We start from the raw sequence: 264,734 nt of genomic DNA on the forward strand, positions 1-264,734 counted from the left end.
TCTCCCACTAGCCTTTAATGCCGAAAATTTGAGTTTGTTTCTAATTTTATATAAATCAAACTCTTACAGTGAGCTGTAGACTTTGTGTTCTTTGAGAGTGGATCCAATTCTTGAGAGTTTAATATATGAAACTCATGAGTTAGAAAATTACAACAAAAATTCTCCACCACATCTGTTATTTTTCATGAATGAACGGTTGAGATGATATTTAGTTAAATATCAACCGTTCGCTTTTGACCTTTCATGAGCATTAGATCAAAGTTTGTATACAATAGGTGACCACTCATTTGGGAGTGAAAAAAGGGAATAACCCACCATAAAGTAGGAAAAATAAAAAATAGGTGAGTCCTTACAGCAGTAAACAGATAGAACTCAAGATAAACTCTGAAACTCACACAGTTGTAGTAATGGTATTCTAGGAATCAAACCGAAGATGTTTCTTATATAAGAAATTAAACAGATACAAATACAAATGTTGTTGCATACCAAATACATATTTGCACACGCTCTGTTAATGTACAAGATAATGATTAAGACGAAATCATCCCTTATACATGGAAGACACCCAACTGACTCAAGCTTTGTGTCTTTTTTTTTATGTACGTATAAATACAACGTTACTCAAATCCCACAATTAAAAAAAAAAAAAAAGGCCTTAGTTATAATTCGAACCATTTATTACTAATAATAGCTGTGTCTCATTCAGTGAGAAGATGAGCTTCAAGGTCTTTGGTGACCTTCACTGCAAAGTCCTGATATGATTCTGGATCTGGGATTTCCTCCTTCACCTTCTCATAGTCAATTATCCATTTCACCAAACTGCCCCCTCCAGTAGTCTTTTCTGTTACTTTTAGTGTCACCCTAAAGCTCTTATAATGCTTCAAGATTTCTCCATCCAGAACGTTGAACTTCACTGTTTTGTTTTCCTCATCTATCGCTTCAACCGTCTCCTTTACACTTAACGAACTCCCATCTGTACATATCCATCGTCACTTTCACATTATAAAAGAGTAATTATATATGAGCAATAATTTCTTCACACTTGGATCCAGTTTTCTTTTTGCATACCCTTGTTAATTTTTCTTCTTCATATTCTTTTAATATATTTAACCTAAAGATCATAAATAAACATAGATGCGGACAAAAAGTTGTATGCATAAATCACTTCCTGATTATATATATGTGCACATAAATAAATTATAAATAAGGGAATCACCCTAGCTAATTAATAGTTAGGGCTTCAACTAAGTCAGTTCTATTGCCTCCGGTGTGACTTACCCAACGTATAATCCCAATGCTTGACAGAACCCGCAGTCTCCCAATCACCTTCGTGCAGCTCAACCCCTTGTATTTTGTCAGAGCAGATGTTAGGAAGCAGGTGCATTTGGCCCGAGAAAATTTTGTAGAACTTATCAGCAGCTGTACTTATCTCTACCTCCGTCTCAAGCTTACCAACTAAAGCCATATCTTAATTAATTAGAAGATCGATCGGTTAAGGATATAAACCAAGGATAATTTATGATCAACAATTGATGAACTAATAACAAAACAGGTTAGAGGTAGAATTGGGAGAAAACACTTAATCCTAGGATTGACTTAAATAGGAGAAATTATCATTCATGAAAAGCTACAACTTGCCTATAATAAATATTAAAAGGGAACTTATTGGTGGTCCTGAACGTTTAAAATTGACACCAAAATTTACTTCCATCACCTTTGCTACTTTAATAGTTTTTACCTATATTTTGTTCAATTTTTTTTTACACCTATATATACATATGGGATGGATCCGTGACATCACTTTTTTTATACAATTTTTTACACAAGTTTTGTGGGACCCACTCTGTAATGTATTTCAACAATCAAACTGTTTATTTTTTAGAACATCATTAATAAATCATCCTTACAAAAAATTAGACAAATTCAAAACCATGACATTCATTTATAGTGAAGAAAGTGGACAAATATGTTTCTATAAAGAAACCCTACATGATTTATGATGAAATATCTAAAAATAGATTGTTTGGATCGTTAAAATACATTACTTACAAGTTACAAGTGAGCCTACAAAAATTTGTGTAAAAGGAGTATATAAGTACACCGATGGTGAATATATAATAATTTTTGTGTTTGGTAGATTTGGAGTGGTTAAAGGAATTGGAAATAATAGGCACATTTCTTTCAGGTGGGACACGACTAGATAGTCATTCCTAATTAGGATTTACCAAATCTTAGTGACGTTCTTGTTTATTGTAAACAAAAGATAAAAGAATTCAAATGAATCAGACAGTTATGTCAATTGTTAATCACCAGTCACCACATCACATTAACGTTATTTCGAATTCTATATCTATAATTGACGAGTTTACGAATTGGAGCGTCAAAAAAATATGGCAAAGCATTCAAGATACTTGGGAAATAAATTAGAAGTTTCAGTAGTCCACATAACTGTAACAAACACACAAACAAATGATAGATTCACTTTATTTTTCATTTTCCCCAAAATTACATCCAATGATTATCCTATATACGATTGCGTAAAGAAATTATTGGTCTTTTTGACAAGAGCTGCAAACTAAAGCTGAAGGTGTTAGTCTGGATCACCGCCACATAGCTTTTCCTTTTCCTGTTAAAGGACCGCATCACCACGCTGCCCTCATCATAATCTCATAATTTTGAAGAAACTTGAAGAATAATCTTGTAGCATCTGCAGCGATCTAGAGGGTTCCTTCAAGCACCCTTAAAGTACGGACTGATTTTCATCATCTATGGTTTCAGTTAACTCCTTACGAAATGTAGGTTTCTCATATGTTCAACATTCCACAAGCAAAAATTATATCATGTTCCGATGTATAAGATACTCTGAGCATGTTAACTGTTGAATCTTAATTTTTGTATATTTGACCAAATTTAAAAAAAAAGTATAAAATATCCGATACTTGGGAGCACCATAGAACTCTTCACTAGCTTACTTCATCCAACATACATATCAACATTCATGGTAAAAAGACACTTGGAGCCGAACTTACGTTCAAGATAATTCAACCCAATTTACCACCTTCTACTAATTTATAACTCTGAACTTTGTTGGGGGCGATGTTGTTAACTTTGTTGGGGGCGATGTTGATATCTCGTACGGTATTGTTCGTGTGACTGTTAGCAAGGAGGGGAAATTTGTTTGATTTCAGCGCTCGTCCTCACCTTATTGTTACAATCATCTCAAATCACCATATTGGCTTCTGTCCACCACATGCATTAAGCGTCTATGACTAGATCTAGTCTTCCACAACAAGAAACCCTTTCAGCGACGAATTCTTCCTCTGAAAGTAGGAAAGTTGTCCCAGAAACAGTTGGCGACTATAATGTTTTCCTTTTTAGATCATCCCAGTACGTAGGGCCTTTAGTGAACTTATATGGCGAGAAATATGCTTGATCGTTGTTGATAAATTAGAATCATCAAAATATTTCCTCGCTGAAAGTTCGTCATTTTGTCGGTAAAAGTTGTTCCTCGCTGTTAGACAGGGGAAAATAGAAAAAATTCTGAAAACATTGCGAGAAAATTAGGATCTATTTATTGATTTGCAAAAACTCCCTCCAAACTTGTATAAAGCTAGCAATTTTTTTCTTTAAATTTAATATTAACCGATTAACTCTCTGAATTATTATAAAGGGTAAAAGACTGTTTACTACCCTCATGTTTCATGGTTTTCAACATTTAGTACATCAAATTTTTTTCGTCCCAGAGTCATACCTAAAGTGTTAATTTTGGGACAGTCTCAAGCATCCGTTAGTCAAACTGTTAAGTATGCCGTTAACTGATGATGTAACGCCTATGTGGACAATGACTGGGTGCCACATGTCATTAAGGGATCCACGTGGAAATTAAAAATTAATTATTAAAAAAATTCAAAAAAAAACAAACAAACAAACAAACAAAATAAAACCCAGAAGCCCTTCGTCTTCCTCACCCCCACCCGACATCCCTCAATTCCCAGAGCCCCATTGTCTTCCCCACCCGACACCCTTTATCCATGCTTCCTCAATTTCCTTGTTATGGCTGTCGTCTGCAAATCACCATCTACATCTTCCTCCAGCAGCTGAAGACCTCGCCTCCTTATCGTTGCTCGAAGAGCAGGTGAAGCAGGATGAGCTTGACCGTGACATGGCACTGAATGACGACGCATCTTTAATAGAAGGGACGCATAAGGAGAGGAACGAGGCCATTTTCGATTACTACTTTGATTTGCAGGAATGCTACTCGGAGGTGGAAGAATCTGAAACGATGCAGCGGAGAAAATCGATAAGCGCCGCCTGTGTGGCGATGTCGGCGGTAGCTGATGGAGTCGAAATAGGTAAGCTGGGAGTCGAATCGGGTCACCATCGGCGGCTATGGATCAAGGACAGGTCGAAAGCATTGCACTCGGATTTTTTGAAATCAGAATTCAAACCGTCTTACCAGATCCAGTCGATGACGCAGCCTGTCTGTCCGTCCCTCATTCCATCATTTCTTCTCCCTCCCTTCTCTCCTCTGCACGAACCAAACCGTCCTACCAGATCCGGTCGATGACACAGTCTGTCTTGGGCTGCTGCTACGAGCTATCTCGTCCTCTACGTCCATATCCTGGACCCACCGCCTCTTCTCTGCCCTTCCGTCTCTTCTTTTTCCCTTATTCTTCCTTTTTCCTTTTGATTTTTCTTTTCTATTTCCGTTTTATTTTCATCTCGAAAGGGACCCCAATTTTTCTGGGTTCACAAAAGAAACCCAATATTAGTTGATCTGAATATTTTTTTCTTTTAACTTTATAGTTTTCTGGAAAATTGGGAGGATTTGGGTCTCCTCCACCCGTTTCGATTTTGCATTTTCTGGTCCAATTCGAAATGGCCTAGAGGAGGAAGAATTTGATTTAATGGTTTATGCCCCAGATCTCGTCAAGATTATTGAAACTTCAATCCACACTTTTCAGCTTTTCCTGAAGATGGAAGTCACTTGTTTCTTAATTTTCTTTAATTAAACTTCTTGTTTCGTTATTTAAGAATTGTGATAGATGTAGAGAAATTGAGTAGCGAGAGAGAGGTGGGTAAGACGGATTGAAGAACGATTCTAATTTAACTTCTTCTCTTTTCGTGGAATAGGGGTCGCGAGAAAGGCTTTTTCTGGCTTTTTCTTCTGGGTTCACAAAGAGAAGATCCATACTTGAAAATACCAAATTCTTGTTGAAATAGAATTTCTTTGGGAGGGATTTTGTTGGGTTGGGGGTTGTAGAGGAGAGAAGGGAGGGTGGTGCAGGTGCAGAAAAGAGAATGGAGGGAAGGGGTACGGGTTGCAGAAGAGAGAAGGGAGGGAGAGGGTGCGAGGGATGAAGGAGGAGACAAATGTTTGTTCTTTTTTATTTTTATTTTTTTTTTAATTTTTTAATTTTTTTAATATTGAAGTGGGCCTAAATTGACACGTGGTGCCCAGTAATTGTCCACGTGGGCGCCACGTCATCAGTTAACAGAAGTTCTAACAGAAAACTTAACGGATGTATGAGACTCTCTCAAAATTAATACTTTAGGTATGACTCTGGGATGAAAAAAAATTGATGTACTAAATGTTGAAAACCATGAAACTTGAGGGTAGTAAACAGCCTTTTACCCTATTATAAATAACCAATTTCTCCACTGCGTTTAGATTTTGAATTTTTTTCATTCAAGTTTTCATCATCGTGGTCATGCGGACATACAAGGCAAATGTATAAGGGCAAAAAAGTGATTTTTGTTTTGGTAAATTGGGCACAAAGCCACTATTTTACAGCTGCTAATTGGACTTTCAGGACTAATTCAAACAAAAGTACGAAGTCAACTACACTACTACAAATTTTTACATACATAATGCAGTTTATGGGTCATGTTAAAAGTTTAATGACGCAAGGGTTTAGCGTCTTCTTTGTGGTGTCATTAAATATATTTTTTATGACGTTGAAAAAGTGTCATGTATTACTTTTAAAGACGCCTAACAAGTGTCATTGAATTAAGAACTTGTGTTATCTACTACCATTTAAGACGCGAAATAAGTGTCATAAACAGAGGAATGAGTTTCATGGTATACTAATTATGACATACGCACAGTGTCATGTATAGCTTTTAGAGACACCTAACAAGTGTCATTGAAATAAAAAAGCGTGTCATCTATTTCAGTTCGAGACGCGGAATATGTGTCATAAACAGAGGAATGAGCGTCATGATATACTAAACATGACATCTGTATAGCGTCATGTCTATAGCACTACAGCGCCATTGAATATTAGCAATGACACACAAAGCTTGTCATAAACCATTCAATGCATGTCCTGAAATATGTTTGATGACATATGTAATGTATTTTTAATTTGAAAACAAGACTTACATAATTCATCCAAGAAGTAAGATATTTACCTCAAATAAAATAATATTGTTTCATAAATTTGTAATTCACCCACCACCAAAGTATTACAAAAGACAATATAATGTGTAGAGCTTTCCTTCTAAAATAAAACTATACGTTCACTTAATTTAAAATTTCACAAACTAGCTAATCTAGAGTTTCATCTATTGGGCTGTATTCATCAACATACTCAGCCCACTTTATTCTTAATGCATCAATTTCCTGTTGAGTGTATGTAACTTTTATCCTTCAAACTGCTCCTGCAAAAAATAAATAAATTGAATGAGAGGATCCTTACCATAAGACAACAGAAAAACAAATAGGAAAACTCTTTGTTGATCACCGTGGATCTTCCCGTCTCCCTTGTCCTCGTTCTTCTTGATTTGTGCACAACTAAATAGCAACCGTAAATTAGTGGTTCAATTTGCAGTTTAAATTAGAGGTTAAATAAAAATAGAATAAACACATATTTATCCAAGACTTGAAAGCAAAGCCTAAACCTGATGCAATTTTTATGAGGTCTGGGTGGAGGGCAAGTCTGTAGCATACTAGCTGAGATTGAACTTGTGGTGCTACAACTTATCATCTCAATAATTGAACTAAAAAAAAATAAACATAAAATTTATAAGATTATATACTGAATGAGCAGGATACGAAATTATTCCTATGACCAAAATGAAGATGAGTGATAGAAAAAAGCAACACGCATGCAGAGAAAGGGAGGGAGAGTGTACCTTTGGAGTGATGTTTGTCATCATCACTGAACAAAATTTTGATTCTGAAAGACCTGTCATGATTCATATAAAAAAAATCCAAGAACAATTTTCAAAAGCATATAAAAATCCTCTAGACAAACCAACTCTCTTAAATACCAATCCATAAGATTGCCTCTGCTTGCTTTACGAATCTTGCAAATATCAGTTTATTAAATATGAATGATGAAGACAAACCTACTCTCTTAAGCATAAACCAGATGCGTCACCACCGTCTGTCCAGAACCCAATTCTAGGAGCGGACACTCGAGAATGAAGACATCAGACCATAATTGAAACAACTACAAACTAAACTGACCAAACCACTTAAAACCACACAACTAAGATAAGAGTTTGTATCATAAAAGCATAAGTTTGAGTGAGTGAAAATTTGAGTATTGACAATGGTTCACTTTTTCTTAGCAGGAGACTTGGTGACCTTGGCATTGATGGGATCCTTCTTCTCAACACTCTTGATAACACCAAAAGCAACAATCTGGCGCATGCCACAAACAACAAAGCGACCTAATGGATGGTACTCAGAAAATGTCACCACAACCATGGGCTTGGTAGGAAGCATCTTCACCATAACTGCATCTCCGTTCTTCAAGAACTTTGTCTCCATCTCAATCTCCTTGGCAGACCTCCTGTTAATCTTGGTAAGGATCTCACCGAACTTCCCAACCTTGCGCAGTTGATAAACAACGTGCTTTTCAAGCGTAGTGGCGTTAAAAAGAAATAATCTATAACTGCTTGAGAGATTTAAGGGATAAATCTTCCACTTTTCCTTTTAAAATCTTCCGCATATTTTATTGAACAAAAAAAAAAAATCTTCCGCACATTTTTTTTAGTTGCATCATAATATTACTTTAATAACATTTTTAATAAAAGAATGTCATTAAAAATTTTACCAAGTGTCATGAAAGCCCTATTTTGTAGTAGTGCTAGCAAAAAAGAAGACGAGAAAAAACAATCCGTTGTACACATTAGGAATAAAAAAAAAAGGAGAGGTTTGGGTGGGTGGTTGGGTCTGTGAATCTCTTTCTCACTAATTTATGGCTTGTTACAAGCTTTTAGATGGTGGTTGGACCCATTGATAAAATGTGGTTAGAACAAGTCTGGATGGCAAGGGCGGAGGCTTGAAACATGCTCTCCAACCCAAAAACCCTCCTCCAGCAGGCCAAGAAGAAGAGGGCAGCCTGAGCAACTTATGCTCAGCCCTTACGCTATCGGGCAAGGCTTTTTTGTTTTTTTTTGTGTCTGGCGATTGCAATGAACGCATGAACTCAGCAAGTGAGCCAACAACTTCCAACTTCGATTGTCGTGGGGCCCACTGCATAATCTAACAGCCACCACCAACATCTCTATGATGTGACAATTTGTGAGTCGTTAAATTTTCAATGGCCTGATGTTCTGGACTATCGGATTTCCAATTCCAACAGTAAAAAATTGAAAAACTTATCATTTTGACATGTGTCACATTCTAATGCATATGATTTTAGATATGTTTGGAAATGAATGGCCATGATTAATCCAACAGTTAAAAATTATAAAAAAGGGGATTTTTTATTTATTTATTATTCTATAAATTTTGAATCATCTTCTGCATTTCTCTCAACACAATATTTATTTTTACTACAATCTTCTAAATTTGTTTTCAATTTTTCAAATCCTTTTATTACTAAAAAAAATGAATGAGAAGGTACTTTGGTCGGTCGAGGAAGATGTTGCTTTGCTTTGTTTTTCACTTTCCAAATCCTTCTATCACAAAGAATAATATTGTTTAAATATCGTAGTTGGTTATCTTAGGCCTCGTTTGGCTGCTCGGACTGTACTGACTATTTCAGTCGGATAGGATAATCTGTCATCGGACTGTACTGACTAAATTAGTCAGGCGTCTGGTGCAGTATCGTATTAATAACCGTATTATTTATAATGTGTTTAGTACTGTACTGGATAAGAGATCGGATTATATTATTTTTACTAAAAAAATTTGATGACTAATGAAAAAAAAAATCACAACAACCAAATGCATCAAAATAAAAAATAAAATAAAAATAATATTGTTTGTGATTTTGAACTTTGATATTGTATTTTCTATTTGTCCTTTATTTAAACCAAATTATAAAAAATAAAAATAAAAAATCCTTTCTTCCCCAGATCTTCTCCACCGCATAGCCCCCATACACCCTCACTCCCTTCTCCAGTTCTCCTTACCAGTTCAAGAAAATCTTCCCCCTCTATACAGAAGAAGCGGATTGTCGGTGTTGGCATCAATGGCTAGTGAGAACGGCAGTTACCCATATCAAACTACAGATTATCAACATTTCCCAAATTTAACGTACTGGAGATTCCCAGTGAGAACGACATTTACTTGAAGTAATGATATGAACTGGAGATTCCCAGTGACTATATGATACCTGATTTCCTAAATTTAATCCATAATTTTATTTTCAATTTATCGAGAGGTTGCATTGGATTGTCGATATCGTTGAACGGTGCTGCAGCGATGTTGGGCAGTAGGTGAATGCAGGCAATTCTGGTGCTCCGACGACGTGGGTTTCAGTCAGATCTAGTTCAAATCCAGGGTCGATGGCACGTGAACCCGTGCGGGTCCCGCGATAAGGAACTAAAGAGGAGGGAGAGAGGCAAAAAAGAAGAAAGGAGAAAGGGAAGAAGAAAAGAGGAGGAAGAAGAACCTGAGATTGACGATTGAGCGATTTGGTGAATGGGTTTGAAGAGAGAGAGAAGAAGAAAAGAGAAGGAGGAAGAAGAACGATGGTAACAGAAGTGAGAAGAGAACGATGCGCCACACCGATGAAGCGAGGACACGAACCCGACTAAATAATACAGAGATTTCTGGAAGGATAAATAAGCGGGCAGACACCGGATAAAAGATGTGGGCCCAGTTTAAGTAATACGGGTACTATTTAGTACGTAGTTGCACCAAACACCCGGATCCATATTACTTATCCTATCCGATAAGTGGCGAGCTGTGTGGCCCGAGCACAGTGATAAGTGAGCAAGGGTCGCTGTATCTCCATCGGCACCCGGATGCAGTGTTAAATGAGCAAGGGGGCCATAGAAACTTCTTTTCGAACGACTCCATTCAAAGTTGTTTGGGAGCATATGCTCCTATCAACTTTACACGGGACACACAAAAGAAGTACTTTGATCCTATTAGACGGGGGAGGGTGAAGAAGCTAGGACAGAAGGGTAGAGTTCAAGAGAGCAAAATGCGTTTAGGAACATGGAATATAGGAACCTTAACGGGAAAATCTATGGAAGTAGTGGAAGTTATGGTGAGGAGAATGATCAATATTATGTGCCTACAAGAAACTAAGTGGGTTGGTAGTAAGGCAAAGGATCTAGAAAACTCAGGGTTTAAACTTTGGTATTCGGGCACAAATAGAACGAGAAACGGTGTTGGCATCATCGTGGACAAGACCTTGACACAAGATGTTGTAGATGTCAAGAGGGTAGGAGATAGAATCATGGCAATCAAGATTGTAATAGGACAAGAACTTATCAATGTGATTAGTGGGTACGCACCTCAAGTAGGGTTGGATACGAGTTCGAAAGAGAAATTTTGGGAAGACCTTGGAGACTTGGTGCAAGGAATTGCTCAGACGGAGAAGTTATTTATAGGAGGAGATTTAAATGGACACGTGGGCAGGGAGACAGGCAACTATGGAGGTTTTCATGGTGGCCATGGTTTTGGGGAGAGAAACGAGGATGGGGAAGCTATCTTGGATTTTGCAATGGCATATGATCTCTTCTTAGCCAACACCTTCTTTAAGAAGAGAGAAGAACATGTGATCACCTACAAGAGTGGGTCGTCAAAAACACAAATAGATTTTCTTCTAATGAGGAAAGGGGATCGTATAACTTGTAAGGATTGCAAAGTTATACCAGGAGAGTGCGTGGCTAATCAACATCACTTGTTGGTGATGGATGTACATATCAAAAGAGTGAGACAAAAGAACAAGACTTGAAAGTGTTCAAGGACTAGATGGTGGAATCTAAAAGAAGAAAAACAAGCCATTTTCAAAGAGAAAGTAATCACCCAGTGTGTGTGGGATAGAGATGGGGAAGCTAGCCAAATGTGGGATTCCATGGCTAGTTGTATCCGAAAAGTAGCAAAAGAGGTATTAGGAGAGTCCAAGGGCTTTGCCCCACACCAAAAGGAATCTTGGTGGTGGAATGAGGAGGTACAAACAAAGGTGAAGGCTAAGAAGGAATGTTGTAAAGCCTTATACAAGGATAGGACTGATGAAAATGGTGAAAGGTATAGAAAAGCGAAGCAAGAGGCGAAGAAAGCTGTGAGAGAAGCTAAGTTAGCGGCTTATGACGATATGTATAAACGACTAGATACCAAAGAAGGAGAGTTGGATATCTATAAACTAGCTAGAGCAAGGGAAAAGAAGACAAGGGACCTAAACCAAGTGAGGTGCATCAAGGATGAGGATGGAAAGGTTCTTGCTACAGAGAACGCGGTTAAAGACAGATGGAGAGGTTATTTTCATAATCTTTTCAATGAAGGACATGAAAGGAGTGCTTCTTTAGGGGAGTTGAGTAACTCAGAAGAGTGTAGAAACTACTCTTTTTATCGTCGAATCCGGAAGGAAGAAGTGGTTGTAGCTTTGAAGAAGATGAAGCATAGAAAAGCAATAGGCCCAGACGATATACCAATCGAAGTGTGGAAAGTTTTGGGAGAGACAGGTATAACATGGCTCACTGACCTTTTCAATAGGATTTTGAAAACGAAGAAGATGCCAAATGAGTGGCGAACGAGCACTTTGGTGCCTATCTACAAGAATAAGGGCGACGTACAAAATTGCATGAACTATAGGGGTATTAAGCTAATGAGTCATACAATGAAGCTCTGGGAGAGAGTCATTGAGCATAGATTGAGGCAAGAGACACGGGTTTCGGACAACCAATTCGGGTTCATGCTAGGGCGCTCAACCATGGAGGCAATCTATCTCTTACGAAGATTGATGGAAAGATATAGAGATGGGAAAAAGGATTTACACATGGTCTTTATAGATTTGGAGAAAGCGTATGATAGGGTCCCAAGAGACATTCTTTGGAGGATTTTAGAGAAGAAAGGAGTACGAGTAGCATATATCCAAGCTATAAAGGATATGTATGAAGGAGCAAAGACTGCCGTAAGAACTCATGAAGGACAAACTGAAAGCTTTCCCATAACTGTAGGATTACATCAAGGCTCATCCTTAAGTCCTTATCTTTTTGCGTTGGTAATGGATGAGTTAACAGGACATATTCAAGATGATATTCCTTGGTGTATGCTTTTCGCAGACGATATAGTGTTGATAGATGAAACTCAGGAAGGGGTAAATGCAAAGCTTAACCTTTGGAGAGAAGAGTTGGAATCTAAAGGTCTTCGCCTAAGCCGATCAAAGACAGAATATATGGAGTGCAAGTTAAGTGCAAATGGAGGTCAAAACGAGTTAGGGGTGAGGATCGGAGATCAAGAAATACCAAAGAGCGACCGTTTCCATTACCTAGGATCTATCTTGCAAAAGAACGGAGAATTAGATGGAGATCTCAACCATAGAATACAAGCTGGATGGATGAAGTGGAAGAGTGCATCCGGCGTGTTGTGTGACCGCCGTATGCCACTGAAGCTCAAGGGAAAATTTTATAGGACGGCAATAAGGCCGGCGATGCTGTATGGCACAGAATGTTGGGCGGTGAAGCATCAAAACGTACACAAAATGGGTGTAGCGGAGATGAGGATGCTTCGTTGGATGTGTGGGCACACGAGAAAGGATAAGATTAGGAATGAGGATATCCGGGGCAAAGTAGGAGTAGCCGAAATTGAAGGAAAGATGAGAGAAAATCGGTTACGGTGGTTTGGACATGTGCAAAGAAGGCCTACTGACGCTCCGGTTAGAAGATGCGACTATGGGACAGAGGTTCAGGGCCGAAGGGGTAGAGGAAGACCTAGGAAAAATTTGGAAGAGACTCTAAGAAAAGACTTAGAGTACTTGGATCTAACGAAGGACATGACACAGGACCGAGCACAATGGCGTTCTAAGATTCATATAGCCGATCCCACTCAGTGACTTGGATTTTCCAAGTCTCCAACCGAGAAGTTTTCCTCACTTAGGAAATTAAGGGAACACTACCTCAACCTACATGCTCCACTCACAAAGCTTCAACAAAAGAAAATTCAAAGAACTTAGCGAAGAAGGCTTTGGTGTATTTAACACAATACGTTGAAATGAAGGAAAGCTTATTTATTGATATCTCCGATACGCTACAAATATGTACATATACATAAGTCAAAATAAACAAACAAGAGGGAGCCTTCACAAAGGTTGCTTAGGAGAAGTCTCAGCAGTCGGTAGAGCCCCAGAAAGAGAAGGCACCGGAGGGGGATCATTCGGAGCCTCAGTACTGGACAGAACCCTAGAAGGAGGAGGCATCAGAGGTTGATCATTTGGAGCTTCATTACGCGGTACAGCCCCAGAAGACGAAGGCAATAAATGCCTTTGGAATAAACCCACAAATCTCTGATGATCAAGTAAAACCTGACCATCAGATTCCTTCATCTGGTCAAGCTTCCTCTTCATGTTTGTAGCATAGTCATGTGCGAGCCGGTGCAACTGTTTATTCTCATGCTTGAGCCCTCTAATCTTCTGTTTGAGACTCATCACTTCAGCCGCCAATGATTCAACTTGGTGGGTTCGAGCAAATAGGCGTTGGGCCATATTAGACACAGAACCTGCACACTGAACACTGAGAGCCAGAGAATCCTTAACAGCTAACTCATCAGACCGTTTGGAAAGTAGTATGTTATCTTTGGGAGTGAGAAGGTTCCTGGCCACCACCGCAGCGGTCATATCATTCTTCATCACGGAATCCCCAACGGTAAGAGGACCAGTAGGGGAGACGAAGGATGGACGCCATATGTTGTCAGGAGAAGGCGGGGCTGCCTCTTCAACAAGGTTCAAGTCAAAACGACAGTCGGAGGGGCCAGACATTTTCAAAGGTGTTGAAGAGAGAAAAGGTCGGACAAATCAAGATCTTAGAAGTGCAAGAATGGAGCTTCTACTAGTGGAGATTCAAGTGTGCTTTGGAACTTAATGCCAGCCCCTATAAAAATCTGCACTCGACGAAGCTTCAGAAATCGAAGAGGCGCCTGCTCAGAAATCGAAGAGGCGTTTGCTTTCTCAAAAGCAAGGCTGCTCAGATACCACGAGGGTCGATCTCAGAAATCGAAGAGGCGTTTGCTTTCTCAAAAGCTGGGCTGCGCAAAGACCACGAAGGCCGATCTCAGAAATCGAAGAGGCGCTTGCTTTCTCAAAAGCTGGGCTGCTCAGAGACCACGAGGGCCGATCTCAGAAATCGAAGAGGCACCTACTTTTCCAGCCTTGTCAGCACCTGTCACACGCACACTCAACTTTGCGGAAATTATGGGCATTCGGTCGAAGACTTCTGGTGAAGTAGAAAGCACATGAGTCTTACTGTTCAATCACCCACTTCCCACACGCAACAGTAGCTCATGGGTACCACAGATAACTTTGCCAAAGTTCTCTGCCAAAGTTGAACACGTGAAGCTTGCAGCTCCCACTACATCGCTCTGACCAAGAAGGGTAAAAGAATAGCAAAGAAACAACACTAACAAAGTTTAGACACATAAATTTTGAAGGTCTAGCTACCATATTATTACCCACAAGGGTAAAGGAACAGTACCACTGATGGATAATTGGAAAGTCCCTGTGTGTCAACCTCTGTGCTTCGTGGCAAGGTAGACTAGCAAACATGCCCAACCTTTAATCACATTCGAGAAAACACTCCCAACAAGATTGCTTGCTCCAAAATCGAAGAGGCACCGTCCTCCGAATCTCGAGAGCCAGACTCCCAACATGACTACTTTCTCAAAAATCGAAGAGGGTAAAGGAACAGTACCATTGCTGGATAATTGGAAAGTCCCTGTGTGTCAACCTCTGTGCTTCGTGGCAAGGTAGACTAGCAAACATGCCCAACCTTTACTCACATTCGAGAAAACACTCCCAACAAGATTGCTGGCTTCAAAATCGAAGAGGCATCGCCCTCCGAATCTCGAGAGCCAGACTCGCAACATGATTACTTTCTCAAAAATCGAAGAGACGCCGCTATCCGAATCTCGAGAGCTAGACCCCCAGCATGATTGCTTTCTCACAAATCGAAGAGGCATCGTTCTCCGAATCTCGAGAGCCAGATCCCCGATAGGATTGCTTGTTCGAAAACCGAAGAGGCAACACTTTCCCAACTTCAAGAGCCGGATCTCCTTGGATAAAGCTGTCTGTAATCTTCACACGCAACATCAGCTTTCCAGATACCACAACCACTTTTTCAAAGTGCTCTGACAACGTTAAAACATGTGAAGCTGACAGCTCCCACTACCGTGCTATGACCAAGTAGGGTAAAGGAATAGCATTACTACTTGTTGTTAAGGAGACTCCTATATATGTCGACCTCCATCCCCAACGGACAGGCAGACCTGCAAAAATGCTCAACCATTCCTCATATCTGAGAGGGCACTCCCAACGAAGCCTTTCGAAATATTCAGCTTTCTTTCCCCCCGATAATCCCTCTGCAAACAAGCTATACTAGAGCAAGAATATCTCATATCATCAGGGTTAAAAGCAAGAGTATCCCATATCATGCTTTTTCCCTGTCTTTTCCTTTGACCTTGTTCTTACCTGCAAGACAAGGAGAAAGAGAGCAATCAGTCAGTACTTGGAATCAAGCTTCCAGCCAGGAACTGACTGCCTGGAACCCCTTACCTGAATACTTACCTGACATTGCTCTCGAGTACTCATCTTCAACATCTTATGCTTCCAGGGAAGATACCGCATCTGCCTGAGTAACAGATAGGGCAAGGGAGAAGGATACAAGGAAACATGTGGAGACAAGCGTAACAGCACACGTGCCGATACATCCATTACTCTGTCAAAGCAAAAGTATCCCATATCAGCAGGGTCGAACGTACTCTAGATTTGATGGACTTGTTTTGACCTTCAAATTCTTCAGTCGGCCTTATACTTTGGAGGAAACCAGAAAACCCTCTAGCTCAGTTCAAGAATAAGCCTGTGGAAAGTTACTTCTTCAAAAGCAAAAGTATCCCATATCATCTCTTCTCATTTTCTTCTCTTTATCCTTCATACTGCCTGCAAGATAGGGAGACTGTGAACAATCAGCCGGAGCTATGATTGCTTACCTTGTCTGTCACCTCTTTCAGCAGATCCCCTAGCTCGGCGACTTGGGGGACTCCTACTACATGGTTTGTATCGCGCTTGACCAAGCCTGAAACTACAAGTAAGCTTCAAGTGAAATTGATACATTACCTTGTGCATCTCCACCAGTTAAAGATACCACCCCTGGATGGAGGAAGAGTACTTCCAGAGAAGATGCCCCATCTACCTATGAGACAGATAAGGCACGTCAAGACGATACCACACTCCGATACTTAGAAGTTTCGTGATTACGAGATCATTCTCCCACAATATTTCCTAATGTCATTTGTACTAAATCATTCACTTGTACTCACTAAAGGAGAGCTTGTACCTATGTACTTGTGTAAACCCTTCACAATTAATGAGAACTCCTCTATTCCGTGGACGTAGCCAATCTGGGTGAACCACGTACATCTTGTGTTCGCTTTCTTATCTCTATCCATTTATATACTTATCCATACTAATGACCGGAGCAATCTAGCGAAGATCACAAAAAGCGACCGTTTTCGCTACCTAAGATCTATCGTGCAAGAGAACGGAGAATTAGATGGAGATCTCAACCATAGAATACAAGCTGGATGGATGAAGTGTAAGAGTGCATCCGGCATGTTGTGTGACCGTCATAGGTCACTGAAGCTCAAGGGAAAATTTTATAGGACGGCAATAAGGCCAGCGATGTTGTATGGCACAGAATGTTGGGCGGTGAAGCATCAACACGTACAAAAAATGGGTGTGGCGGAGATGAGGATGCTTCGTGGGATGTGTGGGCACACGAGAAAGGATAAGATTGGGAATGAGGATATCCGAGGTAAAGTAGGAGTAGCCGAAATTGAAGGAAAGATGAGAGAAAATCGGTTCCGGTGATTTGGACATGTGCAAAGAAGGCCTACTGACGCTCCGGTTCGAAGATGTCACTACTGGACAGAGGTTCAGGGCCGAAGGGGTAGAGGAAGACCTAGGAAAACTTTGGAAGAGACTCTAAGAAAAGACTTAGAGTACTTGGATCTAACGGAGGACATGACACAAAACCGAGCGCAATGGCGTTCTAGGATTCATATATTTAGCCGACCCCACTTAGTGGGAAAAGGCTTTGTTGTTGTTGTTGTTGAATATGTGGAGAAAATCGAAAATAAATCGATTTATGATTATGAAGAATTAAATCGAGCATATTACTGGGCTTTTATATGATTTTTCAAGAATTTATAATAATTTGTGTAAGTTTAGTTTTAAATTAAACTAGTTATGAGATTTAAAGTTTGGACCTTAATTATTTAAAATACGTAGACCTTTCGAGGTCAAAAATCATATTTTTGAATAGAGCTCGACCTCATGAATGCGTAGGCGCAAACTGTTCGTGAAACAGAGTTAGAACGAAGAAGTTATTAACGTTTAAAGTTAGGGGCATTTTAGTAAAATAGTTAAGTTCAAGATAATTCCAGATTTTTGAGAAAAATCTGGAAGGCCACGTGTGTGGCCGAGATTTAAAGACAGAAATAATGGGCGGTGTAGATGGAAAATAAAGGAGAGAAATGAGGGAGAGAGGAGCCAATCAGAAAAAGAGGGATGAAAGGTGACCAATGAGAGAAGAGAGAAATGGGGAGAAAGGAGAGAAGAGAGACACGGGGGATCGGGACCCGGGTCTTGGTGACCCGACCCGATCGGCATCATACACTTTTCCAGTGGATTTTCACCCCTTTTTTCTGGTGAAATGCATCAAACCACCCCTTGGAAACCCCCTCCACGATCTTCCCTCTTCCTATTGCATCCCAAAAATCATAAAATTTGGTCTTGAAATTTGGAGAAAGAACACTCGGTGCCGCGACTTTCCTTGCTTGAAATCCATCAAAATCTGAAATGTTTTGGTTCAATTACAACCACCATTAGACTCCCCTTAAGAGCTGGAATAAAGCCCATTCATTGGTTGGGGTGTCGGAGTTGCTATGGAGTCGAATTGAGGACACCCAAATCTTAGGGTTCCGACGGGTTTTGATGAAATTGGAGCCTTTTTCCAGGCCAAATTGGCCTTGGTTGCAGGTGTGAAAGTTTCTCTACTCATTGAGATCTTCATTTCTGTAATTTTTTAGAATTTTTAAAAATAATTGAATTTTTAAGCGAACCGGGGCGGCCGACCGCCACCCGCGGTGGCGGGTGCGGTAGCGCACGGCCAGGGAGCCTACAAGTGTGTTTTATGCGAATTTCGTTATTTTAATTATGTTTTTGAGATTTAATTGATGTGGTTTGAATATTACTACGTTTTTGGTATATGTTGGATTAAAAGAATATTTTCAGGTTTGGTTTAAATTTTGAAGTTTTGAACTACGAAAGGCTTGATCCCTGTTGAGGGTACGTAGGCAGTCTAACGAGACGTTAGATGCAGCCATAAAATAAATGTGTTTAAATATTCAAGAATTAGTATATAGATGGAAATTGATCCAAGAGAAGAAAATAAATTAGCTATGTTTTTAGGTTGGGCCTAACATAATTATTTTCCCGAAATATACAAATATTTCGGGGCAGTGGCATTACAAATATGCTATACTTTTGCCTTGTATTTGAAATTAGACAATCGTTTTATTTAAAAAAAACAAACTTACTAAGTTCACACTTAAACATATTTAAATAAACTTACAAAGGTCAACACACTTGCAGATAACACAATTAAAATTAAACATACCAACAAACATGGATCACACTTACAAGGCCAAACAAAGCATATATATATATATATATATATGTATGTATGTATGCATATATATGTATATTATATTGATGAACAGTATTGCCCTTGCTCTTGTCTTTGCCCAACTGGTAGTAGAGTTGCACAGAGACAAAGTATTGTTCATAGTAAAAAGTACGGGCAAGCCAACTGCCTTGTTCTTACACTTGCATTCTCCAAACGGGTGAAACTGCTATTATGATCGGTCTGAAGTAGACGCGCTTATTCTTGGGTGAGGAAATTATCAGTCTCCTTAACAAGAACAACAGCTAACTGGAGCTGAAGTTGGGGATCCGGAACCCCATCATGTAGCTTTTCATATTGTAAGACCAAATTCACCACGCTGCCCTCATCATGAACGCCTAATTTTGGAGTAACTTGTAAAGTGATCTTAAAGCTCTTGTATCGATCTAGAGGGTTTCCTTCAAGCACTGTGAAAGTCACCGAATGATTTACATCGTCTATGGCTTCAGTTAACTCCTTGGAAAAAGTTGGTTTCCCATCTGCTAACATTTCATCACAAAATCAATTACTTGCTTCATCCACAAAAAAACATGTAGACATATACAGTAAGAGAACAATCTTTGAGCCACACTTACCTTCAATATAATCCCACAAGAAGACACAACCCACTTTACCCCATTCACCTTCAAGTAATTTATGACTCGGAACTTTGTCGGGGCTGATGTTGCATATTTCGTATGGTGTTCGTGCGAAGAATTCATGGAACCTGTTTGCTTCAGACTTGATTTCAACACTCGTCTCCACCTTGCTAGAATTTGACATTTTCCACTAGTACCAGAGTTGAAGGAAAAACGACTTTGGCCCTTACACTTATATAGAAGAAAAGAGGGAAACAAAAACTTTAGAAGAACCTAATTTGCCCATCAGACATGGATGTATTTATTCACTAAAAAAAATGAGTTAGTTGTATTATTTTACTAGAACCGAACAATTTGCCCAGTAGAGATGGATGGTGGAATGTCTTGATCAATATTATTCCTCGTTTGCTCTCGTCGTTTCTAAGAAAACAATGTTTTGTGGTTTTATTAAATAGCTGGAGACAAAATGTTTCGATCTTGTTCGTTTCTCTGTTTGTATGCTTTTATACATGTTATTTCTAAACAATTTGTTTGTTTTATGGTGGGCATCTTTAAAAGTAAGATACCCATTTGTTTTTAGAGAAATGTTATTGTCACCTAAAAATTTAAGTGTGTATTTATAATTATTTATATTTAAAAAGAAAAATATTCTTACAATAAATGTACAATTAGATTTTTGTAGTGTAAATTTTCTGTCTTCAATTTCGACTACTCGAAATATATGATCCGATTGACCCCCAACCATTGAGGTTTAAATATTTATGGCTGGGGAAGACGAATTCACCCAAACCTCGAACTCCTTTTCTTAGGAAATAAATTGAAAGTTATAATCTAAGGCCAAATTCAAACCGAAACAACAACATTCTATTCTATAATTTCTCCTAGTCCTGATCGGTTAGGGATTCTAGTTAGTTCGTTTACAAACTACGTTGGCTAATATATTTCAGTTACAGCTTCATATATAAATGCATTCTTCGTCGAATTAACAAATAATCAGTTTGTATAATTAATTAAGAACAAGAGGACTCGAAACAGAAGCAGCAAAACATGACCATGACCAACAACGACAACGTTTTGGAGCCGCCCATCAATTTCTCGATGGTGGATGAGGGCGTATTCCGATCAGGCTTCCCGCAGCTGTCAAACTTCCCATTCCTCCAATCCCTTCAACTCCGTTCCATTATCTATCTCTGCCCCGAGCCCTGTTAGGGCTTAAAAAGACTTCACTACTTTGGAGATGTTTATCTCACAAAGAAGAATGTAATGCAGCGGAATTGATAGGCAAGAGAAAGAAAGAACACTCAAAGTTTTTACACAAGATTTTTTATTCACTCACAAACTAGTACAAGAGGAAACACTCAAACACTCTTAGAAGCTTTGTTGCTTCTTCTTACTTCTCACTACTTGCTCTCTTGGTTGTTTCAAATGGTGTGGATGCCTTCTCCTTTTATAGGCATGGATGGAACCTTGGAGAAACATGGAAACATCATGCTAGATATATGACAATTCCACTACCTTCCTATGCTAGAATTATCTACACTAATCTTGTATGTTGGTGGAATCCTCACCATTCTTCTAGACTCTTCCACCAACTTGAACTTTGCTAGAATTCTCTAGCATGTGCATGGATCTTTCTTTGTGCATGGGCTAGATCCATTATCTTTGGGCCAAGACAAGATTACAATTCAACATCCCCCCTTAATCTTGTCTTGTGACGCCGATTGTGTTCCTCAATCTGACAAAGTCTTTTTGCCTAAGTAGTTTGGTGAATATGTCGGCGACTTGGTCTTGTGACTTCACGTATTCCACTTGCACATCCTTTCTTGCAATACACTCTCTTATGTAATGATAGCGGGTATCTATGTGTTTGCTCCTATCATGGAATACTGGATTCTTTGCTAGAGTTATTGTAGACTTGTTGTCGACATAGATCTCTATTGGCTATTCTTGTGGCATGTTTAATTCTTTTAGCAAGTTTCTCAGCCAGATTGTATGATAGACACATGAGGTAGCAGCTATGTATTCAGCTTCGCAGGTAGAGAGAGTGACAATCGATTGCTTCTTCGACATCCATGTGAATGCAGTGTTTCCCATAAAGAACACAAATCCAGTAGTGGTTTTTCTATCATCGGAATCTCCTGCCCAATCACTGTCGCTATATCCAACAAGTTTGTAGTTATCAGAACTTGAATAGAACAAGCCAAAGTTAATAATACCTTTAAGGTATTGGAGAATTCTTTTGGCGGTCTTCAAGTGTGTAGTTGTGGGATTCTCCATGTAGCGACTGACTAATCCGACGGCATAGAGAATGTCTGGTCTTGTGCATGTCAAGTAGCGCAAGCTTCCAACTAAACTCTTGAAAAATGTTGGATATACACTTTCTCCTTCGTCATGCTTGGTTAGTTTGACTCCGCACTCCACTAGCGTGCTTATGGGCTTGCAGTCGTTCATTTTGAACTTTTTCAGTATCTCATCTGTGTAGCTTTCTTGGGAGATGAAAATGCTTTCTTCGTTTTGCTTGACTTCAATGCCTAGGAAGTATGCCATCAGCCCGATGTCGGTCATCTCAAATTCTTTGGTCATCACTCTTTTGAACTCTTCATACATACTTGGATTACTTCCGGTGAAGATTAGATCATCCACATATAAGCACACAATCTGAATATCTTCATCTTTGACTTTGACGTAGAGAGCATGTTCATGATGGCACTTGATGAAGTTGTTTTCTTGGAAGTACTTGTCGATGCAACTATTCCATGCTCGTGGCGCTTGTTTTAACCCATAAAGGGCTTTCTTCAGCTTCAGAACTTTGTCTTCATGCCCTTTGATTTCATAGCCAGACGGTTGCTGAATGTAGACTTCTTCTTCAAGGACTCCATTTAAGAAAGTGGACTTCACATCCATTTGTTGAATCTTCCATTTGTTTTGAGCTGCCAAAGAAATTAGTAATCGTATAGTTTCCAACCGAGCAACGGGTGCAAATACCTCATCATAGTCGATTCCAGCTCTTTGACTATAGCCCTTTGCCACTAATCTCGCCTTGTATCTTTCGACCTCTCCGTTGGCATTCTTCTTTGTCTTATACACCCATTTGACTCCGATGGCTTTGTGTCATTTCGGAAGAATAGCGAGTTCCCATGTATCGTTCTTATGGATTGCTTCAATTTCTTCATCCATTGCTTTCCTCTACTTAGTATCTTGCATTGCTTCTTGGAAGTCAACTGGTTCACAATCAGCAAAGAGACAGAAAAGTGTAGGATTATCAAGTCTTTCAGCTACCTCATAGAGATCTCGTAGACTTCTTATGTGTGGTACTTCTCTTTCATTTAGACTCCCACTTGATGATGCTGATGCTGGTGAATTGCCATGATTGGTTGATGTTGGTGAAGCAGGTGGAGTAGTGGATTCTTGTTGAACCTTTCTTGCTTGCTCCATCATCCCTTGTTCATTCTCTTCTTCAAACTAAGGAAAGAAGTGAAGATTACCTGTATGAGAGCCAAAATCCCATTCTCATTCTTCATCGAACGTCACATCTCGATTGATTACCATCTTCCCATTGTTTGGATTATACAGCTTATAGCCTTTTGAATTTGAGTTATAGCCGATGAAGATGAACTTCTCACTTTTGTCGTCGATTGGTTCTCCTCTCGTCTGGTACATGTACATGGGCTATGCTTCCAAAAATTCTTAGATGGGAGATACTTGGTTTTCTTCCACTCCACGCTTCTTGCGGAGTCTTTCCCCACACACTTCTTGTTGGAGACCGATTGGATTGGTAGACAGCACATGATACAGCTTCTGCCCACAACTTCTTAGGCAATCTCTTACTTTTGAGCATGCTTCGAGCCATGTCGAGGATGGTTCGATTTTTTCTTTCCTCCACACCATTTTGTTGAGGGGATCTTGGAACTGTCAAATGTCGACGAATTCCATTGGCTTAACAGAATTCTTGAAATTCCTTCGAAGTGAATTCTGCTCTTCGATCAGATCTCATGGCTTTAATCTTGCAACCACTTTCTTTTTCTATAACAGCTTTGAACTTCTTGAATGCTCCAAATACCTATGATTTCTACTTTAAGAAATACACTCAGGTTTTCCTTGAAAAATCATCAATGAAGAGAAGGAAATAATTTATTTTTACCCAAAGAGCTTGGTTTTATTGGACCGCACACATCGGTGTGAATGAGTTCGAGTGGCTTCTGGGTTCTTGTGGTTGACTCTTTTGGAAAGCTTTTCCTGAACTGTTTCCCAAGTAAACATCCTTCGCAAGCTTGATCAGGACGACTGATGCACGGTAAGCCTCTCACCATCTCCTTCTTGGATAATAACTCCAGTCCCCCAAAGTTAAGATGCCTAAAACGAAGATGCCAAAGCCATGATGTGTCTTTGTAACATATCTTGAGACACTTTGCAACATTGCTTTGAATGTTCATGGGAAACATCCTATTCTTTGACATTTTCACCTTGGCAATTAATCTTCCTTTGTCATCTATAAGAAAAATGCTATAATTTTTCATGTGAATATCATAACCTTTTTCTAAGAGTTGACCCAAGCTCAAAATGTTGCTTTTCATATTAGGCACGTAGTAGACATTTGAAATTAATTGGTGACCACCATTTTTTAGGGGAATAAGGATGTTACCTTTTCCTTTAATGGGTATTTTGGATTCGTTTCCAAAAGAAACGTTGCCACTCTCCGATTCATTGAGCTCTACGAACATGTTTCTTCTTCCGCACATGTGGTTGCTAGCGCCGGTGTCAAGATACCATGTATAGTCTTGGTCTCCATCATTGTTCTTGCATGCTAGTAGCACAATGTCATTATCTTATTTCTCTTCTTTCACATAATTGACCTTCTCATCAGGCCTGTTGCTTGGAGCTCTACATTCCCAAGCATAATGCCTAAACTTTTGACAATTGTAGCATTGAACTTGAAATTTTTCATACCTCAAGTTTGAGCGTCCTCTTCCACGACCATTTGTTGAGCTTCCTCCTCTTTCATAGTTGTTATGATTGTTGAAGTTCCAACCACGTCCACGTCCATGTCCGCGACCTCGACCGCGACTTCTTTCGTACTGGCTTATCTCATTATCCAATCTTTCTTCTTTCTTCTTTGGCTGGACATGCGTCTTGAGGAGCTGCTCATCATTCCCTTGCCTCTTCTTATGTTTCTCTTCATATGCTTGTAGTGAACCCATTAATTGCTCTATACTAATTTCTTCCAAGTTTTTTGGTTCTTCAATCGTCACGACAATGTGCTTGAACTTGGGGTACAACGAGCGTAGTATCTTCTCCATAATTCTAACATTTTCTAACATTTTCTCCATTTCTTTTTAATTGATTGGAAATGGCTAAGACTCTTGAAAAATAATCAGAGATTGATTCAAACCCTTTCATTTGTAGAGATTCGAACTCACCTCTTAGTACTTGAAGACGAACCTTTTTCACTTGTTCGGCTCCTTTGTAAGAGGTTTGAAGCTTCTCCCATGCTTGCTTGGCAGAGGTTGCACTCGAGACTTTCTCAAAGCCATTGTCATCTAATGCTTGGTAGATGAGGTAGAGAGCCTTCTTGTCTCTCTTTCTTGAATCTTTCAAACTCTCATTCTGGGGTTGGGACAGAGTAGCTTCATCTTCTGGCTCAGTGTAGCCTTTCTCCATGACTTCCCATACATCATGTGCTCCCAAAAGGGCCTTCATTTTGATACTCCAATTATTGAAGTTGTTGTTGTCGAGCACTGGAACTTGGAAGGCTGTCATAGCGTTGCTAGCCATAGCTCTGGTACCACTTTGTTAGGGCTTAAAAAGACTTCACTACTTTGGAGATGTTTATCTCACAAACAAGAATGTAATGCAGCAGAATTGATAGGCAAGAGAAAGAAAGAACACTCAAAGTTTTTACACAAGATTTTTTATTCACTCACAAACTAGTACAAGAGGAAACACTCAAACACTCTTAGAAGCTTTGTTGCTTCTTCTCACTTCGCACTACTTGCTCTCTTGGTTGTTTCAAATGGTGTGGATGCCTTCTCCTTTTATAGGCATGGATGGAACCTTGGAGAAACATGGAAACATCATGCTAGATATATCTAGACAATTCCACTACCTTCCTATGCTAGAATTATCTACACTAATCTTGTATGTTGGTGGAATCCTCATCATTCTTCTAGACTCTTCCACCAATTTGAACTTTGCTAGAATTTTCTAGCATGTGCATGGATCTTTCTTTGTGCATGGGCTAGATCCATTATCTTTGGGCCAAGACAAGATTACAATTCAACAAGCCCTACCCGGAGGAGAGTTTGGAGTTTCTTCGGTTGCAAGGCATTCGGCTCTTCCAGTTCGGAATCGAGGGCAAGAAGGAGCGGTCTACGTCTCCGCTGATTCCAGCAGAGACTATCTCCGAGGCACTGAAAGTTTTGGTTGAAATTGAGAATCATCCGGTGTTGATCCACTGCAAATGCGGCAAGCATCGGACTGGTTGTCTGGTGGGTTGCCTGAGGAAATTTCAGAATTGGTGTTTGTCTTTGGCGTTAGAGGAGTACTAGCGGTTTGCCGGCGAAAAATCTAGGGGGACGGATTTGAGATTTATCGAGACGTTTGACGTATTGGGCCTCAGGGGGGATGCCTTCACGGCATTGTCCGCCATTATTATTAAGCTTATGCTTCCGGAAAGAGGCGGTTGTTGTACAAACAAGAGTTGCAAACCCATAAACCCTAGGTGATGTTTTAGTTTTTACGTGTTGAAATTTTATGCCCTTTTAGTTGTACCATAATGAAAATTCATTCATTCGCTTAGTGATGGGTCCCACGTATGGGAGTGATTTTGTTGTTGTTGTTGATTTAGCATAATCACGAAATTTAGACATGCTTATAAATTTAGTCCTCAATTTAGGAGTAGGAAATTTTTATGAATATATGACGTGCATGTTTACTTAAAAAATTAGAATGAAAAATTATGAATCCAGAAAGTCAAAAATACAATGAAAGAAATTTAGGAGTAGGAAATCTTTTGACATATTTTGTTCTATTTTTATTTTATTTTTTAGTTGTTGAATTATCAATGTAAAGTAGAACTCAAATACTTTTTGACTCCACATAACCACATAAAAATCAAGAATTGAAACAGAGTAATTCTAATACTAGTTCGTACTCTAACCTAGTGCAAAAAGTTAGAATTGTAAAAATTTAGAGCTGATCTTGGTGAAATATAGAACGTCATAGGACCATGATTCTGGAACTCCTTTCCCTCCTTCAACTGTGGTCGGCCTGGGTCAGATTTCTTCGTTCAGGGATTTACCTCTTCTGAATAGTCCGCCCTTGATGGGTCAACTCTAGTTAGTTAATCCAAGCATAAGAAGATGAGATAAAGTACACACAAAGTTGTTAGGATATCTTTTCTTTTTATATTTGAGGGATATTCTAATCTAATCCAAATTCATGGGAGGATTCAAATTTGGCTACACTCGGATTCACATATTCGGATTGATTTTAAATTAAAACCAGGTTGAAACAGAAGATATTGAAGTTGGGATTGAAACAGAAGATAAAGCGTAATATAAAGTTACATTACAATAACATGTTCTATTAAATGAAAGTGACTAAAGATTGAAAAAAATGCTACACTGCGTGATCAACTCCGGCAACGAGCATTAGCACTGCATCCACGGTTGTAGGGGTTACTCTGATTCTGAGCACCCGGCTTGCAGTTGTTGGAGGAAGCACCTCTCTGAGAGCAAGGCACAGTGTTTCTCTGCAGAGCTTCATAGCTTATGTTTCGTGAGGTGGCTAAGATGCGCCTGCTAATCTCCGAGTCCATGCCAAACTCATCATCACGATCATCCATACACTCTGCTACAGAACCCTCGCAGCGAGGTCTCACTGGAACCCAGCTCACCCCATGATCGCCGCCTGCATCAACGGAGATGATCAGAGCGGCCACGAAGGCCAAGGAAAAGATAATCGCTGAGGAATTGGCCATAGGTTTTGGTATGGTCTGTGTTTTTAGCTGCCAACTTGTATTTTGTTGTACGCCTGTTTAATTACAGAGGGAGACAGATGGGGCGGCAAGAGAGAGAAGATAGAGTTGGTGAATTCTGATGTGTATATTATTTCACTCCATTGTGTTATTTATAGTAGTAAAAAGTATAAAAAAGGGAAAGTCCTTGTTCTTTAATTAATCCATAGTAGTAAGAAGGGAAAATCCTTATCTTTCAGGTAATCCATCTTAGATAAGACACAATCTACAAGATATTCTGCAGTCCCATAAGGATTTTTTACACACATTCCTAGTAAGTTTGGACTTTGATATATTTAAATTTGATTAAATGAAAAATTGGATGCTGATTTCTTCAAGGAGGTGATTGTGGATGCAAATTTCTCCCTTATTGATCTTGGACAAAATTGCACCTACAAAACAATTAACACCTTAGGATCAAGGCCAAGAGCCTCACGCGCCCACGATGAACGCCGGGGGGGGGGGGGAGCTTTGGCCGAAGAACTTCTGATGCCAAAGTTAGAATTTAGAGAGAAAAGTGTTTAGAAAGTATTGAGAATTTTGCAAGTGTGTTGGACCTAGGTTTTGGTGAAAATGGGAGCCAATACATAGGGCATAGGGTGTAACTTATGGTTTAATGTGTGATTTAATGGATTAATTAGGCAATTAATCCATTGATTGGTTAATCAACACATTTTTGGAATAAATATTTTGGGGGTTATGTAATTTATACCTTGTGGAAAATATAGAATGAGGATGGATGAAATAACTTTGAATTTGTTACTTATTTTGGGCACGTTTGATTTGGTTGAAGGATAATTGCCCGCTGCTCGCACGTAGGAATGCCGTTGTACCTCAAGGGTATTTTTGTCTTCTTTTGTCCAAAAATCCACGTGTTGCCTTGTGATTACTTTTGGCTCCATAGTGATTACTTAAATGACTTGCACTAATTAGCCTTAGGGCTAGTTTGGTATTCCTGTGCTTTGAAAAAAAAACTGCTTCTGCTGTGAAATAAAGCGGTAGAGTGTTTGGTAAAGTTTTTTGTAAAAGTGCTTTTAGCAAAAAAATCAGTGTTAAAGTGCTTGGTAAAATTTTATATAAAACTGCTATGATTATGTTAAATGACTAAAAATGATATAATGTTAAATTTAATATATAATTTTTTATTTTTTAATCTCTATAATTGTCGAGTCATCCAAACTCTTCCATTTTCCAAATCCCATTTATAATTCTAGAGTCATCCTTTTCGCCTAATTTTTTTTTTCATCTGACTTTCAGATCCGATACGTTAGCGTTCCGTTGGTCATCAGACAGGATCACACTAAGCGTAGGCTGTTTCCGGATCAGATCTAGCCGAAGAGCTTTCCCCCTATAACTTGAATAGGGCAGTTTCCCACTAGCCGCTTAAAGGAGTACTCAAGGATTACCCTATTACCAATCTTGAATTGGCCTCCTACTGTCCTCGCTAAGAAAGAGTCTGCCCGCTTAATTCAATGAAGTAGTTGATATTTATCTATTAAAGTAATTTATCAATTACGGAATTCAAGGTCGGATGATATCAGTTCTCTTTACCCAAGAAGTTCGGGGAAAGGAAATAGAAGCAATGCAGACTGAATTTGACGAACTCCCCACCCATACTAAAAAGCAAATAAAGACCCATGTTTAGCGTCCTCCACTCTAAGGACCACATTATTGAATATGATAGTAGACAGATGGCATTATCCTGTATTGACAAATGTCATAATCGTGTGAGATCATTGTTGAGATGTTAACTTAGTCAATAAGCTGCTATGTTTACTATAAATAGGAGATTGCACCACCATGTAACTAAGTCTTTTGTAATTCATTACAATCAATATACAAAGATATTTTCTCTCTATCTCTCTTTTTCTCTATTTCTTTCTTCTTCCTTGTTGATGGGTTTCTTGATTTCTACTTCCGCAACTCTGTTATCATGGTATCCAGAGCCAAGTTCTCAATTCGATCTTCAGAATTAATGCTGGAATTCAAAGCGGTGGATGGTCTTGTGAAGGGAGTTAGAAATTTTTTTAAGGTGGTGGAGATTTCTGTTCGTCGGTGCCGTGTCGGTGTACTTCAATCTCATCTTCATGCTGATTTCTTTGAAGATTTGATGGTATCTGTTCTTATTCCTCTATAATTCATACTTTGTTGATTTCAATTCAAGGCACGAAGCCATTCTTAAGCACGAAGCTGATTGTCTTTTCCGGTGAAATTGATCATGCAAAATTGGTGTTCTCTTGAGTGTATATTGGACAATTGTTGATTGTATAAGCAAGAAATGTTAGGGCATAATGCCATACTCTTGAAAATTGTTTCCAATTGTTGATATTTGTTGAGTTCTGAGATAATTGAAAAGTTAGGGCACGAAGCCAGATTGTTGAGAAAACTTTGGGGCACGAAGCCAGGTTCATTTTGTAAATCTTGAAGGTTATTGTTGAATTGGTGTGTATTGATTCTGTGGTTCATGATGGCGTCTTCGTTTAAGATTGATGGTTTGTTAGGCATGTTTACCATTCGTTTGCAAGAAGACAATTTTGCCAAATGATCATTTCAATTCTGTTCTGTGCTTGAAGGGTATGATCTATTCGATCATTTTGATGGTACTAATGTTTGTCCGCCTAAGTATCTGATTTCTTTGGATGGTGGTGTTACTAAAGAACTCACACAAGCTTATAAGGAATGGATTAAAACTGATAAAGCTTTGTTGAGTTTACTCATCGCCATACTTGGTGATGAGGCTATTGAATATGTTGTTGGTAGTAAGACTACATTTGAAGCCTGGACTAATCTTACTGATAGATATGCTACAGTTTCTAGGGCTCGCATTAATCATCTCAAGACTGAATTCTATACAATCAAGAAAGGGTCCGATTATATTGAGAAATATTTGCTTCGGTTGAAGAATTTGAAAGATCAATTGCTTTCTGCAGGGGAAGTGATTTCTGATAATGATTTGATAGTGGCTGCTCTAGCTGGTTTACCTTCTGAGTATAATATCATTCGTACTGTAATTGTTGCCAGAAACACCACTTACTCTTAAAGAATTTCGAGCACAGTTGCTCAGTGCTGAGAGGACTGCTGAAGATTTACCAAGTTCTCTTCATTATCCAATAGCTGGAATGTACTGTCAAGGAGAGTCTTCGAATTCTGGTGGCTATAATGGTTTTCATGATCACAATACAAGTAATGAGAGGCAGTTTTATCATGGAGAGTCTTCGAACTCAGGTGGTCAAGTTAGTTCTCATTCTACTGAAAACTATGGTTTTGTGGGGCAATACAACATCTCTAATCCAAGGGGTCATTCGAGTGGGAACTTCTATCAAGCACATATTCCTCAGCAATATAAGTCTCATAGACCTAATAGTAATAATGGTGGTTCCAATGGTTCTCGGTATAATTCCAGATCAAGATTCAATTGGGGTTTTAATACCAGACACAATGGAAATAATAGTTTTTCTAGTAGCAGTGGTTCAAACAGTAAAGGGGGCTCTTCATGGAACAATTGGAATGGCAATACTGGACAGAAATCTCATGTGATACCCGAATGTCAAATTTGCAGTAAGAGAGGGCACACTGCTCCCAACTGTTATTACAGAAATGAACAGCAGCCTATGGTTAATCAAGGTATTCCTGAGTGTCAAATTTGTGGCAAGAAAGGCCATGTTGCTCTTAATTGTTTCCATCGAAGCAACTATGCATATCAAGGAGCAAATCCACCTGCAACATTGACTGCTATGACTGCTCAATCTTCCTCTGATTTTAATGCAAACCAAGCCTGGATTATGGATACTGGTGCTACCCACCACATGACTGGGGACATTCATGATCTGAATGTTGTCACACCATTTGAAGGAGATCAACAAATCACAGTTGGAAGTGGAGAATGTCTTCCAGTGAAACATACTGGTTCCAATTCTCTTCACACTTCTTCTAAAACTTTGAATCTTCTTACTGTGTTACATGTTCCTAATCTTGCAGCTAGTTTATTATCCATTTATACCTTGTGTAAGGATAACAAATGCTATGTAATCATGGATGAATTTGGTTTTTGGGTGCAGGACAAGGCAACAAGGGCAATTCTAATGAGAGGAAGGAGTAGTGGCGGTCTATATTACATACCAAAGAGTTTGTTCTTCAAGCACAATCAATTGCGACAGTCTGAATCTTTTCCAAAAGCTTATCTTGGGAAATTAGTGCAAGCTTCCCTATGGCATCATAAACTAGGTCATCCTAGTAATGCAGTGTTACATAGTATGCTTTCTCATTCTCAGATTGTGTATATGTCTGATAAAAATCAACATGTATGCAGTGATTGTTTAAGTGGCAAGATGTCTAGACAAAGTTTTTCTTCTAGTTCTCATATCTCTGTAAGACCTTTTGAAAGGGTTTGTAGTGATGTATGGGGACCATCTCCGGTTGTATCAATTGAAGGCTATAAATACTATGTGATTTTTGTTGATGACTTTACTAAGTTTACTTGGTTCTTTCCTTTGACTTATAAATCTCAAGTTGCATCAGTCTTTGAGCAGTTTTATGCCTTTATTCAGAACCATTTTAAAACCTTAGTACAATACTTTCAATCTGATGGAGGAAGTGAATACATGAGTTCAAATTTTCAGAAGTTTTTGAAAGTTAGAGGTATTATACATTTAGTTTCTTGTCCTTATACCCCTCAACAAAATGGGATGGCTGAGAGGAAACATAGGCACATAATTGAGACTGCAATCACACTGTTGAATTCAGCTAAGTTACCTCATAATTTCTGGACACATGCATGTATTCATGCTATCTTTCTCATAAATCGAATGTCATGTTCTTCTCTGGACATGAATTCTCCTTATTTTAAACTCTTTGGAAGTCATCCTGTGTTACATTCTGTTAAAGTGTTTGGGACTGCAGTTTATCCTTATCTTAGACCCTATGTAAAGAATAAATTGGAACCAAGAACTGAACAGTGTGTTTTTCTGGGATATATGTTGGGTTACAAAGGTGTGGTCTGCTATCACAGGTCCAGAAAGAGGTTGTTTATCTCTAGGCATGTTTTTTCCTTTTCACAAACCATGCATAGTTCAAAGCAGACATGATGTTTCATCTTCTTCTACGATCCATCCCATCATTGTTCCTTATGTATTTTCTGTTCAATCTGGAAATTCAGCTAGTATGGTAGAATTGGGTGATCATCACGATTTTGGTCTACTTAGATCTTCTGCAGTACATACTTCTCATTGTGCACATAACAATGGCTCATCTTCTAGAGTAACATCTGCTAGTTCATCTTCTTTACAGGCTTCATCAAATTCCACTACTCCACTCTCTTCATCAGCATCTTCACATGCCCTGTTGCCTGTCCCAAGTTTGCCTCACCCTGAGGTACATTCCCATCCTGTTACTTATGCTAATGTACCAGTTAATGATGACAATATTGTTGCTTCTCCTCTATCCTTGTCAACTTATCCAATGCAAACAAGATTGAAGACGAGAACCATTTCTCGAAAAGATTACATTGCATGTTCAGCTAGTACATCTCTTGAATCTTCTGACAGTTCATTTGGTTCGAGTGTTTTTCCTTGTCTTGGTTTCACTGCTGTCTTTGATATTAAGGAACCTACAGAACCATCATTATATAAATAGGCTGTTACTTGTGAATAATGGAGAGAGGCTATGAAAGAGGAATTCAATGCTCTTCATAAACAAGGAACATGGGAACTTGTTCCAATGCCTACTAACAAGAATGTCATTGGCAGTAAATGGGTATACAAGATCAAACGAGATCAGAATGGCAAGATATCAAGGTATAAGGCGAGATTAGTAGCTCAAGGTTTCAGTCAAGAACATGGTTTGGATTATGAATAAACTTTTAGTCCAGTGGTCAGACACAGTACTGTTCGGATTGTTCTTGCTTTAGCTGCTACAAATAAATGGCCTTTAAGGCAATTTGATGTTAAAAATGCATTTCTCCATGGAGATTTGCAGGAAGAGGTTTTCATGAAGCATCCTCAAGGTTTTACAGATTCATCTCATCCTGATTATGTCTGTAAATTGATTAAGTCCCTTTATGGCCTTAAACAGGCACCTCGGGCATGGAATTCTAAATTTACAACATACTTGCCTTTTCTTGGTTTTGTGGTTTCCGAATCAGATACAAGTTTATTTGTCAAGACCTAAGGTGATGCAATTGTTATTCTTCTTCTCTATGTTGATGATATAATCATCACTGTATCTGATTCAGTATTGGTTCAACAAGTTATTTCCAATCTTGGAGAGGTATTTGATATGAAGGATATGGGGGCTCTCACATTTTTTCTTGGATTACAGATTACTTACCAAGTGAATGGCGATTTGTTTCTTTCTCAATCGAAATATGCCAAATACTTGATCAAAAAGGCGGGTATGACTACTTGTAAGCTTTCTCCTACTCCTTGTAAACCTCATACATAACTATTGCGAAATGAAGGAACTCCACTCATTGATCCTACTATTTTTCGAAGTTTAGTGGGTGCACTGCAGTATCTTACTTTTACCAGGCCTGATATTGCGTTTGCTGTCAATTATGCATATCAATTCATGTCCAATCCTACTGATGTACATTTTGAGTTAGTCAAACGCATTCTGAGGTATTTACAAGGGACTGTTGAGTGTGGTGTTACTTATTCATCTGCTGATACTATGGATCTCACTGCATTTAGTGATGCTGATTGGGCATCGGATATCAATACCAGAAGGCCCACAACAGGATATATGGTGTTCTTGGGACAAAATCCAGTGTCTTGGCAGTCTAGAAAACAAGGTAGTGTTTCAAGAAGTTCGACAGAGGCCGAGTATAAAGCTCTAGCCAATGCTACTGCAGAAATAGCTTGGATTCGATTGATTCTTAAAGATTTGAAAGTGTTTCTGCCTTCTCCCCCACTTTTGCATTGTGATAATGTTTCCACTATTGCTCTGTGTTCTAATCCTGTTTTTCATACCAAAATTAAACATCTCGATACGGACTTTCATTTTGTTCGTGAACGGGTTCAAAAAGGAGATTTACAAGTGGAGTACATTTCTTCTGCAGATCAGGTTGCTGATATTCTTACAAAAGGACTTCATGGACCTGTTTTCTTACATCATTGTCTCAATCTCAAACTGGGTTCCCCAGTTGCGATTGAGGGGGGGGTATTGAATATGATAAAAGACATATGGCATTATCCTGTATTGACAAATGTCATAATCGTGTGAGATCATTGTTGAGATGTTAGCTTAGTCAATAAGCTACTATGTTTACTATAAATAGGAGATTGCACCACCATGTAACTAAGTCTTCTGTATTCATTACAATCAATATACAAAAATATTTTCTCTCTATCTCTCTTTTTCTCTATTTCTTTCTTCTTCCTTGTCGATGGGTTTCTTGATTTCTACTTCCGCAACTCTGTTATCACACATCATCCAAAAGTTCATTCTCATTTACCTCAAGATCATCGACAAGATCGATCTTCCAATTTCTGAGACTGAGATTTCTACCTTTTTTCCCCCTAGTTATATAACTTCCACTACCACTAGTTTCCCAATTTCATCTCCCCTACCATCCATGGCGTCTGCAAGCTCTCACAAACACCCATCTCCTCTGTCATCCACTACTTTCCCCATCACTTTCCCACCTTCCTCTTGGAGTTGTAGAAGGAGCTTGCTATGAAGATCTGTTGTGTGAAATTGTGCATCTTGGATTGAAAACTTTTTTGACAACTGGGTTTTGGATTTGTTTCCTGGTCTGCAATGCAACGACGAGTTGAAAAATACTCTGATCAGATTTCGATTTCGAAAATTAAAATCTGGTAAAACAAGAATATCAACGATGAAGATTCGATCTCAACCCAATGAGAAGGAGAAACGGAGGGGCGTATTTTTGAGATTGTGAAAGTTTCATTAAAATCTACTGTTCACCCGCCTTCTTGAAAAAATAAAAGCTGGTTTTGAGAAGCAGCAAAAATGCAACTTCTGATTTTTGCCACTTTTCAGCTTATAATGACCTGTGATTTTTAAAATAAGCAGAGTTACCAAACACAAATTGTACTCCAATTTTTTTTCATCCCAGCTTTTAAAATAATTTAAGCAGTACCAAACCTTACCTTATTCTAATTGCAACAAAGAAAGCTGAAACTAGAATAATTCGTGATTTGTTCAAACCAAGAATACGAAATCAACAACCTACTAGAAAATATGCTCGTAGAGATTTACGGGTTGTTTCTGCAAGTAATTTTGCTAAAAGCGCTTTTATTAAAACAACGTTGATAAATCAATTTTATAATGATATAAGCATGCCAAGAGATTAAACTAGTTTACAACATCAATATTATAATGATAGTACTCTCAGTTCATTCTTGCTCATAGAATTAAAGAGAGAAACCGAACTAAACAACAATGCGGACTAGCTTGGTCAACTCTCAGGCCTTTATTCTTGAAGATAGCAAAATTACTCAAAGTTCCATATCATATGTATGCATAAATCTTGTGCTTGGCACTTATTCCTTGAGAAGATGTGCATCAATATCTTTAATGACATTGACCATAAAGCTGAGGTACTTCTGTGGAGGCGGATCGTTCTCGTTGAGTTTTTCATATTCTAAAGTAATTTTCACAAAACCTCCTTCACTCTTTGGAGTGACCTGGAAAATGATCTTGTAGCTTTTGTAATTGTCCAGCACATGTGATCCTTCCAGAGCTGTAAGACTCACCCACTTGTTTACTTCATCTATTTCCACCTTTTCCTTGAATGTCTCGACATTTCCATCTACACGTCACATGGAAAATTACAATGATACATCTATTCATGGAGAGATTTTTCAATGCTCGGAACACTAGGTGGTACGACACATGTTATTATACAAACGAATGAAAATTATTTTCAAGTGTCTTTTCACTTATATAATGAAATATAATTTATGTATCCATGTTCCGAGCACACTAAAAATTCTCTCATGTCCATGATCCGATTCTTTATATATTCATCGTCAGGTAATGCAAACCTAATGGCGCATGGATGGCCTGGTCAATATATTTCAGTTTTAATTCTAGAAGAATCTTATACGTACATATACATATCACGTTAGCATGTTTATTTCATAGCAGGTTAGTTTGTGTTATTCAAAAAAAAAAAAAAATAATAATAATAATAATAATAATAATGTTACAGTATTAACTATAAACGTAACATTATTATTATACAACTTTTTTTAACAAACAATATTATCTACATTAAGGGAAAGAGGTGAGCTTAGCCTCACAATGTTTGAACGATGGAAATAAATTTGGACTTTTGACAAAATTTAGAATTTATAAATTAACATGCACCAATTCTCTTGTCTAGATTCATAAACATAGAAATTTAGAATTTCCTCGTGAAAAAAGGGAGAATTTGAGACCTCCAATTCCCAAGTTTAAATTTCATGTAAATAAGTCACTCAGTACTACGGTCTTGTAGTATTTCTCTTCACTTGAAAGTGAGAGGTTATAGGTTCGAATCTTGTTGATGACGAATTTGATACCAAATTAGGCTACCCATTGTGTGGCTTTGCCGAACTCCCCCTCCCCTTAGTGTAAAAATATCGATGTACTAAAAAAAATCATGTAAATAGGTGTTATCACTAGTAAAAAAAACACTTTGCGCGACGCAGGTCCTTCGTCGCGCAAAGTCAAAAAATCGTCACGCAAACATTAGCGCAACGAATCTTCGTCGCGCGCCAACCGTCGCGCCAAGGCAGTGACGGAAGGGTTTGCGCGACGAAGAAGTAACCTACGTCGCGCAAAGTAGTTTTGCGCGACGCAGGTCCCTACGTCGTGCAAAACTACTTTGCGCGACGTAGGTTACTTCTTCTATATTGAATTTATATTATTCTTTTAAGTTAGTCAAACAAGAAAATTTACAAATTCTAGAAATAAAATTTCATAGTAATTTTAAATTTTCTCATCCAAACAGAATGTTAGAGTCATGATGTAACACCCGTCGCTTTTTATTTAACAAAATTAATTATTAGTTTAACTAGGTTAGGAGGAGAGAGGAGGGTGATTAATTTCATATTACCTAGGGTGTATTTCCAGAGCTTGACAGAGCCAGAAGTTTCCCAGTCACCTTCATGTACTGCAACATCGTGTATTTTATCAGAGGCTGCTTTGGGGACGTTGTGGTGCTGGTTGCTGATGACTTTGTACAACTTATATCAGCGTTGGCTTTGATCTCTACCTCAGCCTCCACAGTCAGCTTGCAAGCACCAGCTCCACTCACTGCCATTTTCTTTTATTTGTTATTAGTAACATGTGATTAGTCTGGGGAAATTTTAGGAGACGTATACTAACTTACAGGTTTCAACTTCTTATATAGAGTCGCAAAGTTGTAAATTAACATGTTATAAACTGATAGTTATGGAGGCAGCGTGTGGATATGATCCGATCACTTAATTAAATAGTTATATAATAATATTGTGTCTGTGGATCTTCCACGCAGAGTTTTATTATTACACCTACCAAACTTAAGAGCACCCGCAAACTTGATGAGACATATATCAACACGTGAGAACAATGATTGATCAACATTACCTCCATAGTATTATTAGAGTGAATGATTGTATGATATTAATTAAGCATTAAGATCTTGGGAACTTTAATGAAAAATTTCTGGTATTATTCATTTTAATAAAAAATTATATTTTTACATTAAAAAGTCAATCTTAGTACTATTCACTTTATTCTTTATTTTGTCCTTATTGTTAAAACTCAAAATTTTCAAGCAATTTTCATTAATTTTCCTTAAGATCTTTTGATTTGGCATGCGGAAGTGTTGTTTGTATATTATATAGGGATAATACTAAGTTAGGTTCATATTATCTTAACTAGTGATAAATTAAGGGTTCTTTCGAGTTATTCGAAACAGTGGTTTATATTATCTTGACATACGTGCAACCAAACACAAAAAAAGAGAGGCTGTATTGGCTTCCAAAATAAAACTAGATGCAAACAATAATGTGGAGTTCCGGTTACTCTTTTGGAATCAACCAAAGCTGAATCATTGATGCCTACTTTCAGAAAGTTTTCCTTTTCTGCATGCAGATCTTTTCAATGGATGTAGCTCGTTTTGGGAGGTAACCACTTACTTCTTCGAGTTCATTAATTTTAGTCAATCTAAAGTAATTTAATTAAGTTTATTAACCTTACAATTTTAAGCGTTAATACTCAATTTTGGAGGAATTGCATCACGTTTACGTAAAGGTAATCGAAATAATAGAGTGGAATTAAATTTCAATTACGGAATACTCCAGTATTTACCAAATATTGGAGAATAAAAAATTTGATAGCACCCACTCAATTTTTTTAATCCAATACTAATTCATACTCAAATTTTGGAATAAAATCTAATACTAATTCGTACTCATCAAATGAAAGTAAAATCTAATTCTTCATTTTTTAAGTACTTAATTATTGTAATGTGAGTAAACGCATGAAAATCATGATTTAGAATATTTTCTAATGCAGACTCTAAGTCTGAAATTGAAATATAAAGATAGCCCTTGAAGGGTGGATTCTGGTTAATCTAGGCATGAGAATACGAAAAAATACACACAAAGTTATTAAGATAGCTTTCCTTTTTTATATTTTAGCGATAGTCTAGTCTAATCCAACATTAGACCACATTCAGTAATTCAAACTAAGAGAAGGGGGATTCAAACTTGGCTACACTCGGATTCTCATATTAGGATTGATTCTGAAGTGAAAGAATATAACCAAGTTGATCAAGAAATTTCAAAATTTCTAATGGAAACTTATTAGAATTTTTTTGTGAATGTGTTGAAGTTGGGATTTTTTTGTTTTCGTATTGAAGTTGGGATTGAAACAGAAGATAAAGCATAATATAAAGTTTCATTACAATTAACAACATGTTCTATTAAATGAAAGTGACTAAATATTGAAAAACATGCTACGCCGCGTTGATCAACTCCGGCAACGAGCATTAGCACTGCATCCACGGTTGTAGGGGTTGCTCTGATTCTGAGCACCCGGCTTGCAGTTGTTGGAGGAAGCACCTCTCTGAGAGCAAGGAACAGTGTTTCTCTGCAGCGCTTCATAGCTTATGTTTCGTGAGGTGGCCAAGATGCGCCTGCTAATCTCCGAGTCCATGCCAAACTCATCATCACGATCATCCATGCACTCTGCTACAGAACCCTCGCAGCGAGGTCTCACTGGAGCCCAGCTCACCCCATGATCGCCGCCTGCATCAACGGAGATGACCAGAGCGGCCGCGAAAATCAACGAAAAGATAATCGCAGAGGAATTAGCCATAGGTTTTGGTACGGTCTGTGTTTTTAGCTGCCAACTTGTATTTTGTTGTACGCCTGTTTAATTACAGAGGTAGAGAGAGGGGGCGGCAAGAAAGAGAAGAGATAATCGGTGAAATTTTGATGTGTATATTCTTTCACCCTATTGTGCTATTTATAGTATAGTAAAAAGGGAAAATTTTTGTCTTTCAAGTAATTCATAGGAGTTAGGGAAAATCCTTGTCTCTCAAGTAATCCATCTAAAATAGGACATTATGTAAAAGATATTATACAATTCCATAAGGATTTACACAATCACATTCCTAATTAAATTAAGACTGTGACATTTAAATTTGGTTAAATAAAAATTGGATGTTGATTTCTTTAAGGAGGTAATTACTTAATTGACATGCTTTAATTCAACCTTATTCCAATTGCAATAAAGACAGCTGAAATTGAAATAATTCGTGATTTATTCAAAACCTAACAAGAAAACAAAATCAACAACTACTACAAAATATGCTCGTAGAGATTTCCGGGATGTTTCTGCTCTTAAGTGTTTTTGCTAAAAGCTCTTTTATCAGTACAAGGTTGAGACTTTAGTTAAAAAACTAAGTTGTTCTCGAAAAAATATAAGCATGCCAATAGATTGAACTTGTTTACAACATCAGCATTATAATAATATCACACTCAATTCATTCTTGCTCATAGAATTAAGGACAAACCAAATCAGAAACCGAAATAAGCAACAGTGCTAACTAGCTTGCTCAGCTCTCAGGCCTTTATTCTTGAAGATAGTAATATTACTCAATGTTCCATATCGTATGTATGCATAAATCTTGTGCTTGGCGCTTATTCCTTGATAAGATGTGCATCAACATCTTTAATGACATTGACCAGAAAGCTGAGGTACTTCTGTGGAGGCGGATCGTTCTCGTTGAGTTTTTTATATTCTAAAGTAATTTTCACAGAACCTCCTTCACTATTTGGAGTGACCTGGAAAATGATCTTGTAGCTTTTGTAATTGTCCAGCACATGTGATCCTTCCAACCCTGTAAGACTCACCCGCTTGTTTGCTTCATCTATTTCCACCTTTTCCTTGTAAGTCTCGACATTTCCATCTACACGTCACATGGAAGAGTATAATTATACAGCTATCCATGGTCCGATCCTTTAAATATTCATCGTGTGGTAATGTAAACCCTATGGTGCATGGTGGTCTTGTCATTTTTAATTCTAAAAGTACATATATATGAGGTAACGCAAACCCCTAGCTTGCTAGGTTTCAAGTTAGCATGCCTAATTATTTTGCAGCAGGTTAGTCTGTGGTATTAAAAAAAAAAAATGTTAGTCATAAGTATAACCTTAACAATGTTTGGTTGTAATTTGCTTGCTCCTTCATGCAATCTCACAGTCTCACTACCACCTCCACAAGTTTGCGGAGTAAGCATCTTCATTCGCCCCAAAAGGGCTTCGTTTCACTATCTTTTACACAGCGGAGGCTGTATAAAGCTACGACAGAACAAAATTCGGCACCCGGGAGAGGGACGATCTCCAGAGATTCTTTAACATTTTTTGTATTTCTTTTTTTGTTGAATCATTTCTTGTAATTTAAACATTTAGCGTCATCTTGTAATTTAAATATTACCTATGGTATATTTCCAGAGTTTGACAGAGCCAGAAGTTTCCCAGTCACCTTCATGTACTGCAACATCGTGTATTTTATCAGAGGCTGCTTTGGGGAAGTCATAGTGCTGGTTGCTGATGAATTTGTACAGCTTATCAGCGTTGGCTTTGATCTCTACCTCAGCCTCCATAGTCTCCAGCTTGCAAGTACCAGCTCCACTCACAGCCATTTTATTTTATTTGTTCTTTATAATATGTGAATAACGATAGTGTAAGTCTGGGGAATTGTAGGAGACGTATACAAACCTATAGGTTTCCACTTCTTATATATAAAGCCATGTTATAGTTACGGAGGCAGTATGTGGATATTATCCGATCACTTAAACAGTTAAATGATAACAATGTGAGAGTGGATCTTCCACGTAAAATTTTATCACCACTACACACCTACCAGAATAAAACTTTTTTCTTTTTTTTTAATTAAAAGAAGAAATGTCAATTTCATTCCGCATTATTATCATGGAACAAGACATTATTTTGAATACATTGAAGAAGAAAAAAAAATATATATAATAAGTTAGAGGGGACATGAAGCCTAGCCCTAACAAGAAGTAGAAAACTATTTGAAACAACAATCAATTAAGACAACTCCTAAGAGAAACAAGAATTTGGAAACACCGAAAGATTATGAGCAAAAGTCACAACTGCACATGACGGATAAGAATCACACAAATAATGAAAACTAACATGATCAACATAATAGTTTGCTAAACAATTTGTTACATGATTTCCTTCCCGATTAACGTGAGAAAACTGAACATGCATGGAAGAGAGAATGGTATAGTAATTTGTCAAATCAACCGATAAACTATGGTGCATTGCCAAACAAGAATTACACTCATTTCAAAGAGAATGCTGCTAACCCCTTTCGAAAGCAATATAAATAACATGAATAATAGCTTTAAGTTTCACTTCCAAAGCAGTAACAATGCCAAAAAAATCTTGTATTAAAGCATCAAAGAGACCCAAGTGATCACGAAAAATACCACAAAAACCAGCAAACTTGATGAGACATTTCAACACGTATATATATAAGAGGATCAATGATTGATCAACTTTACCTCCATAGCATTATTGGAGTGAATGATTGTACGATATTGAGGCGTTTGTTTGGATTTGGCACGAGGAAATGTGTGTATATATTGTATATATAGTGATAAAACTAATTTAGGTTTATATTACCTTAACTAGTGATAAAATTAAGGGTTCTTTAGAGCTAATAGAAATCAATGGTTTATATTATCTTGACATAACCTAGAGAGAGAAAAAAAAGAGGTTGTATTGTCATCAAAATAAAATTATGACACAAACAAATAATGTGGAGTTCATGTTACTTATTTGGAATCAATCAAAGCTGAATCATTGATGCCTAATTTCAGAAAAGTTTTTCTTTTCTGGATGCAGCATCTTTTCACAGGATTTTTTTTCGGTTGTTGTATTGTGAAGGAACTTCTTGGATAGTTTTTTTTCCCTTTTACACTAGCTTAGTGTCTTCCTGCCAAAATAATGACACAGAAATTTTCATCAAAAGGGTTGGCGATGTCGGGCAGCAAATGTAGTTTCCCGTGAAATTGCAAAACTTGCTCACAATCTGATGATTTTGTCTCTTGGGTTGGCTCTCCCTTCTCCTAACTGCTGAAGACTGATGAAGCAGAAATTTAATCATCAATGAATTTCCTTGACTAATCCATTATCTTTCCGTTGCCCGTTCTCTTTGATTTGTTCATAATCCGATTATTGTTCATTCCAATTCCAAGCGCGTAATCGTGCCCTCATAGTTATGGACTTGTTCGCATCGTTTAATTTTCCTTGAATACCTGACTTCGTCGCCTATGGTTTCACAAGAAAATAATCTCTTTGTTAAACCAGAAAATTTAACGGTTCATTAATTAGCAACTATTTCATTTTTTAACAATATTTGGCTACTCAAAGGATGAGTAAGAGTTCCTACTCAAACCTATTTGTTGCCGATCCATAGAACTTCATGTTTATAATAGAGCAGTTCATATTAGAAATCACTTTATAAAAATTGTCTCTACAAAAAATCAATTAGACTAAGGTCGTTTAGTAGTCGAACTGTGAAAAAACAAAGGAAAGAAATTGGTGAAAACATTACAAACCATTTATGTATTTACTAGAATAAATTGACTAAATGACCTTAATTTTAATTCAATTTTTGCTGAAATGATCTCCATAGTGTGATTCATAATATGAACAGTTCTGTTCATAAGCACAAACTTCAGTGATTCGAACATAAAAAATTTTGAGTGGGAGTTCTTACTCATCTTTGAGTAGCCAAGCATTGTTCTTCATTTTTTTTATGTCAGTAATAGTCTGACAAAGAACAATAATAAGTAAACTGTGAAAAAAAAAAAAAATTTACAAATGGAAAAACAAACAAAATGAAAAAGAAAATAAATTAATATTTTAAGTTGTTTTCACTTTGAAAATTTTGTTTTATTCATTCCCTCTTTATCTAATTCTTAGCCTTCATGTATTGAATTATGCATTGTATTGTAGAATCCAAAAAAAAAAAAAAACTTTTTTGGATTCCATATGTGTATAAGCATGAAATTATAGCCCACCCATATGAAAATTTTGACTCCGCGGTTGCATGTAAGGATAAACATGCCAATAGATTAAACTTATTCACACTATAACATAAAAATGCTATTACACTCAATTATAGAAGTTGCTCAAAAGACTAAAGACAGTCCAAGTCAGAACTAAACAACAAGGCTATAGCTTGCTCTTCTTCCAGCCTTTATTCTTGAAGATATAAGATTATCTCCCCTCTTAATCTCTCTTTCCATTCCTCCTCTCCTATTTAAATGGTTACCGCGTCAACATCTTGTTTTAAATTTATTATATAGAGAAAAAGACAAAAAGAAAAGTGTAAGAGGAGGAGGGAGAATGAAATGGTATTGGAAGGTAGAGAATCCTACTCCAAGTGTTCGTTAGGGGAGAGGGGGACCCTGAGAGCAGAAGACTCTTCATCTTCAGGTTTGAGAGTAAACGCTTTACTGTTGAAGATATATAGTGATTGACACATCATCATAAGTGCTACATCAGCTATTGGAGTTAGTTAGTTTGTTAAGAATCAGTTACACAAGTGGCTTAGCTGATAAGCTACATGTGCAGACTATATAAAGGAATCAGGGGTCTTTTGTATCTCTCTTCATCCTTATGAAATAACAAAACTTTTACTCATTTCTTTCTCTAGTTCTCTCTCTATTCCTTTCGATCTTTCTCTCTGTATTTCTTTGATATTGCTTGCCGAAAGATGAATGTTATCATGGTATCTTCACCGAGGGTTCGATCTCGTGGTGTGTATTTCCGTTGTGCTGTGCCGAAAGATTGTCTTGATTGATGTGCTGTGCTTTAGTGGGTTAATGAGCTTTTGGCGTTTGGGAAGTCAGACTTCGAGTTTATCAGGTGTTATTTTTCTTTTTGCACTCCAAGTGTGTGTGTAATTGTCGCAATGATGAATCTTTTGTGAAAGACTGAAAGTTGAAGGCCGATAGCCATTTCTTGATGTTTGGAATATGATATTGAATGTCAATAGCCATTTCTTGATGTTTGGAGTATGATATTGAAGGCCGATAGCCATTTTTCTGATTGAATAATTGTTGAAGCGTTTTCTGTCAAAGCATAAAGGCCGATAGCCATTGCTTTTGTTTGAGTGTTTGTTGGGTTTTTTCACACGAACAAGGCCGATAGCCAGTAATGTGTGTTCTTGGAGTTGTTATACTTCTTGAAGATTGTTTGAGTACTTGATTTCTTGATTCAGTTTCTATCAACAATATGGCGTTTAGTTCTATCAAAATTGAAAGTCTTTTGGGCATGATCACTGTTAAGTTGAAAGAAGATAATTTTGTCAAATGGGATTATCAGTTTCAATCGGTGCTTAAGGGGTATGATTACTTTGATTTCTTTAGTGGGGAGTCTCAGTGTCCTCCAAAGTTTGTAATTAATACTGAGACTGGGGTCACTAAAGAAATTACTACTGCATATAAAGACTGGGTTAAAACAGATGTCTCTCTATTGAGTTTGCTGATTGCTACACTTTCGGATGAAGCTATAGACTATGTCATTGGGTGTAAAACTTCTCAAGAAGCTTGGAAATCTTTTCAGGAACGATATGCATCTGTATCTGTTGTCCGGGTTAATCAACTCAAGACTGAGTTTCATACTGTACAGAAAGGTGCAGATTATGTTAACAAGTATTTGCTTCGATTGAAGGTTATCAAGGATCAACTGGTTGCTGCAAGGGAGAGAATCACTGAGAATGATTTGGTCATTGCTGCTTTGTCTGGTTTACCTCTAGAGTTTGAAATGATCAGGACAGTAATCTTAGCAAGAGACACTTTGATGAGCTCAACTAATTGGGGCTGAAGGCAGTATTGAGTCTCGACTGACAACTTTATCAAGTTCTATGGCTGCCATGTATGTTCAGGGCAATGGCTCGAATACACAGGGATCTCAGGGCAATACTCCAAGTTATGAACAATGGGAGAGTTCAAATGCACAAAGGTCTCAAGGGATGAATAATTACAATAATGGTAATAACAACATGAGGTATAATGGGAATAATTTCAACAATCAAAAATTCTCTGGTGGTTATAATGGTGGGAATAATAATTACAGGCCATATTCTACTTTTGGGAATAATGGGAAAGGTGTTCAAAATGGAGGTTCTCAAAGTTCTTTTTCTGGTAATGGAAGCAAACAAGGAAACACTTGGAATGGTGATACAAATTACAGAAATGCTATATCTCCTGAATGTCAAATCTGCTATAGAAGAGGTCATACAGCACCAAATTGTTACTTTAGAGCTGATAACAATCAATCATCTAGAGGGATCTTGGTATGTCAGATATGTGGGAAAATAGGTCATCGGGATTTGGAATGCTTTCATAGAAATAACTTCTCATATCAAGGCAGTGCACCACCTACATCTCTTGTTAGGATGGCTGCTCAAGGCCTAAATGTTGCAACTGAAGACTCAAATATCCATGGTTTTTCAGCTGCTGATACATAGGTAGTTGACACAAGTGCAACTCAACCACATGACATCACATGTCGAAGTTTTAAATCATATCACTCCTTATAATGGTGATGCCACGATCACTGTTGGTAATGGAGAAGGTTTGGTGGTTAAAAATATTGGTTCTTCTGTTCTTAACACTCAACAAAAGTCACTCATTTTGCAAAATGTGCTACATGTTCCACACATTACAATGAATTTGTTGTCTGTTAAGAAATTATGCAAGGATAATAATTGCTGGTTTGTATGTGATGATCTGATCTTCTTGATACAGGACAAAGCAACTCGAAGGATTGTGTACCAAGGCCAGAGTGATGATGGGAAGCTCTTCAAGATACCAATAACAGTGCTGTCGAGATCCAGAGTACCAAGTATTGAAAGATGTGCTGCTTTTGTTGGAAAGAAGCTAAAGACTACAGTTTGGCAAAAAAGGTTGGGTCATCCATCTGAAGAAGTGTTTACTGCAATGTTGAATAAGTCTAAAGTATTAGCTAGTATAGATTTGTCTCCATCTATATGTACTGCTTGTATTCAAGGCAAAATGACTAAGTTGCCTTTTTCTGTAAGTCCCGATAGGTCAAAAGTTGTATTTGAAAGGATACATTCAGATATATGGGGTCCTTCACCGCATAGGTCAATAGAGGGTTATAGGTATTACATAAGCTTTGTAGATGACTGCTCTCAATTTGTATGGATTTTTCAGATGGTTAATAAATCCGATGCTTTTCCAATCTTTACCAAGTTTCTTACATTTCTTGAGAATCAGTTTAATGCTTTTGTTAAAGTTCTTCAATCAGATGGTGAAGGTGAGTATATGAGTAATGTGTTTAGACAGTTGTTGGAGATAAAAGGAATTATACACCAAGTTTCATGTCCCCACAACAAAATGGTCTTGCTGAACGAAAACATAGAAATTTAGTTGAGACTGCTATTAGTTTGCTATCAGATGCTCAATTACCTTCAGCATTCTGGTATCATGCTTGTTTTCATGCTGCATTCTTAATCAATAGGATGCCATCTAGAACTTTGAAGATGCAGTCTCCCTATCAAGTTGTGTTTGGTTGTGTTCCTGAAGTGCAGCATCTTAAAGTCTTTGGTACTGCAGTTTATCCTCTATTGAGACCATTTAATAAAAATAAATTGGAGCCATGGTCAGCTCAATGTGTATTTCTTGGTTTTGCTCATGGATATAAAGGAGTTATTTGTTATGATATCAAGACTAGAAAGTTCATTCTGTCAAGGCATGTAGTACATGATGAAGATGTATATTCGTTTAAACAAGTTTTGCCATCTAAGGATTCTACACCTACAAATAGGTGTTCTTAGACACTTGTTTTGATTCAGTTACAAGTTCCAAGTGAAAAAGTCCTGCCTCATACACACATACAACATGATTCACAAGCAGCTAGTTCTATACATATATCAGCAAGTGATACTGGTTCACATCACAGTATTCCTGTAAATGGTGACAGTATAAATATGGTTGGTGAATTGAATGTTTCTAGTTCGGACAATACACAGGTGATTCAACCTAGTGATCAGGATACAAATTCGACTGATACCACTACTCTACATGCATCTCCAAGCTCTTCCCATCATCACTCTCCTACACATCATCACTCTGGTACACAATCCTTGTTGCATGTCCACTCCGAGTCACAACTTGAGGTAATCCTTCCTGATTTATCTCCATTTGATCTCATTTTACATACTGCACCATCGACTTACTCAATGGTCACTAGATTGAAGAGTGGAACAATTGAGAGACAAAATTATGCTGCTTTAGTAGCACAATGTCCTGAGCTTTGTTCTCTCCAAATCACTAATGAAGAACCTTTCACGGGTGACTATTCCTTTCTTTCTGAGATCACTGATGCTTCAGAACCGAAGACATTTCGGAAAGCGGCTACTAATCCACAATGGCAAAAGGCAATGCAGGATGAATATGATTCACTTCGAGCACAAGGAACTTGGCTATTGGTTCATGCACCTGAAGATAGAACAATTGTAGGAAGCAGATGGGTATACAAAGTGAAGAAAAACCCCGATGGCAGTGTCTCTGATGTGAAAATTACTTGACACACAAATTAAACCCTATTGATAACAATTGTAGCAAAGATGTAAGTAGGGATCGTTCTAAACCGGGGATTAACTAGGGCTGCTAATCTACTCAAATTAAACTCTAAAACACTAAACTAGACTTAAAAACACAAGAATAGACTCTATAAACTCTAAACTGACCTAAGACACTCAAATCTGCAAAACTAAGTGAAATTGACTCAATTCTAAACCTAACAAGTGAATTGGACGAAATTAAAACTTACTTTGACTCAAAAGATTAAAAGAAAACAGATTGTAACTTAACTAACTTAGAAAACACTTAAAAGACTCAAAACAGCACAATACTAACAATTAGACTCAAAACAGATTCTAGAGATGAAATTGGACGAATTTAAGACTAAACTAAGACCCAAACAATGGTTATGGACTAAACCTAACCTATATTGACTCAAAACACTCTAAAGAACCTAATTATGACAGATTCTGACCTAATAACATAAAACAGAAAAGGGTGTTTGATTCCTGACGAAATTGAATTAAAACTAAACAAATTGCAAATCAAAGTAAACTAAAACGAAATTAAGATGAATTCAAGGGTGAAAAGCTAGTTAGAGGATCCTTCTCCACACATGAACATATGCAACATAAATCAATTTCCAGTATTGTTTCTTTAAACCATGAACGACAATGCCCCAAATTAATCGTGAATGCACAAATTAACTCTCAGATTTCCCTAAATTCATTGAATTGGATGAATGCATGCAACAACCCAAATTATTCTTCTCAAATTCCCTATATGAACAGCATGATAGAGATACATTCAAAGATCATTAAATTCCATGGAAATCATAAGCATTGACAAGGCAATTATAACTATGAACTGCATGATACTTTTGCCAATAATCTACTTAACACGATTGTGACTAACAATCTCCACTACTTGTAATTATAAGTTTCTAACGATTAGGTGAAAGTCCCTTATAATTTAGCATCAGATTCAAGCATGCAAACTAAGTAGGCCTCCTTAATCAACACACAAGAATAAGTTATCAATCAAATAGATAAGTAAATCACATTCATGTTTTACGAAACAATAACTGAAAGGAATCAATTCATATTAACATATGTCCATGGCTTCAAATTCACCACTAACTAATAAGAGTTTAGTTCCACATGTTCATAGCAATTGAAACCCAAATTAAAATAAACATCGAAACTGAAACGAGGGAAGAAAAAACTATGAAAACTCCCAAGGATGCAGATGGCTTGCGCACAAGGCCCTCCTTCATCAATGGAATGCACGACAAGGCTCTTCTTCTTCTCCAAAAGGTGCGGCAGAGATGTATATGGATGTAGGATGGTGTTTTGTGATGTAGAATGGTGATTAGGGTTGCGGCAAGGTGTTTCTGAATGGTGTGAAGGGTGGTGACGAATTTAGGCTTTAAAAACACATATATATAGGCATGGCAAAGCTAGGGTTTTCACAAAATCTGATGGGAAAAGGTTAGGGTTTTGGAGATAAAAGGCTTGGCCTATCCAAGGGAGAAAAGAATTAGGGTTTTATGCAGATTCCTAGGCTTCTAGAACACTAGGTGCGGCACAACCCTAGGGTGGATGGACTAGGGTTTAAATTTAGCAGAAAATAAAGGATTAGGGCCCTAGGGTGCGGCATGGGCTTAGAACAAAGCTGAAAAAGGATTAGGAAACTTCAAATTCAAGAGTAGAAACTTTCAAGAATGGAAACCTCCAAGAATAGCAACTTCCAACTTTAGAAACTTTGGTTTCCAATTCTGAACTCTTTGTTCTTCATGTTCATTTCTTCATTTCTTGCCTCCTTTGATCTTCAATTTCGTCCATCCCTTTGGCTCCAAGCATGTGATATCCATTTGATGCTCAAAACTGCTTCAAAAGGCTCCAAATTGCACTTTCTCGCCAACTTTGTCATTTGGACCTACAAACACACGAAAATAGCTTAAAACACTATAATAACCACAAACTAACTATAAAAGTGCAAGAAAACAAGCTAACTAAGTTGCATAAATATGCTCCTATCAGTCTCCCAGTATAAAGCAAGGCTTGTAGCTCAAGGGTTCTCCCAAGAACATGGTATTGACTACTTGGACACATTTAGTCCTGTTGTTCGACATACTACTGTAAGGATTATTCTTTCTTTAGCTGCCATGAATCATTGGACTCTTCGACAATTAGATATCAAGAATGCTTTTCTACATGGAGATTTACAAGAAGAAGTTTATATGCAGCAACCACAAGGGTTTATTGATCCATCATATCCTTCTCATGTTTGCAAATTGGTCAAGTCATTATATGGCTTGAAACAGGCTCCACGCGCGTGGAATTCAAAGTTTACAAGTTATTTGACAGTTATGGAGTTTCATGCCTCAGCTTCTGATACAAGTTTGTTTGTCAAGAAGGATGACTCTGATATCATCATCTTATAACTTTATGTTGATGATATCATCTTAACTGGTTCTAATCCTTTGAAGATCCAAAAAGTGATTCAAGAATTATCTGAGGTATTCGAGTTGAAGGATATGGGACAGCTTACATATTTTTTGGGTTTACAAGTTCAATATAAAGCGGATGGCAGTGTTTTTGTTAATCAGTCTAAGTATATCAAAGATCTTGTCCATAAAGCAGATATGGAATCGTGTAAACCAGCAACCACTCTGTGTAAACCTCATCATCAAATGTTACACTCTGAGGGACAATTGTTGACATATCCAACTTCCTATAGAAGCATTGTGGGATCTTTACAATATCTGACCTTTACTAGGCCTGATATTGCCTTTGCTGTAAACACAGTATGTCAGTTTATGTCCTCACCAACTGATGTTCATTTTGGCGCTGTTAAACGCATCATTCGTTATCTTCAAGGAACCATGAATATTGGTATTACTTTTTCTGCAAACACAGTTTCAAAGCTTACTGTGTTTTCTGATTCTGATTGGGCTGCAGATTTGAATACTTGTCGGTCTATCACTGGTTATGTTGTGTACTTAGGCAATAATCCAATTTCTTGGCAATCGAAGAAACAAAACTCGGTATCCAGGAGTTCTACTGAGGCTGAATATAAAGCCTTAGCAGATACTGCTGCAGACATAGCTTGGATTCGCAATATATTGAAGGATTTGGATGTACTTTTGGATGCTCCACCAACGATTCACTGTGACAATATGTCCGCTATTGCCTTAAGTGCCAATCCGGTGTTTCATTCAAGAATCAAACACCTTGATACAGACTACCATTTTGTACGCGAACGAGTGCAGCAAGGCGATCTGGAGGTGTTGTATATCCCAACTGAGGAGCAAACTACCGATGTTCTTACCAAAGGTCTTCACAGTCCTTCATTTGTCAAACATTTTTACAATCTCAAGCTGGAAAATCCCGGTTGAGATTGCAGGGGGATGTTGAAGATATATAATGATTGACACATCATCATAAGTGCCACATCAGCTATTGGAGTTAGTTAGTTTGTTAAGAATCAGTTACACAGGTGGCTTAGCTGATAAGCTACATGTGCAGACTATATAAAGGAATCAGGGGTCTTTTGTATCTCTCTTCATCCTTAATGAAATAACAAAACTTTTACTCATTTCTTTCTCTAGTTCTCTCTCTATTCCTTTCGATCTTTCTCTCTGTATTTCTTTGATATTGCTTGCATACATTCATCTGTTAGTTCTTAGATGAATGTTATCATTTACATCCTACACCATGCTAATAATATCCACCAATTCTCTATTTTATTTAAAAATAAATAAAAAATATATATGAGGTAACGCAAGCTCTAGCTAGGTTTCAAGTCTAGCATGTTTATTTTGTAGCAAGCAAGTGGAATTAATTAAGAAAAATTTCAGTTTGGGTTAGGAGGATAGAGGAGGGTGATTAATATTACCTTTGGTGTATTTCCAGACTTCACAGAGCCCGAAGTTTCCCAGTCCCCTTCATTTACCGCAACATGGTGGTACAGTATCAGAGGCTCGGGAATGTACACGTGGTGCTGGTTGCTAATGACTTTGTACAAACGATTTATCAGCGTTCGCTTTGAACCCCCCAGTCTCCCGCTTGTAATCACCAGCTCCACTCACAGCCATTTTTTATAAAGAAAATTAATGAAAATGATTCGAAAATTTTGAATTTTAACTATAACAATAAATAAATGGTAAAGTAAATAGTACAATGATTGATTTTTAGTGTAAATATATGATTTTTCCTTAAAATGAACAATATCAGAAGTTTTTCGTTCAAATTCTCTTTTCTTTAATTAGTAATTAATATTAAAGTTCATCTAAGATTATTTTTTAAAGGAGATATATATTAAAAGTATCAAATAGAAAAACAAGACAGCATCATTTAAAAAAAGGAAAACTAATGAAAATTGCTTGAAAACTTTGAGTTTTAACGATAAAGACAAAATAAAAAGTAAAGTAAATAGTACCAGGTTTGACTTTTTAATGTAAAAATGTGGTTTTTCGTTAAAGTGAACAATATCGCGGGTTTTTCGTTAAAACTCCCTTCAAAAAAAGGGAAAGGGATCATTTTCGGATTTGTTCTACCTAATCATCCTCATCAAATAATCCGAGCTTTTGAAATTTGATCTAACGGCTAAAGTTATTATAACTTTTAGAATTAGCCCGTATTTTTAACCGTTTAATCAAATTTTAATGATCTGAATTATTTGATGATGAGAATTAGATAAAAAAGATCGAATGATCGCTTTTCCAAAAAAGGAAAAAGAAAAACAAGACAGCAAGTTTCTTTTAACGAGTAAACTGCCGATTTGCCCCCTGAACTATCACCCAACTTTCGATTTGCCCCCTGAACTTTTTAATTGGAAAATTAAGGACTTAAACTAATTTTTTTGGCCAATTTGCCCCCTGCTGTTAATTTTTCATTCATTCCATCCAAATTTCTGTTAAATGGAAGCATATGCACAACATGTGTGGGTAGTTCGGTCACTTCATTCTTTAAAATAATTGAAAACTTTAGATTTCTAAAATATAAACCTATGCAAATATGTGTGATTCTATAGCTTTTCTGTCTGAAGGTCTAGTGAAATGACGCTTTTGTCCACAAATGACGCTTTTGTCCAATTCCCTTAACTCATCATGAACCAATCTCTAACATAAAATTTGTACCTGGAGACAATTCAACATTGAACTCTACATCTCCGCCCGACAACAATCCAGGTAATTCCTCAGGGAAAACATCAAAAAAATGTCTAACCACCTTTACATTTTCCAAAATACTAGAAGCAACTAATTTAGCACCACACGAGCTAAGTATCCTTGGCAGCCTTTCAATAACAATCTCTTTGCTCTCACAGCATAAATGATGGCCTAACTCAATCCACTTTGCTCAATCACAAAGGTAACCTTTGATAATCCATATTGGCAAGATTATAACCTAACCAATCTGTGCTTAAAATCACATTGAAATCCACAATGTCTAACAGGATAAGATTCACTGGCATAACTACTTCTTCCACCATCACTGGACACCCTGAAGGTGTATTATTATCATCTTGTTCTTCATTAGAAATACATAAATACGCCTCGATCGTGCTCCAACATTACTCTCTTTGGCAACATCGTCCATAATAAGAAATATATCAGCCGGAGTCAGCTAGAATGACCTGTACGGCTTACTCCTCAATTTTCCAAATAATATGTTCGCCGGATCCACCTCTTGTGGCCTGTACGGCTGGACTTATAACTCATCAAATATCCCTGTACTCACGGCCCATCTGACCAAACTATTAAGTCCATAAACCTGCTGGATCGATATTGTGGTGTCAGGGAAGACTGTTAGGTAATAACTGATTCTAGGGACCATTCATAACTCTATGTCCCATCCGTCCACATGAACACATTCATTGATCCCCACACTTTCCAAAGTGTCTAATATTGTACCTATGGCACAAAGGTACATTTCTCTTATTCAAATCACCTTATCTCTGAGATCTGGGCTCACCAATAAATCTATCCCTTCGCCTCTGACCAGTGGCATCAAAATCTCAGCTGGAAGAATTAGTTCTAACTTCACTTCTTTTGAAGCTCTGAGTCTTTCGATGTCCTTGATATGACGGATCTTTAAACTTATCGTCTGTCTTCTAATCACCATTCTTTTCTTATTCTTCTTTACTCTCGCTGATCATGTTCTCAGAGTCCTCAATTCTCAACAACATCTCGTAAATTCTTGGTAAATAGTACATTGGATAGTGATCGCCAAAGAACGCCACTTCCTCTTATTATCCAGCCTAAAACAACATAACACCTCAACCAACTTAGCAACAATATCCGAATGGAAACGAGGCAAGTCTAAAAACTTTCTATAATACTCATTTGTCGTCATCTTCCTTGTTTTCCATATGCAAACTCTTGTTTACTACCATCATAATATGCCGGAGGAATAAATCTTTTCTTTAACAATTCTTTAAACAATTCTCAATCGGCTGTTTCCTCCGGTGACGACGAATAATACTCCTGTTTCCACCATAATATAAATTCATAACCCACAACCAGGTAGTCGTCTCGACCCGACTGTCAGAAGGAAGATTCCTTTGATTGGCATAACCCAAAACGTCTTTTCCAAGTGAGTAAGCCAACACTCTGCTCCCTCGGGTTCATAATTTCCATAAAGTGATTCAAATTCAACTTATAACCAGTCTCAAAGAGTTTCTTAGATAATAGACTGAATCACAATAGTAATAGTTTCCCCCTAAACTGCTAAATTAGAGAAACTAAGCTTATCTGAATGGCGTGGCTCCCTACGAGGTGGTATAGTTCTGACAGAAGACACTAGGGAATTCTCAAGATGTTCAGGATTGCAACCTATGCTCTGATACCAACTTACACACCCCGTCCCGAAGGAGGGCATGCTGGCCGTCACATGAGAGTGACGTAACCATTTACACAGTTCGGAAGCTTTTAAAATACAATTATTAAAATGGAAACCCTCGAGGGTGAGTCCTACTTTTGTGAATTCTGTCAGAATACCGTTGGATTCCTCGTGGCCACCAAAACTCTGCTATCAAGAACCTGGAGGGGCGAAAAACAAAATTGAGTGGGTCAGTAAAACCAAGCTTTTCAAAAACATTTCGCCAAAAATAATTCTAACCCCTCACTGTAAAACCTGTATACTTTTCCCAGAAAATAGTATAATAACATAATACTTTTCATAAATCTCGAATCATCAATTTTTCTTTAAAACCCGAAAGTATGCCATGATTTAATTTCGAAAACAAAATAAATGATGCATCAATGTAACAGGTGAAAAGTTGAATTAACCGGAGACCCTGCAGTTGGTCCTGTACGGTTAATTCCATAGCTCAACATCCAATCCAACCGGAGTCACCTCGATGACCTGTACGGCACTACACTGCAGATAAGTCGGAACTACCTGAAGTAGTCTGTACGACATGGATGGTGTAATAATACGCTCTAGTGCTTCTCTCATCAATCATCTGTGCACATAATCTAAGGTCACCCACTAGTCGGAATCACATCTAGTAATCTATACGACTAGCATGTCGGAACCCTCACTTGGTCTGTACGACATCCATCTACTTGGATCCAAGACGAGCGTGCGGTGTGGTGAATAATATAAGCACTAACACCATGATTGCAGGTTATGAGCTATCCACAATATACACATCAACAATGCACATGAATAATATAAAACTCACCTGATACTTACCTGTGCGTCCACAGCACCAATTCACATATATATATGCATCATACATCAATTCATGCTTTTCATATACTTCTATGCATGGCATTTCAAATCATACTTTTCATATAAATCTATCCATGGCATTTTAAATCACGCTTTCATTTAAATTCAATTTCTGGGAAAACTCAATAGTATATAGGTAATACGAAAACAAAACTGCCCACTCACCTGGAGTTCGCCCTACAACTCCCTAGCACAACACATCAAGGCGTCATGACGATCGCCGCCTAGAACAATAATCAAATCCAACCTCAGAAATCATATCGATAGGATATAACTTATATAAAACACATCACTACGCAGTTCGATCCGAAAGATCTGCAACTCAGATTTTAAATCTATAACTTCTAGAGATCCACAATATATCTCTAGGACAACATCCTGAAATTTCATTACCATCCAACGGTCGGTTCTCCGTCAATTTCCAAAACTAAGTGACGGTTAACATTTTATTTTATGAACTTACAACTCCAATTCCGGAAGATCCGTAACTCGGATTCCCAATCCGTAAGTTCCAATAATCCTCAAATATTACGTATTACAACGTATCAAAGTTTGGTGACGATCCAACGGTCGGATCGTCAATTCACATTTTCACCTAAATGCGAAAACTATAAAACGTTATTTAAAGCACCTAACCAATAATCGTAATAACTTTTTCATACGGTGCTCAATTTGGGTATATGAATATACCACAGTGATCTACTCGACGTCACGAACGTCGACATATTTTTAGATTATTTGTTTGATGTGCCACGCGCCCCCACGCGCCAGGACAAGCACGGGGACACGCGCCCCCACGCGCATCATCCCCAACCCTGGGTTCGCCGGACTGGTTTTTCCGGCGGCCGGTTTCCGGCCAAACTTCAAACGCCTTGTTCTCCTTCGTTTCTCAACCATTTTATTCGTATAATATATCAAATTGAAGCCCCAAACATGTAGAATCACAATACACTACTTTAAGGCTCTAAAAACAACTAAATCTCATCGGAAAAATCCAAGCAAAACCGGCCAAAGTCGAACTCGACGATCTCGACGTCCAAACCTTCCAAACGAACGTCCCCGAGCTTCCTTAGGACCTCACTAAGCTCACTATAAGCTTAGAATTCCCTGAAAATCAACATTTCACGTGTGCATGAACAGTACTCAAAAACTGGGGTTCGGGTTTCAGGGGTTTTTCGAAGGTTTCACTTCCTAAAACTAGCATCAATGAACTCAGGACGTCGAAACGATGAAGATACATACCTTATTTGCCTCGATCCGTCGAGTTTTTGGAGGGTTTGGGTGTGTGCCGTACGATGGGTGTGTGTGTGGGTGCGAAGTCGAGAGAGACAGAGACAGGAAAAGCACGGGGGAAGGAGAGGGAGAGAGAGAGGTCTTGTGTGGTCCAAACTAATCCACACCCTCTATTTCATCCTAATCATACGTACCAAAAATCAATTTCCAACACAAATCCCATCCAACCATATGACATTCTCTCAATTAACCAATGCCTAATTCAAAATAACGTTACATACTTACGTACCTTAGTAACGACAAGGGCATTCCCGCCATTTCATATTCCCGTCAACAGTACCCCCGGGACGGGCTGTGACACAACATCCCAGGTGTTTTCTGATAGCATAACCCAATAACGTCAAATCCATTAATTTGATTATTTAATAAATGGCTCCCACAATAGGATTTGGATCCTCTCCGAGGCAATTGGTCGGATCCTCCTGATCAATGTTTATGGGCCGTTAGATTTTTATTCAACGGCTATAAATAAGGGGACCTTCTAAAGTTATAATAATTGTAGTCGTTGGATAAAAATTCAACGGTCCATATACATCGATCTGGAGGATCCCGACTCGAAGAGGATCCAAATCCCCCACAATACACCAATCACGTACCCCACCCAACCAATTTACACAATTTTTGTAACAGCAGGTCCCACAATATATAAGAAAAAAGAAATTTGACTCATCATTTGAAAAAATAAAAAAAAATTAACATTTAACTTCAAATACTCATTTTAGTCATTAAATAAAATTTAACAATTTATAAATGAGTAATGTTAGAGAAGCTAATTTTTTAGACTAAATTTTATAAATTATATGTATTTGTTAACGATTAAATTATTATTTAAGTGTTGCTTAATGTTCATATAGAGCCACAACCCACAAAGTCCTAGACAAATAGCTTGTTTTAGTTATGGAGGCAGTTGTGGTGGATATGATCTGATCACTTGAAGAAAATGATGAGTCTGCGGATCCTTGTGCATCTTCATCTTTCACATGGGAGGTTTTATGACTAGACCTACCAAATTTAATCACAACAGCGAACTTGATAATGAGACATCAATAATTCAACGATTCAGAAAACTTCAATTAAATTGGGACCCATAAACAAATATGCTATTACTTCTTTTGTAATTAATCAAAGCTGGATCATTGATGCCTAATTCAGAAAGATAAGTGTTATTGGCACTTCAAAAGTCTCATTGTACACTCTTTACAAATGTATTTTTCTTTCTTAATATAGAAAATTTGGAGTGTAGAATAAGATTTTTGAAATGCTACTAACAATTCCCTTAAAATAAAAAAAAGGTTTTTATGTTTTGCATGCAACATTTGGACACAGGAATATTCTTTGGGATTCTAATTGCGCATACGTATTATCTTTCAAATATATAAAATTTGAAGTGCAATTAAATTTTTAGAATGTAAATAAAAGGGGAAACTTGATATAACTCCAGTTTTTTGAGCCAATAGTAAGAATAGTCCAATTTATTAAAATAAGTCCAATTCTTTAAATTTAATTATTTTATTATCAATAATTATCTCTTAAAAGAAAAAACTTATTGTAAAAATCAAATTTCTTCCTAATTATCTCTTTGATTATTTCTTTTTATTTATTTATTTGTTATTTCTTGTTCTTCCTCCTGCTTTAACCCATTTATAGATTTTTTAAAATTTTTATAATCAACCTATATCATAGGTTAATTGTATTTATCTACCTATATGACATATTCTCTTTCATAGTCAACATGTCACATATTAATGTGTCTTGCTTGTAGGTATATTATATTTTTTTCTACTTTTTAGTTAGGTTTCATATCTCACTTATAGGTATAATATACATTCATATATTTGCTACTTGAATTAGGGTATACTGTTTTGCAGATAGATTTATGTTAGTATATTAATTTTTTTTGTTTATAAGATATTAGTTAGATATTTTGGAGTTGAAAAATGCATAATATTAAAATATTTTAATTGATTTTTAATATTTTTAGAAAATATAAAAGGAGTATTAAAGAAATAAAAACATATAATTAGATAACTGGAGTCACTTCTAAAAACACTCTATGTTTTTTGACCTGGATCTAAAAGCCCCTAAATAAAATTACCTTCTTTTATTGGTTTTTTTTAAGGCTCGCAAAAATGGTTGTCTTTGTTGTTTGGCGAAGGAACTTCATGGATATCATCATATTGTGGTCTTCTTTTTCACTTGTATTGCTAAAAAATAACTAATTACAAATCAATTTTCATCAAAAGGGTTGTTAAATAAGATATTAATTAATGCTATTTTTTTTCTTGATACTGTTTGGGTCTCTCAACCTCGATCTATTATTTTGCATTTTATTTCTTCCATGATCATATGTGTCTCCATTGTTTAACAACAACTAAAAATACTATTGTTTCTTTAAAAAAAGTACTATGTATTTGATTAAGGCGATTTTATATGACGATGAGCAACAAAGTGGAGATGGTGCACTACACCTTTTATTTTGCATACCATAGTTCATACATTACAATCTCACATATGATATCCCTTCACGTACATTTGTTACAAGGCAACTTACAAAGCAAGGCATTTTAATTACTTGTAATCAAGCAAAAGGCACGCATTATTAACACAAATATTATATACTAACGATGGACGTCACACTGTTTCACCATTGCATTCTTTTCCTTTCCTTAATTTATCATGCCTTGATAAAGTGAGCATCAAGATCCTTGACGATGTTAACCATCAAACCGACGTATTTGTCCGGACTGCAACATCCTCAGTCAGTTTCTCATATTCAGTCGACAATTTTGCAATGTTGTCTTCATTCTTTTGAGTGAATTGATAGACTGGCTTGAAGCTCTTGTAATACTGGAAGACATCTTTTTTCAGTCCATTCAGTGTTATGGATTTGTTCTCGTTGTTTGACTACACTTTTTCCTTGAATACTCGAACTTCGTCCCCTATGTATTCACAAGAAAGTGGTCTCTATATTGACCAAGGAACAATAAAGGGAGCGTTTGATAAATAATTTGTTTTAAGTTTTCACAAAAATGAAAATTGAAGTTATTTTTGTCAGTTTTCTAAATTTATATTAGTAATTTTTATTTTTTGAAGACTGAAATAACATGAGATGGTTGAATTATTGCGGCACACCTCGATTCTTTACCAACATATTTTGTTCTAATTATCCATTATATCAATATATATTTTTCACGTATGGGTTATAAGTTGTTCGCTTGTGAATCAGGGTTTAGTTATTGCGATCCTTCTAGTATTGCTGGATTATGATTAACATATAATTGTGTTCTGATCTTAGAGAAAAAAGGTACATACCATGTTAAATACATGAAGGTATTTATATATAAATATAGAGCTAGTTTGGATGTGCTTTTAAAATGGTTAAAAGCACTTTTAGAGAAAGAAAAAAATTTGTTCCAAAAGCACTTAAATTGCTTTCTGCAAGAAGCACCAGTTATGTGCTTTTCCAGGAATCACTTTAAATGCTTTTCCAAAATTAACTTACATTTTTACCAAGGATTGGTTTTAAAAACATTTTCACAAAAAATGTTTTCAATCATTTTAAAAACATATCTAAACAAACACATATATTATGCACGTATACTGAAATTCCAACTTTTGATAGATCGAGCCATGAGTTTCCTCCTTCATGCAAGTGAACTCCCTGGATACTTCCAGAATAAATTTTTGGGACGTGTGGCGAGCCTGGCTATTGAAGATATTGTAGAACTTCTCAGCAGGTGCCTTAATTTCAATCTCTGTTCGTGCAGAGTCATGTTTATGATCAGTTGGGATGGTGCTCAACAATGCGTCCAAGGCCTGTTCTAAAGAAAACTTAAGGTCACCCCTCTACTGCTACAGTTAAATTATGCAATATTAATTTATGCTATAACTTTGAAAAAGTAGTGCTTCGAACGATCGCATGAAAAACATTCGTTTATTAAAAAAAAGGTAAATCGTCAAAATGGTCCTTGAGATTTGTATAACTTATCACTTTGATCTCTAAGATTCCAAATCGATAAAAGTAGTCCCTGAGATTGTCTACCATCCATCATTTTGGTCATTCGGTTAAAAAATCCGTTAAGTGTCCCGGAGCTCTTGGCCGGAGGTTTGGACAATTTTCAAAATTTCGTAACTCAATCGTTTCTTAACCAAATTCGACCCATAATATATCAAAATGAAGATAGGAAAGTGTAGAATAAGATTATACCTATTTCAAAGCCCAATGGTTGCCGGAGATTGTCAGAAAATAGCCTCAAAGTTGACTGGTTCGAGTGAAAACTTGAAAACTCGCTGGAAACTGAGTAAACTTTAAACGTTCATAACTTCTTTAATACTCAACGAAATCAAGTGATTCAAAAACAAAAATCATACTTCTCGATGAGATGAAGAGAATGGTACCCTTTTAGATGGCTAAATCGTCGTGGTTTGGCCGGAAAGCAGCTCGAAAGTGGCTAACTCGAGACCAAGATAGCCACTTTCAAGCCGTTTTCCGGCCAAACCACGGCGATTTAGTAGTTAAAAAAGGTATCATTCTCTTTGTCTCATCGAGAAGTATGATTTTCATTTTTGAATCACTTGATTTTGTTGAGTATTGAAGAAGTTATAAAGGTTTTGAAGTTTACCCAGTTTCTGGTGAGTTTTCAAGTTTTCACTCTGACCAATCAACTTTGAGGCTATTTTCTGGCAATATCTGGCAACCATTGGGTCGAATTTGATTAAGAAACGATTGAGTTACGAAGCTTTGAAAATTGCCCAAACTTCCGGCCAACAGCTCCGGAACACTTAACAGAGTTTTTAATGGAAGGACCAAAATGATGGATGGTGGACAATCGCAGGGACCACTTTTATCGATTTGGAATCTCAGGGACCAAAGTGATGAGTTATGCAAATCTCAGAGACTATTTTGGCGATTTATCCTTAAAAAAAATTCAGATAAAGAAAATGAGAAATTAATTTCTCATCCCTCTTTTTTCTATTACATTGATTAAAATCTTATTTTTGATCAAGGTCCTAACTTTTAATGAACGTCATTATTTCTGTTATAAATTATTTATATATCAACATAATTAAATTTTATTTTTGAAATATATTCAATTAGTATTAGAAACATTACATTTGGTACATTTATATTTATCATTAAACTTTGTATCATATATTTCTATTTTTAGTTTGTACCATTTTTAATTGGCAACCCTTTTTTAATTTGTACCGATATATTAATTTCATTTTGTGCCCATAATTTTTTTTAAATTTTTTTATACTCATAATTCATTTATAATGTACCCATATTTCATTAAAACTCTTTTTTTTTCTTTATAAATGTACCACTTTGTTATATGTAAGATGTACCAATTTTTTTTTTTTGTAAATGTACCATTTTTATGTAAAATGTACCCATATTTAATGTAAAATCTATTTATTTTTTTGTTAAGAATGTGTACATATTTATAATAAAACGTTCCCCTTTTCAATTTTTTTGAACACTATGGGTACATTTGTTTGACATTTATTATTTCAAAGGTATATTGTTACCTATTTTTATCTATTTATTCAATCAAAATTTTTGAGTATTTTTTTTATTGTAATCGTTTTTAATTTATATGCCATATAATATGGGATTTTAAATCTCATAACATGTCAAGTAATTAATATCAAACAATGAAAATACATATTAATAGCCATAATGAGGTGTACCTTTAAAGTCAAGGGACTTTGATAAAAAATTGAATACTATTAAAGGTTTAGTCAAATAATGTTATTGACTAGGGACTGAATCCAAAGTCTCTCTAAAAAAATATATATAAGACAAACGTACGTAATCACTTTCAGTTCGATTAAGAACATGATTTGGATCAATAATATTAGGGTGCTAATATTGATATCATTAGATTTCAATTACTAATCACTGGTTTTTTTGCAATATTATACTTTTACTCAACTACCACATTTTTTCCCTTCTGGATGTATGAAAATTTAGGTATTGCGTTCGTTCTTTTTTGAGAAGTCATCGCCAACTCCCTTGCCCTACTATTTTTATCAAGGAAAAACTCCCCATGTTTAAAAGCTGTATAATTAACCAGGATGAATGCTGGACAACTGTCGAAAGCAAAACTCAAAGTTCATTGTATAATTAACAGTGAGACTACAGCCTAACGAAGAACATGATTGTCAAAAGTTATATAAAAAAAATGATATCAGAGTAAATCTCCAATGAATCGGAAAGTGAGTCTTTAAAATATAGAGTCTTAAGTGGATTAGTGTAGAATATCTTTTGTACTAAAAAAAAAGTTATGTATATAATGTTGAGAATGAATCCCACATTGATAGGAGGAGTGATAAGGATTTTTATCACCGGCAAATATAAGGATAAAAACACTTAAAAATACTTGCAAAAGTACAAGGTTGTCGTAGTATAGCAGTTCAAGCAAGGTCATTTTTCACAGGAATTGAATGCATAGTTTATGTTTATACTAATTCTTAGCTAATTATTTAGAACAAAGATTGGAAAAGGTTGATTTTGAATTTAAAAATAATAAAAACGAATTTAATTAAAAACAATTAAAGGAATTTACTAGAGAACAATTTAAAGAAAGTCAATTTGTAAAGATTAGGGTTCCGCCGTTCCCTTAACAATCCTACGCAATTTTACCAATTACTTATGAATTTCCACACACATGCTTTGAAGGTTAGGTTTTCCTAATGCATATTTTTCTCGTGATGTTCAAGCGAAAACGTAAATCTAACATGCAACCCTTTTGTAATGTTCAGATCAAATATAAACATGCAAGACTCATTAAGCTTTGTGAAAACCCTTTGAAAAACCATGGAACCCTTAAGAGCGTGATGTTCGTCTTAAGTGAACTTACAATTACTAATCATAAGAAGCCCTCCTCAATTTCAGGGTGATGTTCTGTCACATCCCGGCATCGTGCTAGGTAGATATGAGAATATACATATAAGGATCACTCCCCTGGGCGATGTGGGATCTTACAATCCACCCCCCTTAGGGGCTTGACGTCCTCGTCGGCACACCACAACCAGGGTTAGGCTCTGATACCAAATAGTCACATCCCGACCCGGGCCCCCATCACATCCCGGGCTCGACTCCACCGTAGCACGATATTGTCCGCTTTGGGCCCCGACCACGCCCTCACGGTTTTGTTTCTGGGAACTCACACGAGAACTTCCCAGTGGGTCACCCATCTTGAGAATGCTCTCGCGCGAACTCCCTTAACTTCGGAGTTCCTACGGAACCCGAAGCCAGTGAGCTCCCAAAAGGCCTCGTGCTAGGTAGAGATGAGAATATACATATAAGGATCACTCTCCTGGGCGATGTGCGATCTTACATGTTCCAACCGAAATTGCATCAAATTACTTGTCTAAAAATCCTAATGGTCGCAAATTACTAAGACAATTAGATAGCTTTAATCGCAATGATTAATAATTCAAAGCAAGCATGCATCCATTCATAAGGAAATTAATAAAATCACATATTCATGCTAAGGCTCATGGCTTCGCCCTAGCAAACAGAAATTAGTTACGAACTATAAAAACTAAAGAAAATATATTAACTAGAAAAATGATTGAAAACACCTTGTAGGTAAAAAGTCTGAAATTCTCCAAAATAATGTGTGCCTTCTCCCCCTAACCTTAATGGCTAAAAAGCCTTATTTATACTACTCCAAATTAAAACCCTCATAGAAAAGGTTTTCTAAAAACTAGGAAATAAAATAACAAAAGGATAACTAAGAATTGCATTCCTATTATGACTATGAAATCTGCCCATAAAAAAGATAGCCATGTTTCTGGATCTTCAGGGTTCCAAAACAGACCCAAAATGGCTAGAATTAAAGATTAGGACCTCCTCTTCAAGTTAGAAGAAGAACCCAAGTCCAAAATCCATCATCTTCCAACCCAAAAGTCACAAATAAGCTCTGCAGCCCAATCTGCCGGCACTGCACGCTGGGCATAAATTAATTCGCCACGATCTGATGCTTTGAGATAAAATTATGAAATTCTGAAACAATCTTCTTGACAGACTCATGAAGCCACTCCAATTGGAATCACTAAAAAATTCCACCGTTTGATTACTTTATGATCAAAACAAGTTCGCATGTCCTACAATAAAAACATAGAGCAAAGCCTCAAAATCTCACTAAAATAATAACCAAAATATACCAAGAATAGGGAATAATATATAGTATAAAATTGACTCATTAGGACATTGCATGAACTTATAAGTAAGTTGGGCTACTTTCTATATTGCCAATTGGTTTTATGGTGTAACCTTAACTTTCTTCATACCCATGTGTGAAGCCAAAAGACCACGCACGCTCCATGTCACCCATTTGTGTTGTTCACGTGTTAGGCTTGAAAATTCGCCACACGTGAGGGTGCGTATTAAGAATGAATCTCACATTAATGGGAGGAGAAATCTTGCATGCACCTATAAGTAGGTTGAAAAACAATATTGGACAAATATTGTAGAGTACACCACATTTTATTTTATAGATGCGATCGACAACCATAATCTATTCATCACAATGTCATATATGACATCCTTCGTACATCTTTTACAATACACACAAACCTAATTAAGAAAAGCATTTTATTTAAGTAGGTACGCATTGATGAACATATGCATGCATGATTACATATAATTGAACCCTTTTTAACAAGACCAGCAAAAGCTCTTTCCAACCGTTGCATATGACGTCTGGTTTTTATTCATTAATTAATTAATTTATGCTCCCAGAAGGTGAGCGTCAAGATCCTGGACGAGTTTAACCATCAAACCGACATATCTATCTGGAGCTTTAACATTCTCATGCAGTTTCTCGTATTCGATCCACAGGTTGGCAATGCAGGTGCCTTCATCTTTTTGAGTGAATTTATAGACACCCTTGAAGCTCTTATAATACTTGAACACTTCTCCTTCCAATCCTTTCAGAGTTGCGGCCTTGTTCTCATCGTCTAGCTCCACCTGTTCCTTGAATATCCCGACATGATCCCCTATATATATGCATGCATGCATTCATGGTTAATTTCATAACAACAAAATATATAAACTTTCTCACCCTCTCTTATTAGGATCTTGTTTCCACTGTAGCAAAAAGGGGGCAATATGACTTATTTAGGAAACATGCATTTACTGTATATGACTCTCATTGTCTAGAACAAAAATTGAAGGAAGCATTGAAATATATATAAGAGGTCATATATGGTAAATACATGATTTCTACGATTGTTCTATCTCGACCTTGTTTTTGCTACAATAAATCAGAATTTCTGCGAAAAAGCTGTAAACATTGAAACTCGTGCTATGAACGTATGATGATTTGAGCGCATCTGTTAAGGTATACATACATATAAAGTGAATAATTAAACAGGAAAATTGAATTAAGTAGCGGTACCTAGTTCATATTTCCAAATCTTAACAGAGCCGTGTGTTTCCCAATCTCCTTCATGCACATCAACTCCTTTGATATGGGTATTAGAGATGTTTGGGATGAGGTGGGCGCTCTTGAACATGTTGTACAACTTGTCAGCTGGTGCCTTAATTTCTATTTCAGTCCCAATTTTACCATGCAAAACCATGTTTATGAGCAGTTTTGATGGGTGCTACTCAGAAATTATAAGAGAAGAATGTTAAAGGATATGTATAATTTGGGCTCCTACCCTCCTTAAATAGAAGCTACTAGAGTTAAACTGCGAGATAAAACTTAATATATCCGGAACACGATACAGTACGCCATATATATAATATATGTAATATAAATGGAGGGAAAGTTTTTTTTTTTTTTTGCAAGTGTTTCTCTACTTGTGTAGACGTATGTACCCGTGTTCTGGATATTAAAAATTCTCTCGTAATATTTTAATAGTGGGTAATCCAATTTAAAAACCAAATCATGCAACACGTGATAAAGATTAAGTCATATATTTTTTAAATCATACTTCTCGGATAATTGGAATCCTATGAAGTAATGATCACAAGTTCACAATATGCATGGATAGATGAAGGGTTTGCTCATGATTAATGTTAGAGAGACCAAATTTCTAAATCAAAATTTGTAAACAAAATAATGTGGAGGTAGATGATTGAATTATTATTTAAGTGTTAATTAATATGCTTATTTCTTATTAATAACATATCATTTGATTTGCATTCACGCATGCGATAAAGATTAGATTAGTACGATCACACTAAAAATTTATATGTAAATGTTTTAAAATAAAATGTAATTTATCTGAAAAATGTTTTTTTTTTAAAAGGTACGATATTCTTTAATAACAAATTTATACGTACATCAATGAGGATAGGGTGTAAACAAAGGGCCTCGATAAAAACCTTGCCGGGGTTTTTAACCCGATCGAAGAGAGATTTTTCAATGTGACCATCACACAAGGAGGTACACCACGTGTCTCTATGTAAATGGTTAGATATGTGTGTTAAAAGATTAATAACTTAAAAATTAAAATTTTCCACCACTTACATAAAAATACGTGGTGTACCATCCGTGTTCCCATCACAACTAAAAATTTTCCCCAGTTGAAGGGAAAAAGAGTGTCCCACACCAACATAATTAATTAGGAATTGCTATCCTCAAAAAGAAGATCAAGAATTACATTAGGAAGTTCCTCAAACCAAACCACATTGTTACCATAACTCAAGCTCATACGTGCTAGCCTGTGTGCCACCTTGTTCGTCTTCTTTTGATTAAATTCAACCTTCCACTTGGACAATGAATGAATAATTGCGTGTGTCGTTTAGAATGTTTCCAAAGTGTGAGGTGTCAATACTTCCTTCTGCAAAATGTTTTAGAATAAAAAGTTTTATATCTTGTAGGATCACATCTATTTATTTATTATCATTATTATATTTTTGGAAAGATCGATACGTATGGGCCATGGCGTCTGGTTCTTTTGTTAAAAAGCCATCAAATGGGGAGGCAGGGATGACGTATTAGGTATCCACAAATGTCAGTTCACAAAATATTATACTAAAAGTAATTGAAAAGAATCAAACAAATATTAATTCTTTCTCAAGATAATTCACTAAAATGAGGGTCCACAGCATAGTTTTTTCCACTAGAGTTTATTGATCCTTGAAGACTATCATTGACGATTGATCATCTAACAGGTGCATTATTTATTTTTTAACAAACGGTAATAGTTACTATTTCTTGAATTGGATAGGGTATCGATACTATTTCTTAAATAAAACATTAATACTATTATTATTTCTTAAACTGAATACTGGCACTATCATTATTTTTTAAACTGAACATTCATTATTTCTTAAACCGAGCGCTGGTACTATAACTATTTCTTAAACTGAACATTCAGTATTTCTTAAACTGGACATTCACTATTTCGTAAACTGAACACAAATATTATCACTATTTCTCAAACTGAATATTCATTATTTTGTATATTGAACACGGATATTATCATTATTTCTTAAACTTAACACTAATATTATTACTATTTCTTAAGCGGAATACTGACTATTTCTTAAATTGAACAATAACTATTTTTATAATTGAATACAAGCACCGTCCCTATTTCTTAAACCAAAAATAGTGAATTAGGGTTTAGTTATTACGATATATTACTGGATTATGATTAACATATAATTGTGTTCTGGCCTTAGAGAAAAAAGGTACAAACCATGTTAAATACATGTAGGCATTTATATATAAATATATATTACATACGTATATAATTCCAACTTTTGATAGATCAAGCCATGAGTTTCCCAGTCTCCTTCTTGCACCTGAACTCCCTGGATACTGCCAGAACAAATTTTTGGGACGTGTGGCGAGCCTGGCTCTTGAAGATGTTGTAGAACTTCTCAGCAGGTGCCTTAATTTCGATCTCAGTCTCAACCTTACCGTGCAGAGTCGTGTTTATGATCAGTTGGGATGGCACTCAACAATGCGTACAAGGCCTGTTCTAAAGAAACTTAAGGGCAGCCCTTTTCTGCTACAGTTAAATTATACAATATTAATTTGAGGTATTCATCAATTTACCTCCTAACTTATAAGAATTGGTCAATTTTCCTTATCAACTCTCATAATTAATCAATTTGCATCATACTATTAATTTTTTAAAATTTTTCATCATTTCTTCTGTTAAGTATGTCAAGTGTTATCCGCATGACTGCCTTTAAAGGGTAAAAAAGTCATTTTACCTACACCTTCTGTCTTCTTTCTCTTCTCCGAACTTTCTTTTCTTCTTCTTTTTCACCAAGCCGAGCCCGTACTGTTCCACCGTGCTCCACAGGCACGATTTTCCCGGCGAACACCAAAAGAAACAGTGGGAGGGATCTGAGCTCGTAGATCCGCGTTCACTACATCCCCTTCTTGCACTCCTCGCAAACCCTACCCTCCGATTCTAATGGGACACCTCCCCCGTCGCCACTGAGTTCCTGAAGAAGAACCGCGCATACGACTTGGCCACCACCGCCGCCACTCCAACCACTCCCAGAGCCACAGGCGCGTGCTCCCCCGAAGACCCGCACCTGAAGTTGGCGCCCCCGATTATGATCGAGTACTTGGACTTTCTCTTTCCCGGATCCACGAAGCGCGTGGAGTAGGAGGCGGGGAGGTTGCATAGCGTGTAAGACCCTAGCTTGGCGATGTGGGGAGAAGATGAGATGGATTTCATCAAAGACTTGCCGAAGAATCTGGGAAGAAGATGCGGGGACTTTCTCTCTCCCGTATTACTTATCCTATCATTTTCCTTATACGGGCTGTCAAACGAGGCCTTAGTATGCTATTGCCTTGTATTTGAAATTAGACAATCGTTTTATTTTAAAAAAAACAAACTTACTAAGTTCACACTTAAACATATTTAAACAAACTTACTAAGGTCAACACACTTGCAGATAACACAATTAAAACTAAACATACCAACAAACATGGATCACACTTACAAGGCCAAACAAAGCATATATATATATATATATATATATATATGTATGTATGTATAATGTATGTATGTATGTATATATATGTATATTATATTTATGAACAGTATTGCCCTTGCTCTTGTCTTTGCCCAACTGGTAGTAGAGTTGCACAGAGACAAAGTATTGTTCATAGTAAAAAGTACGGGCAAGCCAACTGCCTTGTTCTTACACTTGCGTTCTCCAAACGGGTGAAACTGCTATTATGATCGGTCTGAAGTAGACGCGCTTATTCTTGCGTGAGGAAATTATCAGTCTCCTTAACAAGAATAACAGCTAACTGGAGCTGAAGTTGGGGATCCGGAACCCCATCATGTAGCTTTTCATATTGTAGAACCAAATTCACCACGCTGCCCTCATCATGAACGCCTAATTTTGGAGTAACTTGTAAAGTGATCTTAAAGCTCTTGTATCGATCTAGAGGGTTTCCTTCAAGCACTGTGAAAGTCACCGAATGATTTACATCGTCTATGGCTTCAGTTAACTCCTTGGAAAAAGTTGGTTTCCCATCTGCTAACATTTCATCACAAATCAATTACTTGCTTCATCCACAAAAAAACATGTCGACATATATAGTAAGAGAACAATCTTTCAGCCACACTTACCTTCAATATAATCCCACAAGAAGACACAACCCACTTTACCCCATTCACCTTCAAGTAATTTATGACTCGGAACTTTGTCGGGGCTGATGTTGCATATTTCGTACGGTGTTCGTGCAAAGAATTCATGGAACCTGTTTGCTTCAGACTTGATTTCAACACTCGTCTCCACCTTGCTAGAATTTGACATTTTCCACAAGTACCAGAGTTGAAGGAAAAACGACTTTGGTGGTTCCCAACGTGAAAATGGCGGGGTTTAGTGCAGCAACAAAGAAAATGGCGGTGGCTGCTGCAAATGGATGTGGTGGTTCCCTCTCCCGCAGAAAAGAAGATAAGTTTTTCTTACAATATTCTAATTATTCTCCATGATGATGTCTGCCATCTGCAATAAAAAAATAATAAAAAGAAAAAAGACAGCCACTGATGATTGGTGAAGTGACGAGATAATCATCAACTAGCTCAGCTCTACCCTCAGCACAACTGTGACGAAACCCACTTTTCTGAGAAAATCACGAGAAAAGCAGAAAGCAAAAGGAAGACACATGGGGACACTGCAAAAGTAAGGAATAAACACCCCACCAGAATGATGTAATTTATTTTTATTATCTTTCGGAGACATCTGTATAAACCCCATCAGAGGGTAATTAAAAAAAAAAAAGCCCAAAATAATGGGCTGCAAACCCAAAATAAGGGGCTACAATGTCATGGGCGAAGGCCCATATGCCCAAAAGACCCAGACCCTCTATTACCACCAACCAGGTGATCAAAAGTACTCCCAGTACTCCACAATTATTCGACAACCTGCTGCTATTACCACCAACCAGGTGATGAAATGTACAACCCGTACTCTAAAATCATTTGGCAACTAGCCATTCATGCCACCAACCAGGTGATGAAATGTACAACCCGTACTCTCCTTCATGCCACCAACCAGGTGATCAAAAGTATGCCCAGTACTTCATATTATACATGAACATTACTCATGTCAATCATACTCAAACATTCATGAGCATCACTCATATCAATCATACATAAACATTCATGAGTATCACTCATGTCAACATTTATGAGCATCACTCATGTCAACATCCATGAGCATCACTCATATCAATCAAACATTCATGAGCATCACTCATGTCAATCAAACATTCATGAGCATCACTCATGTCAAACAGCTTCAAAAGCTTCATTTACAAAAGCTCTAGCTTCAAAAGCTTCATTTACAGAGCTTCAGCTTCAAAGCTTCACTTACAAAGCTTCAGTGCAGGGTATACAAATACCGCCTCCAAACAACCGCCACTTCGGCCCATACATGGATTCAATTTGAAGTCTCCAGCCAACAGACTTTATTGACCGAAAAGACTTGGGGGACTACATTATATACCATATATTGGGCCTCAACTGGGCCTCATAAAAAATACTTGGGGGACTTAGCCCATTATCTATGTACTGAGGAGCGAGCCCTTATTCTATAAAAGGGACTTCCTCACTTTCATTAGAGAGCATCGCCGCCAGCTGAGCAACCGCCTCGCCGCGAGCATCACTCCTAACCCATCACTTATGTATTGAGGAGTGGGCCCTTATTCTATAAAAGGGACTCCATCACCATCATTAGAGAGCATCAACTCTAACCCATTATCTATGTACTGAGGAGCGAGCCCTTATTCTATAAAAGGGACTCCATCACTTTCATTAGAGAGCATCACAGCCAGCTGAGCAACCGAGCCGCGAGCATCACTCCTAACCCATCACTTATGTATTGAGGAGCGGGCCCTTATTCTATAAAAGAGACTCCATTACCATCATTAGAGAGCATCAACTCTAGCCCATCATTCATGTATTAAGGAGCGATCCCTTATTCTATAAAAATGACTCTCTCACCTTCAACGCCACAAGCCGAGCCAACCAAGGCAACATAAGCCACGAGCCGAGCAGCCTCGCAGCATGTGCTACTTCTAGTTAAGCATCATTTCAGATTGAGCACCGCCTCATATCGAACATCAGTTCAAGACAACATCTAGTTACTTCGGCCCACACATGGACTGAATTTCAAGTCTCCAGCCAAAAGACTCTCTTGACTGAAGACTTGGGAGACTACTGTTTATGCCATATTTAGGGCCTCGTATTTAGATCTTGTACAAATACTCAGGGGACTTAAATGTAATTATGTGATAAAAGAAGGGGCAAATATGTAATAAGTGAGGAGTCCTTATTCTATAAAAGGACCCCTCACCCTCACAATTAGAGGAGGCCAATTCCTAGGCCCTTTCACCCCCTCTCAACGCTCTCACTATCAGTGCTCTCTCTCCCTCAGATAAATACATAATCAAAGTGGACGTAGCCCAAACCTTGGGGTGAACCACGATACATCTTGTGTCATTTACATTACTTGCAGATTCACGGTCGGATTTACGTTGTTTCAAAACCTCCAGTTTTATGCATCAACAACCCTTACATTTATATAGAAGAAAAGAGGGACACAAAAACTTTACAAGAACCTAACAATTTGCCCATGCCATCAGACATGGATGTATTTATTCACTAAAAAAAATGCGTTAGTTGTATTATTTTACTAGAACCGAACAATTTGCCCAGTAGACATGGATGGTGGAATATCTTGATCAATATTATTCCTCGTTTGCTCTCGTCGTTTCTAAGAAAACAATGTTTTGTGGTTTTATTAAATAGCTGGAGACAAAATGTTTCGATCTTGTTCGTTTCTCTGTTTGTATGCTTTTATACATGTTATTTCTAAACAATTAGTTTGTTTTATGGTGGGCATCTTTAAAAGTAAGATACCCATTTGTTTTTAAAGAAATGTTATTGTCACCTAAAAATTTAAGTGTGTATTTATAATTATTTATATTTAAAAAAAAATATTCTTACAATGAATGTACAATTAGATTTTTGTAGTGTAAATTTTCTGTCTTCAATTTTGACTACTCGAAATATATGATCCGATTGACCCCCAAACATTGAGGTTTAAATATTTATGGCTGGGGAAGACGAATTCACCCAAACCTCGAACTCCTTTTCTTAGGAAATAAATTGAAAGTTATAATCTAAGGCCAAATTCAAACCGAAACAACAACATTCTATTCTATAATTTCTCCTAGTCCTGATCGGTTAGGGATTCTAGTTAGTTCGTTTACAAACTACGTTGGCTAATATATTTCAGTTACAACTTCATATATAAATGCATTCTTCGTCGAATTAACAAATAATCAGTTTGTATCTATATATATAAAGTGAGAGCCCTAGTTTGGTGAAGCATTTGATAAACCAAAAATGCCCTCACTTCATACACTATACCAACGTTAATTGTCCAATAAAATTAGGGTCAAAATTGTAATATAATACAATGAAATTCTACTGTGCGAATAATACATGCACTCATCTGAACAATGACAATTTTCAACCACTAGATAAAAATATACACACTTAAAATTCATTGTGACCCTTAGATCAATCCTCCCACAAATACTGCATCACATTCTATCTTTCCACCAAAACCAAAATAACAAGTAAATTGATAAAAACTGACAAACACTCCCTCCAAATTAGAGTAGAACTGTCAAACACATTGTCGCACAAAACAGAACACCGGTTGCAGCAGTTGCAAAGATCGGAGATAGAACCGCCAATCTACCACACGTTCTAGAGGGGATAGCGATCATTCCAACCCCAAATGCACATAAAAGAGGAAGAACTCACTTTCGTCTTCTGCACAAACCTCTCATCCACGTGTTTTTCCAGAGTTTCTTCTGCATCCACACTCAATTTACACAAATTCAGGTGATTTTTTTTTCATAATTTCTACCCTCCAATTAAGTAATATTACCCACATGAATCTGCTTTTCCGTTTGTTTTGTTTATTATTCTATATAATTTAATAAGGAAATTCGAATCATTGATGGCGTAGGGTGGGATTGCTGGGCGTTCAAAATTGCTCAGTGATTAGTGCTTAATCGACCACACTGCTTATATTATTTAAACTTAATTGTTGTCATATGGGTTTTTCTGGATTCCATTTCTCTTATTTATGTGATTTGAGTCAGTGGTAGTCAGGTGCATGCAATGAGAGACATTTGAGGCTATAGCTGGGAATTTGGTTTCTATAAAATTACTTCTGCAATTGGTCAGAATTTATAGGAGTTACTAAAATTACCCCATTACCAGTTTCTGTTTTACTGTAGTTGGTAATTATTTGTAAGCAGATTGTACATTGAGGTAATGTGTGAATTGAATTCTGATGGTTAAACTAATACGACAAACTGGTAAAAAACCATCACTGAAAAAAGATAAAGCATCACAACTGTAGGGTTTTGCCGAATGAAGAATTAGAACCGCGACGTGGGATTCAACCACCCTCCACGTTCTGCAAACTACAAACCAGATTGACAAAGACTCTTCCTCTACAGAGAACGAGGGGAGGGAGAAATAGAGATACATATTGACAAAGACTCTTCCTCTACATCGACTGATTCTTATCGCAGGTAACTTTCAAACTTGATTCTCAATTTTCTATGTATTCCTTCCAGCGTTTGTTCAAACTTTCAAACTTGACTCTACTCGCTGTGATCAACAACTGCAGCTTCTTGAAACAGCCTTTCACTCGCCATAAACGACAAGTGTGGCTTCTTTACCAGTATGTTTATTAGTCTCTTTTCTAATCAAATTCATTGCCATTAATTAACTGTTTCTCATCGATCATTCATTTCTGATCATATTTTCAATTTCCGTTCTATTCCCATTTATACATCTTTTTCAATTGTGTATGAATTATTTGCTTTGATGAAGTAGAATTAGATTTGCGTTCATATTTAATTCTAATTAATTGACGATGTCCTTTGAGAGCGAGCCCAAACTATCTAGCGATTCGATATAATCGGAGAAAGATTTTCCAGGGTGAACCATATCCTTTACCTGACTATTGAGCCGTAAAGTTTCTGGTTTCTTAAGGTTTCGGATATCCACTCAATCTATTGGGACCTGTCTGGAAATCCCCACAGCCATGTGACTTGCGATTCTTCTTCTTAATAAACGACTTAGTTTTTGCATTTTTTGTTCGAATTCAAAGTTTTTTTTATACAAATTTGAAGCTTTTCTTCAAGCTTATTAATTATATAGATTCCGAAATTTTTAAATCCTCTCAAAGTAGTAGGGATTTGGAAATGAACTCTGCTAGAGAAAGCGGCTTGCGTTGAAATTACCATAATAACAGTGTTGGGTTGGGAATTTTTTACTGGTTTTTTATTTAATATGTTTTGAATCTTATCTTGCAACCTGTTGTTTTTCTTCATGGGGTTCAGGAGGAGGAACTTCACCAAGTATTCAAAGTAATCAAAGATTCTTCAATCCCGAGTTTTACCGATCATTCTGTTTGATCAGGTTGCTACTTCACCCTTTATGATAAGTTATTAGATGCATTTCAGTGTGTCCTGCATTTGATAACTGAGTTATTTTGTTATTGCTAGAAAGGTAAATTTTACGCTAGATTGCAATGCAAGGTATGTAACTCGATAGTTTGATGAGTTTGAATTATTTTTTTTATTAGGGCTGTTGCTACTTATTTAATTACGCTTGGCAATTAGCCTGCTTGATCGGGGGTATGATCGTTGTGAATGTCGTATGATTGCAATGGCAAAATTTTATTGATTCAAGTGTGAAATAGATAAACAAATAAGAAAAAACCATGTTCATGCGTAAACCATGTCATTGTCATTGAAAAAACTATAGGTAACCCTCTAAAAATTAATAGATGAAGTCAATGGAATTGAGAGCTATGTAATCCAAGTCCCAGTTGCATATGTTATTGGTGCATTCAAGAGCTAGCTAATTGAGGAAGAAATTCAGAGGTTGATGTAAGTTGTCTGCAAAGCATCATAACCTAGGGTTGAAGCACTTAACTTTTCTCTACCCTCTTCCATATAATTAGGATTACAAGTTGTTTTAGATATTCAGTTAATTTTGATGCCATTGGCAATGTTTCAGTTGCAGAGTTTGATTTATCAATTATCTGCTAAATGCATAGAATTTCATCTTTTTTACTTTCAATTTTGGGTCAAATGTTGGGAAATTTTTACTGGTTTTTTTATATAATATGGTTTAAATCTTATCTTGCAGCCTGTAGTTTTTCTTCATGGGGTTCAGGTGGAGGAACTTCACCAAGTATTCAAAGTAATTAAAGATTCTTCAATCCCGAGTTTTACCGATCATTCAATTTGATCAGGTTGCTACTTCATCCTTTATGATAAGTTATTAGATGCATTTTAGTTTGTGAAACTAGGAAGGGCATTCTTTTTGCTTAGTTGTAAGATACTTGAGAAGCCGAATATTACACTTAATCAAAGAACCGAAATGGCAATGTGCTATTTCACTTTGTTTCTTTGATGACTCAAAATTGTAATATGATTGAACTGAATGATTACCTTTTTTTCATCTGCATCTCCAGATTCATTTCTTTCATTTTTAGAATCATCAACTCCATGATTACCTGCTGTTTTCTTTCATATATGTTTTTCTTTTACTAATTTATGTTTTAACTTTTCGTTCTCTTTCAATTTTCGTAAATCTGAGTTTTAGAAAACACATACAATTCATGTTACTAACAAAACTTTTGATGCTTTTACACACTCATTGGGATTGTGTAATGGTACAAGATTATTGTGTCGTGGTAATTACCAAAATCTTATTGATGCTGAAATTCCAACTGGACAATTTGCCAGATCCAGAGTTTTCTTACCAAGAATCCCTCTCAAAAGTACTAATATTGCTGGGCTTCCATTTAAACTTACAAGAAAGTAGTTTCCAGTGAAACTAAGTTTCTCTATCACTATAAACAAATCTCAAGGTCAGACAATACCACATGTAGGCATTTACCTTCCAGATCACGTCTTCAGTCATGAACAATGATATGTGGCTTTATCGAGGGGGGTCTCAAAGTCAACCACAACCGTGTTAGTAAAAAATGGCTCCATAATCAGCCAACAAGGTGTATTTACACGGAATGTAGTATACAAAGAAGTCTTGCTTCATTCCAGCTAATTATGGTGATTTCTAATAGGTAACAACTTTATTAACGATAACCTTTCAGTATGCATTTCTCACTTATCAATTAACTCTTTTTATTTGATTTTTAATTTTCTCACTATCATTTGTAGATTGGCAATGAAAATTTGAAGCATCAATCATGAACAAATGGGTGGAAATTGCAGCATTGATATCAAAATGAAAACTTTTTTTTCAAAAGAAACAGTGACATATAGACTCTATGGGTATTGTGAATAATGTACATATTGTTATGCAAGATTTATATTTTGACATTTAAGTTGTTTTGTATTTTTCTACGAGTAATGTTTTCATCTACTCTTTTTTTTTACATCTACTTACTATTGTCCATGGACTTTAGGTAGGAACTTGCGTCTAAAATCCCATGTTGTTTGACAAGTGCATGAATAACATTTAAATCATTACTTTACTCAAAGTAAAAACGAAAAACATGATAACTTTTTAGGATATGCATGATAAAAAAAGAGTTCCTCTTTGCACAATACATTTAAAATATATCTTGACAATTACGATGGGAAAAACTAACACAATACACCTTTAGGGGCGCGTAGCACCCGTGATGTAAAAATGCCTCTCGCACGCACATTAGTGCGTGCGGAGAGGCTAGTAATTAATTAAGAACAAGAGGACTCGAAACAGAAGCAGCAAAACATGACCATGACCAACAACGACAACGTTTTGGAGCCGCCCATCAATTTCTCGATGGTGGATGAGGGCGTATTCCGATCAGGCTTCCCGCAGCTGTCAAACTTCCCATTCCTCCAATCCCTTCAACTCCGTTCCATTATCTATCTCTGCCCCGAGCCCTACCCGGAGGAGAGTTTGGAGTTTCTTCGGTCGCAAGGCATTCGGCTCTTCCAGTTCGGAATCGAGGGCAAGAAGGAGCGGTCTACGTCTCCGCTGATTCCAGCAGAGACCATCTCCGAGGCACTGAAAGTTTTGGTTGAAATTGAGAATCATCCGGTGTTGATCCACTGCAAACGCGGCAAGCATCGGACTGGTTGTCTGGTGGGTTGCCTGAGGAAATTTCAGAATTGGTGTTTGTCTTCGGCGTTAGAGGAGTACCAGCGGTTTGCCGGCGAAAAATCTAGGGGGACGGATTTGAGATTTATCGAGACGTTTGACGTATTGGGCCTCAGGGGGGATGCCTTCACGGCATTGTCCGCCATTATTATTAAGTTTATGCTTCCGGAAAGAGGCGGTTGTTGTACAAACAAGAGTTGCAAACCCATAAACCCTAGGTGATGTTTTAGTTTTTACGTGTTGAAATTTTATGCCCTTTTAGTTGTACCATCATGAAAATTCATTCATTCGCTTAGTGACGGGTCCCACGTATGGGAGTGATTTTTTTGTTGTTGTTGATTTAGCATAATCACGAAATTTAGACATGCTTATAAATTTAGTCCTCAATTTAGGAGTAGGAAATTTTTAAGAATATATGGACATGCATGTTTACTTAAAAAATTAGAATGAAAAATTATGAATCGAGAAAATGAAAAATACAATGAAAGAAATTCATATAAAATTAACTACCCCTGATAAATTTGATACCTGGAATGAGAATAAAAAGTCATGAATTGAGAAGTTGGAAATAAGATAGAATAAATCCGTACGAAATCAACTACTCCCTGATAAATTTGATTCTTGGCATGAGAAGTCATGAATTGATACGAAGTCTAATTCTAATTCTTTTGACATATTTTTTTCTATTTTTATTTTATTTTTTAGTTGTTAAATTATCAATGTAAAGTAGAACTCAAATACTTTTTGACTCCACATAACCACATAAAAATCAAGAATTGAAACAGAGTAATTCTAATACTAATTCGTACTCTATCCTAGTGCAAAAAGTTAGAATTGTAAAAATTTAGAGCTGATCTTGGTGAAATATAGAACGTCATAGGACCATGATTCTGGAACTCCTTTCCCTCCTTCGACTGTGGTCGGCCTGGGTCAGATTTCTTCGTTCAGGGATTTACCTGTTCTGAATAGTCTGCCCTTGATGGGTCAACTCTAGTTAGTTAATCCAAGCATAGGAAGATGAGACAAAATACACACAAAGTTGTTAGGATATCTTTTCTTTTTATATTTGAGCGATATTCTAGTCTAATCCAAATTCATGGAAGGAGGATTCAAATTTGGCTACAATCGGATTCACATATTAGGATTGATTTTAAATTAAATCCAGGTTGATAAAAATATTTCAAAATTTTTAATGGAAACTTTTTTGTGAAGGTATTGAAGTTGGGATTGAAACAGAAGATAAAGCGTAATATAAAGTTACAATAACATGTTCTATTAAATGAAAGTGACTAAATATTGAAAAAAATGCTACACTGCGTGATCAACTCCGGCAACGAGCATTAGCACTGCATCCACGGTTGTAGGGATTACTCTGATTCTGAGCACCCGGCTTGCAGTTGTTGGAGGAAGCACCTCTCTGAGAGCAAGGCACAGTGTTTCTCTGCATAGCTTCATAGCTTATGTTTCGTGAGGTGGCCAAGATGCGCCTGCTAATCTCCGAGTCCATGCCAAATTCATCATCACGATCATCCATACACTCTGATACAGAACCCTCGCGGCGAGGTCTCACTGGAACCCAGCTCACCCCATGATCGCCGCCTGCATCAACGAAGATGATCAGAGCGGCCACGAAGGCCAAGGAAAAGATAATCGCTGAGGAATTGGCCATAGGTTTTGGTATGGTCTGTGTTTTTAGCTGCCAACTTGTATTTTGTTGTACGCCTGTTTAATTACTGAGGGAGACAGGGGCGGCAAGAGAGAGAAGAGTTGGTGAATTCTGATGTATATATTATTGCACTCTATTGTGTTATTTATAGTAGTAAAAAGTATAAAAAAGGGAAAGTCCTAAGGGAAAATCCTTATCTTTCAGGCAATCCATCTTAAATAACACACAATCGACAAGATATTCTGCAGTCCCATAAGGATTTTTTACACAAAAATTCCTAGTAAGTTTGGACTTTGATACATTTAAATTTGATTAAATGGAAAATTGGATGCTGATTTCTTCAAGGAGGTGATTGTGGATGCAAATTTCTTCCTCCTTGATCTTGGACAAAATTGCACCTACAAAACAATTAACACCTTAGGGTCAAGGCCAAGAGCCTCACGTGTCCACGATGAACGCGGGGGGTGGGGGCTTTGGCCGAAGAACCCCTGATGCCAAAGTTAGAATTTAGAGAGAAAAGTGTTTAGAGAGTATTGGGAATTTTGCAAGTGTGTTGGACCTAGGTTTTGGTGAAAATGGGAGCCAATACATAGGGCATAGGGTGTAACTTATGGTTTAATGTGTGATTTAATGGATTAATTAGGCAATTAATCGATTAATTGGTTAATCAACACATGTTTGGCATAAATATTTTGGGGGTTATGTAATTTATACCTTGTGGAAAATATAGGATGAGGATGGATGAAATAACTTTGAATTTGTTACTTATTTTGGGCATGCTTGATTTGGTTGAAGGATGATTGCCCGCTGCTCGCGCGTAGGAATTCCGTTGTACCTCAAGGGTATTTTTGTCTTCTTTTGTCCAAAAATCCACGTGTCGCCTTGTGATTATTTTTGGCTCCATAGTGATTACTTAAATGACTTGCACTAATTAGCCTTAGGGCTGGTTTGGTATTACTGTGCTTTGAAAAAAAACTGCTTCTGATGTGCTGCGAGAATAAACAACTGTGAAATAAAGCGGTAGAGTGTTTGGTAAACTTTTTTGTAAAAATGCTTTTAGCAAAAAAATCAGTGTTAAAGTGTTTGGTAAATTTTTATATAAAACTGCTGTGATTAGGTTAAATGACTAAAAATGATATAATGTTAAATTTAATATATAATTTTTTATTTTTTAATCTGTATAATTGTTGAGTCATCCAAACTCTTCCATTTTCCAAATCCCATTTATAATTCTAGAGTCATCCTTTTCGCCTAATTTTTTTTTTCATCTGACTTTCAAATCCGATATGTTAGCGTTCCGTTGGTTATCAGACAGGATCAAACTAAGCGTAGGCTGTTTCCGGATCAAATCTAGTCGAAGAGCTCTCCCCTATCATACTTAACTTGAATAGGGCAGTTTCCCACTAGCCGCTTAAAGGAGTACTCAAGGATTACCCTATTACCGATCTCGAACTGGCCTACTACTGTCCTCACTAAGAAAGAGTCTGCCCGCTTAATTCAATGAAGTAGTTGATATTTATCTATTACAGTAATTTATCAATTACGACATTCAAGGTCGGATGATAACAGTTCTCTTTACCCAAGAAGCTCAGGGAAAGGAAACAGAAGCCATGCCGACTGAAATTGACGAACTCCCCACCCACACTAAAAAGCAAATAAAGACCCATGTTTAGCGTCCTCCACTCTAAGGACCACATCATCCAGAAGTTCAATCTCATTTACCTCAAGATCATCGACAAGATCGATCTTCCAATTTCTGAGACTGAGATTTCTACCATTTTTTCCCCTAGTTATATAACTTCCACTACCACTAGTTTCCCAGTTTCATCTCCCCTACCATCCATGGCGTCTGCAAGCTCTCACAAACACCCATCTCTTCTGTCATCCATTACTTTCCCCATCACTTTCCCACCTTCCTCTTGGAGTTGCAGAAGGAGCCTGCTATGAAGATCTGTTGTGTGAAATTGTGCATCTTGGATCGAGCACTTTTTTGACAACTAGGTTTTGGATTTGTTTCCTGGTCTACAATGCGACGACGAGTTGAAAAATACTCTGATCAGATTTCGATTTCGAAAATTGAAATCCGGCAAAACAAGAATATCAACGATGAAGATTCAATCTCAACCCAGCGAGAAGGAGAAACGGAGGAGAGTATTTTTGAGATTGTGAAAGTTTCATTAAAATATATTGTTCACCCGCCTCCTTGAAAAAATAAGCTGGTTTTGAGAAGTAGCAAAATGCAGCTTCTGTTTTTTGCCACTTTTCAGCTTATAATGATCTGTGACTTTTAAAATAAGCAGTGTTACCAAGCACAAATTGTACTCCAATTTTTTTTCATCCCAGCTTTTAAAATAATTTAAGCAGTACCAAACCTTACCTTATTCTAATTGCAACAAAGAAAGCTGAAATTTGAATAATTCGTGATTTGTTCAAACCAAGAATACGAAAGCAACAACCTACTAGAAAATATGCTCGTAGAGATTTACGGGTTGTTTCTGCAAGTAATTTTGCTAAAAGCGCTTTTATTAGAACAACGTTGAGAAATCAATTTTATAATGATATGAGCATGACAAGAGATTAAACTAGTTTACAACATCAATATTATAATGATAGTACTCTCAGTTCATTCTTGCTCATAGAATTAAAGAGAGAAACCGAACTAAACAACAATGCGGACTAGCTTGGTCAACTCTCAGGCCTTTATTCTTGAAGATAGCAAAATTACTCAAAGTTCCATATCATATGTATGCATAAATCTTGTGCTTGGCACTTATTCCTTGAGAAGATGTGCATCAATATCTTTAATGACATTGACCATAAAGCTGAGGTACTTCTGTGGAGGCGGATCGTTCTCGTTGAGTTTTTCATATTCTAAAGTAATTTTCACAAAACCTCCTTCACTCTTTGGAGTGACCTGGAAAATGATCTTGTAGCTTTTGTAATTGTCCAGCACATGTGATCCTTCCAGAGCTGTAAGACTCACCCACTTGTTTACTTCATCTATTTCCACCTTTTCCTTGAATGTCTCGACATTTCCATCTACACGTCACATGGAAAATTACAATGATACATCTATTCATGGAGAGATTTTTCAATGCTCAGAACACTGGGTGGTACAACACATGTTATTATACAAACGAATGAAAATTATTTTCAAATGTCTCTTCACTTATATAATGAAATATAATTTATGTATCCATGTTCCGAGCACACTAAAAATTTTCTCCTGTCCATGATCCGATTCTTTATATATTCATCGTCAGGTAATGCAAACCTAATGGCGCATGGATGGCCTGGTCAATATATTTCAGTTTTAATTCTAGAAGAATCTTATACGTACATATACATATCACGTTAGCATGTTTATTTCATAGCAGGTTAGTTTGTGTTATTCAAAAATAATAATAATAATAATAATAATGTTACAGTATTAACTATAAACGTAACATTATTATTATACAACTTTTTTTAACAAACAATATTATCTACATTAAGGGAAAGAGGTGAGCTTAGCCTCACAATGTTTGAACGATGGAAATAAATTTGGACTTTTGACAAAATTTAGAATTTATAAATTAACATGCACCAATTCTCTTGTCTAGATTCATAAACATAGAAATTTAGAATTTCCGCGTGAAAAAAAGGGTGAATTTGAGACCTCCAATTCCCAAGTTTAAATTTCATGTAAATAAGTCACTCAGTACTACGGTCTTGTAGTATTTATCTTCACTTGAAAGTGAGAGGTTATAGGTTCGAATCTTGTTGATGACGAATTTGATACCAAATTAGGCTACCCATTGTGTGGCTTTGCCGAACTCCCCCTCCCCTTAGTGTAAAAATATCGATGTACTAAAAAAAATCATGTAAATAGGTGTTATTCCAAATTTTTATGAGTGAGAGTTTTAAAGATAACAAAATCTATATTGAATTTATATTATTCTTTTAAGTTAGTCAAACAAGAAAATTTACAAATTCTAGAAATAAAATTTCTTAGTAATTTTAAATTTTCTCATCCAAACAGAATGTTAGAGTCATGATGTAACACCCGTCGCTTTTTATTTAACAAAATTAATAATTAGTTTAACTAGGTTAGGAGGAGAGAGGAGGGTGATTAATTTCATATTACCTAGGGTGTATTTCCAGAGCTTGACAGAGCCAGAAGTTTCCCAGTCACCTTCATGTACTGCAACATCGTGTATTTTATCAGAGGCTGCTTTGGGGACGTCGTGGTGCTGGTTGCTGATGACTTTGTACAACTTATCAGCGTTGGCTTTGATCTCTACCTCAGCCTCCACAGTCAGCTTGCAAGTACCAGCTCCACTCACTGCCATTTTCTTTCATTTGTTATTAGTAATATGTGATTAACAATAATGTAGGTCTGGGGAAATTGTAGGAGACGTATACTAACCTACAGGTTTCAACTTCTTATATAGAGTCGCAAAGTTGTAAATTAACATGTTATAAACTGATAGTTATGGAGGCAGCGTGTGGATATGATCCGATCACTTAATTAAATAGTTATATAATAATATTGTGTCTGTGGATCTTCCAGGCAGAGTTTTATTAATTATTACACCTAGGGGTGGAATTTTTTCCCGAAAATCCCGAACTGTCCCAATCCCGTCCCGAAATTTGACTGAAAAATTCCCGAACCGAATTTCCCGAAACCGAACCCGTCCCGAAAGTTTTGGGTTGGGATTTGGCCACAGCTTTGAAAGCTTTCGGTAATCCCGAACCGAACCGATTATTATATATATATATTTATTTATTTTTAATTTTTAATTAGAAATTACTTGAACCGTTGGATTTGTTAAAATCTAATCCAACCATCCATTAGTTAGGTCATTTTATTAGGTTGTGATCAGATCTCAGTCTCTCCGCTCCACTCTCGCTCACTCTCTGCGCTCCGCTGTCACTCACTCTCTCCGCTCTCTCTTGCTCACAGTCTCAGTCTCCCTCACACGCACTCTCACAAACAGTCTCGCCGCCCGTGCTCCCGCCGCTCTACTCCTCCGTCGAATCCACGCTGCTCCTCATCCTCCACAACTCACGCAAACACAGGAAGGAACCAATTGAGTCCCAAAATCCAGGTTAGGGTTTTTAATTTTCACTGGGGTTTTGTCCTTTCTCTCTCTTTAACTCTTCAGACAGCATTTCACAGAAACCCAATTAAACATATGAAAATATACAAGCAACAACCTGTAAAATTTAACATAAATAAACAATGGTAAACTACAATTAACATAAAAATTGCTCACAGAGAGAGAGAGAGAGAGTTCTTACATGAGGTGCTGCAATTGCTTGAGAGAGTTCTTACATGTGGCTTTGTAGCTAGTGTGGATTGTGACCTACTTATTTGTGTGTTTAGATACGCAAGCTAAGTATAGCTGCTTGGTTTCGTATCTGTTTGAGATTTTTATTTTATTTTATTTTGCTGTCATAATGTGCAGGACAATCCCAATTACGAGGGTGAAACACGTAGGATATGCATGAATGCAATAATCGACAGGGGTGTTCTCGATTGCTGCCAGCATTGGTATGTGCTTTAGTGTGGCTTTGTGTGTGTGTGAGAGAGAGAGAGAGAGAGGAATTTTATTTTATGACATGGGTTCATCTTGGGGTTTTCAGGTTCTGTTTCTCATGCATTGACAATTGGGCTACCATTACAAACCTCTGCCCGCTTTGCCAGAATGAATTTCAAATGATCACATGTGTTCCGGTGAGTGATGCAAATAAACAGTTATCGCTTTAGTATTATTTCTGTTATGATTGCTATGGATTATAGAATGGTATTAATGTACAACCAGTTTAAAGCACAGTTGTTACTTTGATTTCTTAACTATCTGTTTTCAATAGTTTTCTTTTTGTTGCAAACAGAATTTTTATTTTGAAGTTTTCTCAAAATAACGATTTGATGCTGGTTTGAAGTGGCACTAAATCATAAGAGTTTGATTTGTATGTGAAGGTATACGATACTATTGGGAGCAGCAAAGCGGACGAGGACTCAACTTATAGGTACTTTCATAATTATGGATAATGTGTTTAAGTCTATTGGTGAGGGTTCTTTGTTCACATTTATATGCGGCACATGTTCCCAATTTGGAAGTTTGGTTTGTAAAACTTAACTTATTTCATTTTGGTTGCATGCACTTTTAATTAAATAGTTTGGTAGACAAATACAATTGTGAACTTAAGCTTAACTTGTTAGTTGCTTCCTTTGTATGAAAATTGAAACATGTGGTATTGTGATATTCATATTGTGGTGAAATTGAAACAGGTGGGCTGGGCAGTGGCTGTGTAACCTTAATTTTTTTTTTTTTGGGCAGTGGCTGGCTGCAATCTTAAAAGCCCAACATTTTGGGCTTCAAGGCCCAATCCCGAAGTATCCCGAAAATCCCGAAACACTTTCGGGAATCCCGAATTTCGGGAAATGCACATATTCGGTTCGGTTTCGGGATATAAAAGCCCATCCTGAAATGTTTTGGTTTGGGATTCGGGAAAGGAGTTTCGGTTCGGGATCCCGACTCGAACCACCCCTAATTACACCTACCAAACTTAAGAGCACGCGCAAACTTGATGAGACATATATCAACACGTGAGAACAATGATTGATCAACATTACCTCCATAGTATTATTAGAGTGAATGATTGTATGATATTAATTTACTAGAGTGAATGATTGTATGATATTAATTAAGCGTTAAGATCTTGGGAATTTTAATGAAAAATTACTGGTATTATTCATTTTAACAAAAAATTACATTTTTACATTAAAAAGTCAATCTTAGTACTATTCACTTTATTCTTTATTTTGTCCTTATTGTTAAAACTCAAAGTTTTCAAGTCATTTTCATTAATTTTCCTTAAGATCTTTTGATTTGGCATGCGGAAGTGTGTGTGTTTGTATATTATATAGGGATAATACTAAGTTAGGTTCATATTATCTTAACTAGTGATAAATTAAGGGTTCTTTCGAGTTATTCGAAACAGTGGTTTATATTATCTTGACATACGTGCAACCTAAACACAAAAAAGAGAGGCTGCACTGGCTTCCAAAATAAAACTAGATGCAAACAATAATGTGGAGTTCCGGTTACTCTTTTGGAATCAACCAAAGCTGAATCATTGATGCCTAATTTCAGAAAGTTTTCCTTTTCTGCATGCAGATCTTTTCAATGGATGTAGCTCAGTTTTGGGAGGTAACCACTTACTTCATCGAGTTCATTAATTTTAGTCAATCTAAAGTAATTTAACTAAGTTTATTAACCTTACAATGTTGAGCGTTAATACCCAATTTTGGAGGAATTGCATCACGTTTATGTAAAAGTAATCGAAATAATAAAGCGGAATTAAATTCCAATTACGGAATACTCCAGTATTTACCAAATATTGGAGAATAAAAAATTTGATAGCACCCACTCAATTTTTTAATCCAATACTAATTCATATTCAAATTTTGGAATAAAAAATCTAATACTAATTCGTACTCATCAAATGAAAGTAAAATCTAATTCTTCATTTTTTAAGTAATTATTGTAATGTGAGTAAACGCATGAAAATCATGATTTAGAATATTTTCTAATGCAGACTCTATGTCTGAAATTGAAATATAAAGATAGCCCTTGACGGGTCGATTCTGGTTAATCTAAGCATGAGAATACGAAAAAAATACACACAAAGTTATTAAGATAGCTTTCCTTTTTTATATTTTAGCGATAGTCTAGTCTAATCCAACATTAGACCACATTCAGTAATTCAAACTAAGAGAAGGGGGATTCAAACTTGGCTACACTCGGATTCTCATATGAGGATTGATTCTGAAGTAAAAGAATATAACCAAGTTGATCAAGAAATTTCAAAATTTCTAATGGAAACTTATTAGAAGTTTTTTGTGAAGGTGTTGAAGTTGGGATTTTTTTTTGTTTTCGTATTGAAGTTGGGATTGAAACAGAAGATAAAGCATAATATAAAGTTTCATTACAATTAACAACATGTTCTATTAAATGAAAGTGACTAAATATTGAAAAACATGCCGCGTTGATCAACTCCGGCAACGAGCATTGGCACTGCATCCGTGGTTGTAGGGGTTGCTCTGATTCTGAGCACCCGGCTTGCAGTTGTTGGAGGAACAGTGTTTCTCTGCAGCGCTTCATAGCTTATGTTTCGTGAGGTGGCCAAGATGCGTCTGCTAATCTCCGAGTCCATGCCAAACTCATCATCACGATCATCCATGCACTCTGCTACAGAACCCTCGCAGCGAGGTCTCACTGGAACCCAGCTCACCCCATGATCGCCGCCTGCATCAACGGAGATGACCAGAGCGGCCACGAAAATCAACGAAAAGATAATCGCAGAGGAATTAGCCATAGGTTTTGGTACGGTCTGTGTTTTTAGCTGCCAACTTGTATTTTGTTGTACGCCTGTTAATTACAGAGGGAGAGAGAGGGGGCGGCAAGAAAGAGAAGAGATAATCGGTGAAATTTTGATGTGTATATTATTTCACCCTATAGTAGTAAAAAGGGAAAATTTTTGTCTTTCAAGTAATTCATAGGAGTTAGGGAAAATCCTTGTCTTTCAAGTAATCCATCTAAAATAGGACACTACGTAAAAGATATTATACAATTCCATAAGGATTTACACAATCACATTCCTAATTAAATTAAGACTCTGACATTTTTAAGTTTGGTTAAATAAAAATTGGATGTTGATTTCTTCAAGGAGATAATTACTTAATTGACATGCTTTAATTCAACCTTATTCCAATTGCAACAAAGAAAGCTGAAATTGGAATAATTCGTGATTTATTCAAAACCTACCAAGAAAACAAAATCAACAACTACTACAAAATATGCTCGTAGAGATTTCCGGGATGTTTCTGCTCTTAAGTGTTTTTGCTAAAAGCTCTTTTATCCGCACAAGGTTACTTTAATTAAAAAACTAAGTTTTTCTCGAAAAAATATAAGCATGCCAATAGATTGAACTTGTTTACAACATCAGTATTATAATAATTAATATCACACTCAATTCATTCTTGCTCATAGAATTAAAGACAAACCAAATCGGAAACCGAAATAAGCAACAGTGCTAACTAGCTTGCTCAGCTCTCAGGCCTTTATTCTTGAAGATAGTTATATTACTCAATGTTCCATATCGTATGTATGCATAAATCTTGTGCTTGGCGCTTATTCCTTGATAAGATGTGCATCAACATCTTTAATGACATTGACCAGAAAGCTGAGGTACTTCTGTGGAGGCGGATCGTTCTCGTTGAGTTTTTTATATTCTAAAGTAATTTTCACAGAACCTCCTTCACTATTTGGAGTGACCTGGAAAATGATCTTGTAGCTTTTGTAATTGTCCAGCACATGTGATCCTTCCAAACCTGTAAGACTCACCCGCTTGTTTGCTTCATCTATTTCCACCTTTTCCTTGTAAGTCTCGACATTTCCATCTACACGTCACATGGAAGAGTACAATTATACAGCTATCCATGATCCGATCCTTTAAATATTCATCGTGTGGTAATGTAAACCCTATGGTGCATGGAGGTCTTGTCAGTTTTAATTCTAAAAGTACATACATATGAGGTAACGTAAACCCCTAGCTTGCTAGGTTTCAAGTTAGCATGCCTAATTATTTTGCAGCAGGTTAGTCTGTGGTATTAAAAAAAAATTGTTAGTCATAAGTATAACCTTAACAATGTTTGGTTGTAATTTGCTTGCTCCTTCATGCAATCTCACAGTCTCACTACCAGCTCCACAAGTTTGCGGAGTAAGCTGCTTCATTCACCCCAAAAGGGGTTCATTTCACTATCTTTTACACAGCGGAGGCTGTATAAAGCTACGACAGAACAAAATTCGGCACCCGGGAGAGGGACGATCTCCAGAGATTCTTTTACATTTTTTGTATTTCTTTTTTTGTTGAATCATTTCTTGTAATTTAAACATTTAGCGTCATCTTGTAATTTAAATATTACCTATGGTGTATTTCCAGAGTTTGACAGAGCCAGAAGTTTCCCAGTCACCTTCATGTACTGCAACATCGTGTATTTTATCAGAGGCTGCTATGGGGAAGTCATAGTGCTGGTTGCTGATGAATTTGTACAGCTTATCAGCGTTGGCTTTGATCTCTACCTCAGCCTCCATAGTCTCCAGCTTGCAAGTACCAGCTCCACTCACAGCCATTTTATTTTATTTGTTCTTTATAATATGTGAATAACGATAGTGTAAGTCTGGGGAATTGTAGGAGACGTATACAAACCTATAGGTTTCCACTTCTTATATAAAGCCATGTTATAGTTACGGAGGCAGTATGTGGATATTATCCGATCACTTAAACAGTTAAATGATAACAATGTGACAGTGGATCTTTCACGTAAAATTTTAGGGTAAACTGTCGGTTTACCCCCTGAACTTTCACCTCACTTTCGATTTCCCCCCTGAACTTTTCTATTGGAAAATTAAGGACTCAAACTAATTTTTTTAGCCAATTTGCCCCCTACCGTTAGTTTTTCATATATTACATTCATATTTCCGTTAAGTGAGACCATGTGCATAACATGTGAGGATAGTTAAGTCATTTCAATTTAAAAATGAGTAAAAACTGAAAATAAATAATAATAATAATTTTCCCTCTATTTTTTCCCGCTAATTCCTATCCTCAATTTTAATTTTCCCTCTCATTCCTATGCATGAGAAATAACATATGGTGTTATTGTCTTCATAAGTAGCTAAGTTAATCTTTTTTTTGAAGCATGTACTACCATTTTTATTTTCTCTAACAAATTAATAATTTGACAAATGCTCATAGTGTTATTGTCTCCAAAGCAGTGCATTAATATAAGAAACATGTCCATAAAAAAGACTAGGGTTTCTTATATTAATGCACTGCTTTGGAGACAATAGCACCATTAGCATTTGTCAAATTATTAATTTGTTAGAGAAAATAAAAATGGTAGACAATAACACCATATGTCATTTCTCATGCATAGGAATGAGAGGGAAAAATAAAATCGAGGATAGGAATTAGCGGGAAAAAATAGAGGGAAAATTTTGCTTTTTTTATTATTTTCAGTTTTTTAATCATTTTTAAGAGTGAAATAACTTAACTACCCTCACATGTTGTGCACATGGTCTCACTTAACGGAAATATGGATGGAATATATGAAAAACTAACGGTAGGGGGCAAATTGGCTAAAAAAATTAGTTTGAGTCCTTAATTTTCCAATGGAAAAGTTCAGGGGGAAAATCGAAAGTGAGGTGAAAGTTCAGGGGGTAAACCGACAGTTTACTCAAAATTTTACCACCACTACACCTACCAGAATAAAACTTTTTTCTTTTTTTTTTAATTAAAAGAAGAAATGTCAATTTCATTCCGCATTATTATCATGGAACAAGACATTATTTTGAATACATTGAAGAAGAAAAAAAATATATAGATAATAAGTTAGAGGGGACATGAAGCCTAGCCCTAACAAGAAGTAGAAAACTATTTGAAACAACAATCAATTAAGACAACTCCTAAGAGAAACAAGAATTTGGAAACCCCGAAAGATTATGAGCAAAAGTCACAACTGCACATGACGGATAAGAATCACACAAATAATGAACACTAACATGATCAACATAATAGTTTGCTAAACAATTTGTTACATGATTTCCTTCCCGATTAACGTGAGAAAACTGAACATGCATGGAAGAGAGAATGGTACAGTAATTTGTCAAATCAACCGATAAACTATGGTGCATTGCCAAACAAGAATCACACTCATTCCAAAGAGAATGCTGCCAAACCCTTTCGAAAGCAATAAAAATAACATGAATAATAGCTTTAAGTTTCACTTCCAAAGCAGTAACAATGCCAAAAAAATCTTGTATTAAAGCATCAAAGAGACCCAAGTGATCACGAAAAATACCACAAAAACCAGCAAACTTGATGATAGATCAACACGTATATGTACAAGAGGATCAATGATTGATCAACTTTACCTCCATAGCATTATTGGAGTGAATGATTGTACGATATTGAGGCGTTTGTTTGGATTTGGCACGAGGAAATGTGTGTATATATTGTATATATAGTGATAAAACTAATTTAGGTTTATATTATCTTAACTAGTGATAAAATTAAGGGTTCTTTAGAGCTAATAGAAATCAATGGTTTATATTATCTTGACATACTTGTAACCTAGAGAGAGAGAAAAAAAAGAGGTTGTATTGTCATCAAAATAAAATTATGACACAAACAAATAATGTGGAGTTCATGTTACTTATTTGGAATCAATCAAAGCTGAATCATTGATGCCTAATTTCAGAAAAGTTTTTCTTTTCTGGATGCAGCATCTTTTCACAGGATTTTTTTTCGGTTGTTGTATTGTGAAGGAACTTCTTGGATAGTTTTTTTTCCCTTTTACACTAGCTTAGTGTCTTCCTGCCAAAATAATGACACAGAAATTTTCATCAAAAGGGTTGGCGATGTCGGGCAGCAAATGTAGTTTCCCGTGAAATTGCAAAATTTGCTCACAATCTGATGATTTTGTCTCTTGGGTTGGCTCTCCCTTCTCCTAACTGCTGAAGACTGATGAAGTAGAAATTTAATCATCAATGAATTTCCTTGACTAATCCATTATCTTTCCGTTGCCCGTTCACTTTGATTTGTTCATAATCCGATTATTGTTCATTCCAATTCCAAGCGCGTAAACGTGCCCTCATAGTTATGGACTTGTCCGCATCGTTTAATTTTCCTTGAATACCTGACTTCGTCGCCTATGGTTTCACAAGAAAATAATCTCTTTGTTAAACCAGAAAATTTAACGGTTCATTAATTAGCAACTATTTCATTTTTTTAACAATATTTGGCTACTCAAAGGATGAGTAAGAGTTCCTACTCAAACCTATTTGTTGCCAATTCATAGAACTTCATGTTTATAATAGAGCAGTTCATATTAGAAATCACTTTATAAAAATTGTCTCTACAAAAAATCAATTAGACTAAGGTCGTTTAGTAGTTGAACTGTGAAAAAACAAAGGAAAGAAATTGGTGAAAACATTAAAAACCATTTATGTATTTACTAGAATAAATTGACTAAATGACCTTAATTTTAATTCAATTTTTGCAGAAATGATCTCCACAGTGTGATTCATAATATGAACAGTTCTGTTCATAAGCACAAACTTCAGTGATTCGAACATGAAAAATTTTGAGTGGGAGTTCTTACTCATTTTTGAGTAGCCAAGCATTGTTCTTCATTTTTTTTTTTTTTTGTGTCAGTAATAATCTGACAGAGAACAATAATAAGTAAACTGTGAAAAGAAAAATATTGTACAAACGGAAAAACAAACAAAATGAAAAAGAAAACAAATTAATATTTTAAGTTGTTTTCACTTTGAAAATTTTGTTTTATTCATTCCCACTTTATCTAATTCTTAGCCTTCATGTATTGAATTATGCATTGTATTGTAGAATCCAAAAAAAAAAAAAACTTTTTTGGATTCCATGTGTATAAGCATGAAATTATAGCCCACCCATATGAAAATTTTGACTCCGCGGTTGCATGTAAGGATAAACATGCCAATAGATTAAACTTATTCACACTATAACATAAAAATGCTATTACGCTCAATTATAGAAGTTGCTCAAAAGACTAAAGACAGTCCAAGTCGGAACTAAACAACAAGGCTATAGCTTGCTCTTCTTCCAGCCTTTATTCTTGAAGATATAAGATTATCTCCCCTCTTAATCTCTCTTTCCATCCCTCCTCTCATATTTAAATGGTTACCGCGTCAACATTTTGTTTTAAATTTATTATATAGACAAAAAGACAAAAAAGAAAAGTGTAAGAGGAGGAAAGAGAATGAAATGGTACTAGAAGGTAGAGAATCCTACTCCAAGTGTTCGCTAGGGGCGAGGGGGACCCTGAGAGCAAAAGACTCTTCGTCTTCAGGTTTGAGAGTAAACCCTTTACATCCTACACCATGCTAATAATATCCACCAATTCTCTATTTTATTTATAAAAAAATAAATTAAAAATAAATTTAAAAAAATAAATTAAAAATAAATTTAAAAAAATAAAAAAACATATGAGGTAACGCAAGCCCTAGCTAGGTTTCAAGTCTAGCATGTTTATTTTGTAGCCAGCAAGTGGAATTAATTAAGAAAAATTTCAGTTTGGGTTAGGAGGATAGAGGAGGGTGATTAATATTACCTTTGGTGTATTTCCAGACTTTACAGAGCCAGAAGTTTCCCAGTCCCCTTCATTTACCGCAACATGGTGTACAGTATCAGAGGCTAGGGAATGTACACGTGGTGCTGGTTGCTAATGACTTTGTACAAACAATTTATCAGCGTTCGCTTTGAACCCCCCAGTCTCCAGCTTGTAATCACCAGCTCCATTCACAGCCATTTTTTATAAAGAAAATTAATGAAAATAGTTCGAAAATTTTGAGTTTTAACTATAAAGACAAATAAATGGTAAAGTGAATAGTACCATGATTGATATTTTAGTGTAAATATATGATTTTTCCTTAAAGTGAACAATATCGAAAGTTTTTCGTTAAAATTCTCTTTTCTTTAATTAGTAATTAATATTAAAGTTCGTCTAAGATTATTTTTTAAAGGAGATATATATTAAAAGTATCAAATAGAAAAAACAAGACAACATCATTCAAAAAAAAGAAAACTAATGAAAATAGCTTGAAAACTTTGAGTTTTAACGATAAGGATAAAAGGTAAAGTGAATAGTACTAGGTTTGACTTTTTAGTGTAAAAATATGGTTTTTCGTTAAAATGAACAATATCGCGGGCTTTTCGTTAAAACTCTCTTCAAAAAAGGGAAGGGGATCATTTTCGAATCTGTTCTACCTAATCCTCATCATCAAATAATCCGAGCTTTTGAAATTTGATCTAACAGCTAAAGTTATTATAACTTTTAGAATTAGTCCGTATTTTTAACAATTTAATCAAATTTTAAAGATCTGAATTATTTGATAATGAGAATTAGATGAAAATGATCGAATGATCCCTTTTCCAAAAACAGGAAAAAGAAAAACAAGACAGCAAGTTTCTTTTAACAGATGAATTTTATTAGAGGTGGAATTGGGGTCCAACATCCCAGGTGTTTTCTGATAGCATAACCCAATAACGTCAAATCCATTAATTTGATTATTTAATAAATGGCTCCCACAATAGGATTTGGATCCTCTATGAGGCAATTGGTCGGGATCTTCCTGACAAGTATTTGTGGGCCGTTGGATTTTTATCTAACGGTTATAAATAGGAGGACCCTCTAAATTTATAATAATTATAGTCGTTGGATAAAAATTCAACGGTCCACATGCATCGATCAGGAGGATCCTGACCAATTGCCTCGGAGAGGATCCAAATCCCCCACAATACACCAATCACGTACCCCTCCCAACCAATTTACACAATTTTTGTAACAGTAGGTCCCACAATATATAATAAAAAGGAAATTTGACTCATCATTTGAAAAAATAAAAAAAAATTTAACATTTAACTTCAAATACTCATTTTAGTCATTAAATAAAATTTAACAATTTATAAATGAGTAATGTTAGAGAAGCTAATTTTTTAGACTAAATTTTATAAATTATATATATTTGTTAACGATTAAATTATTATTGAAGTGTTGCTTAATGTTTATATAGAGCCACAACCCACAAAGTCCTACACAAATAGCATGTTTTAGTTATGGAGGCAGTTGTGGTGGATATGATCTGATCACTTGAAGAAAATGACGAGTCTGCGGATCTTTGTGGATCTTCATCTTTCACATGGGAGGTTTTATGACTGCACCTACCAAATTTAATCACAACAGCGAACTTGATAATGAGACATCAATAATTCAACGATTCAGAAAACTTCAATTAAATTGGGACCCATAAATAAATATGTGGAATTCCTAATACTTCTTTTGTAATCGATCAAAGCTAGATCATTGATGCCTAATTCAGAAAGAGGAGTGTTGTTGGCACTTTAAAAGTCTCATTGTACACTCTTCACAAGTGTATTTTTCTTTCTTAATATAGAAAGTTTGGAGTGTTGAATAAGATTTTTGGAATGCTACTAACAATTCCCTTCAAAAAAAGGTTTTTCTGTTTTGCATGCAACATCTGGACACATGAATATTCTTTGGGATTCTAATTGCGCGCACGTATTATCTTTCAAATATAGAAAATTTGAAGTGCAATTAAATTTTTAGAATGTAAATAAAAGGGGAAACTTGATATAACTCCAATTTTTTGAGCCAATAGTAAGAATAGTCCAATTTATTAAAATAAATCCAATTCTTTAAATTTAATTATTTAATTATCAATAATTATCTCTTAAAAGAAAAAACTTATTGTAAAAATCAAATTTCTTCCTAATTATCTCTTTGATTATTTATTTTTATTTTTATTTTTGTTATTCCTTGTTCTTCCTCCTGCTTTAACCCATTTATAGATTTTTTTTTAATTTTTATAATCAACCTATATCATAGGTTAATTGTATTTATCTACCTATATGACAGATTCTTTTTCATAGTTAACATGTCACATATTAATGTGTCTTGCTTGTAGATATATTATATTTTTTTTCTACCTTTTAGTTAGGTTTCATATCTCACTTATAGGTATAATATACATTCATATATTTGCTACTTGATTTAGGGTAGAATGTTTTGCAGATAGATTTATGTTAGTATATTAATTTTTTTTGTTTATAAGATATTAATTAGATATTTTGGAGTTGAAAAATGCATAATATTAAAAGATTTTAATTGATTTTTAATATTTTTAGAAAATATAAAAGGAGTATAAAAGAAATAAAAACATATAATTAAATAACCGGAGTCACTCCTAAAAACACTCTATGTTTTTGGACCTGGATCTAAAAGCCCCTAAATAAAATTACCTTCTTTTATTGGTTTTTTTTAAGGCTCGCAAAAATGGTTGTCTTTGTTGTTTGGCGAATGAACTTCTTGGATATCATCATATTGTGGTCTTCTTTTTCGCTTGTATTGCTAAAAAATAACTAATTACAAATCGATTTTCATCAAAAGGGTTGTTAAATAAGATATTAATTAATGCTATATTTTTTTTCTTGATACTGTTTGGGTCTCTCAACCTCGATTTATTATTTTGCATTTTATTTCTTCCATGATCATATGTATCTCCATTGTTTAACAACAACTAAAAATACTATTGTTTCTTTAAAAAAAGTACTATGTATTTGATTAAGGCGATTTTATATGACGATGAGCAACAAAGTGGAGACGGTGCACTACACCTTTTATTTTGCATACCATAGTTCATACATTACAATCTCACATATGATATCCCTTCACGTACATTTGTTACAAGGCAACTTACAAAGCAAAGCATTTTAATTACTTGTAATCAAGCAAAAGGCACGCATTATTAACACAAATATTATATACTAACGATGGACGTCACACTGTTTCACCATTGCATTCTTTTCCTTTCCTTAATTTATCATGCCTTGATAAAGTGAGCATCAAGATCCTTGACGATGTTAACCATCAAACCGACGTATTTGTCCGGACTGCAACATCCTCAGTCAGTTTCTCATATTCAGTCGACAATTTTGCAATGTTGCCTTCATTCTTTTGAGTGAATTGATAGACTGGCTTGAAGCTCTTGTAATACTGGAAGACATCTCCTTCCAGTCCATTCAGTGTTATGGATTTGTTCTCGTTGTTTGACTACACTTTTTCCTTGAATCCTCGAACTTCGTCCCCTATGTATTCACAAGAAAGTGGTCTCTATATTGACCAAGGAACAATAAAGGGAGCGTTTGATAAATAATTTGTTTTAAGTTTTCACAAAAATGAAAATTGAAGTTATTTTTGTCAGTTTTCTAAATTTATATTAGTAATTTTTATTTTTTGAAGACTGAAATAACATGAGATTGTTGAATTATTGCGGCACACCTCGATTCTTTACCAACATATTTTGTTCTAATTATCCATTATATCAATATATATTTTTCACTTATGGGTTAGTTGTTCGCTTGTGAATCAGGGTTTAGTTATTGCGATCCTTCTAATATTGCTGGAATATGATTAACATATAATTGTGTTCTGATCTTAGAGAAAAAGGTACATATCATGTTAAATACATGAAGGTATTTATATATAAATATATAGCTCGTTTGGATGTGCTTTTAAAATGGTTACAAGCGCTTTTAGAGAGAATATTTTTTTTGTTTCAAAAGCACTTAAATTGCTTTCTGCAAGAAGCACCAGCTATGTGCTTCTTTCTAGGAAGCACTTTAAATGCTTTTCCATAATTAACTTACATTTTTACTAAGGATTGGTTTTAAAAATATTTTTACCACAAATATTTTCAGTCATTTTAAAAGCACATCTAAACAAACACATATATTATATATGCACGTATACTATAATTCCAACTTTTGATAGATCGAGCCATCAGTAGTGTAGAATAATATTATACCTATTTCAAAGCCCAATGGTTGCCGGAGATTGCCGGAAAATAGCCTCAAAGTTGACTGGTCCGAGTGAAAACTTGAAAACTCACCGGAAACTGAGTAAACTTTAAACGTTCATAACTTCTTCAATACTCAACGAAATCAAGTGATTCAAAAACAAAAATCATACTTCTCGACGAGACGAAGAGAATGGTAACTTTTTAGAAAGCTAAATTGCCGTGGTTTGGCCGTAAAACGGCTTGAAAGTGGCTAACTCGAGACCAAGACAGCCACTTTCGAGCTGTTTTCCGGCCAAACCACGGCGATTTAGCAATTAAAAAAGGTACCATTCTCTTTGTCTTGTCGAGACGTATGATTTTCGTTTTTGAATCACTTGATTTCTGAGTATTGAAGAAGTTATGAACGTTTTGAAGTTTGCCCAGTTTCCGGTGAGTTTTCAAGTTTCACTTTGACCAATCAACTTTGAGGCTATTTTCCGGCAATCTTCGGCAACCATTGGGCTTCTAAATAGCTATAATCTTATTCTACACTTTCCTATCTTCATTTTGATATATTATGGGTCGAATTTGGTTAAGAAACGATTGAGTTACGAAACTTTGAAAATTGCCCAAACTTCCGACCAAGAGCTCCGGAACACTTAACGGAGTTTTTAACGGAAGGACCAAAATGATGGATGGTGGACAATCGCAGGGACCACTTTTATCGATTTGGAATCTCAGGGACCAAAGTGATGAGTTATGCAAATCTCAAGGACCATTTTGGCGATAAAATTATGAAATTTGGTACAATCTTCTTGACAGACTCACGAACCCGCTCCAATTAGAATCACTAAAAAATTCCACTGTTTGATTACTTTATGCTTAAAACAAGTTCACATGTCCTACAATAAAAACATAGAGCAAAGCATCAAAATGTCACTATAAAATAATAACCAAAATATACCAAGAATAGGGAATAATATATAGTATAAAATCGACTCATCATGACCTTGCATGAACTTATAAGTAAGTTAGGCTACTTTTCATATTGCCAATTGGTTTTATGGTGTCACCTTAACTTTCTTCATACCCATGTGTGAAGCCAAAAGACTACGTGCGCTCCATGTCACCCATTTGTGTTGCCCACCTGTTAGGCTTAAAAAATTTCCACACATGAGGAGGCGTATTAAGAATGAATCTCACATTAATGGGAGGAGAAATTTTGCATGGACTTATAAGTAAGTTGAAAAAAAATATTGGACAAATATTGTAGAGTACACCACATTTTATTTTATAGATGCGATCGACAACCATAATCTATTACATCACAATGTCATATATGACATCCTTCGTACATCTTTTACAATACACACAAACCTAATTAAGAAAAGCATTTTATTTAAGTAGGTACGCATTGATGAACATATGCATGCATGATTACATATAATTGAACCCTTTTTAACAAGACCAGCAAAAGCTCTTTCCAACCGTTGCATATGACGTATGGTTTTTATTCATTAATTAATTTATTTATGCTCCCAGAAGGTGAGCGTCAAGATCCTGGACGAGTTTAACCATCAAACCGACATATCTATCTGGAGCTTCAACATTCTCATTCAGTTTCTCGTATTCGATCCACAGGTTGGCAATGCAGGTGCCTTCATCTTTTTGAGTGAATTTATAGACACCCTTGAAGCTCTTATAATACTTGAACACTTCTCCTTCCAATCCTTTCAGAGTTGCAGCCTTGTTCTCATCGTCTAGCTCCACCTGTTCCTTGAATATCCCGACATGATCCCCTATATATATGCATGCATGCATTCATGGTTAATTTCATAACAACAAAATATATAAACTTTCTCACCCTCTCTTATTAGGATCTTGTTTCCACTGTAGGAAAAAGGGGGCAATATGACTTATTTAGGAAACATGTATTTACTGTATATGACTCTCATTGTCTAGAACAAAAATTGAAGGAAGCATTGAAATATATATAAGAGGTCATATATGGTAAATACATGATTTCTACGATTGTTCTATCTCGACCTTGTTTTTGCTACAACAAATCAGAATTTCTGCGAAAAAGCTGTAAACATTGAAACTCATGCTATGAACGTATGATGATTTGAGCACATCTGTTAAGGTATACATACATATAAAGTGAATAATTAAACAGGAAAATTGAATTAAGTAGCGGTACCTAGTTCATATTTCCAAATCTTAACAGAGCCGTGTGTTTCCCAATCTCCTTCATGCACATCAACTCCTTTGATATGGGTATTAGAGATGTTTGGGATGAGGTGGGCGCTCTTGAACATGTTGTACAACTTGTCAGCTGGTGCCTTAATTTCTATTTCAGTCCCAATTTTACCATGCAAAACCATGTTTATGAGCAGTTTTGATGGGTGCTACTCCGAAATTATAAGAGAAGAATGTTAAAGGATATGTATAATTTGGGCTCCTACCCTCCTTAAATAGAAGCGACTAGAGTTCAATTGCGAGATAAAACTTAATGTGTCCGGAACACGATACAGTACGCCATATATATAATATATGTAATATAAATGGAGGGAAAGTTTTTTTATTTTATTTTATTTTTTTCAAGTGTTTCTCTACTTGTGTATGACATACGACGTATGTACCCGTGTTCTGGATATTAAAAATTCTCTCATAATATTTTAATAGTGGGTAATCCAATTTAAAAGGACTTGGATTGTCTGCCCTCCAATTTCTGTGCCCTCCTGTTTTTGTGGTCACGGTTAAGCCACGTCAACATTTTATATTACTATTTCTTTTTGTTTTATTATTTTTATAAAAAAATAATATAAAATATTGACGTGGCTTAACCGTGACCACACAAAACAGGAGGGCACGGGGAGGGCAGACAATCCAAGTCCAATTTAAAAACCAAATCATGCAACACGTGATAAAGATTAAGTCATATATTTTTTAAATCATACTTCTCGGATAATTGGAATCCTATGAAGTAATGATCACAAGTTCACAATATGCATGGATAGATGAAGGGTTTGCTCATGAGTAATGTTAGGGAGACCAAATTTCTAAATCAAAATTTGTAAACAAAATAATGTAGAGGTAGATGATTGAATTATTATTTAAGCGTTGATTAATATGCTTATTTCTTATTAATAACATATCATTTGATTTGTATTCACGCATGCGATAAAGATTAGATTAGTACGATCACACTAAAAATTTATTTGTAAATGTTTTAAAATAAAATGTAATTTATCTGCAAAATATTTTTTTTTTAAAAGGTACGATATTCTTTAATAACAAATTTATACGTACATCAATGAGGATAGGGTGTAAACAAATGGCCTCGATAAAAACCTTGTCGGGGTTTTTAACCCGATCGAAGAGAGATTTTTCAATGTGACCGTCACACAAGGAGGTACACCACGTGTCTCTATGTAAATGGTTAGATATGTGTGTTAAAAGATTAATAACTTAAAAATTAAAATTTTCCACCACTTACATAAAAATACGTGGTGTACCATCCGTGTTCCCGTCACAACTAAAAATTTTCTCCGGTTGAAGGGAAAAAGAGTGTCCCACACCAACATAATTAATTAGGAATTGCTATCCTCAAAGAGAAGATCAAGAATTACATTAGGAAGTTCCTCAAACCAAACCACAATATTACCATAACTCAAGCTCATATGTGCTAGCCTGCGTGCCACCTTGTTCGTCTCCCTTCGACTAAATTCAATCTTCCACTCGAACAATGAATGAATAATTGCGTGTGTCGTTTAGAATGTTTCCAAAATGTGACATGTCAACACTTCCTTCTGCAAAATGTTTTAGAATAAAAAGTTTTATCTCTATTTATTTATTATCATTATTATATTTCTGGAAAGATCGATACGTATGGGCCATGGCGTCTGGTTTTTTTGTCATGGCGTCTGGTTTTTTTGTTAAAAAGCCATCAAATGGGGAGGCAGCGATGAGGTATTAGGTATCCACAAATGTCAGTTCACAAAATATTATACTAAAAGTAATTGAAAAGAATCAAACAAATCAAACAAATATTAATTCTTTACCTAAAATAATCCACTAAAAAAGAGGGTCCACAGCATCGTTTTTTCCACTAGAGTTTATCGATCCTTGAAGACTATCATTGATGATTGATCATCCAACAGGTGCATTATTTATTTTTTAACAAACGGTAATAGTTACACTAAGGGAATGGAGGAGTGTGTTAAGTCTTACAATAGGCTTGGCAAAATAATGTGATTCATCTTCGTTTATGGCGAGAATCAAATCTAAGATCTCTTACATATAAGTGAAGAGGGATAGCACTAGACTGTAATACTAAATGTCCACATACAGTATTTATAGATAACAATAATAACAAGAAATACTTTTTTTTTTCATGCTGGACCATTTTTTCTAAGGTGATGCTAGAAATACCTTCTTTTTAAACTACAATTGTAAATCACGTGATGTGGCGGTTAATGGTCAGATTATTTTTTTTACTCATTAAAAATGTAATCCAACTATCAACAGCCACATCATTTGGTTTACAAAATTTGGTCTAAAAAGATGGTCTCCCTAGCATTTTGCTTCTCTGTATAACTTTTAGTCATGACTCTATACCGACTTTCATTTCTAGATTTTAAAATTACGCCACGCTATTCGTTAGGTCCGATTTCAAAAAATCGAAAACAGAAAGAAAAAAAATTGAACCATTCACCAAACCAAAACAGCAAGAACAAAAAATTAAAATTGAATAAGCAGAATCGAACCAAAATTTTGGTTCGATTCGATTTCGGTTTTAGTAGTTCAAAAACCGAACTGCACTGAAATACCTTGTAACCATAACAAGTGCATTTGTTGCACTTGACTATCTCGGACTGGATTAAGCTCAGGGACTAAGTTAGCTGGCTTAGACTAGACTAAACTGAATTAATTTAGTTAAGTGTTTGTTCCAATGCCGGACTAACAAGCAAAATAATATTTTTCTTTTTTTCTTTTTCTTTTTCTTTTACCATTTTCTACAACACATTCTCTTTTGAGAAAGTTCTCCCTTTTCTCCATTTTTTTTCTTGAAATGTTATCCTCACAACCCAGAATCAACGTCTGCTCGATTGGGTTCTTCTGATAATCCCTAAGTGGAGCCTCTGCAACCACAGCTTCATCTCAATCTTTTGCACATCTTCACAAATTCGCTCAAATCACAAAATCCAAATTCGCGGGAATTGCAAAAACCCATATTCAATTCCAATTCGCTTGAATCACAAAACCCAACTTCGTTGGAAGTGCAAATCACATATTTGAATCATGAAACCCAAACTTGAAATGCAAACCCCAAACTCAAATTGCAAATCCAAAATTCCGTTCGAAGCTTTGCAACATTTGCATAAATCAGTTTCCACCCACAAAATCGAGTAAAGTAAATGATTGAGAGCGCATGAGGAGGAAGCGGGCCTTCCAGAAGACGTGACTTATTTTTGTGTTCTTTGAGATTCGAAATGAACAGACGAAGAAATCCTGGTTTCGCGAGTGTAGGCAACGGCAAAGCAAGCAAACGAAGCAAGCAGGGAGAGGAGAGAGGATGCGATGCAGAGAGAGAACAGGACGAAGCAAGGTCTTAGCAATCCCATGGTTTTCCCGGGGATTGGCCAAGACCTAGTGAAGGAGATAAGCCGTGCGAGTCCTATTTAATCCCACTTAACTTAGTCTGTAACTTAGTCCGTGAACGCAACAAACACGGGAGTACCTTAATGTTTAATCATATCTAGTCCAGTGAGAGTTAACGAGTCCAAACAAACGCACCCTAAGTGTATTCCTCCTCTCCTCCTCGTCCTCATCACTTCAGTTCAATCCTCTCCTAACTTAAGTCATGTTCCTCTGCGCCTCTGACGCTCCACGTCCTCAATCTTCAATCCCTTCTCGACGTCTTCAGGTCATATCCAACCGAAGGGTCCAGAAGGCCAAATGGCCTAAAATAGCCCGAAAACCGTCTCCAACTGAGGGCTAGGCCATAGGGCTCTAGAATCTGGGAGGGCCTCACGGAATCGGAGAGGGCTGAAAGGCTGGCCTTTTTTTTTTAATGTTTTGTTATTTCTATCGGTTATAACCGACAGAAATAATATATATTATATTATTAATGTCAGTTATAACCGACACTAATAGTAATGTTAATATAATATCAGTTTAAACAGGGTCGGTTAAAATCGACACTAATTTGAATTCCAACGGCTAGCCAGTCACTAGCCGTTGTATTTAAATTTTTTTTTCTTTTTATGAATTTAAACCTTTTTTTTTCTATAACTTCCTATAACCTTTTTTCTATAACTTATATTTTACAAAATTTGGTTCATATTTTTTTCGTATAACTTCTATTTCACAAAATTTGTTTCATATTTTTTTTTAAATTCCATTCTTTTCCTATAACTTCTATTTCACAAAATTTGTTTCATATTTTTTTTTAAATTCTATTTTTTTCTATAACTTCCTAAGCCATTATACAACATTAAATTAAATTAAGTAACATAAAACAACATTAAACAATATGAAACAACATTAAATAACATTAACCAACATAAAAATTATACAACATGAAACTTAAACAACATTTTTAAAAACATTTAGCCGTTGGATTTGAATTTAAGTCGTAGTTTTTAAATAATAAATTATGTTTGGCGTGATGGCTCTTTGGCCCTCGGTTGGAGACGGTTTTTTGTGATAGGACTAAAACGAGCCATCTGGCCCTCTGGCCCTCGGTTGGAGACGGATACAAATATAATCATGTACTGTTCATTAAAATATTAATATCTTAGAGAATCTTGGAGGGTCAAAGGGCTAAAACGAGCTATCTGGCCAGCCATCGGTTGGAGATGGCCTCATGTTTTAGATAATCAGAATCACCTCGATAGACAAAGAAAAAGAGGGACGTCGAGATCCCTCCATCGCAACTCCTTCACCGCTGCTCTTCCATCACAGCTCCACCGAAACCTGTCACCCTTTAATCTAACAGTGTTTGCTGTTGAATAATATTTTTTTTTTTTGACAAGTCATAGGATAATCCAAATTTACCGAAACTACGAAGAGGGAAATATTTTGAACACAAGACGCAGTGAGTTAAATAGAAAGATAATAAATTTCTATATTTGGATCATCATGAAATGAATTAAGAACAAAGGAAATTGGTCGTTATAGGACAGTTACAAATTTTTGTTGCTGAAATAGTAAAATCAACACGACCGATATAAGTCTTGACACGTGAAATGTCTCAAATGGCCATGTACGTATATTACCTAGAAGAACACGATCGATCATATTGATTTTCCTATTACTTTCAGCAAAAAGGTTTTGTAATGTCCTACAACCACCAATTTTGCCTAGTCCATTGAAAATGAAAAGAGAAGCAAAAACACAATCCAATATCTAGATGGTATATCATACTTTTGAGATTCGAAATCCTATTTGTATGATGTAATCAGTAACTGTGCACATCAGCCATGCATAATTGAGATCCAGTTAAGATTTATACATTAAATTATATACAGAATCATCTTTGTAAACATGAGGTATTGATCACTTATTTAGCAGATCTATCTTTTCTGGAACTAACTGTAACCGGAGAGGCAGAAAGGCGATTATGTTCATCTGAAACCACCGGGTAATCGAGTTTCTTACTATTGTTTTCATCTTTGTAAGACTTTGAAGGAGATGCTGATCCAAATATCTGCACTGTTAGGCTTCCACCCGCAGAGAGAAACAAGAAGTAAACATGAATAATGCATACCAAAAACAAACAAGTATACATCAACCTACAAGACGCTTGGGGATATGCTGAAGTGCAGGGGAAAGGATAATGCATTGGTCCTTCATGATATAACCAAATGAGCTGGCTTAGTCGCGCATACGTTGTACCTCGGATTGGATTAAAATTAGGGAACTTTAATGAAAAGCACCCGTTACTGTTCACTTTAACGAAAAACCACATTTTTACACTAAAAAGTCAATCCTGATACTATTCACTTTACCCTTTATTTTGTCCTTATCATTAAAACTCAAAGTTTTCAAGCCCTTTTCATTAGTTTTCCTTTAAAATTACCGTAAGTAGTAAGAAGCTCAAAGTTTTGTCCAAAGGGTTGAAAACTTAAAGTCTAAGACACAAGGGAATAATCAGGTTCCACAAGGATGCCGCCCATGATCCCCATGGGAATTTATAAAGAACTATGAAGTATGTCACAGTTTGAGTTTGAATATTGGTACTGAAGTTCGGTAAACTTCTACCCAATATAACGTCTAGTTGACAGTACGCTCAATCCTATATAACCACTGTTTTTTCTACGGTAAAAGGTGGTTCGAACATCTAGCATGAAACTGGATAAATCTTTGCTGCTGAAAGTTTGTTAAATTCAAAGCATTGCGCTTATTGATGGTCTACTTGGTAGTTTACTAATACTAGGTAATGATAAATAAAAATTGTGAGGTAGAGGTTTTTTTTTATTCCCTCTAACCAGAGGTAAAGAGTACTTTACCTAGCACCAGAGCAGCGCCAACCCAACCAGTAGCACCCCACCTTTCCCCAAGGAGAAACCATGCAAAAGCAGCACCCCAGACCGGCTCCAAACTATAAATTATTGCTGTTTCTGTTGCTGATACATCACGCATTGCGGCCATCTGGAAAAAATACTTTCCATCAAAACTTTAAGCTAAAAAGATGCGTTGCAAATAAAACAATATTGGAGAGTTTTTTTTGTTTGGAAACAGCATAAGTAGTATACTCAACCAGAGGTCCTATAATTTACAAATATTAATTTTTTATACCGGCGATAAGATAAGCTTTATATCGGAGATATTTGTATCCATTGAATCACTAGTAACTTAGAATAGTAAAAGGTCGTACCCAGTGCACAAGGCTCCCGCTCTACGCAGGGTCTGGGAGAGGTGAATGTCGGCTAGCCTTACCCACTCTCAGATCAGCATTTACACATACCTCTACCCATAAGCATAGACCAGTCGAAAATATGCCCGAGCACAGTGCAGGTATCCATGGGAACACAACCATCCATTCCCAGAACATACCGCACGTCCATAACGATGGGTTAAAATCTTGGAGGCCACCCGACCCTACTCCAACACAGTACCATATTGTTGACATGACAGTAACAACACATACCTGAATGGAATCTTGGAACCTTAGAACTGTCCACACCACCAATAAAGATTAACAAGTAGCATTAATCACGATACAATTACCATGGACATAACATAAGGACAACATATACTAACCTCATAACAAACCAGGTACGAGCAGGAACTATTGCTCATGACATACCATCAAGCAAGGGAACTATAACTACCTGTTAAATTCAACAAGAAAATGCCAAACATTGTATCTTCAGGTACTCACAGAAAGCAAGAAATTTGCCTTCCCATAAATGCATAGAAGGTTAATTAAGGTACTTACAGTGAACATGGACTGAAACGATGCACGACCAGCATCTGAAGTTTGCAATCCCAGTGCCTGCATGAGATACCCTAGACTGACCCAGGGACCCAACTCAATCCCTGCTTTACATGTCTGAGCATCACCTCGAGCTTGGAACACAAAAGGGATGAACGGAATGGCTGACACAGCAAACCGCACAATAGTGAAGGCTGCCGGGTCCATGACGGCTTCCACCTCTTTTACAATCGAGAAATTACTAGCTACAACAAGCGAACAAAATGAGTGAAACAAATTTAAAATTGTGATCCACACACTTCCAATGCGCCTCTGGAGCCCGAATTTTATTCCAAGCAACTCCCAATCAACCAGCATTTCGTTTGCATTTTCGTTATACATTAGTAATTGAATTTTTGTTAGAAAGTAATTCTGCCCCCTCAATACAAAACGCGGTAAGCTCTTAGTTCGATCTTCACCTAAAGCTCTACATGATCTCTCCGTTCAAGGCCTAAACCCTATATTTCATTTCCCTTTACACACATCCTTCTAAGTTTTCTACTTTTGCTCAAAAATTCGAAATTTTACTTTGCGTATTATCAAGTGAAATATTTCCCCACATTTTCATGGTTTTTATGAACAATCAAACACTTTTCATAAGAATTCGAGGTAAACTAGCAGTGATGGTTGTCGACTACCTGACGCCCTCCCCCACCTTCTTTATCCGGGCTTGGACCAGCAATGTAAGATAACCTTACACAGGCGGAGTTTATGAACAATCAAACACTAAGCAGAAAATAATTTATGAAAATATTAAAAAGGTTTAAAAAGGAAGAAGCTTTTTACCATGAGCGACGGTGATGACGTTGAGCAAGATGATGCTCCTAACTTTCTTGGAAGCGAAAAAGATCCTTCGCCATAGAGATCGTTTGCCGAACAAGGACTTGAAGCTTAGGGTCGTTACTCTCCTTTCGTCTTGCGATCGATTTCCACTAGAATTTTTAACCAATGTGGTTGGGTTCGGATTCCGATTCGGATTCGGACGATCCAATTTCACTGGCTTTCAAAGTCCCTGTTTGGCATTAGGTTTAGAGCTACTACTAGGAGAAGAAGGAGGAGGAGGAGGAGGAGGAGGAGGAGGAGAAGAAGCGGTTAAACGGGATCGTTTCCGGGGATTTGTGTGGAAGGAAGAGAAAGTTGAGAAGTTAGAAGAAGAAGAGCATTTGATGGCGGTGGTGGCGCAAATTGATGAGTTCCACGACCACCCGAATGGTGATTGGGCAGCCATGCCTGAGCACTGGAGCACTGAACCCAGAACAACTGCGCGTCGTGGCTGGCTGGGATTAATTACCAGTTACACCTGAAATTACTGAAACACCCTCGTTGAGATTTTGGTCAAGGAAGTTGATATTTTGGTCAAGTCTCCGACTATCAGTTAAAATATCTATAAAAAATTATTAGGACGGTTCAGTTCGGGTTATCTAAAAGTTAATATAAATAATGTTGAGCAGATTAAATTTTCAGATCAAATTAATAAAAATGAAAATGTTAATTAATATTTAATAATAATTTAATCACCAACTATCATTTTACATGATTTATAAAATATAATTTAAATAGATGGTAGCTTTTGTTCTTAAGTGCTTTTGCTAAAAGCTCTTTTATCATTATGAGATTGAGACTTTAATTAAAAAACTAAGTTTGAGACTTTAATTAAAAAACTAAGTTCTTCTCGAAAAATATAAGCATGCCAATAGATTGAACTTGTTTAAAACATCAGCATTATAATGATATCACACTCAATTCATTATTTCTCATAGAATTAAAGACAAACCAAATCGGAAACCGAAATAAGCAACAGTGCTAACTAGCTTGCTCAACTCTCAGGCCTTTATTCTTGAAGATAGTAATATTACTCAATGTTCCATATCGTATATATATGCATAAATCTTGTGCTTGGCGCTTATTCCTTGAGAAGATGTGCATCAACATCTTTAATGACAGTGACCGCAAAGCTGAGGAACTTCTGTGGAGGCGGATCGTTCTCGTTGAGTTTTTCATATTCTAAAGTAATTTTCACAGAACTTCCTTCACTATTTGGAGTGATGATCTGGTAAGTGACCTTGAAGCTTTTGTAATTGTCCAGCACATGTGATCCTTCCAAAGCTATAAGACTCACCCGATTGTTTGCTTCATCTATTTCCGCCTTTTCCTTGTAAGTCTCGACATTTCCATCTATACGTCACATGGAAAAGTACCCGGTCACCAGAGTCTCGACATTTTCATAGAAGGTTTAAAAAATTAATTGTTAGTTTGATTAGTTAGGAGGAGAGAGGAATGTTATTAATATTACCTATGGTGTATTTCCAGAGCTTGACAGAGCCAGAAGTTACCCAGTCACCTTCATGTACCGTAACATCGTGTATTTTATCAGAGGCTGCTTTGGGGACGTCATGGTGCTGGTAGCTGATGAATTTGTACAGCTGATCAGCGTTGGCTTTGATCTCTACCTCAGCCTCCAGAGTCTCCAGCTTGCAAGTACCAGCTCCACTCACAGCCATTTTCTTTTATTTGTTATTTATAATATGTGAATAACGATAGTGTAAGTCTGGGGAATTGTAGGAGACGTATACAAACCTATTGGTTTCCACTTCTTATATAAAGCCATCTAATCCACCAAATCAAGGGATCCGAGCCTTTTAAATTTGATTCAAACAGGGAGCTCTTTTAAAAGTTATAATACTTTTAGATCCGAAGAGGATCCCTTTCCTTAGTTATGGAGGCAATTGTGGATATGATTTGATCACTTGAAGAAATGACGAGTTTGCGGATCTTTGAGGTGTTAGAGTATGAGTGTGATTCTCACAGTTTAGTAATAATCATTGTTATTTCAGATTGGCATAAAGATGTCTTAATGTGTTTATAAGAGTTAATTCAACTTTGGTTTGGATTGAAACTCTATTGTTGGCTCGAAAATAGAACTCATACTTGTACAAGGATTTGATCTTGTATTCCTTGTAGGATTATTATAGGGTAATCCAGATTTTGTAGTATAAAAACCACAAGCCCCTGCTCTCACAAGAATACGCTCTTATTGTTCCAATTACCTATAACTTGGAGAGCATTGAGTTTTGCAGAGAGGAGAAGGTTGTGTGTGGATTCGTCCATGGCTTCTTCATCCATGTATGTGTTAAGCTAAGAAACACAGCAGCATTTCAAATCAATTTCATATCTTAGGCCTTACGGGAAGGCTTTGTCATATACACTGCAACATACAACTTTACAATTCAAAATACAAGTGACAGCACGCCACACATGCAGCAGCACCATCTGCTGTCTTCTGACAGCACACATGGGAAAGACTTCGTAAGCAGTCTGCAGGCAGGTATGTGTTGCAGATATTACTTCAGTATTTGCATATGTAGAACATATTTGATGCGTTGGTTGTGATTTAGTTGCTAAATTCTTGTGTTCTTGGCTAAGTATATTATAAAGGCTATGCTTATTCTTACATGTGGTATCAGAGCCATTGAATTTAACAACTAAATTCGATCAAAAATCGTTTCCTAAAATCTGCAACATATAAAGTCTGTCTATTTGGTTTTCTGAAGAACAAGGAATGCGACGTCGTTTTGTGCGAATAATTTTTTATTAAATGACTCTTGGCTGCCCAAAAGAAAACTGGGTTCTTTAAACTATTTTTTAAAAGTTTTATGACAATTATCGATTCAAAAGAAGAAAACAACCAGCGATCTTTTGATCATGTCTGCAGACATCTTCATCTTGTTTGTCTCTAGAAGATCCATGTAAGTGATCTGTTAACATCAAATCTCATCAAAATATAATTATATATTTCTGGTAACTATTGCTTCCGTTGCGTTGTTAATGATGTCTGCAACTTATGGTATTTTCTGTTTTTTCCGATCTCTCTTGTATTAATAATGGTCATAAATATAGAGAGATGTTCTGGGTTTTCAAATCATGATGTCGTACAATGCTTTTACAGACTTTATTTGCATTTTATTGACCCGCATGTTGTTTCTTTTAGTTTTTGATGTTTCAATTGAAATCAAGTCTGTAACAATGGCAATGCACTTCGATAATCTGCAATGGTACGAGGTCCATGGGAATTTGGAGTGATGGCAATCCATATGGATGGGTCTCAAGCATTGATGGATAATTTATTTTGTTGATTTGGAGCCAAGGAATTGCAATCGGGTTGACGAATATGGGTCCAATGATGCATTCAGGTAACTCACTTCACTGCTTCATGCATGATTAATTGTTCTCCTATATGCATGATTATAGTGTGATGAGTTTGAGCATAATGAATTAGGGCTTTTGCTATTTCGAGTATGCTTGTTTAAATATATTGTGAAGGCATGATTAAACTTGAAATCCCTATAGATGCTAACTTGTAATTTATGTGAGATGTCAGGAATCATCCTTTGCTGCATAAGTAAATTAGTGTAGGTCGAGATATACTCTTCTATATTTAATTAAAGAGTCTATGTGCATGCTAATGGTATGTACCATCTTCATTATGAGAGCATATCTTGCAAAGCAATTCTTTATATTTCCTTGATCCTCTTAATTCTTAGCAAGATTAACCTTAAATCTTCGACTGCATGATTAATTTTTACAAAGTTGGACTTTAAATGTGGGAGGTTTAAGTAGACCGAATACAAGATATGCTTGTTTGGTTTGGAATGGATTCGACTGAATATATAAAGTGGATGTCAATTGTTTTGTGATTTATATATAATAGCATATATGAATGAAATTTTTATGCATATGGAGATAGCATTCATGCATAGCATATATTCTTACATGAATATTTGTGATTTCATGATACATGCTTTGGCGATTATATTTTGGTTGAAATCACAAATAGGGAGGAAGATGAACTTCGAGTTCTCCAGAAGAAATAGTGGTCTTGATTATCTCGTTTTAATCAAGACATATTGTTGTGATATATATCCAGACATTATCAAATTTTGGTTGATCTTGCTCGATGGATATTGAACTAGTTCAGATCAAATTGAATGCAAAAATATTGTGCTTGCTATTCTGATTTTGATCATTGTTGAAACTGGTGTTTTGGGTTTATGTGAGATAAGTTTTTCCGAATGGATTGTGACTATCTTTTGATACATAGACTGTTTGCATAATGGTTTAGGTGTATATGACTAAATTGAGATTATGCAATTGGTGAGGAATCGGGAACCAATTGGTTCATATCTCCGGTTTCTTTATCGGCTATGCAGTACATTCTGCTTATGCTTAAGTGGGAGAATCATATGTTTGAATGTAAGCATAAGGCTAAGAGTATTTAGGCTGGCCATTATAATTTATTTGGATGCTTAAAAACCAGTGTATGGTTTTATTGAAGCAATTGGTTGAATTATTTGCGTTACTTAATTTGTTTAAGTAATGAGAAGGATCCTATTATGTTAGCATTCAAAAGGAAACGAATTTGGTTTCCATATGGATTCTGATTAGTCATTCATTGTGGAATGATTTTTAGTTAATATAGTTGCTATACCACATCTTTTACTTAACTTGGTCGTGTTAAGTATAGCCTAGATAAGTGGGAGCAAATTGGTTTGGTATTGCTATATTGGTTCACATAATTACAAAGTGCAAATTAAGTATGTTGTGACTTTTGAGTTAATTTTGCGATGTAACAGAAAAGATTCTTAAGTTCAATACTTTAAAATGCATAGGTAAGTTGTATATGAGGTTAAAGATTTGGTGGCTATATGAGTAGGAGTAGACGTCTTGGTTTACTCTTGAGCTTAGATACATTGCTATGAACATGAACTAGACATTGTGATTTGTAAGTTAAATCTGTATTTTGTGTTGCAGAGGCAATTATAAATTCATTGTTTTGGTTTATGTAAGCTGGTTGTGTTTATGTACTAGTGTGTTGATGAATGACTTATGTCATCACCTTTATATTGAATTTGAGATGATTATTTACTGTTGTGAATCATACTCAAGTGGGAGAATGTTAGAGTATGAGTGTGATTCTCACAGTTTAGTAATAATCATTGTTATTTCAGATTGGCATAAAGATGTCTTAATGTGTTTATAAGAGTTAATTCAACTTTGGTTTGGATTGAAACTCTATTGTTGGCTCGAAAATAGAACTCATACTTGTACAAGGATTTGATCTTGTATTCCTTGTAGGATTATTATAGGGTAATCCAGATTTTGTAGTATAAAAACCACAAGCCCCTGCTCTCACAAGAATACGCTCTTATTGTTCCAATTACCTATACCTTGGAGAGCATTGAGTTTTGCAGAGAGGAGAAGGTTGTGTGTGGATTCGTCCATGGCTTCTTCATCCATGTATGTGTTAAACTAAGAAACACAACAACATTTCAAATCAATTTCATATCTTAGGCCTTACGGGAAGGCTTTGTCATATACACTGCAACATACAACTTTACAATTCAAAATACAAGTGACAGCACGCCACACATGCAGCAGCACCATCTGCTGTCTTCTGACAGCACACATGGGAAAGACTTCGTAAGCAGTCTGCAGGTATGTGTTGCAGATATTACTTCAGTATTTGCATATGTAGAACATATTTGATGCGTTGGTTGTGATTTAGTTGCTAAATTCTTGTGTTCTTGGCTAAGTATATTATAAAGGCTATGCTTATTCTTACATGAGGTTCTTCATCATTCACATGGGAGACTTTATGACCAGATCTACCAAATTTAATCGCAACAACGAACTTGATAATGAGACATCAACAATTCAACAATTCAAAAAACTTCAATTAAATTGTGACCCATAAATAAATATGTGGAATTCCTATTACTTCTTCTTTTGTAATCAATCAAAGCTGAATTATTGATGCCTAATTCATAAAAGGTTTTTCTGTTCTGCATGCAGCATCTGGACACAGGAATATTCTTTGGGATTCTTTGGGATTTTAATTGCGGACTTGTATTACCTGGCCAAATATATAAAGTTTGAAGTGCAATTAAAATTTTAGAGTGTAAATAAAATTACCATCTTTTATTGGTTTTTTAAGAAAGCTTTAATGAAAAGAATTTGAGCTAAGTTTAATTTAATAAAAAACCACCATATACTATTATTTAACCAAAAAGACTTCATATTTAATCATGAGGATAAAACTAATTTATAGTACCATACCCACAAACATTTAACACACATGAGCCCAAAACGAAATGTTTTTTTCCACCTTTGTCCCTAACAGCAATGCTATTCTGTCAGCCAATTCTGTTACAAATAAACTTTCCTTTACTTACAAGGATGCCATTAAGTCAGCCAATTCTTTCTCTCTTTCTTTTTTCTTTTGGCCGTTCGTTATCTCTTCAGGTTTTGCATTTTTTTTCCCCTTGTTTTCTTCATGTCGTCCCCCTTCCTCCTGAAGGAGAGGTAAAACTCAACGTGGGTGAAAGATAGTGGCCACCTCCTCAAACCATTTTGCACGTTTAAAGAAAATGTGAGTAATTGCTTCCCCAATTTCTTTTATTATATATACATATTATATATATATATTATATATATATATATATATATTATATATATATATATTATTAGTTTATTAGTTTATTACTTATTTGTAATTAGGTGGTTCAGATTCTTTTGTTGATCAATTTCCACCTTAATTTTGCTTACCACTTATAACTCACTTTCCTAGAATGCAGGAGCCACTTCCATTGGAAATTATCCCAATTTCATTTTCAGTTTGTGAGTCTTTGTAGATTTGCCAATGGGGTCTCGACTCTTAACGGATAAAACAATGGTTTTGAAGATTTGCCCGTAAAGCTCTGGTATTTTCACCAGCTCGAGTGTTTTCAACATCACCACCTTCTCCTTGTTATTTGCCTTTACCAGCAGTGTTGTTCATGGCTTTGTTCTGTCCTAGCAACAACATGAAAACAAATCAACAAAAAAGAGATAGGTCCTCGTCGGATCCTCTTTGTGAGGATCACGGGGATCCTTTAATCTTGTCATTTCATCGTATATCGTGCAATCAAAAATCATTTTAAATTATATGATTCAAAATTGAACACAAACAGTACCTGACGAAAATTGACCGCACGATGTATGATGAACGAACATGATTAAAGGATCTCCGGGATCCTCACAAAGAGGATCTGGCGAGGATCCTATCTCAACAAAAAATGCATTGATCTACTAACAATTTGATACTTTACGTCTTCAAATAAAAAACAAGATCAAATAGCTACAATATTTCCCCAGGTAAACAAAATTATCAATTATAAATATTGAACACTAACTATTTCTCGAATTGGATAGGGGTACCGATACTATTTCTTAAATAGAACATTAGTACTATTATTATTTCTTAAACTGAATACTGGCACTATCAATATTTCTTAAACTGAACATTCATTATTTCTTAAACTAAACACTGGTACTATCACTATTTCTTAAACTGAACATTCACTATTTCGTAAACTGAACACAAATATTATTACTATTTCTTAAACTGAATATTCACTATTTTGTATACTGAACATGGGTATTATCATTATTTCTTAAACTTAACACTAATATTATTACTATTTCTTAAGCTGAATACTGATTATTTCTTAAATTGAACACTGACTATTTTCATAATTGAATACAGGTACTGTCACTATTTCTTAAACCAGAAATAGTGAATTAGGGTTTAGTTATTATGATATATTGCTGGATTATGATTAACATATAATTGTGTTCTGGCCTTATAGAAAAAAAGGTACACACCATGTTAAATACATGTAGGTATTTATATATAAATATATATTACGCACGTATACTGTAATTCCAACTTTTGATAGATCAAGCCATGAGTTTTCCAGTCCCCTTCATGCACCTGGATACTGCCAGAACAAATTTTTGGGACGTGTGGCGAGCCTGGCTCTTGAAGATGTTGTAGAACTTCTCAGCAGGTGCCTTGATTTCGATCTCAGTCTCAACCTTACCGTGCAGAGTCATGTTTATGATCAGTTGGGATGGCACCATAATTAATCAATTTGCACCATACTATTAAATTTTTTTAATTTTTCATCATTTCTTTCGTTAAGTAGGTGTGCTATCCGCATGACTGCCTTCAAAGGGTAAAAAAGTCATTTTACCTACACCTTCTGTCTTCTTTCTTTTCTCCGAACTTTCTCTTCTTCTTCCTTTTCACCAAGCCGAGCCCGTGCTGTTCCACCATGCTCCACCGGCACGATTTTCCGGCGAACACCAAAAGAAACAGTGGGAGGGATCTGAGCTCGTAGATTCGCATTCACTACATCCCATTCTTACACTCATCGCAAACCCTACCCTCCTATTCCAGTGGGTACACCTCCCCCGTCGCCATTGAGTTTTTGAATAAAAACCGCGCGTACAACTCGACCACCACCGCCGCCACTCCTACGGCTCCCATAGCCACCAACGCGTGCTCTCGCGAAGACCCGCACCTGAAGTTGGTGCCCTCGATTATGATCGAGTACTTGGACTTTGTCTCTCCCGGATCCACAAAGCGAGTGGAGTAGGAGGCGGGGAGGCCGCAGAGCACGTAAGACCCAAGCTTGGCGATGTGGGGAGAAGATGAGATAGATTTGATCAAGCCTTGCCAAAGAATCTGGGAAGTACAAAATAATAGGAATATTATTAAACTAACGAGAATGCGGGAACGGCTACAAAACCCTAGAAGGCTACATTGTGACTAATTTATTGTTCTACGAGCTACAAAGCATCATATATATGGAGAACTAACATAACCCTAGTAGGCAAGAAAATGAAACCCTAATACTAACGGGCTAAGCCCAAATTCAAACAATAAAATGATCATAAATTCTAACACCCCCCATCAAACTCATGATGGTATACGACAAGAGTTTGGAACAAGAAGAGGCGGATGCAAGCTCCGTTAGGCGGACACGACAAGACAATCTCCGTTAGGCGGACATGACAAGGCAAGCTCCATTAAGTGGACACGACAAAGCAAGCTCCGTTAGGCGGACACAATAAGGCAAGCGGGTGAGCAACCAAGCGAGTAAATGAACAATCCAGGCTTCAATCAACAAGGCCCAACTAAAGGCCTTCAAACAAATCATAATAGCAACAACACGTTTGCCCCAACAAAAAGCAACAAATACTGCCTACCAACTCTTTTCCACTAGCAACTTTTCACAGGTCAACAAACTTTTTTTTTCTTTGCTTTCTTCCTTCGATCTGCGAACAAAATGTGGTAACAAATGGTGGGTGCGGCGGTTGCTGGGTAGGGCAAGCAAATTCATCTCTAGGTGCAGTTATGGGACGACATCAGGTTACAAGTCCGGGCAGCAATGGTTCCAGGTGGGTTCAACGGATTATGGGTAGCAATGGGTTTCGATATGGGCTTCAAAAAGTTGTCAGGCAGCAGCAATGCGAATCGATTCAGATGGTACAGGCTATAGCAACGAGTGCGATGGCCAACTCGTGCAGGCGTCATTGGGTGGCAAGACGACGACGTGATGCATGCAGCAAATAGATTCAATTTTTTCTCCCTTTTTTTAAGCAACAAAACCCTAACTAGGGCACAACAACAAACCACAACGAAGAAGAGGAATGTGACAAGACAAACAAACTAGCTACCAAGAACAGATTCAACACATCAAACCTGCTATGATACCAAGTTGAATATCAGATTCTCTATCGTTTGGTATGCAGATGGGACGGGACGGAACAGAATGGGACGGGACAGGACGGGACGGAACAGAGAGGCAGCGAAGATGCCCTCGGATGGAAACAAGAAGGAAGAAGAAGAAGATGGAGAGGTTATAATTTTCTGTTCCACGGATGTGGAACGAGTCGTTCCAAGGGGATGAGGTGGAACGAAAATTCATCCAAAACTCGTTCCGTGGAACAGTATGTTCCACCCGTTTTAGGCGCACCAAACATGGAACAGAACGCCCCATCCCACACCGTTCCGTCCCATCCCACGTACCAAACGGTACCTAAGAGAGGAATTTGGGGAGTACAAAGTGAAAGTGTTGGTGGAGAGAATGGAATGTGTAGGGGAATGACTTTTTTGCCCTTTAAAGGGTAGTCATGTGGATAGCACGCGACCTACTTAATGTAAGAATAGATGAAAAATTAAAAAAATTGACAAAAGGTGCAAATTGACTAATTATGAGAATTGAGGAAGGAAATTGACCAAAATTAGAGTTGAGAGAGGAAATTGACCAATGTTTACAAGTTAATTATGAATACCTGCATTAATTTATGCGATAACTTAGAAAAAGTAGTGCTTCAAAGGATCGCATGAAAAACATTCGTTTATTAAAAAAATTCAGATAAAGGAAATATATAAGACAAACGTACGTAATCACTTTCGGTTCGATTATGAACATGATTTGGATCAATAATATTAGGGTGCTATATATTATTGATATTATTAGATTTCAATAACCAATCACTGGTTTTTTTGCAATATTATACTTGTACATTTTCAAGCTACCACATTTTTTTCCTTCTGGATGTATGAAAATTTAGGTATTGCGTTTGTTCTTTTGTTAAGAAGTCATCCCCAACTCCCTTGCCCTATTATTTTTATCAAGGAAAAATAACTCCCCAGTTTAAAAGCTATATAATTAACCAGCATGAATGCTGGACAACTGTCGAAAGCAAAACTCAAAATTCATTGTATAATTAACAGTGAGACTAAAGGCTGACTAAGAACATGATTGTCAAAAGTTATATAAAAAAAATATATATCAGAGTAAATCTCCAACAAATCAGAAAGTAAATCGTTAAAATATAGAGAGTTCTAAGTAGATTAATATAGAATATCTTTTGTACTAAAAAAAAATATGTATATATATATAATGTTGAGAATGAATTTCACATTAATGGAAAGAGGGACTTTGCATAAACTTATAAGTAAGTTGGGCTACTCTCTCATATTGCTAATTGATTTTATGATAGAACATCAACTTTCTTCATGGTACCAGAGTAGGTTGTTCCACATGTAAAGTCAAACGGCCACGTGCGCTCCATGTCACCCATTTGTGTTGTCCACGTGTTAGGCTTGAAAATTCGTCACACGTGAAATGATGTGTTGAAAATGAATCTCACATTGATGGGAGGAACGACCTTACATATTGGACAAATATTGTAGAGTACACCACATTTTATTTTATAGATGGTCGACAACCATAATCTATTACATCACAATGTCATATATGACATCCTTCGTACATCTTTTAAAATACACACAAACCTAATTAAGAAAAGCATTTTATTTAAGTAGGTACGCATTGATGACCATATGCATGCATGATTACATATAATTGAACCCTTTCTAACAAGACCAGCAAAAGCTCTTTCCAACCGTTGCATATGCTGCAGCCTGCAGATATGGTTTTTATTCGTTAATTTATTTATTTATGCTCCCAGAAAGTGAGCGTCAAGATCCTGGACGAGTTTAATCATCAAACCGACATATCTATCTGGAGCTTCAACATTCTCATTCAGTTTCTCGTATTCGATCCACAGGTTGGCAATGCAGGTGCTTTCATCTTTTTGAGTGAATTTATAGACACCCTTGAAGCTCTTATAACTATGAGTGTATGATGATCTGAGCACAACTGTTAAGGTATACATACATATAAAGTGAATAATCAAACAGGAAAATTGAAGTAGTGGTACCTAGTTCATATTTCCAAATCTTAATAGAGCCGTGTGTTTCCCAGTCTCCTTCATGCACATCAACTCCTTTGATATGGGTATTAGAAATGTTTGGGATGAGGTGGGCGCTCTTGAACATGTTGTACAACTTGTCAGCTGGTGCCTTAATTTCTATTTCAGTCCCAATTTTACCATGCAGAACCATGTTTATGAGCAGTTTTGAATTGATGGGTGCTACTCAGAAATTATAAGAGAAGAATGTTATAGGATATGTATAATTTGGGCTCCTACCCTCCTTAAATACAAGTGACTAGAGTTAAATTGCGAGATAAAACTATATGTGTCCGAAACACGATGCGGCATGCCATATATATGTAATATAAGTGGAGGGAATTTTTTTTTTTTTTAAGTGTTCCTATACTTGTATATGATATATAACATATGTACCCGTGTTTTGGATATTAAAAAAATCTCTCGTAATATTTTAATAGTGGGTAATCCAATTTAAAAACCAAATCATGCAACAGTTGATAAAGATTAAGTCGTATATTTTTAAAATCATACTTCTCGGGATAATTGGAATCCTATGAAGTAATGATCAGAAGTTCACAACATGCATGGATAGATGAAGGGTTTGCTCATGGGTATGGAGACCAAATTTCTAAACTAAAATTTGTAAATCAAATGATGTGAAGGTAGATGATTAAATTATTACTTAAATGTTGATTAACATGCTTATTTCTTATTAATAATATATCATTTGGTTTGCATTCACGCATGCAATAAAGATTAAATTAGTACGATCGCACTAAAATTTATCTGTAAATGTTTTAAAATAAAATGTAATTTATCTGCAAAATGTCTTAGAATTAAAAAAAAAATTATCTCTTGAATGATCATATCTATTTATTTATTATCATTATTATATTGTTGGATAGATCGATACTTATCGCGTCTGGTTTTTTTTGTCAAAAAGCCATCAAATGGGGAGGCAGGGATGAGGTATTAGGTATCCAAAATGTCAGTTTCACATAATCTTACTAAAGTTTAAAGATCTTTGAAGACTATCATTGATGATTGATCATCCAACAGGTGCATTATTTATTTTTTAATAAACGGTAATAGTTACACTAAGGAGATGAAGGAGTGTGCTAAATCTTACAATGAACTTGGCAAAATAATATGATTCATCTTCGTTTTTTGCAAGAATCGAACCTAAAACCTCTCACTTATAAGTGAAAAGGAATATCACTAGATCGTAATACTAAGTGGTCACGTGCATTATTTATAGATAACAATAATAACAAGAATTTTTTTTCTTTTTCATGCTGGGCCATTTTTCCTAAAGTGGTGCTAGAGATGCCATCTTTTTAAACTATAATTGTAAATCACGTGATGTGGCGGTTGATGATTAGATTATTTCTTTTAATCATTAAATATGTAATTCAACCATCAACAACTACATCATTTGGTTTACAAAATTTGGCCAAAAAAGACAGTCTCTTTAGCATTTTGCTTCAATGTATAACTTTTAGTCATGAGTCCATACCAACTTTCATTTCTAGATTTTAAAATTGGGGTGATATATACACACCTCATTTTACTTCTCACACACCTTTTTAATTTTCAGCCATTAGATCAAATGAATTGAAGAATATCAACGTACATAAATTATCAAGTAGTATGTGAGATGTAAAGTGGGGTGTGTGGATAGCACACCCTTTAAAATTACATCACGCTACTCGTTAAGTTTGGTTTTAAAAAACAAAAACTGAAAGAAAAAAATTGAACCATTCACCAAATAAAAATAAATAAATAAATGAATAAGCCGAATCGTACTAAAATTTCGATTCGATTCGATTCGGTTTTAGTAGTTAAAAAACCGAACCGTACCGAAATACCTTGTAACCATAACAACGTCGTTACACACTTATGGTAACCCTAACTGTATTCCTCTCCTCCTCGTCCTCATCGCTTCAGTTAAATCCTCAACTTAAGTCATGTTCCTCTGCGCCTCTGACGCTCCACGTCCTCAATCTTCAATCCCTCCTCGACGTCGAGATCCCTCCATCGCAACTCCACCGCTGCTCTTTCATCACACAGCTCCACCGAAACCTGTCACCCTTTAACCTAACAGTGTTTGCTGTTGAATAATTTTTTTTAAATGATGATAGACCCACCCCGTTGTCCTATTTTTACATCCATATTATAATTTCATCCACCATAAAAATTAAAAAATAAATAAAATATTATTTCTCCCCCCACCATTATTCCTAAAATAACCTCTAATGTCTAATTTTTTAAACAATTATATTAAGATGTTTTAAAAAAAAAAAAAAAAAAAAAACTTCATGCTTCCTTAACTGCCACTACTCTAGCCGCACCAGAACCTCCTCCCACCCTATCAAAAACCAAAACTTTTGACACCTGCTTGGCAGCATCTCCTTTGGAAAGAAAGAGAAACCAAAGGGGAAGGAAGAGAGAAGCAGAGGGGGAGTTTTCCAATACAGAAGCAGATTGCTCTAAATCGATTTATTCCAACTGGATTTGGGTATTCTTCGATTTTAAAATCTGGGTTGTCGTTGTTATTCGTAGGAGGAGAGGATGGAGGTGGTAGTACCATAATTGAAAGGGAGAGTGGGGTGGTGTTCATTTATAGGGAGGGTAATGGATGATTGGAGATTTGATAGTCGTCAGTCCATCGCGGATGATTTGAGAGGAAGATGAATTTATTTTTACTTTTGTTACTTTAGTTTTTCTTTATTCTCTTTTAGTTTATTTAATTAAAGTTATAACAAATTTATATAAGTGGATTTAAAAGTCTTTTGCTAAAAGGATAATTATGTGATTAACATTTTTATTAAAAGGTGGGATGAGAAAATAAGACAATGGGGTGGTTTTAGTAGCACTTTTTTTTTTTTTTTGGACAAGCCATAGGATAATCCAAATTTATCTAAACCACAAAGAAAGAGAGTTTGAACACAAGACGCAATCAGTTAAATAGGAAGATAATCAATTTTATATTTGGATCATCATGATATGAATTAAGAACAAGGGAAATTGGTCGTTATAGGACAATTACAAATTTTTGTTGCTGAAATAGTAAAATCAACATGACCGACATAAGGCTTGACACGTGAAATGTCTCAAATGGCCATGTATGTATAGTGTACCTAGAACAACACGATGGATCATATTGATTGTCCTATTACTTTCAGCATAAAGGATTTGTAATGTCCTACAACCAAGGATTTAAATATCGATATTTTAACAAGTATCAAATGAGTTATCGTCAAAATATCGCGATATTATCGATAATATCGCGATATTAATCATAATATCGCGACATTAGTTATAATATCGTGATATTATCGCGATATGACATCCAAAAATTCTTAAAATTTTCTGAAAAGTCTCAATTTTGAGACTAAAGGGATTCGAACCCCCTCCCATTTGAGTCCTTAACGCCTTAACCACCATCACTTATGTTGTTGTGATAATATGCTACTATATTTATATATATTGTTTTGTTTTTAATTCTTTTTACAAGAAACAAATTTGCACATATTCCAAATTTTTTGTGGTATTATATTTTAAATTGTGTCAATTAATTACTTAGTCAATGGCATGTGGTTTTTAATTTTTCTATTTTTTATTTGGTCACTTACATAGGGTTGGAAAAAATTCCCGAAAATCCCAAACCAAACCGAAAAAGTCCCAAACCCAAACCGAAAAATCCCAAACCAAAACCATCCTGAAGTTCGGGAATCCCATCCCGAAAAATACCGAAATTTTTTATATGGGATTGGTTTCCAAATCCCATTTGTTTGGTAATCCCGAAAAATACCGAAGTATTCGGTTTCCTATTGACTTTTGGGTTTTGGTTCTTGAAAACCATTGCCATGGTTGCTGACTACTCTTCATAATACACTTACTCTACAAATAGAGATGATGAAGATAGTGAAAATTTTGAATCTCATAGGAACTCTATGTGGTACTAAGTCACTCATGTATCTTACCATGCAATGTATAAAGTGTAAAATATTGTACTAATTCATTATATATAAATGATTATGGTGTGTTTAAACTTCTTTCATTAATTACTACATATTTTCTACATTCACAATGTTTGCCAGCTCGCTATATAATCAACTTAAATCAGTTAAATCCATCATGCAATGCATTTCCTTCTAATTTTTTGTGATAACCTAATAGATAATTGACTAAATAAACATCCTGCAAAGTTTCAATAAAAATTTCCAAGTTTTTCTTACAATTTCCGTGGTTTCCATGTAATTTTTATCGATATCGATATTATCCCGATATTTCCATCGATATTTCCGTGTTTTCGGACTACCGATATTTCCGATATTACCAATATTTTCTTCCTTGCCTACAACCACCAATTTTGCCTAGTCCATTGAAATGAAAAGAGAACCAAACACAATCCAAATTGTATGATGTAATCAGCAACTGTGCACATCAGCCATGCATAATTGAGATCCAGTTAAGATTTATATATTAAATTATATACAGAATCATCTTTGTAAAAATGAGGTATTGATCACTTATTTAGCAGATCTATCTTTTCTGGAACTAACTGTAACCGGAGAGGCAGAAAGGCGATTTTGTTTATCTGAAACCACTGGGTAATCGAGTTTCTTACTATTGTTTTCATCTTTGTAAGACTTTGAAGGAGATGCTGATCCAAATATCTGCACTGTTAGGCTTCCACCTGAAGAGAAACAAGAAGTAAACATAAATAATGCATATCAAAAACAAACAAGTATACATCAACCTACAAGATGCTTGGGGATATGCTGAAGTGCAGGGGAAAGGATAATGCATTGGTAACGTCTAGTTGACAGTATGTTGAATACTATATAACCACTGTTTTTTCTACAGTAAAAGGTGGTTCGAACATCTAGCATGAAACTGGATAAATCTTTGCTGATGACAGTTTGTTAAATTCAAAGCATTGCGCTTATTGATGGTATACTCGGTAGTTTACTAATACTAGGTAATGATAAATAAAAATTGTGAGGTAGAGGTTTTTTTTATTCCCTCTAACCAGAGGTAAAGAGTACTTTACCTAGCACCAGAGCAGCGCCAACCCAACCAGTAGCACCCCACCTTTCCCCAAGGAGAAACCATGCAAAAGCAGCACCCCAGACCGGCTCCAAACTATAAATTATTGCTGTTTCTGTTGCTGATACATCACGCATTGCGGCCATCTGGAAAAAATACTTTCCATCAAAACTTTAAGCTAAAAAGATGCTTTCAAATAAAACAACATTGGAGAGTTTATTTTGTTTCGAAACAGCATAAGTAGTATACTCAACCAGAGGTCCTATAATTTACAAATATTAATTTTGTATACCGGCGATAAGATAAGCTTTATATCGGAGATATTTGTATCCATTGAATCACTAGTAACTTAGAATGCAAAACTAAATTACTCTCTCAGATCAGCATTTACACATACCTCTACCCATAAGCATAGACCAGTTGAAAATATGCCCGAATACAGTGTAGGTATCCATGGGAACACAACCATCCATTCCCAGAACATCCCCCACGTCCATAACGATGGGTTAAAATCTTGGAGGCCACCCGACCCTACTCCAACGCAGTACCATATAGCTGACATGACAGTAACAACACATACCTGAATGGAATCTTAGAACCTTAGAACTGTCCACACCACCAATGAAGATTAACAAGTAGCATTAATCACGATGTAATTAACATGGACATAACATAAGGACAACATATACTAACCTCATAACCGAGCAGAGCTAAGAAATTTTCACTTTTCGTGTTTCTCGAAATGTGCTCAGTTCTTAGCATATGGACACCAAAAAACACAGCACTTAAGAAGTTTAACAAGTCTCCAACCTGAAAAGGCTTTGTTTGTTACAATTTGACTAAGAGCAAGTGAGACAGACTGATCACCAAAATTATAAAAAATGATGATGATTCTCTATATATCTAAAAAGGGTAAAAATAACTTACACTGGGGGGCGATCCACTGGATTCCAGCATTGCAACCCCTATGATAGACACAAAAGCTCCAAACCAGGTACGAGCAGGAACTATTGCTCCTAACATACCATCAAGCAAGGGAACTATAACTACCTGTTAAATTCAACAAGAAAATGCCAAACATTGTACTTTCAGGTACTCCCAGAAAGCAAGAAATTTGCCTTCCCATATATGCATAGAAGGTTAATTAAGGTACTTACAGTGAACATGGACAGAAACGATGCACGACCAGCATCTGAAGTTTGCAATCCCAGTGCCTGCATGAGATACCCTAGACTGACCCAGAAACCCAACTCAATCCCTGCTTTACATGTCTGAGCATCACCTCGAGCTTGGAACACAAATGGGATGAACGGAATGGCTGACACAGCAAACCGCACAACAGCGAAGGCTGCCGGGTCCATGACGGCTTCCACCTCTTTTACAATCGAGAAATTACTGGCTACAACAAGCGAACAAAATGAGTGAAACAAATTTAAAATTGTGATCCACACACTTCCAATGAGCCTCTCGCGCCCGAATTTTATACCAAGCAACTCCAAATCAACCAGTTTAAATGCTGCATTTCGTTTGTATTTTTCGTTATACATTACTAATTGAATATCTGTTAGAAAGTAAGTTCTGCCCCCTCAATACCAAACCGCGGTAAGCTCTTTAGTTCGATCTTCACCTAAAGCTCTACATGATCTCTCTGTTCAAGGCCTAAACCCTATATTTCTTTTCCCTTTACACATATCCTTCTAAAGTTTTCTACTTTCGCTCAAAAATTCGAAATTTTACAGAATCGGGTCGTTTCAACTTAACTCGAGCTACCATATTGCGTATGATCAAATGAAATATTTTTCCACATTTTCATGGTTTTATGAACAATCAAACGTTAAGCAGAAAATAATTTATGAAAATATTAAAAAGGTTTAAAAAGGAAGAAGCTTTTTACCATAAACGACGGTGATGACGTTGAGCAAGATGATGCTCCTAACTTTCTTGGAAGCGAAAAAGATCCTTCGCCACAGATATCGTTTGCCGAACAAGGACTTGAAGCTCAAGGTCGTTACTCTCCTTTCGTCTTGCGATCGATTTTCACTGGAATTTTTAACCAATGTGGTTGGGTTCGGATTCGGATTCGGATTCGGACCATCCAATTTCATTGGCTTTCTAAGTCCCTGTTTGGCATTAGGTTTAGAGCTACTACTAGGAGAACAAGGAGGAGGAGGAGGATAAGAAGAAGCGGTTAAACGAGGTCGTTTCCGGGGATTTGTGTGAAAGGAAGAGAAAGTTGAGGAGTTAGTAGAAGAAGAGCATTTGATGGCGGTGGTGGCGCGAATCGATGAATTCCACGACCACCCGAATGGTGATTGGGCAGCCATGGATGAGCACTGGAGCACCGAGCAGAGAACCCAGAGGAACCGCGCGATGTAGCTGAGATTAATTTACCAGTTACACCTGAAATTACTGAAGCACCCTCGTTGATATTTTGGTTCTATTTTTGGGTCAAGAAAGTTGATATTTTGGTCAAGTCTCCGACTGTAAGCCCGTTAAAATATCTAAAAATATTGTTAGGACGGTTCAGTTCGGTCGCTTGATCTTAAAATTTAATATGAGTAATGCTAAGCACATTATTTTTTTAGATTAAATTAATAAAAATAAGCATATTAATTAATATTGTAATTATTAACAATGACGTTATATGATTTACAATATATAATTTAAATAGATAGTAACCTATCTTAGTCTTGATTTGATGTGCGAATTAATTTGGTTTGGAATAGAGTTGATTAAATACACATCAAATTTAAATTTTAAAAGATTTTTTTTAGTTACAGAACACGAACGGTGAACTTGTAGGTTCATTACTTGAGCTCAAGTTTAGAATTCGACTGCCACACAAGTGAAGACAAGTTCTGCACCCAGCTCAGTTGAATGAAATGGAAACTTCCATATGTTATAAGGTGCAGAAAAGTTGCACCCAGAGTCGGCAGAAATATATGAGAAGCTGAAGGACTTATTGACACAAGTGAAGAGTATAGTTTACATTCCAAATACCGGTTCTGTGTTTCATCTTTCATGTGGACATGGAGGAAAAGGAAGCCACGGTGAGCACTCACGGTGAAAAGCTTGCCGTTGCATTTAGTCTCATAAATTTAACTATTTAAGGCCCGAAAGCCCCATTAGGGTGGTGAAGAATTTGAGGATGTGTGACGACTGGACTGCCATAGTTTTTGTAAGTTTGTCTCCGGAGCTACCAAAGGGGAGATTGTCATGAGAGATAAAATCCGTTTTCATCATTTTCGAAATGGAGATTGTTCGTGCAACAACTTTTGGTGATCGCAAGAAATAGTGATGACTTAGAAATGATAAAGGCACAGTGATGTATTCTGGTTGTTGGTTTCCTCTCAATTTTGAGGTGTGTGATTGGAGAAGAACCACTGATGAGCTCACAACGGATACCAACTATTACACAAGGGTAACTTGTTATTGGCTACATAAATAATACTTGCACTAGCTCTTTTGCGCCATGTACTGATATATCAATAGAAGAAGGACAAAGTATCGATGCCGAGAGGCCAACAGAAATTTCATCTTTAGCAAATGCCAAAAAGGTGGATTTCCAGCATGAACTTCTGCATATCACATTGGTTGATAATGTTTTCAGTTAGGTTCGTTTACTGCAGCACCAAGGACTTTCTGCTCAGAATATGAAACATTCTTAAAAAACGTTACCAGTTGTTCTAATTTGTTCCTGACTCCTTAGCATGCCTAATGGAAGCCTTGTAAAATGGCTTCACTCTCACAACTGATAGATTGCAGAAGCTAAACGCGGCAGTTGGTGTTGCCTTACCATTTGCACATCTCTATCATGGTTGTTAGTCATCTGCAGTTCACTGTGATATAAAGGCAAGCATTGTCCTTCTTGATCAAGATATCGTTGCACATTCATCTGACTTTGGCTTTCCGATCTAGGGAAAAGCGGCATCTACTAACCAAGACCCTTGCTACGGTTGGCCATACCGCATCATGTAACGTTTCTAGCTACTTGATTAATTTACTTTTTCTATTTTCGTTGAAAATTTGTTCATAATATTATCGTGAAGGAGATCAAATTTGATTTATAAACAAATCAACTTTGTGATTTTTCCTGTTAGTAGTGAAGATAAATATGACATGGTGTGCGTTGCAGATTGCTGTTACAAAAGTCGAGAAAATAAGAGAGAGATTTCTAGCAAATATAGCAAGGCCTTGAGGTAAAGAGCCAGACTTCTATTTTTTTGGTATTTTCTTGTTTGTTCCTCCTCTACATATATGAGAGAACTTTCATTTCTGTGAAATAAAAATCATGAATGGAACTGTAGCTTGAGCAATTTAAATATACAATAAAAACCAACAAAATGATCTGCCAACATTAAAAGTTTTCATCTGATATGAGAGCCTCCCTTTTTGAGCAATTCCTCGCAGATAAAGACTTACATGCAACCTCGGGACGTCTCTCCCCTCATTTATGCTCTTTGAGTACCCCAAGTCCCTTTTCAATATCAACCACACTATAAGCTTCTTAAAACTCCCTTTGGACATTCGGGGATGTTTTGGTCGAGGGAACTCTGTATTGGCAATGTTATGGTACCAGCTAGTGTTTCATATTAATTTTTATGTTTTCCAGCATCAACAAGAAAATTACTTAGAGCAACTCCAGCGTTGCTGGTTGCTCGGGGGACAGGCAAGGAGAAAGGGCCCTACGGCCAGGGGATGGGGATCCAGCGTTGTTGGTTGCTCGGGGGACAGGCGAGGAGAAAGGGCCCGAGCGACAGGCCCGAGCGAGGATTGCCAGCCCGAGAGCCTGAGGGTTGTGTGACGTATGGCTGATGTGTGGCATCGGTGCATGCGCTCGGTGTTCTCTGCGTCCTCCTTCCTCCTTCCTCCTCGTCCTCCTTCCCCTCCTCGCCCTCCTTCCTCCTCGGTGTTCCATGGCTGTTGCTGAGAGAGAGAGAGAGAGAGAGAGAGAGAGAGAGAGAGAACCGGTCCTCCTTCCTCCTCGGTTTTCCATGGTTGTTGCTGTGAGAAAAAGAGAGAGAGTACCGGTCAAAATTAGGAAAAAATAATAATATTTTATGGATTGGGTGAGAAAAATAATAATATTTTATGGATTGAGTGAGAAAAAAAATATTAATATTTTATTACTAATTGCCAGGGGGAAGGGTTTCAATGGTGGAGATGCAAATGACAATTACTATTTATTAATGGCAGTTACTGTTCACTAGGTGGATTGAATAGTAGATTGTCAGGAGGGAGAGCTCCAAGGGTGGAGTTGCTCTTATATCCAACTCTTTAATGACTTATACCATAATCCAGCACAAACAAAAAATCTTGCGAAAACTAAAAAAAAAAATGATATTTTTACAAAATGGGCTATAACTCGTGGTAAATAAGTTATGAGTAGGGAAAAACCGTAGATCTTCTTGTGTTGTTAAAATAAATATAATAATGCAAAATCTCAAATTCGAAGCTGTCACAAAACCCAACTTGGAAGTTCCCCAAATTAGTACTTGAAGAAGTGTAAATCAAAGGGACCAAATGCCCTCGCTCAGTCGTATCATTCTTCCAAGAAACATGTCTTCGTCGTTAAACGAAAGGAAATGCCAAAGAAAGTCCTGCATGCACTCTCTTGGTAAATCACCAAGTACAATGTACTTTTCACCTCCCTGCTGAGAGTGGAGCTTTTGTGTTTGTGGCTCCTCTGTTTTACTCCTTGTTATTAATGAAATCCAGCTTTACCAAAAAAAAAAGTACCACCGACTTCCCCAAGGTCTTAAACTACTTGTTTGTTAGTGCATATTATCTTATATTATTATGCTGATATTGGGCTTTGAGTTTCGAAATTAACTTTTACGGCACGAGTATATTGTTATTGTGACGTTTTGCGTCAGTGATATAATATTCAATAAAGAAAAACTTATACATGATATATTACTAACATGAAACATCCCGATATGTATTTTGTAGCATATACATCCTTCTCAGGTGTTTCTTAATCTTACCCAAAACTTCTTTTAGAGACTCGGAAAGATCACAACTTCAATGTAGATTATATTGTATCTTTAATAAATTTACTGAGAATTGAAGAAGATAATTTTGTAGGATATCAATCCTTGAAACCGATTATCTCTAACGATATCATCCACAACTTCAATCAACCATCACGTAGTTTAATGGCATATATGATGAAGTAAAATTTTTTGGTTGTTGATTTTGTGATAAACTTGGCCTTTCAACCAACTTGTCTGCCAGTGCGGTGTGATAAACTTACTTATAATGAAGAATGAAGTAGAAATTCGTGTGTCCTGCCCGTAATTTAGATCACATCAGTTGTGCGGTACCTCTAATAAAAGAGTAGACCCCTATATTTAGTCTCATTTATCTTCATGCTAGTCCCACGTAGCTAAATGTGCTGCCCTTTACGGACGTCGGCTCACAAAGATTATGTCATATAGCTCAACATCTTTCATCAAGTGATACGTGTCGTTAAGATGTATAAAGAACGGTAATAAAGGATGATTCAATGAAGATGTTGATTGAAGGACCCAAAAATATAAATATAAATGTCTTCGAAAAAACATAAAAAATAAAAAATAAAACATAGCAAGCAATAACATGTAAAACGTGAGTTCAAATCTTTTGCATTTATTTAGTTTCTGACCTTTATGCGGTGTCTCAAACCTCTATTATTGATTGACACATGTTCATAAAATTAACTTTTCTTATATTTATTGTCATAAATTCAACACGTATCAATTAACGATAGAGATTATAAAAAGACTACATACAAAATGAGTGTCGATGATTTGAGCTCGAAAATATTTGGGGTGGGTGGAAGCAATAAACGGGTTTTATGGGAGTTGGCAAAGAGAGAGATGAGGTGGTTGCATTTCTATCAGACCCTCTTTGACATCTCATAACACATTTATGAACGATTCCAAGCAAACATTCATTTCATTGGGAAATGCCCACTCTAATTAACTAATTTTCCCAAACAAATTATTAACCTCTAATTAATCGACATCTTTATTATTACGTGACGACCAGACCAGAATCTTTTGATTTTTGAACGCTAATTAATTAAGTAATCAAAAACTACTTGATTAGATATACTTGCTGAAATAAATAGCATTTTCTGTTCTCTGGCCAATTTTGGGTTTGCGGGCTTTTAGTTCTCTACACAAACTCAATTCCAAGGAAGTTTCCATGGCTTTGTTTAATTCTGGATCTAACCTTGAGAGCTTGAACTTTTTTTTGTCCACAGGTGACATTGAAAACATTGAGGGAACAACTAATACTATATTATGTAAAGCTTAAGTTAAAAGATGCATCTAAAGTACCACCAGTGTGGCTGCCCTTAATTCAAATCTAACAAGTGCGCCCCTACTAAACAAGGCAACAAGAGTTGTCCTAAAACCCTATGTATGACCTCCTTGAGTTCTTGAGATAGGGGAGGGGCACCCTTCCATTTGATATTCAGGTTCACTTATAGGTGACGTGGCTCTTTCTTGACATCATCACGGCCCAAATTCGCTTAGGAAATAGAAGATGTCTTACTCTCATCTTTTTGTCGAAATCTCTATGAGCTGCGAAAGCCTAAGATCAACTGCATCCACTGGAGCAAGGATTTTAGCCATGCCCCTCCCAATTGCAGTAGTAGGAGTAGCTACTTGTTTCATGGCTTTAGTTTGAGCTCTTCAAATCTTGAATCTCCATATTGACCCAATGTCGGGAGAATTGGCTTACCATGCCTCCACTGTTGTAGTTACCGTTGCAGGCGGCTACGGTGCTGTTTAAGCACATCAAAATAAAAATCATATTCAAAGTAAAAGTAAAAAAAAACGAGAGAGGTGGCCTGGTAGGCAAAAGCTCTATTTCCCTTTTTTTTTGTGAAGAAAGAGCGCCAACGCCAATAACGAGGGTTAAGCTTAAATACAAATACATGGTTGAAACATTTATTACTGTGTGGACTAAAGTTCTAGGATAACTCTCGCATTAGATAGAATAGAACAAACGTGAGGTCAAATGAGATCAAAATGTAGAGTGTTTTATGTTGATAGAAGTTATTCTCACCTCAAAACCAATTACCATGTAATGCCTATTAGAAAAAGAAAAAAAAAGTGACCTAAGTTATGTTGCCCATATATGTATGCTTTTTAACTTTCCAGTGATTTGCAACTTTAACTTCATATCTTCACACAAATAATGTGGTCGGAGTTCCTCTTTGCAAGTTTCTTTCCAAGGAATGGGTGGTGGCTTTTGGGAGTGTGAAAAATGGGGGAGTGCCCCGATGACTGTTTCAGGCAAAAAAACCATTGGCACCATTAATACATGTTGGGGGAATAGCACCCTAAATCCTTAGGAAGCGTGTTGGCCCATAGAGACAGGCATCCTCTTTGGGGGCAAAAATTTTAAAAAATGATGCATTTAAGTCAAATGCAGATCTAGGAACAATCAATCAAAAATTGTCCAATTCCCAGCCAATATTTATTTCGAAGGACTTACAACCACATGAGCCATGCCCCTACTTGCCCACGTGGCTCATTATTAGACGTTCATGTTTTGCCCTAGTAGGTTGAATGCTAGAGATACTTTAGACCAGTGGTCATGGTCGTGCTTTGAGTCAGTGCTGGGTGATTGGGTCTAAATATATTGCAAACCCTGTGTAACATGCATAATCATGGAGAAGAAGCACTAAGATAAATGGAGAAGCTCTTGCCCTTGTTCTTTGGCAATAGGTGAAATTCCACTAATTGGACCTTCAGATCCGGCTGACCATAACTATACACGATATATACCGTTTTCATCTTATTTCTCTTTACGCACACTTCAATTCATTTCTAATCTTTAAATACGTCAAAGAAGAATTAAAAGACAGAAATACACAAATGTGGCAATCATTTCCCCATTTAGTTTACAGTTTAGAAGTTCATGGGTATAGTATTTTTTGCATAAAAAACAAGAAACCCTAAATCCAACACTATAGACTTTCATCCAAAAGGCATTCACATTCTAGCTAAGATTTGACTCTATAGCTATACATTCTGTGCTGCAACATTGTGAATTATGTCTAGGGTTATGGGGAGCTCTGAACCATGACGACACGAACGAAATTAAAGAGGACAAAAATATAATAACTAGGGACAGCAATGAATTGAAGCTCTCTCACAAATTAAAAGAATTTCTAAACATACAGAAGGTAGAGAGAGAAAGGGTAAGTAAGAACAATTTTATGAGTCACTGTAAAAAGAAAACAAGAGCATTATTAACACTAGCCTTTCCAATTTTTGTTTTAAATCCTCTTACTATTCTCAGCATTTGCTTCTCTGCCCATAACCCTAATCATCAAACCCTACCGGAAAAGGCTAAAGCCATGCTCTCATTCTTTCTACCTCAGAAACAACAATAATTAAAGGTAAAAAAACACTGATGACATAAAGATGTTACACAGTTTCAGTTGATAAAAATCTAGCTAGCTACCTATAAGCTAAGCTAGCAGTAGTACGTACTGGAATACACAGGAGGAGGAGCAGCAACGGCAGCGGCAGCGGCCGCCCAGCGACAAAGTAAACCCTAACCACACAACCACTGATATCGAAACAAAAAAGGTAATTGATTTCGATATTAATTAGTTGTGAAGAGGGTTTGGACCTGTATGAACTTTTCTCTTGTCTTCTCCGTATAGCTTGTCTGGGTCACCGTTGGTCGCCGGAAGATGATGAACATGGTGAGATGGACTGTTCGAAGGTGCATAAAACGATACCGTGCCCAGAAATCGTGCTTTCCGCGGCTGCGAACTCATTATCCGGCCGGTCCACCCATTGTCGTGAATAGTACTAGTAGTAGTAGTACTGGCAAAAACCACCAAAGTACTCGTTTGAGTACAAATTAAAACGAGCCAGAAGACGAAAGTCGCAATGCTTCTAGCTTCTCCACGACCATTTCTGCTTCCTCTTCTTGTTCCACCTTCTCTGGCAGCTCTCATTGCACCAACTAAAAATGTTGTAAAAAATGCCAAAGACTAACAAAACTTATAAAACAAAAAATGCAGTGCAAGTAGAAGTACTACTTCTGGGAAAAGTGGCTTTTTTTGGCAGTGATTTTCAGTGAAGGAGAAGAGGGAAACAGAAAAAAGGTTAAAACCTTTTGGTGCTTGTTGGATTTTCCTTGTCTTGTGGGTCTAAAGGCACATGAGCTTGACCCTTGATTCCTGGAACCTTCTTATATTTTCTTATTTGATCATCTCTTCTGAGACTGAGAGACTTGGGAGTCTGCACCTTTTACTCACCCCACCACCGCTCACCACCGCTTTGATTTGATTTTTTTTCTTTGCTTTGCTTTTCGGTATCTGTTTGGTTTTTTGTGTGTTTTAATGTTTTTTTATATATAATATACATATTTATAAGGTTTCTCATATATGCTGCTGGCTCGGACTTGGAGACGGTGTAGGACTGTCCAGAATTAATAGCCGTTGTCCCCGGAACATTTTCAAACCTAATCTAGCAATGTGGAAAAAAAAAAATGGAGCCTTGTAATAAACCAACTAGCTCATCTTATGCTGTGTTTACTAATGAGGAAATAAAATGTTGGACCTCGATTACCAATCTTTGTGTTTATGAATTATACAGGAATGAAAGTAAAAATGGAGCTTATACAATATCAGAAATCGGATTCAATTTCTAATTTGGGGGGAACTCGATTCTTGATCGGCTAGGAAGTGGCATTCTAATTTTTTTAATAAACAACACATTAGAAATTCAATTTTTATCCACTTTATCCTTATATTATTCCTAAACTTCCAAGCTTTGCTAAAATAAAAAGAACATTTTAGTAAGGCTTTCTAGCCAAAATGATCTCTAAGATTTGCATAACTCCTCATTTTGGTCATTGAGATTTAAAATCAATTGAAGTGGTCCTGAGATTGTCCACCATCAATCATTTTGGTCATTCCAATGCAAAATTATGTTAAATAAGAATCAAAATGACAAAAATTAAGGGTATTTTGATCATTTTATTCTTATTTGATGGAGATTTTTCAAGGAATAATAAAAATGATTGATGGTGGACAAACTCAGGAACCAATTCTATTGATTTCAAATCTCATGGACCAAAGTTTGGAGTTATGCAAATCTCATGGACCATTTTGGCTAAAAAACCTTTTAGTAATCAAAGTAGTTTCAAAATTGATTGAGAGAAATCAATAAACAACTTATATACAATCAATATTATTCTTACTCCAAGTTGAGATAGATTAGTAAATAACTTTAATGTGAATTTCAATTCTAATTCCTTATTAATTCAATTATTATCACAAATTACGAACAAGGAAACATGTCATTAGTATAGTAGTACTTCTCTTTGTAACGCTAAACAATGTCTCAATTTCAAATCTCACATTACAATTATTAAGAAAATAGTAAAACTCGGTCGTTGTATTGTCTTATGGTTTATCAATTGATTGTGACACAAATTTTTTTTCTTTTCTTTTTAGTATGTAGCTAGGGATGTACTAATTTCTCTGAATCTCTATCTCTAATTACATGATTTTACAATTCTCTTATTATGCTTCAACTCTTTGCCCTTCATGGCAAGTTGTATGCGTACGTCTTTATCATAGCCATCGTTTGAGAATTCAGATCTCTCCGGAACCGACCGGTGCGGAGATTTGGATCACTTATTTTAAATTTTGCCAGCCTTATTAGTCTATTCCACTTATCCACCTCATACAAACTAAGGATTTGAATCACTATTTTCTCTCTTCAACGACCCAAATTTCCAGATCTTTAAACTCCAAACACAGAGGTCCAAAGAGAATTTCGACCCTTCATTTCAAACTGTGTGATGCTATTTAAATGTAAAGTAGGCAGAGAAATGTTGACCAGCACAGCTAACCCGAAAATCACCAATTTAAGAATGACAGTTAAACTTAGCTGCGAAAGACAAGTCCACCTCCATGAATCCATGATCAGATCTTACAGATAACATAATATTAATTTCAAAGAAATGGAGTCAACAAAAATAAAAAGTAGAACGTCTTGAATCTTGATCTGTTTGTTAAATGCTACTTAATTTACTAATAATGATTATTTAGTTAATTAATACACACAAAATTATACAGATGCAAGAGGAACACAATCATGCAACTGTGGGCTCACCGTAAACATGGCTAGCTAGCCCAATATCAGAACGAGCTGATGCTTAGCGGGCCTAGGGCCTGGAGTCTGAATCTGGGCCGTCGAATGCAGCCTAACGTTGCATTGAGGAGATCATTTTTCCCGAGTCAGGTTGTGGGGCTCACAATCTCTCTCTCTCTCTCTCTCTGTGCTATGTTCCGTCTGAGGAGTGAGGCCCACGATTTGGACGTGGAGGTAAACTCTGTCTCTATATAAGATTTATTAGTTATCAATTGAAAATTAAAAACAGATTGTTTGAGAATTACAATTTTTTTATTTTCTGAAAACAGATATTTGTTTGAGAATTATAGTGGTTGAGAGAGATGTTACTCTTGCACCATGGTGGGATTAAACCCCGTCAACTCCTAATTTAACATTTGATATAATAAATATATCGTTTGGTCAAAAAAAAATTGTGACAATTTTAAAATTGAGAAGCGAAACAAATTATCAAATAAAGTTTTAATTTGAAAAGGAAAATGGAATAAGAAATAGCAAGTACAAGTTTTGAATGCGATTCTCGTCAAACACAAATTTAATACAAATTATTATGGTTAGCCTATTTTGAGGTCTAGCTCATTTTCTCACCCTTTAGTGTAGATAATATCAATGTATCAAAAAACTTAAATTTAAATCTTATGAATAACGACATCAAACTAATTTATTCCTACACTCTTGACTTAGTATATATTTTTGTGTTAAGAAAAAACAATAACAAAGTTGAGAGAAGACACAAGAACAAAACACTGCAAAAATGACTTGCCACCCTTGGCTTTCTTATTGCTTAAAAGAAATTAGAATTTTGGTACATTTTAATGGTTTTTTAACAAAAATGATTTATGAGATTAATCTAACTTCTCACTTTGATATATGAGATTTAAAATCGATAAAAGTCGTCTATGAGATTGTCCACCTCAATCATTTTGGTTATTCCGTGAAAAATCTTTGTTAAGTTGAGGGAATTTTGTTCAAAGAATGACAAAAATGATTGATAATAAACAATTCAAGACCACTCGTATCGATTTTAAATATCAAATATCAAAATTATGAGTTATGACAATCTCAAAAATTATTTTGACTAAAACACCATTTTTAATCAAAGAAATAAGAATTTTAGTTTGGAAGGAAAGAACCTTTTGATACGAATTGGGGAATATGCGCAGCCAAATTAGAATTTAGAATTTTGAGAGGGGTAGATGCGCATCTTCTTCCCCTTTCTCCTTCCTCCAAGTTCCAACTCAACTGAAATAACTCCCCTTCCTCTTTTTCCTTTTATATTTAAATCCCTTCATTTCGCTTTATTTACACCCAACCCCCCTCATCTTCTGTCTCAGCTCCACCAATCCGACCCAGGTTCTCTCGCTCTCTCGTTCTCTGTTTTGGTAGTACACTTTTCTGTGATGTTTTTAATGTGACCGTTGGTGGCTTGTTTGCTTTGTAATTAATGACTTAACACTCTGAATTTCTTTCTGCTTCCGGGCTGCCCAGTTAACTTGGATTTGTGATGACATCATTGCACCTCTAACCACATTTGCTCAAATTAATTCCTGGCTGATTAAAGTGATTGGTTATATGAGTATTTAAGTCGAGCGGGTGAGACTCATTATCATCTTATGCTGCGGTCACATTAAGCATGCGCCGAGTTCTCGGTTTAGTATGGCATACCCACCTCTGAATGGTGCGTAGCAAACCACAATTGCTGCTCGGATTTAAAAATTCCTGCTTGATTGAATTGATCCAACTTTCTTGCATGTAGCACTACAACACGTAAATTCTGGGCCGGAAGGTTACCTGAACTTGTGGGTGATTTCGGTTTTTTAGTATTTTTGGACCGGACTTAAGCGTACATTCAGGTTTCTGCATGGTTAGGTTTGATTTATTGCAGATTGTAGCAGTACAACTTAGAAACATGCACCAGGATGGCTTGTCAGGGTCTAGTTTACATGTTTAGATTAAATTGCAGGGTAAAAGAAAAACTTTACGTTGTCTTCCTTGAACCTTGAACAGTAGTAAAAGCGTATCGCCGCAAACCGTCTCTTAGACTACTACATGCTACATGAACCTTTAGCTGTAAATCAAGTGTTTGTACAAGGTGATCTCACGCCATCGAGATCGACAGTTCGAGTTAAAGAACAAAACCAAAAAAAAAAAAAATCAATTAAATCATGTAAAAGACTGAATGAGCTCTCTAACAACAGCATAGGGATCAAAACCAGATAAAAATCTTTTACCTTTGGAATCAAAAGATTCGTGATTTTCTTTTTGATGCTCGTTTGATTTGTAGCTTCAGTGATTGCTCAACATTATGATTTTTTCCGCTCTTAATTTGTGGAAATACTGCTGCTGTTTTGTGGTGGTGCTCTTTTAAGCAGTATATTGGCTTGCTGTCAGCACGCTTCCTCTGACATTTGCCAGCAATCTTGCTGGCAAAAGGTATTCCAGAAAAAATTATGAGTCCCCAAAGTACATTGAACCCGAGTAGAGCCCTAGAGGGCATGCATGGGGTGCATGTGGTGCCCTGTTCACGGCTTGAAATAGAAGAGACTACTGAAACTGGGGACCTTTCTCATTCAACTTGTGGAAGCTCAGCTATTGGAGGAAATCAGCAGCTTTTTATGCAGTGAGTGAGAAATCTAATCAATGAGACTTGTTTATCAACGTATGCTAATAATATTTTGGATTATGTATAGTTCTCATCAACGATCGATACAAGACTAAGCCATGAGTAATAATTGTTTAAGATAATTGTGATGAATTACCGCAGTCTTGAAGTCATGCTACATTCAGTTATATATAGAAGAGAAATTCCACCTAAATTAACTTTGTCTACTTGTTCTCCAGGCGAGTGTGGCAGCAAAGACCGCCTTGTTTGAAGCCCATCCAGGGCTGCTGCATTCAAGGTATTTTAGATATAATAGCATTTGTTTTCATATTCATCTGATTTGCAATCCGATTTCTTGCACGACAAACACATATCTGCTTACATATTTTCCCATTTTATTAGGTGATCAGAGTGTTGCAGAAACCGTCGTGAATGTGCTCACTTCACTTCCTTTTATAGTTCTTGGAATCCACTCCCCAAGGTAATACTTTTTTGTAAGTCAGTTGATAGACACAGACATATTCTTACTGATACATCAGGTCTAATTGAATTTATCCTCCTCCTCCGCGAAACAGGAAGAATCTAAGTACCAAGCTATATGCTAATTCATTAATTGGAGTTGGAGTCGCCTCAAGTTTATATCATTCTTCGAGAGGAAAACTAAGGCAGTATTTAAGATGGGCCGACTATACAATGATATGTTGAGATTTAAGCTGCATACTAGCTTAATATCAAACTGCAGATGACAATCCTGCAGAAAGAAGTGAAGAGAATGCTGAAATCGAAAAGATGAAGAACTTGCTATGTTTAGCAAGTAGCCGTTAGGTTCAAATGTGCAACGGCTAGTTCCATTTTCTGTTTTTAGAATGCATACAGCTGGTGTTCTTATCTTTTTAATTGTACCTTGCATTCCCATCTTCTTCCAAGTGGATGGATGATATCCTCCAATGACCATTAATGGCCGGAGAAGGTTTCTAGGTCCCTAGTGTGTAGGATCAGTTTTTTGACCAGTGGTGAGTAATTTAGTCCTTGTAATCTTTATGGTTTCTGATATGAAAAAGATACTGACTCTTGCTCTTCCTCTCTCTCTCTTGAAAAGAAAAAACTCTGTTTTCTAAGAAAAAACTTCAACTTCTATCGAAGAATACCAACTAAAACACCATGCCTGATACCATTTCAAACATGGTATCAGAGCACTAGGTCTGATTCCAGAGAGGGGCGTAAAGCTGTGAGAGAGGTTCTTCCTGAAAAAATCTCAGAAGGGATAAAGGAGGTTCCTTTTATTGGTTGATTCACTGACACTCACTAAGAAAAATGGTGGGATCAGGTTCTTCCGGTGGAGATTTACGAACTCCACAGTTTGATGGTGCAAACTACGATTTTTGGGCTGTCAAGATGGAGACTATCCTCATAGCGCATGACCTATGGGATGTAGTAGAACTCGGAGTGCAACCGCAGCAGATTTTCGTCGAGGAAGAAGTCTCTGGAGAGGAAGGAAGTGAGATTGAGCATGTTCCAGTGGAACCACCCACCATCTCCAGAGAAGACAGAATCAAAAATGCCAAGGCGTTGAGTCTCATACAAGGAGCTATAACAGATGAGCTTTTTCCTCGTATCAGAAATGAGAAGACTGCAAAAGGGGCTTGGGACATTCTGAGAAGAGAGTTCAGATGAGATAAAAAGGTAAGAGCTGTAAAACTTCAAGCAGTTAGGGCTGATTTTGAGTATATGAGAATGACAGATAGTGAAAACCTAGATGACTATTTGGGTAGGTTTTTTGGAATTGTGAACAATCTGAAATCTCTTGGTGAAGATGTGACTGAACAAAGAATTGTGCAGAAATTATTGATGAGTCTAAGTAGGAGGTATAAATCCATTGTGTCTATTATTGAGGAAACTCGAGATCTGGATGCTATTAGAGTTGAAGAAGTCATTGCATCTGTCAAAGTATATGATAAAAGGGAGGACTTACATGATGAAAGGGATAAATTGACAGGAACTGAGAGGGCTTTTAGTAGTCTCAGAATTGGAAATAATCAAGTCACTGGTACCTACAAAGGTTCACAGAGTAGGCCAAATCAAAAGTGGCAGGGACAAAACAAGAAGGGATCAAATTGGTCTCCAAGTGGGAACTGGAACAACAATTCTGGTGGAAATTGGAATAACAGATTCAATTCACAGAACAAGCAAGGAAGCAGTAGTCAAAGTTCTGTGAAACCACAGTGTCAAGTGTGTCAAAAATATCATTTTGGTGTGTGCAGATACAAAGGAAAACCCAAATGTGGAAAGTGCAATCGTTTTGGTCATATTGCAAAGGACTGTGATAGTCACAAGCAAGTTGCCCACTGTGCAAGGGAAGAAGAAGTAACTACAGGAACCATGTTCTACGCTTGTCACTCATCAATTATGCAAGATAGAAGTGTGTGGTTTGTGGATAGTGCTTGCAGCAACCATATGACATCACAAGAGTCTGCTTTAATAAATATTGACAGATCTGTGACCTGCAAAGTTAAAATGGGCACAGGTGATCTTGTACAAGCAACTGGAAAAGGCACTTTAGTGGTTGAAACTCAGCGTGGGAAAAGATATATAAATGAAGTGTTGTTGGTTCCAGGTTTGGATGAAAACTTGCTGAGTGTAGGCCAAATGATGGAGCATGGTTACTATGTCCTATTTGGGGGTAATATGGCAGTAATCTTTGATGATAGTAGGCTCAACAATGTTGTAGCAAAAGTGATCATGGCAGGAAATCGATGTTTTCCCCTTTCACTAGAGTCTATAACCCCTGCAGCAAGAAAAGCATCTATGGTTGAAGATTCATGGTTATGGCATAGAAGGCTTGGACATCTGAACTTCACTAGCATGAAGAAGATGCAGCAGAAGGAAATGGTACTTGGACTACCTGCTTTGACAGAAATGAGAGATGTGTGTGAAGGTTGTGTGTCAGGCAAGCACCACAGAGAACCTTTTGACAAAGAAAAAACGTGGAGAGCAAGCTGTCCACTTGAATTGGTGCATACAGATTTGTGTGGACCTATGCAAAACGAATCCATTGGAGGGAATAGGTACTTCATCACATTCATTGATGATTTCTCAAGAATGTGTTGGGTATACTTTCTCAGAAACAAATCTGATACCTTCAATGTGTTCAAAAAGTTCAAAGTTTTTGTTGAACTGCAAAGTGGGTTCAGTTTGAAGAAGCTAAGAAGTGATAGAGGTGGTGAATACACCTCAAATGAATTTATGAATTACTGTGCAAGCATAGGAATGGAGAGGCAACTGACAATTGCATATTCACCTCAGCAAAATGGAGTTGCTGAGAGAAGAAATAGAACAGTTTGTGAAATGGCAAGATCCATGATGACTGAGAAAGGAATCCCTGTGTCTTTCTGGGCAGAAGCTGTAAGTACAGCTGTGTACCTTCAAAATAGATGCTTTACAACATCTGTCCTAGATAAGACACATTTTGAAGCATTCACAGGCAGGAAGCCTGGAATTAAGCACCTGAAGGTATTTGGGTGTATCTGCTATACTCATGTCTCATCACATCTGAGGCACAAATTTGATGAGAAATCCAGAAAAGGGGTTTTCATGGGATATGGAAGCTGTGAAAAGGGATATAGAGTGTATGATCTGCAATCTAAGAAAATAGTACTCTCAAGAAGTGTGATTTTCAGTGAAAACCAGTCATGGAATTGGAAAAGTGATCAAGTAGAATCGATCTCAATACCTCTTAATCTTGAAGGAAATAACTCTACAGAAGAAGCTAGAGAGGAACAAACCGATGAAATCCAGTTTGACAATGCTGAAGGTTCTCATTCACACACTATTGTGGATGAGTTGGTTGAAGATAATGGTGGAAGTCATAGTCAAGGCTCCACACCTAGCTCCACCCCAGTGAAGTTGAGAACTCTGGAAGATATATATGCAAGGTGTCACATGTGCATTATAGAACCAGAGAGTTATCAAGAAGCAGCAAGTGAAATAGCCTGGCAGGAGGCTATGAATGCAGAGTTGGAAATGATTGAAAAGAACAATACTTGGGAGCTTGTTGATAGGCCTATGAATAAACCTGTTATAGGTGTGAAATGGGTGTTTAAAACTAAGCTAAATCTGGATGGAACAGTTCAAAAACACAAGGCCAGACTTGTGGCAAAAGGTTATGCACAGAAACCTGGGATAGACTACAATGAAACCTTTGCACCGGTGGCAAGGTTAGATACAATTCGAACACTCATTGCTCTTGCAGCACAAAAGGGTTGGAAGTTGTTTCAGTTGGATGTTAAGTCAGCATTCCTAAATGGTGTGCTTGATGAAGAGGTGTATGTTGAGCAGCCTGAGGGTTTTGAGTTGGCAAAAGCTGATCACAAGGTCTATAAGTTAAGGAAGGCCTTATATGGACTTAAACAAGCACCTAGAGCCTGGTACAGTGAGATTGATGCATATCTCTCTTTGTGTAAGTTCAAAAGAAGCACAAGTGAAGCCACACTATATACAAGATCTGATGATGAAGGAGGGTTGATAATTGTGTCAATCTATGTTGATGACATTGTATATACTGGAAGTAGTGACAAGATGCTCAGTGAATTCAAAAGGGAAATGATGGAGAGATATGAAATGTCTGATCTCGGCCTTCTACATCACTTCTTAGGTATGGGAATACTGCAAACGGATCAAGGCGTGTTTATACACCAAAGTAAGTATGCTAAGTCTTTACTTGTGAAATTTGGGCTCGAAGATTGCAAACCAGTTTCTATCCCTTTGCCCACTGGTGAAAAGCTAAAGAAAGTGGATGGGAGTGAATTAGCCGATGAAGGACTTTACAGGAAAATAGTGGGAAGTCTACTGTATTTAACAGCAACAAGACCTGATCTAATGTATGCTGCAAGTTTGTTATCAAGGTTTATGAATGGTCCGACTAAGAAGCATTTGGGAGTTGCAAGAAGAGTACTGAGATATGTGCAAGGGACCCTAAACTATGGCATTGAGTATGTGAAAGATAATTCTGCAATCCTCATTGGATTCTGTGATGCAGATTGGGCAGGCAGTGAAGATGATAGCAGAAGCACCTCAGGTTATGCATTCAGCTTTGGCAGTGGAGCATTTTCTTGGGCTTCTGTGAAACAAAACACAGTTGCATTGTCAACCGCTGAAGCTGAGTATGTTTCAGCAGCTGAGGCAACTGCACAGTCAATTTGGTTGAGATTCGTTCTTGATGATTTTGGGGAAATGCAAACTGAGGCAAAACCTTTATTTTGTGATAATATGTCAGCAATTTCTATGGTCAAAAATCCTGTATTTCATCAGAGAACTAGACACATAAACAGGCGGTATCATTTCATAAGGGAAGCTCTGCAAGAAGGGGTGATCAAGTTGCAGTTCTGCAGAAGTGAAGAACAACTTGCAGATATATTCACAAAAGCTTTGCCAAAAGATAGATTTAATCAGTTGAGATTAAGACTTGGAGTTAAGCCAGTAAGCAGCTTAGGAGAGGCTGTTGAGATTTAAGCTGCATACTAGCTTAATATCAAACTGCAGATGACAATCCTGCAGAAAGAAGTGAAGAGAATGCTGAAATCGAAAAGATGAAGAACTTGCTATGTTTAGCAAGTAGCCGTTAGGTTCAAATGTGCAACGGCTAGTTCCATTTTCTGTTTTTAGAATGCATACAGCTGGTGTTCTTATCTTTTTAATTGTACCTTGCATTCCCATCTTCTTCCAAGTGGATGGATGATATCCTCCAATGACCATTAATGGCCGGAGAAGGTTTCTAGGTCCCTAGTGTGTAGGATCAGTTTTTTGACCAGTGGTGAGTAATTTAGTCCTTGTAATCTTTATGGTTTCTGATATGAAAAAGATACTGACTCTTGCTCTTCCTCTCTCTCTCTTGAAAAGAAAAAACTCTGTTTTCTAAGAAAAAACTTCAACTTCTATCGAAGAATACCAACTAAAACACCATGCCTGATACCATTTCAAACATGATAGCCACAACAACAGTAGTAAGTCAGATAAAAACTCCCCCAAATAAGTGTTAGTTGTTTATCCGAAGAAGCGCTACGATTAAGAGCCCTCAGAAATGGACCAACTCGTATTTTTGCAGTGTCTATCAAGAGCCCTCAGAAATGAAAACCCAAAACTGCTGATGGCAGCTTCTGCAGTATGTTTACCCTTCCAGCCTCTGATGGTTTCAGCTGTTCATACTGGAATAATGGAGGTAACTTTTAAGATTTAACCACCGTTCGTTATCAATTTCATGACTCTCGTCTAGTGTCACCCATGTCGGAAATGCTGTGTGCTCAGCGAGTAATAGGTAAAACCAGCCGATCACGACATTTAGGATTTGAAAAAAACTGCTGTTTTAATGCATTTATAGAGTCTAGTGTCTACAACTCTGCATTGTGCACCGAAGCTTGACAAATCAGGAAACCTGATACGGAAGTAGGCATAGGTAACGTGAAAAGTTCACGTAAGCTCCTCGATCGTTCAGCTAAAATTGTTTCCCGCTTTCCTCATCACCCGTTATTTGTTATTTTCCAGGTAGCATTCGCCAAGAGAGCATTGAAAGATCCTGAGCTAAGAATGGCACACACCGTACATAAGATGTCGTCACTACTGGGAGGCGTGCTGTTCTTTGCCGACGACGTGTTTCCTCAGACTCCGTTCCTTCATGCTGCGTGGCACCTTGCTGCAGCCATCGGTGTTGGCACCTGCAATAAGCTTCTGGAGTAGCTATCATTCAAACAGATTGAAGACCTGGCTAGTAGGCTAGCTACAAATTTGTCGATCCAACCTTACCATTTTTCCGAATGCGGCCGGAATTATTATTTAGTTGATATCTATGTAAAATCATATGGGTACGAGGGTTGTCTGGGAAAGTCCGAACAACTCGATGAATGGGTTCAGCCCACATGATTACGTATTTATATTAACTAATAATTTTCCAATTGCCATGCAAATAAGATTCGCACTTGCCAAACCTAAGTATAACCTTTTTGTGTCCATCTCTAGGGTTTCATTGGTCACTTCCAACCGTTAAAACTGGACCGGACCAAGTGAAGAAAAAAAAGCTGTAAAACATCGCTTTTGGTTTGAACCGGTTCGGTAATTTGCCATTTACAAGTCGAACCGAACCGGTAATATGACATTATCCGTGAATTGTAGACGTGGCAAGTGAGGCTAGAACAAAGAAACATGATCAAGCACTTCCATGGAACATTGAACATGGAGAAATATGAAGAAAGTGGAACTTGGAGCCCAAGACATGAGTACTACAAAAAACCAATTAGCCAACCAAACCGACGGGTCGGAAAAGGAATCATAGAACGTGAGACTTGCAGGTAACCCTTCCTCCCCCATTGATGGCAAGGGGATAAGTGCGTCATGCTTCTCAACAAGACTACAAGATTATTGTTGAAGGATGCGAATTTTTCCGCTCCAATAAATAAGTGTGCAAAAATCATTTCCCGAAAGAAAAGGGAGACCGATGGACGGTTGTCATACAAAGCAAGCAATACACGGCTAAGCTGTTCATATTCGGAGGTACTGTTTTATACTAATTTTCATACAATGCACTATTAACTAAACAGTCCACACCTAAAAAGCAAGAGAAGATTATTGATTACAATGATAAATGGCTCAGCCTTATTCATCTAAAGAAACAAATGACACAGCGTTTATTGAATTTCTTCTCGACAACCCCCTTACAGATGTAGATCTTCACAGGAACTTCGAATGCAGAATACCTCAAAGTAGATGGCTCTGCCTCTGCTTGAGGATCATTGCAGCATTGTGTAACGGATCTACAGAGCAAGTTTTAGGTCAAAGAAGATACATAGAGAGGCTCTGGCTCCACCTTTCTCCTGATCCTGGTTAAACATAAAACCAAGCACATTCTTTAGAATAATTCAGTTCAGACTTCAGCAGTAGGCGATGCTCAAGGAAACGATATGTTAGAATCCTAGACACCACACGAGCCCTATGGTGTTCTATAATTAACAAACAAAATCAAGGCTTGCATGAACAAAGTTTGGCTTCATACTTCTAGGCTCCAGCAACCAGAAAAGATGTAGTGTTTACAGGTAATTCCTACGACGAAGGGTAAAGCTCAGTGATTCTACAACGCAAGATGTAATTACCAATTATCTTGAGACCATTTGCAGCCATCGGTATCCACCACATGCAAGCTATACGCATGCCTTGATTTCGAGGACTGATTCTCGAAACTGCAGTTCAAACATTTGACAGCAAAAAAGGCAAAAATAGGCTCTTTAGACCACCCAACTATGGATAAAAATTTAAAGGATCAACAGAGAGAATTTATTTGAACTAACCTTTGATGAATAAGATCACCGTGAATAACAACTAAAGACCCAGCTTTCACTTCGATGGGAATAAAATCTTTTTGATCATACACAGGGGAAGGCCGATCAAAGGTCACACCTTCTTCTCCTCTAATGAACCGTCGTACAAGCCCATCTGTAAAACAACATAAAGACCAATTACAAGAAAGTATTACTAGACCGAACCAAACAATTTCAAAGCCCTTCCAGCTCGCATGCAGAAAATTAAAATAGGCAAAGATGTCTTTAAGGGAAGAAATAGTAAAGACGAGGTGGAGGAGGAGAATATTACTCTTTTGAGATCCAGGAATAGCCCATAGGCAGCCATTCGTTATTGTTGCATCTTCTAAAGCCAGCCACAACCCTGTGCAAGTTGGTGGATCGGTATAAAGAAATGAATTATCCTGATGTGGCACTACCTCACCTCCGATTCCTGGTTGCTGCAAACAATATTCTTGTGGATTAGTTTGTGCATACTTAAAGAAAAAAAATACCAGTATAGACATATTAACTAACCAATCTCTCAAACACAATTATATTCAAAACTATGACAACTTAAAATCATGCAATCAAGGTCTAGCCGGGACTTATTTGCCTTCAAATGATAATATTGCTAATTTCACCGTTTCGTAGACACAAGTGATATCGCATTGTAGACCTAGTCCCAACAAAATTAAAATTAAAAAAAAAAAAATCCTTGTTGAAAGAGGGGTGAGGCCAGAATGCCGATAAAGTCTTTACCCCTTTCCTTTTCCTGATTATGTTTGTGCATATCTGTGTAAAAACTTTTGAACGCATATTTTTAAATGCATATGTTTTCATATAAGCGTATAGAAATGTCGATCAAGTGTCCCCCATCTGCAACCACGAATACCAGTATACATATACATATACATAGTCATTCCAAATGCATTGTGCCTAATGTTTTTAGGGTTCTTTCGACCAATTAGCCTCATTGTCAGAAAACAATCCTTTCATCCAAATGGACTTAATTCTTCATCAATATAAAAACTATAAAAGCCGCAGAACAAAGCGTTAAACACGAGAGATTATGTAATACCTTGAAAATGTACATAGACTGAATGACAATGGGCCTTTTGTAACCCAAGGAGGAGAACAAGCCTGAAATTTTCTCAGAATACGTGAACCTTTTAAATACTGGATCGAGCTCATGTAACGCTGCACCAACAGACCACACGCTTTTACAATCTTAGTTCAACTTAAAAACGCAAAGACAAAAACTACAATCCATTTCTACAACTTTTACGATAAAGAGAAAACTAAAAGGGGTTTGTGAAAGTGGTTCAGAGCTTACCATGGCCAACTTTGTTAATCGAAAGTTCCTTCGGCTGTTGCAGTTCTCCATCACTCCCAAAGGCTTTCTCTGCCAAAATTAACAAGTCCCAACATTTTAAGCTGTGCAAACTAAGTGTTCAACTTCGCTATTTGGAACCAAGTTACTTAAAGATTCAATCTTTTTTTTAACAAAGAAAGGAAAAACAACATACAAACACGAATCAAAGTAAATGGTTTCGAGGTTATCGAACACTGAAACATAAATGATACCTTCGAAGAAAAACGAAATGTTGTCGACGCTATCATAGAAGTAATTATCAGTAGTGTGTCGCTGTAAAATATAATTAAAAAGGGAAGATATAATTACAGAGAAACATATACAAATAACTAAAAATTATGATAAAAACATTAAATTAACTAATTAATTAAAATTAAAAAAAAAAGAAAAAAGAAAAGAGAAACCTGGTTCTTGGTGGAGAAAATAGAGGCGGTGGAAGAGCAGTCAAAGTCTTGGAGCAATTGGTCCATTCTGCTCCTCATGGCCTCGATGTCCTCCGCGCTCGCAAACGATTCCATGACAAGATAACCTGCGTAACCATAAATCATTAACAACAATTCCCCAAGTCAAATCCCAAAGCTAACTAGTGTTTGCGTTTTCTTAGGATAATACGAGGTAATTAGGAGCTTAATTAATTAAGGTTTTGGTTTGGTTTGGTTACCTTGGGAGCGGAAGGTCTGGAGCTGGTCAGGACTGAGATTTCCGACGATTCCCATGGCGTCTGAGGCTGAGAGGGGCAAACAAACAGGTCGTCAAACGTTGGAAGCTTTTGGAGGCGTTTCGGAGCTGACCGACCGTAATGTCCTCCGGTCCTCTGTGCTGTGATCTTTTATATACTATAAAAACGTGCAATCTTGGATTCTATATATATTCTCGCGGGGTTGTCAAATTTACTCTTCCGATAAGATCGAAGGAAAAAGGAAATACCTTCTTCTTCTTTTTTGTAAATATCTCATCTTTTGTAAAAAAATAAAAAATAAAAAAATCTGACAAACATGAATATGTTTGACACGAAAAACCCGAAAGATTAAATCTTCAAGTCAATCACGCAATATAACGTAGAAAAAAAAAATCAAGAACTCAATAATTTTACAGTGGAATATGATAATATTGGGTTGACAGTTTATTATAATTTGACCAACAAAGAATAAAAAATCAAGTAATTTATAATTAAGAGTATCTTCAATGCTGAGATACAAAAAACTGACGAATTATATCTCCTTTACCATTTTTTCTCTTTTTACGACCGTTAGCATTAGTAAGTTAAATTATTAGTTATTAAAAAAAGAGATCCGATATTTTTTCATCATTGTAGTAAAACGCTATAAACCAATTTGGGTTTACCGTTGACCCTCACCAATTTTGGGTCAGGCGAGCAAAATAAATTCCCACCAACGGAAAAACTGGATCATGTGATGGGCAAAATCTCCACATTTCCATGATCCGCATCCCATTCTCATAAAACCCGTATCCCATTCCCATAAAACGCTTGGTGAAACAACACCGAGAGATAAGTCAATTACGCATTGTCATATATTTTAACTTTTCTACGCGGCCGTTGCAGATTGGTCATGGCCGGAAACGCAAGTCCAAAGAATACACAGGTAAAGAAAGAAAACAGAGCACTAGCTCTGGGCAGAAGAAAAGAAAACGAAACACACTACAAGTTCAAAAAATTTGAAGCCAACTAAATACATTGAAGCTCCCTATATCACAAAAATTAATGTATATACTGATGAGTACGTATCCTGGGAGCGTCAGCAACGACACTAAAACTTCTACGAAAGGGGATAGAGATCAGGCAAAGATACATGTATGAAACCCCGAAAGAACACAGTAAAAAAAGAATCGAAATCAAATCGAATACCCTGATCTTGGATAAATGTACAAAAATTATCCAACCTGACCCTATTTGCACTTGCAGATCAAACTCTAACTAATCTACATGCATGGCCAAACCAGGGTGTGAAAGGAATGTGATCTGTCAGTGCACAGCTTGTCAAATACAGCAGCTGCAGATATGAAACAATGCTCCGTCAAACACCCGGGAAACTCTTGTGATGAAAGGATTCGTGTCTCGCTACCTTGTCTTCTGACATCATATACAAAATTATCCAACTTCCTCAATGTACGATCCCGGGTAAGTAATTAGGCAAATGTGACCTCCAACAAATTCCTTGTATCTCCCAAAATTGGTGTATGCCTCTACACGTCAGGACAGAGGGGGGAAAAAATGAAAGAATACCAACACAAAAGGAGGGGTCAGCGGTAAGGTGTGCTCACGAGATCACAAGCATCTTCAAGCAAAATCATGTAGCTGATGCTGCTCTTGAACCTTCTGTCTTGTTTGTGCGGCACATGCAATCAGGGCACGGGAAGGAATATATCGAGTCATTTGGCCTCTTGAGCTCAAAGCCCTTTGAATCACTATGGGACCTCATGCCCAGCAGGTGACGCTTGAAAGTCTTCCATCTGAGGAATGACCAACAAAACCAAGTAACGTTACTTCTGTGTATGCTGAAGAATGTTAATAGTGAGGAACGATTTTTCAATATTCATGTCACCATTGTTGATGACGACTCATTTCATTCTATTTAGTCACTAAAAACTTCACACAAACAGCCAACTATGAACACTTTGGTAACCCTACTGACGTCCAACATCATAGGTACACATAGAAATTAAGGAAAAATGAAGTTAAACATTCATCACAAAGTTTACTTTGGTGTCCGAGACATTCATATAACTCAAATGCATGAGTCCATAATGTATTTTCATCTATTCTTAATCGACTGCTACAGCCAGAACCATAACAACACTTCTCATTTCCTGCCTACTGCCGCAACACCAATAAAAGAAAGGCCCTGACACAAATATCAGCAAATGTAGCCAAACTTCTAGCTATTTCAATACATACGAAGATGCATTTTTGATGAAACTAAACTAGAGTGGCCCAAACAGAAACTAAGCTAGCAGCAAAAGAAATGTCTACATACCCAATTTTTGGATTATCAAAGAGTAATGCTAGCTTCCGCTTGTCGGGCCTGATAGTCTTTGAGTGTCCACCATACAAGTATCTTCTGTGTCCGATCAAGAAATGGGGAAAGTTCCCCCCTTGAGTTGTCACAAATACCTCACTATGAAGACAAACAGTGTAATCTATCGCAGCCATCCTGGAAGAATAATTCTAGTAGCAGTAACTCAAAGTCAGAACAATGGTATTATACCAGACTGCAGAGAGAGTAGAACAAAACAGAATAAAACTATTTGGACCTTGAATGGAGCAAGCTCTTCATCTGACGCTAGCATCTCTTTTGTCTGCAAATTAGGAAACATTTCCAGTAATGGGGCCATTGTCTTCTCAGCATTATATATCTTTCCAGATGCCAAATATATAAATGTGTTCTTATCAAAACCCATTCCCCTAAGCATCAAGCCAACCTGATGAGGTGACATAGAAAAAGAAATAATAAACAATTCATATCAAGAAATACAAAAGAAACTTAAAAAGTCATAAAATATTTCTGAAGTAAATAATAAACTCAACAAAACGAAAAAAAAAAACAAAACAGTTGCTAGGGGACCCCAGCTGGCAGATGGCATCATGGCACAATGGCATAGGCTGCCTTGCAATGCAGGTGCCTCCTATTCTGGGTTCCAATAGAAGAATGACACAATGGATAAGGGAGTGGTAACCATCTCCTATGTTGCTCAACATGAATATGAAATTTACATGCTCAATTGGAATTCATGCAGAACTTTTTTGCCGTTTGTCAATAAGAAGTTCAGTTTGTAATTAAACATGCCATCAAGAACTACCCAAAAGCAAAAGATATACCTCTAAGGGAGTGAGGGGGCATTTGCCATTAATCCTGATTGCTCCAGGACGTATAACCCTGCCAGGTTTGGTAAATTTCCCTCTCCAACCTCTTTCCCTTGCTGCTTTCATATCTTCATTTTCTTGCTCTCCACCATCGAAAACACAGCAAGAGAATGCAACCATGTCCTGCAAATAGGATAGCAGTAGTTCCACTTGAGAAAGAAAGATAATACCTTCTTCATGAGGTGATAAAAAGGTCAATTACAATGCCACACTTCTAGTTGATCAAGACAAACCTCCTCAAACCGAAGATGAACAGAAATATATTTTCCGCCATAATTTGTGCTGCGCTCTTTCATTCTTGCAACCAAAACTTCTCCCAAAGTTAGTATAGGACTTGAAAACTTTAAAGCTTCATAATTTGCCAAGCATCTTAGCCGTTGGACAGCAGGAGGAGAATCAAATGATAATCGATTTGCAAAAGGAGAAATCCGTATAACCCTGTTTCATCCACAAATATAACCATCATTAAGCATCATTTTATATATGCATTGCTTGAATCTTGCCACACCCATTGACAAAATTGATGATGGATATGTCCGATCATAAAAAAGAAATGGAAAATAAGCATCCCTAGAATATGCAATGGATATAACAAAGTGTATAACAATCCATATTAGTTCAATGCCGAGAACAAAAACTTTTTAAGTATAGTTACTGGATCTCATTAAAAATAGTAATAAAACAACATATAAATAATGAATCAATGATTGATGGCCACTAATGAAATTAAGATCAAGAACACAAGTTTATTGCGCCTCAACCCTGGAAACCTCATCTGCCAAGCAGAATTTTGATTGATAGAAAACACATAGCCAAAAGTGTCCAACCCAAGAACATCAGATTCAGAGGGGCCGGTAGGTCAAGGTTGAAATTTAAAACCTCTACCTGCACACAAACTATCTAATTTGATGCAAAGTTCCATTTTAGAACAATATTTAGCAGGATGACAAATGCGAAAGTAACTTTAAATAACTAAAGGCAAATAAAGATTTAAGAATTTCTGACTCACTTTTCTTCAAGTAGCTTTGGGAGAACAGCTTCCTTATAATACACAATGGGTGACCATGCTTTTATTCTGAAGTTGTAAACATTGGTCATATTGTGGTCAAAGCGTTCCATTAAATATTCAGGAATCTTGTTAACCACGCGGACATCATTTTCCAACATACTGATGAAATAATCTTCGTCATAAATTTCCCTGAATTTACTGGACAATAGTAAGAAGAAAAAAAAAAGAAGAAAATCAGAGTCTAGTTATATGAGAATGAAGTACCAAATACTATATTCGTACCCATTCAACAGAAACCTCCTAATAAAAACTATGAGGTGATAAGCAAGGTGCAGCACTATAAACAGAATATCTGTAACGCAGTGTTCCTGCCAGCCCGAAAGTAAAAAAAAAAAAAAGTTGTATTGCACCTTATGTCAGTTTATTCCTTCTATCTTATCATGTATCTTTACACTTTTATCCCTCCTCCAGTTTTCTTTTGAGCTGAAGTGTTAACCTGAGTTGAGTTGTATAGGCAACAAACTCAAAACACACACTGTTTCTTGTGAACCTCATATTCTTTTCCCTTTTTTAATAGGATTATGTACCTCATAATTTGGTTGCAAATTTTAATATACTGAGAAAGTTAATAAACATGGATATTCATGGTTAAGCATTCTGATCCTACAAACACAACCAAAAAAGAGATAAGTGCTGACAAACCTTGGATCTCTCCAGATGCTATGAAAGTGAAAATTGGGAATTACAAGTGTTGCATTAAGATAGCCTGCAACGGCAACTGCATTGCATATCTAGAAAGCATCAACAACAACCATGTAGCATGAAGTCAAGAAAGTTGTTATAAGAATGATCTTCCGAATGCAATAGGCAAAGCACAAGCTTAAACAAGAAAAGAAACGCTCAACAAGACGAGGAGTCAAACTTACTGAAGTCCTCTGCTGATTTAGACCACCATTTGCCTCAATGTATATATAACCATTTGACTCAGCCAAACCTACAAGCATAAACACATTACAAGTTCAGAACTTATAGGAAGATGGAAAGAAACATATAATGCCAAACTAAAACGTAAAGACAACAAATTTTAATGGTACAGTAGGGAAAAATATCAGAAAGGAAGGCTGTGAATGCATAGAAATTCAAAAAGTGTACTAGCAGCTATCAATGTATAAAATTGCAAGAACTAGTTGAGGTAACTCGTACCTCCAGAAGATTTGTTTACACACGGTCTCCACTCGCCGCTTCTATGGGAATGTTTCCATACAGTTGAAATCTACAAAGAATCTGATTGGGTCAGTAAGTAGCATTGCATATGAGGAACCTACTCCCTAGAATTCTAAGTCATAAGCGCATCGAGAGAATCCAAGATCGATAAGAAATACTTCTTCGTAGCCCAATTCTACACACTGCTTCCCATGTAATAGGGGCAGTATCTCGAAGTTTTTCTGTTCCCGGCATTTTCTCTTGATGGTGATTTACTTATTTGTTGTATGACCCAAGGTTAAGATGACTAATAGCACGAAATGCAACCGTAATAAGTTCGATTTCAGCATAGTTCACCGGAGGATTGCAGTAACTAGCTTGATTATCAATGGCAACTTAGAAGATTGACTGTTCAAATCCATAGTCCATTTACACAGGATTTCAAATCCCTGGGCTAAATAATAAGGGCGGATTAAGTACTAATCACTAAGCAATTTGGAACGCCCAGCAATCCTATATCCAATGTAATCAATGATTTAAATTTCCTCATTAAATAATTATGTAGAATAATAAACAAAACAGCAGGTTCAATGAAATTCGAATTCATGTATTCTGAATGAGATCTCAAACTGTAAATCAGGAAGGAAGGAAGAGATGAAACGCACCGCATCGGCGGAGGAGTTATCGGCATCCATTTCGGGGCGGAGCTTGGCGTAGAGTTGGGGGCTGCGGTAGACGGAGCCGGGGGCGAGTCGACGTGAGATGACGGGAACGACCTCGAAGGAGACGGAGCCCATGTAGAGGAGCATGCCGGAGATGTAGAGGAGAGGAGCGAATAGGAAGAAGCCCTGGCGGCGGATTAGAACGGAGAGGAGGTTCCAGACGATGCGCTGGATTAGGGTCCGACCCGGCTGGTTGAACCGACCACCCGCTTTGGAGCGGCCGTGTCGGAACCGGGGCGAGCGGAGCGGCGAAGTCGGCGGCGATGGGCTGTTGCGTCCGCTACTCGGTAGCCGGTTGTATGGGTGCATTGGGATTTCTGCGCTGCTCTCTCTCTCTCTCTCTGCTACGTCATGTGGCCATCTCTCTCTCCGGTTGTGTTTCTCGTGAATTGGGTTTTCTCAGAAAATGTTGAGAAAAAGTGCACGGAAAAAAAAATTAGAGAGAGAAAGAAGAGAGAGAGAGAGAGGGGTTTGTGTTGTCTTGATTTGAACAAAGAAAGAGTTCCGCGTGCACGTGCTTCTCCTCTCAGGGATTGTTAATTTTTCTGATTTGAGTGAGCCTTGGTTGTTAACGAGATCTTTGATGGACGTTGTACAACGTAATCGTGACATTGTGCTAATTTTTATTTGGAGTAATTAGGTTTTCATCCTTATTTTTACTACTCTATTGATTAAACCCTTATTATTTTTCAATTTTTGATCAAGGTCCTTTGTATTAATAATATCATTAATTATTTCAATAATAAAATATTCTTTATTTATAAATATATTCATTTAATATTAAAAATGTTACAATTAGTATATTTATATTTATGGCTAAATTTTTTATCATATATTTTTATTTTTAGTTTGTACCCATTTTTAATTTGCAACCCTTTTTTAATTTGTACCAATTTTCCTTTCAATTTTAATTTGTACCCATATATTAATTTCTTTTTGTGCCCATATTTTTTAAAGTTTTATTTGTATTGTACCCATATTTTTTTATTTATTTGTACCCATTTTTATTTTTGCTAAATGTACCCATGTTTTGATACAATAATTTTTTGGTTATTTTTTATGAATGTACCCATGTTTTACACACACACACACAATAGTATATTTATATTTTAATATTTTTAATCCCAAAAATTATGTTTTTTATTTAAAATCTCATTAATATAAACAACTATAAATTTTAATTTTTAATTTAAAAAATATAGTAACGTACATAGAAATAAATTATCAATTAATTTTAGGGACTTGGATCAAAAATTGAAAACCAACAAAGTTTCAGTCAAAGATTGTTCATAACTAGGGACCGCATCCAAAGTCTCCCTTTTTATTTTCTTTTTAAAAAAAAAAAGGATCAGATAGCTTTTCCACAACAGATTACCTTTTAGGAGCCAGAAAAACGTACATAGGCATTTTAGTCTTCCTTTAATCATTATCGTGCGATTCACTAGCATCATAAATTAAACTCAAAACATAGCTTGTGAAATACCTATAATTCGTCTTCGACCACTGAACAACCATATAGTAAATAATAATATTGTTTTATTGAATCAGTACTCTACAATAAACGGTACACATGATCTGTCAAAGTTGCTGTTTGGTTGTTGGAAGCGTTTAAGTTGCAAGGAGCCTTGAATTTTGGAATATTTTCTTATTTTATTTGGATATTACCATTCTCAGTGACAACTAACAACGACGGGCACGCTTCCTTTTGTTTTTAAACAAATTGGCTGTATTTGCATCACTTTTCGCCCATGATTCATTCATGTTTGGCAACCATGTGAACACTGCATTTAAAATTTTATTTATTAGTGTGAAGATCAGCGGTGGTTTTTAATTTAGATCTCGACATTTAGTTAGTTCAAAATACGTTAATCATACGGCCGAGCGAAGCGCACCCGTGTGAAGCAGCCTAGCATCGCGTTAGGTAGGAGCAGGAGCAGAATGGCAGACGATTCCCTCATCTCTCCCTTTTCGGGGAATGGCCGCAATCACAAGCAAGTGATTGAATGGGTGGGGGGCTCCAAAAGCACGTAGGGATAAGCAGGTGTTTTAGAAAATGGTCTAAATATGGGTCTGGTCTAGAAAGAAAAGAGAAATCACAACAAGCCGGATCGAAAAGAGTGACCTTTTGGTTGCATAATTGTCTCGGTTCTTTATTTTATTTATAATTTTTTTATTGAAATTGTAGCATTTAGCTCAACAAGAATTTAGGTTATTTTCCTTTGTAATTAGTTTGTATCGATGAGAATGAATGTCGTAAACCAAATATCCAAGTTTTCTATTGTCGATGTATATCATATACTGAAACATGATAAAACTTCGCTTGCATCAAGATCCAACTCATAAAATTGGGGAATACAAAATCAACATGGACCCCACTAAATCATCTTCATCGCCAGCTTTCGATTTCGAACACGGAAGTTACGGTCCGGAATGTATGTACGTTGTTCAACCACAACACATGGCAACTGGAAAGTGACCTCTACCCACGCTTGCACGTCAATGTTACAATCTAATAAGAGTGCATAACAATTTTTAGTTAATTTTAATGCGTGACCAGGGGAAATCAAGTTTGGTGCAAATAGCGGGCGCATTACAAACTGACATAGCCTATAAGCAGGACATTAGAAGTGTTTTAGTATATTCGCTACTATTTGGTACAAGGTCACATTAAACTCGCCCTAAAGATTAGTATTTTAGCTTCAGAAACGAAACAATAATAGGCTCATTTAGAAGTACGTTTAAAAGACTTAAAACGCTTTTGAGAAAATGTCTTTGAATTTCAAAACCAATTCAAATGCTTCCTACAAAAAGCATCAGTTAATGCTTAGAAGCACTTCAAATGCTCTTCCAAGATTGACTATACTAAGAATTGGCTTCACACATATTTTCTTTAAAAGCGCATTCAGTCATTTAAAAGCACTTTCCAAAAAAACTCATCAAATCTATCACTAAGACTAGAAGCTTAAAAAGCGCACTAATGTCCCACTTATTACACAAAGAGAGTGGGTTCGACGTTTCAATCAACACTAATCATAGAGAAATTCCACGAGACAAATCATCTTCATCGGCGTAAAGTCTGCTACTAAAAATTTGAAAGCTACTGCTCTCACTTGCGACTGTCGACAAACAGGCGGTGGACACGGTGGATTCGGCACCACTGCCTAAGCTGGACCATAGTGGGAAGATTTGGCCGCATGGTTATTGCCAAAATAAACCCACAAATTGCGAGCTAAGACATGATGTTTGCATCAAAAAATCTGTTTCATGATACCTCATTGGAAAATACTGTTCTACATTCCAACTCACACAACACACAACCACATGATTTGATGATTTCGACTGTGACTGGAAACACCACAAGTGACCACAAACGCAAACACGTTTAAAATGAAACTCAAGAACCCATTAACTTCAAACTCGGATTCTTTCAGTCATTCGTTTCACATGCAACGAAGATTGACATAACTAAATTATACCGTTTCTAGGTAACAAAACCATACATAGCATATACACATCCATTGTTTAGTGTCTGGAATGGATTGATAACACACTGTATTCAACATATGTTTTGAAACGAAAATTCAGTCACTTCTACCCTAAGAATTGTCCAATACAACACAATCCTATGCACCAATCAAATCCATAATGTAAACCATATGAAATGCATTATAAACTGGAAATGCTTCCTTAATGAACAGATGCTGACACATTTGACTAAGAAACTGAACGAATTCGAGCAAAGAAAGCAAGGAAAAGGCTAACTACTATGAAATCCATATCCAATCGCTACTTTTGCATATGTTTGGCAACACTCAACCAACTTTTGCAACAAAGACAACGTGAAACGATCCATGTTTGGAAGCAATGGCAAGTTCACTAATATCCAACAAAGATGATACAAATTGTCTCTACCATTTCAAAACGAAATTTAGTTCATAATTTCATGTGACGAAAATCCAATCCAAACAGAAGATGGAAAAATAAATAGATAAAGATGCTTCCAAATTAGTTAATTAAAAAGAAAACTAACATCCCATTAGAACTTCCCAATCCACTGTTTCATCAGCCACATCTGACCGTCAAGTTTTTCTGATGACTCAATCGTGGAGAGTGCCCAAGATGTCTTCGTCCCTGTATAAATGGAACCTGCAAAACAACCAACCAACCAAAAACCCAAACAAAATATCATAAATCTCAGAAACCCTAATGCACTAAATTACACAAACAGGGCAGAAATTAGCACAAAAGACGTACTCTTTGTCACCAAGCTTCACTTGGGTGCCGCCATACTCGGGCAAAAGAACTGTATCGCCTTCCTTCACGGCCACCGGAATCAGATTCCCGGCCTTGTCCTTGGCTCCTGGTCCCACAGCTACCACCTTCCCTGAGTTTAGCTGCGCCGATTGGACCAATCAAAACCGTTAAAATTCAAATCAAGATAAAACCCTAAATACATTTACACCAAGCAAGAAGATGATATCATGAAATTTACCTTGGTGGAGGACTCGGGGAGGAGAATGCCGGCGGTGGTTTTGGAGGGCGGGATGATTTTCTCGATCAGGACGCGGTTGAGAGTTGGAATCAAACGCCTCGCCATTTGGGTGTCTGTTTCTGAAAACAGCGGAGCTACTGGCTTAGGGTTTTGGGGGAAGATGACGATTGCTGATGGTTTAAAGTGTGAGGGTTTGGAGAGGAGGGGACTGCTTGTTGATCAAGTTCGAGGGGATAGTGGAAGGTTCTAGGTCTTAGGGTTTTTGGGGTTTTTAGGGTTTTAGGCGTTCGGTGCTGTGGGTCTGGGTCTGATATTGGAGGTCGGGCCTTTGTTTAGTAATGTAAATAGTCCCATGCTTAGGCCTTGCATGGTAATGAAAATAGCCCAATACTTTTAGGCCTTGTTCGTACTTTTGAGTTTGGTTTCAGTGTTTGATCAAAAGATAATGTTAAAGAGACCAAATTTTTAAACAAAGCTCAAGTTCATGAGTTCGAGTTACTTTGGAATTTAGGGTTTAGTCCGAGTCATACGTAAGCCCACAAACAAAAGTTAAGACCCATGTTCATTTTAATTGGATAAGTAGGATCCAATCCGACTCACCAAACAAGCCCCTGTATGTTACGGAAATGGAACCTATAAAATTTGATACATATCTCTTATATTTTGGTTGTATCCAACCAAAGTATCGGATTTGTATATATTTATTATAATCATCATCTCAGCAGTGATTGTATTAATACATAATATTCACATAAATTAAATTAATCGTTAAATGATTATTATATTAAATACATGTAAGTATTGTGGCCAATTCTCATTGTCTCGTTCTTAAACTGAACGTTTAAGTTATAGGTATGTGATCGGTTTGCCCTCCCCATCCTTATCCTCACATAATCTCATTCCCATTCTCCGTTCCATTCACCATCGGAAATTCCCCATTAAAAACCCGTTTGGGAATCGAAGAACAGATCACTATAAGCAGTAAGTGGAAGAGTCGATCATGGTGCCTTTATTAGAAAACAATGTGAGGAACTTTTGAGTCTATTCCTTCGAAAAGATACCTCATTTAGGCTTGACAGGCAACTAAAGTTTATCAACATTATCATGCACAGCAGCACAAGTCATTACAACCTCACAACCTGACCGACACAAGAATTCCAGGCCACACCTAATGCTCATGGTCACTTCGATCAATCTGCAGCTAAAAGTACTTCATGCATGTAAACTTTTCCACCACTTATTTGTTTTGTACGAAAACAAAAAAATATATATAAAGGACCATAAACTTTATGACTATATAATGGTTGACATACATTATGTCCCCATAAGCATTCTGCAATCCCATTGGTCATTGGCCATGCCACCTCCATGCATACGTGATAGGGTTCGGCGGTTCCCACTGAAAGGGAAGGAGCACATATATTTGCTTTTTAGGACCATCCCATCTTTCCAGAAAATTTGATCCATGCTTTGTTATCTTGCAAAGACATGCAACTTTTTTTTTTCAGTGTGTGGAGTGTGGTGCTTATGATTTTCATGCAGATCCTTAGCTTTATTTATTGTTCTCCTCCCCGATCAGAATGTTTGGGATGAGTTGCGTGTACAGTTTGTATTTATATTGTTCAAAGGGGATATGGATGAACATGAACCATTCAACATTGCTTTAATGAAATAGAAAGCCGAACCCACCACTGCCACAGAGAGCTGGACATGATATGCTACCTAAAATTTAGGGTTTTAAACAATCAAAGCACTCTAGCAAAGATAAGACCCAATTTAACACGACTTCATCACAAGCAATGTCATTCATAACCTTTCAAAAGCAAATTTAATTGGAACTTGTTAGATTTCCGTATTTTATCTTATATTTAAGTTGCTCTAATGGTCCATTATAAAATGACAATAACTACAACAACAAAGTCTTATCTTACTAAGTGGGTTCATTGTATGAATCCTAGAACGTCATTGTGCTCAATTTTCCGTCAACTCTTCCGTTAATTTCAAGTACCATATATTTTCTTAGAATATGTTTCCAAGTCTTCTTAGGTCTTCCTTACCCGTTTTGCCCTGAGCCTTTGTCTCATAATCATATATTCTAACCGGAGCATTTATAGGTCTTTGGTTCACATGTCCAAATCACCTTACCTGATTTTCTCTTATCTTATCTTCAATTATGGTCACTCCTACTTTACCTCAGATATCCTTGTTCTTAATCATATCCTTTCTTGTGTGCCCACAAATCTAACGAAGCATTGGTAACGTAATCAAACTAATTAATCATCATCCAGTGTAATGACTTGTGAGGTCATTCACTTTCAACTGTACATGTTCCAATAACTTTGGTGACTCGTGGTATCTGAAGCTTCTTATGGCTAATAATGCTAGGGTTGGCTAAGAATCTTAATCGAGGGCTGGCTTAGCACACAAGATCACCGAAGGGCATTGAATAATATGGTATAGGAGAACCATATGGTGTGTTTGATGAACTAAAGCATGATGTTCAAAGTTTTTATAGGTGGAATCCACTCGGTTTCCATGTTGATCCATCTCCTTCAATGGTTTGACTGATGATGTGAGAATCCTGCAATACATCAATTTATGACATCAACGACTTAATTTAACAATTGAATGTACGTTGAAGAATTTAAAAGAAAATTAACGAATGAATATGAGACACTTAAAAGACAATATATTTAATGCAAGACTCCAAACTTAGATACAAGACGACAAACATATCTTAATGATTAACTAGTTTAGCATGCATCTAAATTTTTCCTCGTTTAAGAAATGAAAAATTAGAATTTTATCCCAACGCCAATTTATAGATATGTCACCTTCACACCTCTGTGTGCTGCCTTATTATAAGAGAAATTTTTCAGCGTGTTGAGAACACGGTCAATACATTAAGTAACATAATACAAGTGGATGGATACTTAAAAGGAAAATTTTTAACCATTTGTATTATGATACTTAGTATATCGAGCCGTGCTTCCGACCCGTTAAAATATTTCTCTTATCAGAAGATCCTGCACTCTCTTTTGAAGTGTACGTGGGTCCTCTCTGCGGAATTTACCTTTCAAAGTGATTAGTCAAATATGGAAAGTAAAACAACCTAAATGTCAAGTGGACGTGCCGGAGTGGTTATCGGGCATGACTAGAAATCATGTGGGCTCTGCCCGCGCAGGTTCGAATCCTGCCGTCCACGTTTTTATTTTCTTTATTGTCGTTTTTAATTTTTTTTTGTTGGTGTCTTTAGTAAGAATTAAGAATTCCTTCATTCCCTCTCAAATTATTTTTCTCCACAACAGTTGTAAAATTGTTGTTTTAATTAAATGTTCTCCAAAACGTGATGTTAAGGATTTATTCCATACCCATTTAATTTTTTTTTTCAAATGGAGGGTATTTGGATGTTGCTGTTGATTTTTTAACTATATATCTATTTTGTATCGTTGATTTTTTTATGTTGTTTTACTTTTTACACACCCATTTTTCGCTTTCGCACACCTCTCTTCATTTTTGACCGTTAGATCAATGAATTAAAAACGATCAAATAACATAAATTAACAGAAGGTGTGTGAGAAGTAAAAATTGGTGTGAATAATACCACCCACACCCCTTTTTCATATAAAACGATATCTTGCTAACATATTATACATTGTCGTTATTCATATTAGTCGAATCTGACTTTATCATCAATGGGTAGCTTACAAATAACGTAAAACGAACAATCCAACTTTGGGGTTAGTACTTGGTACTGATTAAGAACAATAGAGGGGAGACCCATGGAAAAGCTAGGTTTGCTTGTTCAGAATTCATCTCCACTTTATGTCGTACATTCACTTACCATTTTTTTGCCAAGTCTTTTTTAGCTATAATGTTCAAAGTTTTTGGCTATGATGAAAAAGTAGTAGGTTTCAATGTTTGAGGAAAAATTCAACATTATTCTCTGAGTTTAGTGCCACTTGAATCTCCCATAAATAATCGAAAGGTCCTACTTTTCTCTTTCAACTAAACCTTAATTTGCAAAGGTGTCTTTGGTATTCGGAATATTTCAGTGGTCGGGCTGCCTTTGTTCATTGGCATTTTCGTAGCCCCATAACTTGTAAAAAACGGAAGTTAATTAATTAAAAATTATGCGGTAAATGCTGAGCTAATTTTTCAAGCCATACATATAACTACGGGTTCTGAGCCGAAGCTTGCTTCAACCCTAAATTTTGGAATTTTCTATATTTGGTTCAGAAATTTATTTGATTGGTTATTTTGATATTTCTAAAACCTTACCCTTATTTTTTTGTTTCTTCATATGTTCTAATTGTTTTAGATTTCTGGGTTTTGTTATATTCCTTATTTTTAATGGTATAGTACTTCCTGGTTTTCTTTGGAAGCAACAAGGTTTTGACGATTCTTTATTTCTCTAGGGTTTGAATAACTGCACGTACGTTTCCCTGCATCTAGTTTCAGAGTAGGAATACTAATTAATCTGCCTCTGTATCGACAAGATATAGAGGGTGATTCCTGAGTTGGAATTAGTTCCTTGTATTTTAATGGAGAATTCAACAACTGCTAAAGCAGATTGTAGATTACTAGAATCGGAAGGCGAATTGCATCCAACCCGAGGAGGATGAATTTTGGTATGTGTTTCTAGAACCCTACTTTTTCTTCTGATAATTGTCCCGTGTTTTAATTAATTACTATTTTTTTTAATTTAGATTTTAGATTGGTGTTGTTGTTGGGAATTCTTTTATACTTTTCGGGAGGGAGAGTCTTTTGAGATTCGTAAATATTGAAAGAAATGAAGAAAGTATTTTCTTTTAGGGTTGTTTGGAAAATCTTAATAAACCAGATTAAGTCTGGATAATAGCTAGGGAATTATTAGTTAGTGCTCCTGTCAATGTTTCTTCTTGGTTAAATGAACTAACTTTCGGGTAAGGTCCTCAATTTTGAATAAAACATTTCTTGCAGATGTGCTAAAAAGAAAAAGAAAAATACTACATCAACCATACACAAACATTATAACAAACATGAAAAGTTTTCACGCTATAATTTGAATGAATTCGTAATACTACTTCATATCGTGCCAATGTGGCAAACAATAATTTTCCGTAATAGATGCAAAGAACAAGGCACGGTCTCAAAACAATCAGGTAGATTCAACCACATATAATATTATATAATTATATTTTGGCTCATCCTCCATAAATATTCCTTCTGGCAAATCCATGCAAATTTTTATAAAATGGCAAATAAATTTCTATTTTTTTTTGGAAGGGGCAAATAAAATTATGTGCCTTATATTCCAATCTCCATAGGTCTGAAATCCTCTCTGCCATAGATGATATTTGATTAATATATATGCAATGAACCCTATGAAAAAAAATAACTTGAGTAGGAATTAGTTATAGAAGTGCTTATGGTTTTAACTATTAAATTGCAACATCAAAAAATTATGACAGGGAATATGACCCGTTCATCAAAACCATAATCTCAAAGTCATGACAAATTAGATTCCAACGCCTTTATTATGAGCTACTTTGATTCTATTCATACAAAATTTTGAAGCACACAAAGAATATCAAGCTAGCTATCACTCGATCTCGTGAATCTTTTGTTAAGTAAACATTATTGAACCCTAAATCCTAAGTCTTCAACTTAACTAGTATCTTTGGGTGATGAATTAGGTTATGGTAAAACTTTGATATCTTAATTTTACATACTTCTTAAGTTGTAATTATCACTTTTTATTTCTTGGTCCAATTGTCATGAAGACTTAAACCCAAATTTGGTTGTTCTGGGCAATCACGAAAGCAAGGTCTTCCTCCCTCCTTCTCACGGTTTGCAGATTTTATTTACTTACGAATATTTACAATCTATGTCATCATTCATATCATCTATGAACTCCACATCACTTTTAATTAGTACCATAGGATGTTATATGTATATACACATACATTTTGCTAGTCTCGACCAAAAAACACGTGATATTGTCCTCATCTCCTATAGTTTCTTTCGAGCACAAATTAAGTTGGCTCTTGCAGGTTTGTGTTTTCAGTGGAAATCTCATAGCTGTCGACTGTAGTTTACAGTTAAACCATTCACTTATCGAAACAAATATTTAAACTGCAGGTATAAAATATCGATGATATCGGAAATATCGGTAGTTAAAAAACACGGAAATTTCGATGGAAATATCGGGATATTATCGATATCGATAAAAAATTGAATAAAAACCACGAAAATTGTAAGAAAAACTTAGAAATTTTTATTAAAACTTTGCAGGATATTTTTTTAGTTAATTATCTATTAGTTTATCACAAAAATTGAAAGGAAATGCATTGCATGATAGATATAACTGATTTAAGTTGATTATATAGCAAGCTGACAAACATTGTGAGTGTAGAAAATATGTAGTAATTAATGAAAGAAGTTTAAACATACCATAATCATTTATATATAATGAATTAGTACAATATTTTACACTTTATACATTGCATGGTAAGATACATAAGTGACTTAGCAAGGTCTAAAATATCGATGGTATCGGAAATATCAGTAGTCCAAAAACACAGAAATATCAGGATATTATAGATATTTTAGACCATGCACTTACCTAAATGTCCTTAATTACATTCCAAAGCTCTAGCAAATATCTGTCTTAAAGTTAGTAGGACTGAAACTAAAGGTGATTGATGTTTTTACTTAAAGATAGACCTTACTTTTGGGTAAAAGAAAATGGAATAAATCTGACAGAACGTATTGAATTCTTTTTTTTGGCAGAAGAGACGAATATGGAGTTTTTTGCATCATATTGTGGCACGTCATCACTGGAACCATGTTCTTGACCGAGCTTATTTACCCGAAATTAAGTTAAAGACAAAAATAACGTAATTGGGTTTAGTAAAGTCAGTTAGGTCATTATTCTTTCTGCATTCGATTTGAAATCCCACTCCACATAAGTTAGGTTGCAGTCGGATTTAGAATCCTCTCTCCGTAAAATAGATTAGAAAATCACACGAACCTGAAAGTTTATGCAAAGCCAAACAATTTGAGGATAATAGGCTGCTGATCCTGATTAGAACAAGCAACCGATATATGCATACAGCAACACCGACTCTCTTCTTCTCCTCTCTCTCTCTCTTTGAGAGATTTGAAAGTTTGTAACTTCTGTGTCTGCATTCAACATGGCCAGCAGCTGCTGCAACCGTCCACATAAAATTCATAAACAGTTTTGGACAAATGTGCACAATTATTAACACACTTTCGTCTTCCACCGCATAATTATTTCTACAAACTGATGATATTCAAGAACACAGAGAATATCCCTCAGAATATTACCTCTCCATCATCTTCCCGAGCCAATCACAGTACTCTTACTCATCCAATCAGTCCCAACCCTAAATTTGCATGGCACGCTCCTTTATGTGAAGTTCTTCAATGTCCATCAATCGTTTTCCCTTCAAAATTAAAGCACTTGTGCATATATACATATATACAGATTGATAGATACACATACAGATATACGGGTAATGGGCAGTGAGAGGTATTTGTCTTTCAATCATCAGGTCTAGTACCTTTCGGCAATATTTTCTACTTTCGTAAGCTTTCCTTTTTTTCATATCCTTCCTCCTCTATTCTTTTTGCAGATTCCCCCCCTTTTTTTCTTTTTTTTATTCTTTGACCACCCACTAGCCTAGCTTAAATGTATATATATGTGCAGGTGGTGAGTGATAGAGTCTTAGAGATAGGTGAGTGATTAATTAGAGATAATTAAACATCATGAGTGTCTTGTCATCAGCAGTAATTATAAAGAGTTGTGGGGGCTGGTAGTAGTAATTTGTTTCGTAGCGGTCCTTTGGAGAAAGTTGATTGATGGGAGAAGTCTCCCATGATAAAAGAGAGGATTGCTGCTCTCCCACAAGGATTAACATCCAGGAGCAGCAGCCCACCACGGACATGCAGCAGCAGCACCACCACCACTGCATGGAAATCCCAATGGGGATGGAGTTGCACAAAGTGGTTGCCCCGCCTTACAGAAGCACTTTTCATAAGCTGCTGGCCAAACTCAAGGAAACCTTCTTTCCAGATGATCCTCTCTACCAATTCAAAGGTCAGCCACCAAAGAAAAAATGGATTCTTGGAGCTCAGTATGTCTTTCCAATCCTTGAGTGGGGCCCCAATTACAGCTTCAAGCTCCTCAAATCAGACATCGTTTCTGGTGTCACCATTGCCAGTTTAGCCATCCCTCAGGTAGTTCAATCATTAGAACTTAATCTTTACTTTTACTTTTGATTTCAACATATATGTGTTAGGCTAGTTGACCAGGACACATTAAGCCGGTTCGGGTACATTTGTTTAGGCCTGTTGGTCAGGATAATGTTTAAGCCGGTCGGCGAGGTCAGTGTCTTAAGTCGGTTTGTCTGGTCAGTCTGTTAGCCTAGTAGGCCAAGATAATGTCTCAGGCCGATTGGCCTGAATGGCGTCTTAGTCCATTTGGCTAAGACAGTGCGTTAGCTCCTCGTATCCGAGTTTGAATTGCTTTCCCGAAAATTAAATTAATTCAAAAAACATAATATCGCCTCATCAACAACCCTTTTTTTTCCTTTTTCTACAGGGAATCAGTTATGCTAAGCTTGCGAATCTACCTCCGATTGTGGGTCTCTGTGAGTAATTTATTTCTGGTATTTCTTTACATATTCATACGTATCGACTGAAGTTTCTTCACCCCTTCTCACAATTTTTACTTCTGTTGCATTTGTAAATTGTTGTAATGGAATTTGTAGATTCCAGCTTCGTTCCTCCTTTGCTGTATGCTATCCTTGGAAGCTCAAAGGATCTTGCAGTAGGACCTGTTTCCATTGCTTCCCTAATCATGGGATCAATGCTCATGCAAGAAGTATCTCCCACCAAAGAACCCGACTTGTTCCTCCAACTTGCCTTCACTTCAACCTTCTTTAGTGGCATCCTCCAAGCTTCTCTAGGTTTATTAAGGTAATTAATCCCCCTCCTAATTTTTGAGACAATCGATACTGGGGAGGGGGAATCAAACCTGAAAGTTTAGAGTCAGGGTTGAATGCTCTTAACCAACTGAGCTGCTATGGTTTTGTATTTTTGTTTCCGAGAACCCGAAAATGATTCAAGATTGATGTGTGCAGGCTTGGATTTATAATCGATTTTCTTTCAAAGGCTACTCTAATTGGTTTCATGGCCGGAGCTGCTGTGATAGTCTCTCTGCAACAGCTTAAGAGTCTCCTTGGAATCATACATTTCACCAAGAAAATGGCAATCATCCCTGTCCTTAGCTCTGTTTTTCATGAAAGAAAGGAGGTAATTAATTACATTTAAACAGTGATTACTCTGTGAATAAAGTGTTTGGCCTTTCCTCGGTAATAACTATCAATCATATATTATTTAAAGGGTGATGCTATAGAGCGACCAATTTTTTTGATCATTTTTATAAATTACAAGATACGATGGTTGATAGTTATATTCATTTTTTAAATACGAGCTCAACCATCAATTACTATATCATGTGTTTTGCAAAAAATGATCTAAAAATTTCATCTTCCTATATACATTTTCTATATATTAATCATATTTTGTGTCATTTTGTTCTGTTCTTGAACTAATAATTTGGGTGCTTTTATGTTCAGTGGTCATGGCAAACCATTTTAATGGGCGTTTGCTTCCTTGTGCTGCTCCTAATCGCAAGACACGTTGTATGTTCTCCTTTCCACTTTTGTCTTAAAACTTGTCTTCTTCTCAGATATTTGATTGGTAGTATCACAATTAATCACACATTGTCATGTTAGAAAATTTTAAACTGGCATGACAACATATTATTTCCATGCGCATCGCTACCGTGACATTTTGTTAACTTGATTAAGTAAATCATTAACATCAATTTGTGATTGTTATAACAACATTTTCTCTTCATTTTAGCATTAAGTGAGATAAAAAATAAATAATTGAAATTAAAAATAAAAGATTTAAAAGTTGTGAAAATCAAATTTAACGGCTAAAACATTAACATTGAAACCAAATCCGTTGTAACAGTTCAAACTTCAAAGTCAATGATGCGATTTTCAAATGTGTTTTATGATGATATTGGATTGGTGTGCGTTATTTTACCCACTCCACTATGATTTCAGTTGATCAAATGGTCACACACCTCTGCAATTTGCAAACAAATACCTTATTCAAATTCTTGTATTCGAATGTCACCGTGGTGGTGTCTCTGTTACACGTAAGTCTGTCTCGAGTAGAAAAACTGACAATTTGATTAACCTTCACATTGGGTTGCGTGCCATGGAATGCAGAGCATAAAGAAGCCAAAGCTGTTCTGGGTCTCAGCTGGAGCCCCTCTGGTGTCTGTGATCATCTCCACTGTGATTGTCTTTGCATTCAAAGCCGATCGCCATGGCATCAGTGTGGTAAGTTGTTTGCTTGCTCGGACCCACACTCCACCATCCATATCTGGACCCACACCAAATTCTAAGATGTTGACTTTCTTGGATTTTTATGTGTTGGCAGATTGGAGAACTACAGAAAGGACTGAACCCACCATCATGGAACGTGTTGGTCTTCCATGGATCCCATCTTGCACTTGCAATCAAGACTGGGATTGTCACTGGCATTATTGCCCTCACTGTAAGTTAAAACCTCTGTATCATTGTAACCAACAAAATGTAGCAATACAGTTTTTACGATTTTGATTGGTTTGACTGATTGATTTTTGCATCAAATTTGTAGGAAGGTATTGCAGTAGGAAGAACTTTTGCTAATATAAGAGAATACAGAGTGGATGGCAACAAGGAGATGATAGCAATTGGGATCATGAACGTTGTTGGCTCCACCACTTCCTGCTATATTACAACAGGTTCACATTCATTGATTATAGATCACAAATTAATAATATCCAACTAAAAGACGCTATTCAGACTCTCTCGAAAACAAGTGCACTTGGACTTGTTGATACCTGTAATATTTTATCTTCGTTGTGTTATACTAGGTCGAAAACTACAACGTGAGTTTTATGGCAAAAATTACAAGTGTCAGCAAGCTCAAGTGAGACTTGCTTTCGAGAGAGTCTGAATAGCAATCTTCTTTCCATTTACAAAAATTCTAGAAAAGACCGACCCATAGCATAGATTATTAAGTGAATAAACGGCTGGATGTGAGGTCAAATATCAAAACCTAGGAATCCAACGACCAAAAATCTCGATGCATACTATGCTTAGGTCCAGAGTAGAAAACCCTAGAATTTGATAACAATGTTTTTATTTTGATGATGGATTTCAGGATCATTCTCAAGGTCAGCGGTGAATCACAATGCTGGAGCAAAGACAGCAATGTCGAACATAGTAATGTCGCTGACAGTTATGGTGACACTGCTGTTTCTGATGCCTCTGTTCCATTACACTCCCAATGTAATTCTGGGTGCAATTATCGTGACTGCTGTGGTCGGCCTCATTGATGTCCCAGCTGCTTACCACATATGGAAGATCGACAAATATGACTTCCTTGTCTTGATCTGTGCCTTCTTGGGAGTCATCTTTCTCTCTGTCCAACAAGGCCTCGCCATAGCGGTAACTAAACAAACAATAAACCGTAATTATTTTATTAAGAACTGGTTGTAAGAAAAGAGACTATAAGCCGCATGTAAACCGCAGTTTAGTGCGCAGCGATTGTTTGTTTAGCGTCCCTCCGAATATATTTCTTATAAGTTTGTTGCCGGTTTGGTTTGTGCATATTTTCCGATGTAACCCTAATGATAGGTAATTTGACGATATGAACAGGTTGGGATATCGGTTTTCAAGGTTTTGCTGCAAGTGACCAGGCCGAGGACGGTGGTGTTGGGAAACATACCGGGAACGGAAGTATTCAGAGACCTGCACCAGTACAAGGAATCGGCAGTGAGTGTGCCTGGTTTCCTAATCATACTCATCGAAGCTGCCATCAACTTTGCCAACACCACTTATCTCAATGAAAGGATTTTGAGATGGATAGAAGAAGAAGGTGACGGGAACAAGGTTTCAAACATTAGATTTGTTGTTATAGATATGTCAGGTAAAGTTTGCTAATCTTGAGCATCAACTCTCTCCTCTTTCAAAGACAAGCTTACATCGCTCGGATGTCACGACATTCCAAACCAATCACGCACTCTAGTGCGCTTTAACTTTTCAACTTGGCAGTGCGTTATTGGCTTGAAATGTCGACACAGTGACATACCTGTTGCATGAAGGTTCTTCCCGCCAATTGGGTATCTCACATTTTACAAAGCCGACAGTTAAAACGGCTCCTTTGTGTCTCTTTTTTTTTTCAGCTGTGAGCACAATCGACACAACTGGGATCACGCTTTTCACAGATATAAGGAAATCAATCCGAAAGAAGGGGATTAAGGTAAGTTGGTTGATTTCATGTCTACATATACGTTGTTCTTGATTTGGATCTTAGGTACCGTAAAATTGACAGTAAATAATGAAATAATTATAGCTGGTGCTGGTAAATCCACTGGCGGAGGTGATGGACAAAATGCAGAAGGTGAATGACGGAGACGAAGAATTCATGCTTTACTTGTCCGTCGGAGAGGCAGTGGCTTCTCTGTCGATGGGAATGAAGAATTCAAACATGTACAATGAAGAAATGCAGGTCCATGATGCTCCCTAATTAATCTTTTAATTAAACCTAATTACTCCTAAATTCAGACAGCAAGATCCAAAATAACGAGAAGTTTTCAGATATATAAAATGAAGCAGCATTAAACGTTCCACGTTTTTGGGTGTCTTAATATTGTCAAGTAACCTGTAATTTTGTGTGTAAGTTTATTTTACGCTGCCGATCTTAAGCTCGAAAAAAAGAGAGGTAGGGCATCAAGTAGTTGATAGTCGGTACTCTATTTCCACGTCGAATCCCATAGTTTGTGTCTTTAACGTTCTGTATCACCATGTAGTTTTTGTGGGTCGTTCATTCCCTTAGCATAACTAAAGTTTTCTCCATAACTCAATACAATAGCATGTGTTTTTGTACACTAAACATGGAGCATTACTTGCTGGGCAAGTGATTTCTGCAAACTTATATGTAATCCGTAACTTATAGTTAAATTGAAATATCGCTCGAATAAAAAAACATATGAAGTACAACAGATTAGGTGTGAGATATGCATCAAACTATATCATAAAGACAGGTGCAATTGAGCTGGGCTTGAACGGGCCCAAGCCCAACTAGTCAGTGTCGTATCTATCCAATATTTATCGTATGACAACAGGCTCGCAAAGACAAAAACATTCTCCATCATATTTATCACAAGCACCACGCTGTTTTCTGCAACCTTAAAATCCTTTCAACGCCGAAGGCAACTTGTCAGGATTCATCTGGAAATATGCAGCAATGGCTATCAGAATGATGAGTATGATGACCCATAAGCTCAACACTCCTCCTGCAACCAAACCAAACAGAATTATGTCTCGTACTTTATGAACTCACCGTGCAACGACGTGAATGAACTCGTTACTCGTCCCACCATACAAAAGGTGTTTTCGGGTAGATATAATGGACTCAAAATTTCCCCTTTCAACTTTGAATTTATTCATCAAGTATCAAGAACTCAAGGAGGTCACCAAAACCGTGATGGTGTTTTAATTTCTAAGTTCCGTGATAGCATAAACAATGGAGTGTGTTGGAATTTGGTTGCTTATATCACTAGAGCCGTGATAGCATAAACCGTGATCGGCCTCCAAACATAGGTTTAGGTTAGGTTTTTATTTTTTTACCATGATGACTTTACTAGGTCGTAAGAGAAGTTCAACAATTTCCAAGAATAGCGTTAAGGATACGTTATTGAATTATCCCACAAAAAATTATGGTAGGCACTTACCATTTTTCTTCTTGTCCTCCTCAAGTGTGGACACCCTTGCACTTGAATCCAGGGATGCCGAAGCCAAAGCTCTGTATTTAAAACCACACACTTCACTAACAGTTCAAGGGGTAGAAGAAACATAAAGTTGAGACATTGTTTACCTTGAATCATGAGAGAAACTCAATGCAGTTACGAAGCCCATGTGTGCTTTCTTAACCACTTTATGAATCCGCATTCTGGTTGGATTTAATATCACAAGATCTCCACCAGTTGTCCCACTGCATTTTCATCAATCAAACGTGTTACTTTTCTCCTTTGTCCAGAAAATCAATGCAATTACTGTTAAAATGATGATCTCAAACGACACCATTTAAAGTCTCATTCAACACATTGCACTATATGAAAAGCATCTCGAAAAATGTTAAACAGTAAGCTTGTAATATAAATTTTACCATGCAAGGAGTTTTCCGTCAGCTGAAACATCAAAGGCGGAAATAATGTCTTTACTAATAGTCTTTGATCCAATCCTCTTCCAAGTGGTCGTGTTCCATGTTACAATGCTTCCCGATTTATCTATATTATACAATAGACAGATAAAAATAAATAACTCATGCAGAGGTAGAGCGAGAGCAGTTATCCAGAGAACAGATGAATTGTTTTTTATTTACCTGCAAAATATAAAATATGACCCCCATCATCAGTTACAGAAAATCTGCAACCGCAAAAGACTTCATCCTGCATGTATTATACTCATTCGTTACATTAAATGAAAAGCGTGAGGAACCTCTAATTCATATATAATGACCAAGTGGTCACACCAGAAAGGTAGGTTAAATGATTCACAACAATGCAGGGATATAGGTGTCAATGGCTCGATATACATTTTTTAGTTGGCATCCAATAAGCATACAACTAAATAGTAAATACGATGCATGCACCCAGGTCAATCTACAAAGTTAAAGATAATTTCAATCCACATAAAGTTGAAAACCAAATAGTTTTATCAGGAAAGAATTTCAGATATTGCTAACCTTTTCTGGTGGTAGAGAAGCTACAACGGTAGATGAAGTTACATCCCACACCCTACCAGGGCCTCTATCTCCTAAGGAGACGAGAAATTTCCCATCAGGGCTGCAAGAAAACCAAGCCAGATCATCAGCAACGACAATTTACAAATAAAAGACGTACAAAGTAAGTTTTTCAATACCGCCATTAATGCAAACCTGAAATCTAATTGCTTCATTGTGGTATGAGCTTTATCTTCGTCGAGAATAATCTCCATGCTAGGCCACTTGAAAACCCTTAATTTGCCATCCTGTACTGCACCAAATGAGAGCATCATTATACGGTATGCTATTCAACATCACATCTAAAAACAATCCAGAAAATGCAAATGTTGACACTAATACATTTCGACAAACACAATTGAAAGTTGAAACCAAACTAAAAAGGTGAAGGAGGAATGGAGGATCCATACCTCGCCTCCAGCAGCAAGCAAGGAACCGTCTTTGTCAAAAGCCAAGGCTAACTGTTGTCCAACATCTTGCAATTGCTCCAGCACTCTCTCAGACTGCCTCAAAGCCAGTTTAGGAACTTCGTTGCTTTCTTCCTCCAACTCAAACCACCTGCACAAGGAAATGAATTTGCATATATCCTACTGCTCATGAACCTAAATTGGCAATGTGCAGACTTTCATTTAAAAAAACATAGTAAATCTGAGCTGGATAAAGACCTGCAACTATCAGGGAAGGAGCAAACGAGACCGCTACCGGCGGGGTGAACCGCCATTCTATACGGCAAAGCAGAGCCGGTGTTGAGCTTAGCCACCTGAAAAATCAAACACCAAACACTCCAATTACAAAATTCAGGCACGCCACTTACATATATGCAAAAATTGGAAGGGTGGGATTGGGGATTGAAGTATTACCGGCTGGCTGGAGAGAGAAACGGAGGCGGGATCGAATTGGGCGACGACGATGGCGTTTGGGACGCCGCTGCGGCCCTCTCCGCCACCGCCGGAGAAAACGACGTGGTTTTGGTTGGAATCGAATTGGGCTAATTCAGTCTGGGTCTCAGTCTTCTGCGTCTGAGTCTCGGTTTCCTTTTTGTCGTCGCCGGCGTCGTCTTGATCCTGGTCGGGTCGTTTGGATTTGCCGAGGCCGGGGAGCCAAGCGGCGGCGTAGAAAGGGACTCCGTACTTGTGGTAGTTGTTGGGAAGGTCCATTGACAATTAGGGATTTATTTTCAGATCAGATCTCTCTCCCTTTCAGTGTAAGCGTAGGTGGTGAAGAATCAGATCACACTCGTTCACCCATCCATATCTGTTTTGGCGTTTGCTCCAAGTCCTTGTCTGAAAAAATCAGAGCCAAACTGAATAATATAATGTTTTTTTTTTAATATTTGATTTAGATTTGTTTTGGCGTTATTGTTAATGTTTTCACGGGTTCGATTTCTGATGCTAATAAATCATCATAAAATTTAAACTGTCGAAACCATCGAATATCATTTCTTTTTGTAAAAGAAAAATGCTCATCCATTATAGCCATGTGGCTACGCTCATGTATGTATTTGATACTCAACTAGTTACCTTTCTTTTTTTTTTAAGTACATGTTATTTTATATTTTAACTCAGGTTAAAATTCAACACAACTCGTCTTGAGTTCAATTCCTAACATTAATGAATTACACGTTGATGGAGAGAGAGGCTGAAATACTTATGTAAATCTTTCTAACCCTAAAAGAGTGAATTATGATGGGAAAATCACCAACTGATTCCTTTTAAAATAAAACAAAAGATCAACAACTATCTTTATGGATTCCATCCGGATTCAAATTGTGAGGAATATATAAATCTTTACATCTTAATCATTTATCGTGTATCGTGCAGTTAAAAACCATTTGATTTTTTTTATTTAAAATTAAACATAAATAGTACTTAACGAAAATTAACGCATGTACGACAGACAGACATACAAAGAGAATCCGGAAAGTGTCCTCTTCCGTGGGTTTCATGACAAACCGTTAAACCTCTTCGCAAGCACAACTTTCCGAGTAAATGGGCCACTCATCCATAATCTGCACATAAAAAATATGGATGCGTATTTCTGTGCCCGTAATTTTCATTTTCCCCAGAGTATTCCCAGGATAACGATCAGTGAATACAATTAGCTCTCAATGGCGTATCATCGTGCCTTAAATCGACCATAGTTCCGAAAACCAGGCAAACTATGAACTCTAGTCGGAAGTTACTGTTCAGACTCGTATATTCTGCTGTTGATTTGAACCCGCAAAAGGAGACGAAGGTCGATCTCTGAGGCTGCCGCAGTAAAAATGATATGATCAGTGCAACAAGAAAATCTCTTACTTGCAACGCAAGACAGAAAACAAAACGACATCACTGACGCTTCCTTTGGTAGAGCGAATAACCAACGAGCGCAGACATTAAAAATGTCCAGAGTACCTGTAACAGAAGCACACAAAGGGATGAGCACTGAGTATATATTTATTTATCCAATACATGGACTAACAGCAGTTCCAGCAGAACTAGTTTGTGAGGAAAAAGGTATTGGCAGCACCGTATTGATTGTATGCCACCGCTCAAGTCTTCTAATCCTTGACTGCATGTCTTCGATAACTCCTTCAACCGGAGAAACTTCCCTGATCGGCGACGATTCAGAAGCTGAACTGCTACCCTGTTCATTACACCATAATATTTCCACTAAACATTTTTTCTTTTGAAAAGTTTCCACTAAACATTAGAAATGCAGGCATTCAATTAAACTTTCTAGTTTTAGACGGAAAAAATTGGCATCGAGTTAAGCATCTTGGAAGAAAGGCCGGTTTGGATTGCAACAATGTTTTTCTTGTGACAGTTATTTCAACTAAATTCCAAAAATATATGGAAATACCTGAGATTGAATAAATTCAACAAGTTCCTGCAACCTTGCGGCTTGCTGAGCGTGAATTCCACCCGAGCCTCTTCCCAACGCTGGCAATCTTTCCAGAACTATTTGAAGATAGCTCTACAACAAACAAACCAACTACCAAGTTACCAACGAGAATGAAATTGAATAAAAAGAACAAACAAAAAGAAGAAAAGTAACGTTAAGAATTGGAAACCGATGCAAGGACAGAAACTTTGCAGTATAAGTAAGGCAAAACACCTTTGTAGTATATGAACCATCCAGTTTAAGCATTGATCCTGAATCTGCTACAGCATCTTTATCAACCCCCTTGATTTGCACGTAAGGGTTTGGGGAATCTTGTAGATGATCGACCTCAACTAAAATCTAAAGAGGCAATCAAAATCAATTCTAAATTAAAATCCAATTAAAAAGGTATAAGTGTACCTCCCACAACTGAAGTACTTTCTAAAAAGCATGCATGTTCAAGAAAACCAAATCTCAGAGATTTTGATATGACCTTTGTGTCTTGGTAGATGAACGCAGATGCTTCAATATAAGCTACAGCTTGATACCTGATGTCACAAAAAGATAAAAGCTTATAATAATATTTTTACTAATAGATCAGCAACAAACATGTAGCTTACCCAAGGTTAAGAAGCCCAGCAACTGTACTAATGCTAATATCGAAATCCACTTTCGGTTGGATGATGAAGTTTCCTTCTCTGATAGGCTAAGCAAACAAAATTCAGGAAAAAGAAAAAAAGAATTAAGTGCACACCATGCGTAGAAAGAAAGAGCACTGTATGTATTAACAAAGCCAGAAAATCATTACATAGCACACATTACAAACCTCCCGTATCAGCAATGCAAATCTGCCCTCACATATTCTGACCCTAATGCAGTCACCCTCTGTTAACTGACCATTAGTAGGAAGTCCAGGAAGCTTCAAGTATATATCAATGAAATTCTGCACAGAGCTGCAGAACTTCGCAGGATCCAGTATTTTTAAAATATCTTGATATGCCACCTGTGACCAGATGGAAATAGTGAAGTATGTTAGGTGCAAATCAAATTTTATGAGTTCAAGACAGAAGCAAGATGCTGCCCGTACTTGCTTGTTACTCTTCAATACAAATAATGAGCTCTCAGGGGAAAGCACTGGATCAAAGTCATTTCGAATTTTGAGCTGTTTTAAGATAAGGAGAAACAAACACCAAGTTTAGACCTTGAAAGTCGCAACCAAATATCAGCAGTAAACTGTAAAAGTTCTTTCACATGGCCACTAAGGTTAAAGTCCTAACGTGTGCATGAACAAGATGGGGTTCAATGAACTGCTGGAACATTGGAAACACCGTCATCATGATCTCATTCTGGGACATAAAACACCCCACTCTACTTTTATCCCTTTGAACTCTAGAAATGAGGTGTGAATGAACACCTCCAACCTGATAGCCAAAAATCAATAATGGATAGTTCCTGGTCAGTCTCTCTCATAAACAGCTGAAAATAACTTAGAAACACAGAGAATACGTAGATATCAAAGCTGTAAAGGTGCCATAGGGGTTATACTTACAACAGCAATCCACAAGTCAAGTGATTTTCGGATATTTGGATGCAAAGCATAAACTCCTTCAAAAATAATCTGTTACAGAAAATACAAAGTATAACTAATATTTTGTTTAATAGAAAACAGAACAATATGGCATAATTCCAAAGGAGAAAGCCAAAATTCTGGGAGTAGCCTATCTGGTAACTGACCACTCCACAGTCTTCAGAAACTTCAAGTTCCTTAAAGCAACTCCGAGCACCAGTTTCCAAATCAAATACGGGTACTTTTGTCCTTTGACCATTCCTTATGTCATCAATGTTCTGCAAATGGTAACGTAAGACTACAACAAGAAATCCAGGCACTAAAAGTAAGCAGTATTAACTTAATTTGGCGCTATGAATTTTGAAGTCAATGAAATCATTGTTGCCATCATAAATTGTAAGTTAAGATGTGATTCAGCAAAGGTCAAAAGGATAAGCCATCAAATTGAAAGCTTGGCAACTGGAAAAACAAATTAGGGAAACATGATTTTAAATAGACCGTCAAGGCTTCAACAACCTGAAGGGCTTATTAAGGGATGAATTTGACATGGTAGCAAGATAAACATAAACATAATGGGCATATGGAAACTAATATGAAAAAAGGTATGCTTTCTGTTTCTTTTCTTTGTGGGGTAACAGTTTATTGTCTGGCACAATTACACCAATCATCTGACTGGCTATCCCATATGGCCCAGAGTTGTACTAGAAAATAGAATACAAAAACTAGTAAAACAAAAATCCAGTCATCAAACCTTACTTTTGAAAGCAAAGACAGATCGAGCGAGCTGAAGTCATCATACTTGAAATCCTTAACTTGTTCAGATTTATAATAGCTTTCAAGCGAAACAACTTCACATCCTACTATGTTTGCCATTTTATGAGCCAAACTAGTTTTCCCAGAACCACTTGGACCTCCTAGAATAACAACACCAGTGACAACATAAGAATGTATTTCAAGCTCAATAAGTTGGAATGCTAAAAGGTACTAAAAAATAGGGTAAATTACACAGTAACCCCTCAGGTTTGAGGTCTTGCACAAACCTATACAACATCTTTAAAACATTTCATTTTCATACCCCACGTATCATTTTATTTCAAAATAATACCTCCATTACATTTTTCATCCATTAATCCGTTAAGTGTTGACGTGGCTTCCAAATGTGTGCCACGTGGCAAAAAAAATTAATTTTTTTAAAAACAAACCTAAATCTTCTAAATAAATATTAAAAAAAAAAAAAAAAAACTGAAACCTTCCCTCATCCTCCTCTCTTCTCCCGGCAACCCCCAAACCTATATCCCCCATCTTCATCTTCTTCCCTGCAACCCAGAAAGAAACAACAACAACAACAACAACAAAGCCTTTTCCCACTAAGTGGGGTCGGCTATATGAATCCTAGAACGCCATTGCGCTCGGTTTTGTGTCATGTCCTCCGTTAGATCCAAGTACTCTAAGTCTTTTCTTAGAGTCTCTTCCAAAGTTGTCCTAGGTCTTCCTCTACCCCTTCGGCCCTGAACCTCTGTCCCGTAGTCACATCTTCGAACCGGAGCGTCAGTCGGCCTTCTTTGCACATGTTCAAAATCACCAGAGCCGATTTTCTCTCATCTTTCCTACAATTTCGGCTACTCCTACTTTACCTCGGATATCCTCATTCCCAATCTTATCCTTTCTCGTGTGCCCACACATCCCACGAAGCATCCTCATCTCCGCTACACCCATTTTGTGTACGTGTTGATGCTTCACCACCCAACATTCTGTGCCATACAACATCGCTAGCCTTATTGCCGTCCTATAAAATTTTCCCTTGAGCTTCAGTGGCCTACGACGGTCACACAACACGCCGGATGCACTCTTTCCATCCAGCTCGTATTCTATGGTTGAGATCTCCATCTAATTCTCCGTTCTCTTGCAAGATAGATCCTAGGTAGCGAAAACGATCGCTTTTTCCGGATGCAACCCAGAAAGAAAAGAAAAGAAAAAAAAAAAAAAAAACCCCTTCAGTTCATCTTCCCCCCCCCTCCTCCTCTCTTCTCCCCCATCTTCATCTTCTTCCCCCTACAACCCAGAAAAGAAAGGGAAGGAAAAAATAAAAATAAAAAACCCAGATCATGTCTACGCCACCATCGCCGGGTTCGTGAGGTGGAATCGGGTGCGAGGGTGGTTGAGGTGCGGGGGGAAGACAAACTAGGTTTTTTTTTTTTTTTTTTTTTTGGGGGTTGCAGGAAGGGGTTTCGGGGGAAGAAGATGAACATAGAGGAAGGAGAAGGGGAAGGGGGAGGGAGGGTGAGTGCGGGGAGAAGACGAACTGGTTGCAGGAATGGGGATCTGGGGAGAGAGGGTCGCGGGTTGGGGGGGGGGGGGGTACGGGGGTGGTTTATTTCAGTTTTTTTTTTTAAGAAGATTTAGGTTTTTTGGCACATTTGGCAGCAACGTCAGCACTTAACGGATTAATGGATGAAAAATGTAACGGAGGTATTATTTTGAAATAAAATGGTACGTGAGGTATGAAAGTGAAATGTTTTAAAGATGTTGTATGGGTTTGTGCAAGACCTCAAACCTGAGGGGTTACTTTGTAATTTACCCTAAAAAATAACTGTTTTTGAAAATGAATTAGGACTGTATTATTCTGTTTCCAGAATGGAATAGCATAACAAGAACAAAAGACCACCAGTGACAACAAAAACACAAACAGGAGAGAGTAGATAAAGCTTGTATTACCAATTCCAACTATAACTGGAAACCCTTTATTCTCCAACAATGCCTGAAAAAGATGAATAATGTATGAAGGTACAATCCAACAAAAACATACTAATAAGCTTTTTCTTTTGTATACACTTTTAAGTTTTCAAAATGGAAATCTCTCAGACAATTCCTTATTAACTTCACTCCTTACCTGTATTGCTTGCACAGCAAGAAGCAATCCTCGATCCAAGTCATACGAATCAGGCATTGGAGCAAGTTGCATGGTATCCCTGAAAGAGGAAGGATCTGTGGTTGCTTCATGAGAGAAGCCTGAAACACAGAGAGACATATCCAAGAAAGATATACATCTCTAAGTCAAAGTAGCTTACCTATGGTTGAGCTTTCAGCTTGGGAAGGATCAGATGAGATGAAATGCCATGTCGCTAATATAGGCTCCATCTTAGATTTTGTTGGAGATCTAGTCCATGGCTGAGATAGATCCTCAAGCCGAGTAACAAGGTTTGGAGGAACACGAATTGGTCTTGGTGCAACAATCGTTTTGTCCTGATTACTGGTCATAGATGTATTTGACAAAAGGGGTGGTGTATTAAGGCGAGGTACACCTGCATCGTGAACAAACATGATCTACATTACACACACAGCAGAAAGAGAGAGAGAGAGAGAGAGAGAGAGAGAGAGAGAGAGAAATAACAAGACAGACCTTCTTTCCTCCATAAAATGATTAGTTAAAAACACCAATAGTGCAGGCCTAATGGTTCAAAACCAAAAATACAAAATATAACTTGGAAACAAAAAGATGTAAAGAACAAGAGTTATTTCTAGCTTCCAACCTTTGCTCTCAAGAATCATTTCAAGATATGATTTAGTGATCCAAGGCTCAGTGATACCCATCTTCAATGCTTCAGTTCCAACTGTCTGCACAAGAGTAAGGGATAAAAAAAAAAATGGTTTAGTTGTTAACAAATGACAAGCCAATATCTCAGGTTCCAGAATCTATATTTCCTTCATTTCAAAACCAAAAAATGTATAACGACTATAGTAAAAATACAAAGTTCATACTTTTCTATCTGTGCCCCTCAGCACCATGAATGTCTCACCAAGGGTATCAATGGTTTCAAGTGACAAGGAAACATTGCCATTATCGACTGATTTTGATGCTCGTTTGTAACTAACAACCACAGCATATCCCAAAGCCAGTAACCCGCCCAGAGTCATCCTTCCAACCTGCTTTCAATGATAAACAGAGCAAACAGATAAGAGTTATTTAACATCTAGAAACTCTACAGTACTATTACACAAGGAGCAGGCCTTCACAAAAATTTCACACATAAATAGACATCTAAAATCCCCAAAGAATAACCCTATTATTTGCTCGTCACTGACCAGAAGGCTTCCATAAGAACAATAAACCCTAAAACAGAATGTAGATAGATGAGGAACCAACCTAGTATATCCCGATGATCAGTGGCTTTGTGTATTCTCTAGTGTCAATACTATAATTGAAACCTATGATAATACTTCTTACCTCAAACTCAGCTTTTGGCCTGATAATGAAATTTTTGTCAACAATCCTCTGGTCCCCCAGTGACAGATAATATCTTATACCCGATTGACGCACCTTGATCCAATCATTTATCCGCGCTTCTTCACTTGCCGAAGGAGGCCTAAGATACATCTCAATAAAACTGAAAGAAAATAAAATACGTGAAAGTTTCAGTTGCAGTAGAATTCAAAATTTTAGGTATAAAAGCAATTTACTTTTCTTTAATTCTATAATATCAAAAGAAATAGACAAGAGATGGATATAACAATCATCCACCAGACTCACTTATCTATTTGAGCTTCACTTCCTTGAAAAGCATAAGCAAGATGCCCCTCTGCTGCCTGTAACGAAAATGTGAAATGTAAGTCATATTGGTGATAACATGAGGGTGATGAATAATACCCTGTCTCAAACTAAAGTTTCAAGAAATAAGATGGAGCACCAGTAAAAGCTAAAGGAAAAACAACACTGAAATTGACAACAATATTGCCCACACGCATACACATTAAGGTTAAATGATTTGATAGGCTGTATCCTACTGAAAACTCACTTGGTTTGATTATATACGCACTTATCTTAAAAAGATTGGGCCAGTTTATTTCTCAGCCAAAAGAGAACGTGGGCTAGTATGTCATCAAGGATTAAAGATAATACAAATAATGTTAGACACTGAAAGCGGGTCTTTTCAGGCTTTAATCAGATCACCCAATCATATAGCCAAAGAGAAACTTAAAGGCTCATTTCCATTGAAAATAAATTATATAAGGCAAATACAGACCTCACTCCGGCATTTCAGCTTGTAGATTGCCTCCCTAAATGATGAGACAAAGCTGTTGTTAATCCTAATCTGCAAAATAAATGCTTTATATTGAGAATTGACGGTAAAATTTCAAAGCTAAGATCAGTCAAACCAACCTGTGCATGATGAAGGTCTGGTTCAATGTGCTTCCTGAACAATGGGAAAATGCTGTCAATAAGGTAATCCAGTGAACAAGAATCTCCGATATCATATCGAACTTTGGACAGAAGGCTAAAATGAACACCACCAACCTATATATCAAAAACATACAATCAATGTCATGTCAATTTTCTTTTAACTGATATTCCAGAAGCACTGACCAACCAAATAGAATTAAGAAGATTTTACCACTGCAACTCGAATATCTAGCAAAGAGCGAAGCTTTGCATGCAAAGCATAGGTACCATCAACTATTACCTGCAGACAAGAGGAGGATAAGAACCTAGCAAACAAGGCAAATCATACAGGCTGCGGGCCAAACAAACTTACCACCCCAGATGAAGCACTCTTTATTGTTTTTGAACCAACACGTTTCTTTTGTTGATAGTCAAATACTGGAATCAATGTATCCTCGCCCTTTGTCAAATCCTGTTTTCAGCATACACTCATGTTACTAAGTTCACAGACATAATCAAGTAATGTGAAACATGACAATAAAGAAGTGGATGCAAACCTCGAGATTTCTGACAAGCATATCAAAATCTATTGAACCCAGATCATTCCCTTCATCAAATCCATCACGATAGTTCTCCATTGATACAACAGTGCAACCAATAACAGATGCCACCTTTTCTGCTAAGCTTCAGGAAACATTACAATTACAATAAAAATTAACAACACAACAAACACGAACAGGAATGCTTTTTGCCTACAGAAAATAATATACATACCTTGTTTTACCAGAACCACTTGGACCACCAATGCCAACTGTTACAAGACCCTCTTTTTTCTCTCTAAGTTCTTGGATAGACTTTACTAGCAAATAATATCCGTGATCGAAAGACTGCACCATCTCAACACCAGCAGTAATTAGGGCATCTCATATAATATCAGAAATGAATAGGTTCAAGTAATGTAATGGATTCCATGTTTAATCTTAACCCGATTTCGAGATTAAGGTCATTTCCAGAATTCTCATTTCCAACAACATAAAGGATCGAATCCAAAAGCAGCAAATGAGAACCTAAACATGCCAAAAATCCCACCTAACCAGTAACCAGTACAAGTAGAAACACAAATTACAGCTCCAAAACACAAATCGCAATTCCATGAAAACCCAAAACACTAACACAAAAAATACTCCAACAATTCACAACTACAAGCAAAAAAATTGGAAAAATCTTGGAACTGCAAAGCCAAGTACAAAAAACCCAATAAACCAAAAAAGTATAAGCACACATGTGTTAGGTGAAAGTGTGGACTTCCATACCACATGGAGAGGAAGCGATTGGAGAATTGAGGAGGAGGAAGTGGAGGGTTGCTGCTGGAAATAGTCGCGGCCTCCTTCTTGGAAGACTCGCTTGACGACGTCGTCGTCCATTTCTGGGGTCTCGACGAGGAAGGCGAAGTCCTGGAAGTGGAGGGTTCGCTGGAGAAATCGCAAATCCCCCACCCAATTCGAGCTCTGCACCTAATCTTTTCTTTTCTTTTCTTTTCTTTTTTTCATTGGATTGTTTGATAGAGAGAGGGGAACCTTTTGCTCCAATTGAAGAAGAGAGAGAATCTTTATTATTTATTTTCCTCGCCGCGCTTGTTTTTGTTTCAGTTTTCTTCCAATTTGAGACAGCATTGTAATTAACAAATTCAGAAAAAAACACAAAAATAAATTTCATGTTTTAATTAGTATTTGAAATTTGTTCGTTATCGATATTTTTGTAAAATATTTGAAAATCACATAAAGAAATCGAAAAGGATAAAATCTAAATCTCACTACATATCAAAAAAAAAAAATCAATTTCAATTAAAGTCGACCGATTTGGTAGATATTTATTATTTTCAATATACGAGTCAGAAAAACTCTTATCACAAACCAGTGTTTAAATTTTCATCATTTCTATACAAAAATAACCGATATCAAAATCGATATAGATACATCCATTAATATTTCTACAAATTTACATATTTATATTTCCAACGATACCGATATTTTAAATACTGATTCTAATTAAACTCTTGTTTTAATAACAAATTAATTATTAGTTTTCTACTGGTGGAAATGATTTGACGTGAGTGATCGCAAGCATACATGAAAATCAAAACTAGAGATTTAAGATTACCATGGGCTTAAAGGCCCAAAGGCCACTTCTACATGAGATGATGAGAGCCCAAAAAAACAGATGAGGAAAGTCCAGTCCCAAACTAACCGGCCCAAATACTTTATCATCCTCAGCTGCGCGTTTTTGGACTTTGGACTCTCCTTATTGGATGCTGAAACATTATAACCCTCAAATTATGCAAACTAATATGGTATTACTAATTCATTCGTGTTGTTCGTCAAAAAACAATCAAAATACTCATATTATAGCACATGAAGTTATTGTTGTAAACATTCCTAGTTTAAGTATGATTGTGTAAATCCTAGATAAGATTTGATTCTAGTTATCATTTCCTATTACAACTTGTATTACTTGGAGAAGAAGGAATATCTTCTCTCCCTTTACTACTATAAATAAAGGCACAATGTAGGAGGGATAACAACACACACATTCCCCTACAATTCTACAAACACACATCTCTCTCCTCTCTCTCTCTGCCGCCGGCCCTAGTCCCTCTGTCAGATAAAATAGACCACAACACGTTATCAGCACGCTCTTCACGCTGTGCTTAGAAGAATTTAAAGAGAATTTATTCGTCTACAATCAGGGGAGTATTACGTTTCAATTATTTTTAATTGATTAAATCTTGATTTTATTGAATTCATATATTGTTATTGATTCAATTTATTTTTCTTCTTATGTTGAACGTGATACAAGCTTGAAGATGAAAGCCGAAATTGAAGAAATAATTTTTCTGCATCAAACCAGTTCATCTATATCATCACGCAATCAGGTTATTTCTAAACAACGGCTTTTAACTCGATATTTTGCAAGCCCTGATAGCATGAACATTCACCATGATGCATGACCCAACTTTACGTTTAACGTATTTTAGATTCTACATAAATTGTGTATGCTTCATAATCAAAATTGCTACAATTATGTGAATTTGATATTTGTCATGAATTGAATCTTACATATGTACATGCATTGAAACTATTATTTGCATATGCATCAAAGTAAATATGTGATTCATTAAAATTATACATGCATATAATATAATTGAATACAAAAAAAAAAAAAAAAAAAAACGAAAAAAAAAAAAAAAAAATTTAGGGCTGCACACAGCAGCCCATTCCCCTCTTCTCACCCCGTGGGCCTGTAATCCCACCCGAGGGTTCTTGGCCTATATTTTTAGGCCCCGAGATTTTATTATTTAATTTTTTTTAAAATAATATGGGTTTTTATATTTTCACCCACATTTTAATTTGGCCCCGAAGACCAAAAATAAATTAATTCACTTATCATTATACAATATTTCTGCATATATTCTTTGCATATTTTGTTTGCATATATATTTGTGTTTGCCTGCAGGAATATATGAACCTGAAGTTCATAATTACTTTGAAACCCGAAGTTTCTTATACACATGCCTTGTTTGAAAACCCGAAGTTTTCACTTAAATATATCACCCATGAAAACCCGTAGTTTTTCATGCAAAATTAAACCAATACATGTCTACTAGAACCTGTATGTTCTACTCCTATGTGAATGGATTGATTTTTCTCCATTACACTAACCACATCTTGTCCATCTATTTTGTGATAGGAACATGTCGAATTTGAACAAACTCGACTTCACCGCTTTGGAGGTTTCTGGAAGGAACTACCTCAAGTGGGTTCAAGATGTGAAGCTCCACCTCACTGCAAAGAACTTGCGTCCTGCTATTGAAGAAGTAACAGATAAACCTGTTGGCGAGGCTGAAAAAGCCACTGCTATGATCTTCATCCGAAGACATATCCATGACGCTCTACAAGTGGACGAACCGGAGACTACAAAGATGGAGGTTTCTGATTTTCAGGAGGATACCACTCCTATGGAAGATTAGAATCTTAGACATAGACTTATTTTTCAGTTAAAATAAGACAATTGGGGCCGAATTCCACCTTGTGGCCGAACCCCACCTTGTTTTTTGGTTGATTTTGAACAATTTTCCTTTATGTTTTGGATTATTAGTTGGCGATTTATTTTGGATATTAAGTTTTTCCCTTGAATAAATGAAATTATTTTGAATTGATACTTGTTTTTATAAACTTTTATGCATGTGACCGATTCAAATTAATTTTTCATTCTAGGTATGACTAGTGGGAAAGTTAGTTGTCTGGCAGATAGTGCAACCACGCATACTGTTTTGCGTGCACGCATCTATTTCACTAACTTCGTACCTAAGAATGCACCTCTGACAACCCTCTCAGGCCCATCCAACCTGATTGAAGGATACGGTAAGGCACGTATAATGTTGTCCAATGGTACAATCTTGACCATTGCTGAGGCACTCTATTCTCCACGTTCCGGAAGAACGTTACTAAGTTTCAAGGACATTAGAGATAACAATTACCACGCTGAAACCCACGTAGAAAACGGAGTTGAATTTCTGTGCGTAACTTCCTACGAATATGGCCAGAAGCGTATTCTAGAGAAGATGGAGCGTAACCCGAGTGGTCTGTATACTACGACCATACGCCCCATAGAATGCCACTATGTGGCCGGCCCTACCACAGGGACCGCGCACGAAATTACACTTTGGCATGATCGTTTGGGACATCCTGGACGAATAGCGATGCGCCGTATCCTCAAAACTTCACACGGGCATCCACTAACCCGAAGCTTAGGTTCGATCCATGAAATTGCATGTCAAACATGTTCTATGGGAAAGCTTATTACTAAGCCTTCTTATGACAAGATTCGTTCGAATCCTCCCATTTTTCTACAACGGATTCAGGGGGACATTTGTGGACCGATTCAACCTCCCTGCGGACTATTTAGATATTTTATGGTTTTGGTTGACGCTTCTACACGTTGGTCACACGTGTGCTTGTTGTCCACAAGGAACGCTGCATTCTCCAAACTGTTGGCTCAGGTTATCAAGCTCAGGGCTCACCACCCTGATTATCCGATCAAATCTATTCGATTGGATAATGCTGGAGAATTCACATCTAAAACTTTTGATGACTATTGCATGTCGGTTGGGGTTGAAGTTGAACATCCTGTACCCCATGTTCACACCCAGAACGGCCTGGCAGAGGCTTTCATTAAGCGTTTACAAATGATTGCTCGATCGTTGGTCATACGTACCAAGCTCCCGATCGCTGCTTGGGGCCATGCAATATTGCACGCAGCAAAGTTGGTCCGCCTGAGGCCTGTTGCGACACAACCATTTAGTGCCTTTCAGTTGGTCATCGGATGCGAACCCGACATATCGCATCTGCGCGTTTTTGGTTGTGCGGTCTATGTGCCGATCTCGCCGCCCTTACGTACAAAAATGGGGCCTCAGCGAAGGATGGGAATCTATGTCGGATATGATTCTCCTTCGATTATTCGTTACTTAGAACCTTTGACAGGCGATCTGTTTACCGCTCGTTTCGCGGATTGTCACTTCTATGAGACAGTCTTCCCGTCGTTAGGGGGAGATAAGAACGTCAACGTTCCTAATGAACGACGCGAATTATCATGGACGACTCCCACTTTGTCTCATTTAGATCCCCGCACCGCTCAGTCTGAAGCTGAAGTGCAGCGCATATTAGATCTCCAGAGCATAGCTCAGAGCATGCCAGATGCTTTCACCGATCTAGCGCGCGTGACAAGATCACATATTCCAGCTGCGAATACGCCTGCAAAGATGGATGTACCAAATGTACGACGGACTACCCTCCTGGAAGCCCGGGACGCCAATTCTGGTGATCCACGTACATTAGCGGCTAGCCAATCATCTGCCCCTACACAAAAGCGTGGCAGACCCCTTGGTTCAAAGGATTCACACCCCCGGAAGAGGAAAACCACGGCACAAGGTCCTGAAGAGCCTACCGTGAATCCGACTATCGCTTACTCATTTTACCCAACTCATGAGGAAATTCTAGATTATGGAAGCGTCCTTGAAGAGACGAATCCTCCTCCCGAGAATCGTGAGATTTCGGTCTATTATGCTAGCTTAGATGATGTGTGGCGTAGAAATGAGATGATTGTCGACGATGCATTAGCATTTGCAGTAGCTACTGAGATCATGTTGAGCGATGACATTGAACCGCGTTCTGTTGATGAATGTCGACGTAGAGCTGATTGGTCAAACTGGAAACAAGCAATCCAAGTCGAACTTGATTCACTTGCGAAACGTAAGGTGTTTGGACCTGTAGTTCCTACTCCTCCACATGTGAAGCCCGTTGGCTACAAGTGGGTTTTCGTTCGGAAGCGTAATGAGAAGAACGAAATTGTGCGTTACAAAGCTCGTCTTGTAGCACAAGGTTTCTCACAACGCCCCGGGATTGACTATGACGAAACTTACTCACCCGTTATGGATGTGATTACTTTTCGATACCTTATCAGTTTGGTAGTTTCCGTAAAACTGGATATGCAGCTGATGGACGTAGTAACCGCGTATCTCTATGGGGATCTTGATACGGAAATTTATATGAAAGTTCCCGAATGACTTACATTGACTGGTTCAAATATTTCCAAACCCCGGAACACGCTCTCAATTCGGCTGAGGCGTTCACTATACGGTTTGAAACAATCCGGAAGAATGTGGTATAACCGTTTAAGTGAGTATTTGACTAGTCAGGGATATGTGAATAACGAACTATGCCCTTGTGTGTTCATTAAGAAGTCACATTCCGGATTTGCGATTGTTGCAGTATATGTCGATGACATGAATCTCATCGGAACTCCTGAAGAGCTCGCGAGAACTGCTTCGCACCTGAAGTCGGAATTTGAGATGAAAGATCTAGGTAAGACTCGATACTGTCTCGGTCTCGAGATAGAGCATTGTTCGGATGGAATCCTAGTACATCAATCGAACTACACCCAGAAGGAGTTGCGCCGTTTTAATGAGGATAAAACGAAGCCTTCGAGTACTCCTATGGTCGTTCGTACGCTAGATGCAAAGCGAGATCCCTTCCGTCCGAAGGAGGATGATGAAGAGATTTTGGAGCCTGAAGTTCCTTATCTAAGTGCGATAGGCGCTTTATTGTACTTAGCTCAATGCACTAGACCCGACATCTCCTTCGCTGTTAATCTTTTGGCAAGATACAACAATGCACCAACACGCAGACATTGGACTGGCGTGAAAGACATCTTCCGTTACCTTAAGGGTACTACGGATTTGGGCTTATTCTATCCCTACGAATCCTCGAGTGATGCCGCACCCTATGCTCATCGGGTTGATTCTCGCCTTGTTGGTTATGCCGACGCTGGATACTTATCTGATCCGCACAAGGCGCGTTCTCAAACGGGTTATGTCTTTACCGTTGGAGGCACCGCAATATCTTGGAGGTCAACTAAACAGACCTTAGTTGCCACTTCGTCTAACCATGCTGAAATTCTCGCCTTACATGAAGCAACTCGGGAATGCTTTTGGTTGAGAGCAGTAGTGGGCCATATTCGAAGCTCCTGTGATCTTCATCCCGCCGTTAATGCCCCGACGACGATTTTTGAAGACAACGCAGCTTGCATCGAACAGCTCAAGAAGGGTTACATCAAAGGAGACAACACCAAGCATATTGCGCCGAAGTTCTTCTTTACACATCAACAACAAGAGCATCAGAAGATTGAAGTCACGCAAATCCGATCACAAGACAATCTGGCCGACCTCTTCACCAAATCACTACCGAATGCGACGTTTCAGAAGCTTGTTCATAGAATTGGTATGCGTAAACTTTCTGAGTTGTAACTTTGCTATTTCTCTTTGGAATTATGTCAAACTCAGGGGGAGTATCTTCTAGATACTTGCTTGATCTTAATGTACTCTTTTTCCCTACGATTAGGAGCATTTTTCCCACTGGGTTTTTGCTACCTAACTAGGTTTTAACGAGGCACCCACCTTGGGCTGGTCATATCCTTGATGACGTCCTGTAGACGTTTCTTTTGACTTTGCATTTCTCACGCATTTTTCCTTAGACTATGGATTTTGTCCCTACTTGGGTTTTTGCCATAGCCTTAGGGTTTTTTTAGTGAGACTTACTACTTATGCAAGTTCCTACCTTATTGAGAATAAGCGTTGTTCCTTGGAATCAATGCCGACGAGTCGACTTCCTCAACTTCTGCATGATGCTGAATCTACCTTGAGTATTTACCCACTCAAGGGGGAGTGTTGTAAACATTCCTAGTTTAAGTATGATTGTGTAAATCCTAGATAAGATTTGATTCTAGTTATCCTTTCCTATTACAACTTGTATTACTTGGAGAAGAAGGAATATCTTCTTTCCCTTTACTACTATAAATAAAGGCACAATGTAGGAGGGATAACAACACACACATTCCCCTACAATTCTACAAACACACATCTCTCTCCTCTCTCTCTCTGCCGCCGGCCCTAGTCCCTCTGTCAGATAAAATAGACCACAATAGTTATAACATTTGTATGATAATTTCATGACATATTTTTTATGTCCTCACTTTATATTATAATTTATTGAATAATAACATCACATGATAATATGACCTCATACTTAAAAGTTTCTTGTTGTAGTGGCTTGACATGTATTCACAACAACACATCTCTCTTTTTTTCTTTTTCTTTTTTTGTTGTTGTCAAACAACTAATTTCATTAAAGAAAAAAACACACTGATACAAAGTAAGGCTTGTCTAAAGACAATCCATAACACAGTAAAAGTTCAACCATTACAAAAGTAAACAAACAAGCCCTAAGAGTGAGCCCAAAATAAAGTGTAAACAAAAAACCCTAGATCTAGAAACGAGAATCAATTGCTTCCACCAAAATAGGCACACCACCATCGCCAAGTTGTCGCCACTGGTAAAATAATCAACAAAATAATGCGAAATGCACTTTAGCAACCATTAAAACCCAAAGCACTAGGGTTGGGCACGAGCCGGGCGAAGTAGAGAGATTTTGAGTTTGTGAACCAGACCTAATCCAACCCGTTTGAAACAGGCTGGTTCGGGACGAGTCCACGGGTCCAATTACTTTCTTCTTTTTTTGTCAGACATTGGGCTGCTTTTTTTATTACCAATAACACACATTTACATTTACAAGAGAAATGCCCACATACAATGTATGGACCTCTAAAGGACAACGAAACCAAGCCCAACATAAAAAACCCTAACAACCTGCATCCTCTGTTGCTGCTGCCATCAAAATGACCACCAAACTCGAACCAGTGGCCTGAAATCAAGCCAAATCGAGCCCCCAAAGTGGATAAAAAGAAGACTTCAACAAGTCTAGCAAGATCCTTTACAACATGATTTTCCAAAACTAAACTAAAATCAAACCAAAACCAATTAAATCCATAAAATTTAGAAATTATATCCCTAAATTTAGTAACCCATAATTTTCAAAAATCCTAATTCAAACATCCTAAATCCATGAACTCAAAAACCTAGATAATTCAAAAACCCTAATTTAGAAATTACCTTAATTTGAGAGAAGATGACATGATATGATGGTGGTGTTTTCGACAACAGTGATAGGTGGTCACGTTTGGAAGGAGAGCTAGGAAATGATGGCGATGGTGGTGTTCGTAAGAAGACTCGGCTCGAGTGGGAGAATGGACTAATAATCGATAGGGAGGAATTTGGGAGAGAGATATCGAGAGGGAAGACTCTGGGAGAGAGAGATCGAGAGGGAGGACTCGGAAGAGTCTTCGAGAAAGATGTGATGTATGTGAGATTTGAGTATGTGAGTGTGTATGTGTGTGTGTGTGTGTGTGTGTGTGTGTGTGTGTGTGTGTGTATGTGTATGTGTATGTGTGTGAGGTTTATTGGATACGGTTTGGGGTGGGGGCCTGTGACGTCAGAAAATTGGATTCGGTTCGCCCCTTTGTTTACTTGGACCCGCCCCTACCCCGGCCCAGGGCCCATTTGCCTACCCTTACAAAGCACGCCTAAAACTGAAGTTCATGGATGAAGAACTTGATGAGCCAAATAGCCGAACCAAGTGGGCAGAAGCTCGCGAGTAGGGACAATAATTTGGGAATGAAAAAGCATGAAACTCATATTTGCAACAAGATTGCCAAACATTGAAAAAAAGCTCAAATAAATTGAGACATAGCTCAAGGAAAATGAGACAAGCTCAGAGCAAAACAACCAGAAAACAAGGGCCGAAGAAAAAGAAAAGGAAAATGGGGTCTAGGCTGACCCTACCTAAGAAGAAGGGTCGGCGGCTAAAGGTGAGATTGATTTGGAGGTTCTATGCTTGGGAAGAGGGAGCGGCACACTATAGTTTGAGAGAGATATTAGTGGTTTGTCCACCTTACAGATCTCTTTTCTATTTAAGCAATGTTTGAACTTGGATTTATAGTGGAAAATATGTCATTCTAGACAATTTGGGTATATCCATTGCATGCGAGTGACTTTAGTTAAAAGTCATAATGACTATAGTGAAATCTCAGGTCACTTATTAAGGTCATATGGCGTTATAATTGTCACTTATACAAGGCCACATGAAAATAGTCTTATAGATCATTGTTGGATCCTCGTCGGATCCCTTCCTCGGGGATTCTAGGGATCAACGCACGTGAACCGTTGATAAAAAATCATGCGCCTCCAATTAAATGTTTTTTATTTTTTATAAAGTAAAGTGGCCTCATTTTGCGTGAAAAATATAAAAAAAGGAAAAAATTGTGGCCGTACGATTTTTTATCAACGGTGCACGTGCTTTAATCCCTAAGATCCCCATAAAGGGGATCTGGCAAGGATCCAAATCCATCATTGTATTAGTATCTCATAATGACAGTAAACTCGTCTTACCTGAGTTCATTTTTGTTTTTTTTTTTTGGTCGAGCCCAAGTTTATTACTATATATACAAATCAAGATTAAATTGTATGAAACATGTTCATTGTCGCATGACGTTTCAATCCAATAATGCAATGTCATTTGTCGAGAAACTTACACATTATTATTTTATTTAAACGAAATATCATATACAGTGAACATATTTCAGGTAAGTCAATCTCGTACATATCGGTCGAGAATAAACTAAGATAAAAATGTAATGATGATGATTCGATGAATATTTAAAGGAGAGATGGACTTCCTGCAGCTACTGAAAGTCAACGCCCTTCCTCGGCCACTACTTTATGTTGGCTTTTTGTCTTTTACAGCTGCCCCTCCTTTCTACAATTTTCTTTTCCTACCCGCATGTTCGCTCATTGACTTTCAGAAGGCATCGGCATCATGCGCCACTTTCGCCCTCCAAAGGCATGTTCCTATGTGTGCGCCCTCAATCCCTATCATGTTTAGCGCATGTAAAATATTAGACTCTGAACGATAGGAAGGTTGACAAATTTTCATAAATCGTCACAGGTTAGCGCACATAAAATATTTAATTGCCTAACATATGTGAACTCTAAGTAGGAAAAGAAATCTCGTATTCGTATCCATTTATCGTACATTGTGTGATCAGTTTTTATTATGTACTATTTATATTTGAATTTTAAATTTTAAATTTTAAATGATTTCTGACCGCACGATATACGATGAATATATACGATTGTTGGATCCCTAGTATCTCCAGGAAAAGGATCCGGCAAGGATCCTTTTCCCTCTAAGTAGGTTGACAAATTTTCATTAATCGTCACAACTTACCGCACATAAAATATTAAGTCGCCTGTCAGCATATGTGAACTATAAATCGGTTGACAAATTTTCATAATTCGTCACAATTAGCGTACATAAAATATTAGATTGCTTGTCAATAAATGTAAACTCTAGGTAAGTTGACAAATTTCCGTAATTTTTTTTAAGACTTTTAACGATCTCATGAGAAATATGGAAAAGGATTTATGCCAGGTCCTTTTTCTGGGGATCCGGGGGATTTGTGATCATGATCGTTCATCGTACATCGTGCGATCAATTTTCGTTAGGTACTATTTATATTTAATTTTAAATTTTAAATGATTTATGATCGTACAATATATGATGAACGAACACGATTGCGATATCCCTAGTATCCCCATGAAAAAGATCCGGCGATGATCCTTTCCCGTCTAAGTAGGTTGACAAATTTTCATTAATCGTCACAACTTACCGCACATAAAATATTAAGTCGCCTATGAACATATGTGAACCATAAATCGGTTGACAAGTTTTCATAAATTGTCACAATTAGCATACATAAAATATTAGGTTGCATGTCAATATATGTAAACTCTAGGTAAGTTGACAAATTTTGGTAATTTTCTTTTTAAGACTTTAAGATCTCATGAGAAACATGGAAAAGGATCCTCGTCATGTCATTTTTCTGGGGGTTCAGGAAATTTCGTGATCATGACCGTTCATCGTGCATTCAGTTTTCGTTAGGTACTATATATATTTAATTTTAAATTTTAAATCATTTTTTATCGCACGATGTATGATAAACGATCATGATTACGGCATAGTCCGGATTCTCAGGCGAGGATACTTTTCTGAGAAACAGACGAAAGATAAGGTCACGTGTCTACCTATGAGACAGGGATCATGGCAAGAAAGTGAGGGGAGTTGCACAGCATCCTTCCCCGACCTGGAAGAGTACGCTTGATGGGGACGAAGCTTACCTGGGTGGAGAGAGAGAGAGAGAGGGTGCGCAGGATAAAGAGTGGGGGAAGTGAGTCACCATTTTGTCCCACAAACCCAAACTCCCACTTTTTTTAATTACTTGGGATTGGATTTCTGATTAGGAGGAAGAAGAAGAAGCAGAGAAAAATGGAGGATCTGCCGCCTGGTTACCGTCCCAACGTTGGCGTTTGCCTCATTAACTCCGATAATCTGGTACCCAAATCTTCTTTTATCTTCTTAATCTCTTTACTTAACTTAATTATTCTTCCGACTTTTTTTTTTGTTGGGGGTGGGGGGGGGGGTCTTGGATGTTTATGGGTTAGATAAAATCTAATTTGTTATCATGTTAACTCTGACAAAACCCAGTAAATCGAATCGGTTGTACTTGCATATGTGAGTTAGGCCGGTTGATCAGTGCTCTGTTTTACATAAGTTCGAATCACCCTCGTAGATTGGAGTAGTTTAGAATGTCGTTTTAGATGTGATTTTTGTTTTTTTTTTCACTGGGAACTAACTTGGGTTGGTTGTATACTTGTATTTGTTAAGTGTCTGTATATATTTGAGGGGAAGAAATTGAAACTGTAGGAGATTTTATTGCAGGTTTTCGTTGGATCAAGATTGAATGTTCCGGGTGCATGGCAGATGCCTCAGGTATTAACCCACTTTTTAAAAGTTGCAAATAGAGATTCATGAATCATATACAATGTTGAAACTTGAAAAGGAGGCTGCTTTAATCACATTTAGGGGCTCTAGTGAGGTCAAAAACACTTTCAGACAATCAAAAGCACTTTTAACAACGTTTGGCGTAAAAAGTTAAAATACTTTTGGAAACACGTGTGTTTTCTAGGATTTCTAAAAGTTTATGTTGTGTTTCTAGCAAACGTGCTTTTGCTGAAACAGCTTATGAGCATAAGTGCTTCCGATAAAAGCATCTCCAAACGGGCCCTATGTACAGGATTAAGTTTTTTGCCTACTATCTGCATAATGTTCCTTATAGCTCAGGGTAGAAAGCCTTAGTGGTAAATCCAACACAGTAAAGCCTCTTTGGGAGTACAGATTTTCCGCCAATCACTGTAATGGTTGAACCTTCTGTGTGCTTACTATCGACTTCTTCTGTTTTGTCGAATTACTTTGGTTAACCTTAGTTGCATAATTTTTCGTTTTTGTTTTTCGGATACTAAATCTCAGGGGGGCATTGAAGATGGCGAAGAACCAAAAACTGCGGCTATTAGGGAACTACGAGAAGAAACCGGGATAGAGTCTGCTGAAATCATTGCTGAGGTTTGTATATAGAACACTGGAAAAACTCCATACCATCATGATACTCACAGCATATGTGCATTATTCATGAAGCAATATCTATAATCCCATTTTTTCCTCTGTTCTGAACTTCTAAGTAATTGTTAGACGGAGTTCAAATCTTTAAGTTACAGTCAAATTATGTTGCATCCTGAGTTTCATAACTAAGCTGATTGCTGAGGGAGCAGCTGAAGTAAATTTTGCAAACTCATGACAGGTTCCGAATTGGTTGACATATGATTTTCCACCTGCCGTGAAGACCAAAGTTAATCGTCTATGGGGAGGTGAATGGCATGGGCAAGCACAAAAATGGCATGTCCTTATTCCTTCACATGCACAAACTTCATGAGTTAAAAAAACATGAATCTCAAGTCCTGCCTTCTTAAGCTTGGCACAAAAATGGCATGTCCTTATTCCTTCACATGCACACACTTCATGAGTTAAAAACAACATGAATCTTAAGTCCTGCCTTCTTAAGCTTGCAACTTGTCTGCCAAAACTTCTATTAGAATGTGTTTGATGTACTAGGATTATTTCCTCATTAGTCACCAGATGTGTATTGTTGGCATTCTTATGTATCTGTCAACATACATTTTGATATTAAATTACTGCAGATGTTTGTTAATGTAACATGTGTTCCTATGAATACTCGGCATGTGTAGTAGCGACTCTGGCACATGAAATACCTTTGTATTAGTGTTACAACTGGTGAATTTCGATATTGAGTTTGCTAACCATGTAAATGTTCAGTCGTCATGCTCCTCTCTCGGTTAAAATATGAACTTGCATGATGTAATCTTTCAGTTGTTAGAATGTGCTTCATTGCTGCTATAAATCCGTATGCATGAGTATTTGAATGGATGGCATAAGGATGCACAAGTTTTACTTCCTAATGACGAACTTGGGCAATTGACAGGTTTCTTATGAGATTCACAAAAAGTGAGAGCGAGATCAACTTAGCTAATGGAGCAGCTGATCCGGAATTTGCAGAGTGGAAATGGGCTAGCCCTGAAGAAGTCATCGAGCAGGTGCGCCGAAAAAACTATCCTTGTACTTAATTAGTTTCATGAATATGTTTCACGGACATGATAAAAAACGGGTTGTCTGCTGAATACAGGCAGTCGACTACAAGAGGCCAGCATACGAGGAAGTTATGAAGACGTTCGAGTCCTACTTCGATGGAAGTAGTTTATCTGCGAAATGTAGATCGTCAAAATGGTGAACGTTCTTAACTCCTTTTACATCGTTGGATGTGGATCAAGTAGGGCTCGTGCTTTTTGTAAATGATAACGAGAGAACTTTGAAATTAGATTGTGTTTCGGTTGTTTCTGTAACTGTATATCAATAAAAATGTATGCGGATTTACTTGTTGCTTCATATGGTTTTTCCTTGACGAAAAGCTCTAGGTACTGTTCACTTTAACGAAAAACCACATTTTTACACTAAAAAGTTAATTCTGGTACAATTTACTTTACCTTTTATTTTGTCCTTATCATTAAAAACCACATTTTTAATAATAAGGACAAAATAAGGACAAAAACATTTTGATTCCCAGAAATTCAAACTCGTGCTGTATGCCAGAAAGTTTTAACCGTGATTAGGGAAGCACAAAAACGGATTTATTCTGAAAAAACGCTTCATTTGACAACCCACAATAGGTAGTTACATTACAACCTTAAGCAATAGATCAAAAAAAAAAAAAAAGGATCAAAGCAAGTTCTGACATCGCGGATTCATCTGCTATTTAATCCTCACATCTTTATGATTGGACTGTATTTACATAAACTATCAGCACGAGCGGCTTCAAGTTTCGTAGAGATATGGTACGACATGTTCTACTCATCATCCGGCAACCATCTCTACTTCTACCCACTTCCATCGAGCTGTCCGTGAGATAGGAGGTGCGCCATGTAATGCTGCAAACATGTGCACAAAACGCATAAGTTAAAAAGCACTCTGAACTCGATTTCATTCTATGCAACAGTTATCCATGGACTTGTTGAAGTAAAATCTGGGGCATCGTATTTGAGCTAAAAAAAAATCATAGCCGCTGCTTGAGAATGTTGAGGATCGTTCACAAAACAGATCAATCGACATAAAAAATGAACTCTACCCCGAAGTTAACAACGAAGAGGAGGGTGAAGGAAGCAGTTTAGCAGGCATATAATGGAGCTTGTTAATGCTTGCATAAGACCAAAAGTCTCTTCAGAGCTGAGCTCGCTGATACACCTACTAACAACTCCTACAGCCATTCTTTTGGGGTGGGGGAACAAAGCAGATATTCACCCCTCCGGGTAGGGGTTGAAGGTTATTTTTCTGAAAACATTCGACGCAACACAGTTTTGATAAAATGACGAATGAGAATGCTTTTCTGCCTTGTAAAAATGAGAATTTTTGAATCCAGAAGCATCAAAACACCGATCAACATAGCAATTCTCACAAGAAAACCAGAATTATGAAAATGTAATTAGAAATTCAACTTCAAGTAGAAACGAGTGACTTACGGCATGATAAGCATAGGGTCCTTTCCCCTGTCGCTCAAAGTGTTTGGCCATGATGCAATACTCAATCGGACCCCATTCTTCGTTTTCGAAACAGTTACCAAGCGCAGCTTTATACAACTGACCAACAAACCAATACAAACCAAATCAAACACATAATTATTTTCGTAAGACGATATTCTAAACTACTCGAATCGAATCTCCTTAGAGGAGTTTCCAACACATTGAAAGCTAAAACCTTTTGCATTCAAATAATTTGAGTTCTCTCACAAACCTTTGCCGTGTCCGTCAAGAGCTCCGTTCCAGCTGGGTAAGAAGCATAGAACTGGTCAGCTCTCGAAAACCCAGCTCGAGTTCTGCAACACCAAATACAAAAACCATTGATGAGAACAGTTAAGAACAACAGGAACTTCACAACCCAGATATATTTGTTTTCCCATTTGATACGCGTTCGAGGTAGGTTGTAAAGCGACTCACGTATTGCTTGTGTAGGCGTAGGTCAGGACTGCTGTGAAGCAGTAGAATCCGGCATACGACACCAATCTCCGGAACTTCTGAATCTTCAGAATCTCTTTGCAGCCATTGTACAGATTCATCGTGATTTGCGACTAGAATTTGAGTACCTGAAAGCCAAAACTTTTGCAAATTTCAGCCACACATTTGATCAAACACGTGGTGTGCCCTTCACTTTTCCGGCGTCGGTGGAACATGCAGAGGTTGCAAAATGGCCGAAGTATTAAGCAACTTGGGCCGGCACCACATGTTGTTAAAGAGTTTGACCCGTTTGGAACCCGGCTGGGCCCAAATAACTTTTTTTTTTTTTTTTAAGAAAGACACGTTAAAAAATATTTTTTTTTTTAAAGTAGAAAGTAGTTGGACGGACGGTGAGGGTTTTTTTTTTTTTTTTTTGTTCCAATGGATGGACGGTGAGTTCAATTCATATAAATTTATAGGTTTGATTTTAGTTGACTTAAAAAAAGTTATAGCTTTGACTATGCTTTTAGGCCTTTCCAAATCAGAATATCAAAGTATTTTAATCAGGTCAAAGATACGATTAACATAATTAATTGATTAATTTCTTTTAAAAAAGCCGGTGAGTTATTTATCAACACATGTTTTAACTTTTATAACCACCTTCAAACTCCTCTTCAACCTCATTCTCCTCCTCTCCTTTTTGCCTTTCTGTTCTTTCAACTTTCCCTTTATCTTCCCTTGGTCAAATTCATGCCCCACTGTACCACCAACCTCCATTAATTCCTAAACAAGCTCACCGCATTAAGCCCCAGTTTGGGGTTGAGGTGATTTTAAAAAAAGCTCATATGAAAAAAAGCTGGGAGTGTTTTTGGTGTTTGGTAAACTTAAAAAAAAGGGCTTATTTTGGAAGCTGCTGTGAGAATAAGCTGAAATCAAAGGAAAAAGCTGAAGCTGCAATTTGTAGCTTTGGAAAACTAGCTTTTTTTCAAAGCACACAGAACTACAGTGCTCCTTTAATGAAAAGACCCACTATCAGACTGCTTTTTTTTTTCAAAAGTACTTTTACAAAAAAGTTTACCAAACACTCTGCTGATTTATTTCACAGCCGCTTATTCTCACAGCACAGCCGCTTATTCTCACAACAGCTTTTTTTCAAAGCACAGCAATACCAAACCAGCCCTAAGGGTGGTTTGGAAATGAGGTGCTTAAAAAAAAACACCCATGAAAAAAAGCTGTGAGGGTTTTAGGTGTTTGGTAAACTGAAAAAAATGGCTTATTTTGGAAGCTGTTGTGAGAAAAAGCTGAAGCTGCTATTTGTAGCTTTGGAAAACTGACTTTTTTTTCAAAGCACACGAAGCTACAGTACTCCTTTAATGAAAAGATCCACTATCAGACTGCTTTTTTTTCCAAAAGCACTTTTACAAAAAAGTTTACCAAACACTTTGCTGATTTATTTCACAGCCGCTTATTCTCATAGCAGTTTTTTTTCAAAGCACAACAATACCAAACCAGCCCTAAATTAGGCTACTTCTTTGAGAACGAATCCTCTCCGGAGCTAAGGAGTTGGAGCCTTCTCTTCAAACAATCTGGACCGCTAATTGATGTGCAAGTCAAATCAGGATCATCGATTGTGTGGTGGACCAGTAAAATGAATTAATATAAACTGTTGTATTTAATTTATGCGGCCCAGATTGTTTGATGAGGAAGTTCCCGAGAGGATCCATTATCCTCATAGTCAACTCCACCACTTCCTCTTCCATTTTCTACACCTTCTATGAAGCTCAAAGCCTCGAAGCCTCACTCGATCGCGATCCCTCGCAAACCTTGCTTCTTGTTTGGCTCCGAGGCAGCCTGGGATGCTCCTCCTTGTTCGGTAACTTCATGGAGATCGGTCCTTGGCATGACAACCTTCATGCCGGCCACGATGATCATGATCAACAAGTACACTTTGTGCTTGAGTCAAACCCGGGTGCTTGGAACAGAGTTTTCGGCCTTATTTTCCTCGACAACCCAATTAGTTCCGAATTTAGCATCGCACCTCTACCTTGCTAACACCAAGTTTATCGAACTTGACACTGAATTGTTGAGGTCTCACCCGCTTTACATAACGCGTGAAAGTCAGGCTGACAAGTATGTGCCAACAATTGCGTACTACCTATTGAATAAGAATTAAAGTTCAGAAGGAAATTTGTTCATTATAAAAATTCAGGATGGTAATTGGCAACTCCTTAAAAGTTCGAGGAGAAAATCGGTCAATACCTCTTTTTAAATCCTTTTCTTCTTATTATTATTTAGGATGTTTTGTTAGATGATAATTTTAGATTGGTCAAATTTTATGTCCTCCCACACAAAATTTATTTCATGAATAAAATCCCCCTTGTATGGTCAAAGTTTATAAAAAATCAAAATCAAACTCAAGAGTCAAAAGTGCACATGAAGGCATTAACTAACTTCACAATCATCTCACTTGAAATAATGAAACCCAACTGATTGAACACAATAATCATCATAAGTGAATTGAAATGTGACACCGTTTCATTAAGCTACGGAGGCTGCAATGATGGGTCCCGGTACCTTAGGTTTAGAATTCACAACGCTTCTAGATAACTAATTCTTTTTTCATGGCACGAGTATATTATCACATTTAACAACCGTGTTGATGAAATAAGAGATATTTAAATAAAAAATTACACATGTATTTATTTTATTGACATGGAACGTTACTTTGATGATGTAACCGTCCCACATAAGTAGTGTACTCGTACAACGTAAATATTTATCCACAAAGAATGTAATATTACGTGAGCATGATGATTTCCTTGCATGATCTGTGTCTTTGTGCATTTGTATTGTACGGTTGTACCCAGAGAAAGACAAGAAAGAAATAAATCGCGTAGGCAACAATGCTTGGAGGTGAGGTGGGTGAGATTGAGAAAGCCAAAGCAAATGAATGTCGCAAGAAAACATGCAATTTATTTGGCATCTTGTATTTCAAAGATTGGAGAAATTTTCGGTGTGTCGCAAATTGAAAAAATTTCAACTAATTGTATTATGACATTTAAAGTTATTTTCTTAGCATACTAGAAATTTTCTTCAAAACTTCTTGTGATTATAACAACTCCTAAAATTTGCACCACTTAAAAATACCGAACCATGTCCTGACATACTGAAAAAAACATCTCCAAAGATTCTTATCATTACATCAACCCCAAAGATTTTGCTTTACAACTCTTCCACACTTTGTAAGGGTGCAATGTATGTAAGCAAGCACGCTTGGCCGAGAATTGACTTATATAAAGCGACAACTCTTTAAAATTTATCCGCATCATCACAAAATTCAACTTTTTAACACAATTTTATAATTAGTTTTATAATTAGTTTAAAATACCGTTGCAGTCAAAATCACATGTATCATGCAAAGTCGTATACGTCTATTTCCCTATTGGTAAAGCCTTATCGTCAAAGGTGTCTGCACTCCCTTGCACTCCACTTTTATCATCAATGGAGTCAACCGCCCGAAACCATCTCAACCTCCTCTTCCTCCTCCTCCTCCTCCTCTTCTTCTTTCAACGACGCGTCGCCACCTCATCGTCCCTCCCTCTCTTCCCCAAAGAAGCCCACCCCACCAGATCAGGCTACCTCCCGGTCAACTCCACCAGTGGCTCTGCCATTTTCTACGCTTTCTACGAAGCTCAGAACCTCACAACGGACATGTCCAAAGTCCCCCTCCTCTTCTGGCTCCAGGGCGGCCCCGGCTGCTCCTCCATGCTCGGCAACTTCTACGAGCTCGGCCCCTGGCGCGTGAATTTCCACAAACACCCTTCTGATCCCCTGGCCTTGGAACCCAATTCCGCCTCCTGGAACAGAATCTTCGGAGTGACCTTCCTCGACAACCCCATCGGCACTGGATTTAGCATCGCCGCTAACTCAGCGGAGATCCCGAGAGACCAGGGCGCCGTCGCGAAACACCTCTTTGCCGCGATCACGAAGTTCATTGAGCTTGACCCGTCGTTCAAAACCCGACCCATTTACATAACCGGCGAGAGCTTCGCCGGGAAGTATATTCCAGCGATCGGGTACTACATTTTGGAAAAAAATGCTGGGTTGCCCGCTGGGTCTAAAGCTGTGAACTTGCAGGGCGTTGCGATCGGAGACGGTCTCACAGACCCCATAATTCAGGTGAACACTCACGCCGTCAACGCTTTCTACTCTGGTTTGATCAATGAGAAACAGAGGAGGGAGCTGGAGAAGCTGCAATTGGTGGCGGTCGGGTTGACGACGGCGAGGAATTGGAGCGCGGCGACGGATGCGAGAAACAAGGTGTTGAATACGCTGCAGCAGATGACGGGGCTAGCCACATTGTACGATTACACGAAGAATGCGGATTATAAGACGAGTTTGGTGGATGAATTGCTGAGGAACGAGGCGGTGAAGGCGGCGTTGGGGGCTAAAGGGGCGGCGCCTTTCGAGCGGTGCAGCAATCTGGTGGGGGATGTATTGAACGAGGACGTGATGAAGAGCGTGAAGTACATGGTGGAGTATCTGCTGAAGAAGACCAAGGTGTTACTGTACCAGGGGCAGTATGATTTGAGAGACGGCGTCGTCTCGTCGGAGGCGTGGATGAAGACGATGAGGTGGGAGGGGATTGGGAAGTTTATGGCGGCTGACCGGAAAGTTTGGAAGGTGGAGGGAGAGGTTGGTGGGTATGTGCAAAAGTGGGGGAGCTTGAGCCATGTTATGGTTTCAGGAGCAGGTCATCTTTTGCCGGCGGACCAGCCGGTGAGGGCGCAGGCGATGATAGAAGATTGGGTTTTGAACAAGGGGATGTTCGCAAATGTTAAGGAATAAGAAAATACGAAATTGTTCCTTAAATTGTTTGTTGCTTAAAAGTGTTTATTTTTGCACAATAAATTTTGTGTTTAGGTTTAAAATCTTCTACCTTTACATAAAACAGAAAAGCAAAGGTAACGATGTTTGAAATCAGTTATTTATCAACACGTGTTTTAACTTTTTTACGTAACGTGAACGGCATTCAAACTCCTTTTGAACCTTATTCTCCTCCTTTCCATTTCTGCCTTTCTGTTCTTTCAACTTTTCCCCCTATCTTCCCTTTGTCGAATTCATGCCCCACTTTTACCACCAACCTCCATTAATTCCTAAACGAGCTCACCGCACTAAATCAGGCTACTTCTCTGAGAACGGATCCTCTCCGGAGCTAAGCAGCCGGAGCCTCTTCATCAAATAATTAGGATCATTGATTGATGTGCAAGTCAAATCAGGATTGTTGGTTGTGTGTGGTGGGCCAGTAAAATGAATTAATAGAAACCGTTGGATTCAATTTATGCGGTCTAAATTGTTTGATGAGGAGCCTTTAACTGCTTAGCTACGGAGAGGATCCGTTCTCCTCATAGTCAACTCCACCACTTCCTCTTCCATTTTCTACACCTTCTATGAAGCTCAGAGCCTCGAAGCCTCACCCGATCGCGATCCCTCGCAAACCCTGCTTCCTGTTTGGCTCAAAGGCAGCCCGGGATGCTCCTCCTTGTTTGGCAACTTCATGGAGATCAGTCATTGGTGTGAATGCAAATTTATTCCTCCTTACTCTTGGACAAAATTACACCTACAAAACAAATAATACCTTAGGTCAAGGCCAAGAGCCTCACGCGCACATGATGAATGAGGGGTTTTGGCTGAAGAACTTCCGATGCCAAAGTTAGAATTTTGAGGGAAAAATGTTTGGAGAATTTAAAAAGTTCAGCAAGATAATTGGGATTAGGTTTTTTTAGAGAAAATTGGGTGGTATATATAGGGCATGGCCAGCCCCCTTGGGAGAGAAGGTGACCGGCCTCTTGTGTGGTTTTTAGGTGTAATGGTAGTTTAATTAGCCATTAATAGATTAATTAGGTAATAAATTCATTAATTAGTCAATTAACATAATCTAAAATGAATGTTTTGGGGGTTACCTGGTGGAGATGATGGATGAAATAGGTTTTGAATAAATACCTATTTTGGGCACTTTTGACTTAATTGTAGGATGATTGTCCACTACTCGCGCGTAAGAATTTCGGTGTGCTTCGAGTGTAATTTTATCATTTTTATTCAAAAATCCACGTGTCGCCTTGTAATTATTTTTGGCTCCACACTTGACATGTCAACCTTCATGCCGCCCACAATGATCATGATCAACAAGTACACTTTGTGCTTGAGCCAAACCTGGGTGCTTGGAACATAGTTTTTGGCCTTCTTTTCCTCAACAACCAAATTAGTACCGGATTTAGCATCGCACCTCTACCTTGTGATCATAAATTGGACAACATATTGGTTTTTTTTTTCTTCATTTTTTCTTTGAATTTTAGAGTTTAGGGTTTAGGGGAAAGTTAAATTCATGAGGGAATTAGCCAATTATAAAAATTCAGGATGTAATTGGTTAAAATTAAAATTCAGGATGGTAATTGGCAAATCCTTACAAGTTCGGAGAGAAAATCGGTCAATACCTCTTTTTAAATCATTTTCTTCTTATTATTATTTAGGATGCTTTGGTAGATGATAATTTTAGATTGGTCAAATTTTATGTCCTCCCACACAAAATTTATTTCATGAATAAAATCCCCCTTACGTGTTCAAAAGTTAATAAAAAAAAGAAAATCAAAACTCAAGAGTCAAAAGTGCACATGAAAGCATTTACTAAATTCACAATCATCTCACTTTAAATGTTCATTAATCAATTTGAATGAAACCAACTGATTGAATATAATAATCATCATAAGTGAATTGCAATGTGACACGGTTTCATTAAGCTACGGAGGCTGAGATCATGGGTCCCGGTACGTTAGGTTTAGAATTCACATCGCTTCTAGATAACTAATTCATTTTTCATGACACGAGTATATCATCACATATGATATCTGTGTCGATGAAATAAGAGGTATCTAAATAAAAAATTACACATGTATTTATTTTATTGACATGAAATGTCATTTTGATGATGTAACCGTCCTACATAAGTAGTGTACTCGTACAATGTAAATATTTATCCACAAAGAATGTAATATTACGTGAGCATGATGATTTCCTTGCATGATCTGTGTCATTGTACATTTGTATTTGTACGGTTGTACCCAGAGAAAGACAAGAAAGAAAAAAATCGCGTAGGCAACAAGAGTCAAAATCAACAATGCTTGTAGGTGAGGAATGAGATTGAGAAACCAAAGCAAATGAATGTCACAAGAAAACATGCAATGTACTTGGCATCTTGTATTTCAAAGATTCGAGAAATTTTTCGGTGTGTTGCTGTTGATCCTAAAAACTACTAAGCCTACCTGGCACGTAGACCGAGTAATCTATAAGCTAACTACGTCCTTCGGTGAATGTGGGGCGTGCCAACTCGTCGGCCGATGAGTAAAATTTGTTGATGTTGCGTCGGGTCGCGTTACTGACTTCTGCGTCTTGCGATTGCGGCCGAGAAAGGAACACGTCTCGGCCTCTTGGATTCTCGAGCCTGAAGACAAGGCTACTATTCTTACGAAGTTCACGAATCAAATTCGGCTTTCAATGTGCCGAATGTAATAACTGTAACAACTCACTTTGCTGAGAATGCTGATGAGATGACCTGGACCAATAAGGATTCAGGAATCCTTCTCGACCGAGACTTTGATCGGTAATCAACCGTCCTCGCCGTAGTGCTGTTGATGCCAACGGAAGATGTTGCGAGACCGATTGATTCTACGGTGACAGAGCTATCTATGCCGACTTAAGATATCACCGGTTACTTTCACAGTGCTGTTGATGTCAACGGAAGATGTGTCAGCGAAAAGAGAAAATAAAAAATCTCAAAGTTGTTGAGAGAGTTTGCGCAGGGCAGTTTTGTGTTGAATTGAAGGGCTTTGCACTATGTACAACCTCTTCTATTTATAGCAACGGATACCCTCAAGGTCGAGTTAAAACCCTATTTGGACTAGGACTTCTTCTCCTAATCAAACACTAACTCGACCAATCCTATTTTCACTATGATTGTGAACCTAGTCCTTTATTGAACCGAATTCACTTCGGGGTTATTGGTCCTGCCGAGACTCCTTATTGCACCAGGACTCGACTTGTCTTGCGTCATGACTTAGCCGTCCTAGGTTTGGAGGCCCACGTACTGAACGATCCATAGCACCTATGTCGCAAGGCCTTTCGGGCCGAGAATGATTATATACTCGGCCCAAACTGATATTTTGGGCCCAAACAGTTGCGAACACGAAAAATTTCAACCAATTGTATTATAACACTTAATGTATCAAATTGTTTTCTTAGTATACTAAAAATTTTGTCCAAAACTTCTTGTCATTATAGCAATCCCAAAAATTTGTACCGAACTATGTCCTGACATACTAAAAAAACATTTCCGAAGATTCTTATCATTACATCAACCCCAAAGATTCGCTTTATGCCTCTTCCGACTTTGTAAGGTTGCAATGTATGTAAGCAGCGTGCTTGGCCGAGAATTGACTTATGTAAAGCGACAACTCTTTTAGTTATTAGTAGCTACAATTTATCTGCTTCGTCACAAAATTCAACTTTATAATTAGTTTGAAATACTGTTGCGTTGAATGCACATGTATCATGCAAAGTCGTATGTATCGTGCAAAGTCGTACACGCCTCTTTCAAGCTTTCCTTATTTCTATAAAGCCTTATCGTCAAGGAAGGTGTCTGCACTCCCTTGCACTCCACTTTTATCATCAATGGAGTCAACCGCCCGAAACCATCTCAACCTCCTCTTCCTCCTCCTCCTCTTCTTCTTCTTTCAACGACGCATCGCCACCGCATCGTCCCCCCCTCTCTTCCCTAAAGAAGCCCACCCTACCAAATCAGGCTACCTCCCGGTCAACTCCACCAGCGGCTCTGCCATTTTCTACGCTTTCTACGAAGCTCAGAACCTCACAACGGACATTTCCAAAGTCCCCCTCCTCTTCTGGCTCCAGGGTGGCCCCGGCTGCTCCTCCATGCTCGGCAACTTCTACGAGCTCGGCCCCTGGCTCGTGAATTTCCACAAACACCCTTCTGATCCCCTGGCCTTGGAACCCAATTCCGCCTCCTGGAACAGAATCTTCGGCGTGACCTTCCTCGACAACCCGATCGGTTCCGGATTTAGCATCGCCGCTAACTCAGCGGAGATCCCGAGAGACCAGGGCGCCGTCGCGAAACACCTCTTTGCCGCGATCACGAAGTTCATTGAGCTTGACCCGTCGTTCAAAACCCGACCCATTTACATAACCGGCGAGAGCTACGCCGGGAAGTATATTCCAGCGATCGGGTACTACATTTTGCAAAAAAATGCTAGGTTGCCTGCTGGGTCTAAAGCTGTGAACTTGCAGGGCGTCGCGATCGGAGACGGTCTCACAGACCCCATTATTCAGGTGAACACTCACGCAGTCAACGCTTTCCACTCTGGTTTGATCAATGAGAAACAGAGGAGGGAGCTGGAGAAGCTGCAATTGGTGGCGGTCGGGTTGACGGCGGCGAGGAAATGGAGCGCGGCGACGGATGCGAGAAACAAAGTGTTGAATACGCTGCAGCGGATGACGGGGCTAGCCACATTGTACGACTACACGAAGAATGCGGGATATAAGACGAGTTTAGTGGATGAACTGCTGAGGAATGAGGCGGTGAAGGCGGCGTTGGGGGCGAAAGGGGCGGCGCCTTTCGAGCGGTGCAGCAATCTGGTGGGGGATATATTGCACGAGGACGTGATGAAGAGCGTGAAGTACATGGTGGAGTATCTGCTGAAGAAGACCAAGGTGTTATTGTACCAGGGGCAGTATGATTTGAGAGACGGCGTCGTCTCGTCGGAGGCGTGGATGAAGACGATGAGGTGGGAGGGGATTGGGAAGTTTATGGCGGCTGACCGGAAAGTTTGGAAGGTGGAGGGAGAGGTTGGTGGGTATGTGCAGAAGTGGGGGAGCTTGAGCCATGTTATGGTTTCAGGAGCAGGTCATCTTCTCCCGGCGGACCAGCCGGTGAGGGCGCAGGCGATGATAGAAGATTGGGTTTTGGACAAAGGGTTGTTCGCAAATGTTAAGGAATAAGAAAATACGAGCTTGTTCCTTGTATTGTTTGTTGTTTAATATTTGTATCAAAAATTGAGTGACTAAAATCCTCAACACTTCATATATGTACTTCAATAAAAAGAAAACATAAAATAAAAAAGTAAAATAAATAGTATTATAATTAACTTTTTAATATGAAAATATGTAAAAATATGATTTTTTTTGTTAAAGATCTTTGAATAAATCCTCAACTATTCATATATGTACTTGAATTAATCCTCAAATATTTAAGATATGAGGTCGGAGGTCGAATAAATTAAAATTGAGTAGAGTACACTGTTTTTTAGTTAATTTCTTTCTTTTTTCAAGTCTTCTAGACGTAATCCATGACGTTTTCTTTCCAAATAAGTAAACATGCCAAGAATCGACGATGGTTAAGAAAACATTGAGAAATAATAATTTGAATAATATAGTAAGGTTTGTTATATAAAAATATGAAATGTAATGGCGATTGGAGGCGGATTTGTGAGAGGAGAAAAAAAGGGAAGGAGGTGGGAAGGGAAGGTTTGGGAGTTTCCCAAATTTCCAAACCCACAAACCGACCAATGATTCAAGCACAAAACCCGTACTATGATGCCATCGTCTCCCACGGAACAGTGAAATCTGTGGAAGGACTTGATCTGTAGGGCTTCCATGGCAGGGGGTCCTGTAGAAAACCTACAGGTAAATCAGAGCCATTGATTCATTGCTCTGCCCTTTTGCCTCAGCCCTTTGATTGACTGAAACTTCAAACTTAGCAGCTGGGTAGGAGAGAAAGCTGGGAGAAATAAACGGCAGAAGGAAGATATGAACTAATAAGCTGCGCCCTCCCCGTTGAAACCCTAGGTCAGAAATATATTTATAGTCGCTCTAGAGGGCCATTGATTGTAATATGGCTAAATTGCACTAATAGCCGTTGTATTTTACGATTTTCTTTTCCGTCCTTGTAATTTGTTTTTTGTTGCATTTTTCTCTCGTCGAATGGGGCAAAATTTATTTCAAGCTTGGTGTTTTCAAATGATAAGATATGTTCATAGAAAAAAAGGGATCGCTATACTTATACGAAAAATTAGAGTTATCAATTATCTTTTTTGGTTTCGCTCGTATGCATAAGTAATGAATAGTATAACGATACTACCGTGAGAAAAAAATCAAAGAGGTGGCAGAGAAAAAACACCACAAAGCAGTATCAATCAATTGTATTTGTGGTGTCGACCTACTTAGAAGTAGGCGAAACAAAGCAATCAATGCAAAAGGCTAAAGTTAAGGGGTGGTAGGTTAACATACACCATCTTTCACAGCCGCTGCCTCTGCGTAGAACGTTGGCTATATGCTTAACATATTAGAGGAGGGAGAGGTAAAGAGATCAGAACAACATAATTTAAAGCTTTTAAATGAATTTTAGTTTTTAAGGTTCAGAAAACTTGAAGCCCTTATCGAAAAATATTACATAGTTCCCGCAGTTAGCTGAGAGACTTATAGCCGCTGTCGTGCAAGTGGAAGCTCGAGATATATGCCCAAACCAACGGATAGTGACTAATTAGACTAAAATGACAAAACAAATCAAAGGCATGGATGAAAATGTAACAAAAAAAAAATCAGAAGAACGAAAATGAAAATGAAAAAATGATACAAGGATTATAGTGCAATAAAATATTAGCAGGATCGGGATATACGAACACTAAGGTGCACGGCCCAGCATGGCTCGTGAGGATCTCAGCCGATAAAGGCCCGGCCTTTCCTAAAGAGCCAAACGAAAAAAAAAAAAAAAAAAAAATCCTCAGACATGGAGTGAGAGATATGTAGACGACACACTTCTTGTCACTGTAGCTTCTCTGGAGAACCAAACGTTTCTGGGTCGTTTGATGTTCTGTGCTCTAGGCAATTCGCAACGGGTACGCTGATTTCTCTTGTATATTCTGATCTTTTAATGTTAATTTCTTCATTTGACGTTGTCCTGCTGCTTGATAATGTTAAGAATGTTGTTTCCTACTTCCTAGGATTAAACTTTCGAAGCTTTGACACTTTGCAATCTTCTGGTGTGCCTGTTTTCTCAACCCTGTGCAGGTTTTGATGTTTTTCCTGTTTAGGCATGTCCAGCTCTTGGAGTAAGCTTCCTCTTTGCACATGGCATTGACAGTCTCATCTTTGCAGTCTGTAAGTTTCTAACTTTTTTGCTTCCTCCCATCAACAGCCTTAAATTTTATGCAGAATTTTCGATTTGGAAGTAAGATATGATAGAGTTACTCGCTAAGATGCTATGAAGTTGTGAACTTCCCCGAATCATGAATCTGTATCGTGCCGTGTGAGAGTTGAGAATTCACATCAAACTTCAATATTAGCGGAAGGGAATAGCTACAATGTACTTACAATTTTCGGTAGCACGAGAGTTTTCAGAGAGTTGCAGAATAACAGTGCATACAGTCGGGAAAATGGTCCGAGTCAAACAAAATGGCTGCAGTTTTGAGCGTGTAGAATGTGATAATATGCTAGTGTGTCCATGTGCGGTGTTATGGAGTTTAGGAGGAAAATAGAGCGCAACCATGTGCGGGATTGGAGTGATTGGGAGTGGCTAATATCTAGTTGCCATGTTGTCGTTAATCTTTTGGTATTTTGTTAAAACTGTTTGAAAACATAGGGATAAAGTCGACGTCTTTTATGTGATGATTGACAAATCTTTATAATCTAGATTATAGACAGGCATGGTGTTATATTGTAACCCTTACATAAAGCTTCCATTTCAGCGCTTCAGCGGGAATGGATTGAGAAGTGCAGTAGCTTTTGAAGCTGAGAAGGGATATCAGAATGCTTTGGGTAGAAAAATGAGGTCTATAAGTTATATCCAATTTCGATTTTGCTTATGACAGTATGAAAGTAATAACGTGGACATGCCTATTGCCATTTGCAGGTTCAGTAATTTTCTCTTTTCAACAGTATCGAGATTATGTTCTCGTTCGAAGCATAGTCTTGCCAAAAATATTTTGGAAAAAGAAGGTAGTTATGGCATAGCTAGCATCTCAGATCGGTCAAAGTTGCTCAATAAGGTAGGTTGATTCATGAAAAGTTGTACTGTTTTTGTTTGATTGCTGTAACTTTATCTGATATGCATGTATTGACTACGGGAATGTGTAAGTTTGCTCTTCATTTTCTTCTGTTTCTTTTTCATGTAGGTATCTGTTTTGGTGGGTTATGACAGTCTTGATGATTTGGTTGAGAATGAAAGAGCTGAAAGGCAGTCCGGTATGCATGTTAGAGACGTGACAGATGAATTTGATGTCTCCTTGGTGTGTGCACGATTTCCATCAATCATGTTAGGTAGTTCCCCTCGGGTGGAATTGTATGATGGAACCACCAGTTTCAGTGAAAGGATGCTTTTTCCAACTCAAAGTTGTGAAGAATTTCCGTCTGATGCTATGTGTGAAGAGCAGGTATGAAGATTATCTTTTTGAAATATGGGATTTTATGTATCCTGCCTGTACAAGTGTAAAACATTTCTTATTAAGAGAAGATTTTTAAACGTTGCCCTTATCTCTCCAGTCCGCAACTGTGGTTACCGAGGAAAACTCACATCAAACAGTTCCTGTGGAGGAATCTTCTAACAAGGTTTTGCTTAAATCACAAAATGATACTGGGTCTGTTCAGTTTTCCTTGGACAGTTCTATCAGTTTCATACCTGGAATAAGTAAGAAGCGCTGTCAGCAGCTAGAAGACTCTGGCTTTCATACAGTGAGTTTTAGGAAATCATGTTAAAGGAAACATCACTCTTCTAATCGAGAATTTGAAAGAAGCCTTGGGTTCATATTGCTTTGCTTTTGTTTCCATACAGTTGCGGCAATTGCTTCACCACTTTCCTCGGACCTATGCGGATTTACAGAATGCTCAGATGAAAATTGATGATGGACAATATTTGATTTTCATTGGGAAGGTATTAAGTTCGAGGTATTAAATTGTTTCCAAAATATCTAGTGAGTTTTTGGTGCTAACCTTAGCAATTGGATGAGGTTAGGCACTAAAATTATAATCTGATAAATTCCAAGTTAGCTGACTTGTTAAGATTTTTAGTTTGTTTCATAGTTATATGACTCATGAAACAATGAGAAACAAATATGTTTCAAAAAACAATGAGGCACAATGTAACTTGGTGACAGACACCTTGATGTTCTGACATATGAAATGATGTTACTCTGTTTCTTTTTGAGATTAATGGATATCTAGTTCAATGACATAATAAAGAACATTTCATGGCACATTGTTTGCTAGGATTGTGCTTTTGTTTCTCATATCTGGTAAGGCATCTCCAGAGATGCTAAATGTATTTATATTTATTTGTGTATGTATTCACTTATAGATTTACTTCTTTTTCATCCAATCTGCAATAAAGTTTTTGTTTTTAATATCTATATCTTACCTCTTCTTTTACAGGGGAATCAAAGCTAGTAGTTCTTTCTCATTTATTGAGGTAGTTGTTGGTTGCGAAATTATGGACGATGAATCAACTGAACATATGAATGATTCTGCTGATAGTAGAAGAAAGAAGACGATTTCTTTGCATCTGAAGAAATTTTTTCGGGGTGCTCGTTTTACTTCTCTACCATTTCTTAGACTTGTTGAGGGAAAGCATAAAGAGGGGGACTTTGTATGCGTTAGTGGTAAGGTAAGCTTTTAGATACAATGGATGTGCAGTTGCTTCAATTGGCTCACCCTTCCATGTGCTGAAACCATTAGGGAGTAACAGAATGAGACTTTTTTATGAAATTTTGTACCAGTGCTATCTAAAGATTTATCATTTCATTTTCTAGTCTTTCCCTTAATTGCCTTGTCCTTTCGTGCTGCCTTTTAACACAGGTAAGGACAATGCCCGCCAAAGATCACTATGAAATGAGAGAATATAATATTGATGTGCTTAAAGATGAAAATGAAGTGTGTTTTCATGCAAAAGGGAGGCCTTATCCTATATACCCTTCAAAAGGAAGGTTAGATCCAAATATTTTGAGAGACATCATTGCAAGGTTTGTACCTCTGACCTTTTGCATAACTTCATTTCTAACATCATAACATAACCGCTCTAAGTTTCTTCAGCGGGGTTACATTTTCCAATTCTAATTTAATATCCCCTTACTCTAAGTTCTTTATACAAACATACATTAGTTTTTTGGGTGAGTGGCTGGTTTCTCAATATTAGAAATCTAATTGTGTTTTTATCATTTATGCAATAACATTCCTCCGTTCATCCTATCGGAGTTACTTCTTAGTTCTTTGCAGCTGTTTGGAATTGTTTGAACTATTGTATTAATTGGGTAATTTCTTTGTAATTTGCTCCAAGATGTGTAAACTAAATCTCTACTATTTTTACTCGTTCCAGAGCTGTACAAGTTTTGGCTGTTGATGTTGATCCTGTACCTAAAAATATCACTCAGGACTTTGGGCTGTTAAGCCTTCATGATGTAAGAAACTTCACTTTTATCCTTAGTATCAGCATATATGCAATTCATACTTTTGACTATGGTCACTTATACCCCTGTGTACATGTATATGTTAAAGAGTTAGCTATATGTGCCCCTTGCTGTTCTTTTTAAAAGTTGTTTTGGCATTTAGAAAAATTTGAGCTGTTGTGTTTTTGCTCTAATAATACAGGCGTATAAGGGGATTCACGAACCAAAGAGTATGGACGAAGCTGATTTGGCTCGGAAAAGGCTAATATTTGATGAGTTCTTTTACCTGCAGGTGATTTTGATCCAAATTTCTTAATAAGTTTTTCTCTAAGATTTGAACTGACCTAGTTGTCATTGCCTGTCAGTTAGCACGCTTATATCAAATGCTTGAAGGTCTTGGTACACAAATAGAGAAAGATGGATTGCTGGATAAGTACAGGAAACCCGTATAAAGTGCTGCTTATATGAAGGATTGGTCCATTCTTACCATAAAGTTTTCAAAAGCTCTTCCATATACCCTTACTCCTAGTCAACTCACTGCCATTTCAGAAATCATCTGGGATCTAAGGCAACCAGTTCCTATGAATCGGCTTTTGCAGGTTATACTCTTGTTTGCAGGATGTATCCAATATTTTTCAGATTTGTTACAGTATGAAGCAATGTAACTGCATATATTGTAACTGGAGCACCTGCAGTATATACAAAATAAGGACAAAACATGATGGTTTTTGGCGGGCTTCTGGTTGAATACAATTTTAAGTCTAGACTTTTGCCCTAATTCTCTTCCTCACTCTCTTTTCAAATCGGCCTGCCTGGGTTCTTCCTCCTGATTACCATAGCATGCGCAGTAGGTATACTCGAAAAATAGAAAAGATTCTTGATTGATGATATGTTGTTACACATTTTCAGGGTGATGTTGGTTGTGGGAAAACTGTGGTAGCTTTTCTAGCATGCATGGAGGTTATTGGCTCTGGATATCAGGTCTGTGAAACACCTGTTTTGTAGAGTTAAAATATGACTACAATGTGTGAGTTTCTGTTTGTTTCCTTGATTCATTTCAGACCTTTGACCATTTGTATTTTCATAAATGTAATAATAGTTATGATCTTTGTTCCTGATTGTTTTTATTTGTTTCATGTAAATTGTAAAGGCAGCTTTCATGGTTCCAACTGAGTTGCTTGCAGTCCAGCATTATGAGCACTTAAATAATCTGCTTGAAAATATGGAGGATGTTGAACAAAAACCTTCAATTGCTTTACTAACCGGCTCAACCCCATCAAAACAATCACGGATAATTCTTGAGGCATGGATTAATGTCCAGTTCTTTTGTTTTCTTGAGTATAATGTTTCAGGCATCCTAGTTATTGGTAGTGATACTATCATTGATATTGCGTGTATCAGGGTCTCAGGACTGGAGAGATATCGATGGTCATTGGAACCACCAGTTTGATATCTGACAAAATAGAGTTCTCTGCATTACGCATTGCAGTGGTGGATGAACAACATCGTTTTGGTGTGATCCAGAGAGGACGGCTTAACAGTAAGGTTGTTTGCTTCTAATTGAACCAAGTATTCTAGTCATGTCATCTGGTGGTGTAGTACTCCGTTTCTATCCTGTGTGCAAACTGATTCCTTTAGACCTTATGGAATATGGAAGATCAGATTTTGATGGTATCTTTCCAGGAATTCATTTTGTCTAAACTTTTTAGTGTGCCCTTGCATGCTGCTTGCGTAGTTCTCAATGTTTCCATGAGTTACTATGTATCGTTATAGGGTATCATTACTGTGGCATGAATAATTCAGTCCTTGAAATATGAAATGATTTTGTTACTGTAATTCGTTTTGTAAGATGAGCTAACTGAGGCACAAATCTCTGCAGCTATACTATACCTCTGTAAATTCTAGAATGGTAGCCGCCAATTCAGATGTGACCTCCAAAGGCGACAACCATATGGCTCCTCATGTTCTTGCCATGTCAGTGATGAGTAGTTTTTATATTATATATTTTACCCTAATCTTAGTATATTTTGGTTAATATATTGGAAGAATTTTGATACTTTGAATTGTATTTTCAATATAGGACTTTCGACTTCCTCTAGAGCAAAACAGGACCAAATGGACGAATTTTGGAGTAATTCCAATTGGAGGACGTTCGTGAGTCACTTAGCTTGATCGTATCAAAATTTGGGATTTTTTCACCAAGCGGTGGTTTTCTGGCGATGAAATAAAGAAGCAGTGCGCAGTGCTGGAAAGTGACGTTTTTGGGCTTAAATTGCGTTTTTGGAGCCTAAGATGACCTCGGATGGGTTCGTGACCTTCTGGAAAAGTGTTCAGAATAGTCCAAACATTAAATCCAGCTATATTGGGCCAGTTTTGGAGCAGCTTATGGGCCAAAACGTGGCTGTTCAGTTTTTAGACGAATTTTATTATTTAATTTAGGGTTTTGTTTGCTAGGGTTTGTGTGGTGGCTTAGCAAATATATTGCTTAGCCGTCTACAGTTTTAGGGTACGCTTTATTTTTATGCAATACTGGAGACAGAGAGAAGTTCTAGGGTTTTGAAGATTTTCTACTTGAAGGTGTTTTCAATCCTTTTCTTAATAAAGATTTCTATGATTTCAATTATGAATATGCGGAACTAATTTCTTTTGCTAGGGCGAAGCCTTGAGCCTTAGCATGAATATGTGATTTTTATTTAATTGCTTATGATCGATTGCATGCGTACTTTGAATTGTTAATCACCGGGATAAAAACTATCTAATTGTCGTAATGCCTGATCACCATTAGGATCTTTAGAAAAGTAATTTGATGCAATTTTGGTCGGAAGGTTCCCTGAAATTGACGCTGGCTTCTTGTGATTAATAATTGTAATTTCTCTTAGGATGAATATCACGTCTTAAGGATTGCATGGTTTTTCAAAGGATTTTCATAAAGCATAATGAGTCTTTCATGTTCATATTTGATCCGAACGTCCGGACGGGTTGCATGTTAGATATACATTCTATGTTGGAGGTTCCAAGTAGAATATGAATTAGGAAAATCTAACCTTCAAAATGGCATGTGTAGATCATAAGTAATTGGTAAGAATTCATAGGATTGTTAGGTGATGGTGGAACCCTAGTGCTTTCTTAATTTGATTTCTCTCAAAACTGTTTTCTTTTCTCTCTAGTTTTAATATTGCAGATTGTCTTATCATTAATTCATTAAATTCGTTTTTACTTTAAGTAGGTTATAAAATCAATCATCAAAAATTTCTACTTTACAATCATTAATTGAAATCTGGTTTGTTTCGATTTATTTAATAATCCCTGTGGAGAATGACCTTGCGAGATCCATTTATACTACAATAACCTTGTGATTCTTGCAAGTAAAATAGGAGGTTTTTATCGCATTCAAATGAGTAGTAAAAATCCTATCAAGAAAATGGCGCCGTTGCCGGGGATTATTTAAAATAATCCCTACGAATCAGATTTTCAATTAGTATTGCTGTTTATACATATATAAAAAAAAACAAAAAAATATTTAATTTTCGTTTTCATCTATTTTTACAGATTACAACAGTACAGATTTCAGAAATCTGTGCATGGTCAGCACCCGTTCAACAGTGCAAAAATTGATTCCATTTGATCCAGAATTTGAACAGCATTTAAGGAGGAAACGCAGGGAACAACATTTGCAGCGGGTTCGTCCTCTGCAGGAGAGGTTTCTGGAATCAGTCTTTTCTGGGGACCTGCACAACAAAGAAAAAATGGCGTTTATAAATCCAGAGGCAGGTCTGCCCCTGGGTGATTCACTAACTGCCCATACCACAAATATACCCAGTTGCATCACATATCCGGCAGTGGAGGAAGGGACTGCATTTGAAATAAAACAGCACATGTTGAATATTCTACCTACGTTTCATGGGTTGTCATCTGATGATCCTAACATGCACATTGCGGAATTTTTAATGGGTTGCAAAAACATTTTGGTGAGGGGATTTTCAGCCGAATCTATTAAGCTGCGGTTGTTTCCATACACTTTAAAAGATCAGGCAAGGAGATGGCTCCTCACACTCCCATCTGGAAGCATTACAACTTGGGCCCAACTCAGTGAAAAATTTCTAAACAAGTATTATCCGGCTTCTAAGACCCTTGACATGAGAACTCAGATTTTATCTTTTGCCCAAAAACCAAATGAAGAGTTTCATGAGGCGTGGGAGCGATTTAAGGAGTTGATTAGAAAATGTCCACATTCGGGTATTAACACTACTGATCAAATGCACATATTTTTCAGAGGGTTGAATATGACTACAAAAACTCTTGTCAACGCTTCATGCGGAGGTACGTACAAAGACAAAAATGCACAAGAGGCGTGTTTGTTATTTGAAAAAATGGCAGAAGATACTCAGCAGTGGGCAGTGGAGCAGCCACAATCTAGGTCAGCTTTTGAGATGTCTACTGGTTCTCCATATGTTACAGCACAAATTGAAAAAATGGAGAAAAGGCTTGACGCAAAATTTGACATGTTATTACAAAGAATGCCAGGTTCTCAAGTTGCTGTAAAGCAGCCCTTACAAGCTGCCTGCAGCATTTGCAACATGATAACTCACGATTTTATGAGCTGCCCACATAAAGATGTTTCACCAGATTTTACAGCAGAGCAGGTTAATGCATTTAACAATCTCCAGCGGCCCAGATATGACCCATATTCTAATTTCTACAACCCCGGTTGGAGAGATCATCCTAATCTAAGGTGGGATAAGGAACAGCACACTAGACCACAATTTCAACAGCAGGTACAACAACCTGCTGCACCTAAGGCTGCTTGGGAGGTTGCGATTGAAAAATTGGCAAATACCACAACTCAAGAAATTCAAAATCTGCAGGCATCAATGAAAAACATGGAAAAACAAATGGGGCAGATTGCTTTGCAGGTTTCTGGTAGGGCACCAGGTACATTTCCCAGCCAAACCGAACCAAATCCTAGGGGAGGTGCAGATTGCAAGGCAGTTAGAATTCTACGTTCCGGAAAAAGCTTTGATAACAGGGATGAAAATTGCATTCAAAATTCGCGGGTGTTTTCACAGCCTAAAACAGATTCGGGAATTGTTGAAAAATCTGCCAATTCAAAAGATTCTGAACAGACAGTGAACAGTTCCGAAAATAGTGCAGTTATTGTTGAGGATCTTGTTTATGAGCCACCTATGCCTTATCCCGAACGGTTGAAGCCTAAAGTTAAAGATCAACAATTGACAGATTTCATGAAGACTTTGTCTAAAGTTCAGATAAATCTGCCGTTAATTGATGCCATCAAAAACATTCCGTCTTATGCCAAGTTTTTGAAGGATGTTTGCACAAAGAAAAAGAAGCTTGTGGATTTTGAGAAAGTGATTCTTACAGAACAGTGCAGCGCTGTTCTGCTTCACAAATTGCCCCCAAAGAAACAAGATCCAGGGAGTTTTACAATTTCATGCACAATTGGAAATTCTCATTTTAAACGTGCTTTAATTGATTTAGGTGCTAGTATTAATTTAATGCCTTTTTCTGTTTTTCAGAGACTAGGACAAGGAGAAATCAAGCCTACATCAGTTATTCTACAACTAGCGGACCGTTCAGTTGCTTATCCAAGGGGTATTATAGAAGACCTAATTATTAAAGTGGATAATCTCTACCTTCCTGCAGATTTTGTGATTTTGGATATGGATGAAGATATGCAAACACCGATTATTTTGGGGCGGCCCTTCATGGCTACAGCCAGAACGTTAATTGATGTAGAGGCTGGGACACTTATACTTAGAGTGCAAGATCAATCTGTTGTGTACAGTTTATTTGAAGCTACCAAAAGGCCAGGTGATGTGCATGACTGTATGCGTGTTGATGTGCTTGACAGCATATTACATGCTGAAATTATGTCACGTTTGACATCTGATCCATTGTTAAATGTGTTGCACGGGTTTGAGAATAAATATACAGAAGATGAAGAGGTTTTTGAGTATGTTTCAGCTTTGGAAAGTGTTCCTTTTCAACCTCCACGTTGGAGGCACGTTTTTGAAAGTTTGGGGGAACCCAAAAAGCTATTGCAACCTTCTAAGGTACATCCACCTAAACTGGAGTTAAGGGTGCTTCCAGAACACTTGAAATATGCTTACTTGGGTGCAGATTCTTCGCTGCCAGTTATTATAGCTGCTGATTTATCATCAACAGAGGAAGATAAATTGTTGCGCATTTTAAGGAGTCATCAAGATGCAATTGGCTGGACTATAGCTGACATTAAAGGGATCAGCCCTACAATTTGTATGCACAAAATTCTGATGGAGGATGGAGTAAAACCTGCCATTGACGCACAACGTCGGTTAAATCCGATTATGAAAGAAGTGGTTCGTAATGAAGTTATGAAACTTCTAGATGCTGGGATGATCTATCCCATTTCAGATAGTAAGTGGATTAGTCCAACTCAAGTGGTGCCTAAGCGTTCTGGTATTACAGTTGTGAAAAATGATAATAATGAACTTGTGCCTACTCGCTTGACTACTGGGTGGCGTATGTGCGTTGATTATAGAAAGATCAATGCGGGAACTAGAAAAGATCATTTTCCATTGCCTTTCATTGATCAAATGTTGGAAAGGTTGGCTGGTCGTGCTTTCTACTGTTTCTTGGATGGCTATTCAGGGTACAACCAGATTCCTGTTGCCCCTGAGGATCAAGAAAAGACAACCTTTACTTGTCCTTTTGGGACTTTCGCATATAGAAGAATGCCTTTTGGTTTGTGCAATGCGCCTGCTACGTTTCAGCGTTGCATGATGAGCATATTTACCGGGTTAGTTGAACATGTAGTTGAGGTATTTATGGATGATTTTTCTGTTTTTGGGGATTCTTTTGACCAGTGTTTGCAGAATTTATCTTTAGTTCTGGACAGATGCATTAAGACCAATCTGGTTTTAAACTGGGAAAAGTGTCATTTCATGGTTAGGCAGGGAATTGTCTTGGGCCACTTAATTTCTAACAGGGGTATTGAAGTTGATAAGGCTAAAATTGATGCAATTGAAAAGTTGCCACCCCCGACAACTGTTAAGAGTGTTCGATCTTTTCTTGGCCATGCCGGGTTTTATAGACGGTTCATCAAGGATTTCTCCAAGATTAGCCGCCCATTGTGTAATTTATTGGCTAAAGACGCTCCTTTCGTTTTTGATGAGGCTTGTGTGGAGTCCTTCAAGAAGTTAAAGACACTCCTCACTACAGCACCCATTATTGCAGCTCCTAATTGGAGCTTACCTTTTGAACTGATGTGTGACGCATCAGATTATGCAGTGGGGACAGTTCTTGGACAGCGGAAAGATAGACTTCCCCAAGTTATTTATTATGCTAGTCGAACCCTCAATGATGCACAACTAAATTATGCAACAACAGAGAAGGAATTGTTGGCAGTTGTTTTTGCTTTGGAAAAATTTCGTTCGTATTTAGTTGGAGCTAAAGTGATTGTTTATACAGATCATGCAGCTTTGAAATATTTGTTGTCTAAAAAAGATGCTAAGCCTCGATTAATTCGTTGGATTCTTTTATTGCAAGAGTTTGACTTAGAAATCAAAGATAAAAAGGGCAGTGAAAATGTGGTGGCTGATCATTTGTCTAGATTGATTATTCCCACAGTTTCAGAAGAGGATTCCCTACCACTGAGGGAAAGTTTTCCAGATGAACAGTTATTTGCAGTCCATTTCCGTACACCATGGTTCGCTGATATTGTTAATTACTTAGTTAAAGGTGTAGTGCATCCAGATTTAACATTTCAGCAGAAAAAGAAGTTTTTATCTGATGTGAAGCATTATTTCTGGGATGAGCCATACCTATTTAAGTATTGCCCAGACCAGATTATTCGCAGGTGTATTCCAGAAGCTGAACAGGAAAGCGTTTTAAGGTTTGCTCATCATTTTGCTTGTGGAGGACATTTTGGGCAGAAAAGGACAGCAGAGAAAATTTTGCAGAGCGGGTTATTTTGGCCTACACTTTTTAAAGATGCTTATAATTGGTGCATGGCTTGTGATAGGTGTCAAAGAGTCGGCAACCAGTCCAAAAGGAATGAGATGCCCCAGCAAAGTATTTTAATTGTTGAACTATTTGATGTTTGGGGTATTGATTTCATGGGACCATTTCCATCTTCCCATGGGAACCAATATATTTTAGTTGCTGTGGAGTATGTTTCTAAGTGGGTCGAGGCCATTGCAGCACCAACTAATCAAGGATCAGTAGTCCTGAGGTTCCTCCAAGGGGTTATATTTCCGCGTTTTGGAATTCCACGTGTTATTCTTAGTGATGGGGGGAAGCACTTTATTAATAAGCCATTTGCTAATTTGTTGGCAAAATATGGGATTAATCATCGTGTGGCTACACCTTATCATCCACAGACATCTGGTCAAGTGGAGGTTTCAAACAGAGAATTAAAACGCATTTTGGAAAAAACAGTTGGTTCTACACGAAAAGATTGGAGTTTAAAATTAAATGATGCGTTGTGGGCCTACAGAACAGCTTATAAAACTCCTATTGGGATGTCCCCATTTCGACTCGTTTATGGAAAAGCATGTCATCTACCTATGGAGCTTGAGCATAAGGCGTACTGGGCAATTAAAGAGTTAAATTTTTCATATGACTCAGCCGGAGAGCAACGTAAACTGCAGCTCAATGAGCTACAGGAAATTCGTCGGGATGCTTATGAAAGTTCTCGCATCTACAAGGAAAGAACTAAGGCGTTTCATGATAGTCAAATTTTACGCAAAGAATTCCAGCCAGGGCAAAAGGTGTTGCTATTCAGTTCAAGGCTTAAGTTGTTTCCAGGGAAATTGAAATCTCGCTGGACAGGGCCGTATTTGGTTACTAAAATCTTTCCTCATGGGGCAGTTGAAATATCTAATGGGGCTCAAGGCAACACATTCAAGGTGAATGGTCACAGGCTGAAACCATACGTGGAGTCGCCATTTGATACGGGATACGAGTCTTTGACTCTGAAGGCACCAGTGATCTAACCACCAGACTTCCGCAACGTCTAGCTACAGACTTAAAATAAAGCGCTTATTTGGGAGGCAACCCAATTTTTCTAACTCTTTCCTAATTTTAATTTTTGTTTGATTTTCTCAATAATATATATATATATATATATATATATATATATATATATATATATATATTTATAAAAAATAAAAAAAGCATACATAAATCATTAAAAATATAAAAAACGAAAAAAAAAAAAAAAAAAAACGAAAAAAAAAAAAATTGAAGATTGCGAGTTGATTTTATTTACCCATTTTATTTTTATTTTTATTTTCAATTTTTAACGCATATTGGTTAATTGCAGGTTGCGAACGTGGAAAATAAAACGCGTCCTATGCTGGAATCCTGCACCCAGCAGCAAGTCTATCGTTCACATCAACCACATCTACACTATGCTGGAAATTGAAAGCAGTCCACATAAAAAGCCATTCACATATGCAAGTTTGGGGGTGATTGTTGCAGATCCAGCACATAAACAGAATTTAGAGCAGTTAATTTCTGCAGCTCAGTTTTGCGATGCATGGAGGAAGCACAATTAAATCACAGATCCATACACCACAGAACTGAGTACAGATATTATTACCAGATCTACAACAACTACACTTGCAGGGATTCGAATTTTACCTCCCAGATGCATCGATCTGGGTCATGCGGCCTGTGCTATTTTCCTCCGTTGCTCTTGTGTGTTTACTTCTGTGTCCTTGGCTCTATCATGGATCCGTATACCCCTACATAAAGACCAACAATATGAGTACATACAGGTTACATATGGCATTCAAATGAACTGTTGTTGAACTTGTAAATGTTGAGCTTAGCAAAAGCAGACGAACGAGATCTGTACCTATATGACATACAGAGGCCGCGACAGTTGCTGTTGATTTTGCTTTCTGGGACTATTAGACCGGCAGCTTAAGCTTGTTTTCTCACGGGTGTATGCTGGATTTGAGTGTTATTTTTCAGTCACAGTAGGGGTTATTTTTCAAGTATCAGATCATAGTCCATCAATAAAAAGGGTTACGGGTTTTACCTCAACATTTGCAGATCCTTGGTTGAGCTGAGCTGCTGACTCCGGGGGTGTTCTTGTGTTGTTGTCTCGGATTTGAAACCATTAGGGCTCTCCACACTGATAAAACCACATGCAGGTGTTAGTGTTTGTTCCAGATCTCTCCAACAAATAAATTGGACACTGCAACCACAAGATTGGAGGATGATTTTACCTTTGGGTTTCCGTTTTTTCCGATTTTCCATCACGGCGGGGTACTCACGGAGGTGCGTTGTTGTTGGGTTATGGAAGGCTACGGATGCATCAATCTGCGAGGAAACTGAGACATACACAGAACAATCAAATGCATCAGTCACAAACATTTTCATGTTACTCTTGGTGATGAAGTTAGCAGAAATGGAGCTACATCTTTACATTTGAACGAACAAAAGGAGAAATGGCATGGCTTAGTTTTTACCTGCAAAGGGAGGAAGAAGGACTTGCTTTGACATGGAGAGAGTAAAAGCATTTTCAGACTTTCTAGAGAGAGCAGAGCTAAATTGAGGAAATGAGAGAAAAATGTGAGAGACAGAGAGGTCCTTTCATTTTAGCAAAATGGGGTCTGCGAGAAAGAAAGAGATATGGGCAAATGGATTGATCTTCACTCTTAATTTCGAATCCTATGGAGCTACCCTTCTTGATGCCTGACACGTGTGCGCCTCATCTGTTTTTTATGTTTCCCTAGGGCACGGTTTGGAGAGAGCCGTTTGGGCTCTGTGATTGCTGATTGACAGCGCCAGACAACAACTCTGCACGCCACTTTCCCCTTGCATGCCAGCTGCGTCCCATTCATTTCGCAGGGGATCCAATGTTCAAAGCACGCCACTTTTCAAATTGCATGCCACAATGGAGTCCATATTCCCAGGTGCTTTCTTGTCTCATTATTTATTTATTTTTTATTTTTATATATCATGTTCTTTATTATGTTCTTTGTCCTGACGTCTTTGTCCTATTTTGTTAATTAGTCATAGATTTAGTTCGTTTCCGTTGTAATATAAAATTTTCTTTGGTTTTGTTCCTCATTTTCCCTTCTATAATTCTTATATGTTAGTTTAAGTTTATTTCCTTTTTGTCATTTTTCTTTTATTTTTCACACCTTGAGGACAAAGTGTGACATAAGTTTGGGGGTGGGAAAGTAAATTTTAGTTTTTTTTATTTGTTGTGTCCGTTTAAAAATTTTCATTATTCCTAAGTTAATATCCATAGAGTATTTTAAGCGTTAGAACAAATGGACATGGTGAAAGTTAATCCCACATTAGAGTCTTTTCTATTTATCGTTGCTTAGACACTAATTCATGAATTATACTTTGAACTTTGCACATCACACCAACATGGTTTGTGGGGAGTGAGATTGAAATACTTGCTTTTAGTCTAAGTTTATTTTTATTTTTTATTTTTTATTTTAAGTAAAGTCAGTTATTAGTGTGAAAAAAAAAAAAAAAAAAAAATAAAGTAATAATTGTCTCACCCGAGGTTCTGCCTAGTAACCGGGCCAGTCCTGCCTAATCAGCAGTGATTCTCGCGTCAAACGGTAGAGTTTTGGCATGAGGCAGGGTGGTTAGTTGGTTTCGTAGCCTTTTCAGCTCGGGTTAATAAGTCCTTAGGGGTGTTCTACACCTAGTGTCCTAAAGCCCTAGTGGTTTGGGAGTCATTGACCTAAAGCTCGCTACATGGGTTGGATCGAAAGCTTAAGTAAACCGACATTGCACGACCACTACTGTTACTAGAGAAAAAAAAAATGTTATATATAAAAAAAAAAGTGAAAAGAAAAAAAAAAAGAAAAAGAAAGAGAGTTATATTTAAAGTTACTATGTGTGAAATAAATAAGGACGAGAGGTAAGGGTTTTAGTCGAGTCTCCTTAATTATGTTGGTTCACTTTACACCAAAGGAAGTTTGTGAATTCTTTTCTAATTGATTCTAAATGGCTTAGACTCTGTGATGGGATTGGTTGGAACTTTTGAAAAGATGTTTTAGTTTTTAAAATTTGCTATGGATTGCAACTTTGAAGGTGAAAATTTTTGTCAGTTAATTTTAGCTAGTTAGTTTGTTAAGTTTTTATTTTTGTTTGAGTCTTGTTTTGCTTGAGGACAAGCAAAAAGCTAAGTTTGGGGGTATTTGATGAGTAGTTTTTATATTATATATTTTACCCTAATCTTAGTATATTTTGGTTAATATATTGGAAGAATTTTGATACTTTGAATTGTATTTTCAATATAGGACTTTCGACTTCCTCTAGAGCAAAACAGGACCAAATGGACGAATTTTGGAGTAATTCCAATTGGAGGACGTTCGTGAGTCACTTAGCTTGATCGTATCAAAATTTGGGATTTTTTCACCAAGCGGTGGTTTTCTGGCGATGAAATAAAGAAGCAGTGCGCAGTGCTGGAAAGTGACGTTTTTGGGCTTAAATTGCGTTTTTGGAGCCTAAGATGACCTCGGATGGGTTCGTGACCTTCTGGAAAAGTGTTCAGAATAGTCCAAACATTAAATCCAGCTATATTGGGCCAGTTTTGGAGCAGCTTATGGGCCAAAACGTGGCTGTTCAGTTTTTAGACGAATTTTATTATTTAATTTAGGGTTTTGTTTGCTAGGGTTTGTGTGGTGGCTTAGCAAATATATTGCTTAGCCGTCTACAGTTTTAGGGTACGCTTTATTTTTATGCAATACTGGAGACAGAGAGAAGTTCTAGGGTTTTGAAGATTTTCTACTTGAAGGTGTTTTCAATCCTTTTCTTAATAAAGATTTCTATGATTTCAATTATGAATATGCGGAACTAATTTCTTTTGCTAGGGCGAAGCCTTGAGCCTTAGCATGAATATGTGATTTTTATTTAATTGCTTATGATCGATTGCATGCGTACTTTGAATTGTTAATCACCGGGATAAAAACTATCTAATTGTCGTAATGCCTGATCACCATTAGGATCTTTAGAAAAGTAATTTGATGCAATTTTGGTCGGAAGGTTCCCTGAAATTGACGCTGGCTTCTTGTGATTAATAATTGTAATTTCTCTTAGGATGAATATCACGTCTTAAGGATTGCATGGTTTTTCAAAGGATTTTCATAAAGCATAATGAGTCTTTCATGTTCATATTTGATCCGAACGTCCGGACGGGTTGCATGTTAGATATACATTCTATGTTGGAGGTTCCAAGTAGAATATGAATTAGGAAAATCTAACCTTCAAAATGGCATGTGTAGATCATAAGTAATTGGTAAGAATTCATAGGATTGTTAGGTGATGGTGGAACCCTAGTGCTTTCTTAATTTGATTTCTCTCAAAACTGTTTTCTTTTCTCTCTAGTTTTAATATTGCAGATTGTCTTATCATTAATTCATTAAATTCGTTTTTACTTTAAGTAGGTTATAAAATCAATCATCAAAAATTTCTACTTTACAATCATTAATTGAAATCTGGTTTGTTTCGATTTATTTAATAATCCCTGTGGAGAATGACCTTGCGAGATCCATTTATACTACAATAACCTTGTGATTCTTGCAAGTAAAATAGGAGGTTTTTATCGCATTCAAATGAGTAGTAAAAATCCTATCAGTCAGCTACTCCTATACCGAGGACACTTGCTCTGGCTTTATATGGTGATATGTCATTGACACAGGTACGCGTTTTTCTTCTTGCTCCTTGATGCTTTTGATGGGATGGTGTTCTCCCCCTTTCTTTTCTCAATTGGATATGAGGCTTTAAGACAGTGATTTAAATTTTAAAAACTACACTGAGACGCCTAATCCTAAAGGCTTGTTTGCAATGAAAAAGGTTCATGGCACATTTTAAAAGATTATTAGGTCCAAGAATAAAAATTAATGTTATAGGGATATGTTTTTAGTTTAAAATTTAGCGGGCGCTACATTTGTATAAGTTGATATCCTGTATTGAGTGTTTGTTAATTCTTTCGTTTCCATTTCCTTTGAATAACAGATAACCGACTTACCTCCAGGAAGAATACCAGTTGAGACGTTCATCATTGAAGGAAATGACAATGGATTTGAGGATGTTTATGAGGTGATTGTCCTTGCTTAACTTTGTTACAGCGCTCTAATATATTTCTTTTCTTATTTTCCCCTAGAAACGAAGGTGTTCTGGTTTAAATAATTTCATTTTTTCCGATTGCAATGAAATATTTGATATTTGAAACTCGATAAAGCCAGTGATGCATAAAAGGTTTGAATTGAAACTCATCATTCGGTTAAGAGATCATGGTCTTCTTCACAAGACGGATATATTATTTTCTTGCTAGACTAGAATAGAAAGATTTCACTGGTTCTAGCTTTTGATTTTATTATTTTCTGACTCAAATGATATTAGCATGTAACAGATGATGCTGGATGAGTTAAAAGGAGGAGGGAGAGTCTATCTTGTGTATCCAGTTATTGAACAATCTGAACAGCTGCCACAACTTCGTGCAGCTGCAGCAGATTTTGAAGCTATATCTGATAGGTTTCAGGGCTACACTTGTGGATTGTTGCATGGAAGGATGAAGAGTGATGAGAAAGATGAAGCATTGAGAAAGTTCAGATCTGGGGAAACAAATATACTGCTTTCCACACAAGTTATTGAGATTGGTGTTGATGTTCCCGATGCATCTATGATGGTTGTTATGAACGCTGAGAGATTTGGGATAGCTCAGTTACACCAACTTAGAGGACGAGTTGGACGAGGAGTGAGAAAGTCTAAATGTATACTGTTAGCATCTTCTTCCAGTAGTCTAACTCGGTTGAAGGTCCTGGGGAAATCATCAGATGGTTTTTACTTGGCAAACATGGACCTTCTTCTACGTGGACCTGGTAACTTGCTTGGCAAGAAACAATCAGGACATCTTCCAGAGTTTCCTATTGCAAGATTGGAAGTAGATGGCAATATCTTACAGGAAGCACATCTTGCTGGTCTGGTAAATAGTACTCCTTTTGTGTCCTTTTATCGTGTAATTTGGTGATAATTTTGGTTACCATTCTCTTGCATCATTTCTGTTTTCCTATGAGAGACTAGACTATTAGTACATAAACACTAATCCGTATGCAAGAATTTTTTGCTGCAATGCCTGTTTGGTTGATGCTCGGGTTCATGCAGTATACCTCCTTTAACATATGCGATGGTTCCTTTTTCGCAGAAAGTTTTAGGCGCTTCCCATGATTTGGAGCAATTCCCGATCCTTAAGGCAGAGCTTAGCATGAGAGAGCCGCTCTCTATTCTGGGTGACTGAGTCTAGTAGTGGTAAAACTGAAACCTTGCAAATCTATACAAGATGAAATTGCTTGTATTGATGGCTTCTTGTCCATTTTTATTTTGTGCCCCTTTTGTAAATGTATAACTGCTTTCAGGAATCATGCCATATATACCATATATGTCGCAAGCTTGATGCTTCTGCTTGATTTCCTTGGCGGTAATCCTTACAACTTAATGATTGTACTTGTGATAGGAATTGGTTTGATATTAGTTGTACTTGTGATAGGAATTGGTTTGATATTAGAACAGTCCTTTCTTAACGACTAGTCATGAAGAAAGTTGCCCAGATCGAGTTTGGAGAGCAAGCACTGAATATGCAGACATGTCCATTTTTGCACACCGGCGTATCCAGACATGCTTTTTGCCATTGAAGTAGATTGTTAATCGACTAGTTTGTAGTCATTTTTACATATTTCGATATGTCAGCATCCTAACAATCTGCTTGCTTGCATCGAAGAATTCTCAAACATTTGGAAAGAATGTGGCTGATATGCTGTTTAGTTTTTATCGTTTTGCTTCTGTTAACGTTTTGATCTGTACCTAGGATTTTACTGTAGTTGTAAACAGGAAGCTTTATATCATCTTTTACTGATCTCAGTGTCTCACTCCCCCTCTCCTTTGATTCCTTCACAGACATTCGTTTCCTAAATCGACTCGTCTTCTTTAAGATATGCTGTTCGAAACGTAAAGGTTTTTCGACAAATTACAGTAATTTTCATGGAAAGACGGCTGCTCACGTACTTCCCTGTGAAGCTCTCTTTATCTGCAGAACATCCTGCTCAGGAAAGGACTTGAGAATATTTTGTCACAAACTTTTGAAGAAAGTCGGTACATGCTTTCATGGAAATCTTTATGTCGTTCTGTTGAAAATATATGTTGTGTAGAATATTCAAGGTCTTTATTTTTTTGGGCCAATGACTCGTAAGTAAAAAGAAAGATGACTATACCGTAGTGCTAATGACATGCTAACGATGGACTTCAAAGAAAAATAGTTTCTCGAAAATGTCAAGGAGTATGCATCGGAATCAAGTCATCAAAATTTTGAGTAGGGAAATGTATAATTCAAAGGAGATATGATTGATTTCCACATTAATCACTGTATATGCTAAATCTCAATTCGGATTCAGTGTCACCAGTATAATTCCTATGGTTTCTATCAAGAACATCATCAATTGATTTTGACCTAATGAATGTGCTATAATAAAGTCTAGATCAGCAATGCGACTGACAATACAACTTTTTGGGACGAATATCATATCGTCACGTTATTAATTTACGTATTATAATATGAATAAACGATATTGATAATATGTTATGGATCAAAAGTGAAATTATAGATTCATGTTTTAACCAGTGGCGAATCTGAAAAATATTATATGGGGAGAAGGGTCAGTAAAAATAGCGTGCGAATTTATTTTGACAAAATAGCATGCAAATTAGCATTTCATGGTAGGTTCAAGGTCATTTTCCACGTCCATCGACATATATCAACAACTTTTGAGCGAGCATGTTAATTTATGTCAACAACTTTTGAGTGAGCATGCCGACATATGCCAACATTGACAAGTAAGCCTATCAACATATACCCATAAAAATGCGTACTAAAGCATGAGGTTAGCAGCTACCTTGTCCAGTGCCCTTAACGACAATTCGTCAAATAGTTAGAAAATAGCTTTCAAATGTATCTTAGATTTTCAAAAGACAGCACCCAATTACAAGTGGATTGATCACTTGACGGTGTAAAGGTTTGTAAATCTTCACAAGTGAGTGTGAAACCACAAGGTTGACAGTGGTGGGCACCTGGGACATGGATCCTCTCCGGCTCCATGCATCCTAATCCTAGGGATTCACCAATTCTATTCATTGAAATTTGATCAAACGACTACAAATATGGGCCACTTTAAAAGTTATAATAATTTTAACCGTTGGATCAAATTTCAATGGTTCGGATTGATGAATTCTTAAGATTAGGATGCATGGATCCGGAGAAGATCCATGTCCGGGCACCTGTTATCCAATGGGATTACGGGGCACGGTAAATGTTTGATGGAATGCCCAATCAGCAACTCACGAGCGGGGACAAGCAGACAAGTGGGTCCAGTACGGTCCCCTACCAATCATTCAAAAGTGGGGTTCACAGCCACCATGTTCCATGACTTGTCTTCTATGTTATGATCGAAGTGGATCCCACATCCCCACGCCTTTGCCAAATATGCAATAATAATTCTCTTTTCTCATCAGAAATATAATAATTTATCCTAAAAAGTTGGGACTTTACGACCGAAAAATCAAATAAATAAAAAGAAAGAAAAATAAATAATCGAATTTGGGACTTGACCCAATGGCTCTTGCTGGGAGTTGAAAATCTGGGCGATGAGGGCATGGGAAGCCCGTTTTGTGTGCACGAATGAGTGCATACGACGAGAAGCGAAACTGAGACCAGTTGATGATGATTTGACAGCCTTGTCACGTTATGATTCCTAATAGTTTTACTAATGAGAAAAACTTAAAACTTTTTGTGTGCCATGTTTCTCCTTATTTAATGCATGACAGAAAGAAAAAACAAAAAATACATACACTTCATTCCATTGCACCAAAGTCACTCTCTAGTTAATGCCAAAGTAATCAATGCAAAAGTAATCAATTGGCTTTTTATCGAATCATATTCATGAGGATGTAGAGAGTTGGTTCATAAAAGAAGTTAAGAAATCTTTCATACGCTAAGACTAAAGCTTGCACCACGTTTGAAGTCCAATTGTCATGCGTTCTCAACTTCTCTCAAGATATGATGTCGAAGTCCAATGTTCAAGAGTCATCACACTTAAGCATTCATGTAAACAACATGATAATTTTACGCCAGTTGTTTGATTTTAATCTATAGAAATGTCGGTGTGTCTCACAAGGTGTTGGGTTTGATTGGTTTGGTATTTGACAAACAAAAAAACACAAATGGCCGGTTGTAATTCTTCACATTCTGTGAAAAAGGGAAGGATCGAGGTGATAAATTATTTGGGACATTGGATATTGATTTTCCTGGTCAAATCTATTGAGTACACATTTCAGTTGTTCTTTTTCCTAAATAAATATTCCATTAACTGTTCCTCAATAATTAGGCTCCTGATTTTTATTTTGATGACCAGTCTTCTGGTGGAATTTGGGAAAAATTAACATGTTTCCAAATTCTAACCATGAATAATTAGTAGAGGAACCTCATGATTTCATATAACATCTTATTAGTAGAAGAACAACGAAACATAATGTTCGCCGTTACTGTGGTGTTTCGATCCAATAACACAACATATCATGTAAATCTCTTTAGACGTGGTATTGCATTATCGAACCGAAACGTCGCTATAACGATAAACTCCTTTCGTATAAGTTCCTTTGGACTTATATTTTATGTTTAGTGTGAGAGAGAGGGGAAGTAAACCCTAGAACAGTTAATTCAAAGTCATTGGTGCAATTACAGAGGCATTTAAAATGAAGAAGGTTGCAGAAAATTAGCAAAGCTCTTGCTTCATAAATGGCTCTGCTCCACAAGACCACACCTCCCCCAGAATTATGTCATTTTCTTCTTAAGCATTAATATTTTGAGTAAACGTTACGACTCCTTTTGTACCCGCAAACCAGATAACTCATGCAGCATTCAATTTTCCCATTACCCAAACACTACGTAACAATACATTGCCATTAATATATATACCCACATATTTTAAATAAAAATTTAAAATTTAAAACAAAAAACATTCTATCTGATGTGTCGCATCCCCATACCATCCCTTTTCCTCTGCATCACTGATCAATCTCTCAATGGCCCTGATTCAATCAATTATCATGAAAGTTGGTAAATAATAATTCCCCTTATATGTATGCTTATCGGTCGGTCCATGAAATCGGTTATTCATTTTCCCTTTAAGAGTAGAGGGGGGACAACAAAAATGTTTTATATTTACATAAAACGAGTATATTGTAAAATTATATAATAACAGGGTTCTAAGCACAATACGGATTATTATATAAAAAAATTATTACAAGCATGATATCACATTATAAATTTAATAAACAATTGATTTATCTGTTTCATGCAAGTCATTCTCGGGCGCGGAGAAATAAGGCTCAATACCCAGGGGTGATTCGGTATGGGATCCCATACCGAAACCCTTGTCCCGATTCCCAAACTGAAATTTTTGGGAATCCCAATTTCAATACCGATCACAAACCAAATTTTCGGGAATCCCAATTTTTGGGAATCTCGAAATAGTTTCAGAATTTCGAGACAAATCGGGAATCCCGAAATGGTTTTGGGCTTTTGGGTTTTGGACTAAAATTTGACATATTATGCTTTTGGGCTCAATTTGCCAATTTGTTTCTACTAATCTGCCAATCAAATGGCAAGGCATGTTTGTACTAATTTGTGCACAAATTTGAGTCCGTGTACACCAGTAAGTAAAAATGGATTTAATAATGGATGGAAGGAAAAAGAAAGTCTGTGTACACCAGTAAGTACAATTGTAGCTTAAAAAATAATACGCCAGCTTAAATTTCTATATAGCACATGAATCTTTCATCTCAATGCATATGTGAACCATCCAGATGAAGAATTATTAAGGAGGGGCAAGGTATCAAATAATCAAATAATCAAATTTATATTCAATGGTTGAGATTAAATCTCAACAGAATCCGACGGCTATTAAAATTCTAAATATATATTTAAAAATTAAACAATATATATATAATTCTTTTTTGGTTCGGTTTGGGAATACCGAAATCCCAAAAACTTGAGATCGATTCCTGTACCGAAATTTTGGGATCGGTTCGGTATTGGGTACCGAAATTTTCGAGAATTTCGGTTTGGAATTTTTTCAGTTTGGTTTCGGGAATTTTTTGGTTCGGTTTGGGATTTTTGGGATTTTTTTTCCAGCCCTATCAATACCCAAGCTCATGGTTCCCAATCATTTCATCAGCTGACCTTTCAACCGACAACCACCCCCTTCTTTTGTAATCGCCTTTAACAGGAAAACTTGCCGGTTATTATACCACACAGGTTTCTCTTCAGTCCTACACGTGTCTTCCATCCCAACGGTCAGAACCTATGACTTGACGACAACAGTCAAGAAAACCCTAACCAATACTCCATACATCCTCGTCCCGTTCATACTTTTATGCTCTTTTTACTCCTTTGCCCTTCCTCCATTTCTATATGTTGTCCTCTCTCCCCACTAGTTATGTGACCTTTACACCTTTTAACTTTTTCTCTCTATTTCATCATATCTGGTTTTGTGGTTTTCATCTGTCTCCTCCTGTTTTTACTTTACCCTTTCCCCCTCTCTCTCCTCCTTTCTTCTTCTTAATTCTTCATCCCACACCTGCAATTCGGGTTTCTATGGCGGTTTTACCGACGGCGATGGCGATGGGATCTTCGAGCTTGGAGTTGACGATATCCGTACCCGGCTTCTCTTCGTACCCGTCTTTTCCTAATTCATCTGGTAAACGAACCCACCAAGCTTTTCCTCCTCCATTTTTCTACACCATATTTTTCATGCATAAAGTATATTAAATCGATTGATGTTTGTGTATTATTTGGAAACCTATTTTTAGCTTTAAGATATCAGATATTCCCAGTATTTTCTTTTGTTTTTTTGTTTATCAAAACTTAATTAACATATGATCGTTTTGTTTTTAGTTGATTTTTAACATATATACGATACGATCTTTTACCCGGATATCTTGCATGTCTTTCTTTTTACCCTTTTCCCCCGAGAAGTCATTCGTATTTATATGGACAATCCCCTAAACCCTAATAAACTCTCTTTGCCATTTCTCACAAAGACAAGTTTGGTGGCCAATATTTGTTTTAAAACTTTTTCTTTGGTACATATATAAATTAATAATAAGTTTGCAAGAAGGTTGTAGCTCGAGCGGTAAAGAATATTTATTCTATGTTTAAATATGGTGAATTGGGTTTTGCAGTGAGAGACTTGGACATAAACCAAGTACCATCACTACAAGGAGATCAAGAAGAGTGGATGACAGCAGACATGGAAGACGAAGAAGAAAGCAGCAACGGATTGGGCCCTCCCCGCAAGAAGCTTCGTCTCACGAAGGAACAATCTCGTCTTCTAGAAGAAAGCTTCAGACAACACCACACCTTAAACCCTGTAAGCTTAATCATAATTAATTATTAGCCTGTTCTTAATTAAATATTAATTAATAGGTTAAGTTGTTCTTGTTCAAAATAATAAATACAGTTTTGGAGTGTTTTGCAGAAGCAGAAAGAGGCGTTGGCGATGCAGTTGAAGCTGAGGCCACGCCAGGTTGAGGTGTGGTTTCAAAATCGTAGGGCCAGGTAAGTGTGTACTCTGATGGCTTTAGCTAGCATATCTAGGTTCATCGATCTCATGGACTTTGAATTCTTTTCTTTGGGTTTGGCCCTTTCCATTAATTATTTTGTTGGTCGTTGGGATTTTTATCTGTCGTCATGTCCTTTTCACAAAATATTTATGCATTTATAATTTCAATCTAATTCTATGTATAGATAATATATCTATGCTTGTATGTGGGCATAATTACCTGTCGAACTCCTCTATATTTATAGGGTTTTGCGACGGTTTTATTTTGTTATATTAGAGATCTTTCGAACTTTAAACTTAGCCTACTTTTAATTCTACTTATTGCCCGGAAGAACATTTATACAAAAGAGTGTGCCTTTTCTTTGTGTAATTTTCCTTTTTAAAGCTAAAAATGTCAGAATATTCTTTTCTTTTATTCCTTGCAAGAAATGATAGAATTTTTTTCCTTTTTAGGCAAAAACTTGTTAAGATTAATCATAGAATAATGCATATATATATACACACACACACACACATAATTATAGTAAGTAATGTTGGCAGTTACGATTAGGTGGGTAAAGTAGACAGTCAAATTTATGAAGAATTTGAAGGAAGATAATCATAGTGGTGCTCCAAAAGAATGAAACATAATGATGATATAGAAAATAGCTAGGAGTGAGCATTGATGAATAAGAGGATGTTTTTGTTTTTGGTGTTTTATAGCCTCGTGTGCTCTTCAGTTTCATCACTCTAATAAGTGCTTTTTTGACTCACTCACTCACTCAATCTAGCTGGTGGTCTTTACTCTTTGGACTTGTTGCCATGCCATCCACATGTATTTATGATTTCATCTATGTCATCCACCATGCACATTTAATTCTTCAGTATTTGGAACGGGGTTTTCAACTTATTAGTTAAGAGTATTTATTCTTGCACTTTCACTGTTGGGTTCGATTCCTCATCCTCAAAAATTGCTCTGGCATCCCAAAGTTATGCGATGATTCCTCCTCCCCACTTATGTTCGTGTGTATATATATACATATACAGTGGTGGAGCCAAAATTTTAATTAGTCTAAAAAGGGTTCAAATGTCTCAATCCAAAGTGCTCTCTTGATCTTACAAAAATGAATCTGCTATGTTGTGAGCAACCAACCAACATTGTTTGCATCTGGTATGGTGGCTTCCACATCATCATCTTCCTTAAACCCAAGGGCGGAGCCAAGATTCTTTACTTGGGTAGGCTAGCTGAAATTAGTACAATAAAATCAGATGTTATTTTTTTTGCTTATATAAAATTATATAATAACCAGTATAAAAGGTACATTCAAAGGTTACATTCATTGGAAAATTGCAACATAAGTAAGGAATTGCGAAGATAGAGATTTAATTGTTGATTTAAAAATTTATTTTTCTTTTCTTGAGTAAGAAGCACAGAGGCTAAATTGCATAGGGTAAATGATATTTTTCTTTAACAAATAAGATAAAAGGGGGATGGGAGATCGAATTAATTTAGAATTTTTAGCATAAAACCTATAATTTACTACCTATCCTCTACTAAATATACAATAAACAATAACCTGTATTGAAATTAAGTGGGCTATAAGCATGAGTTTACAAAAGAATAGTGTTGTCCACACACCCGTTTTTACCTCCAACACACCCTTATTATTTTTTTGCGATTGATCATCTTCAATTTATTCGATCCGATAACAGAAAATTGAGAGAGATATGTGAGAAATAAAAATGAGTACATGGATAACACTATCCTTATAGGAAACCTCCTTGGGCTACAGCCCACCTTAGCCTTGTGGGTGGCTCTGCTATTGCTTAAACCTAAGGCCCAAAACTCTCTAACTTTCTTCCTCTCTCCCTCCACTGATCCCCGAACCAAAGTCCTCCTGCAATGGATTGCCTGAATTCCATAGAAATCACCAACCTCAAGTCAAAACTGATGAAAGAAATTAATGTAAAAACATCATATTGGGGCTCTGAGCCTATGAAAAATCTTGAAAATAAAAAAAATGTCAGGATGGACCTGAGATCATCCTAGGACCATCCTAGTCTCTTCATAGCTGCGCTTATGTACATATATAAAGATATTTGAGGAATCGCTCAACTTAGGTTCATTGTGCTTATACATATACACACATGCATACATAAACACGTACGTTTTTCTGCCCTTTTTTTTTTTTTTTTTTTAATGTGGTGTGATCGTGTGAGTGTTTTGGTAAGCACATCGAATGCACATATGTTATGTTTGAATAATGCTCGGTGCATTTAATGTATTAATTTCTCGCATGCTGTGTTTTACTTACGCGTGCATGTAATTTTCCATTTTTTTTATTTTAAAACAAAATATATAAAAATGATATTTTAATTAATTAATTAATTAACGTGAATGGTGGCTTTTGTAGGAGCAAGCTGAAGCAAACAGAGATGGAATGCGAGTATCTGAAGAGATGGTTCGGATCGCTGACTGAACAGAACCGGCGGCTGCAAAGGGAGGTGAAGGAGCTGAGGGCAATGAAAGTCGGCCCGCCCACCGTGCTTTACCCCCACAGTTGCGACCCTCTTCCGGCATCCACACTCACCATGTGCCCTCGTTGCGAGCGAGTCACCACCACCACCACCACTCTCGACAGAGACACGGTCAGCGGGCCCACCAAAACGAATAATATGTCGGCCGCCGCGGCCACCACCTTGTCCTCTAAAGTGGCGACGCCCGCCCTCTAAATGCTGCTGCGTGCACTTAATCTTAACTAGTTTGTAATTTGACCTACTTGATCATGCATGGATCGCCATCGATAATTCGAAATCAAAGGAATGAATAGTGAAAAGAAATTAAGATTAAAGAATGTTAATGTTAATTAACGAATTGTTTAAATATGGGACGTGTTTGGGTTGGGACACAGAACACTGACTTGGTTTGGGAATCTGCATAAATTTTTCGGATGTTTTGCTCTGTTTGCCGCTTTTGCGGAGCAATGATTTGAAACCACGGACAAGGAACCCGATTTTCAAAAATGTTACAATCTTTAAGCAGACAAGTCAAATTTAACGACGACAAAATCATTTTTATTATTTTGTTTGTTCATGCAACGGGGTGGGAAAATAATTTATTCTGAACTCGTTATTTTTTGGAATTTAAAATTAAAACTTCTTATTTACCAAAAAGAATATCGCTATATTATAGTTCTAAATGACACAAACTCACATCATTCTTAAAATATTAAACTCCTCATAATAATTTTCTTATAGGAATTAAATCGATTAAAAAAGGACAGAATTATCAATTATATGTAAATCATTGTTGTTGTGGCTTTTTCTTGTGATTGTTTTATTTATTATGGAAGAAGGAGAAAGAAACGAAAATGTAATATGAGTTCAGCAACTTAGTACTACGGTTTAGTGTTCTCTTCACTTGTAAGTAAAATGTATTTGATTTGATTTTCGCTAAAGGCGAATTTGAACCACATTACTATGGTTAGCCCATTGTGAGACTCGTCCACTTCTCTAATTTTTTAGTGTAAATAATATCGTTTGTTAATATATATATATAAAATGGGTTCCGTCCAAAACAACGGGTTCAAAGTTAGTTTATATGCCAACGAAATAGGCCCAACATTTGGTTTCAAGGCCCACAGTTTTGGGCTTTAGTTGTAACAGCTGGGGGGATCAATGGGCGAACCTATAATGCCAGACAAACCCTGATGGAATTGGACCACGTCGGTGCAAAAACAGCTAAGCTAGGAAATCTGGAACGGTTTCCTCCTTGAGAAAATCTGGGGAAACAGTCCTGTTTGATCCTGTCTGAGACAGGGACCATACGCTCCAACTGGTTTAATGTTGTTTCTGTAGGAGCAGAATTGTACTAACACAAAAGAAAAAAAAAAAGATACAGAATATAGAACCAAACGATGACCTAGGAAAGATTTGCTGACCAGAACTACACATAAGGGGTCAGTTTAAGTTCAAATCTCGTTGATGGCGAGTTTGAACCAATTCATTTACCCACTTCGTAGTGTAAATAATTTCGTTGTGTTTAAAAAAGAAGTTGGTTTATGGTACGTTTAGAGGAATCGGGATCCTCTTCAAGTCTCCATGTTCGGAGCCCACAGACCCAAAAATCTAGGTTGTTCAAACTGGGGCTATACAATTCTAAGAGAGTGGTCAGAATATCTAAATCCGTAGACTCTGAACACATAGATTTGGGGAGGATTTAGAGGTTTATACATAAGACTTAAACCTTAATAAGTCCAAGCATATAAGAGAAACATGGCAATATGGGGGTTGATGAGTCCCATCCTGTCCTTTAAATTGGGATTATGTGGGGCAAAGTTTAATATCCTCAAAGCATTTGATTGTCTTATAAGTACTTTAAAGTTTCAAATCATGATTCATGAATTGATGATCACTTCATAGCTAGGGCACGTAATATAACCTCCCCTCCCCTCCCAACCCAACATTTCGAATATGTTCACCTATGCTGCCAAACCATGCAATACCACATGGGCCACACAATGGATACGTAGATCCTTATTCCAAAATCCAAATGGACGGTCGTGGATTCATCTGCCATGACAAGCTATCAAAAAAAGTTTAATCACAAAGTTCATTTCCAATACATAATCTGTCAAAACACACACTCAACATGTCTCCAATTCCCATTTAATATGCTCCCCCGTATTTAAACCTTTTTCCTAACACAACCAGGGAAATTCCAAAGAGAGGAGTCTATTTATCGCTGTATTTTGGAAATTTGTGCTTCTTGGGGAAGGATTTAGGGTACAACAACAATTGCTTTATTCTATTAAATAGGGTCAGTTATATGATCATAAAATGTCATTGCACTCGGTTTTATACTAAGTCTTTCGTTAGCTCTATATACTCATTGTCTTTTCTTACAGTCTCTTTCCCAGTCTTTTTTTGTTCTTCTCTACCTCTTTTGTTTTGAGCTTCTGTCTTATAATTGCATCTTCTAATGGGAGCATTTATAGGTCTTCTGTTTACATGTACAAATCACCTTGACCGAATTTCTTTCATCTTATTTTCAATTGCGGCCGTTCTATTTTCGAAGGGATTTAGGATAATAATAATATATATGCGAAAGGGCATTTGCAGAAGGAAATGGCAGAGAGGAATGTGAGTGTGTGTCACACCAACTGATCAGAAAGAATGTTGCTTTCACATGGTTGGCTTTGGATCCAATAGACTAGAACCTAACAAAACGACCCCACAAGCACGAAATCTACTTGGTTTGGCTCACAGTTTAATTGTTCTTCATAACATCTATGTTTAATTATTATAACTAACTTAATTAGCCTTATCTTTATCTTGATCACAGCCCAAGATTTGAGTCAACCTTGTAGTCACGTGTTGGAACGGATAATTGTGGTTTAACAATCCATTAATTAAAATGCATGGAGGGGTTGTTACAATATTATACAGTAATGTAGTATTCTAATTAGATACATTTGGATTTGGAGCTAATTTGAAGTTTTATTATATGTAAATAAAGATTACAATCAATTTATGATCATCCAATTAAGGGTGGGATTGTGAAAAACAAAATGCAAGTTGAGCTTTTTAGTTCTTTTTTGGTATGTGCATTACTGATTGGGAATGTGGCATAAGCTTAATAGTGGCAGCAATTGCTTGGAAACCCAAAAAATTGGGCGAATCAATGTTGACCTAATTTGGTACGAAGAAGTATATTATGAATGCCCAATAAAAAGCAGAAGAATTCCTTAACGGGTAGGTTGCTTGCCACACAACACAAGCATAGTTAGAGAAGGAAAATGCACTGAAGATTAATAGGAGAAATTTTTCACCGAGAACACGCGTGGTACACCAAATGTCATATATAATACAATTGGTTGGACATTTGAAAAAAAAAAATTGAACTAATTATATTATGACACTTGATGTGCGAGACTATAATTCATTAGGTTTAGTTTAGTTTTTATTTTTATTTTATTTTATTAAGGCTAAGAAAACCTCAATTAGGTTTTCGTAGTTAAGGTAATTTTGAGCAAGATCTTAATTCGATACTGCAAATCTGCTGTCTCAAACCCTACCATATAAGTTAATTGTTTTGGAAAGCCTAAACAACGACCTCCACAAGTCATGTTCCTAGATTCATGATTAAGGGGATGTATTCGATTGATATTTTGAAGGGTTCTAATTCTTTTAATGAATATAAGGGTATTCAATCATAATTATAAGTGATTTTTTTAAGATTCAAGTGTATTCAATCAGGATTTTGAGATAGTTTATTAAAATCTTTATAAATTTGGGTATATTCAATTATGATTTTAAAGAAGTTTATAACATACCATGTATATTCTGTTGGTACCACATATATTGGGCCTCAGACATTGACACATTGGGCCTCATTACCCAGCCCATAATTATGTAAAAGGAGGAGCCCCTTATTCTATAAAATGGCACTCCTCCCCCTTCACAAAGGGGACTCTGTGAACCCAACATAGGGCAATACCCTCACAAACTCAACAACACACTCTTTCTCTGGGGGACTCCTCCTCACCCTTGTAATCCATACATACAGTCAGAGAAATACAATCAGTGTGGACGTAGCCCAAACATTGGGGTGAACCACGATACATCTTGTGTTATTTACATTTTTTGCAGATTCACGGTCGGATTTACGTTGTTCCAAGACCTTCGGTTTTGTGCATCAACATATTCAATTATAAATTGATTTTAAAGAATTTGAACAAGTTGAAGAATTAGAGGGAATTAGAGAGATTTCATAGTGTATTCTAAGCATCCACAAATCTCATCTCACCTCATGAGATTTCGAGGGAATTGAATCCAAATTTTATATGGAGTCTATAAATCAATTAAATTCCGTAAAAATCTATGAATTTATAAATCCATTAAAATCTCTCAAATTTCCGATTGAATATACCCCTCTAAGTTGTGTCATGCAAGCTTCTTTTTAAGTACGAGATCACTCTAGTGGGGTTTAAAATCTGCACCCTTCAGGGTTAGAAAGTGAAGAAGTATTAGAAAAAGGAGTGTAATTACATCATCCATTTGGGTCAAATGATGCAGGCTATATGATCAAACTTTATACTAAATTATGACTTTCAGACCACAACTTAAAGATAGTTCGAGAACATATATAATCATGATGAACTTTTTAGATGTACTCTTAAAAGAGATTTACCTCCATTGTATACACAACTGTATCATCAATCTAAACTAATAATGAAGTGTCATGAAAATTTATTTTTAAATAAAATGACGTTATTAGTTTATGATACTATTACAACGACGTAATTTGTGTAGGTAAGTCCTTCTAGTTGAATATCAGAGTGCGGAACAAACAAGACTACAAAATAATAGGAATTTTATTGAACAAATTGAGAATGCCGAGACGGCTACAAAAACCCTAGAGACTACATTGTGAATGACTTATTCTCTAACTAAATTACAAGCTCTATTTATAGAGCAATAAACCAAAGAAACCCTAATGCGTATATGCCAAAAATACCCTACTACAAAATCAAATCAAATCTCTAATTAATTTCCTAAATAAACCTAATAAATTCCAACACCCCCCGTCAAACTCATGGCGGTACACGACATGAGTTTGCCAACAAGCAGATGTGGATGCAAGCCTCCAAATTCCGATGCCGATGCCGATGCCAATTTCAATACGAAATTCCATCGGTACAAGTGCAAGATTCCAATGCCAGTGCAAGATTTCCATGCCAGTGCAAGATTCCAATGCCAGTACTAGTGCAAATGTCGATGCCGATGCCTAACAAACAAACAAACAAAAAATCCAACCAAATATTTTTTTTCTTCCTTCTTTCTTCCTTTTTTTCCTTCTGTGCGATTCCTTCCTTCTTTCTTTTTTACCTTCTGTGCGAACCAACGTGCGACCCAACATCACCAACCTCCTTCCTTTTTTTTTTTTTTTTTTTTTCGCGAGGGTACGGTTGTGGACGGATCCAGATGCAGGGTGGGGCTGGGGAATGCAGAAATCCTAGTGCGATGGATTCACCAAATTCCTTTTTTCAAAAAACAGAATTTTTTTCCCTTTCTTGAAAACTACCAAGGACAAACTGAAAACCAAACCAGAAAACGTAAAAAATCTACGGACAAGACTAACACAATTTGACGGTCAATATCGAAATCCAAAGACAAAGAACATAAACAGAAATCCAAAGACAAAACGAACAAAAACAGAGTGACCAAGAACAAAGGACACAGACCAAAGCGGAAGCGAAAGCCTAAACGAGACCCAAACTAAACCAAAAAACAAAAAGAAAAAAAGGAAGGAGGTTGGTGATGTTGGGTGGCACGTTGGTTCGCACAGAAGGTATAAAAAAAAAGGAAGGAATCACACAGAAGGAAAAAAAGGAAGAAAGAAGGAAGAAAAAAAATATTTGGTTGGATTTTTTGTTTGTTTGTTAGGCATCGGCATCGACATTTGCACTGGTACTGGCATTGGAATCTTGCACTGGCATGGAAATCTTCCACTGGCATTGGAATCTTGCACTTGCACCGATGGAATTTCGTATTGAAATTGACATCGGAAATCGGCACCGATGGAATATCAGAGTGCGCATACCACAATGAACGAACAAGACTAACAAAATAAGAAATATTATTGATCAAACAAGAATGCCGGAACGGCTACAAAACCCTAGGAGAATACATTGTGAATAACTTATTTTCTAATGAATAACAAAGCACCATATTTATAATAAACTAATCCTAATCTCTAACAAAACCTAATTCTAACGGGCTAAGCCTATAAAACCAAATATTCAAATAAACCACAATACTAATATTTTCCAACACCCCCCGTCAAACTCATGGCGGTACACGACATGGGTTTGTCAAAGTAGATGTGGATGTAAAACTCCAAATTCCTGTGCCAATGCCGATGCCAATACCAATGCCGATGTCGATGCCGATACTGATGCCAATGTCGATGCCAATACCGATGCCAACTTCTGAACAAACAAACAAAAAATCCAACCAAATATTTTTTTTCTTCCTTCTTCTTCCTTTCCGTGGTTCCTCTTTTTTTTTTTTTTCTTCTTTTTCTTCTTTTCTCCTTCGTCCCTTTTTTTTTATTTGTTGGGGGATCTTCTCCTCTGCAAGCAAAACTTTTTTTTTTTCCTTTCATTTTTCTTTTCCTTGCAAACAATCAATACCAACTAACAAATCTAAAACTAATGACGACAAAGGCAAACAAATTGATACCAATGAGAACGGGTTGAACCCTAAGGATCGAACTCGCTCTGATACCAAGTTGAATATCAGAGTGCGGAACAAACAAGACTACAAAATAATAGGAATTTTATTGAACAAATTGAGAATGCCGAGACGGCTACAAAAACCCTAGAGACTACATAGTGAATGACTTATTCTCTAACTAAATTACAAGCTCTATTTATAGAGCAATAAACCAAAGAAACCCTAATGCGTATATGCCAAAAATACCCTACTACAAAATCAAATCAAATCTCTAATTAATTTCCTAAATAAACCTAATAAATTCCAACACTTCTCGCATAGAAGAGCATGCATATTGTATTTTGCTGGCATGTTGGCAACAGGAAAGGGAAGATGATGAGGTTGAGCCTCCAGCAGCATGGGTTATGGGGGAGGTCCAATGGCCCGACAGGCGATTCACACGTTTTCCTAACTGCACAAAAGGAGAGAGCCACTTCGAACCATTCAGCTTTTAGACCCCTGCAAAAGATGATATTGCCTTTCTCTTTGGCACCCTTCACATCTCAATCATCTCCTCTTTAACCCTAATAATTATATATAGCTTTACGACTTTGCATTACATCTTTTATGGAAAGTTCATATATGTTGATCTTTGATTCCTCATATTTGGACACTTAAAACTAACACACTCTCTAATACTATAACAGTGGTAGCACTCACCTATATTAAAGAGTGTGACAACAAGTGTGTCAAAAATAATTTTATTGTTTAATTAAAAAGTGATGCTATTTGAACACAAAACTGAAACACTTATTAAAATGCTCTCAAATAAAAGTGAGAGACCCACATAAAATGGTATAACTCAACTATATTAGAAATTGTTAGTTTTGTGTGCAAATAACTTTATTGTTAATTAAATACTCATATTATCTTTTTTTTTTTAACAAACGATTTTATCTACACTAAGGAGAGGGGGTGGACTTAGCCTTACAGTGGGCTATCAACAATGTGGTTCAAACTCGCATTTGGCAAGAATCGAACTTAAGTTAAGACCTCTCACTTACAAGTGAAAAAAATACCACTAGACCGTAGTACTAAGTGGCAATACTCATATTATCTTAATTGTTGAATTGAGTTTTCCTCCATATGATAGTGAAAGATTAGTAGTGTTTAAAAAATTAAAAGTGTCACCAAATTAAGGAAGCTGTTTGAGGGAATATGTCATAAAAATGGAGAATATTCAAAGGGAATACGATCTTATACGAAGATTTATTATCTTTTTGCAACTAAAAAAATTCTTATATGGCTGCCAAATTAAAGCACACTATATACTATTTAGTTAATTAGCATGATATGACCCTGTGAAGCATTAATGTATATAAGCAAGGCCGGCTTGGAGATTTTAGGGACTTTGTGCGGAATATATAGTAAATGGACCTTAATTTGTATAAAAACTCATGCTATACAGCTAATTTATATGTCTATGTATTAATAAGGGATCTAAGTAGTGTATTTACTTCTGACTTATCATTGAAATCAACAAACATCATGAAAAATAAAATAAAAACACAATTAATAGCAAAGCCGGCAGAATCCAAACTAAAAACATAAAAATGATTCTTCTTATGCATGTGGAGGCCCTATTTCTTTTATTCACATGAAGAACCTGGAAAATTTCTGAAAAATGACATCATCTTTTAGGAGTCCTTTAGCAGGGTTGGGAACCCGGTGCAAGAACACCGATTGCACATGCCCAAAACCGCCACTGTAGATGAGGTCTTATTCGCATTGACGTGTTAATATATGCTGCTTCCAAAATAATTAATTAGTCAGTCTAGGGTTTGCGTAGAACAAAACCTTTACGTCACTTTACCATCGAAAATACTTTGATTTTCAGTTTTGTCATTAATTAGCTAATCAATCAATTAAAAATGATGATGAATAAATTAACCAATTGCCAAAATATTCGATTAATTGAGTTTAAGTTAATGGCGATATAAGAGCGAGAAATTAAGGAAAGAAAGAGAGGTTGATCAGCTAATGATTTGGATGATCATATACATGTAGATTACAGAGAAGGGAATAAACGGTGGTGGGAAGTTCATGAGTTATAACATAAAATCTTGAAGAACTCTATCTCTTTCATCATAAAATGGGTTGGTCTGGTTGGACCCAAGAACAAATATTTTGCTCAAACAATAATGTTTAATAGGGAAGGTATTGCCTGCTAGCCTACTCACAGCAGTCCATATTTTGAGAACCGAAAAGACTAACAAAGCATTTCAGCATCTCTTTGGCCACCATCAACACTAAGGATCGAATCCAAAACATGCCTTGTTACGGGATCGAACCCACTGGGCCACCCCGTAGTGATTTGCCTACCCATCATATGTTGGAGTTTTATAAAAATAAAAAAATAGTAAGCTAGGTAGCAATACCGATGTGACTCTCAACATATGTATTCACTCGTATAGTTTGGCATGTATAGGGTTTTTATCTAAAATAAGGCTTCAACATATTAGGAACAAAACTATTTAGTATAAACTATGTTTAGTTCCACCAATTTTCAAATATAAAACTTTCTACATTTTTCAACACAAGCACGTGATGAAAGAAAAAGAGATGTACCTTGATTACAAGTAAGAAGCTCTTGCTAAGTGGAAGAGCATGATTGGATGGACCAAATGAATGAGGATATATACATGCAACTTAATTGAAATTCGTTGGGTAAATGTTTTAGGATGTGATGGTCAAAATGTGATGAACAATCAGTTTTTGATTGAATTGCGAAGTCTTTGCCAAAGTTCAGTGATTCTGTGATTGATTCTTACTCTTTTGTTTGAAACCGACCAGATTTTGCCACCTTTAACGGCAATCCACAAGTTTGGTATCTTACTATTGCCCAGTTCATAAGGTAAACCTGCTGGGGTAGACTTTGGATCAACACCAAGGAATATTCTTTTACTTATCTTGAGACATCGTCCCTCTACATCTCAGTTTCATGCAAGTCATTTTCATAAAATTGGATGAACCTTTTGAATTCACAACACCTTTCTCTAACTTTGAAAGACAAGTGTAACTAGAACCAGGAACAAAGAAACCAGAAAGTCGATTGATATGGAAAGAAGATAGAAGACTGCCCACGTCATTGAAGAACCGTACCACACGAATGAGGCCACGTGTGTGAACCCATGTTTTTTTTTTGGTCAAAAGATAAATTTTATTAAATTCTAATAGAAACATTCACATCTTCTGCAAGAATATTGAAAAGACATTCATGACCATAAGCATCCTATAGGAACGAACCACAACGCGAGGTTGCAACTCCGTTGAACATACATAAACTTCACCTCCCTAATCTGAGACGCCAAATTCTGAATATAAAAAATGAAGCATTTCAAATTTGCATCAATTGTGCATTCCCCATTTATCATGTTGATAAGAGATAGAGCATCATACTCTATCTCTACCATCTCATAATGCATGTCCCTACACATCACCAAAGCTGCACGAATTGCAGCCGCTTCCACCATAGCTGCACCATTGAAAAACTCACCTCCCACCCCACCAGCCATCTGCAAAAGTCCCGCAAATCTCGCACCACCCACCCATAGCCACCTAACATTGATTTCCCACGCCATGCCCCATCACAGTTAATTTTCAAAGTCCCAAAACTAGGACGTTTGCATCGAACTTGTTGCCCGGCAAAAACCGACGTTGAAGGTTTCCCGCAGTGCTCCTTCTCCCTTGTCTTTTCCTGCATGTAGCGAACCCATGTTGGGTTAAGCTAAAGATATCAGTTGGTCAATTCCAAACCCACCCTTCACACTCTCCTGTCCCGCCTCCCGCCGGCCCCAATGCCCTTGGAACCACGTACCCAACTACAAACATATATTTCACGATCACCTCTCTCCCTCCTCCGACGTACAGAATTCCACACCCGCCCGTGTGCATCCCTTGCCTGTCTATGTTGTTTGGAAAATATAGAGTACTTTAAAAGGGTTTTCTTCTTTTAAATTAGCATAGACGACTTACAAGAATTTCAAAACAAAAATAATAATCTCATCATAAAGTTAATGTACGTTTAAGATAGCGAAAGCTTTGAAATCACTTGCACGTTGGAAGTCAAAAGATGCTCCTACATACAACAACGACGTTGTTTTATTTCACTAAGTGAGGTCAGTCGTATAAATTATAAAACGCTACTGCACTCAATTTTGCGTCAAGTATTTCGTTAGCTCCAAGTACTCAATGTTTTTTTTAAAGTATTTTTTCAAATTTTCCTAGGTCTTCATCGATCTACCCTTTTTGCACTGAGCATCTGTCTCATAAGCGCATTTTCTAACCAAAGCATTTATAGATCTTCGTTTCACATGTTCAAACCACCTTAACCAATTTTTTTTTCATTACCTTCAATTGCAACCACTCCTAATATGCCTTGGATATCCTCTTTAATCTTGTCATTTCTCGTGTACCCACACATCTAACAAAACATTCTCATATTCTCTACACTCATTTTTTGCATGTGTTGATGCTTGGTAGTTGGTACCCCCAAAATATATTTATATATATTGAAAATAAACAGACAAAAAAATTGGTATAAAATATAAAATTTTGCGGACATGGTCGAGCAAAACTGCTAATTTAAACACAAACAAACTTGCCCTCGATTAATATCATTTGTTATTCACACTTTTATTTTAAGAAGCATAATACTAGTATTGATTCTAGAAGACTTACAATTTTCAAGTAATATAATAATGATTCATTTGTTCTTCACATTTTATATACGACATTATTTGTTGTGTACCCCAATCTTACACTTTAACCATCCATTTAAATAATTATCTATTTAAGTACTATAAAAAAAATAACAAAATTCGAACAAAAATATAAAGAGAAAACACATTGTCTTAAGCAACTAAATTACGTATATGTGTACATATTTCATGTTTCTGGTGGTACAGTAGAGCATTAGTTTATCCCCTCCACATCAATGTTCCACCCTCTACCCTCTGGTGGTCCTTACTCTCTTTACAATATTTAAACTGTCTTAATCAATTTATTATTATAACTAAAAATTTATAAAAAGAAATTGGCATATATACGTGCACCCGTGTGTGTATATATATATATATATATTTTTTTTTAAATTGATATTATTATTTTTTATTAGCAAGCGAAATTATTAGTTGTTATGTAAAAGACATTAGTTTTTCTTAGAATGAGAGTTTTAACGAAACACTCATAGTACTGTTCATTTTAACGAAAAATGATAATTTTACTTTAAAAAGTCACTCATTGTACTATTCACTTACAACACATTTTTGTCATTTTGATTAAAACTCAAAGTTTTCAAGCAATTTTCATTAGTTTTCCTTAGAATTAAACCTATACTAGAATGCATAATCATCATTACTTTCTATTATTGTCCTAAAATGTCATATGCGTCCATATATCTTGACTTTAGAGTAAGATTTTCTCATCTCCTATTTCTCTCTCCTTGTCTCACACTTTCTTTTTTGTCTTATTTCTCAATAAGAAAATCAATATAAGATGCTTACGTAACTTTTTTTTTTTGACAAGTACGATATTCATTAGGACAGAACAAAATTCGTACAAACCGAAGATAGTGTGCTAAATGGGCCTCGATAAAAATCTTGCCGGGGATTTTAACCCGGTCTAAGGAAAAGAGTGTCCTGCACAACGAAAGAGCTATCCTCTTACGTAACTTAATCGTACTATTTAAATAGAATAAGAAGAAATAAGAGAGATTAGGAGAAGATAATCCTACTCCTCGACTATCATTATCTACTCTGTTATCTCTGTCGCCCTATATATAATATTCCCTCCAAAGTTACTACAACTCAATTCCCCTTGTAAAATCACTCCCTCCCTACTCTCAAACGCTCTCTCTCTCTCTCTCTCTCTCTCTCTCTCTCTCATCAGCAATATCAGAACCTGAGATAACACACTGATAGAGCGCAGCCAACAGCAGCTGCGCCAAAGTATACTTCCAATTCCCGGTTCGTTAACTAACGGTTTTCCTCTCTTCCCATTTTACCCCTCCCGTCTTCTCCAATTCACATCCAAATGCCATCGCACCTCCACCACGAGATCTGAACACCGGAAGAGTGACTAATAATTAAGCAACGGCGCCGTTTCACTCACGCGCACTCCCAACAGCCAGTAAAAAATGATTTCGTGGCACGACCTTTACAACGTGTTGACGGCGGTGGTGCCGCTGTACGTGGCGATGATCTTAGCCTATGGCTCCGTCCGGTGGTGGAAGATCTTCTCCCCTGACCAGTGCTCCGGCATCAACAGCTTCGTGGCGATATTCGCTGTCCCCTTGCTCTCCTTCCACTTCATCTCCACCAACGACCCCTACACCATGAACTTCCGGTTCATCGCCGCCGACACCCTCCAGAAAATCATCATGCTCTTCGCCCTCGGCCTATGGACCAACTTCACCCGCAACGGCAGCCTAGAGTGGCTGATTACGATTTTCTCCCTCTCCACCCTCCCCAACACTCTCGTCATGGGGATTCCGCTGTTAATCGCCATGTACGGCAAAAAAATCCCGGAATCCGGCAGCCTCATGGTGCAGCTGGTGGTGGTCCAGTGCATCATCTGGTACACTCTCCTACTCTTCCTGTTCGAGTACCGCGGTGCCAAGCTCTTAATCATGGAGCAGTTTCCGGAGACCGCTGCCTCCATCGTCTCCTTTAAACTCGACTCCGACGTCGTTTCGCTCGACGGCAGGGATTTTTTGGAAACCGATGCCGAAATCGGTAACGACGGGAAGCTCCATGTCAAGGTACGGAAGTCCAACGCATCGAGGCGGTCGCTATCTGCAATGACGCCCCGGCCGTCTAACCTCAGCAGCGCGGAGATTTACAGCCTGAGCTCCTCCCGAAATCCCACCCCGCGAGGCTCCAACTTTAACCCCTCCGATTTGTACTCCATGATGGGGGTTCATGGGTTCAACAGCTGCCACTCCAACTTCGGACCCGCCGACTTGTATTCGGTTCAGTCCTCCCGCGGTCCGACTCCACGGCCCTCCAATTTCGAGGAGAATTGCGCGGCTCAGACCGTTAAGACGGTACCCGCATCGTACCCGGCCCCGAATCCTGAATTCTCGGCGCCCACAGCTAAAAATAGCGACACAATTCAAAAGCAGCAGCAGCCGCAAGTGGCAGATCAACCGGTTTCGGACAGTGCTGCTGCTAAAACGAATAGTCTTCTCGATGCTAAAGAGCTCCACATGTTCGTTTGGAGCTCCAGCGAGTCCCCTGTTTCTGAAGGCAGTGGGCTCCATGTTTTTGGTGGGACCGATTTCGGTGCTGCCGAGGAATCTGGACGGTCCGATCATGGCGCCAAGGAGATCAGAATGCTTGTTGCTGACCACCTCCAAAATGGAGAAAACAAAGGTAACTAAAGTTTATTTCCCGACAAAAAGTGTTTGTAATTTGAATAAAATACACGAAAATATTTGACAAGTTATCATTTTCTTAATTAATATTCTTTATTTTGTGCGGTGGCAGTTCCGGAGAGTGCGCCAACGGCGGAGGGGTACGGCGGGGAAGCGTTGAGATGTGGCTGGAGGGGTGGCGAGGGAGAGGAGGCTGAAGGGGAAAAAGAGGGAACCACAGGGCTTAATAAGCTGGCGTCCAGCTCCACTGCAGAGCTGCACGCAAGGGGCGGAAGGCAAATGCCGCCGGCGAGCGTTATCACCCGTCTGATCTTGATCATGGTTTGGCGGAAGCTTATCCGTAACCCCAACACGTATTCGAGCCTCATTGGTCTCATCTGGGCTCTCATCGCTTTCCGGTGAGACAACTTAATCCAGTTTTATTAAACTTGTTTTTTTTTAATATGTTTGATACAAACATTTTAAAATAACACTAGCCAATGAGCACACACTCTGTGGGTGGGAATAATTTCATTTTATTTTTAGTTTTTTCATTAAGGAGTGTGATTAGTTTTTAAAATTTTAAAAAGAATATGAACAAATAATGGTGAGATAATTTCTCTTAATAAATGCATATTTTATCTTAATATTACATATTTTTTTTTTTAAAAAGAGTATGAAAAAATAATGATAAGACAATTTCTCTTAATAAGTGCATATTTTATCTTAATATTACATAATTACTGTTTTTTTGTTTTTTCATTAAGGAGTGTGATTAGTTTTGAAATTTTTTAAAAAAGTATGAAAAAATGATGGTGGGACAATTTCTCTTAATAAGTGCATATTTTATCTTAATATTACATAAAAAAATTTAAAAAAAGTATGAAAAAATGATGGTGGGATAATTTCTCTTAATAAGTATATATTTTATCTTAATATTACATAATTATTGTTTTGTCCTCCTTATGTAAATATTGTGTATCAAAAGTGAGGGTAAAATAGGAAAAATAGGGATATAATTGTCATTTTCTCAAAGATACAAAATTACTGTTTTGCCCTAGTTATGTAAGTATTGTGTATCAAAAGTGAGGGCAAAATAAGAAAAAATAGGGTAAAAATTTGACAAAAAGGGTTCTCTAAATAATAGTATAGATTAAAATTTATGATTTGAATTATTGGATTTGTAGGTGGCATGTGGGGATGCCAAAAATAGTAGAAAAGTCAATTTCCATACTGTCTGATGCTGGACTTGGAATGGCTATGTTCAGCTTAGGTAAGTTATATGTTTCTTGATTACCATACTCTTTCAAATTAATAACTTCATATTCTTCTCTTGGATAATACTTAGAAAATTGTTACTAGCACTACACAATATTTCTTCGACATTCCTAATTAGATAAAGAAAAACTGTAACAACAACCACACCAACAAAGTTTTATCACAATGAGTGAGGTTGAGTGCATGAATTCTAGAACGTCACTGTGCTGGATTTTGCGCTAAGTTTTTCGTTAGCTTTAAGCACTCTATGTCTTTTCTTAGAGTCTGTTTTCAAGTTTTTCTAAGTTTTCCTCTACCATTTTTGCCTAGAGCCTCTGTTTCCTAATAATAAGTTGCACCGCCTAGAACAATAGTCATGGTTCGGTAATTTATGCAAGTAAACATTGGCAGAATGTTGTTTGTCTAGCGTAAACCGAAACACACTGTGATAATATATTTCAAGTCAATTACGCATTTGTTATAGCATAATTTCAATTACAGATAAGTTTATATGGGTGTGGATACGCAGTACTCTTGACGAATCATAACCAACCAGTGGTTCTTACAGCTGTTTGTTTGGTCACAAGAAAGAGAAGTTCAAGGCTGCAGTTTAAGGAGTTCACTATAATTGGACATTTTTCACGACAGATGCGTGATTAGGTCCAAATTAGTCAATGTAGTTGAAAGTTTGAGATAACCGGCTGGAGTATGGGAATAGGAAATTGGAGCTTTTGGTTTGTGTGAAAGAGAGTTTGAAATCATTAGTTTGTGTGAAGTGAGTCAACGAAATGAGTTAATGGAAATAATAAGATGCAATTCAAGTTGTTTGGATTGCCTGATCCTTGGGTCGTAGACAGTAAACTTAGTAAGATTCGGAGTGAATCTATGTCTCTTACGAAAATAAATAAACTTGTTTATGTTAATATCTTTCTATTCACGGGTGATTTTAGCACTTCTCGTTTGACTTTCCTTCTCTTTGTAACTTAAATTTAATTTGTAACAAAGGGAATAACGAGTTACTGATGATTTTGTTGTTGTATTGATGATAAAAATGACAGGTCTTTTCATGGCACTTCAACCCAGGATAATAGCATGTGGGAACTCAGTTGGCGGATATGCAATGGCAGTAAGGTTCCTCACTGGCCCCGCCGTTATGGCTGCCGCCTCCATTGCTGTTGGCCTCCGGGGCACCCTCCTCCACTTAGCGATTGTCCAGGTACTTTTAAATTACCCATTACGCCCTTCAACTTTTTCCTTTTCTTTACACTTAATATTGGGATAATTATTAAAAAAAATTAATCCATGTGTGGCAAACTAGGCTGCTCTTCCTCAAGGACTTGTTCCCTTTGTCTTTGCCAAGGAGTACAATGTTCATCCAGCCATTCTTAGCACTGCGTAAGTAGAAACATTGTATCTCAAACTTAGTTCTCGTTTGAAAGTGCTATTAAAATGACTGAAAACGTTTTTAGTGATATTGATTTTAGGTGTTAAAAGCACTTGAAGTGCTTTTCTCATGATATATTTGGATTTTTACTAAAGATTGGTTTTAAAAACATTTTCACTAAAGCGCTTTTAGTCCTTTTTAAAGCACTTCAAATCTAGCGCTTAATCCCTTCTTATCTTAATCAAACTTAATTTTATTTTATAATATTAACCAATTAAATAATTTCTTGCAGGGTTATTTTCGGAATGTTGATAGCGTTACCTATTACATTGGTCTACTATATTCTTCTGGGATTGTAGTTGTTGGTGTCACAGAAGCACAGATGGATACACAAAGCTAGGAAAAAGAAGAGAGATCAAATCGTATGTGTGTGGCCACGCAAATATACTCAAAATGTGTCACACATTGAAATCGACAACGATTTTCCGGTAGAGAAAAAGCTTAGCTAGCTAGATTAAGTAGATGGAGATCAACGAAGAATCCGCCGAGGTTTGAAGGTGTTTTATTCCAAATTTTGGGGAGCAAATTAATAGAATTTTTTACTTTATGTAATTAAGAAAAGCCCTGTTTATAAGGATCATGCTCCCATGAAAGGCCAAAGTTAGTCTAAATTTGTGAGAGCTTGTTGGAAGGGAGCAAACGTAGAAGAGTAAAACAAGGAAGAAAAGCAGATGATTTATTAATTAATCAATGTGCTTTGTTGCCTTAGATTTTGCGTCAGACTTATTGATTTTTATTTATTTCTTTAATCATACGTGTTCTTTCTGCTCTCAACTAAACTAAGAAAACAAAATATTCGAGAGCAGTAAGTTGAAGATGAAAATCGTATCTAACAATGCGATTCCCCACTTATGCCTCTTCTATATTTTAAGCAATGAGAGCAACTTGTGGTACTGTTCTGTGAAGACTTTTACCACTTGGGGTTAGAGCAACCGAACAAGCAAAGGTTTTTCTCGAAAGCACATTGTCTTTCTATCAACTGAAAGTGACAACGAATCATGTACGTTTAGGCACAGGAGAGGCTTTTGTAGTTGGGAAGGGGGTCATGCTTCTTCTTTCAAGAGAAAAAGGTGAGAGAAAGTAGAACAGAGACGTAGATAAACACAAGTCAAAAGTAGTTTTAGACTGTTACTTAATACTACTGTTTAGTGAAATTCTTCTTTATTTGTAGGTTGTAAGTGAGAAGTTTTAGATTCAATTATCGTCAAAAATAAATTTAAACCACATTATTATGACCAGTCTATTATGATGCTTACACTTCCCCAACAGCTAATATTATTGTTCGTTAAAAAAAAATAGTTTTAGGCTTAGATTACTCTTTAGCTTTTCGCTTTTGATGCAGCCACACTAAGTCACGAAGCCCACAACCCTACCCTACTTTTTAGTTTTTATTTAGGCCCACTAGGCAGTGGTGGGATGGTCAACACAATTAAAATTTAAGAGTGATTATATTCACACACCTCAAATTATTTTTTTCATACTTTTTTAATTTTTTACACACCACTAATACTTGATAGAAAAATATTAAAAAAATTAAAAGGATGTGGGTGAAGTAATTTGGAATGTGTGAATATAATCTCCCAAAATTTAATTGTATTTTTTTAGTTTTTTATTTTTAAACGATTATTATTAGTACTCTAAAATATAATTGTGCATTTCAAATTTTTTATATTTAAAAAAAAATTCTTATAAAATGTGTAAAATTATAATGTTAAAGTGCTAATAGTAGTTCCTTATTTTTATTTTACTTTTTTCCTCATGAGGAAATGATAAATAATACTTAGTTACTCAAATGATGAGTATGAGTTCCTATTCAAAATTATTCGGTGCGGATTCATAGAATTCGTGTTTATGATCAGAATCGTTCGTATTATAAATCATTTTATAAAGATCGTCTCTACAAAAAAATCAATTAAACCTAATGTCTTTTAGTGAACAAATGAACGAAATTGGTAAAAACACTACGAACTGTCTTTGTATTTGCTACAATAGATTGACTAAACATCCTAAATTTAATTTATTTTTTTGCAGAAATGTTATTTACAGAGTGATTCATAATATGAACAGTTTTGATTATAAATGGGCCAATTAAGTTAAGGGCTTTTTTTTTAGTACAATCGGTATTTTACATTAGTTTATATTAAAGGTGAATGAAAAGATTTAAACCTGGGACGTAATAGCTTGAAGAAGAGTTTTTCAACTATTAGGGTAAAAGAAATGCTTATGGAACTATCCATAGATTCTCTGTCATCTCAGGTAGTTTTTATCACAATATTTTATAATATTGGCATAAGAATTGATATTAAATTGTGATGTGACAGAAAGTCAATAGTCCTACTTTTTAGAGAATCTCCTTAGTATTTCTCACTAGGTGATCCACCACTTGTAAGTTAAGATGGTATTTCAATTACCAATTAATTAAATCAATGTTACTAGATGCAAAATCCATCGACAAGTTGGTGAATTTTAGGATAATTAGGCATTAGGGCAAAGGGGAACCCCGTATCCCAAGATTTGATGTAAGGAGGAGGGGTTATGTAGTTTTGGGAGGGAACACACGCACTACACAGTGTTAGGTGCTAATTTCCCCCGTAAAAAGTTAAAAAAGTAAGGAATCAAAGAACAAAAATTAGGCAATAAATCACGGACAAGGGAAGAAAGACCAACATGCTCGACGATCGATCAGTCGGCCAATAAGAAAACGAAAGCGACGGCAGTCATGCATGCATGCATGAGTCCATTTTTGCTCACTACCCTTAAGTGATGGTAATGCTCACCACTCTATTTATAAGTCTATAACTGTTAGATGAGTTTAAATTTTGAGATTTGTCATATCCATTACACAAATCTCGAAATTCGAACTCATCTAACAGTAATAAATAAAGTGATGAGCATACACCATTGTTTATGATAGTGAGGAAAAATACTCTCATGCATGCAGGCATGTTGGATGTTGGAGGTTGCAAATTGGCGAATTACGAAACGGCGGACTCAGCCTTGACATGCAGATGGGTTCGCTCTCACATGCAATTGTAGCCACAATCCAACAAATGCAATTAAGCAGCTAGCTCTCACCCCCATGTGTGCACTGTGTTGTCTACCGCACTGTGTTGTCTACCTCACTTTCTTCTCAATAATATATAAGAATTCATGATTTATATTCAAACTTCAAATTACATAGACACGTCTTGTGATAAACTCTTACATTTGTCATGTTGTGTATTTGATAAAATGCTAGTTGAAAGACAATTTATCAATGTAAACTCGTTAGGTACAGAGCTTTTTCATGAAATCTTGACACTGTCTCAGCTCACTATCCCGTTTTAGTAGCTACTACTTGCTAATGATTAAATGGCTAATAATTATCAAGTTGTAAATAATATCGGTGTGCATGTGATAATTACTAAGTTAAGGATAATATCAGAGTTGTTTTAAGTGAATATTTGGCTCGTCTCTCAACAATTTGACATTATTTTCTATTCAAACACGTGACCAAAGTGGCCGGGGTCCATGCTCATGTGGATCTCCATGTTTTGTTCGTGTGGAGCTGGAGCCTAGAGAGCTTGCTAAAAATGTTTCAAACGGCGATTGCAGCCAAACATGCCATTGCAATCTATATATGACTGATCGAATTTCTCATTGACACCAGTAGACAAAAAGATATATATAGAATCCAAGCAAGGTAGGAACTGTTTGGGAACCAAGTTCCTCTGAGGCTTTTGGACTTTGTTGTTGCAACTTTTCTTTGGATACAAAGGGGGAATGGACCCCAATGCGACACGAACCACACAGATACACACACATACACATATACATATATATAGTTAAGCAGGTATAAGAGTCTGAGGGTCCTACCATTTTAGGACTTTTTACCCTGTAAAGGGATCGAACCCAACTTTGTGTGGATGATAAAATACATGCATGGAAGCCGATTAGGTTTATAAATTAAGAGTCCCCCCGATATGGAATTATAAGGTCCTAAAACTCCAGGCCTTTTCAAGTTTGAACTTATCTCAATGTAACACACACACACACACACACACACATATATATATATATATATATATCCTTTTGCAGCTAAAGAAGAAGCCTCTGCATATGCAATGCATGATTAATTGATCGTTTGCTGCTGATTATTCCGAACTTTAGTCGTACATTAGTGCCGTCAGTCCATATATAAAAATTTACTTATTCATTGATTGGGTTTTCAACGAGTTGTTTTAACAATAATG

The 264,734-nt window shown here is 37.1% G+C and overlaps 26 protein-coding genes, 7 long non-coding RNA genes, 2 other non-coding genes and 6 pseudogenes across 46 annotated transcripts; 13 read left to right on the forward strand and 28 right to left on the reverse strand.

The window, feature by feature from the left end:
- Nucleotides 1-659: 659 nt before the first annotated feature.
- Nucleotides 660-1,517, reverse strand: LOC126607679 (MLP-like protein 31). The gene is made up of 2 exons (XM_050275365.1): nt 1,279-1,517; nt 660-973 (listed from the first exon to the last, which is right to left on the reverse strand). Exons 1-2 carry the CDS (start codon nt 1,463-1,465, stop codon nt 699-701), a joined length of 462 nt encoding a protein of 153 aa, XP_050131322.1. The 5' UTR covers nt 1,466-1,517; the 3' UTR covers nt 660-698.
- Nucleotides 1,518-19,056: 17,539 nt separating this feature from the next.
- On the reverse strand, nt 19,057-20,295 carry LOC126606303 (MLP-like protein 43). The gene is made up of 2 exons (XM_050273674.1): nt 19,722-20,295; nt 19,057-19,625 (listed from the first exon to the last, which is right to left on the reverse strand). Exons 1-2 carry the CDS (start codon nt 19,906-19,908, stop codon nt 19,345-19,347), a joined length of 468 nt encoding a protein of 155 aa, XP_050129631.1. The 5' UTR covers nt 19,909-20,295; the 3' UTR covers nt 19,057-19,344.
- A 161-nt stretch (nt 20,296-20,456) lies between these two features.
- LOC126606298 (tyrosine-protein phosphatase DSP3-like) lies at nt 20,457-26,442 on the forward strand (annotated as a pseudogene).
- A 786-nt stretch (nt 26,443-27,228) lies between these two features.
- LOC126606310 (rapid alkalinization factor-like) lies at nt 27,229-27,796 on the reverse strand. The gene has a single exon (XM_050273681.1). It carries the CDS (start codon nt 27,700-27,702, stop codon nt 27,355-27,357), a length of 348 nt encoding a protein of 115 aa, XP_050129638.1. The 5' UTR covers nt 27,703-27,796; the 3' UTR covers nt 27,229-27,354.
- An 8,178-nt stretch (nt 27,797-35,974) lies between these two features.
- Nucleotides 35,975-38,020, reverse strand: LOC126606312 (MLP-like protein 329; annotated as a pseudogene).
- Nucleotides 38,021-39,595: 1,575 nt separating this feature from the next.
- On the reverse strand, nt 39,596-40,491 carry LOC126606308 (rapid alkalinization factor-like). The gene has a single exon (XM_050273678.1). It carries the CDS (start codon nt 40,045-40,047, stop codon nt 39,700-39,702), a length of 348 nt encoding a protein of 115 aa, XP_050129635.1. The 5' UTR covers nt 40,048-40,491; the 3' UTR covers nt 39,596-39,699.
- Nucleotides 40,492-40,638: 147 nt separating this feature from the next.
- On the reverse strand, nt 40,639-41,959 carry LOC126606301 (MLP-like protein 329). The gene is made up of 2 exons (XM_050273672.1): nt 41,671-41,959; nt 40,639-41,143 (listed from the first exon to the last, which is right to left on the reverse strand). Exons 1-2 carry the CDS (start codon nt 41,876-41,878, stop codon nt 40,875-40,877), a joined length of 477 nt encoding a protein of 158 aa, XP_050129629.1. The 5' UTR covers nt 41,879-41,959; the 3' UTR covers nt 40,639-40,874.
- A 3,553-nt stretch (nt 41,960-45,512) lies between these two features.
- On the forward strand, nt 45,513-46,103 carry LOC126607750 (uncharacterized). The gene has a single exon (XM_050275475.1). It carries the CDS (start codon nt 45,513-45,515, stop codon nt 46,101-46,103), a length of 591 nt encoding a protein of 196 aa, XP_050131432.1.
- Nucleotides 46,104-55,666: 9,563 nt separating this feature from the next.
- On the reverse strand, nt 55,667-57,866 carry LOC126606314 (uncharacterized). The gene is made up of 3 exons (XR_007617183.1): nt 57,814-57,866; nt 56,737-57,678; nt 55,667-55,874 (listed from the first exon to the last, which is right to left on the reverse strand). It is a non-coding gene; the product is annotated as an uncharacterized LOC126606314 (long non-coding RNA).
- Nucleotides 57,867-66,334: 8,468 nt separating this feature from the next.
- On the reverse strand, nt 66,335-67,537 carry LOC126606306 (MLP-like protein 328). The gene is made up of 2 exons (XM_050273677.1): nt 67,278-67,537; nt 66,335-66,876 (listed from the first exon to the last, which is right to left on the reverse strand). Exons 1-2 carry the CDS (start codon nt 67,459-67,461, stop codon nt 66,608-66,610), a joined length of 453 nt encoding a protein of 150 aa, XP_050129634.1. The 5' UTR covers nt 67,462-67,537; the 3' UTR covers nt 66,335-66,607.
- Nucleotides 66,335-102,081, reverse strand: LOC126606304 (MLP-like protein 328). 2 transcript variants are annotated; one of them, XM_050273676.1, is made up of 3 exons: nt 101,846-102,081; nt 101,191-101,444; nt 66,335-66,622 (listed from the first exon to the last, which is right to left on the reverse strand). In XM_050273676.1, exons 1-3 carry the CDS (start codon nt 102,027-102,029, stop codon nt 66,608-66,610), a joined length of 453 nt encoding a protein of 150 aa, XP_050129633.1. In that variant the 5' UTR covers nt 102,030-102,081; the 3' UTR covers nt 66,335-66,607. The 2 variants fall into 2 exon arrangements, with proteins under 2 accessions (XP_050129633.1, XP_050129632.1); XM_050273675.1 differs by lacking the exon at nt 66,335-66,622 and having other exon boundaries at nt 100,902-101,444; nt 101,846-102,080.
- On the reverse strand, nt 70,699-71,926 carry LOC126606302 (MLP-like protein 43). Its single transcript, XM_050273673.1, has 2 exons — nt 71,440-71,926; nt 70,699-71,344 (listed from the first exon to the last, which is right to left on the reverse strand). The coding sequence occupies exons 1-2, from the start codon at nt 71,624-71,626 to the stop codon at nt 71,064-71,066; spliced, it is 468 nt and encodes a 155-aa protein (XP_050129630.1). The 5' UTR covers nt 71,627-71,926; the 3' UTR covers nt 70,699-71,063.
- Nucleotides 75,163-76,089, forward strand: LOC126606316 (uncharacterized). Its single transcript, XR_007617185.1, has 3 exons — nt 75,163-75,231; nt 75,858-75,932; nt 76,031-76,089. It is a non-coding gene; the product is annotated as an uncharacterized LOC126606316 (long non-coding RNA).
- Nucleotides 79,143-79,627, forward strand: LOC126606307 (tyrosine-protein phosphatase DSP3-like; annotated as a pseudogene).
- LOC126606309 (rapid alkalinization factor-like) lies at nt 80,697-81,293 on the reverse strand. The gene has a single exon (XM_050273680.1). The coding sequence runs from the start codon at nt 81,197-81,199 to the stop codon at nt 80,852-80,854; it is 348 nt and encodes a 115-aa protein (XP_050129637.1). The 5' UTR covers nt 81,200-81,293; the 3' UTR covers nt 80,697-80,851.
- On the reverse strand, nt 83,774-85,574 carry LOC126606313 (MLP-like protein 329). Its single transcript, XM_050273682.1, has 2 exons — nt 85,323-85,574; nt 83,774-84,235 (listed from the first exon to the last, which is right to left on the reverse strand). Exons 1-2 carry the CDS (start codon nt 85,525-85,527, stop codon nt 83,967-83,969), a joined length of 474 nt encoding a protein of 157 aa, XP_050129639.1. The 5' UTR covers nt 85,528-85,574; the 3' UTR covers nt 83,774-83,966.
- LOC126606311 (rapid alkalinization factor-like) lies at nt 89,143-89,999 on the reverse strand (annotated as a pseudogene).
- On the reverse strand, nt 90,139-91,462 carry LOC126606300 (MLP-like protein 329). Its single transcript, XM_050273671.1, has 2 exons — nt 91,173-91,462; nt 90,139-90,647 (listed from the first exon to the last, which is right to left on the reverse strand). Exons 1-2 carry the CDS (start codon nt 91,378-91,380, stop codon nt 90,379-90,381), a joined length of 477 nt encoding a protein of 158 aa, XP_050129628.1. The 5' UTR covers nt 91,381-91,462; the 3' UTR covers nt 90,139-90,378.
- Nucleotides 102,082-107,043: 4,962 nt separating the features above from the next.
- On the reverse strand, nt 107,044-110,404 carry LOC126607752 (uncharacterized; annotated as a pseudogene).
- Nucleotides 110,405-110,851: 447 nt separating this feature from the next.
- Nucleotides 110,852-111,788, reverse strand: LOC126606299 (MLP-like protein 34). The gene is made up of 2 exons (XM_050273670.1): nt 111,423-111,788; nt 110,852-111,304 (listed from the first exon to the last, which is right to left on the reverse strand). The coding sequence occupies exons 1-2, from the start codon at nt 111,628-111,630 to the stop codon at nt 111,033-111,035; spliced, it is 480 nt and encodes a 159-aa protein (XP_050129627.1). The 5' UTR covers nt 111,631-111,788; the 3' UTR covers nt 110,852-111,032.
- A 9,437-nt stretch (nt 111,789-121,225) lies between these two features.
- On the reverse strand, nt 121,226-121,893 carry LOC126606315 (uncharacterized). Its single transcript, XR_007617184.1, has 2 exons — nt 121,745-121,893; nt 121,226-121,655 (listed from the first exon to the last, which is right to left on the reverse strand). It is a non-coding gene; the product is annotated as an uncharacterized LOC126606315 (long non-coding RNA).
- A 4,283-nt stretch (nt 121,894-126,176) lies between these two features.
- LOC126606296 (uncharacterized) lies at nt 126,177-129,251 on the reverse strand. Its single transcript, XM_050273667.1, has 7 exons — nt 128,706-129,251; nt 127,969-128,210; nt 127,739-127,861; nt 127,505-127,621; nt 127,209-127,391; nt 126,816-126,957; nt 126,177-126,458 (listed from the first exon to the last, which is right to left on the reverse strand). Exons 1-7 carry the CDS (start codon nt 129,133-129,135, stop codon nt 126,292-126,294), a joined length of 1,404 nt encoding a protein of 467 aa, XP_050129624.1. The 5' UTR covers nt 129,136-129,251; the 3' UTR covers nt 126,177-126,291.
- A 10,897-nt stretch (nt 129,252-140,148) lies between these two features.
- LOC126609058 (uncharacterized) lies at nt 140,149-148,515 on the forward strand. 2 transcript variants are annotated; one of them, XM_050277082.1, is made up of 8 exons: nt 140,149-140,322; nt 141,342-141,589; nt 141,811-141,869; nt 141,974-142,052; nt 142,147-142,271; nt 147,557-147,570; nt 147,672-147,785; nt 148,109-148,515. In XM_050277082.1, exons 2-8 carry the CDS (start codon nt 141,420-141,422, stop codon nt 148,298-148,300), a joined length of 753 nt encoding a protein of 250 aa, XP_050133039.1. In that variant the 5' UTR covers nt 140,149-140,322; nt 141,342-141,419; the 3' UTR covers nt 148,301-148,515. The 2 variants fall into 2 exon arrangements, with proteins under 2 accessions (XP_050133039.1, XP_050133038.1); XM_050277081.1 differs by having other exon boundaries at nt 140,149-140,321; nt 141,323-141,589.
- Nucleotides 142,278-147,448, forward strand: LOC126609062 (uncharacterized). Its single transcript, XR_007618091.1, has 2 exons — nt 142,278-142,569; nt 147,367-147,448. It is a non-coding gene; the product is annotated as an uncharacterized LOC126609062 (long non-coding RNA).
- On the reverse strand, nt 142,586-147,547 carry LOC126609061 (uncharacterized). Its single transcript, XR_007618090.1, has 2 exons — nt 147,474-147,547; nt 142,586-142,678 (listed from the first exon to the last, which is right to left on the reverse strand). It is a non-coding gene; the product is annotated as an uncharacterized LOC126609061 (long non-coding RNA).
- Nucleotides 148,516-149,030: 515 nt separating the features above from the next.
- LOC126609057 (phytanoyl-CoA dioxygenase-like) lies at nt 149,031-152,140 on the reverse strand. The gene is made up of 9 exons (XM_050277080.1): nt 151,926-152,140; nt 151,669-151,793; nt 151,477-151,537; nt 151,226-151,294; nt 150,971-151,089; nt 150,203-150,350; nt 149,902-150,046; nt 149,707-149,793; nt 149,031-149,436 (listed from the first exon to the last, which is right to left on the reverse strand). The coding sequence occupies exons 1-9, from the start codon at nt 151,978-151,980 to the stop codon at nt 149,385-149,387; spliced, it is 861 nt and encodes a 286-aa protein (XP_050133037.1). The 5' UTR covers nt 151,981-152,140; the 3' UTR covers nt 149,031-149,384.
- A 791-nt stretch (nt 152,141-152,931) lies between these two features.
- On the reverse strand, nt 152,932-158,610 carry LOC126609055 (protein ESMERALDA 1-like). Its single transcript, XM_050277078.1, has 10 exons — nt 158,025-158,610; nt 157,360-157,429; nt 157,083-157,150; nt 156,859-156,947; nt 156,157-156,354; nt 155,381-155,585; nt 155,103-155,270; nt 154,538-154,705; nt 154,261-154,451; nt 152,932-153,736 (listed from the first exon to the last, which is right to left on the reverse strand). Exons 1-10 carry the CDS (start codon nt 158,388-158,390, stop codon nt 153,574-153,576), a joined length of 1,686 nt encoding a protein of 561 aa, XP_050133035.1. The 5' UTR covers nt 158,391-158,610; the 3' UTR covers nt 152,932-153,573.
- A 3,325-nt stretch (nt 158,611-161,935) lies between these two features.
- On the reverse strand, nt 161,936-162,835 carry LOC126609060 (10 kDa chaperonin, mitochondrial-like). Its single transcript, XM_050277083.1, has 3 exons — nt 162,574-162,835; nt 162,336-162,475; nt 161,936-162,227 (listed from the first exon to the last, which is right to left on the reverse strand). The coding sequence occupies exons 1-3, from the start codon at nt 162,676-162,678 to the stop codon at nt 162,179-162,181; spliced, it is 294 nt and encodes a 97-aa protein (XP_050133040.1). The 5' UTR covers nt 162,679-162,835; the 3' UTR covers nt 161,936-162,178.
- A 2,861-nt stretch (nt 162,836-165,696) lies between these two features.
- On the forward strand, nt 165,697-165,778 carry TRNAS-AGA (transfer RNA serine (anticodon AGA)). The gene has a single exon. It is a non-coding gene; the product is annotated as a tRNA-Ser (tRNA).
- A 1,137-nt stretch (nt 165,779-166,915) lies between these two features.
- On the forward strand, nt 166,916-175,339 carry LOC126609054 (probable sulfate transporter 3.3). Its single transcript, XM_050277077.1, has 13 exons — nt 166,916-167,204; nt 169,348-170,817; nt 171,182-171,230; nt 171,351-171,558; nt 171,723-171,894; nt 172,221-172,286; nt 172,887-173,000; nt 173,101-173,217; nt 173,320-173,446; nt 173,869-174,155; nt 174,366-174,636; nt 174,893-174,969; nt 175,063-175,339. The coding sequence occupies exons 2-13, from the start codon at nt 170,440-170,442 to the stop codon at nt 175,234-175,236; spliced, it is 2,040 nt and encodes a 679-aa protein (XP_050133034.1). The 5' UTR covers nt 166,916-167,204; nt 169,348-170,439; the 3' UTR covers nt 175,237-175,339.
- A 326-nt stretch (nt 175,340-175,665) lies between these two features.
- LOC126609056 (SEC12-like protein 2) lies at nt 175,666-178,797 on the reverse strand. The gene is made up of 10 exons (XM_050277079.1): nt 178,353-178,797; nt 178,158-178,252; nt 177,903-178,050; nt 177,649-177,740; nt 177,457-177,556; nt 177,094-177,160; nt 176,878-176,998; nt 176,587-176,703; nt 176,444-176,514; nt 175,666-176,005 (listed from the first exon to the last, which is right to left on the reverse strand). The coding sequence occupies exons 1-10, from the start codon at nt 178,647-178,649 to the stop codon at nt 175,899-175,901; spliced, it is 1,215 nt and encodes a 404-aa protein (XP_050133036.1). The 5' UTR covers nt 178,650-178,797; the 3' UTR covers nt 175,666-175,898.
- Nucleotides 178,798-179,312: 515 nt separating this feature from the next.
- On the reverse strand, nt 179,313-188,698 carry LOC126609053 (uncharacterized). 5 transcript variants are annotated; one of them, XM_050277071.1, is made up of 27 exons: nt 188,393-188,698; nt 187,854-187,966; nt 187,637-187,763; nt 187,453-187,551; nt 187,312-187,380; nt 187,080-187,214; nt 186,943-187,011; nt 186,450-186,505; nt 186,147-186,306; nt 185,681-185,848; nt 185,452-185,536; nt 184,990-185,223; nt 184,812-184,906; nt 184,637-184,679; nt 182,678-182,835; nt 182,089-182,199; nt 181,904-181,972; nt 181,632-181,775; nt 181,442-181,516; nt 181,181-181,357; nt 180,975-181,060; nt 180,848-180,902; nt 180,589-180,714; nt 180,334-180,447; nt 180,001-180,117; nt 179,828-179,885; nt 179,313-179,741 (listed from the first exon to the last, which is right to left on the reverse strand). In XM_050277071.1, the coding sequence occupies exons 1-27, from the start codon at nt 188,501-188,503 to the stop codon at nt 179,671-179,673; spliced, it is 2,925 nt and encodes a 974-aa protein (XP_050133028.1). In that variant the 5' UTR covers nt 188,504-188,698; the 3' UTR covers nt 179,313-179,670. The 5 variants fall into 5 exon arrangements, with proteins under 5 accessions (XP_050133028.1, XP_050133029.1, XP_050133030.1 ...); XM_050277072.1 differs by having other exon boundaries at nt 185,681-185,845; nt 188,393-188,697; XM_050277073.1 differs by having other exon boundaries at nt 179,313-179,885; nt 188,393-188,697.
- An 11,027-nt stretch (nt 188,699-199,725) lies between these two features.
- Nucleotides 199,726-202,441, forward strand: LOC126606233 (nudix hydrolase 25-like). The gene is made up of 6 exons (XM_050273589.1): nt 199,726-199,978; nt 200,366-200,416; nt 200,954-201,046; nt 201,282-201,376; nt 201,981-202,092; nt 202,182-202,441. Exons 1-6 carry the CDS (start codon nt 199,913-199,915, stop codon nt 202,284-202,286), a joined length of 522 nt encoding a protein of 173 aa, XP_050129546.1. The 5' UTR covers nt 199,726-199,912; the 3' UTR covers nt 202,287-202,441.
- A 241-nt stretch (nt 202,442-202,682) lies between these two features.
- On the reverse strand, nt 202,683-204,346 carry LOC126606550 (uncharacterized). Its single transcript, XM_050273948.1, has 4 exons — nt 204,043-204,346; nt 203,840-203,921; nt 203,569-203,685; nt 202,683-202,980 (listed from the first exon to the last, which is right to left on the reverse strand). Exons 1-4 carry the CDS (start codon nt 204,159-204,161, stop codon nt 202,930-202,932), a joined length of 369 nt encoding a protein of 122 aa, XP_050129905.1. The 5' UTR covers nt 204,162-204,346; the 3' UTR covers nt 202,683-202,929.
- A 3,142-nt stretch (nt 204,347-207,488) lies between these two features.
- Nucleotides 207,489-214,269, forward strand: LOC126607727 (serine carboxypeptidase-like 50). Of its 4 annotated transcripts, none has more exons than XM_050275451.1 (2): nt 207,489-208,142; nt 213,363-214,269. In XM_050275451.1, the coding sequence occupies exons 1-2, from the start codon at nt 207,541-207,543 to the stop codon at nt 214,105-214,107; spliced, it is 1,347 nt and encodes a 448-aa protein (XP_050131408.1). In that variant the 5' UTR covers nt 207,489-207,540; the 3' UTR covers nt 214,108-214,269. The 4 variants fall into 4 exon arrangements, with proteins under 4 accessions (XP_050131408.1, XP_050131406.1, XP_050131407.1 ...); XM_050275449.1 differs by having other exon boundaries at nt 207,490-208,218; nt 213,439-214,269; XM_050275450.1 differs by having other exon boundaries at nt 207,491-207,678; nt 212,899-214,269.
- Nucleotides 214,270-215,835: 1,566 nt separating this feature from the next.
- LOC126607604 (ATP-dependent DNA helicase homolog RECG, chloroplastic-like) lies at nt 215,836-235,431 on the forward strand (annotated as a pseudogene).
- Nucleotides 222,970-230,128, reverse strand: LOC126607605 (uncharacterized). 2 transcript variants are annotated; one of them, XR_007617674.1, is made up of 6 exons: nt 230,018-230,128; nt 229,775-229,879; nt 229,585-229,680; nt 229,399-229,493; nt 229,182-229,285; nt 222,970-223,267 (listed from the first exon to the last, which is right to left on the reverse strand). It is a non-coding gene; the product is annotated as an uncharacterized LOC126607605 (long non-coding RNA). The 2 variants fall into 2 exon arrangements; XR_007617675.1 differs by lacking the exon at nt 222,970-223,267 and having other exon boundaries at nt 228,969-229,285; nt 230,018-230,126.
- On the reverse strand, nt 223,673-223,777 carry LOC126609435 (small nucleolar RNA R71). Its single transcript, XR_007618155.1, has one exon. It is a non-coding gene; the product is annotated as a small nucleolar RNA R71 (small nucleolar RNA).
- Nucleotides 235,432-239,973: 4,542 nt separating the features above from the next.
- On the forward strand, nt 239,974-244,052 carry LOC126607399 (homeobox-leucine zipper protein HOX3-like). The gene is made up of 4 exons (XM_050274969.1): nt 239,974-240,325; nt 240,810-240,997; nt 241,106-241,185; nt 243,583-244,052. Exons 1-4 carry the CDS (start codon nt 240,040-240,042, stop codon nt 243,899-243,901), a joined length of 873 nt encoding a protein of 290 aa, XP_050130926.1. The 5' UTR covers nt 239,974-240,039; the 3' UTR covers nt 243,902-244,052.
- Nucleotides 244,053-249,792: 5,740 nt separating this feature from the next.
- LOC126607410 (uncharacterized) lies at nt 249,793-250,717 on the reverse strand. Its single transcript, XR_007617592.1, has 2 exons — nt 250,485-250,717; nt 249,793-249,956 (listed from the first exon to the last, which is right to left on the reverse strand). It is a non-coding gene; the product is annotated as an uncharacterized LOC126607410 (long non-coding RNA).
- A 5,526-nt stretch (nt 250,718-256,243) lies between these two features.
- On the forward strand, nt 256,244-261,210 carry LOC126607390 (auxin efflux carrier component 3-like). Of its 2 annotated transcripts, XM_050274954.1 has the most exons (6): nt 256,245-257,820; nt 257,935-258,220; nt 258,989-259,074; nt 260,117-260,274; nt 260,377-260,453; nt 260,735-261,210. In XM_050274954.1, exons 1-6 carry the CDS (start codon nt 256,584-256,586, stop codon nt 260,799-260,801), a joined length of 1,911 nt encoding a protein of 636 aa, XP_050130911.1. In that variant the 5' UTR covers nt 256,245-256,583; the 3' UTR covers nt 260,802-261,210. The 2 variants fall into 2 exon arrangements, with proteins under 2 accessions (XP_050130912.1, XP_050130911.1); XM_050274955.1 differs by lacking the exon at nt 258,989-259,074 and having other exon boundaries at nt 256,244-257,820; nt 260,735-260,885.
- Nucleotides 261,211-264,734: the final 3,524 nt, after the last annotated feature.

This window comes from Malus sylvestris, chromosome 16 (genome assembly GCF_916048215.2).
Source record: "Malus sylvestris chromosome 16, drMalSylv7.2, whole genome shotgun sequence".
NCBI classification, from domain to species: Eukaryota; Viridiplantae; Streptophyta; class Magnoliopsida; order Rosales; family Rosaceae; genus Malus; species Malus sylvestris.

Excerpts from the sequence above, each read along its gene's own strand:
- LOC126607679 (XM_050275365.1), bottom strand. The coding sequence starts at position 1,465 with ATGGCTTTAGTTGGTAAGCTTGAGACGGAGGTAGAGATAAGTACAGCT. Across the intron at positions 974-1,278 it reads GCATTGGGATTATACGTTGG|ATGGGAGTTCGTTAAGTGTA; the intron begins GTAAGTCACACC and ends GGATATGTACAG.
- LOC126606303 (XM_050273674.1), bottom strand. The coding sequence starts at position 19,908 with ATGTCAAATTCTAGCAAGGTGGAGACGAGTGTTGAAATCAAGTCTGAA. Across the intron at positions 19,626-19,721 it reads CTTGTGGGATTATATTGAAG|ATGGGAAACCAACTTTTTCC; the intron begins GTAAGTGTGGCT and ends AAATGTTAGCAG.
- LOC126606310 (XM_050273681.1), bottom strand. The coding sequence starts at position 27,702 with ATGGCCAATTCCTCAGCGATTATCTTTTCCTTGGCCTTCGTGGCCGCT.
- LOC126606308 (XM_050273678.1), bottom strand. The coding sequence starts at position 40,047 with ATGGCTAATTCCTCTGCGATTATCTTTTCGTTGATTTTCGCGGCCGCT.
- LOC126606301 (XM_050273672.1), bottom strand. The coding sequence starts at position 41,878 with ATGGCTGTGAGTGGAGCTGGTACTTGCAAGCTGGAGACTATGGAGGCT. Across the intron at positions 41,144-41,670 it reads ACTCTGGAAATATACCATAG|ATGGAAATGTCGAGACTTAC; the intron begins GTAATATTTAAA and ends TGTGACGTGTAG.
- LOC126607750 (XM_050275475.1), top strand. The coding sequence starts at position 45,513 with ATGGCGTTTAGTTCTATCAAAATTGAAAGTCTTTTGGGCATGATCACT.
- LOC126606306 (XM_050273677.1), bottom strand. The coding sequence starts at position 67,461 with ATGGTTTTGCATGGTAAAATTGGGACTGAAATAGAAATTAAGGCACCA. Across the intron at positions 66,877-67,277 it reads GATTTGGAAATATGAACTAG|GGGATCATGTCGGGATATTC; the intron begins GTACCGCTACTT and ends GCATATATATAG.
- LOC126606302 (XM_050273673.1), bottom strand. The coding sequence starts at position 71,626 with ATGTCAAATTCTAGCAAGGTGGAGACGAGTGTTGAAATCAAGTCTGAA. Across the intron at positions 71,345-71,439 it reads CTTGTGGGATTATATTGAAG|ATGGGAAACCAACTTTTTCC; the intron begins GTAAGTGTGGCT and ends AAATGTTAGCAG.
- LOC126606309 (XM_050273680.1), bottom strand. The coding sequence starts at position 81,199 with ATGGCCAATTCCTCAGCGATTATCTTTTCCTTGGCCTTCGTGGCCGCT.
- LOC126606313 (XM_050273682.1), bottom strand. The coding sequence starts at position 85,527 with ATGGCAGTGAGTGGAGCTGGTACTTGCAAGCTGACTGTGGAGGCTGAG. Across the intron at positions 84,236-85,322 it reads GCTCTGGAAATACACCCTAG|ATGGAAATGTCGAGACATTC; the intron begins GTAATATGAAAT and ends TGTGACGTGTAG.
- LOC126606300 (XM_050273671.1), bottom strand. The coding sequence starts at position 91,380 with ATGGCTGTGAGTGGAGCTGGTACTTGCAAGCTGGAGACTATGGAGGCT. Across the intron at positions 90,648-91,172 it reads ACTCTGGAAATACACCATAG|ATGGAAATGTCGAGACTTAC; the intron begins GTAATATTTAAA and ends TGTGACGTGTAG.
- LOC126606304 (XM_050273676.1), bottom strand. The coding sequence starts at position 102,029 with ATGGTTTTGCATGGTAAAATTGGGACTGAAATAGAAATTAAGGCACCA. Across the intron at positions 101,445-101,845 it reads GATTTGGAAATATGAACTAG|GGGATCATGTCGGGATATTC; the intron begins GTACCGCTACTT and ends GCATATATATAG.
- LOC126606299 (XM_050273670.1), bottom strand. The coding sequence starts at position 111,630 with ATGGCTGTGAGTGGAGCTGGTACTTGCAAGCTGGAGACTCTGGAGGCT. Across the intron at positions 111,305-111,422 it reads GCTCTGGAAATACACCATAG|ATGGAAATGTCGAGACTTAC; the intron begins GTAATATTAATA and ends TGTGACGTATAG.
- LOC126606296 (XM_050273667.1), bottom strand. The coding sequence starts at position 129,135 with ATGGCTGCCCAATCACCATTCGGGTGGTCGTGGAATTCATCGATTCGC. Across the intron at positions 127,862-127,968 it reads CGTTTCTGTCCATGTTCACT|GTAGTTATAGTTCCCTTGCT; the intron begins GTAAGTACCTTA and ends TGAATTTAACAG. Across the intron at positions 126,459-126,815 it reads TGGCGCTGCTCTGGTGCTAG|GTGGAAGCCTAACAGTGCAG; the intron begins GTAAAGTACTCT and ends GTTTCTCTTCAG.
- LOC126609058 (XM_050277082.1), top strand. The coding sequence starts at position 141,420 with ATGAGTCCCCAAAGTACATTGAACCCGAGTAGAGCCCTAGAGGGCATG. Across the intron at positions 142,053-142,146 it reads CTTGGAATCCACTCCCCAAG|GAAGAATCTAAGTACCAAGC; the intron begins GTAATACTTTTT and ends TCCGCGAAACAG. Across the intron at positions 147,786-148,108 it reads TTCATACTGGAATAATGGAG|GTAGCATTCGCCAAGAGAGC; the intron begins GTAACTTTTAAG and ends GTTATTTTCCAG.
- LOC126609057 (XM_050277080.1), bottom strand. The coding sequence starts at position 151,980 with ATGGGAATCGTCGGAAATCTCAGTCCTGACCAGCTCCAGACCTTCCGC. Across the intron at positions 151,538-151,668 it reads TTTTCTCCACCAAGAACCAG|CGACACACTACTGATAATTA; the intron begins GTTTCTCTTTTC and ends TATATTTTACAG. Across the intron at positions 151,295-151,476 it reads CATTTCGTTTTTCTTCGAAG|AGAAAGCCTTTGGGAGTGAT; the intron begins GTATCATTTATG and ends TAATTTTGGCAG.
- LOC126609055 (XM_050277078.1), bottom strand. The coding sequence starts at position 158,390 with ATGCACCCATACAACCGGCTACCGAGTAGCGGACGCAACAGCCCATCG. Across the intron at positions 156,355-156,858 it reads AGCATCTGGAGAGATCCAAG|TAAATTCAGGGAAATTTATG; the intron begins GTTTGTCAGCAC and ends ACTATTGTCCAG. Across the intron at positions 155,271-155,380 it reads TTCATCTTCGGTTTGAGGAG|GACATGGTTGCATTCTCTTG; the intron begins GTTTGTCTTGAT and ends TCCTATTTGCAG.
- LOC126609060 (XM_050277083.1), bottom strand. The coding sequence starts at position 162,678 with ATGGCGAGGCGTTTGATTCCAACTCTCAACCGCGTCCTGATCGAGAAA. Across the intron at positions 162,476-162,573 it reads TCCCCGAGTCCTCCACCAAG|CTAAACTCAGGGAAGGTGGT; the intron begins GTAAATTTCATG and ends CAATCGGCGCAG. Across the intron at positions 162,228-162,335 it reads GTGAAGCTTGGTGACAAAGA|GTTCCATTTATACAGGGACG; the intron begins GTACGTCTTTTG and ends GTTGTTTTGCAG.
- LOC126609054 (XM_050277077.1), top strand. The coding sequence starts at position 170,440 with ATGGGAGAAGTCTCCCATGATAAAAGAGAGGATTGCTGCTCTCCCACA. Across the intron at positions 171,231-171,350 it reads ACCTCCGATTGTGGGTCTCT|ATTCCAGCTTCGTTCCTCCT; the intron begins GTGAGTAATTTA and ends TGGAATTTGTAG. Across the intron at positions 171,559-171,722 it reads GCTTCTCTAGGTTTATTAAG|GCTTGGATTTATAATCGATT; the intron begins GTAATTAATCCC and ends TGATGTGTGCAG.
- LOC126609056 (XM_050277079.1), bottom strand. The coding sequence starts at position 178,649 with ATGGACCTTCCCAACAACTACCACAAGTACGGAGTCCCTTTCTACGCC. Across the intron at positions 177,557-177,648 it reads ATGAAGCAATTAGATTTCAG|CCCTGATGGGAAATTTCTCG; the intron begins GTTTGCATTAAT and ends GTTTTCTTGCAG. Across the intron at positions 177,161-177,456 it reads CTTCTCTACCACCAGAAAAG|GATGAAGTCTTTTGCGGTTG; the intron begins GTTAGCAATATC and ends TAATACATGCAG.
- LOC126609053 (XM_050277071.1), bottom strand. The coding sequence starts at position 188,503 with ATGGACGACGACGTCGTCAAGCGAGTCTTCCAAGAAGGAGGCCGCGAC. Across the intron at positions 187,215-187,311 it reads TAGATATTCGAGTTGCAGTG|GTTGGTGGTGTTCATTTTAG; the intron begins GTAAAATCTTCT and ends TTTGATATATAG. Across the intron at positions 181,776-181,903 it reads TTGACTTGTGGATTGCTGTT|GTTGGAGGTGTTCATTCACA; the intron begins GTAAGTATAACC and ends TTTGGCTATCAG.
- LOC126606233 (XM_050273589.1), top strand. The coding sequence starts at position 199,913 with ATGGAGGATCTGCCGCCTGGTTACCGTCCCAACGTTGGCGTTTGCCTC. Across the intron at positions 199,979-200,365 it reads TCATTAACTCCGATAATCTG|GTTTTCGTTGGATCAAGATT; the intron begins GTACCCAAATCT and ends ATTTTATTGCAG. Across the intron at positions 202,093-202,181 it reads CTGAAGAAGTCATCGAGCAG|GCAGTCGACTACAAGAGGCC; the intron begins GTGCGCCGAAAA and ends TGCTGAATACAG.
- LOC126606550 (XM_050273948.1), bottom strand. The coding sequence starts at position 204,161 with ATGAATCTGTACAATGGCTGCAAAGAGATTCTGAAGATTCAGAAGTTC. Across the intron at positions 203,922-204,042 it reads TACGCCTACACAAGCAATAC|AACTCGAGCTGGGTTTTCGA; the intron begins GTGAGTCGCTTT and ends TTGGTGTTGCAG. Across the intron at positions 202,981-203,568 it reads GACCCTATGCTTATCATGCC|CATTACATGGCGCACCTCCT; the intron begins GTAAGTCACTCG and ends ACATGTTTGCAG.
- LOC126607727 (XM_050275451.1), top strand. The coding sequence starts at position 207,541 with ATGGAGTCAACCGCCCGAAACCATCTCAACCTCCTCTTCCTCCTCCTC. Across the intron at positions 208,143-213,362 it reads ATTTTGGAAAAAAATGCTGG|GTTGCCTGCTGGGTCTAAAG; the intron begins GTTGCCCGCTGG and ends AAAAAATGCTAG.
- LOC126607399 (XM_050274969.1), top strand. The coding sequence starts at position 240,040 with ATGTTGTCCTCTCTCCCCACTAGTTATGTGACCTTTACACCTTTTAAC. Across the intron at positions 240,326-240,809 it reads GTCTTTTCCTAATTCATCTG|TGAGAGACTTGGACATAAAC; the intron begins GTAAACGAACCC and ends TGGGTTTTGCAG. Across the intron at positions 241,186-243,582 it reads TTTCAAAATCGTAGGGCCAG|GAGCAAGCTGAAGCAAACAG; the intron begins GTAAGTGTGTAC and ends TGGCTTTTGTAG.
- LOC126607390 (XM_050274954.1), top strand. The coding sequence starts at position 256,584 with ATGATTTCGTGGCACGACCTTTACAACGTGTTGACGGCGGTGGTGCCG. Across the intron at positions 260,275-260,376 it reads TCCACTTAGCGATTGTCCAG|GCTGCTCTTCCTCAAGGACT; the intron begins GTACTTTTAAAT and ends GTGGCAAACTAG. Across the intron at positions 260,454-260,734 it reads CCAGCCATTCTTAGCACTGC|GGTTATTTTCGGAATGTTGA; the intron begins GTAAGTAGAAAC and ends AATTTCTTGCAG.